Here is a 283,737-nt window from a genome sequence, read left to right as displayed (position 1 = left end):
ACCTACAAAACGTTACGTCTTTCTTGTATGAAATATCAATCCCAATTCTTTCCACAAGGGGAAAGTTGCTTTTGCAGGTGGCATTAGCCACTGAGCCATTGTTTTTATAACGTTAATGTTACTATTTTGTTAACCATAGTAAAGTACAAGGAATTTACCGAATTATGTCGTATTTCCTTTGTACAAGTAGATCAAGTTTATCAAAATACAGACCGATTTATAGTTTCATTTAAAAACATATTTTTACATACGTAAGCGCACAATATGACTTCTTTCAATATAAATGTCGAAATAAAACTGAATATAAATGTACTTATTGTAAGGTCTAATAAGTGGGCCTAAATGACGCTACACTATTGAAAAATGAAGTGAAACCATACAATCGAAAGATGACGTAGATGAAATACATGATAAACACAGAAAACCCACATTTGTATGTAAATATAGAAGAAACCAATAAAAACACGCTTTGACTCCTTTATAATGAGATCAGTATCCAGTTTCATAGAGAATTTCAAAATTAATATTCCTCAAAAATACTACCACCTCAACTCAAAGTTTTACCAATCAAATCACTACAAATTGTGGAAATTTTCTATTGGAGATTTTTCATTACAATGCAAACACTAGCTGCAGTGAAAGAGCTCTTGGACTGCTTTTAATGTCATTTATCATTAGGTAGGTGTCATATGGTAGACGTGGAACGACTTGCTTGTGAGCTGTGTTGTCCTATATCGTTAACTTCCGTATTTGCATCAGATTGATATCAGATAGTCAGTGATTCTAAAGTTATAGATTATATTCGTATAGATTACCCTTATAAGGACTTTGCTCTCTATAAATGGTGCCATATTTAGTTTTATTTTGATGTGACTTATGTTACACTTTTGATATCTTTCTTTTCCTGACGTTGATCTATGTTGTGATCTTGTAATTGATCACAACATGAAATGCGCAAATTTGCGGTGGAACGGACAAAAATGACTTGATGCAATGTACAAATATCTTATTGTAGATAGACGGCAATGAGATATAGCTGCCATGTGGAAAAAATATCACATGCGTCGGAGTTCTGCGATCATTTTAGCGCAATGCCATGACATGTAAAAGTCAATAGGGAAAATTGTAAAACAATTTAAACAAATTCTTATTTTATGCCAAAATTCTATTCTCAGTACGTCATAAATATATACAACATTTAATCAGGTACAGAATATGGTCAAATGCAACAAACGCATCAGCGTATAACCTAAATCCATAACAGTTGATATCCTAAGGAAGGTCACCACAAGGTCTTCAACAGGTATAAAACACACATTTAAACAAGCTATGAACGGTCCAGATTACCAGCCATTTACTTTTAATTACACATTTTTGTATGACTTAAAGAATGAAGGCACAATCCATTGAACCAAATAACTTCCGGTATTTCACTCAAGTTTCAAAATTATCGTTGAAATAAAAGATAAGCTGGTTTAAGTAATGCAATCGGTCAACAGTATCGCCAATCAAATAATAATATCAAAAACAGTTCTGTTACTCCTGAACAAGTCTCATGTGTGCATATACCATTTATTGTCAAATCCATTTGGCTTGAAATTGTTGTCCCTATTGACGACCTGTCACCCCCAAACTGTGTTAATCCATTGTATTGTCCTTAACCTGATTTATTTTAAACCAATATTATTATGCGCTTATTTGCTTTGTTAGGTAAAACCCATATATATTTAGATCCACGTATACATGTGCCAGACAAATTCTTCGTTGTTTCCCATGAACTTTGGCACAATATGATACAAGAATTTGAGAGTCATCGAGGAACTATTAGTCAATATTGAAATGAAAAATTACGGAAAATATTTTTCGACAATGACATCTTTACACTTTTGATATTTTTCCTCTTGGCAATGCCAACGCCAAGAGTATTTTAATATTGTCATCTACCGCATTCCTCAGTTGTTATGTCATTTTCTTATGTGTTTTTTATCTCACAACTATACTTTTGTAAAAACTGTGATGGCACATGCCATTGCTCAAACCTTTCTGTTACCTGTGGAGTATCAGTTTCTAATGTAACTATCTGTATTTGCTTCAGTTATTGAACGGTATCAATATCTCCTTTTCTTCATGTAATATTCTCTTTGAAATAGTTTGATTTGTTTGAATATTATTCACACGTTCTATTCCTCATAGAAATACATTCACATCAGAACTCACACTGAGTTTATCGCTCGATAATTTAAAACACAATACCACGTTGTAATCTTGTTTTAGAAGAAAAACCAACGAGGGGGAGCATAAGATAATCCTAAAACACCAAATCACCCTCAGTGCTGCTTTTAAAGGTCATTGCCGGTTTCGTAAAAACAAAACACAAAGTGGGATTTTCTTAAAATTCTTCCCCAACTCTTTATTGCGACCAATCATATCTCCTGATACTTATGATTTGAGAAAAATCTCAGTATTTGAGAAAATTCTCCGAAAATGTTTCTTTACACACAAATTTTAATCAAACACATTATTTGAAATTGCATATTTGAGGAGAAAATTAAGGATTTTCAGGAGATATCAGTCTAAGAATTTTATGATACCCAGACAAGGTCCGGTTAAAAAAGAAAGAGTACTTATGAGAGATTAAATATCGTTTCTCATATTGTAAACAGACAATCATTTTGGTCAGGGCCAGTCAGGATCGTATTTTGTTTTTAATGACGACCCTAATCTTTTGGTAACGTATCCTTTTCTCGGAAGATACGGAAAACGCAAATCCCAATATTGAAAATCAATGTATATTCGTCATTACTACCACATCGTTGAGTCTATAAACACAAACTTTAATATTCTGGAGCGGAATTAATGATATTACAAAAGAAGGGGCATCTGAAAAAAAAGCGAAATTTGATATCGTTGCATTTGTCAAGTGGTTCATGTTATATCAACAACGAGGTGAATGTCAAGATAAGAGGTACATCAGAATTTTTTTTAAACAGTAACACCGTGTACCTCCCAAATATTTGAAGACAAATATATGTACAAACAAATGCACTAGTTTCTTGGACAATTCTTCTGAAGTTTTCTTTTATAGCACCTTAAAAGGCAAATGATGATGCAATGCTTTTTTGCTATGTGATGTTAAAATACTTTGAACTTTGTAACTATGGCAGACATTTGAAATGATTTTTTGTACTGAAATAATTGGAGAGTTTTTTTTCAAGACATTTAAACTACTATAAGTCAGTGTAAAAACAAACATGTTGTTGTTCTGATTATTTTGTTATAAATTAATTTGAGATAAATACTGTAATCTGATCGATTCACATAATTTTGTTATATCTCAATGGATACAAAAATATTGACACGCCCCTATTCAGTTAAATTCAGAGCTACTTTTCTAATATATAAAGATAAAAATATATTTTAAAATTAATTTATAAGACTTTACTATGATAAACATTTTGTTTGTTGAAAAGTAACATAAGTTTTCCGTGTGCATATTTGTTCATTGAACTTCGCACAATAAACAATATGCACATGGAAAATTTATGTTATTTTTCTATAGACAAAAGTTTTACTATTGCCAATTTTTTAGGGTAGTCGATGTCTAATATCATTTTGAAGAATCGAAATACAAGTTCACCACACGACATTTTTATGTTTGCAGTAAAAATGAAACTATACAATTCCACAGAATATTTTGTTACAAGCATACATTTCAATGAATGTCTCTTTCGTCAGGAACATATTCGACTTCTCTAAAGCTAATATTATACTCATTATTATCATTAATATCCGTTCATTGAACTATGCATCTCGAAATCTATGGACGAATTGTAATCCGGTTTTTAATACTCTTTGTAACCTTCAGGTTGACCGTGCTAAAACCCAAATTTCTTTACAGGTTTTTTAAGTCTAAGCTATAATAACATAATCTAACACGATTACGCCAATTAAGCCGCTGTTACAATTACTGGTCATACAAAGTGTAGGATACACTAAAAACAAGACTAAACGATTAACCTTCTTTGTATCCATTATCTGTTACTTGCCATTGTGTCGCTCAATTAATGCAGTCACGTTCTTTTATTTATTGATTTATTTTCGTAAATATGTGTGTTTACTAGTGAATGAGATCTCATAAAATGAATTTTGCCCCTTCTTTGAAATGGCCCAACGGTGAAAAGTCTTATTATTGAAGTGGTAGCTTAAAATACAAGTATCTCTCAGGAAAGTGAGGGAAACTGCTTATTTTGATTGTAAAATATATGGTCATTCACTTCAATGTTTGTTTTGAAGTGGATATTGATGAGAGACAGGATATAAGAGTGCAACATCTTTAGAGAACAAGAATTACTCAACGAAATAAAATATCCTTCCTGAACTGTAGGAAACCACAATTATTTTCAAGTCAAATAGTCAATTTTCATTGTATATATGGTCAGACGTCGTCTTAATCAGCGAAGCAGATTGTCATATCTTCTCAATCGTTTGTGAGCTTGTCGACGTTTCTCATATTTTTAGATTTTGAACTCTTTATAGATACGATTTTAGTATACGCATTTTGTAACTATGTTAAAAATCACCAAAATCATCACTTTAAATATACCGTCCGTTATCAAGAAACTTGTCTTCAGACTGATATTGGCAAAAAAAAAATACAATGCGTCAGCGGTGGGATTACTCAAATACATTAAATAATTAAAAACATGGCCTTAACGTGAAACACATGAAACAGAGACGACATACATACACACTGTAGCGAATCGTATAAACAAGATTAACACTAGCGAATCGTATAAACAAGATTACACATTAAAATTCAAGATACAGAAAACAAGACGTCACACAAAAAACTAAAGCACACGCAATATGAACTCCCACAAATAAAACTGGTAGTGACATCAGGTGCTCCGGAAGCGTACTGATACGATGTTACTACCTCGATTACACAGGAACGTGTTTAATGTGTTAAAAAAAACACTTGAAAATCATATGAATAGCATCTGTTTTCCATATAATAATTACGAAACACCATTAACATTTATTTAAAACGAATATGTTTATGACTAACGGATTAATTCACGAACGGCAAGTGAATGCAATCATATCGTAGCTTTATGTTTTCCATGGATCTTTATGGAAATTACGTTTGTATATGTAGAACTAAGCACAAAACGAGTTATTTTCTCATATTTACAAACACATGAAGACTTTGTTGCAACTCTTTTGTATAAGGAGAATGTAATGATATTCACCACAGTGCAGTGTTCTTACAATAATGAAGATTTATGAGCATCTGAGCAGACGTTCTATGAATGGCAGAAAACGCTTAGCGTTCCAGAACACGTGGTCTATGTTCCAAACTTTTACAGCAACAGAAGTTGTTTGGTTCTTTATTTTAATTTCTATTTATTGATGTTTGTTTCTGTTTGTTTTATAAGCATTGACTTGCCCTTTTGTTATTAAAATATCCTGAATGTTAATGAATATACAATGAAATTTGACTAAAATTAATATAGTCGTGACATGTGTCACGTTTTTGAAAGATCAAAAGTATAGACGAAAATAAATTATGAAATTGTGTTTTTTTTCTCCTTTAATCGTTAATTCAAGACTGAAAGTCATAATTAAATGTGTTGGAATTGGAAATCGTAAATGAAATATACTTTCCAACAGGTTTTTTTTTTCATAATAATGAATATGTCATATACGCTTTCGCAGTTATCAGTGATAAAGTAGAAAAAGCTTAGTATTTGTGATATCGCTCCTAGCGAACCAGATGTATTTACCGAATTTGTAGAATTACAATTTTAGAATATCGAAACAAACACCTTCATTCAATCTCCATTCCATGGATTGCACAAAGCATTTTTTTTTGTTGTTGCTATATTTTGTTTACTTTTTCGATTTATTTGTTTATGCGCACTTCTAGCAGACTATTTTTTTTTCTTTTTAGTTCTGGCTCATCGTTTGTACTTGTTTCGAATGCTGAGCTTGTTAACAATTCATTTAATCATTGCACCGACTTAAGTAAATAAAGCAATACTTGAGAGTTCCTTACTTGACATGTCAACTAGTACAGGTAATTATAATTTCATTCGGTTGAAGTATTGAATTAGAATAAAATTAAATTCTCCTGAGTATTTGCATCATTTGTGTGGGGTGGTTGTTACGGTTTTACCCGTTCTTATATTTTCCCGCTCAAAATATTTTGGGTTTCGGCGGGCTTTCGTTTATATTATTCATTCAGCACGACGACGTCTTACTGATCGGTTCGGTTAAATTTTCGTTTTGCCACGTACCCATGGATAGAGAAAGGGAAGGTGATACTAACGAAGACGTTTCTCCTCGAGAGGTTTTAAGAGCAGTAAAACAACAACGTGGCTCTCAATTAAGACAAGAAGTAGCGGAACTTAAAAATGAATTGCATGTTTCCGCGGTTTCGTTGCATCCCAAGTTAAAAAGCCAAAACAAGAACAAGAATACAAATGGAAGTACGAAAATACTAAGATACAATGTAATCTTAATTTAGAAATTCTAGCTGACCTAAATCAAGTTATTTGGACTTTAGAGAACACAAAAATGTATTACGCTCAAGAAACAGTGCGTGAAATTGCAGACACTGTCCAAAAGCGAAATGAGTTGATTAAAATTGCTTATAGCAGTGAGGCTGGTTGGGATACTGTAAGAAATTACGAGTCCAATCCAGTCTCCAGCGATACTGATGAAGAAAATAGAATTAACAAAGCTGAGAATAGAGCGCTTCGTAAGCGCAATTTTAAAAAAAACACTAAAAAAGACGGCAAAAAACCTAATAATAATCCAGGTCCTTCCCAGTTTTTTAATATTGCAGCAAATATGCAACAGCAGCCCTTTCGTGAATCCCCAGCTTGGTATACCGGTACACCAATCTACTCGGGTATGCCGAGCACGAGTGGCGGCCACACAAGGAGGTTTCAGCATGGAGGATGTTATGGATGCAGATCCATGCAACAATGGAGAAACCGATGCCACTTCAACCCCAAAGCGGATGTCAAATCCAAAGCAGAATGAATTTATAAAAGATGAGTATTTTAATAGTTCTTTAGACAAAAAAATGATTTGAACTTAACAGAAGACTATTTCGAATATGAACAAGGTCAAGCTAATAGTATTGTTAAAGTTAGATTACTGAAAAATTGCGAATTTTGGAAGTCTATAGGTTGACTTTATTTTAGACACTATTTTACATGGCTACAAGAATCCCTTTTTATTCAACGCCTCCACCTATATGTTTACATAATAATAAGTCAGCCATGAGAGAGTCCAATTTTGTTTTCGAGGCTATAGATGACCTTTTGATCAGAAGTTTAATTGTTGAATGTATTGACAAACCTGTAGTCGTTAATCCGCTTACCGTATCTATTCAAAATAGTGGTAAGAAGAGATTATTTTAGATCTCCGTCACGTGAATAAACATTTATTTTTGTTTAAAATTTTATATTTATTCTGTATATCATCATATTGATATTTATGAACCACACTGAATATTTAAGTTTTTTAGGAGTTATGGCGAAAACATTAGATATTTCAAATTTCCGGTATTGGCGTTCGGACTCAGTTCTATATTTTTATATTTTTACTAAAGTTTCCCGTCCATTAATTAAGAAATGGAGAGGTGAAGGTATACAGATTTTGATGTATTTAGATGATGGATTAGGGATCCATGATAACGAATAAACTTGTCGTTATATTTCTATGCAGGTTAAGCTCTGATTGACAGAGGTTTTTGTTCCAAAAGTGGAAAAAGCTATGTGGAAACCTATTAGACAATTTACACTTCTAGACTATTATATTGATACAGTAGAGGCTCGTATTAGCATTCCTACAGATAGACTTTCTAAAGTTTTTAAGACTATTTTAGATATTGGATTATCATTAGAAAAGATTAAAACTATACATGTACGATCTGTAGTATCATTAGTGGGGCAAATTGTGTGTATGTCATATGTTATTGGTAAAGTAGCGTACATTATGACCAAAAACCTCGGTATAGACATTTTATACGCCGGTTCTTGGCAGAGTTATATTTCTTTGTCAGATGATAGTATTGATAATATACATTTTTGGAGGGACAATATTTCTTCTATTAATGTGAAGAAGTTTAATTTCGATTTTGCTTGCAATACTATTATTTACAGCGATGGGGTTACATGGTAGACAACCCCATTAATATTGCGCTTGGTATGTGGTCTTCCTCAGAGATGCTACGCAGTTCTACTTAGAGAGAACTTAAAGCAGTTCGTAATGTATTACTGTCATTGCTTGATTTCGTTGAAGGCAAGAGATTAAAATGGTTCACATATAACCATAGTTCGACTTCTATTATTTTGAAAGGGTCTATGAAGGGGCATTTACAGGAGATTGCTCTTGAAATTTACCCGATATGTTTAAAATTTAATTTGACTTTAGATGTCGCATGGGTCCCTAGATCAGATGATGAAAGGGCTGATTTTATTAGTCGTATTATTGACTATGACGATTGGAGTGTAAGTGACAATGTTTTTAACATGACTGATTTGTTATGGGGACCACATGAAGTTGATTGGTTTCCCAGAGATCATAACTGTAAATTGACAGTTTTCTATTCAAGATATTGGAATGTTAGTTCAATTGGAATCGACGCGTTTACGGTGAACTTATGTACATGAGGCAATGTAGAGCGTATGGCTCTGTTATTTTGCGTTTATGGAGATGGGCTAGTTTTTGGCCTTTTCTGTGTCCCAGTGGAGAAAGCTTTCTTCCTTATGTGGTGGACTGCATTTATTTACCTACTAACAAAGCTAATTATATCCCTGGTAGAAGTAAAAATTCGGTATTTTGAAATATTACTTTACCATTTAAAATGTTAGCTCTCAGGGTGGATTTTAGGTAAAAAGAGTAATCAAGGGAACCAAGGTTATAGCGGTAATCAAAAGAATGTAATCCAGGGACAAAAACCAGACATGGAAAACAGACATACACAACAAAGAACATAAAGTAACTAAAATCATACATACAAAGTAACAAAAGTAAATGAGCAACTCGGACTCCACTAAAAACTGGGAGCATGGACATGGTGCACCGGTAGGGTAAGCGTCCTCTGCTTTCCTAGAACCACCCGCCGAGTTGCAAAACTAGTTAAACTAACTAAGTTAGTAAACTAACTTTTTACAGCATGTTAACTGTATAAAGACTTTGATTCCGGTATGAGTAGGTGGTTGTTGTGGACAAATTATGGTAGTGATCAAATGTATGAACATTGTCTTGCCAGGATTTGAGTGATTATAGAGTATAGTTAATATGTAGGATTAATATTATTTTTGTATTATATTAGATATTAATATTGATGTACGATTGTTATATCATTTTCTTTTTACATGTGTTTTTGCAGACTTTCAAGCGGGATATTTGTGAATTAACGGATGAATTACTCACTTCTCTTGATTTGATACCGGACTTTCTTTCGGAGGCAAAATCGGCGAATACCGTTAAGAAATACTACTATTGTTTTCGGCACTGGAAATCGTGGGCTACTACTCATAATATTCAGGAGTGTGATATTTTACCTGCAAAATCTTTCTATGTAGCGCTTTATTTAATATCTTTAGTACAATCGTGTAATACATCCAGTCCTGTTATTAAGGCGTTTTATGGTTTGAAATGGGCACATTCTCTTATTACTGTTTTATCGCCGACTGATTCCAAATTAGTTATAAATGTACTTGAAGGTGCCAAACGCAGGACCATTTCAAATATTCATAAAAAGGAGCCTATTACTCCCGAATTATTAGAGAAGATCTATGATAATTTTTGTCCCTAAAAATATATATTTCCAGCGTACGATTTGTGCATGTTTTTTATCTCTTTCCGGATTTCTGCGTATTTCAGAATTATTAATTTTGAGGAGAAGTGATATTAAAATTTATTCGTCTTATCTTTCTGTTTTCATAGAGAAAAGTAAAATGGACATTTACAGAGATGGTTGTTGACTTGTTATTTCGCGTACTCCAACCAAATTGTGTCCCGTCAGGCATTTAGAATTATATCTTGAATGGTGCGATATATCAGAGGATTTGGATGAATAGTGGAATATATTACGTGTTATATGTTATAATAAATTATACGTATCACTGTATTCCCTTTATAGATTCTAAGTTATTCGTTGGTTATTATTAAAGCATTTGTTTGTGTCCGTTGTCTGTGTAATTCACAATGATGAGGGTTTGTTACCAGGAGAAGTGAGCACGAATTAGCATCAGCTTTTTTCGTTAAAGAGAATTTGGCGTGTACAATCACTTAGTTTTGCATTTATGGGATACTTGATTGTCACCTACGATTAAAAGGATTTTACGTTTAAAGGATCTCGTGGTCATGACCCAAATTTTAATTTTTGCAGATATTATTATAGTGGAAAAAAAAAGATATGACACGTGATCATCAGATATGTCACGCTTTTAAAAAGATCAAAAATATAAACGGAACTAAATTATGAAGTTATGTTTTTTTCTACTTTAATCGTAATTCAAATGTGGAAATCATGATTAAAAGTATGGCAATTGGAAATAGTAAATGAGATATATTTTCAATCAGATCTTTTATGATAACAATATATATCACTTTCAAAGTAAATCATATAAGCTTTGTGCAATTATCTGGGATTAAGTACGAATAGCCTTGTATATTACAGGCGTTTTATTGCTGTATCTTGCTAATGTTTTTCAATTTATGTTGCTATGTGCACTTCTTATGGACTATTTTTATTTGTAGATCTCACTCGTCAATTGTTTTCGTTTCGAATTCTGCGCTTGTTCACTATTCACTTAAATCATTGCATAGTTTTAATCATCGTCGGAAACATGAAACCCACGGTTGATTATGCTTTGTACCTCGCTCCATCATGGAAGGTACCAAACGTAGTCAATATTGGGTTGCCAAATAAATGCATTTTAAGTAGTAAAAACAATACTTGAGTAATTCTTTCATGAGTTCCTTACTTGATATTTCAAAAAAGTATAAAGTAGGCTCAAATTCGACGTGTTCAATTACTTAGACTTGCACATCATTTCCTGATCATTTGATTGTCTTGTACGATTTGAAAAAGGATATAGCCCACAACAATCGTGTACGGGATCTTGTGGTCATAACCAAAATTGTAACTTTTGTCATAAGTTTCCAAATATTTGACAAAATTCAGTTAACTACACTCATAGAGTAAGGCAAATAATTCAATATGAATATGGTTGACTTGTGTCTCGAGATAGTTTGTAGTTGGTTTGAATGTAGCTGAGATGCGTTACTTACCCATTCACTTGATTGCTAAGAGAAAACAAAGCCCTCATAACGATAATAATCACAAATGTAAGATTTAACATTATAGGCACTGAGAGCCTGATATCAGTCTGATAGCAGGTTATACCGAATGGAAATTTCCGAGATGTATAGTCCACTAGAACTATCGTCATCTAGCTTAAAGTTTTGACTATTTACATGTTAAACCTGTCTCATATTGATCATATTAATGAATTATAATAATTCTTATATGTTTGTACAACATTAATAGTATAAATATTTTTAAGTAGCAGTCTTTATAAGAATCATGCAAATTCTGTAAAATATGATACACCCTAAAAAGGCTACATACTTATATTGTTGTTATCAACTTGCCCTATAGGTCTATATGATGAAAGAGTAATCAAGGGAACCAAGGTTATAGCGGTAATCAAACGAATGTAATCCAGGGACAAACATGAACAGTATAATTATTTATTCCAACCTGTCTGCTTTGAAGATATAATCCACGTTGAAAATCCAATAGTTTCTATTATAATTTAGTGTTATTTACAGAGTTGTCTACCTTAAGTTTGAATTCTACAGTACAATCTATATGTTTTTTATATTATCTAAGAACAAAGGTAATATGAAAAACAACATGTTACCTTCTGTTTACTATAACATTTTAAACAAAATATCAAAAAAATATTGTATTTATTTCAAATGGGTGCCAATCTTGACAATAGTTATGTTTTTTAAAGCAGATAAACCTAGTGTTAGGATCACAACTCGTACAAATCGTTTGTAGTCAGCATTTTACATCAAAGTAACTTGGACTGGTTTCATTCTGTTTCAAATAAAAGCTTGATAGGCTATGCTGAAATATGAAACAAGCATATCACTGATTTCAAGAGTTACTAAAATGTCCTTTACCATAGATCTATCTCCTTAATTCAGAAATAAATAAGCCAAATCGTTTTTACTTTGCAAATTATACATGTGCAATCACAAAAAAAAAATTGATTTTGTACTCTTCAATTTCTACACTGTGAACACAAATGACAAGAAAGACAACTCCACCTCATTTGTTATCACAAATAAATATATAAACCTCCACTCCTTAACTGTAAACTCTGTTTGATTGAACAAATAAACCGTGAAAACTGATTTCTGGTTTCAAATTTATGCCAAGAGAGACAACCCCAACTCAGGAGTCGAGAATAACTGTAAATAAAATTTTGAATCATTTAAAAATTTGGTCAAACTCCACCATAGTGCAGAATACATGAAGAAATAACTCACGGAGTCTCCATTTAAAGCTATCGCTTTGTGTAAAAAAGACGACATAAATTGTCAATCCGAGGTAAAACAGTTATAAGATAAAATGAATTATTTCGATTCTAATAGGACTATACAGAAGTTCCTTTGTGCTTTTTAACAGACACAGCCTATCTGTTGCTTGAAATGGCGGGAAATTTCTGTTCTGACGTCGGGAAAATCGAGAAAAACTTGTCTATGTCGGCGGGATTAAGACCGTCACACGTCTATTACGTTTTACAAGTGTAAACTGCAGTTTAACCACGGCTGTGCTCTTAAATGTAAGACTTTTGACCCACGTCATATTATAATATACATTCCTACATTAGTCGTTTACATCAGTTTTATTAGACTGAATATTACTAGACAGCAACATATGATAATCAGAATTGACAAACTCGAAATCACGCGATAGATATGAACGAAAAGAAAGATAAAAGCAGTGGATACCAAATATATCGACTCATTTTTTTTGTTTATCAGTAACATCTTGGAGATTAAACTTTTTCGTCATAGTCATATATTTTCTAAAACTTGAAATGATAAGTGCAGGTCGGTGGTGATTTCTTGGAAAGCAGCGGTACTTACCATAATCTTTGAACATGGTAAAAAAAACTTTAGTATCTGCATTCTGTGTATCATTTTATGCTGCATACCAAGACTTATCTTAATCAATGAAATATAACGCAATTCGAACTCGGATTTTAAACAATTAAGATCCATCTTCAATGAGTTAAATTGTACTGAAATGTGTGTGTATATGTTATATAATGTATTCCACTAAAGTCCTTGTGACAAAAGCTGAAATTCAACATTTTAACAAAACTATGGTAAATATTAAGAGTGTTGTGGTATCTAAAAATTACAATGGTCACTCCTAACCAAATTTTAACTCTATTCTAACACTTCAACGCAGTCTAGCGTCAGCAAATTAACTGATTGTATATAGATAAAAAAATGTGAACTTTCATTCTATTGACCAATGAATTGAGGAAGTGTCAGATAGAGACAATTTAAATGCTTTAAAGAAATATATACATGCACATATTGTATGTACGAATAATTTTTATCAGCCAATTAAAAGAAACGAAACCTCGTCCGACAGAAGGATTCGCTCAGTATAGACAACAATAGTGACACCTTGATTAGAACGGGGAACATGATATTCGTATCTGGGAATAAATGCTTAGGGAGGTACAAAAATATGTAGACCTAGAGCAAGGGACTTAACTCTTGAAATCAGTGATAAGTTTGTATCATATTCATTTCACAAAAGCCTATCAACCTTTCATCATCAGATGATATATTGATGTAAAACGCTGAATACAAACGTTCCAATAATTTGCAAGAGTTTTTTCTCTTACCCAAGTCTAACTCCTTAACAATGCAAGCAGACAAAACACCGTAAAAACACAAATTTTGAAAAAAAATATATCCCCGAATTCACCTCAGCCTGTTTGCAGTTGTTTTTTTTAATTACCTTTTAAGTTACTCAAAAGTTCCTTTAAAAGATTGCCATTTAATTCATGTCGTTCTGTACTACAACTTTCATACAACTATTTCTCGTTCTTACCTCCAAGATCGAAATATTTCCATATTTATTTTTTCTACGAGAATTTTGCACTGAACGTATTGTTTATCCGCCATTTTGTTTCTATGGATATTTTGAAATGTTCTCTATTATCTCACGATTGAAGAGCTGAAACACCATGATTTCCCGCCATATTTCTGCTTTTTACCTTTAGTAAAAGAAAAGACCAGAAGTTCCGAATGAAAATGCTACAACTGGTACTTATGAGACTTACCACATAAAGTATTGTATTAGCAGGGAACCAGAAATATGGCGGGAAATCATGGTATTTCAGCTTTTCAATTGTGAGATAATAGAGAACATTTCAAAATATCCATAGAAACAAGATGGCGGATAAACAATATGTTCAGTGCAAAATTCACGTAGGAAAAATAAATTTTGAATTTTTTCAATCTCGGAGGTAAGAACGAGAAATAATTGTATGAGAATTGTAGTACAGAACGACATAATTAAAATGGCAAGTTTTTAAAGGAACGTTTGAGTAACAAAATAATTAATCTAAAAAAACTGCAAACAGGCTGAGGTGAATTCGAGTATACAATGTACTGATGAGAGGTTACTCCTAGAAACACATGTACAGCATATCGAAATTTACAATATATAAAACTGGTATTTTTTTTATTTAGAAACTAAAGAATGAATTAGCAACCTGTACTTTACTGAAAATCTGACGTACGACTTCTTCCACTGGTAGAATAAGCATTCTGTGTTGTTTCTTTAACACTCTTGGTTTTGCTTATATGATGTCAAATCCGAGTTGATGTTAACAAGAAAATACGATATTGTGAACAAATCACTTTTCATGATATATCATGCCAAAACATGTCTTTGAAGAATTCGTGATGTCAACTGTAAATTATTTGAAGTGTTGTTTCCGTCTTGTGGCAACAAATGATGAATTCAGAAATTATAGCAATGTCTTTTATCATTGCGAAAAATGCGAATAGCGTAATGCACAATAACAACAACTCGGGTATAGAACTTCAATATTAATTAAACGAAATATTTCGAGTAAATATAAAATTCGAATATTTTCGGTTCAAATCACCAATACGCAATAATTAATGTACGCAATTATGTATAAACGTACGGAAAATGTCGAAAATGATACCAAAACAATTATAACGTACAAATAACTACAAAAAATCTGCTGCAAAACATCGTTTCAGGCGAAACACCTTTAAAATTGATACTCACGTACAGCGGTCTGTTCCCTGTAATTATGTTCAGCCGTGTGGAATTGGAATATATGTATATGCACAAACAAGTTTAAATATTTTATTCTATGAATTTTTTACAATTGCAGCGCGCGACATTCAGCTTAAATGATGGCATTGGAAAATGTAACACTAAACAAAATTAAACAATCGATGAATTTGTAAAATAGTTTCAAAATGAAATTTGCTCAATTGTTCTTTGGTACAATAAATACCTTCGTACAAGAAATGAACAACAGTAATTAGTAATTACTGGGTAATCTGCAAAACGTCATCGTTTCAACATAAATAAAAAATATTTCCAATGAAGTACAATAAATCTGAACATTAATGACATATTTTAATGTAAAATACAGATTCTGTCTATTGAGAATAAGACCTAGCTTAAGTAGTACTCCAGCTAATAATCATGCAAAATGTGATTCATGGGTAAACAGTCTACATATTTTTATTTTTGATATTTTGATTGAATAGCCATAGTAAACGGAAATGTACATTCAGTTCGTCATATAACCCGTGTTCTTAGGAGATACAAATTATATAGAATGTACTGTAGATTTCAAAATTAAGGGAGGCAACTCTGTAAATGAGTCTCAAATACAATAGAATCTATTGGAATTTCAATGTTAATTATCTCCTAAGAGCAGGCAGACTTGAATGAATATTTACACATTTCATATTATAGACCCATAAAACAACTGAATTACAAAAATAAAAATATGTAGCCTTTGTATATATGTATCACATTTTGCATGATTTTTACAAAGACTGTTACTTACAATGAATAATAATTTGTCTACAACAATGAGATTCACACTAAAATATCACCAAAAACTTTTACATGAGATAGAATATATATATACACTCACAGCGGCGCCATGAAATATGCATAATTATACTTAAAAAGGAAGTTCTTATGTACATAGTTATAATCGGTGGTGCATTTATCAATATACTTTCAGTGTACAAAATTTCGGAAGTAAGATGATGTCGTAAGCGACGACTTACTTTATACAAAGGTTGTTTTGAGTTACACATATAGCTAAGTGAAAGGCGTCTGTAATTTCCAAGATACGACAGCTTTATTTAATGTGTATCGATTTCATTGAAATTTGGTTTAACTACCAAAATGATATCCTAATATAACCATTTAGTGGTATCCTTTCAGTAAACAAAAGTATTAGACTTTAATATTAATCGAATGGGACCTGAAATTTACATTCTTAGGGAACATTTATGCAAGACACTCTCACAACACACCGCTCACCCGTTAGTGTTTGTCTCCTTTTTAAACAGTACTGCAACAAACAGTCAGAAGCAGACTACTCTCATAGTGTATTTTAATGCAATTTAGTTTGTCAAGAACATTTGTAGAATTAAAATATCGCATATTGCATTGATTAACATATGATTGTCTTTTGAAGAAATAGTGAAGAAAAAAAAATAACTAAATAACCAAACTCCGTTTCGTTCCCGATGTTTAAAGTCACGATATCAGAAACGGAAAAAAAGGTAATCATAAAAGCAAATCCATCCTACAAAACCATTTATAAAAACACTGAATCGTTTTTTGATTTATTGTATGACTGGTTGTTGAACATCAGTTTACCATAATTTGTCCATCTAGTAGCGCTCTTAAGTGAACACAAGTTTTCAAAAACGTTCTATAGGAGTACTTCGGCGCACCGATTAATATGTATCGAGTCTTAAAGAACTACAGGAAAATACTGTGATCACACTACTCCAGTAGCACCCTTTAGTGTGCATTGGTTCTTAAGAACGTTCTCAAGGAGATTTGATTTATAACTGTCCCAGTCAACTTTGGTTTGGAATGTGTCTTGCAAGGCATTCTCTGTGGGGTAAGGCCGGACTTGCTCTCGCAGCATTGTTTTCACTCGATCGTTAGAATATTTCAAAAAGACTCGCTTTGACATCATAACAATTTCTGCTCCTCTGCTAACCTACAAATAATGAATATATATAAATTGCAAACTATTTCTGCATGTCCTCATTTGCACGATGCGTTTAATTTTAATAATCTTCTTAAAAATTGCATTTGTATGCACAAAATAAAAGTGTCGATTTGTTACCGTACTGTAATTATGATGACGACAATTTAAATAATGCATTATTTTATTTCCTGAATAACACGACGTTTTATTTGTTGTTTGCAGATGCTACATATAGACGGGAAGAGACGATTGGAGCTCTTCATATACATAAATACTAATCATATTAGTTAAATTCTGCCGAATCTTTTGCACCTACCCCAAGACAGAAATGTAGCTTTTTTTCTCTCAGCGAAGTAAGAATATGTCGCCTCAGTTGAAACATTTGACATATGATTCTGATCAATTCGGCTTTATTTACGATACAAAGGCATCATTATTTCAAATGAATTGATCAAATAACATTTGTGACAGAGTTTACGTGAAACTCATGTTAATCGAGCTTACATGAACTTTATGTAAAGTTAAGACCAAGTAAAATTCAAGTTTGTTCGTGTGAGTTTCACAAAGCGTAATTTATTTAGGGCTGCGAGTCAAATAAGAATTATTTGTACTTCATTTCTAATCTATGAATGATAATTACCAAGCATAACTGTGGGGCTTCTGTAACCATGTCATCAATATCACATGAACCCCATGATAATGTGTTTAATCCCTGAAAATTAAATTTACGACCTTATATTCACACTTGTTGTTAATTGCATATTGTATAACGAATGTATTGATACACCCGACACAGTTGACTTAAATGTCAGCCTATATCCGAATCTCTATTTACACAACGTATTACAAAGCTTACGTAAGACATACGTGCAAACAAGTCACATTGGTTTTGTTAAGAATTTACGTACACGTAAGTCTTATGGATGCTTATTGAAACGATGCCCAGATGCCATGGCCGAAAAAACCAGAAAGTTTATTTTAACGCAAGTAGACATTTTGTTATCGACCATCTGAAAATGAAATGAAAATATCTTGACTCTTTATACATGTGGCCTGTAGAAATCATATTTCTTTTCGTTGACTAATTTCTGAAATATATGCAAAATTTAAATTAAATCCCAGGATGCTTTATTATTTATGATTGTTTACATGTAATTATATTGTGGAACAAAAATGTCTTTTGCGGAGCTTTAGCTAATCAATGCAACCAATTTTTCGTTGTTATTTGATCATTCTTCCATTGAAATATACATACAAAAACATCCTTGGCTTGCAGCAACTGCACATGCACAAACACCGAGTTTTTTCTGACAGTATTGTCTTGCGATACCATTTCTCTTTCATACTTTGTAGGGGCTTCTTTTTCTATCATTGATGCTGTTGGAAACATCTGAGGTAAACAAATGAAAAAAAGTATTACGCCTTGTAAATTGATGGTAAAACGTTATTTGAATTTTATTAATCATTTGATGTTAGAACGGATTTATTTCATGACTGATTTGAAAAAAGTGACGCATTAAATCAATCTTTCATATGACAAAAATCTGCATAAGCATATACAAATTCATTCCGATTCACCAGTTTTTCGATCTTTACTGCAACAATAAAACGGAAGCCATCTATAATACATATAAAATAAAAATACATGTAAATAATAGCCTACTATAATACTTCGACATTTGCACTTATATGTTAAGCAGTTTGAGTATCTTCTTTATTACGTTCTAGTTTAAACTTTTAAAACAATACAAAACTATAATTTATTTTTTTATCTTTTTTATCTTTAATTTTTGACACTTCTTTAACAGCAATATTACTATTTTGTATTCTTTAAATATTTCAAACAAATTTGTAAACAATGTCATAATAAATATTTATCATGCTAAGTAGAGTTTACCTAAGTACCAAGAAAATACGAAATTATAATAAATTAAACTTTCATTTCAACATAATATTGTTAAACAGATCTATGATAAAGTGACATACAAGTTGTCTTTAAGTAATGCATTTGGTCAAAATTTTTAGTTTCAAATATTTTTTTGTTATTTTTCTGCACTATTCTTTTTATCCTTATAGAATTTTCTTTTCTTTGCATTCCAAACATTCTTCGTTACTTTCATTGGTTCCCAAACGAGAATGTGACTCGCTGGATGTATTTTAAGTACTACGAAATATGTATTTAAAAAATCTTCGTTAACATTTCTGCATGATTCTTGAGACAACATGTACTTGGTGAAGAATAGTTAGCTTTTCTAAGGAAGTGGCAAAAGCAATATGTATTGCTAAGGCGTGATGGTTACGCATCGTATTGTTATTGATTACGACTTGTACCTGAAATACTTGTCAAAGTTATTGCAATCGCTAAGAGCTAAATCACATATAAATAAAACATTAACATGGAAAGGAAAGCAGCTAATGAAACGACAAAATGCCACGTGACAAATTCAAGATGCATAGACACATTCTCCATCATATTCTGTTTGATTAGACACCAATTAAATGCGCTGCTGTGAACAAAAATGGAATAGCTGAAAAAACACAAAAACTTTTCCACCTCAATTGTTCAATTGTAATAATCATATAAATACACAGAAATATTCATCAACTCATGATTATCCATTATTTAAGTTTATGTATTGCAAAGTAAAAAAATATCCACAAAAACAAAAACAAAAACTTGAAATCTAGCTTTGAATGAAAATTGAGTGTTGTCTAATGAGGTCACTATCAATTGGTAAGCACATGATATATTGTATGACGAAAAAAACGTACAGGCTGTCAAGGTCAAATATAAAGGGAGTAAGTGCTTGTTTTGCCGAGTTGTGTTTACGAAAAGTGTATTGATGTATCCAAATCTAATGACGAAATTGGGTAACGAAACAAATTATGGAATGCCAAAATGGCCAGGTTCCCAAACAATGCAATGAACAGACACACAAATTTAGAGTACACGTAGACACTTCAATTTCTGGTGATACTTGTCAACTGTAAACTTGAACATTTCATTGAGGGTTTTGAAATAGGAAATACAGATTTTAAAAACGAGGCTAAAAGTACAGAACAGGTAAAAAACGAAATACAAAGAACAAAAGAAGACATTAAACGTACAAACTGAAAGTTGATAAGCACAATCTCTTCTACAGATTTGTTTTAACTTTGATGTTCAAATAGAATTGCCAGTTTCTACTTCTTGTAGGTCTTCCACCCTGCTGCTAATTTAGGATCAAAGTATATGCATAATTAAAGTTACCATTAAAGACCTGTTAATTTTAACATTAGATTAAGAGGAAAAAAGATAGATGTATAATAAGCCAAAGCAGATGTCATTTTTTACTAGTGCATAAGCTCAAAATAAAAAGAGAAAAATTAAGAATCACAGTATGAATGTTTCTTTCTGAAATTTATTATTATCTTGCGCGGGTAATATATTTTGTGGCTTTGTTGGTATATTTGTGCAATTATCATATTTTAGTGATTGAAGATGGAAACTGTCATGTTAGCAAGGGCAGGCAAGTTACATAGACATCTAGGTACAGACGCCAGACTGTTAGTTTAAGGAGGCAATAGCTGCAGTAAACCCGAACATACATAATGCGGCTTCATCTTCAGCAGTGAAAGCATCTTGTTATCAAATGTACTAGATGAAATCCCCTTGGATTTATCTGGCTTCAAAGACTCCACTGGAGGTACCATTAAAATTTCACTACTTTTAATTGATCCAGTAAACTCCACATCTTGGTCCTCTTTTATTTTAACTAACTGGTTATTTATTGCCAATTTTGGAAGTGTGGATGATTGTTGTTCTTTTTTCTTTGCACTCTGATTTTTGAGCATGTTTTCTCTTTCGTCTTCTTTTTCAGCTTTCTTTATTTCTTTTAGTTTCTATAGATAACGTATTCAAGGTTTCGTTAAAACACATAAATTGATACAGCAAAAACCAAATCAAATACAAACACCTAAATATCTCTACGTGAAAAAAATCAAATCTACATCAAGTAGGTAGACCTAGGGTAAGGGACATAGCTTATTAAATCAGTGATATGTTTGTATCACATTCATTTTCACCGAAGCCTATCAAGCATTCATTTGAAACAGTTACTTTGATGCTTACACGATATTGACGTAAAATACTGAATACAAACGTTCCGATGATTTGTAAGAGTTTCGTCCCTAACCCAAGTTCTACCTCCTTAAGCAGTATTTTCAAAACATTCTAATGCTAAATCATTATATAAAGTGATACACGTGAACATAGTGTTTTTTCTACGTTGTGTAAAAGCTGTGAAATAATTGACATTTTACTACCAAAAAATATATTTATTATTGTTTCTTCACTACATTCAAAATTTAATAATACGATAGCCATTTAACCTTTTTTTCTGAAAAAATTAAAGTTTCGTCCACATGAACGTAAAACAAATCTAATTATTTGCAGCAATTCACAACTAAAACGTTCTAAAAAATTAAGAAAAACACAATATCTACCTGTTTTAATTTATCATAATACTTAGACATTTCTTCAAACACTTCAGGAGTCATAACAAATTTTCTTTTATGTGCAATCCCAGTATCAACTCTTGGTGCTATAAAATGGAATAAAAAGTCAAGATAATCAGCTTGAACATTTGGAAAGACACAAAAACTGAATTTCTTTCCTTTGAATTTCCAAATTGTAAATATTATTGAGGCAACACATTATTATTGATAGGATCTGCGCGAAGGTTACTCTACCACATAATGATTGTAACATACTCACCAGTGTCAACTCTTATCTCAGGTAACGTTATTTAAACTGATAGGATCATAACTTGCTCGGATGCATAACTACTCCGCCATACTAACTAGCACCAACTCTCAGGTGACATTATATCATATTATATCTAGTCTAAGGTTACGTTAACGACTAATTGCTGTGATAGAATAACTAGCACAGACACATAATATCACTAATTGGATCTGGTCTTAGGTGACTCTGATGCCTAATGGATGTGAAATACTCACCCGCTCCAACACATGGTTCCGGTAGCGTTATATCATTGATAGGAGCTTCTGTGAGGTATACTGATGCATAATAGCTGAGGCATACTCACCTGTACTAACGCCTAATTCATGCAGGTAGCATTATATCAGTCATAGAAGATGGTCTGGGGTAACTCTCACACCTAATGGCTGTGACATACTCACCAGCACCAACACCTAGTTCAGGTAACATTATATCACTGACAGAAGATGGTCTGCGGTTACTCTGATGCCTAATAGTTTTTGACATACTCACCAGCACCAACACATAGTTCAGGTAACATTATATCACCGATATGTGATTGTCTAGGATTACTCGCATACCTAATGACTTTTACATACTCACCAGCACCAACACCTAGTTCAGGCAACATTATATCACTGATTGGATCTGGTCGCAGGTTACTCTGCCCACTCTTTCTAGCTTTGGGAGATTTCAGTTCCTTCATTACCTCACACGTTCCCTGAATTCAATATCGAAATGGAGAAATTTTTTTAATCACTATCTGTAACAACCGTTGCTAGTTTGTGTTAACAGCAGGCGATAAAAATTCAGGCACATCTCTTAACAAAGGGAGAACAACAGAACTAGATAAAAAACCATAAAAATTTACGAAACGACATTAAAGATATATCTCTTCATTATTTTTTTACTACAAAAGTAGATATTCCTTCTTAGTTTATAATATGAACAATACATAGTAATTGTGTAACTCAGTGATGATCAAAATGGAGGTTTAACTTGTACAGGGATGCACCTTACAATTGTTATCAGAATTTTATTGGACGTCATAATGAGTAATTAACTCTGGATTCGGTCGTTCAAGTTTATGGATTGTAATTTACGAAGGGGACATAATCCATGACAAAGATAAAAAGGATATCAACCTTTAACAGGAATAGGTACTTACCGACTTCACAAAGTATATCCACTCGCTTGTTTTACCATTTGGTGTTATAAGATGCCCTCGTCTGAAAGAAAATAATTAGTCCATTTCAACTTTTTTTCTAGTTATGTATTTATTATCTCTTCTGTGTATGTTCGTACATCAATTCATCCGTTCAGAAAGTCGGTAAAAGGCATTCCTTTACTACCTTTTTCATAATTGAATGTATAAATTTACTTATGGTATGTGTTTTTGTTGCTTTGCTTAGTTTTTTTTTATGTCTGTTAATACTTTTACTTTATTTTGTTCAGTTTGACGGTATTGTATGCAAATAAATTTTAAAATTGGAATGTACGAAAACGGATTGTATTATCTATTTCTCTCCATAAAAACAAAATATGAATTGTATTCATCTATATCTGCCAAGCCTATATCAATCTGTGATAATCTTTTAATACAATCTCACTAAGAAAATACTTTAACTTACTTGAAATAGTGTAGCACACATGTGCCTGGTTCATTCACTAGACATTCAATCGGCCATTGTGACATGATTGGAACAGACCTAAAATACAGTATATAGCATTCAAGTATTCAAACAACCGAATTGAAATGCAATTTCTACCTAAACTTTCTTATGGTTTTATTCGTTAAGATGGGAAAATATGGCACCAATTAATATCAATGTCATATAAATCATAATTTAGTAAAAGTTTATTAGTTAAAGATAAATATAGATAAAGCAAATGCAACAAAATGAGTGGCATTTTCCACAAATCTGATGAAAATTTCACTGAAGCAAATCATTACAATAACTGTCGATCATTTCATTTCACAGCCAAATCTTTTCAATCAAATGAATGTCAGTCCGAACCTAAGAAATTTCACGTGTTCTGCCTCCTCATCATGGTCTTCTGATCTCATAAATATTGCGTTGAAATCTTCTTTACCAACGACCAACAATTCCATAGGTGTGGAGCTCTCAACTGTTGCTGTTCTCTTTGTGTTGAATATCAGTCCTATTTCCTGTTGAAATATTATGCAAAATCTTTGTTTACTTGGAAATGTCTTTATTTGACTGGGCGTGCGATGTGTCAAACATATTACATGTTACTTTAACCCTTAACCCTTCTCATAAAGTATTAAATGTTCTTTTGCGAATGCTAAATCAGGTGCATCTAGTCCATGCTCCCAGATGACGGAGTCCGACTTGCTCATTTGTTTTTGTTACCTTGTATATGTGATTTTAATTACTTTATGATCTTTGTTGTGTATTTCTGTTTTCCGTGCCTGGTCTTTGTCCCTGATTACATTCTTTTGATTACCGCTACAACCTTGGTTCCTTTGATTACTCTTTCATAGGAATATTTATCCAAATTCATATATATTATGTCTTCCAAGAATTATATCGTATTTTAAACTGATAAATTACATTGAAACATGTCAGAGATTTCTTTTATAAAATCTAGTATATCAATATTAAGTAGCCGCCTTTGTAAGGATCATGCAAATTCTGTAATATGCGATACACCCTAAAAAAAAACACATATTTTTTATATTATTAAGTTGTTTTATAAGTGTATATGACAAAATGTATAATTATTCATACCAATATGTCTGCTCTTAGTGGATAATCCACATTGAAAATCCATTTCTATTGTATTTTAGAGAGTTATCTCCATTCAATTTGAATTCTGTAGTGCATTCTACATATTTTTATCTCTTATGAACAAGGGTTCTATGAAAAATCACATATAATTTTTTTGTGTTTTCTAAAAGCATTTTTAACAAAATATCAAAAATAAAAAAATTTAGGCTTAACAACCATGAATCACATTTTGCATGATTCTTAGCTTGAGTGCTACTTAAGTATATCAATATCAATGTAGTTGAAAAACAAGAGGCTCCCAGGAGCCTGAATCGCTCACCTGATTAAAGTTTGTCTTTCAAGGGCAATAAATTTGACAATAGTTGTCCAACAATTTTGAATCAAGAAGACTTTGGTAGGACTATCATTAGGATCATTTCAGCGATAGAAAGTTTCTTTCTTTTAAAGATATTGGCTTAAAACTGTAAAAAAAAACTGTCATTTTTCATCTTTCAAGGGCAATACCTCTTACAGGAGTCACATGACAACTTTGATCCATGACGACATTTGAAGGCCTCATCATAAGGGTCATTTCAGCTATAGAAATAATTTTGCTAAACCTAACGCTTTTAGAGATACTTGTAAAAAACTATTGTCTTTTACCCCTTTGTTCTATTTTTAGTAACGGCGGCCATGTTTTTCGACGGATCACAAATCCCCACGACAGGTCTATGCACGATACCCCAAGAAACATTCATATAAAGTTTGGTTCAAATTGGTCAGGTGGTGTCAGAGGAGAAGACTTTTGAAAATTTTTTTTAAAAAAATAGCAAAAAAACGTCGAAAAGGGGCAGTAACTCCGACATGGCTTAACATATCAAAATGAAAATTTGACCACTGATAGATCTCGTCATGCTAAACACTTTAACCCTGTCAGAATTTGGTTTAACCTAACGGTTTGGGAGATATATGCGAAAAACTACTGTCTGACCCCTATGTTCTATTTTTAGTAACAGCGGCCATGTTTTTCGACGGATCAAAAATTTCCAAAACAGTTCTATGCACAATACACCATGAAACATTCATACCAAGTTTGGTTCCAATTGGTCAAGTGGTGTCAGAGAAGAAGAGTTTTGAAAAATTGTTAACGACGACGACGGGCGCCAAGTGATAGCAAAACGAAATTGAGTTCAATCATAAAATTTATTGTGACCAAACTGTTCCAAATTTTATTTCCGGTTAAGTCTGTAAGAACGTAACATACTAATGTAAACTGCAAATCATACAGTCAATCAGCTGTTGTTGAAAACATTAACCTAAATGCACACAATTTTAATCTAACTTTAGACACTTCAAATAAATCATCTACGCTAATCAACTAACACATAAAAATACCAATCACCTCAAATCATGTACAGTGATGGAAACGATACAAAAAAATAATAAATATCGATAGGGTATACTATGAAATTTTAATTTTAAACCCCACGGTAGGTGGATGAGGGTGTATAGTAATAAAGGTCTCTGTCTTTTCTTTACGCAAAAGGGTACCAAGTTTTTATCCGTTACTCCTCCTATACCGCGAAATGAAACTTTCACAGAATCACAGAGTTAAAAGGTGCATGTTATCAAAAAGGGAAGCGGGGTATCATGTTATAGAACATTACTCATGGTATTTTTTCAAGTATAGAGTCTACAATATTTATGAGGTAAATGTTCTTTCGCATACATTTAATAAGCAAATGCGACAAATGTGTAACTAACAACACATATTTAAGAACTGATACGCCAAAAATTGAAAGCAAAATTAAGGAGGTAGATCTAGGGTAAGGGACACGACTCTTACAAATCATTGTAACGTTCGTATTCAGCCTTTGCGATCAATCTCATGTAAGCATCAAAGAAACTTGGATTGATTTCATTCTGTTTCGTATGAAAACTTGATAGGCTTTGGTAAAATTGAATATGATACAAACAAACCACTAATTTCAAGAGTTATGTACCTAACCCTAGGTTACCTCTTACAGTGTGTTTATAGTTCGGTAATAATAGTACCATTTTTAAAGTTTGACTATATTAATACATGCAAATATTTTAGATTAATATGTAAATGGAAAGCAAAACAAAATGTACTTACATATATATACATTGTAACTTGTAATAATAGAAATAAATGTTAAAAAGAGATTTTTAGAAAGTATTAAAAACAAGAAAAGGCAAAATAGGCATAAAACTTTTTGTTGTGTAATAAATTGATCTATTCCATTTACTTGTACTATTTGTCGTCATATTCAATATATTAGAAGTAGTTTTCTTGATGAAAACGATTTCGCTAGAAATGACAATTTGATTTCAGCACTGTTTCATTTTAATTATTTGAACACTAACGTCGATTTAAAAACAAACTTTGTATATATTTGACATTTTTCATCTCGGTGTGATTATTGTCTCTTTGACATATTCATCATTTCCATTCTCCCTATGTTAAGAAGACTTTCCAGCGGCGTTTGATTAAAAGAGTAATCAAGGGAACCAAGGTTATAGCGGTAATCAAAAGAATGTAATCCGGAGACAAAGACCAGACATGGAAAACAGACATAAACAACAAAGAATATAAAGTAACTAAAATCATACATACAAAGTAACAAAAGTAAATGAGCAACTCGGACTCAACTAAAAACTGGGAGCATGGACCTGGGTCACCGGTAGGGTAAGCGTCCTCTGCTTTTCTAGAAACACCCGCCGAGTTGCTCAAAAAGAGTCAAGTCCGGGGTAGACAAACGAGGGAAGGAAAACTATGACACATTGATATTATATGGATTTTTTCAAACATTTGTGGGGGATTTAAAGGTTATCTCTCCCGACTCTGCCTTTTTTAATTAAAAATTTGCATGAAAAAAATAACAATTGTGACAATAATTGTTCTTTCGCTTACTCATAACATTATAGAAAGAATGAACACTTTATTCAAGTCTTATCTTCAGATCCAATATCAAATATATAAAGCATCAATTGTTTAAAAAGAACACATATTAATTGACCCATGTGTTTGCAAATTACTAAAGTACTTTTGAGAAGAAATACTAACTTCAGGCAAAAATAGAGAGACTATTGAGCATTGTTCAAAAGGATTGGGATCTCATAGGTCAGCTGTATTTATGGTAAAAGCCCTATTTACATGTATATAATTAATGAAAATACTGATAGCCTTATTTGAAAACAAACAGATATGGACAAAATTCAAGATAAAATAACTTCTACAAGTTCTACAAGAAGAAAATACCTAAAAAGTATTATAAACTCACAATACAATGATATAAATAAAAGTTAAGACTGCTACTAAATGTACGCTATGGATTAGAAAAAAAAGTTTCAATTAGTACTTTACCCCATCTTCCCAAGAAAACTACAAGAAAGATTTTCTAAGTGTTACATCTTAGTGAAAAAAGTAGAATAAACTAAGTCGGTTAAAAATTAATGCAACACCGGGAATCATTCGTTATTTAAGAACAAATAAGAAACTAAAATACTTTTAAAACTAATGAAAATATAGTTTATCTGGAAAATTACACCAAATTCTACTATTACACAGCTTTGTAATAACAGAAAATGTTCCTCGTTTTTTTGGAGCACAAAAATATATACTGAAGCAAGGCTAATTGTAAATCCGTTTTATTGTAAAAACACACTCTGAGTAAATAGACGATATATCATTAGTTCTGACGTGGCCTCACTTACGGTTTATCTTACAGAATGTTCATGGTCCAATCAAATCACTGCTCCAAGACACCGATAGTTAAGCATGATCAAATTCGACATACGTCTACGTAAGTACTTACTTTACTGGGACCAGTCTTTCACAACTAATGTCGAACATTTTGCTTATTCAACATTGTTGGGGTTTTATCATGTACGCTCTATGATCGGCGCATACAATTCTAATTAATAAAATAAACTGCCCTAACACAATGCCAGTCAGATCCCATCGATAGAATTTTGTGAATAATTGAATCAATTGGGGCTTGTTAAGTTTCTTACCCCAAAGCTTTGCCCTCTGGTTAACCTTGCTGCTGCCTGTACTTTTGTTTCACCAGATCTCTCGTTTCGAACCATCTTTTTTACAAATGCTTAAAATTTTAAGTCACAAAATTAAAGTATTACTAAACTCATAAAGGTATTAAGTTTTAGTTCAGCATTTTTTTAATTACTGTGTGTTTTTCATACTGATAAAGCATAAAACGGGACTTGGTTTCCTGCATTAGGTTAGGTAATGAATTATGAATATTGCTTTAACTTCAGTGCATGTTAAAAAAAGGCAACACATTTTTCACACTTTCCTCGTTTGTCTACCCCGGACTTGACTTTTTATGAGCAACTCGGCGGGTGTTTCTAGAAAAGCAGATGACGCTTACCCTACCGGTGCACCTGGTCCATGCTCCCAGTTTTTAGTGGAGTCCGAGTTGCTCATTTACTTTTGTTACTTTGTATGTATGATTTTAGTTACTTTATGTTCTTTGTTGTGAATGTCTGTTTTCCATGTCTGGTCTTTGTTGCTGGATTACATTCTTTTGATTACCGCTATAACCTTGGTTCCCTTGATTACTCTTTCATACGAAAATAAAATGCATTTATATTGATTTTCCTTCGGTCTATTCCTGTTGTCTACTGCCTAGAATTTGTCATTTCGGTATTTTTTTTATTACCCTTCATTCTATAAATCGTGGCTTGGTACATAGGTGTGTCTTTACTTAATTCTCTGTTCTAAAAACGATAAAAGTAAAGTCAAGGAACTGATCACAGAATGTTCCAGAGATGATAAAGTCAAGTCAAGGAATTGATCAAAGAGCGTTCCTGAGATGATAAAGTAAAGTCAAAAAGTCAAGGACCTGATCACAGAGTGTTCCAGGGACGATCAAGTTAAGTCGGGAAATTGATCAAAGAGTGTTCCTGAGATGATAAATTCAAGTCAAGGACCTGATCACAGAGTGTTCCAGGGACGATAAAGTTAAGTCAAGGAATTGATCACAGAGTGTTCCAGGGACGATCAAATTAAGTCAAGGAATTGATCACAGAGTGTTCCAGGGACGATTAAATTAAGTCAAGGAATTGATCACAGAGTGTTCCAGTGACGATCAAATTAAGTGAAGGAATTGATCACGGAGTTTTCCAGAGACGATAAAGTGAAGTCAAAAAATTGACCACAGAGTGTTTCAGAGATGATAACGTGATATGTATTAAGTCATAATAACTGTATATTAGAGTTGTTCACATGGTGTATCGTTCGTTTACCTGCTCCAAACACGAAAAATAATGGGTTTGTACACACGGTTCATCTTTAATTCACAGTGACTTGTTCCACAGACGATAAAGATAAATTATTGAATTGTTCAAAAGGTGTTTTAAGCTTACCAGTTCCGGAGACGATGAAATAGAACGATTCAGCATTATGTCCCTGTCTTATTATGACTTTCTTTGGTCCAATACTGAAACAGCAAAAAAGGAAATGGTCTTGGGAAGAAAAGTACTTAATTGTGAATATGGCACTTTTCTTTTCAGTGCAGGCAAAATTTGGAAGTACATTAATACCACTAAAAAGTGCATGTTTTATGAACTTTTCTTTTCGACTATTCCTTTTGTCTATTGCCTAGAATTTATTGACGAACTGTATAAACTATGCGTATAATTGCATGTTGCTTTATATGTCTCTCTAATTGGCTTTATCATTTTGGTCAATGATATTAGGTATTGTTAAAGGCAAGTGCACCTTCAAAGGGATTTCAACTTCGACTTTCCTTTGTGGTTTGTATTTGTACTTGTTACGATATATTGCTTGCCTGTTTAGTTACACATAATATAGTATTATTGCGTAATGTGTTCCATATAGGTTAAGTTATTGGTCCGAGGCTAGCCATACTGGACTGAGGCGTAGCCAAAACGATATTGATAGCGGAGGACCAATAATCAGCCAATATGGAAAACCTTACACAGTTATATCTTTAGTGAATAATTAGTCCAATATGGATTTTAACCAGGCCAATGTGGCCTATTGGACGAACAAGAGCCGTATAGAACTGCTAAATCCCGTATCGGCACACTTTTGTATTGTATTGGCAGTTTTCGTCATATTTAGGCTAATATTTGCACTTGCAGTATAGATGTCGTCTGACAATAGAGGAAGATTTTTAAAAATAAAATAAAATGGTACACATAAAAAATAATAATTACTTAAATATTGAAAGACCATAGTCATTGTGTATATCATTTACTTTTTACTCAAATATTCTACAGTTTTACATACGTTTGATACCAGGCAACTTGGCATAATCTTTCTTGTGTCCGCAATGGGTAGTCTGAGAGTGAACGTATTGCTTGTAGTCCGTGCATAACCTGGTTAGAGTTGAAAATGTATATTGTAATTAACCTCAATAGTTATTGTTAATGACAAACAGTATAATAAGTATAGCAATATTGATGGTACAAATGACGATGTGCGCAAAACAACACCAGAAAAAAAAACTTTAAAAGAAGGACAAAAGACGAAGGAAAATTGAAACGGACCTTTAAGTAAACGAGGCAATATTAGAACAGTTCATGACAATTTCTCCTTAGACAGATTCAAGGCAAATCTACCAAAAAAATCGGAACAGTTCCTGTCAAATTTGAACTAAAATTATTTATGATTATTTAACGCCATACGAGCTACTGATAATATTAAAGGCTAAAGCAAATCGTGAACATTTCATAATTTAAGTACAATACAGGGAATTCTACCCAGGAACATCGTATGACGATTCCGGACAATCTGTTCAAAGAACAAGTACAGCAATGTCAGTGCCAATTTCCTAAGCAGACAGAAACATGTAATTGCTTCCGGTTTTACTAGGTATTACTCCGCTTACGTATAGACCCATTCAAGTGTACTGTACTTATTTGCATGAAGGGGCGGTCATCAGCAGCACTGAGTGTGCTTTGAAATTGTGAATTTTCCCTCTGTGCAAGAGATTTGAGGGACCAATTTTTACCTTTGTTATTTTTGTTAAAAACCGGATTAATACTTTCGTACATGGATTTCTTATCAGGTGTTACGTTGCCTAACACCTAGGACTTTCAAGTCAATGATCTCCAAGTTTAGATAATATTTTTAATTGTTTTCAATTATGTTCTATAGATGCAATCCTTAAAACAAACAGTCGTCAATATCTTAACCATAATTTATAATGTTTAAATACTTTGGTCCAAATATTGATATGATAAATAGAAGAATCAAATCATAAGCTGACCTTTGACCAGACAATTGGATTACGTTATGGTTACAATTTTTAAAGGTATTTTCGAACTTTAGGTTGTACCTAATCACTGACAAAGTTCAATATATGAACCGTACATTTGTACTCAAGTAGATATCAAGGTAGTTTTCTAATGTTTTGTCCCCGAATATACACAAGCGGGGAAGACAGAATACATTTTTTCCCGTCCATCCACCCGCGTCTCCTTCCATCCGATGTTAATAGATACACGTACTTTCCGTAGAATAAATTCAGGTAGTTTGATTTTTATTGAGGAGACTATAGAATGAAATGTTTTTCCTGCCTTTTTATTTTGAGAAAATATTGGTTCATACCTTTTTCTTTGGTTAAATATTTTTTGGGAATATAAACAATAAAATATTCGGGCGATAAGAGATCCTCTCTGTTTACTTTATATTGCATCCTAGTCTCCTTCCCATAATATAAAATGGTATTTCCATCATAAACCTTCACTGAAACTTATAAAGGTTAAATCTAAAGAAAAAGGATGATACATATTGACAATGGGTCAGTAGGAGGATTCAAGAAGACAAAGTCTTAATGAAATAGATTCTGAAGCTGGAAAATGGTTACCATAGAATAAATTCAGTACTAACTGAAAATTACATATGCAGTCAAAAGATATAATTAGCCTCTGAAGATTGAATGTAATATCCAAACCATACAGTTACTGTACTTGACAATTTCGTAGTAGCTATAAAGTATTTTACATAAGAGAAGTCTAAAGAGGTAGACCTAGGGTAAGAGACACAACTCTTATAAATCATTGGAACGTTTGTATCCAGCATTTGACATTAATCATGTAAGCATCAAAGTAACTTGGATTGATTTCATTCTCTTTCAAATAAAAGCTTGACAGGCTTTGGTGAAATTGAATATGATACAAACATATCACTGATTTCAAGAGTTATGTCTCTTACCCTAGGTCTTATCCTAGGTCTACCTAGTTATGAAGTTAAATTTTGGAACATGTTCATGAGACAAGAACATTGGAAACAGTCATAGTCAAGTGAAGAACGATAAGGCATGATAGAGTACGACACGCACTGAACGGAAATGTATCGGTCCCTATTAAATGTAGCAAAGTAAGAAACCAACTAATGTAAAACATTGCAAAGAATAGAAATATTAATATAAAAAAAGAGTTAATTGTTACGAACAAGTATGGATAAATGTGTCCGGTTGAGGGTGCGTGGATCACACCCTCCGTTTCCTAGGTTACCGTGTTTTTTGTTTTTTTTTTCTTTTCTTACCTGTTTAATCATCTGTGGTGTTCTGAAGTTAGCCCTGGTAGTCAGAATCTTACGATGTTCTTGTGATAATGATATCTGAAAAAGTCAAAACATAATTAATATTTAAACTATTTCATTAAGTCATCTTAGTGTATTGTAATACATCATGTAGGTATTTAACCGATAAAATAACGACAGCTGTTCATTTCTTCTTACTAGCCGCTGTCTACAGGCCTTTTGAAATTCTCAGACATTATCACACTATGCAAACGTCGCTCGACAATGGGACATCGTCGCCTAAAATCAGTCACCTTTCCCGATATTTGGAGATTTCTGTACTTTTTAGCGGGGTTTTTGTTACATCCAGCGTGCGTTTTGAACAAAAGACAGACACTTGCTGTTTGGAACCTAGGGTTTATCTATTTACATGATTTACAATCTATTCTAGGGTGAATGAAAGTTTAAAATTTGCGCAAGCATTCGCCGAAACGTCTTCTGATGACCTGGAACCAGTCATACAAAGTGCAGTGGATACAGTGGATCGAAGAAAATTTAAAAGGTGGGATCCGATTTATCAATAAAAGGTGTTTCAAGACAATAATTTGTACATTTTTGCCCAAAAAATTAACAACTTATTCTAACAAAAATGGTTCCAGTAGTAATTCTAGTGAACAAATTGGCCGCCATTTTAAAATCAGCGGCAAGACGCTGTCATGTCATCACTGGGAAATGTCCAGTTATTTTCCAAAATTGAAGACACAGTTATTAAAGGAGGAATTTGACAAATACCCGGCGGACATAAAGTTAGTTAATAATTTATTGTCACAAAAACGTTTCAACGTTACAGACGGATGTGACAAACAAAAAAAAGTTCGTAAAAGGTGGGCGTGGCCTAAATAGCAAGTTAGTTTATACAATTGAAACAATGTTGATTTTTGTCAACAAACCAATCAAATAGCAAGATTCTCATCAAATTAAAATATTGAGAATTATCGCATGTCCTAATGCCATTTATAAATGAAAATTCTGAAACTTTGATTTCTTTGTATACCGAACGTCACAGATTTGTCAATAATCGAGATTAGTTTACATTCATTCGTGAGATGCATGTTCATGTATACATGTACATTGTACAAGTAATTGCTTGCATGTTGAAGCATTCGGTGTGTTTAAAAGCATTTCTTAAAGTATCCTTGGGCGCATTTTCACATAGGGACCTTTAAATCATTCAACATCGCCCTATTGGGGTAATTAAACATTAATTCTGATTAATGCTGCTAATTCAACATGTAATTAAGCCATGAAGAATATTGATTTCATCACAAGTACTTGTTATAAGCCTTCCTATATAGAGAAATTCAGCTGTGAGACGTCCTTCGAGACTGAATTGATTCCTGTCTACAGACCAATGTCAAATTGCGGTAGAAAAAAAGAATAAGAATTTCTTGAGTTATGTAGAATAAAAGTTGCACCTTTTCATTTTGCAGTCATTAAGGTTCAAGTTGTATATATACGATACTACCAACTTTATGGACGGCGAAGCGGTTTATGGACAAGCCAAAACTGTCACAGTTATGGTTATGAAAGCATTTGTAACTTGGTCAAAAAGTGGAAACAATCTTAAACGTTTCCAGTGCTTTCTATTCAATTTATATCATTCTTTCCATTTCAGCATTATACAAACCGACATTAATTAATTCGTAATCTCTGTTTGATTTTTTTAAAACAAAATTAGCATAAGCCGTCCACTGCCTGACTCCTTCATGGACATCATTTTTAAAAATGTTCATAACAAAGCATAGTTACCTCTTTGTTTGCCTTATAAACTTGTTTATCGAATGATAAACCTTGTTCCTCCATAGATTGTGATGACGTCACTGTGTTGACGGCTTCATGGGCGATGTCTACAAAGGACTTCAACTCACGCTCAAGCTTGGTGGACTCGCTGCCACTAAAATGAATAAAACAAATTATTGATAAGATACATTACATGTATTATTTCTACCTCGAAATTGGAATTTTATTAGCAAACCAGTGGGTACTTCTAGAAAAGTAAATGATGCTTACTATATCGGTGTACTTGGTATTAAAGTGCTCGAAGTTTTGAGTAAGAGTTGCTCCTTTATTCTGGAGTATAATTTGTTTATTTTTGCCCCAAAAATTAACAACTTATTCAAACAAAAGTAGTTCCAACCCCGGACCTTCGTTCCGGTCTCGATCCGCCATTGCGGGTTAATGAGAATTATCGCATGTCCTAATGCCATTTATAAATGAAAAATCTCAAATTTCGATTTATCTGTATACTGAACGTCACGGATTTGTCAAGAATTGAGATTAATTTACATTCATTCGTGAGATTCATGTTCATGTATACATACATGTACATTGTACACGTATTTGCATGCATGTTGATGCATCCAGTGTGTTTAAAAGCCTTTCTTTCAAGTTAAATTCCCTCACAATCAACTTCTAGGTTGTTTAAAAGAAAGGCTTCTCGTTTGTGCACATGTTAAGTTTGAGACTGCCATCTATGTTTGGAGCTGTGTACATATATTAAGTGTCAGTCTGTAAGAGTCATATAATGGGTTGCATATGATATGAAAAAAAACATTTTGAAAATTTAGTTTGACTACTTGCAGCATCAGAATCAAGGACAAATGACCAGATTTTCCATATCGTTTTGGTAAATTGAGTTATACTATTGAAAATGAACATCTCAGGGGCAGATATCTCTGTCAAAAAACCTCATTTTTCTAACATTCTATTGATAACTTTCTGAGCAAATCCGGTGATGCAGAGATCGGGTGACCGTCTTTGCAAATAATAAAAGCATCCATGAGTGAAATTACATTGTCAGATCAGTGGGTTTTTGACATGCATGCATCTGATTGTTTCCATTTTGCCCGATTCTTACAAAAACTTACACTTGATATTGTGTTTCGTTGTAATACTAACGTCTTGCGTAAATGATGGTTAATTCGTTGTCATCGCCCTTCTAATGAGTTTAAAATGACTTTGGTCATTCAATTAATTGTCTAAATGGTTTTGTAGATTTATACACGAACTTGTCCGTTTTTGTCATCTTTTCTATTTTTGTTTGATGATACATTGTAGTTTTTTTATACTTTGAACTCTCTATTTCGCAATCAGTGATTTTGTTACCCTTTTATTGTAGCCGAATATCGACTGTTTCCCCTGGAGACCTTTCCCAAAATGTTGAAAAATATTTTTCCCAAAGGAAGGAAAATTCCCAATTGTCAGGCATAATTTTAGAAAACTTGGCAAAGATGGCAGCGAAAAGTTCCTCGAAATGTGATTTCTCGGCCCGGTGCTTTGTTCACTTCTGGGGAATGTTTTTCTTCGGCAAGTCATAACCTATTGAATATTGGGAGAAGGTATTTGTCAGTTCGGTATCGGTTTTCAGTTGCAGACCGGCATATGATGCATTTCAGTCCGGACCCCTATAAAATATTTTCCCAATGTGTTCAAAGTACAGCTAAATTTTTCAAAAATAAAGGGTTAGGGCTGCTTTTAAAACAAAGAACAGAATCTCTGGCAATCGTTGAATTATTTAGTTATAATCGTTCTCCATTGTTAATCGTTAAATTGTGTCCTCTTTATTATATATTTTCAACAAACGGTCGGCATTCCAATGGGAACAAATTGTGCCCCTACACTTGCTGACCTATTCTTTCACTCTTATGATGCTGACTTTATAGCTGATCTGATCAGAAAGAAAGAATATCGTTTGGCTAGATCCTTCAATCTCAGTTTCCGCTATATAGATGACGTATTATCTTTAAACAATCCTAATTTCGGGGATTTGATACATCGCATCTACCCAAAAGAACTTGAGATAAAGGATACTACAGACACTGTGAAGTCAGCCTCATATCTTGACCTACACTTAGAAATCGATGGTAAAGGAAAACTATTGACCAAGCTTTACGATAAACGTGATGACTTTTCATTCAGAATTGTCAACTTTCCTTTCATCTGTGGCAACATCCCTTCGGCTCCTGCGTATGGAGTGTTCATATCACAACTCATACGTTATGCCAGAGCTTGCCAAAACTACGCAGACTTTTTGTATCGCGCTAGAACTCTAACAAATAGGCTTCTGGAGCAGGGTTATGTTGTTACAAGATTGAAGTCATCACTAGAGAAGTTTTATGGTCGTTATCATGAACTCGTGGATCGTTATGGTGTATCCATCAGAACCATGAGAACTGATTTATTCAACGGGTCATAGTTTTCCTTCCCTCGTTTGTCTACTCCGGACTTGACTTTTTATGAGCAACTCGGCGGGTGTTTCTAGAAAAGCAGCGGACGCTTACCCTACCGGTGCACCTGGTCCATGCTCCCAGTTTTTAGTGGAGTCCGAGTTGCTCATTTACTTTTGTTACTTTGTATGTATGATTTTAGTTACGTTATGTTCTTTGTTGTGTATGTCTGTTTTCCATGTCTGGTCTTTGTCCCTGGATTACATTCTTTTGATTACCGCTATAACCTTTGTTCCCTTGATTACTCTTTCATCTTCCAATTTTACAAAATTGATGGTACCGTTTTCTCATGGGGATTTAATCCCCATAAATATCAAAACATCGCTTAAAATACGCTCTATCGATTACGTAATAGTAAAATGATTTTTTTTAAATGGTCATGCCTTTTCGGGTCATATCACTCAGTAATTATGTTATGTAGACGAAGCAAAACTTACTCCATGATGAGAAATATCCAGTTTAATACTATCAAAACAAGTCGTCCACTCTTTTTGAAATATGTTTTAGCCTGAAATAAACAGCAACAATAAATTTAGTACATGCCCATATAAATTTTCAATGTGAATTATCTCCTAAGCCATGACGGATTTGAATGATTAATTATGCGTTTCATAATATGGACCCATTGAGCGACTTAAAAATAAAAAAAATTATGTAGCCGTTTATCGAGTGTATCACAGAATTTGCACGCTGAAACTTTATCAATATATTATGAAGAGAAGGGTTACATTAGGGACCGAAATTTTCGCATGCTCAATATACACTTCCCCCGAGAGAAAAAATGTTGTTATACCCAAGCCCTACCTTGCGGAAGTGTATAATGAGCGTGTTCATCAACTTACCACGAAAGAGTCTATTGAATTGAGAGCATTGTCGTTGTTTTAGCAGTTTCACTTTACAACCACCCTCCATGTAAATCACCGTAACCGAAGAGTTGTATCATAAATCTTATTTTTACTGTCTACATTTAAATTTTGCCTTCTTCATTTTAACATTTTGCAAATTATTCCGTTTAACAAAACACAAGTACATGTATTAATGAATAAAATAAAATCTGGCAAAAAGTAGCAGTATTTATAAAAATCAGACAGGAGAATCACTCATATCAAAGAACACAACGAACCCACTTTCATTTCTTCTTCAGAAACAGTTACTGATCACTTAACAACTCTTAGTCTTTCATTTTTGTTTTAAAATAATATAGATTGTACATGGAAATGGCACTTTGCAAGAAATGTCGCTCTTGATTTGGTTCATTTTAGTGGGCGATGAATGGATGACTCTCAAAGATACATACCGGAATACAGAAAGGATAATCGCTATATATGTAAAAAAAAAAAATAAAGCATATGTACATTGTACACCAACAAAAGCATTTTTTGTTCGTTGGGTTTTTCTACACCATGAATCATCTCTACCATTGGAAGTGTTTGGATTTTATATGGACTGGTACATAAATAATAAACAGAACGACACATAGTTATGCCAAGACAGTGGAGGATCTGTTTCCACCGTCAAAATGTTCAGTTACTGCTCTTAATACTTAAATTTCCATTCACGACGATAGGAAAAGATCAAAGAATACTGGTCTCATTATTATAATTACACAAATATATTATTATCATGATATTTAACCACGATAGAACTTTTTTTTATTATTTCTATTAAAGATCAAATTTTCCAAATTGCATCGTCTACGAAAGTAAAAATGAACAAGCATCGCAGTGCAAATAATCTTACGTACAACTCTGCAGTGAACATAAATGTAACACTTGTGAATATGATTTATGGAGATAACACTGCCATTATATAATGTATTTTTTTAGATAATTAATGATATTAATATCGTCGTTTTTCTTCACTTTGCTTGAATGGAATAAATTATGATTTTAGAAAAACAAAGCATAGCCACACCTTCGTTTTAAATCATTAAGAAAAGACATACCATCCCAGGCTGCGTAAATGGAATAAGTTAAGATTTTAGAAAAAATACCATGGCCACACCTTGGTTTTTAATCAATAAGAAACAACATACCATCCCTGGCTGGGTAAATCTTGATGGTAGATCACTCGTGTCAACTTCTTCAAATACATCCAAGTTATCAAACGATTTTGCCATTTTCGGTCGAACTTGTTTCATATTTTCAAACTTTTGTTCAATAAAATTCACATTCTGGCGAAGAAGGGCGATACGTTTGAATCTATCGACAGGAAGTTCTAGTTTTCTTGCGATTTTCTGTCGCATCTTTTTTATTGCAATTTGTTTACTCAAAAATGCCATGGCAAGATCTTCGAAACTATGTGTCACAGATGCTCTATGTTCGTATACAGTTGATGCCGCCATATTCCAAAGACCAGACGGAATTGAGCTGCGAGGAACGTTGTGCTTTTTCAGATATTCTTTTAGTTTCGTATTATCCTTTTCCATTAGCCCATTTAAGGCATCGTCTACCGGCCCAGTTGGTTTATTTAGATGTCGATAAATGCCTTTAATTGGATCCTTTACACTCTGGCGTACTTGAACGGCGGGAGAAGTATGATTCCGAGTTGCAATGACTTCCCTGAACTGTCTTCGCAAAGTCGTCTCTTCGTAAATTGCTTTTAAATCATATGATTCAAACAAATCCGGCATCGTCGAAGCTCGCCGAGCTAGTTCTTTCTTCAGATTTTCAATTTCCAACGAAACTTTTGATGTCGAGCTTGAAGCAGACGACAGTCTATTTTCTAGGTCACTACTTTTGGAACATAACCGGGTCAGACGTTTTCTTTGTTTTGACGCAGATACAACACGAACATTTTGTTTTATTCGTGAATGTCTATTGGCATTAAAGTCTTCGCTATTTACACTTTTGACCACCTCCATTATGCAATTTAAATTCTTTTTAAAATTGGCCCTGAAATGTCAACGAGAAAAAAACATAACGACAAAACCGACAAGATAAAAACACTCACATTCTTTTTTTAATTTAAAAGATGTCTGATAATTAAATGAACATGTATGGCCAATTAAATTAAACATGAGTATATGGAATTTAATTTTGATAGTTTCTTTCACTAGACAAAATGGTTTTGAGTGTCTAAGTGATTTATTCGCTCATTTCTATGTCGGTTTCTTGTACCGAATTAAAGCGTTTGTTCGATACGAATTTTCGGAGGCCATCGCAATCGTATACAATAGTACTATTTGAGCGTGAACTCTTCGTACATGAATAAATGTTCTGCCCTTGGAAAATCCAGACATTCGGATGAAGTCTTAATAAGAATCGTGCATCGATTGAAAGTCAGTAAAGCAACTACAGGGCAATTCAACGATTCGTTCAATCAGAGATGATTAAAAAGACGAAATTTGCAACATGTATGATGTACATTTTTTTGTAAGATGATTGTGAACAATTTGGGTGGGGGGACAGGATAACTGAGTCAAAATATAAGATTACTTTAAATGTATTAAACGACTTATAACTGTCAATATTAATCCATGATACCTATAAATGAACAATAATTGACCTAAGGTTTAGTGGACAATGTTCATGACAGTCATAGAACATACATTGGATGTCGAAGTTGTCTCGTCGATTCCGCATTACTTTCAGTAATCGTTTGATTATTTGCGGGGTAAAAGTAGTTTTTGTCTTATGTTTTTGTTTTGTTTTGTTTCGTTTTTGATTTTGTTGTTGTCATTGTTGTTCGTGTTCTGTTTTTGTTTAGGAATATTTTTATTTTTTACTTTATTTATTTTTAGGGTCGTAGACGTTTTATCATGAGGCAAAGGACGACATGTGATGTTCAAATGAATATGTTTTGCCTTAGAATGGACAAGTTATTAGTTTGCATAAATCCAAAAATTAATTTTCTATAACCTGTAATGAATAACAAATCACAGCCATACATCCATCCCATCCTAAACTACTCCTGCAATGTAACAGGTTGGGTTCCTGTTCCTCAATTCTTCTGTTATATTAAAAAGTTTGAATTCTTCAATCTCAAACATTTATTTTATTACTACTTATAAAAAAATGTTTGGGACTGAAGAATACAACACTCCTTTAACATGAAAGGTTGGAGTATGGCACAAAGTCATAAAATAGCTTGCCAGACAACCTCTAGCATTATTGGAGTAATCGTAACTATTCAATATTTGCCCCATCAAGGATTTTCACTAGAAAATTTATGACATGGCCACCAAACAAAGGGTCTGATACATGTACCTCACATACATGTATATGGCCATGCAGTCCGAACATTTCCATAGTGCCAGATTCTTACATAAATAGTAGTTATTAAGCGCTCGTTTTACATAGATCACAGCTAGAGAATTAAAGCTTGTTGTTTCTCATTCAATTTGGTTTTATTCTTCTTGCCAGAGGGCGTTAAGAATATTTGCAAACAAAGAGTACGAATGGAATGAGTATATCTCATCAAAAATTAATTTTACTATTAGAAAATGATTGAAATGATCGATAAATCGCCTAATAAAATAAAAGGATGAGACTTCAACTCAGCTTTGAAAAAAACATTCTTTTTGACACGAATCAACGTAGCAACAATACTACTCGGATTAAACATTTCCTATTAATTTTTGTTGGCGCTTTTGTTTGTTTGTTCGTTTGTTTGTCGTTGATTTTTTTGTTAGTTTTGTTTTAGTTTTGTTTTTATTATTATTATTTAAAATTTCAATTGTAGCAATTTTAATTTTAGGATCAATTGCTCTTTTCGGAAATTTTCACTATGAATTCTGAGATTGCTTTTTCATTTCAAGTCACTAACTTATTTCCGTAACTTTCTAATGCTGAAATAGATGTTTAGCTTACTGGGTAACTACCAAGCGTAAGACAGAAAAATTCAACCAATAAATACCCATAAAATAACCAATGAATGAGCAGCTTAAACTCAGATTATCTAAATACTAACTACACTCCAAAAGGCATGGAGGTGAGTGGGAAATGGTGAAACGTTAAACCTAAGCAGAACGTTCTAAGCACCAAAGAGCAAGAACTCATAATGAAAGACAATTTCAATTATACTTAGACAAAAAACACCACTCACCCTACCCTAGCCGAACAGCTTTCAACGTTGTACCATATATGCAAACTGTAATATCAGGGCCGCTTGCTCTCATTAAAAGTGACTGAGTGTAACTTTCTTTTTTTCTTGCGTGTCACATTTTCAGTTCGAGATAATTTTATTATCTAAGTGATAGTATTTTAACAGTCATTAAATTTCACGACAGTTGGTCGCTTAGGTTGGTCACCAAAACCCCGTATAGAAAACAAATACAAAGCATACGTGTCTCTTGATTCGGGGACTTTTAATTAAACAAAGATAATCGGCAACATGCAGTATTTGAGCTGTATTATTCATGCATCACACTCACTCTACTCAGACTTTTCAGTTCTGTCCTCTTCGCAACGAATGTTTGCATGTATATTTGAACAATGATTTTTATATTCATCTCAGAGGAGGAGTACTTAAAAAAGATTACTGCCTGAGCAGGTGTAAAGGGGGGGCTCGTTTTGTTCGTAAATTTCAAAGGGAGATAATACGTCTTGTTTACACAAACCCGGTAATTACATTGGGTTAAATATTTGGAACTGATTTACGAAAAATTAAAGAGAAAAAATAATAACCAGTTTCTGTTATTTGAGAAGGCACCTATTCATAGTGTCATCGATGTTGTGTGTATTTGATATTAAATTTTTAAAAAAATATCTCTTTACAAATTAAATGTTTGTATAATTGTACCTGAATACTCATTCAAACTATTATAGATTCTGTATTCAGTTAGAAGGCAAATAATAAACATTTTCGATTATCTAAAGGGTTCTATATGAAATTCGAACAGTTTACAAATTAGGCTTGGTGCACTTTGGCAAATAAATTTCTTACAATATAGCTTGAATTAATGAATTGATTCGGGCTGAAAAAGCTCAATCAAATGGTTCGAGTTACTACGTAATTTAACCGGTGTCTAAAAGATTGATATTGAATATATTATTTGATTAGCTAGCTGCATTGCATGTTAAATTTTCAAATGAATTAATAATTAGATATGATAAAAATTACATTATTAATGTCAATGTAAAATAATCGGGGCTGGGTGCTTGTATATTACTAGTTTACATCTGTATGAAGGAACAAAAGAGGGCGATATGAATTTACAATCTTATTAGAACAGTAACGGAGCGTGAATATTTTTCTGGTCACAACTTTCTGGTATTAAAGAGATACGTATATATTCTTGGAGTTTTCTGTTTTTGCCTGACGCATCATTAATTTACTATGCAAAAATAATGACATGTACAGTATTATATAACCAATGCCAAAATTAATTGAATTGTAAAAAGTGGGGGGGGGGCGGTTAAAGTAGCGTTCTGGGTAGTTATTGTTGATGGTATATTTATAAGTGTTTATATGCATATCACCTACTTGTTCATCACCGAGCTAAAAGTTCACAAGAACGTAGTAACACTTACAAACTTACAAAAATTTTAATAATAGACATTTATAATATATGCGCAATGATAAGAGATGTACATTTCTATGATATAAAAGTTGACGTTGCGAATGTGCAGTTTTCAATATGATTATAGATATCATTATATTTGTTTTCAACAAGAACAAACAAATATAGGAACAGTAGAATAAACTGGGATTATTTTCAAATAATAGTGAATATCTGTAAAAAAGAATTACCGAGGCGTCAAAAATAGGATAATTCTGATAAAATTAAAATCCAACGTGGAAACTGAGACGATCTACAAAGGAAATGTAGCGAATAGCAACATGAAATTCAGTTACATATTATTATAAAATTGAAGATAGGGAAAGCAAGCGAAAAACTAAAAAAAACAGCAATATGAACTCTCACAAAAAAAAAACAAACAAACAAACAAAAGTAAACAAAAACTAAAAGACGGGAATGACATCAGGTAAGTAAATGTCACATTAAGTACACATGAACTTCATGTAAAGTTCGATTCACAAGTTTCAAGAGAACAGTGTTTACTATTGTAAGATAATTATTATAATATTACAATATATCAATAATTATTATTATAGATTTTGCTTTCTCAATCCTTTTATACATGCATGTTTTATATAATTATTTACCCTTGACAACATTCTCTGTTTTTACCCTAGAAAACTTTCTCTGTCGTCCTTATTTTTTTCTCAATAGCTACACGTAGAATTTATTTTCTATGTAACACCTTTTGAACCCTTTAAAACCATAATATCGAATTCACCACTTCCTTGTAAAGTCTAAAACATTATCAAGAGGAAACATTCACGGGAGTGGAAACCGCATTTGGGAAGTTCCGTGTTTTACTCTTTTCCTTAGATACTTAATTCAAACGGTAAATATAACCACACATTTTGAGACTTTTAAATTCGCAATGAAACATAATAACGAACAAATAACTAAACAAGTTTGATTGGATTATATAAAGGAATTAGTTACACAATAATTCTCCTGTCACCTAACTATGTTAGATACCCCTATACTTTAGTAATTCGGTAGTGTGCGAATCGAAAATGTGTTTTTTGTGGTATTGGTGCGTTCATCAGAAGTGGTAGGAAAATCGTTGATTTTAAGACTTTCTCTTGAGGCTATGATTCAGAATGATAGTTCTTAAAATATCTAGGCATATTGATTTTGTGTTCGATCTGTAGTTAACTGTCAGTTTTTAGTGTATCAGGGTTTGGGAAATTGTTTTACAATTTACTCTTTTTATTAACTCTTTTTGTATGTGTTACAATGTAAACATATAAATAATGCGCTTAGATTACTATACTATCATCAATGCGCATGTGTTTGCAGCAAGGATGTTACATTCCTTTCTTTTTCCCTTAATTTTACTTTCAGACTTATGTCGCTTAAGATTCGGACACAATTACATTCAAAACAATTCTGTATTCATATAAACTACATAGATTGTACTTTCAAAAAAAAAACAACTTTTGTATCCGTCTTGTCTCATGTCTACAATGGGTGAATATAGCACACTCAAATTGATCGCAAAAATATAACAGGGTCGATTAGCCTATGGTATAAAGTGGTCAATGCTATAACCTAGTAGAGTACTAAAAGTTTGTTTTTAAATCCGGTAATCCTCGAAGATTATGATAGATCCAATACAATTTTCACAGTTAATAGCGGTAATAATTTAACAAACAGGTAGTTAACAGGCCTAAATCATTTTCTAATTCGAGATTGAAATGACATGACTGGTAGAAATGTTGAAGTCTAAATTGAAGTGTTTAAAATGAATTGGCAATTGGTATAATTAGCTCTGTCAACTTAGACGTTAAAATTACGAATAGATCTTCTTAAAATATGTCCCACATATACAAAGTTTTGTGAATAGTGAATACAGTCAATCACTAGTAGTTTAGTTTAATATATTATATCGTATGTAAATTTCATCAAATTAAAATTTTCAGCCACCAGAGCCGGATAGGCTAGATGCACGTACTAAATTTATTCATAAGTCAACTACATGTACATTTCGTACAAAAAAAGCCTTCGGCTTTTAACTTTTACGTCGAAAAGTACAATGATAAACTACATGTATAAAAGTCGACTAACAGATCAGTACACATGAACTTTAATGTGCCTCTTGTTTTTTTTATTCATAAATGCTTACATTTTCACTTTATATCGCATGAAGGTATAATTTTATCCTTATTAAAATATCGATCATGATTGAATAAAGTGAGATAATGGGAAAAGATACGCATAAAAAAATAGGTGTTATAAATGTAAAGCAACGGGTGGTCTTCAGTCGACTTCCAACATGTTTCCGAAAGCCCCATGTATACGAATATTACATGTCAAAATCTGTATCACATGCTGTATCAACAAGAGACTCATATATCACCCAGGGGCCACCGGATCGTGAGATGATATAGGTCAAGGGTTGATACAGCATGTGATATATATTTTAACATGTCATGTTAATTATAGCATATATATATTTTAACAATACTTCATGTGTAGTCTGTGAAGAGGTGCGATATAGGATATGGGATATAGGTCTAGAGGTGTGATATAGGGTATGCGATATAGGGTTACCGTAGATGATATAGGGTTTTAACAAACACTTTATATAGTTATATTTCAATCTAAATATATGATATAAGGTCTTATCATTAGGTTTCATACTTGTACAGTTATACATAGGTTGTACAGTTATAAATAGCGTTCCGAAATATTCGTATCCGCCAAAACGTTGGTATTCATTTTACAAATTTTGAAGTTACCAGTTTCTTACATGTACTCGAGACTGTTTATAAGCTACGAGTATATTTCTTTTGTTTTGTTAATTAGATTTACAAGTCCACGAGACTTGTTGTCTAAGACGTTTTGGAAATCTGTCAGGACTAGCACAATGTAACAATTTCGTTTTAGGTATTTGAAACGGCCATCAGCTACACCAATCACAGAGGCGGCTCCAGATATTTTGAGGAAAGGGTTTCGATCCACAGAAAAAAATGCTTTATATGCTCATTTTTTTTGTCCATTTTTTGCATGAAATTAATGGAATTTTCCTAAAGAGGAGATTCTGGTGTTGGATCCGCTACTGAATTATATAGAGCCGAGAATTTTAATAAACTCTTTCAAAAGCAATCATGTTTTCGTTAAGTTTCGCACATTCTCCTGACTAGTAAATACTGGGTTGTTCTAATATAGCATACATTTGAACTGGAACATTTTATCGAATTAAAGAGAATTTTGGAACACATACAAATGTACATGTATATAATTTTAAGTACAAGATTGTAACGGGATTCCGGAAAACTTGACGTGACAAATAAAAAAAATACTACCCACCTCTATTTCCCAATTAAAGATAAACAAATTTCATTTTTCAGATCTCTCTTAAATACATGAACTAATCTCGGCGAGTTTTTTCAGCAACAAATATTTTGGAACATGTATTCTTTTTTACGGTTTTTTAGCATAATTATTCGTAAAATGTCGTGATCTGATAGACTTTTCCGATAACTGAATATATATCTATGTCTGATAAATGACATGTACATCTTTTCCAAAGTAAAACGGTCGAGAACCAAACGTACACGCCGAAGTACACTGATCCTCGAATACGCCTTTTTAACAATATAATCAATATGATCATGCCACGAACCATCGTCGGAAAAGTATACCCCTAAATGCTTGTGATTGAAGACCTCATGAAGATAGAAATTATTCATCTGTAGAGCGGGATGTACCTGTCCGACATGTTTACGTGATACTAACACCGCTTCTGTCTTTGAGGATTAAAGCGCACAAGCCATCGTGAAGCCCCCACAGGTGGTTTTTTTCAATATCTCTATTCAATGCTAGTGCCGCGTCGTCAGGAATTTCCACTATAACGTAAAGACTAGTGTCATCGGCAAATAATTTAATATAAGCATCAATGTCATCAACGATATCGTTCATGAAAATGAGAAGTAATACTGGACCAAGTACAGATCCTTGCGGAACCCCAGCTTTCACTGGTTTCCAACCAGAGAAACCGCCGTTTAAAACAACGCGTTGTAGTCGATCCGATAAGTAACTACGAAACCATAGCAACAGGCGTCCGTTTAGTCCATACTGTTGTAGCTTAAATAATAATCCGTTATGCCAAACACGATCGAATGCCTTAGGTATGTCACAAAAAACGACACGAACTTCCGAAATTTTCTATTTAAATTTTACCATCCTCTGGTGATGTTAAACATATTTAGACGTTTATATATATATATTTAAATTTATTTTTTTCTTCTTTATAATCAATTTTCATTTTCCTTATATTTTTTCTGTAATTAATATTTCCCCAATAAGTTAACCCTTTCCAACTTCATTACACATTTAGTACATGTATTTGTAAAAATTCCAGAGCATGTTTCTGAATGTATTGAGATGTATTTTGTCCTTGTTTCCGAATCCTTGTGTTTATTTACTACACTGTCATATCATGTATAATATTGACGTATTCTTTGAAATAAAATATGTTTAAACTAAAGAGATACAAAAACAAAACAAAAACAAAAATGATCCAATGCTTGCCCAAACGAATTAGAAATGTCAATTAACTGATTCACAGCCGAATCGCCATGCGTAAACCCAGATTGGTGCTGAGTGTTGATCCGATTTTCTCTCAGGTAAAAATTCACATGCTTGTATACGCAACGTTCCATACATTTTGATATGATACTGAGTAAAGAAATAGGCCAATAATTTCTATAACCTCTCGCACGTTCCCATTTTTGAAAATTGGCGTTACGTTAGCTCTCTTCCACGTAGTGGGAAAGAACGACTTCGAGAGCGATAAGTTGAAAAGTCTACATAATGGACCTTTCAATTCGGAAAACGTGGTCTCTAAAAGTCTCAGGCTGACAAAGTCAGGGCCAGATGCCTTACCAGTATTAAGGTTTTTGAGTACCTCTTCTACCTCAGATTCAATAATAACGATTTCGGTAAGCTCGTTATCACATATGATAGGATTCAGGAAATGAGCGTTAGAGTCATTCAGTTCGGTTTGAAGAACAAAAAATTCGTTATATTCGTCAGCTCTGGCCGTCTCATACAATCACCCACAGCGTACGCGATTCTCCTTCTGAATCTGTTTTGATCTTGAACTTTGTGAGTTTTATGCTCGTGAAATTTTGCGAGTTTTATGCTCGTGAAATTTGTGAGTTTTATGCTCATATAGTTTTATGAGTTTTATGCTGAGGAAGGATATCAGTTATCCGAAATTTTCTATTTAAATTTTACCATCCTCTGGTGATGTTAAACATATTTAGACGTTTATATATATTTAAATTTATTTTTTTCTTCTTTATAATCAATTTTCATTCTCCTTATATTTTTTCTGTAATTAATATTTCCCTAATAAGTTAACCCTTTCCAACTTCATTACACATTTAGTACATGTATTTGTAAAAATTCCAGAACATGTTTCTGAATGTATTGAGATGTATTTTGTCCTTGTTTCCGAATCCTTGTGTTTATTTACTACACTGTCATATCATGTATAATATTGACGTATTCTTTGAAATAAAATATGTTTAAACTAAAGAGAAACAAAAAAAAAAACAAAAAACAAAAACAAAAATGAAAATCATATCTAATACTCCTTGCAAATGAGGTACAGCAGGGTGAACTGTAGTGTCTGATCCTGCCGGAGGGGTGTGAGTGGATTTTTAGTGCACAATTAGAGCAAAAATGGACGAAGTACAGTCTTGAAACCCTTCTGGAACAAACCCGTGTTTTTTTCTGGATGCTCTTGTTTTTGTATAACATATCGGCATATCCAAGACAAAAAAAAAACAAACAAATAAACAAACAAACAAACAAACAAATATTATAAACAAACAAGAGAATTAAGTGCTTACCTTAACGCGTTGATGGTTAGACTGAAGTCTAAATGATTGAAGCACAAACTTTGTCTTAAAGCGAAACTACATATAAAATCTTCTCTCAATCCTCTGAGACTATGTTAAATGTATACTTTTATAAGACACCAAGGAACGGTTTTACAACCTCTAAACAAATTCCACATCGTAACCCGTTATAGTATTCAGACGAATTCCATAAAATCCGTTCTCATTAAAATCTCTTATAATGAAAGATATTTATGGTTTTCTTTTATAGCACTGCTTCATTATCTCATTTTCAAATCAGATTCCCAAAGAACAAAAGCGCTCTTACCTCACGAAATAGGTCTTTCTTCATTTTTCACATCATCGCGTCGATCTATTAATAAAATCCGAACATCATAAAAGACAAAAGTAATGTCAAAAATATATCTCACTTTATCTCCATTGAAAACTATCGAACTTTTATTGCATGAAGTAAGAACTTTACAAAAGAGCTTATTCCACAAGGCATTTAATCAATTCTCCCTATTCGAATGGGGTATTAACGTTTTATAGTCTACATTGACAACTCATGGTCGTTTTTTTTATAGCAATACAATAGAACTAAAAGTCAAATAAATATAAAGAATAAATCCCTATATATTGGTATAATTAAGAGCATGAGCCTTTAGCCGATAATCCGTGGATTTAGATTAAGTTATGTTACGTTGAATTTTGTTTGTTGTGGCATTCGATAGGAATATGTGATCAAATACAAAATTAAGAACCAGCGTGACCATTTATCTAGGTGAAACAGCTACAAATGTGCATATGTTACATATGTGCTACATGTAATAGTTTTTTTTACGATGATTTTGAAAAAAAGATTTAATCAAAATTTTACATGTGTAAAAGACTAAGTGGTTGTGCTTAGAAATGGATATAGAAAATTATAAAGGGGATCCAGACTATATTTACTTATTTACGACCAAGATTCATAACATTTTCCTACAAAAAGGGGGTCCAGGCTGTGCTATATGTGAACTAGGGAGTGGTCAAAGGTTTTATGAATTTGTTGGCCTCACACGATGGTACTAGAGCCGTGTAGTCCGAAATATTTTGTTTGATATTTGGGATAATTGGTAAAAAAACACTAAACTAGTCGACCACCTTTTAATTAAATAATTGACACCTTGTGGAAAAAAGTTAGAGACCTCTTGTTTTCAAATCCTTCTCTCAGATAGCTTTTTTGTACAGTTTTATATTTTCGAGCGGAATAAAGTCGTAAGTGTAAAGTTGATCGCAAGTAATAACGTCACAACCTAAAATAGCATTGTGACGCCATCATTTACGATCAATTTCACACTTACGACTTTTTGTGAAATTGACACCAAACGAACGCGTTACAAGCAACAAAGAACACCAAAGCAACTAATATAAAAACACTCGTAGAAACAGTACTCTGAGGATATGGAGCGATGATGTTGTCACTGGACACAGTACTTATTATAGACAGGTGCGGATCCAGCAATTTATAAAAGGTGGTTCCAGTGTGTCAGTTTTTACCAAATTTTGTACAAAATTAACAGTTTTTCAACAAAACGGAATTTCAACCATCGACCTCCTAGATTCGCCACTAAATGTATATCCATAGTTTCCGTGAGCAATTTTTACGTAACAGAGATGATTCGAATAAAACAAAATTACTGACACCAAAGTTTTATATTATTGCTACTGTCCATGTCCATGGTTGTAAAATTCTACTTTTAACATACGTCTCTATTTGAGAACAATTAAGACGTATTCCAACAAAATGTAAATTAATTAGGGACTACATCATACATGTAGCAATGTCTCATTTTGACGAGTATTTTATTTTGGACAAATGTATTTTAATTATATTAGTTTTGAATTTAAATTATAAAACGAAGAGATATATATTTAAATAAGACTCTGTATTTATTATAATAAACCGTTACACAATTTAAAGTTAACTACTTTCTCGAGTTGTTCCGCTTCCTCCAAATTTAATTTCAAACGTCTTACCGTATTAAGTATTTCAAAAATAAATCCTTCCTTATATGAATTACAAGTTCCCACTTAGATAGCTGGCAATTTAACATGCACGGTCATAACAACAAATCATTCCATTACGACCCGTAGATTTAATGTACAAAATTCCTTAACTTTGTTGTAGCAAACGCTGGCAACCAAATAAGCCAAACATTTCATAAGTTTTATGATGTCTATTATCGAATTTTGAATATTATTTGCCCGGTTTTAATAATTTCCAATCGATCCTTAAACAATTTTTGAATAGAAATTAACAGTTTGTCATCGATTAACTCATTCCAATATATAGCAAAGTAAATAGTTTAATATCGTGAACAATATGGTCATAAATTGGAAAGAAAATTGACTTTTTCTTTATTTCGTCCAATAGCGTAGAAAAAAAAGTTAACACTGCATTCATGCAGGATTGTACTCTAAGCCAATTGGTAGTACTTTGGCAGCTTTCCGATTAACTCAGGGTTCGGTTTAGACAGGTTTCACTGTACAACTTGAAGAATACATTAAATTAAAGATGAATACCAAATTTGGAGTAAATGCAACATGTAAATCTAACCCAGACTGGTGCAGGTCATTACAAAGATATGAATTATTTTGTATTCTGAAATCTCAAAAGCATGGCATGTGACTTTACAATCCTCAAGTGGCGGATTCAAAGGGGCCTTAAACTCAACCCTTCCTTTTTTGTCTGAAAATTTTTACACCTCTCTTTTTCTCCGGTTCCGCCTATAATAAGATCTCTCCTCTCTGAAATCCCCTTGGCTAACAGACCGCCTCTGGTAGGTTTTTGTTACACCTTAGACTAAAACAACAATTTATTTGATAGTGGGAGCAAGTCCCTGTTGATATATATTTGAATATTGGCTTGACCGACTCAAACAACGACACTTCGACTAAAGCAAGTGCTATCATTTTGTTTTCTCTTTTGAAAACCTTTATGAAAAAAAAACTTTTCCGGATTTGAAAATAACTTGCAGGAAACTGGTTACTGCGCCTGACTTATCCTGTATTATAATAATATTGAGTAGCTTTGTTGTTGTTGAATTGTAGCAAACGTGAAAAAAAGAATACGCATGCCCATATGACATAAGTACATTTAGTTGAATGAAGTGCATTTAAGTACAAAGGGAAATCTATATAATTTATTAACATCAAAATCGTCTCGTTTGTAAAATATTTTTTTGTAAAGAGATGACTATTGTCAATTTCGAGGTGAAAGTCTAAAAATGACGCTGAGGAAACTGTGTCAGTGGTCTAATTTTTAGTCCTGATGGATAAACATACAGAAGCCATTCTCCAAATTTAGGATTATTAACGGAGATAACATCGTCAATATATCGATATTTAGAATTAAAGGATTTTACTTCTTTAACCCTCTTTCACAAGATTTTGATGAAACTCCGATTCATATAAATAAAGAAATAAATCGGCTTTGGAGAGGGCCATTATTACTGCACATTTATTTAGTGCCGATAATTTGTTGAAAAGTGTATCTCCAAAAGTGACAAATATGTTGTCAAGGAGAAACTCTAACGTAATGATAAGCTGTTGGTCTTTTTGTTATGTAGTGGTACATTGTAAAATATGTAGAATCATACCATAAAAGAACAACTTTGTAGGAATTACCATCCTTAAAATTGCCGTTAAAAGATTTGTGGATGACATCTTTTAGACGGGTTTTCAAATTGAAAACTCAAATGTTTTAATTCAATTAACTTTACCGGAGAAATGAGATTTAAAATTATCTAAACAATATTTAGAGTTTTTGGAGATCAACATATAATTAATTCCACTACGCTAGACAACAGTTTCACAGTATTTTTGTTTTCCCTCCTTCACTGCGGACAAAATTTTGGTGATTTATGGTGTACCTTTTAATGCAGTTTTGCAATCCAAGACAAATCAAGTACTTGTGACTTGTTTTTCAAGTCACTATATTAGTCGGAATACCACCACTTTGATGAATTGTTTCGTCAAAAACAATTAACTCCTCGTGCAATTGCAATTTTTCCAAAGCTTATAAGTATACAATATTTTTTTAACAAATACAAAAACTGGTTCTTAATTAAGCATACATGTTTTAGTACTGCTGAGCTCATTAAAACCTGAAAAACTCGGTCCAGTTTTCTGTACCAAGACATTGTTCAAAACTTATTTGATTTTTGGAACGCGGACGGAAAATAAAGTCAAGATAAACAAATAATATGTTTGCCGGAGCGAAGCTTGATACGACTGCAACAGCCAAATCCAGAAACAATTTGGGCAATTCAATTATATAGGCAAAATTCATGAATTATACAGCTCTAAATTCGGATTCTGAATAAAATTAAAAACAAAATGAGTATTCAAACATGTTTTAAAGGTTAAGCAATTTAGATGATGCTTGCCCTGCCAGTGCACCTGGTACATGCTACCAGTTTTTAGTGAAGTCCATGTTGCTCCTGTAAGTGTAATATTGGTACATGTAATTTCGTGTTGAACTTCTCTGTTGTTCGTCTAATTTCTTTGTCTGTCGTTTTACCTGGATTAAATTCTTTTGGAATATCGTATGAATCCTTGTTCCCTGGATTTCCCCTTTAAGAAAGGCTAATGCTTGTCCATTATTTTTTGTTGTTTGTTACTCTTTGTAACTCTGGCCCTTATCCCCGAGAGGTTGAGGCCATAACCATTTTTGTGGTATGAAACTTTTGTGCAAAATAATTATCAAGTTCCACGAACTATTTTACTACATTTATCAACTTTAACACACGAAAATCAACTGTATGGACGAGTACAACGTGGACGATGGCAGCGCCATGAGCCAAACTTTTGCTTCACTTTTTTTCCATCTACAGATTAAAATATTTAGTCATAATATAGAAGAAATGGTTTGAGTCGAATATTTTTTTTTTCATAAAAAATGAACATAGATGAAGAAAAAACAATTAGTTGTGTAGTTTTTGTTTCAGTATAAGTATATATTACATATATATACATGTATAGTATGTGCACTTTTAAGAGCTTCCGACATTAAGGAACATTGATCTTACAAGAAGTAGGGGCAAGTCCCTTTGATTGTTTTCTTAAACGTAAGTGTGTACACTTAGAAATATTCAATGACATGATTATACGTAGGAACGGGATATTCGCTGGAAACCCCTTCAAATATACAATGAAATCGGTCTAAACTTAACCCTGAATAATCGCTAAATAAAATCTTGTCCAAATCAATCTTGACACTTTTCATGTCCCTTTATATCAGTATGTTGAAGTATTTTAAACTTTGGAAAACTGAACACCTGTTTAAATCGAACACTTTTTAAGCCCAAAAGGGTTTCAGTTTATACAGGCCTCACTATAGAAGGCTTGTTATATTTCCTACCAGGATATATAAAACTGCTTCCACACCGGATGAATATATTTGATCTTCTACGCTCCATTTTCCGGATATCTTGATCAAAATTTAATGTAGAAAGGTCCTACTATTTACCGTTACAATAGAGTGCGATGGAACGTTTTGTCAACAAAAACGGTAAAATTATTCGTCATAAAATAAGATATAACTGTGTGGTATGATAACTGAATTAAACTTAGAATCCATGCTAGCCAAGTAAGGTAAACCCCCGAAATACGTCATCTAAATCATTCAAACATTTGGGAAATTTCTATGTAAAGAAATCAAATCCAAAAGTGATTCACGTTTACGAACAAATCGAACGTAGTTTTCAAATAATGCTGCAAGAAATGATAGTATGGACCTGTTGTACTTTCTAAAGACCCATTTGTAATGAAACAATGTCGCATCTGGTGTAATTGAAGCCTATATGTATACTTCAATAATAATAAAAAATATTCTATTATTTATTAACACATTAAATTGTATTTTTTGTTATTCCCGAATATGCTGATGGACCAATATCTCGAAACAGAAATTCCCATAGCTTTTGTCCTTAATTTTACCAAATTAATATGATTATACTATAAATTCATCCAAAACATGATAAAATATTCACGAAAGAACATTACAGTCATAAACAGCTGTAGTAAACACGAGATAGGCCGTTCCAATCGAAAAAGAGGAGTTGTTTTGTGCTGAATATAAGTCGAGATAGGCCGCTCCAATCGAAAAAGGAGGAGTTTTTTTTTGCTAAATATAAGTCGCGGAAAAAAACAGATTTTTTTCACACTCTTAATATAATTTGTGTGCCCTCATTTGCACCAGGTATTTGACTATATTTTTAAAATTCTATTTAACTTCTTTTTTTACATTTTTGCTTTTTCTTTTCTTTTCTTTTCTTTGTTTTTCATGTATTTTTTTAGTTTGTATTCTTTTTTCTTTTAAATTTGTGTTTGTTTTCTACATTGTACATGTTTTGGTCAAATTTACGTATCTTTCGTTTTCTTTTTAAATATTTTTATCTTTCTCGACAATGTTACATACATTTTTTGTTCAAGTACATTGTACAAACATGTACATGTACATGTATAATATCTTGAATGGTTATTTTCGATGTACATGTAACATTTTCACTAATTAACAATGATTAGAAGTTACGTTAATACATACATTTTAGATACAAATGGTTTTGACGGAACATTGATACATTTTGTACCCGCCGATGGTGGTGAGAAAAGGGGGAAGGTGGAATGTTCAAAATGGCCTAACCGTTTGGAATTTGATAGATTTAACTTGACATGACTTTTATACAACTTATAAATTGTACAAAGTTTATAAAAAAAAAAACATCGATCCGTTCTCAAGTTACATTGTATCATCTAGAAACCATTGGGGCAGAAACGGACACACAACTTATCAGAGTCATAATACCTCGCCACTTTGTTTTGCAGAGAATAAAAGCGTAAGGATGCCAGTTACGACTGTTGAGAATTAAATAAAAAGGTATATTCATTTATACATGAATTGCACGATGAGGAAGAAGGCGAATTGTGATCATATAAGAAACAAATACATAATGCACTGCTTGGAGTCTTGTGAATACAAAACAAATGTGAATCCAAGATCCCCGGGGTGGAAGGTGGCGTTCATTTGTATGCTGGTTGATTAGATAGACAATCAGTGTTAATCACTATGTGGTTTATCTGTATCAGGCAGCCCTAGTCCCGTTTTCGGATTATCTGGATCTCGAAACTTGCTTCTTTCTTTCTTTCTTCCTTCATTAAACCACACCTTAATTATGTCAATCCACTACATCCATATACAATATCCTTAATTCTTATAAATTGTCCAGGTCTACATTATTATTAATAATATAGCTTCCGCGTTGAATTTCCCCGACGTCATTTATTCCGTGAACTGGGGAGCCTCGTTAAAAGTATATATTTGAAGGATCTCCGGATATAACACTCAGATAACAGCCAGGCATCTACATGTGAATTCGTACATATCAGACTGCTTATGGTCATTACTTAATACTATTTGGATTGAAATTTTTAGTGGACTAATTATCTAAGGCGAAAAGGTAAAGTCGATCTGTTAGAATTTCTTTTCTCTTTAAGAAGAAACGAGTATTCAAAATAGGTACTATTAAAGAATTTCTCAGAGAAATTCTATTGGTAATCGAACAACGATTTTATCTCTAATGCTAATGTTTTTTTTTATTATTTCAATGCTCAAATAGGGCATTCAAGTTTCCCTTAGTATAACGTCCGTTTCTCTGCTTCTCTATGTGCATGCACCTGAAAGTTGGTACCAAATCAGAAAGTATCGCAGCAAGAGTAAGGGGTGGATCAGAATAATGTGTGTGTGTTCCGATGCAGAAGCTTTTAAAAGGGGGTACAGACCACGATTTCCGTACTTTATCCCAAAGTTTACAAAACAATTAACAAATCAAATAAATTCACTTTATTTTCATCATTAAACAATTATAAAAATTCTTCTCGTGACAAAAAAATACAAACACAACAAAACAAGAAACAATAATGAAAAGTCATGTCATTAATAATTATACCTCTTTCCAATAACCCGTACCTTTCAATAGAATCTAGCAAATCCCTCTTACATGCCTAAAAGAAGCAGTATTCGTACCATTCGATGTAAGAATCAGGCAACGGGTGTCACATCATTTTTCTCGATTTGGTCTTTTTTTGTCTTGAATATATTCAATACATCTCTGAAACAACTGAAAAGCTTTTCAAATTTAATATCCTGAAGCATCTGTTACGTAGATATTTTTAACTGTTTGTATAGGGAAATTGCATGATAAAATCTATGAGTTTTTTTTCTCTATGTGCCACCTGATAGCCATTTTGCCCGATTCTTAGACAGAGAATCACTTAATTAATTTACAATACATGTATTTCCGGAAACTATCAAATTTATTTTACGAGCTTTAGGAACAGATTTCGAGGGTTCCAAGTCAGAAAACATCCTACCAGTCAACCAGTATTGAGTCGTGTTGATACTATACGCATGAATGCTTATGTTTTTAAATTACTGACATTTGTACTTTTGCGACGCTAATGCCTTGACCTATGTCATATTTTAGAAATCAGTTATATGAAAAGGGGGTTTCAGATCCATGAATTATGAAAGGGGTGCGGTAAATGATCAAGACTAGTTCTGTTCTAAACAATTACCCTAGGCCTGCTTACTAGGCGACCTGTGACCTCTCGCACCGATTTCTGGACCAAACCATACGAATCAAATTCAATGTATACACCCTTTTATTTTTTTAATCTTTCATTAATTATCAAGAAGTAATTACATGTAAACGTAGCGCTAACGTAAATCAAAACTGAAACACAACAAACAAAACTTGAAAACAAATATTGAAACAAATCTTGCCACTTGTTTAAATAGCTTCCGTAACAAGTAGAGAGATGACAAAGTTATATAATACGGTTAAGTACTATCATTGCCTTAGTACATAAATGGGCTGATATTGTATATCATATACAACTCTTAAAGCGTGTTCATCACCAAATTGAGGACCAGATCCACGATTTCACAGAAGCGTTGGCTTAGGATTTAAATGTAGCAATCGACACATGTACATTCGTGCATTATGAACCTCCCTCCTCAGCCTCCATCCCAATACTCACCCCCTCACCGAAACTGGTTAAAACACCTCCACCTATTGTACACCGACCGGTCCTGTACCTGTAATTCGAGTTTCCTGACCTATAACTTCTTCCCGTCCCTGACTATCAACCCTAAGATGATTCGAAATTGCAAATACATGTATAGTGCGAGACATACATGTATAATAGTAGTTTCTTTCCTTAAAGCAACCAGAGACCATTTTTTCACTACGTTAAAGTACAATGAAATTGATATTGCTAGACATCGATTTCAATATTCTTTTTTTACAGGAAACATGCCAGGTGAGAGTTTAACCTGTGTATACCAAGCTGTCCATTCCCAAGACCGACCAGGAAGAAACGAACTGCCAAAAGACAAACTTAAAATATTCTTGGCTTCCGCTTCCGGTATTGAATCAGTTTCTTATTCTGAACGTGTCTTTGATGAGACATTTCCTGGGGTAATCACATATGGAGACTTCAAACGTTATGTCAGGAACTCGCTCAGAGAAAAGGGCGTGTCCGATTCCAAAGTTTGTAATGACTTAGAGGAATTATCATGGGACACCTTGAAATCGAGCCTTAAAAGCGGGCTCGAAGAATCTGTTTTGTACAAACTTTGGCGTATATCAAATCGTTTGGTTAAAGAGGATACGTACCCACCCGTTATTTTCAAGGATGAAGTTTGCTGGTTAACTGACAAATTATTGTCCGCTCTTGGACACAACATGAAGACGTCAGATGACGCATTTAAAAATGACAAATACACGTTCCAAGAAATGCTTGTTGTTTTGGATGAATTTGCGTTCGCTGATGCTGGAAAACAACAAACAAAATCATGCATTGATGACTTGTATACTTGGCTTGTCACTGAAATCATGAAACAAGGCAAAGTCTACAAGCGAACAAAGAAGCAAGCGAATTGGACGAATTGGGTTAAGCGGTGGTGTGTTCTTACACCGGATTGTATTTCCTACTTCGTTTGCGACGCAAAAAGTACCACCAGAGATGCTCCTAGAAAAGGAGAATTTCCGATCACCAAAAGCACTAAATTAGAAAGTTTAGAAGATTACAACAGCGTATTCAAACATCTACAGGGTCGATTTAGGTTATCAAATGTTCCAGTGCTTGAAATGGAAATGTCAATTTCCGACGAAAATGAAAAGCGGGCGTGGCTTTCAGATATTGAAGACATCATTCGGTGCTTAAAAGAACATACAACGCCAGTCCAAAAGCTTCTCAAGGAGAGACATGAAAAAAGCATGGCATCAAAAGAAAACGACAAAAATAAACAGGTAGAAGAAATTGAATCAGCTTTAAAACAGACTAAACTTAATACAGAACGACAGTCAATGAAAAAGCCAAACGATTCCAAAGCGGAAGTTGCACAAGTTAAATTCAAGAAAATCGACCCTAAGGAAGAAAAGCGTTCATCTCTCGAGAAACAAAGCAAGGAAAAGCTAAAGGCGATGTTCATGAAAATCGACAAGGACGGGAACGGAGTCCTAGATAAAAAAGAATTCCAAGCCTTCTTGAAAGAGCTAGGTCTTAACATGTCGGAGAAAGAAAGTAATCTTGTCTTCAACACTGTCGATTCAAATAAAAATGGAAAAGTAACTTATAAGCAGTTCGAACACTATTTTAGCAGTTATATCATGAACGAAAGCGCAACAGCAGAATGTGTGAACGCAATGCGTAGAGCTTTTCTTCAAGCAGACCGTGATGGGTCTGGTACACTTAACTTTCGGGAATTTACAGAATTTGTATGGGAGAAAAATAGAGCAGCAAGAATGTCTAAAATTCTAAAATCGTTTGAAAATATAACTGTTGATGAAATTTCATTTAACGACTTCAAAAAGCTTGTTGTGACTGGCAGCGGCGGTGAGGTCTTGGGTCCGATCTTGGAAGAAGAACTTGAGCAAGTAGATGACTCGACATTAGATGATTTTGAAGGAACTTTACAGAAAGTGTTTGACGACACAGAAGCCGAAGAGCTTACGAAGTACATTCGTCAGAGATGGAACAAATTTGCAACATTCCGCCGTGCAGGGCACTCTGGTACTATTGTCATGAAGGGAGGACACGGGATGGTTGCCGATATTGTGCCGGGAGAATACAGCCTCATTGACCTTGCTTGCTTCAGTGATCTTCCACCGTTAGTACCGAAACACACGATTATACAAGGAGCGCAGTGGCTTGCTAGCAGTATTCCGGGAAAATCAGGAAAAATTATGATACCGCCTGATTTTGACCACAAAATTGTTACAGATTTAGCTACGTCAGAACTTTTAAGGTACTACGAGTGTAGTTTTGCTGACGCTCAGCAAGAGAAAATATCCCTGCTATTCCGACACGGTATTCAGGATTTTACTTATGAAAACGGATATCTGGAGAAATACGTTACAACTGCAAATGGTGGTGCTGGTATCGAAAAACACGATTTTTCTCATCTTGATTGTCCATTGGCAGAGGATTCTGGAATATTCATACTCGGAAAATTTGTAGAAAATGGTGACTTGCACATAACAGGGTTCCGCATACCAGTGCGGCATACCCTCTATGTTCCAGGAGGAACTATTCATTCAAACGACTATCTTAAAGGTACGTGGAGGACAATGCTCTCTGACGAAACAAACATCGACCATGTACATTTGACCCAGCGACTATCTGAGGGTCATGAGGAAAAGTTCAGATTTGAATTTGTTTGACCTTTGACAGCAAAGCAACTTTATCATAGACACTGACAGGACCGAATACAAGCAGTTCTGGCGAATTTTAACAGATAGTTTGTGTCATTGTACTAAATGGACAAAAGCAAGTGAATTGTGACTGGTCAAATGCATATGAATAAGTATACGGACTCACATGTAACAAAATATAGGCTATATCTTACTTTATTTTATATACGAAATGTGGTCTTGGATCCAATCGGAACTCCTCAGCCTTTCTAGTTACACAGAACTGCTATTTTTTAGTGTAGCGGAAATGGTCGAGTTGTTCCGACTGGTATTGGATCATACATTTTTTTAAAATATTTTTTACATTTTAATGTACCGTGCAACCTGTCTTTAGCGACTGAAATTAGATAGGTTTAAACATGTGCTCGGTTTACACAGGTTTGTTATATATTTTGAATAATATAACAGGACTGTGCAAAGTGTCTGGTTTTGACAGGTTTTCTGACTGTTTCGGGTTTGGTTAAGACGGGGTCACTGTGCGTTTTGACGTATTTTTCCGACGCAGTCGTTATTGAGTTCGCTTTGACATCACGTGACTTCCATGATACTTAACCATGGCAACCTAACCGATGTTGCTTACAACTTGGTATTTCATAGGATAAACAATTTAAGGCTAGCTCCACTGGGGGAATCGGTGTTCGGAATATTTCAGTCACTTTTATATATTGAATAAATGGAAATATATTTTTTTCTTGTACCAATAAATAATTGAAATACGAAACAGCACAGTGATCACACAGTCTTAATCAGATTTGGGTATTACAAAGCGAAAAATATGCGTCGGCTATCATTTTTTTTTTTAAGAGAATACTTAGTTTTTCTCTTCTACGGCTTATTTTGTTGTTAATGCGGTACTTTGTTGGATAAAATAAACCTACTTTAAAAGAAGACGCAGTAACAAGCAATACCAGACTTAAAAATTCAGTCTGACAAGGAAGTTAGCGAGGATTGCATCTTTAACCACAAAATGTTTATAACTCACATCTTAATTTTTTTTTTAAATTACGAAGAATATAAATCTTATTTGTTGTCAAATTTATAAGGCATGATATTTTAGAAATACAGATTATATTCAACCAAGGAGTTGTATCAAGTAGATTTTACAAATCCTCGATTCAACTTCGTCATCTTACAGGCTACATACATGTAGGCCTTAGGGACTAACCATTTGATTTTTATGGGGGCTATGATTAATTTTTTCTATCCTGCCATTTTATTTAGAGAAAATTAAGGTTTTACCTTATTTTCTTCGAATGGCCTGTCCTGGCTTTTTATGTTTTTTTTAAACATTTCAGTCCTGCCTTTTTATTGCAAATTTGATCTTAGCTCCATTAAAAACCCCATTTAAAGAATCAAATGGTTATAGTTCCCTAATATTACTTTGCTTATCAACGAACTGAAAAAAGACTGATTTTGATAAATGCAAAGTCATAGTAGGTGGCTTCGTTACACGTATTATCTATTCGAAGATCCAAGTGGGAAAATATAAATAATAATATCTACTATGAAATCAAACCTATATTTTAGATTACCTATTTCGCTTGATGCAATAAATTTGATTAATTTCTTGATTTGTTTTAATATGTTGATCATGTATCTTGAAAGTAACAAACATATATGTACATGTACATGTATAATGCATGTTACGGTTGACAGGCTTAGTTATGAAGGCATTTTCATAGGTTGAAAACTTAGAAATTACGTAACTCGAACGACCAGTAAAATGTAGCGCACACACTAAGAATCAGGCAATGTGTGAAGCATTATCACTATAATAGTAGGGACGCATTCAGAAATTTCTATTAATAGGGGGGATTTCCGGGCTCCTATTTGCTCTTTATTGTCTAAACAGTTAACATTAGAATTTTCAACAAAAGATGGGGTTCAACACCTGGATCGACCTTTAATGATCATCCCTATACCAATTAAACATATCATCATTATTGTAATATAGTAGTTGTGTTGGGTGAACTTCCCATTCTATGGCATATGAGTAATTGGGGATGGAGAATAGAAATTAGGAATGACGATTTGGTATGGGGGTGGGAATTTGAATGGGGTAATCAGTTTGAAATGTAATCATTTTAAAGACAATAGGTCAAATGTTAAAAAAACCCTATAAATATAAAATTCAGTTTGAAAATCTAATAGTACCTTTAAAATGAATTTTAAAGAAATCGGGGTGGTGCCCTTCAAGAGCTGCATGACCACGTAGACTTGCTGATTTTATATTATATATAAATCATATTGTAGAAGTAGGTATGTTTTCAAAGCATAAATAATACAAGGCAAAATAATTGTTAAACAAATTCTTACAATCTTTCAAAATAAAAAGGAAAAACAGAAAATGACACACATTTAGGGGGCCAAATGATGGAAAATAATTGTAAAGGGTTCTAGGAACTATAGTAACAGACCAATGCAGGGGTGATTCCGAGAGTTGTAAAATTCTGTCAGAAATGAGAAAAAACTGACCCCCCACCACTTTTGAAAATATATCTGCCCCTGAAGTACATTTGATTAGTCAGATCCATTATCCAGATAATACACTTTTGCCAGATTATTACCAACAGGAGTATTCTAACATCAATTTAACGCTAGTAATAAAATTTGTCATGAAGTATAACATGAAACAATTTCCAAGAAATGTTTTTAGTATTTAAGCATTGTAACAGTTGAATTGTACTTGAAGTAAGGTGGTCACTACCTCTACAACGGACTTTGATGCTGTAATCCCGTTACTTCCATAATCGAAGGAACCAAGTAAGACAAGACTGCTACGCGTAGCCACGTGTCCCCGTCGCCGTAAAAAAAATAATAATTAGTACAAAAGTCCCATAACTCCTGTAAAATTTATCGCATCAAAATGGCGGCGTAATAAGATACATATGGTAGCTAACAATCCTACAAAATTTGAACATAATCATTCAAGTAGTTTCAGAGCAGTTGACATGTCCACGATGTGAAGAGTGGCGGATGGACGTACGGACGCACATCCTTATTTCTTTGTCCCCTTCCACGTAGCGGCGGGGGACAAACATAGTATACCAGACAACCTCTAGGATCGTTGTAATACGTCATTTTCTTTCTAAAAGAGTACGAGCAAAGTTAAACTTGGGGACTACATTGTAACTCTAGAATCGTTTATATCCTTCTAAATTTCGGACAAACTAGGTGAGAACAAAGCAAATTGTTATCGGTGTCTCACAATTTGGCCAAATTATAATCTAAATTGAAATATTTTGACCGCTACGTTCAATTAGTTCACAGGAGCTTGATCCTACTTAAAACATACTGCCCGACTTCTATAAAAAACAACTGAGGTGGAAGAAATCGGGGACAGATCCAGGGTTCCAGGTTACATGTAAGAGGTCATAAAGAGAATTCAGTTCACTTATTATAATTATAGTATATCACTAATTAAGCACAAGTATTTTGTAAGAACAGGTAAAATGAAAAAAAATCAGAAACATGCATGTCAAAAGCCCACCGTTCTGACAATTTAATATCACTCAACAATACGTTCTCTACTTCATAAGACCATTATTTGATCTCTGCATCACCGGCTTTGCTCAGAAATTGTTCAATAGCATGTTAGAAAAATGAGAATTTGGACAGAGTTATCTGCTCTTGAGAGTTTCATTTCAATGAAATTATAACTCAATGCACCAACATGATATGGACAATCTAGTCTTTTTTTCTGAAGGTGTAAATAGTGGAATAAAACTATCAAAATCATGTTTTTTTTTCATATCACCCACTGCCTGGTTCTTACAGAGACTGACAATTAAAAATAGATATACCAAATTTCCCCACCTAGACATTTCACGTTTAAGATCTATCATTTTTTTTTCATCTTTCCGATGGAATGTCTTTCAGAATCGTTGAGGATTTACCTTTAAAATAATGCTTTCACACATCTAATTGGCAGATAAAAAAGGTAATCTGAACAGAAAGTTGGCCAAAATATCCTACTTGCAAAGACTGAATTGAACAATAAGATTGCACACTGACCGACTTAAAGCCAATTCCAAATGCAAAGGAGGAAATACAGCTATTGGATTTCATTCCTCGTTAGTTTTATTTTTGTTTTGTTTTCATTGTTGCATTGTTGTTGACTTTATGAAGCGTGTTCGGCTCTTCAAACACATTCGTGACAAAGTGTCATTAATCAATTCTAACTTGACATCATTCTGATGAAGGTAAAACGACCGCGTAAATCCACCCAAGGCAGATCTAAAAATAAATACAGGTGTGCTCATTTAAGACAATTTTTGCATAAAAGTAATAAATATGACAGCAAAAATTGTTGTTCAACAACTGGACCCCACTTCTGGATCCAGCGCGGTGCATTAAACTGGGAAAATGTATTTTTTTTCAGGGGTGTATCCATGTAAAGGGGAGTCAATAGAAGAAAATGTCGAACGAAGCACGACAAGAAAATTTTTGGGAAAGAATTTATAAAAAAAAATCATGATTTCATGCATAAAAGAATTCAAAACAAAACAAAACCACGTGCACCAAGTTCAGGGTGTGGGGTGTACGCCCGGCATGTCCGTCCTTGGACCAGCTTCTGTAATGGGTACCTATGATACATGTAACAATTTACTGGCAATGCTCAGCTTCATTTCGAATAGATACCAGGCGCTTAGCTGCCGTTAGGCAAAAAAGCTTTTGCCTGCACTTAATTTTGCCAATTTTTTTTGGAGATAAAATACATCCAGGAGAGGTATAAATGATGCTCTAAAACGCTATCTCCGCGGAGCTTCCGGGGGGGCCTTGCCCCCTGGACCTACTGGGGGCCTGAAGCTGCCCCCAGACCCCCTGTCGTAATTTTGCCTACACTTCAATTTGGCCTCAGCTACGCGCCTGGATACAATGTTTTCAAGTTTTGACAATATCTGCCAAATGAATGGCCGAGAGAACCAGCAAATCAAAGTGATGTTTACTCAGTTTTTTTTTTATCCTTCTGAAAATAGTAGCATACAGTGAATTTCAAAGATTATATGATATAAAACAAAACAGTAATAATAAAATTGCATTTCTAAAACAATTTAAAATGTTTGAACTGAATGTTAATCTTTAATGCTGATCTGCAGGTCAATAGTTAAACAGTATCCCACTTCAAACACATTTACAAATTCTGTTTCATTTAACTTTTTTCACAATTTTTTTAAACCTGCCCAAAAATTAATTTGCAATTACATTTTTGAACTATTTAAAAAAGGTGTTACACTGTTCAATGGAACATACTTGACACAATTAATTTTTCCACGTTCTTGACACACTCTGCTTAAGCCAAATTTGCTCAATCGTTTAAGGTAAAAAAAACTTGAATTGATTTGAAGACTAGATCTTCATTTTAATAGCAGCAATGACAGAATATCAACAATTGCCTGAAACAAAATTACTGAATTTGAAAGAGAAGTTGATATAAAAGGACAAGCACTTTATTTTGTGTATTGTTCTGAACCAGTAATGAAATTCCTCTATTGAACTAGTGGCATAAGGTATCTTGATTCTGAAGGGGACAAAAAACAAAAAGTAAAGTCAGACTATGCAGAAATAAGTTTTAAACTCAGTGGCAGATCCTTGTGTGGTGTTGCAAGGGGTTGGCACCTCCTTTTATTGGAAAATTTGTTATATTCATATGGTAAAATGGTAAATAATTGCCTAGCTAGCACACCCTTTTCTCTGACGAATCCCAGCTGCCATCCTCCTTGTCTAAATGGTAAATAATAGCCTAGCTAGCACCCCCTTTTCTCTGACGAATCCCAGCTGGCATCCTCCTTGTCTAAATGGTAAATAATAGCCTAGCTAGCACCCCCTTTTCTCTGAGGAATCCCAGCTGGCATCCCCCTTGTCAAAGTGTCTGGATCCACCCCTGAAACTTGGTAGTTGTATGAAACTTGACAGGCTTGTAGGTTTGTCAAGTATACACTTTGTGAAACTTGACAGGCTTGCGGGTTTGTCAAGTATACACTGGTTAACATAACACTGAGAACAGATAAGGAGATGATTATTGTTTACACTACTGTCAATACTGATTTTAATTCCTCGGCTCTCCACAGTGGAGATAATATTAATGTGAATGGAGTCACAGTGTCTCCATCCAACACAATGGAGTCACCATTTCAAATATGCTTGTGGTTTAATTTGCCTGCTTACAAGACAAAATATATTTAATAGTTTTTAAAGTTCAATTGTTTGTCAATTGTATACAGAAAAAGTAAATGAAAAGTAATGGAATGAAGCAATTTTATTTCAGTTTTAAAATTGGTGGAGACAAGAGTGTAGGTAAATAGTGACTCCACTGTGAAGAGTGGAAAAATTTAAATCTAGGTTAGTGGTAGTGTAATGTATCATCACATAAATAATACAAAAAGTTGCAAAAAAGAGGGGTTATAGTTACAGATAGCATGTTATCAATTTATGCAAAATACTTCTGTCAAGCTACATGTATGCAGCAATCCTGTAAACTTCTTCCTTGACTAAGGGAAGTCAAATGTCATTAAATGAACCTACTGACACCTCCATCTGTGATAACATACATGCATTCATGTAACATTCCAACTAAGTTATTCAGACAACTTTTAAAAAGATGTTAAGTAGCACTCCAGCTAAGAATCATGCAAAATGTGATTCATGGGTCAAAAGCCTACATATTTTTATTTTAGATATTTTGTTTGAATTGCCATAGTAAACAGAAATTAACATTCTGACCATTCAGCCAAGGTTCCTTGGAAAAAAACAGGGGAGGGTGCTAGGATATTATTTGTCAATTTTTGTTAATTTTACACATGAAAAAGACAAATTTTCTAATAAAAAGGGGGCTGCGAACTCCCTGAATGCCATCAATATCCACCACTGATGTCTGGACCTGTATCACCATCATATATTTGTCAGCACATAAGTATCTTCAATTCTTTAATATGTATATAAACACAAAGCAAGTTAAAATACCACAGTGTGTATTCACAATTTTACAAAGTAATGTATATTGATGAAAAAATGGCGAAGTTCAACATGCGAAAAATGTAGAAAGAAATTATTAAAATTACTCCATAACCGGAGATGCAGATCTGTAATACATGTATGTCCATAAATACTGTGTAAATTTGAATAATATTATTTTCATACATCTAAATCATAGATTACACAAAGTAGGTACAGTCTGCAACATAAGTGACAAAAAATGTCAAAGTTGAACATGTTGAGTGTAAGTACTTGTATGAATCAGGCAAAATGGAAAACAAATCTGATCAGGATTGTGCATGTCAAAACCCTGACTATCTGACAATAAAGATAGGGTGCTTTCTATATTTGAAAAGAACACTATTTGATCTGTGCTTCATTGAATTTGCTCAGAAATTTGTCAATAGAATCTTAGAAAAATGAAATTTTTGACAGAGTTATCTGCCTTTTAAATGGTCATTTTCAATGCATTTCAATGAACTTGTAACTCTATAGTCCAGTATAACATGGAAAATCTTGCTATTATTCTTTGATTCTAATGGTGCAAATTGTCAAACCACATTATCAAAATGGTGGGTTTTTTCATACCATGTTTCACCCACTGCCTGATTCTTACAGGAACTGATAGTTAAACGACTGATTCTTACATAGAATAACACTTAAAAATGCAGAAGTAAATTTATAACATTTCTCCATGACAGGAGGTGCACATCATCAATATGTATGTACACACTGCACAAAGTTTGAGTAATATCGGTTCAATACTTTTTGAGTTCTAGATTACACAAAGCAGAACACCCAATGTGTAACAGACAGATGGACAAACTACCAGACCTGCTTTCACTGTTGGCAACATATCGGTAAAAAACTCCACATCAACAAAAAAATAACAGCTAAGCTAAATATATTTCCTCAACTGTCACTGACACTCTTTTTCGTTTTTGGAAATACATGTAACTTTCTAATTCAGAAACAGTATTTTTTGTAATTTAGTTGTTGTAAATCACACTTTAACTGCATGTTATAGTGCTAAACAAATAAGCACAGTCAGAAAAACATCTCTTAGTAATCATCTGAAAACTATTAGGTGACACACAGAGGGATACCTGTCAATTGAAACAGAATAATTTGCCACTACCTATGGCAGAATATTAGAACTAGAAAAACTGTGGGCTAGCTCACAAAGAGAACACCCTTAAGTTCAATTATCTCCTTTGGGAGTCCTCCAACAGTGACCGTATTCCTTCACGCGCATCTACATAAGATGCCCAACCTTCCTATAAAATTTTATTAAATTCCCTTGAGTGGTTTTAGGAGGTGTTGCACTAACCTGCTTTTAACAAGTAAAACCCTCAAGTCGGATTGTCTCTCTTTGATGCACATCTACATATCATACCCAACCTTCTTATAATTTTTTTTTTTTTTTTATCACAATCCCATAAGCAGAATAGGAGTTGTGCTTACATGATTTTAATACAACATGTATATTAAGCCCTTAAGTAAGATTATCTCCATTTAAATTCCTCTGATAGTAATTATAATACTTTATGCACATCTACATATGATGCCCAACCTTCCTATTCAGATTCATTAAAATTCCTTGAGCGGTTTAGGAGATGGACTTATGAGTTTATAATATGTAAAACCCTTAAGTTGGATTATCTCCCTTTAGAGTCACTGAGAGTAACTACAGAGTATATCTACGTTTGATGCTCAACCTTCCTATAAAATTTCATCAAAATCCCTTGAGCATTTAAAGAGGAGTTTTGCTTACAAGAAAAATGGACAAACAGAGGGAAACAGAGAGAAGGATAGAGAGGATGATTCCTATATACCCCCAACTTTGTTTGTGGGGGTGTATAATAAACATTTCCACTTAAATAAAACCAACAAATTTTTCAATAGGATTTAATCTGAATCCATCATATTTGACATAAAATTTTCATCATCAGACGACCCTTCAACTTCCTGTAATACTTGTCCTTCATATTCACTGTCTGAAGCAGATGCCTCTTCACCACTATGATCCTCACTTCCTGAACGTTTCCTTTTCGATTTTGACAATGCTATTAAATAGTCTATGTTGTATCTGTTATGGTCGCATCTGAAACATGTACAGTAAATGAAAGATAGATATATACAATTTCATACACAGCCAAATGTGCCACATATGATAATCATATGATGTTCCATTCATATGATTATTTACATCAATGAGTCATATGGTTCTCATGTGTTAATTTTGGCTTGGAAACCTGTGATAATCACATAAGTATCATATGATAATCATGCAATAATCATCTGATAAATGAAACACATGATTAGCATATAATGCTGGTTCCATATGATTATCATATGTTGCAAACCATATGATTCTCATGTGTGGCACATTTTGTTGTGTAGATGTGGAACTGTATCTCTCAAGATGTTCAAGTTTTATCCTTGCTCAAGGAAGGTAGAACATAATAAACAAGTATACCAAAGCAAAACTGTACTAGAACTGAGGTGGCAGGAATGTGAAAACCTAGAAAAATGTCCTGATGCACCATGAACAAACTGTACTGGAACCGAGGTGGCAGGAATGTGAAAACCTAGAAAAAATGTCCTGATGCACCATAAACAAACTGTACTGGAACCAAGGTGGCAGAAATGTGAAAACCTAGGAAAAATGCCCTGATGCACCATAAACAAACTGTACTAGAATCGGGGTGGCAGGAATGTGAAAACCTAGAAAAATGTCCTGATGCACCATAAACAAACTGTACTAGAACTGAGGTGGCAGGAATGTGAAAACCTAGAAAAATGTCCTGATGCATCATAAACAAACTGTACTGGAACCGAGGTGGCAGGAATGTGAAAACCTAGAAAAATGTCCTGATGCACCATAAACAAACTGTACTGGAACCGAGGTGGCAGGAATGTGAAAACCTAGAAAAATGTCCTGATGCACCATAAATAAACTGTACTGGAACTGAGGTGGCAGGAATGTGAAAACCTAGAAAAATGTCCTGATGCACCATAAACAAACTGTTACTGGAACCGAGGTGGCAGGAATGTGAAAACCTAGAAAAATGTCCTGATGCACCATAAACAAACTGTACTGGAACTGAGGTGGCAGGAATGTGAAAACCTAGAAAAAAGTCCTGATGCACCATAAACAAACTGTTACTGGAACTGGGGTGGCAGGAATGTGAAAACCTAAAAAAATGTCCTGATGCACCATAAACAAACTCTACTAGAACTGAGGTGACAGGAATGTGAAAACCTAGAAAAATGTCCTGATGCACCATAAGCAAACTGTACTGGAACTGAGGTGGCAGGAATGTGAAAACCTAGAAAAATGTCCTGATGCACCATAAACAAACTGTTACTGGAACTGGGGTGGCAGGAATGTGAAAACCTAAAAAAATGTCCTGATGCACCATAAACAAACTCTACTAGAACTGAGGTGGCAGGAATGTGAAAACCTAGAAAAATGTCCTGATGCACCATAAACAAACTGTACTGGAACCAAGGTGGAAGGAATGTGAAAACCTAGAAAAATGTCCTGATGCACCATAAACAAACTGTACTGGAACCAAGGTGGAAGGAATGTGAAAACCTAGAAAAATGTCCTGATGCACCATAAACAAACTGTACTGGAACCAAGGTGGAAGGAATGTGAAAACCTAGAAAAATGTCCTGATGCACCATAAATAAACAACAATCAAAACAATTAAAGTTTGTTTTTGTCTGCAAAAACATATGTCTCCCCATGTCTCACAAACTGTTCTGAGCATTTTTGGTTCAACAGTTTCAGAGAAGTTGCACTGACAAGTTAATTTATAAGGATTTTTGGTACAACTACATATAATGCTCTTGTATCATGCCAAGTTTTGTAAAATTTGGTTCAGTAGTTTGAGAGGAGTTGCGCTGACAAACTTTGTGGCAGACAGACAGACAAGGTAATTTATGAAGATTTTTGGCAAATTTTTGAGTTCAAAGGGGCATAACTCCTACAAATATTCAGGGAACAAAATTTCCTGGCAATATGCACAACTACATATGATGTTCTTGCAACATACCATGTTTCGTAAAATTCAGTTCAATAGTTTCAGGGGAGCTGTGGTGACAAAGTAAATTATGAGGACTTTCGCAAATTTCTAAGTTCAAAGGGGCATAACTCATACAAAAATTAGGGGATTAAAATTTCCTGGTAATATGCACTACTAAATATAATGTCCATCAAGCAGTAATGCAATACTATAATCTAGCAGATCATAAATATGGAGAAACATTCTACACATATTACAATTCAGACCAAGTAAACCTAAATGGTAGATTCCCATCAAACCTTAACAAAAAATATGGCATTGGTGGGAGAATTTTATTTTTTTATTTTTTAACAGATATTTGTCAGCCTAAGTTTAGCTGTATGAAGTATAAACATGCTCTAAATCAATAGCCACATCAGTTTCAGAGAATAAACATCATTTTAGTCACCAAGAAATGAAAGATAAAATTAATATATGTGTTATAGTATCTCAATACAACAAACTTAGAAACTGAAGCGAACAAAATTCTTATTTTGAAATTTTTTTATTTATTTTTTAGGGGCTGGAGGGAATCAGAATCTACTATTAAATTTTATTTGGCCTCTTCATGCCAAATATGAAATTCTTATGAAAACAAGAGGCTCCTTGGTTCCTGAATCGCTCACCTGGCTGAATTTTGCCATTCAAAGGCAATAAATTTAACAAGTTGTTCAAACAATTTTGACTCAAGAAGACTTTGGTAGGACTTATCATAAGGATCATTTCAGCAATGGAAAGTTTCTTTCTATCTATCATAGTTTTCAAGATTTTGGCTGAAAACTAAAAAAAAAACCTTCATTTTTCCTCTTTCAAGGGCAAAAACTCTTACAAGGAGTCATCTGATAATTTTTATCGAATAAGACTTTTGTAGTCCTAATAGTGAGGATCATTTCAGCTATTGAAAAAAATCTGGCTAAGCCTTACGGTTTTGGAGATAAACTACTGTCTGAACCCTATGTTCTATTTTTAGTAACAGCGGCAAGGTTTTTGTCGAATCAAAAATCCCTACATTAATTCTATGCACGATACTCCAAGGAACATTCATACCAAGTTTGGTTCCAATTGGTCAAATTGTGTCAGAGAAGAAGATTTTTGAAAGAAATGACATTAAAAATAGCAAAAAAACCTCAAAAAGAGCAATAACTCCAGCATGGCTCAATGGATTAAAATGAAAATTTACGCACAGGTGGATCTCATCATGCTGAACACTTATAACTTATCAGAATTTGTCTTTACCCAAAGGTTTTGGAGACATATGCAAAAAACTACTGTCTGACCCCTATGTTCTGTTTTTAGTAATGGTGGCCATGTTTTTCAACAGATCAAAAGTCTCCACTTCAATTCTATGTAGGATACCCCATTCATACCAAGTTTGGTTCCAATTTGTTAAATCGTGTCAGATGAGAAGAGTTTTGAAAAATTGTTAACGACAACAACGATGGATGCCAAGTGATGGCAATAGCTTACATGGCCTTTGGCCAGGTGAGCTAAAAAGATATCTCAATTGGACATGAACAAATGAAGGATGTACATGAACATGCCAACAAACTAGTTGTTTAAGTATTTTATAATCATTTGTACAAAAAATAAGGAAATTGGTGACATCCTTGTTGGTTCCTGTGAAAGATTTTTATCCTTCACTGATAGCAAAAAATATATAAAAAATATTGAAGTGTCATTAATCTTATTATACAATTATCAAAGACCCATTTCCCATCACAGACGGACAGACAGATCCCTATATAACCCCATAAACTTTGATTTCAGGGATGGGGAGTTGGGGAGGGGGTATAGTAACTTTACCCTACAAGTTTGAATTCAAACATTTCCTTACGGATCACATATTGCCTAGTAAAATCAAACAAACATGTTTTTCTTATTGAAAAGTATAAGGTAGTTTTAATAAGATCCAACACAGCTATTACTTACTTAAGAAGGTAGATATATGGTAAGGGATATAACTCTTGAAATCAATGATATGTTTGTATCATATTCAATTTCACCAAAGCCTCTCAAACTTTCCTTTGAAGCAGAATAAAATCAATCCAAGTTAATTAGATGCTTACATAATATTGATGTGAAATGCTCAATGCAAATGTTCCAATGATTTTTAAGAGTTATGTCCCTTACCTTACCCTAGATCTACCTTCTCAAATCTTGAGAAAAAGGTTAGGTTTAATTAAGTGATAATTTTTCCGGAATAGCAGACCAATTTGTCGATTATTTATTCTTCTATGACATGCTTCAAGACATTTTGTGTAACACATAGGCTGCTTCTATTAAAAAAATATGAAGAGATTAGTATACATAGTTAGACCCCCATATTTTCTCTTCCTAATTCAAAAATAAAGAATACTTACAGCTTCCCAATATCATCATATTTCCTTGTAATATTTTTCTGTAATGTCCTTAAAACTGGCATTATCTTCTGAGATCGTTGTTTTAATTTTGGTCCATGACACATTAAAAGTTTATTCATCCATCGTAAATAGAATTCAATGTGAGCTGAAGTTTCTACATTTGAAGCAAGGAAATTCAGGAGTTTATCCACATAAATATCTGGTAAGTTCTCACTGATAACATCAACTGAAATAAAAATAAAAATATATACATGGCCGTTAATAACACATTTTGTCTTAAAAAATTTAATACTTTATCCTAAATTTTTTCTGAAGTCCAATAATGACCAGTCTAATTTCCTTAAATCAAAGATCTGAGGAATACCTAAATATCCCAATGGGGGTCAAAATATTTGACAATAGACTAACAAGCTAACATTATATGGGTACATTTGATATTTTCTAGACAGATTCAAAATGCATGTTTCTCAATTATTGTACAAAACAGTAAATTAGGCTCTATGATTACACCTCAGTCTAATAGTAATCAGGTTTAAAGAAGAGATGTTTTGATATTATTCATGACAAGTTTAGCTGCAACTGCAGCGTTCTAGGATTCCTATTTCCTGTTACCCGGGCCAAGTGAAATTTGGGTCAGGGAAAGTTAATTCCACTTTGGCAAGTTGAAAACTTCATATGCTGTAAGGGTTTGTTTTGTTTAGGGAAAGCAGTCCTTGACTGTGGGAAAGTTGATTTTATATGGATATTTCCTGAGGAAACCTCAATTTCTGAAAAATCCTAGAACACTGAACTGGTCAAATGATTTTTAAGTATTTAAACATAGTATGAAAGTTTTACAGACAACAGACACAAAACAGTGGCAGATCCAGAGAATCACCTAAGGGGGACCCACTAGGGGCTTACAAGAAAAATCCTTGATGAACACATTTTAATGCATGCATTTACACAATAAAATATGCTATTTATAAGTGATGACAATATATGCTTACATGGACCTTTGTTCAATTTGAGCTAATAAGGCATGCACATCGATAAATAATCTAAATCACGATTACGTGATGTATGATACACAATGCCCACACAAACAAAAAAAATACATTTCAAATAGTCATAATGACCTGCAAAAACTGATCAGGATGACAGATAAGACATGAGGTTTATAACAGGTTTCTAATCATGACAAAGATGTTTTGCCTGAAGCGCTCTCTAACTATTTATGATATTGTGAAAAGGATTTTATGTCATGAAATATATTCGGTGAAACCTGTCTAAACTACCCTTGAATAATTGGAAAATCTTAACCAGAAACCTTTTAAAGTCCCTTTTAAATCTATTCAAGTGTGTGTTTGAACCATGCTTGGGTAGCCCAATACCTGTCTAAACCAAATAAATTCTAAAGTAAAAGGGGTTTGGTTTAGAAAGGTTTCATTGTCTATTAAAAAAAAGTTTAAGAAAAAACAGATTTAAAAAAAAAATTCAAAACAGATCACAATGGATTGATTGATTGACTGTTGTTTCACCTCCGACAGCGGATATTTCATGCAATACAGGACGATAACATTTGAACAATCTGGCGCAGCCTTCTTTCAACAGTACCAGTACTAGTTTTACATGCTGAACTAAATTTTTATTGTGCTAGCCTACTGAAGCAGAAGCCAACAACTCAGATGTGTATTTCTGACTCCATATGGCAACCGTTAGACACTCCTTTTGTATATAATGTGAGATTAGTATAGAAGCAGTGAATACTGATTTTAAAGTCTTTGGTAATTGGTATGACTTGCCTAAGGACTCATAATATTCCACATTACAGACAAGCAGGCTACCACAAGACCACCAAGGTATTTTAAAAAAGTCCTGAACTTAACTATTACCCATTAGACAAATGCAGGTAATTGCTAGTGTCAGGAAAATTATTGAATTTGAAATATGCAATACATGTCAAAAATAAGGTGTTGATGGAACAACAAGTGATACCCTGCTATGTAATGGTGAAGAAAAAGGGGGGGGGGAGGAGTGGCAAAATACCCTAACTCAAAAACTACATTTTGGATTTTCCTGAAAATTATAGTTATCCTGTATTTTATGGTACTAAACAACTGCGCATAGTTTCATTCTCAAGTTATTATCTGGAAACAGATAGAGGGACCAAACGGCCACACAACTTTTCACACAACAAATAAAACCTCGCCACTTGATGTGGTGGGGTGTAAAATCTTATCAAACAGACAATTTTTAAGAAGACTCTATTCTAGAACAAGTATGTAGCTGAACCCACTGAAAAATTCTAGCTACAGGCCTATACATTAAGGGTTTTCTTTCTTTAAAAACTTCTACTAACAAGATCACAACAATGGGGTATGTAAGTCTCGTTCTGGTTTCCTTTCTTTACTGGAATTTCCGACGTAGAACATATTGAAAACCGTATCCCTTTTTAACAAGTGTCTGCCTAGAACAGAACTATTGTAAGGCTTTCTTGTTTTCCACAGAAAATTATTTAAATGCATTTAATGAAGGAATCTGTTTGTGATTTTTCCAATAAGAATTGATACATGCATATTTACAGGGTATGAAGTTCACATTTTATAAACCTTGTCCTATCTGGCAAGTTAATGAAAATTCTACTTGCCCAAAATTTACCGGTAAATCTACCGGCAGGTTGTCCTTCAGGCAAATATAATTTTACCTTTACTTTAATTTATCCAAATAGAGGTGGCACTTATCCCAGGCAATAAGACAACCTTTAATATCATATTCTGTATATAAGTAAAAGTGCACTAAGTCTATTTAAAAGAAAAGTCTTCTCTGTAGTCTAATAATTCCAGTGGTGGATACAAGATAATATGAAAACCTCTTATCTAATTTACAAACTCATCTACAAACTTCAACAGGAAAAGTTAATGCTTTTGATGTCTTGTTCAAAAGAATGCGATAGTATGAAAGGTTTATTATGTAATTAAAGTAGAAAGTTTTGGCCTCCAAAAAATATGTCTCCCGCCCCTCGGTCCAAAAGTTCAAAGGGTATAATTCTCACAAAATTTCCAGATAATATGCACTTACATATCATGTCCTAACTATATATGTAACCTACAAAGTTTCATGAAATTTAGTAAAGTAAGGAGATGTGACACAAAAGTGTGACAGACAGGGAGATCAATGTCTCCCCTCCAAGGTGGGGTGGAGACATAATCAAATAATCTTTATAATATAAATAGTATGAAAACCTATTGACAAAAAGCTTTGACAAGAGCAGCATGATATGACCATAGCCAGTTGAACTGTGTTCACTTGTGGTAAGTGTGGACCCAATATCAGTTTTTACACACTAAACATAGGGACATAAAGTTCATTATGGCCACAAGACACAATTCATTTGAACACAGTATTGCACAATATTTTGAAATTCAAATCATGGATCACTTTGTATCTCATTATTTCAAAAATAGTATATGATACGGTATAATTTGTCAAGCATACTTCATAAAGCTCTTGTAATTAGCCTGAAATTTTCATATGAAATCCAATGATAGTAAATTTCAAAATTGCACCAGAAATAAAAAAGTCATTCTCATGAGAAATTTAATAAAAAAAAAAAAATTTCTAGATCTGCACCAAAAATTTTAAAAACATGATTTTTTAGGGGATGGCCCCATAGTCTCCTTTTAAAAGATGTCTGAAATCTGATTGAAAAACGCAGGAAAGGATTTTCGTGAGAAATCTAATGAAAAAAAAATACCAAAATACGACCAGAAATAAACAAGCTAACATTCATGAATCAGAAACTTGTTTCTGGCCCCTTTGTAACCCCTTATTCTTACTTGGCTGAAGTCACAACCCCAAAAATCAATCCCAGTCTATCTTTTGCGGCATTTGCACCTTGTAATTCTATTTCAAAAAGATTGATTCAGTAATAGTCAAGTAATTGTTTGATTCCAGCCCCCTTTAGGCCCCTAATTTATGAAAAGTTTAGGTCTTAACCCTAATTAATCTAAGTCTGACCACTGTAGTATAGAATATTGTGGAATAATATCATAGAAATTCTTATGCTTTTTTTGGAGTTATACAGTTAAATTCCATGAGATGCTTATTTCAGTCCCTTTTTGGCTCTTAATTCTAAAACCATTGACACCATAACCTCCAAAATCTATACCAACCTTCCTTCCATGTTTTTAAACCATGTTATAAAATTTTATAAAAATCAACCGACTAATACTCAAGTTATCACATGAAAACTGAGTGTCTACAGATGACGACGACAACAGTGCCATACAATTATATGACCGCAAATATTTTGTGGTCATATTAAAACATATATAGCCATGTATAGGTGACTATATCACTATAGATATAGATACAGTAAATACACATGACATTATTAAGACTGCCCCTTATAAGGCAAACTATTTGTCCTGAAGTAAAGGATTGAATAATATTTTATCAATTTAATTGGAAGATATTCTTGCATTTTAAAATATGCAAGATTTTTATTATTTTTTATTTTGCACTTCTGATTGTTTTTACACAAAAGGAAGTGAGGGTCAGGGTCAAAATTAAGCATATTTTCACAATATATGTAAACAAGCCATAGATATGACAAAAAAATGCAGTAGACCCTATTTTCCATAAGTTTCGAGGAATAACTTGGCTTATAAACCTTAAACAATAATAAACAGAACTTTTTGGATTTTTAAAGGTTTATTCAAAAGGGGCATAACTCAAAACAATGGGTTTGCAATGATAGTATTGAGTTTTTTTTAAATTTATTCCTAATTAGGAATATTTGATTACGGTAACACTAAACCCATCTATAACCTGTGCACATGATGCATATTCATAACCTTAACTTCATTACTGTTTACTTTACAAATGATAAATATTACTACATCTACATGCATGTTACTGAATTAAAGGTTTAAGTATCAATCTTCATAAAAATCAGAAAGGAGGTGAGAACCCACCAAATTCACTTATTGTACACATACTAATTTTCGCTATGTTCCTGGTGGACAGAAAAACGTGAAAAATAGTACCCACAAAATTAATTTTTAACACTATATAGCGCCAAACCTTTCATGAAACAGGGAAAATTGATACCCACAAATATGTTTGCTTGACAGAATCCGTGAAAATTAGCAACCATGAAAAATTTATACGTTTACAATACTGGTATATTTCTCATACAGAAACAATAACAGACCACATAAACAGTCATAGTTTTCATTCAATTTGTTGCACTTTTGAGAAAAAAATTATGCAAATTGTACATATAATTGGCACACGTCATGAATTTAAAGCCTTTCTTGTATGCATGGTTGTCTCCAAAATACAGGTCTGCCTGCAGAAAGGAATATCATATGTTACATGTTACGTAAAAATATGGCGTATGTAAAACAAAAAAACATTGTTTGTTCATTAGGTTTTTCTGCACCACAAATCACCTCTACCTTTGACAGTGCCTGAATTTTATATGAACTTGTACTTACATAGACATACAGGTAGATCAAAGTTACCAATTCATCACTTGACAAAATATGTTCTTAGTTTTTCACTGTGTGGGTTTAAAAATCAAATTAAGTAGCAATTTCGACTTCCAATTAATAAATCATTGTAGCCGTAACACTACCGTGCTCGGATTTTTACAGACACACCTTTCAAATAATTGTTCATAGAAAACATTTAAATTTTAAACAGAGACAAATGTAGATTACCAAGGTTTCTGTCACCCTAAAACTGGAATGTTTAGCTCATATTAATCTGTATCAACATAAGTCAGTATCCTTCTTGGCAATTAAAATATTTAATCCAAAATATCTGACTTGTATGTAAAGTATTATTTTGCTTGTTGGGTCCCTATAAAGTACCAGTTAAGTGTGTAGTTGAACAAGAGTATAGTTAAATTTTAGATTTCAACCCACGAGTTGTAATCCCCTCAAGACAGAAGAAGAATCTATAAATAACCCCTGCACTGCAAGCATGGGTATAAAGAAAACTACTTACTATCAGAAAATGGTATGGATTCCAAGACTTCTTGTATCAATTTCGTCTCATTCAGTCTAAAACTCAGTATCAAAGCAGTTGAATATTCTTTGTCATGAAGCCTTTGTTGCACACTAACTGGGGTAATGTCTGTTTCAAGGTCATAGGGGTCAAAGAAGAGATTCTGGTCAAGAGAATAGATTAGCATGCCCTCTGTGGTTGTGGCTGCCCATGATCTGCCTGTAAAACAAAAATTGGAGTATAAAAAAGTATTCAGATTCCACTGTAAATGAAATTAAGTATGATAAATTGAAAAATCGATAATCAGTAACTGAAGAAATTACTGTAAACAGTTCTTTATTCACAATCACAACTTTTCATGGATTAAAACAATTAAGTAAAGGTAGTCCATACAAAAACCAGGCACATTTTATATCACAAATGGATCCTTTCTCAAAGTAGAATATTGATTTTTGATTAACTGCAAAGATAAAAGGGATATAAATTACATAAAAAGCCGTGAAATGTGTTGAATGAAGGGAGAAAACTCTTTAATTTGAGCAAAATTTAGTTGATTTCTTAGGGAACTTTAAAATCCCTTTCTGAGTCATCCATTGTGAATTCATAACAACTTGATACCTTTTTGATATACATATGGTATATACATTACATTGAAACAAAAAAATTCAATGTGATAAAATTGACCCTGTGCCCGGTACAAACTCATCAAGACTTGTTTGTTATGATGTGAACTTATCGTGGTTATATAACTTTAGTTGATATTTTGAAATATTGAACTTTCACTCATTATGATGCTTATTATTAATAGAACTAGATGCATCTATTTTTAGCCTAGTACAAAGAAGGGTCTGCTCAACTGATCAAAATGTACTCATCCTGAAATGCATGAAATATCTGCCGCAAGACGAAAAAAAGACACAATCAATCAATCAATCTTTTTAATAGCCAGAATCCACATTCATAAAATCATAATCATGTAGAAACAGAAAACACTGTTAAGATCTATTTCCTTTCTCATTAAACAAGCTTTTAACAATCTGATAAAATTAAAATAAATATGGAAAGTGACTCTTATTGGAAAAATAATAATTTTTAAGTATGACATGCATGAGTTTCAAGTGCCAAAGGAAGTATCATCTCAATAAATACTAGTTCGAAAGTTGTTTTGATCACAATATATTTTTAAATGATTTGTAAAATCTGTCAGTTAGTACAGTGGATTCCTTTCAGTTACATATCAAATTTGTCTGAGAGAATAGTACAATTATTAAATAGAAATTATTGTTTAAGGAGGTAGACCTAGGGTAAGTGACATAACTCTTGAAATCAGTCAGTGATATGTTTGTATTATGTTAAATTTCACCAAAGCCTACCAAGCTTTCACTTGAAATAGAATGAAATCAGTCAAAGGTATGTTTATGCTTACACGATATTGATGTAAAATGCTGAATACAAACATTCCAATGATATGGAAGAGTTGTGTCCCTTACCCTAGGTCTTCCTCCTTAAAGGAGAAAATATAATGTTCTCACTGTATCAAAATTCTAATGCCATCTCAGTTCACAGTCAGAGGAAAGAAAAAAATAGAAATTCCTACAAGATGGAATTCACTAATGATGAATTGTTACCTATTTAAGGACATTTTGGAGTAATTTTTTTTAAATAAATTGCATGCAATTTAGAGGACTTTTGTTTATATGAATAAGATAGAGAATGGTTTTGTGTTTAGAGTTCCTATGCAATAAACTGATATGCCATGAACATGATGAAGTAGAATCCATTGTACTGAAAGGCATTACTACTGCTGAGGTACAAACTTTCTTGGTTTACTATGCCAGACATAAACATGAAGATGCACAATTTGGGCTAGTTTTAGCCCATCCAGTTCAGCTAAAAATGTGAAAACCCCATTGAATATGAAGATGATATCAGACAACAAGTAATATCACTTACAACACATTCCCTATCGATATAAAACCATATACTAACTTTGAAAAAAATTCATTCATTATGGAGTTAAGATATGGAAGCAAGAAACTGATGGATGGACAAGGTAAGTTCAATATGCCACCAACTCCTTCAGTGGGGTATGATCGATTTACATTTTAAAACGAAATAGAAATTTTTTTAATAATACTGACGGTCATATTACTGAGATAGAGGGAGAAATATCCATGAGACAACTACACATTTAGACACATACAAATGAAAGAAAAAACAAAAAGGGCACTATCAAGCCTGAGCTATGTAATGAGAGAAAAAACACAGTTAGTTACTATCAGCCCTAACAAGAAGTTTAGAAAATCACCAAATTCAAAAGATCCTGGCAAACAAATCCACAGCTCCAGGCAAAAAAGCATACTATAAGGCTTTGGGTAAGGGACACAACTCTTACAAATCATTGAAACGTTTGTATTCAGCATTTGACATCAATGTCATGTAAGCACCAATGTTACTTGGATTGATTTCTTCTGTTTCAAATAAAAGCTTGATAGGCTTTGGTGAAATTGTATATGATACAAATATATCACTGATTTCAAGAGTTATGTCCTTACCCTAGGTCTACCTCCTTAATTGTTCTTCCATAACTTCAGCAAATGAGCAGACTATTGAAATGATAATGTCAATTCCACTTGGACTCTAAACATGAAATTTTAAAGGATTATCTCCCATACAAACATCTGGTAATGATACTTAACATTGACATTAAAAGCCTCAATAAAATCTGAAGAACAGTTAAAAAAAATCGACTTATAAGGTCCCTTATAACTGGCAAAGGATCGATTGACTGATTATTGGGGTTTAATGCCCAAGCAGCAATATTTTAGCTATATTCAGGCAATGAACATGAAATGGATGATAAAACGAACATGAATGATGATAAAATGAAAACTGGGATGGAACACAAGGATAATAGGGTCGACAAATTTTGATTGCCACTAGAAAAAGGGAGGGATGGGTAGGGTCAGGCAAGTTAGCCTCCTGTGACAGAGCGCAAAGGAACAGACATAGTGATTCCTGTACATGGTATATCGGGGGTGGATTAGGGGAGGTTTATCTTGTATGGAGTAAGTAAATACTGGTACAATTTATAATTGCTTTGATTCTTACCTGTGGGAGAGAACCTTACACATGACACTCTGACCTCGGGTTTCCAATGACGACTGCTCATGTCACCCTTTTTAACTCCAGGTAAACTAAGGGACTTTCCACTGTCCTCTCCTTCACCTTGGTCAACCAGAGCCAGACTTCCCCATTCTGTCATTTTCTTCTTATCCAGAAACTCCTACGAAAAGAAAGAAATCAAATCAGTGGCGAATCGAGGGGGAGTGTGCAAGGGTTTAGCACTCCTCCTTTTTATTGATAATCTTTTTTCATTTTCATGTGTAAAATTGTCAAGTAATTTCAATCAGCATATAGTAGCTTCATCAACAAAACTTTTGATCACTTAGATGCTTTGAGTTTGATATCAAAATGTCTCAAAATAAAATGTTTAGCTGATTTTTACTGAGACATTTCCCATAGGTGTTGCGTACTTACAAAGCATATCAGTGATCAAAAGTTTTGTTGATTAAGCTATTATATGTTCATTGAAAATACGCCCATAAAATATGTGGTTAAAATTTCTTGAAATTTGATATATTTTACTTCTATTATCAAATTAAAATACTGAATAAAATTTCAAGAAATTTAAATAATCCAATAAATTTTAGAGAAGATATTTGGTACCCCCTTAAAGAGGCACTAAAAATTTTCTCACCATTTGTATTTCCTATTTTAGCAATTGACAATGACTTTCCACCATGCTCTCAAAGCACATAAATTTTATTATGAGTCCTTTATAGGCCTGTCAAGTACATTAAGTGTACAATAACCTGCAGGACCCTTACATCAACATATACACACTCAGTACAAAATCTGGTTTATTGTGACACAAAGTTGTTCTCTATACCTATACATACTAAAATATTATCTAAAGCAATAGAATTTTAGAATTAAGGATAAGGGATATAACTCTTGAAATCAGCATCATATTCAATTTCACCGAAGCCTATCAAATTTTCATTTTATACAGAATGAAATCAATCCAAGTTACTTTGATGCTTACATGAGATTGAAGGTAAATTCATTACACAAATTTGCAAATGATTTGTAAGAGTTATGTTCCTTACCCTAGGTCTACCTCCTTTTAAAAATACACTGAAACCTGTCTATGATGGATTTTCAAGGTTTAAGTGAGAATGAAACAGACATTATGGGACTTTAAAAGTGCCTGGTTTAGACAGGTTTTTGGATGATTCAGGGTTCACTTTGAACAGGTTTAATTGTACAGTGGATTCCACTCAATTGCATACCTGTTAAGAGGGTACACAACACCTAAGGGAAATAACTCTGTAAAATCAGCAAAACGTTTTATTTTATGACATTCTGATATTGAACTCAAAGCTACTATATGTTCATTTAAACTGAGACAATACCTCTAATGAGAATAATACCTCCCACAGTCTGTAGAAACCTATACATTTGAGCATCAATGTGGGCACAGGATTCATATTGGACTTAATTTTTACTCTGTTTTTTTTTTTTTTTGACAACACAAAAACAGAATATGACTGCAAATTTACGGTAAACATTAATTCCTGATAAAATGCTCATACCAATATGGTGCTTTAAAACACCATCAAATTTTCAAATTTTATAACAATCCTGCAAGTTGTTGAGGAGGAGTTATAGACAAGAGGTTCTGAAGAAATTTGCCAAAATATAAACAAATTTGTTGAAATATGCAACAAAATTGTGAACAGATGATCAAATTATGCAAATTAATAAGACGACTGCACAATACTCATAGAATGAAATTGAATTCATCATGTCATTTAGAAAGTGTAATATTCATATTTCTCCAATTATTTCATTATATCAGTGTGTGAAATTAGCAGTAGACTGGTAGATCGAGTATATGTAAAATCATGTCAGTATATGCAGAAACCAATCAATAAAGGCGGATATTCTATGAAAAAAATATATCTCTAATTGGTTTGTGTAATTGAAATACTAATTTTCATTATATTAATTTATTCAGTCCGAGAAAATATTTTCAGATCCTGGTTTCTTGTTACGATGTCAAAAATGCTAAATAATGAACTTCGCAATTGTTGTTATAGGAGTAAGAGTAATTTCAATTGATCGATACCCAAAAACATGACTTGACTGGTTTCCGATATATGTACGATATCTGTAGTATTACAGCACCTTCCCTTGATGAATCTTGCACAGTAGCAATGTTAACTCCTTGCTGTTGTGCATCATTCATAATAAGAACCACTGCTGGGGATAACCTCATTAACGTGAAAGCACTTTAATTCATGGATACTAATTTTCGTGGATTACGGAAATAGCACAAGTTAGTGGATTCTTGAATTCGTGGTTCTGAGGTTTGCAGGATACACATCAAGGAAAATCCTTATTTCGTTGGGAACTAAATTTTGTGGATTGGTTTATCCACGAAAACCACGAAAATTGGTACCCCATGAATAATGATATTTTCACAGTACACTATATGTATCTGGTTCTGAATGACTGCGCCTTAATTTTTTCTGCTATGTAGTGATGTAAGTTCCTCGTTGCTGTGTGAAGATCATGAGGAAAACTACTGCTAAGAAGAAACTATATTTCTTTTATTTCCTATTAATAAATAATACATTTTACATTTTTTTTTCAATCGGTTTATGAAACTGACATCATTACACTTAAGTGTTAGACCCTGTAAGAATCTGACAGTGGGTAAAACATGGTATAAAAAAACCCATCATTTTGATAGTGTAATTTGACTATTTATACAATCTGAATCAAGGAAAACTGACAAGATTTTCCATATCAAGCTAGCCCATTGAGTTACAATTTCATTGAAATGCACTGAAAATGAACATTTCAAGGGCAGATACCTTTGTCCAAAACCTAATTTTTCTAACATTATATTGAAAAATTTCTGAGCAAAGCCAGTGATGCAGAGATCAAATAATGGTCTTTTCAAACAGCGAAAGCATCCTTGAGTGATATTATGTTGTCAGATCGGTGGGGTTTTGATATGCATGTTTCTGATTTTAACCATTTTGCCTGATTCTTACAAACACTTATACTTAACACTTCATATTGTAATAATATCCTATATGGCTCACATTGTTATTTCTTGTGTATTTTGTATTGTTCACTAAGAAAAATGCATCTTTGCAATAATAATTATTGTATTATGATGTCTATGTATTTTGCCTGACAAGGGCCCATGATTGGTAAATAAAATGATGTCTAATATCTAAAGTATTAATAAGGTATAAACAGTCCGGCATGCCTTATGGCTGGAATATATATATATATATACTCAAGTATTTTTCCAGGGCCGTACGCAAAAATCCAGAATTAAAAGAATCTTTGGAAGATGATGCTAAAAAAAGAAAAGATTATGAACAAACGAAAAGGGTTTGTGGTACATTCCATAAACATTGGAAAATTGGTAGGAAGTGGCTACATTACATTCAAGTTTCGAATCTAAAGAAATGTACCTTTTGTGAGGAATTGTATCATAATAAGTGGAATTCTTTGAAAGACCGCTCTAAACTATTAGTTATAAACACAGTTGGATACTGCATCACACAAGATACATAAAGCGGAAGGACAGACAAAACTTGCACATGACATGTCTTGCTGAACATTCTGGTGCTGAAGGTTTCTATTGCTGTATATCTTTACCAACTTTAATCAATTGCATAACACCTTATCTCACCCAGTGACCAGAAAATACATTACAATACAAATAACTTAATTCATAAGCTTTATCCCCTTGCCCCCCCCCCACCCCCACCCAAAATACTTGTTAAAAAATAATGAAAAAAAATTTTCATCATGTATGCACTAAGTATTAGTATATGCCTATCCAGGATCATATGTCTGTGATAGGTTCAGCCAATTGTTTACAAACTTTTAAGCTCAAGAAAGTCCAATAACAAGTGTAAAAAACCTCACGGAAAAAGCAAAAATAACTATCCAAGAACAACCATACTAAAGCATGATTCTCAGATTGTAATTGCAATCTAAAATTTTAATAGAGATTTTGTCACAGTCATTTTGAGTGTATGAGACCTCTGATTTTAGTTTCCTACACTGATATATTTTGTTCAAATATATCAGATTTTCAAATAAAAGAATAAGCAGTTTTAAGCACATAATGTTTTGACCCTAGGATTACTGTTATTATAAGGGCTTCTTTAACTTTCCTCTGTGAATTTTGCAAAAGACACTTGTAAACAATAAGGAAAAGCTTGTACAACAAACACCGAGTCTAATACTTGTAGCACAACACTTAATTCAATATTTGTGACTCTAAGCACTTGATCCCATTGGAGAAGCTGGAACAGCATTGCTTCATTGACAATATGACACTGCTTTGGGTTAAAGGACACTGCTTTTATGTACAACTTCAAGACTGAAATATCCCACACATTAACATTTACCAGGCCATAAAGATATGACAGATCCAGTGACAACAGATAACCAAAGCAGTCACAGAATGTATCTTAATGAGGAATTGGTCAACCAAAAGAGATGCAGATAAAAAGAGATAGACACTAGACTTGAACAATATAAAGACAGGTTCCAGCAAGGACTTGCTCATGTTATACACTTTGCTGACACTACATCTGAACTCTTCTGCTTGGACTATAGACTTCTGATTGCCAATGTAAATGTGATGTTTTATGTTTATAATATAATCAGAGTGCTTACTTTTAACATATTCCCATTTTTTCACATTCTGGGGCCACAGGACATAATTTAGCCATTATGCAAAAGTAATCTCCCTTGTGGGTAGGTATCCTAACATAGGATCAATGGGGGATTTTCATTAAATTGTGTTTTTTAGTGGAGTCTGAGTTGCTGATTTGCTTTCGTTACTTTGTATGTATGATTTTAGTTACTTTATGTTCTTTGTTGCGAATGTCTGTTTTCCATGTCTGGTCTTTGTCCCTGGATTACATTCTTTTGATTACCGCTATAACCTTGGTTCCCTTGATTACTCTTCAAAATAAGTTGCTAAATCAGAGGAGAAAAAAATTTGACATGAAGGATACATATCAAATTCATCTAAAAATCAACCTCTGGTGTAAAAATTTGGTCAGGAACTAATTAAAAAAAAATAAAAACTTAATTTTCACTACCTATCCAAATGGTGGACAAAGGGAGGTAATTTGCAAATCCAAAATTGTACAAAAAATGTGCACAGTTTGTCAAGTAATTGTGATAGAATGTATACAAAAATGTAGTGCTTCATATAAAGTTGTTAATGTTGAATTGATGTTAAAAAAAGATTTAAAAAAATAAAATATATATATATTTATCTGATATATTGATAAAGTTCAAATATTATTTTCAATATTTTTATATTTATTTTTCAAATTAAAGAAATAAGTAATTTACCTAAATGAAGTAAACATAAACTATATTCATCATTAATGATTACACCATAATATCAAACTTCACTGAAAAACAAGTACTATCTTCAAAAAAAAAAGATAGCCCACACAATAAAATTTTGTTCTTTTTCTTACAGGTTTCTACATTTCATTCAAGAAAATAACACATGGCATACAATTTCAATTTTCGATACAGTTTTTTCAAACGCCACTAAGTTATCAGTAGTTGGCCAATCAGAAAACAGAATCGTGATCAGGTGACTTGCTTTTCCATAGAAGAGCATCCTTCAAGTCAAAAGGTAAAAAGCGAAACTATAACGACTGCATTGGAAAAATCTTATTTATATGCAGATTGAAACATACATGTAAGAGACCTAAATATTATGAACAGACAATACAACTCCTCTATGTCAGTGAAACCTTGGTCTTTTTGTTTATATGACTAACTGGTGTAATTAAAAGTGGGCAAACCAGGATAAAAACCAAATAAATTAGATATTTTCCATTTAAATGATAATTTCTGTCAATTGCATATTTTTTTTCTGACAAATATGGGCTAAATAACTGTACTTATATATGTGTCAAATTTAAATATAATTAGTACATACTTATAACAAAGACATCCAGACCTGAATATTTTTGTCTATAAAATCAGGTTACTGCAACTTTTAATGGAGATAAAAAATTAATAAAATTGCCCCCTAAGTCAAAGATAAACATTCTCTTAACAATGAAGCAATGTAGTTTAAATTCTTATAATTCACTGCTGTAATCCATCCACTTGTAATCATAAATATGCCCGTGTTAAGTAAACAAACTGAACAAAAGGATATTTTAGTCCTTCTAGGAATCAGACACCAACCAAAATTTACAACAACAATCACAAACTTCACTTGAGACACCATTTTACTTAAGTTTATAAAGTACACTGAACTGTGAGACCTATCTAATCTGAACTCTAGATTTAATATAGGAAGCCTATGTACACCAGACATCGTCCATTACCTAACATTTGCTCTAAAACTAATCTGGCGTGTTTAAATTTTTTGAAATTTAACTCAGTGGTATACACTAGTGTACTTCGATAAAGGAAGCAAAATATATGAATTTCAAAAAAGTTTGACCACATGTTTGATGGGCATATTCTCAATGAACATATAACAGCTTTAGCAGCAAAACTTTTGATCATTACTTAATATGCTTTGAGTTTGATATCAGAATGTCTCAAAATAAAAAGTTTTGCAGATTTGTAGAGTTATTTCCCTTAGGTGTTGTGTGTCCCTTAAGTCCATACATAAAAGTTTTAATGAGTTTTGATCCTGGTTAAACTTAAGGAATATTTGCTACTCATGTTAAGCCATTTTGGTCAGATTTTCAAACCTCTGGTTTTATCCCATTTCAGACATGTAGCATGCATATTTTTTTGCCCAGTGAACTCCACTTTTCCTTTCATAATTTCACTAAACACAACTTAAAACGTTCTTTGAAAAGTTTTTTTTTTAATGAAATTCTTGTTGTTTCTTCAGAGTGTTAAATAGATAAAACCTATGAAGACAAAAACCTACAGAAAATCATGAGAAATCAGCCAAAATTTCAAATACTCATCTCAAAAACAAGCACACTGACCAATCAATTTTTTCTACTATTTATATTGTTCAAGCACTTTGAAATCCTTGTTATTTTTTTAAAAAGCAGCGAAACTTCCTTATCACCTGCTTAAAACAAACACATGATTCAGTCAAAAGAAAGTTTAGTTTAGACAGGTTTAATTTCACCTAACAATCCTGTATTAACTTACAAATCTGCCTTATCATCTACCAATATAAAAAAAATAACCTTTGTTAAAAGACTATGATTAAAATACCCCTTTGTAGTACATTCTATGGAAATTTTACCTATGTAAAAATTACCTGTACATTAAGAGCACCTGTTTTTTGTGACCTTGATTTCGTTTGCCCTTAGATGCTCACTTAAGACAAGTTTAATTGTATATATAATATGTTAAATATTATGTTTTGTTTTGGTTTTTGCTTTTGTTTTGTTTGTTTTAGGTTGAGTAGCTTTGAACTTGGGGCTTTTTAAAATACAGACCCCATGATTTCAAAAGAAAATTTCATTTACCATTAATTTGAGCCTCCATGACTTCAAAGGAAAATTTCTTTAACCATTAATTTGAGCCTCAATGACTTCAAAGGAAAATTTCTTTCACCATTAATTTGATTAATATGAAATCCACAGAAGGATTTTTGTGAATCTAAAGGAATTTGGCTTACAGACACTACTATGAGTCACTAGAAATGATTTCCCATATACTCAAGTGAGTTTGAAAGAAATGGCTCACAGGCATTCATGTGAATCTAATAGAAACGACTCGCAGGCATTCATTTTAATCTAGAAGAAATGACTCACAAACATTCATGTGTATCTGAAGAAATGGCTTACAGATGTTCATATGAATCTGAAAAACATTTATCAGTGATAGTATTGACCTTTCTGAAAACTACCCCATCCTCATTTAATTTTGAAAATATGTATAACAATACCTGTGCATGTAGTTATTTTTTTTATTTCAAAACTGATGCTTCTTCGTTGTCACTGTATTAATATGGCAGTAAAAATTTTAAATGGGCACACTAAAATAGACAAGGGAAGGTAAGCTTAGGACCAAGAAAAACTGAGGAAAGCTCATTTGGTGATATCTCCTGCTCCCGAGGGCACCTCAGAAGTCATACAGGAAACCTAATAAATCATTCAAATGGAAAACCGAAATAAGAGGAGCACATTGGCATCATGTGATAAAGAACATGTTAATGTTTCATTTGTTCATATTTAGCAGTTTTTAGAGGAATTGCAGCTAATTTAGAACTGGGACAGACAAACAGGAGGACAACACGATCACTATACACCTCCCGCTTTGCATGGGGTAAATAATCAATTCTTATTTGGCATTATTTATGATTCTTCTTTCTTGTGTACTCCTTTATCATGAGCAAACACTCATTTTTCACCTTTCAAGGGCATTAACTCTATCGAGGAGTTGTCCAACAGCTTTGAGCCTATGGGAGTTTGTAAGCCTTATCATAAGTACCATTTCATCAATTGAAAGGTTTTTCATATCTCTCAAAGTTTAGGCCAGGTGAGTTAAAAAAGGACCTCTGCTCATCGTTAAATTAAATCATAAACATGATTGTGTTATCAGTAATGCTCATCTACATGGTTCCTAGGTAATTTATCTCAACTAAAATACATACTTGTAAACCGTAAAATTTTTGACGTCATTTTTATTATCATGGCAAAAACAAAACTGAGGTGATTATTCTTTTTCGAAGACCTTTATAATATGAATTGGAGAAAGTTCCTGAATTTAAAACCGTGTGGAAGTAGATTGATAGCAGAAGTTACGAAAAAAAGACGGAACGAAGATTCAAGTGATAATCAAAAGAATGTATTACAAGGGTAAAAACAAAGATCATGAAATAACCAAATACCATGTACAAACAAACAAAAGTACTGAGAAAGTACTTTTTTCCTTGGGAACCAATTTTCATGAAGCAACTCGGCGGGTGTTTCTAGAAAAGCAGAGGACATTTACCCTACCGGTGCACCTGGTCCATGCTCCAAGTTTTTAGTGGAGTCCGAGTTGCTCATTTACTTTTGTTACTTTGTATGTATGATTTTAGTAACTTTATGTTCTTTGTTGTGTATGTCTGTTTTCCATGTCTGGTATAACCGCTATAACCTTGGTTCCCTTGATTACTCTTACGAAAAACTATCAGTTTGTAGATTCTAGAGTTTGTGGATTTGACAACTTTACCATACAAACAAATGGAAAATTTCCTTTGTGCTGGGAACCAAATTTTGTGGTTTACTCAACCCACTACAACAACGAAAATTGGTACCCCATTAACATAAATACTTTCACAGTAAATGAGCATCTGCACTGAAACCTGGGAGCATAGACCAGGTAGGGTAAGACAGACTGGTGTAGGCAAATTCAGTAAAAAAAAACATTGTTTGCAGGGATGTAAAAAACACATCTGAAGGCATACATTGCATGTATGGTAGGGTTTCAGTGTGACACCTCTGAATTCATGATACATGAAACTTCTAAACTTATGTGTAAAGCAATTAGTAAAGGTACACACAGTAAATATTTCTTCCTCAAACATGTTTTTTACTGATATATTTAATAGGTTAATCTTAAGGAGAATTCCTACACAATTTTTTTAGCTTGTACTAAAGTAACCTTTTCAACCTGAAACTAAATCAGGAACTTATCTAGAAATTAAGCTACAAACCAAACATGAAGTTGTACAGATTTTTGTGTTGGATATTACAAATATTAACAGGTATCAAGAGAAGGCCCATCTAAAAACCAGGCAGTTGGGTTATACATGACAAATTTTGTTTTTAAACAATTTTCTTCCATTTTATATAATAAATGCATCCTTTCTCAAAGTTGAATGTTGATTTTTGATTAAATGCAATGGTTAAAGAGAAAAAAAATTACATAGAAAGCATTTAAATTCATTGAAAAAGAGAGATAACTTTTCATTTCTCTTCTATCATAGCATCTGACTGATTTTTACATGGACAGCTTCCTAACAAGAATTAACATGTTATTGTTGCATTTAGATAACTTAAACTGTGGTCTGTTATGATGTCACAAACAAATAATAATATTCTCACACTATAGTATCTATAGTACGTTCTGAGGCACCAGGTGTCAGTTTCACAAAAAGTCGTAAGTGTAAAATTGATCGTAAGTAATGACGTCATAAACTAAAATAGCATTGTGACGCCATGATTTACGATCAATTTCACACTTACGACTTTTTGTGAAACCGACGCCTGGGCCTTACAATTAAAGAAAAAAATGGACTGACCTACGGTAAAACTATAGTCCCTTTTAATTTGGCTTTATCGGAGGGACATAAATTATAGTGGTACCTGTAATCATTTGCATGCCTTTAAAAAAAGAAGTTATTGAAATTAACTAACCTTTGTGAGCATGCTCATTACCCATGGGTGCACATGGTAACTTGAAATCTTTCAAAAACTTCATTCCTTATAGGCAAATTAAAAAGTTCTCCCCTTTACCGTTTTCTGTGAAATGAATCTAATCCAAGTTTCCCTTGTTACTAATCATTCAGCAGATTTTAAATAAAATATACAAAAAAAATCAGGTGACAAGCCAAAATCATTGATTTTTTTACATAGTCCCCCTCCAAAAATAGTCCTCCCCATTGACCAATTTCTGTGAACACAATCCCATCCAAGATAACTACTAACCATTCATTAAAGTTTGAAGGAAATAGGCAAAACAGCTGGAGGCAGTATCAAGGCTACAAAATGTTAAGACAGACGGACAGACAGGTCAATTATAACTGTGTTTGATAACCTAAAGGTTAACCTCAAAGCTACAAAAAGTTAAAACAGACAGACAGGTCAACCATAACTACATTTGATAACCTGAAGGTTAACCTCAAAGCTACAAAAGTTAAGACAGACAGACAGACAGACAGACAGACAGACAGACAGATCAACCATAACTACGTTAGATAACCTCAGGGTTAATCTCAAAGATACAAAAGTTAAGACAGACAGACAGGTCAACCATAACTAAGTTTGATAACCTCAAGGTTAACCTCAAGGCTAACCTCAAGGCTACAATAGTTAAGACAGACAAATAGGTCAACCATAACTATGTTGGATACCTCAAGGTTAATCTAATAATTTAATTTGATTCAAGCTCATATACATATTATGCTTAACCTTCACATAAAATTTAATAAAAATCAATTGTCCAATTCAAGATGAGTTTAATGTCAGGTTTTAACAAGTTGCATGATCTTGCTACTTCAACAGGCATAAGATGACAGTTATCCCCCTTCATGCACATCTACACATAGTGTCTAACAATGGACATTTGCAGAAACAGGTGGCTGAACATTTGAGTTTTCTGTCTGTGGTGTTTTAAATGACCAATAATTTACTTGGGGGACTTCCATTTGAAACGTAGCTTCAACAAATATGTTGTTGATTAAAAATTCCAGCATTTTGTAAACATCTTCCTCTGTATATTTGGAAGATGATTTGGAATTATTTCTTACAAGGTATGAGGAATCTCTACCAAGAACTATATATTTGTATCTAGGTGTACCATCTTTTTTGGAAAAACAACGATATATAATGTTTTTAAGTTGGGGTTCTAACTGAGTATGGGGAAGAGAAGTATACAGTGTTGAAAAATCATAGGTTTTAAATCTATTATATTCAGATAATAGTCTTGAACTGATTGTCACCAAAAGATCTTTCAAATTTTCAGGATCCACATTGAATTAATACCACTATGGGAGTAACAAGTGTTGTGGTAGGACTGCAGACCCTCTTTGACAGTTGTGAGTATAGAAGTTAAAAGTTTTGAAAGAGGTTTGGTGGTACATTCTGCAGATCCAGCTATGAAACGTTTGTATGGATTCTTGTGTAGTTTAGGAATCCAGTACAAAGACGGTAAATCACAATCATCATCCTTAAAGGTGTGCACAGTAGACCAGCACAAAGATAGTCCAGAAATGAATCAGAAACTAAAACTAAACTGTGACTGTGGCAAGCACCCTATAACATACAGAAAATGAAAGAAGGATGGGAAATATTGGAATGTTGGTAAAAGTGACTCATTTTTACACAGACTATATGTCTAAAGTGAAATCAATCACAATATAGTTTCAACTTCCAAATTGTAGTTTCAGTGTAAAACCTGTTTATACATGATATATTTATCAGCCTTTAATATTGGGATTTAAGTACCATTCTGAGTAAGAATCAGGCAATGAGTGGCACATCATCTTCCTCAATTTAGTCTTTATAACCTCAAACATATTCAATACAATTGAAAAGCAATTTAAATTTATCCTGAAGCATCTGTTACTTAGACACTTTTTTACTGCTTATATAGGAAAAATGTGCATGAAAATTTTCCCGCCATTTTTCCATAGTACATTTCAACTAAATTTGACCTATCAATATCTTAAAAAAGCAAACTTAACAAATACTTTGACAGTTATTTCAGAATGTCATGAGGTACAAAAATCTGGATAATGCAATAAAATCGCTGCATTTTGTTTTTCATGTGCCATTTCTTTTACACATTTTGCGTGATCCTTAGACAGAGAAGTACTTAAAGAGAGCTGTTCATTGGCCTTCTCTTAACAGAACACTCTCGTTAAAATTGGGTTAAAAATGATTTCACTGTAGGACCTGATTTTTTTTCACTTTATTTCCAAGCAAAAAGGATATTTATATCAAGCTGCTTAATCTTACATTTTGAACACTTATACATGTTATATTTGTCTGAAGTGCATCCTCAATTAAAATTTGTTTACATGTACCAGTAACTTAACAAATATCCAAAAAATAGGGCATTAATGGAAAATTAAGTGATGCACCGCCATGTAATATGGATATGAATATGTTAAATAATCCTGGCAATTGAAAAGTTACGTAATTATTTGTTCTGACATTGTATGTGCAAAGATGCACGTATGTTTATGATAAAGAATGATAAACATTCTGATTACGTATATATAAAGTGCATCCTCAGTGACATTTTGTTTACATGTAGCCTACAACTTATTAAATGCAAAAACCACACTAAAATAAAATGTTTGGCAGAGTGCAGCTAGAAATGCTCGAACCCTGGAGACAAGAGGAGACAGAAACTCAGGTCCCTCTGGTCGAACTGGAATAAAAATGCTACTTAGCTAATTAAAGAACCTTAGTGAGCGTGCTCACATACCCCATGCCGCCCCATGTTGGATACCCAAGTAAATTTGTTCGTAAGAGAAATACATGTGGAAGGACTCCAATAAAAGGAATAAGAGTGTTTTTAAAGCTTTAGACCTTTATCTTCTAACTACATTCTGTTACTCAGAATGATAGTTTCAAACTCCAGACTGTGATTTCTTTGAGTTTTAGTCAATCCAAAGTAAATATCATCGTAGAAGAACAAAACATACACTTGACCTGTAACTTATCATGGTGAACTTATATACCAAAAACCATGTCATAATCTGCAAGCAATTAGAAAAACAAAGTCCAAAAAACAGTTATTTCTGTGAATCTAGATAAGTTCAAGGGCTGTAATTTTGGTAAAAACCATCAAAGTGGAACTAACTACCGGTACACACTTGTCCTGTAACTTATCATAGTGAATTTCTATACTAAAAATCATGTCAATATCTGCAAACGTTTAGAAAAAATGTCTGGAAAACTATAATTTCATGAAATTTGCTAAGTTCAAGGCCTGTAATTTCGGTAAAAACCATAAGAGCGGAATAAAATGTACACTTGACCTGTCAACATCTGCAAGCATTTAAAAAAAAAGTCAGGAATTTTTTTTTTTTTTAATTTAGCTAAGTTCAAGGCCCCTAATTTCTGCAAAAAACATAAGAGCGGAACGAAATGTACTCCTAACCTGTTACTTATGATGGTGAACTTATATACCAAAAATAATGTCAATATCTGCAAGGGTTTAGAAAAAAGTCTGGAAAAATGTTATTTCTGTGACTTTTGCCAAGTTCAAGGCCCATAGTTTTGGTTAAAATCATTGGAGCAGAACGAAAGTTTTATTTTACCTGTAACTTATCATGATGAACTTATATACCAAAAATCATGTCAATATCTGTAAGTGTTTAGAAAAAAAGTCAGGAAAACTGAAGATGGACTGACGGACTGATGAACGGGTCAAAACATTATAACCTTCGAAACTTCGTTGCATGGGGTATAAAAATGAGACTGAACAACAACGTGACATTTATAAACCACAGGCCTGGTTGATAATTCAAGCTTGATACAGTTCTAAATTGACTGTGATTAAATATTTGACACAAAATATATAAAAATCAAAAAGAAGATTATATCAATGCAAACTAGAGGCTCTAGAGAGCCTGAATCACTCACCTGGAGAACTTGAAATCTTGGGTCATATCATTTGATCATTCATTGCCCTCTGGCAGCAGTCGTATTGAATCAAGTGAAACCAAAATTTTATCAGATCTAAGCCAAGATATAAGCCAAAATGTATTTTCCCATGAGGTTTCAATGGCAACATTGAGTGGCTGTAGCCACCTGCTGAGCCACCCGAGCCACACAAAAAATGGATTGTATGTAGAAGGCATTGCGGTCATCAACCCTATCAAGATTCAAAACATTGGCAACTGTGGTTTCTGAGAAGTTGATCTTTGAAAATTGGCAAATCAGAAACTTAAATGGTCTCTGGTGGCCACTTTGTTTAATCCAGTGGAACTAAAAGTGGTTCTTTTGTAAAGGCTCTTGGGTATATCATTTCTGCCAAGTTCGGTTATAATCGGTCATAAGGTTTTCATGTAGTTGAGCAAAATTTGAAAAGTTTACGGACAACAGACGCAAAGTGATGGCATAAACTCATTGCAACCTTTGGTGCAGGTAAAAAAAATTCAACAAGTTTCATGAAAATTACTTGAAGCTTTTAGAAGTTATTGTACAAAAATGGGAAATCCCCATTTTTTATGTATTGAGTCCAAAAACTCAGAAATTCATAACAAAAGAAGCAGAATCCAACATTAATATTAATAAACTATATTCCAAAGTTTCATGAAACCACCACTACTGAGTTATAGTCCAAAACCTGTGAAATTCCCCTTTATTATGAACAAAGTCCCATAACTCTAAAATGAAACATTTTAAATTGAATAAATTTGAAAGGGAGTTTCATCAATATAAAAAAACTACTCAAAAAGTAAAATTAAAAATTGCTGCAAGGGTTTTTGAGTTATAGACCGAAAATATAAATCACCCAATTTTTGTACAAATAAAGTATCATAACTCAAATAGGAAAAAAGCAGAGATTTATTCACAGGAGAAACCTTCTGCCTATTCTTGATTTAAACTATTTCTATACTAAAGATGGTAAAATTATGATTTTAACATGCTTGCTAAAGCTTGCACGTTGAAAATCTTAAATTTACCATCTTGAGGGGAGAAATTAAATAAAAACAAATACTGAAGGAGATTCAAGGTCTGAAATCATTTTTCACACTATTGCATACCAGTATACAGCCAGTGATTTTGTTGGCCTTTTTCAAACCAACCTCATTCATTTTTTATTGGGAAAATTTTAATTCAGAAATTAGGAATAACAGTACAAAACCTTTGACTACCAACTGGCAAATGGTTTATCTATTACGGAATTTTTTGTTAGCCACTTTTCTTTCTAATTGTGAAACTTTCATGTGTTATTCCTACAACATCTTCAAAGGAATAGAGTGGGTAGGTCAGCAGGGTGTTTTTAACTATCATATTTTACATTGATTCTATGAGAGAAACAATCTGACTTTGAGAGTGCTTATTTAAAACTTTATGGCACACTATTTTTAGCTGAAAAAATAGGGTGTGTAGGGTAATAGGAAACACACATCTTCTTTCAAATTTGCCTAAGCAATCTTTGAAAGCCAAAAATCTAACCTCCATTCCATCGAAGGACATGTTACAGGATATTTCAAACTTTTTCATCAATATCTGATCTCGGATAGAGTAAATACAGACATTCTTTGATCGTCCTGCTGCTAACAGACACTTTCCATCCGCTGAATAGCATATTGTGTTGAAGGCCCTGAAAAAAAAACATCAAAATGAAGCTTAATTGTATTTACCATATACAATAATACTTGGTTTGATCTAATGGAATTGATAATAAGTAATATAAACAAAATTATTTAATGAATGACTGTTAGATTTTATTAAGAAATAACCTCAATCATGTATTGCACATGAAATAACCTGCCCAGCAATTACTCCATATCATTCAATTTAAGTATCAAAATTCAACAAGTAAATCATAAAAAAAGGTTTTAGCCAATCAGAAAGCGATTTTACTTCAGAAATTAAATGATTGATTTATAATTCTCAACAAATCAAATAGCAACTAAGAACCTTTAATTCATGGGCGTTAATTTTTGGGTTCACTGAAATTTAGTATTTGTTTGAGAAGTTCTAAATTAGCAGATGCTATAATAGAACATTTACAAAAGAAAATTTGCATATAGTTCTACCTTTTAACTTGCCTAACAAATTCATTCAAGCTAAGTGAAAAATAGTACATTCACAGTTTTGAGGAAAGTTCTCAACCTGAGGTGCTACTGAAACTAAAACATGGTTACATCAATTTTGTAAGGAAGCAAGAATTACCTCCCTTATCAAAAATAGCAATGATAAAAACCTACTTTCCAAATGAAGATTTCTTGGCTGTTATTTTATCTATTTCTTTTCTTGTATATCCAAGATCATGCCTTCCCTCAATAGAACCAGTCTGTGTGGCATTATGAGGGCTCCAGAAAGTAATTTGAGCATCTAATGTAGAAACAGCCACTTCATCTCCATCAGGACGGAATGCTACTGCTAAAACTGAATTTTAGGCAAAATAATTAAAGTAAATTCTTATCATAATTTTAAAATTTTGTACGAAATGAACCACCATCAAAATAAAAAAAATCTATTTATTTTCAGTGCTTCAATAGTTTACAAAATAGGTAAATACTATTTAATCAAGCTCCACATAATTGAATGTTCCTTATCATTATTGGTTTTTCACAAATATAAAATAATTAGGGTTGTCAAAATATTCTGAAATTACTGATTGGTTAACCATTAGAACTCTTGATTGGTTATCTGGTAGAGTGGTAGATTTGATAACATGGCAATTACCAACAGGAAATTTCCCTTATCATTTCCTTCGATTCAAATGAATATAGCTGAAATATTGCTGCTCGGGCATTAAACCCCAACAATCAATCAATCATATGTCTGACAAACATAGGTACAACATGAACAAATAAAATGAAATGTGAATGCAAGTGTATACATGTACATAATGGAGTCTTACTTGTATTTTGCAGTTTTCATTCCACCCTTCAAGAGGAGATTTGTCATGCACTGCATGCTCATTTTTATACAGTGAGTTAAAAAATTTATATACTAACAACTGTGTTGCTTTTTCAGGGTCTGCATATTTCAATGTTAAATAAGATAATTTAGCACACTGCTAGTCCCATCTGAGTATGCTAGTTCAATGATTAACACATTTCTCTTAAAACAAGACTAAGCTTTAGACTGTGGCATTTTCACTCATAATTGATACAACAAAACAGATAGACAACCAAGCTATATATATTTTTTAAGTAGCACTCCAGCTAAGTATCATGCAAAATGTGATTCATGGGTAAAAAGCCTATATATTTTTATTTTTGATATGTTGTTTGAAATGTCATAGTAAACAGAAATAAACATGTGGTTTTTCATATATCCCGTGCTCTTAGGAGATAAAAATTACATAGAATGCACTGTAGATTTTAAAATTATGTGACATAACTCTGTAAATGGCGCTCAAATACAATAGAATCTACTGCATTTTCAATGTTGATTACCGCCTAAGAGCAGGCAGATTTGAATGAATAATTATACATTTCATAGTATAGACCCATAAAACAACTTAATTACAAAAATAAAAATATGTAGCCTTTTTTGGGGTGTATCACATTTTTCAGATTTTGCATGATTCTTACAAAGACAGCAACTTAATTAGATGTTTGAGAACTATCAAATCAATATTTAATGCTGTAATTAACCTCTGGTCACATGACCTTTGCATGTCTTCATTATACAATGGGGTTTGGAATTATACTGTTGAAAAAAAAAAATTTAAAAAAAAAATCTAACATGGTTAACCCAATACCGGTTTTTGGTATTCTTTATTCGGTACTTCCAATGGTTAATCGCTAGAATCCATCTCCAAAATAATTAAGAAAGTCAGGAATCTTTAATTCAATCTTTAATTTTAATCAACTAACTCACCATCAGAATTGAGAATTATATTTTCTTTAGCACCTTTGTTCTCAAACACATCCCACAGCTTGACAGTTTTATCCCATGAACCACTGGCTAACATGGACTGTTTGGGACTAAAGCTAAGGGAGCTAACTGGACCTTCATGTCCTGCCAAAACCTACAAATTAAAGAGGATGTGAACATGTTGCTTCAAATGAGCAAAGAATTGTCTCCTTATGGTCTTCTAATGTAATTTTACCTTGTAACAACAATAATCTTTCAATTCAAAGAGAACAATATGAAAATAACCAGAAATCAATGGCACAACTGTGAATAAGTCTATTGACCTGTGTTTGTTGACAACAGAAAGGCAATTTTCTTCCAATTTCTTACTGATTTGTGCCATATATCTTATATCTTTATGATTTAAAAAACTCATTTTAATTGAAATTCTGAGTTCACTGCATGGCACCGATACAACCAAAAAGGCCATTTAGAAAGCCTTAAATCTTTGCAATTTTTCGCTATGTCAAATTTAAATATTATAACATTTAACAAGACAGAAGTTGTCAAATTTTAAACACAATTATATCCTACTTCATGTATATCAATAAAAGCAAAATGATAATATTTGACAATACTTAGCTCAACTTCATGTTAAGTTTTTTAATCATCTTCGTTACAATATTTGTCAAATCCATTTTGCCTAAAATGCATCTGGAAACAGCAAAAACACAACGATCTATTTATTTTTTAAAGTCATGTTGACCCACTATTTGACATTATTTTATTGCATCATTATACTTTTCTGCTTAAAGTATAAGAAGTTTTAGAAAATTCTCTTATAAATGTTATTATATCTTTTAGATCTATGAGCCCCGTTAAGATTATAATTCAAAGATATACTTCTAACAATCGTCCAGTCTGCATAGACCATACAAATATCTCAAACACATCCATTCCACCAGCACAGACAATTTCCCCGCTATTATCTACTGTAAGACACGAAAACTGTACTGGTCTAGGTGATGTGAAAGTACGGAAATTACGGTACCTTTAAAATATAAATAAAAAACTTTCTAATCCTGACAGAAATTTGTGTGTGTATTTTCATACTATTGACTTTTTATTTTATAAAAAAGATTAAATTTGAAGATACTTTATACAGGACGTACTTTCAAGTTTTGTTGAATGTTCTGAGGTTCTGTAAGTTTTTAATACCTGAATTTGTTTCACTAGATTTCTCCTTTTACAGAAGTTCATACTTTGTTTTGAATATGAGTTCATACAAAACACAAATACACATTTCTAGGTGCCCAGGAACAATAATTCACTCACAGAATGCAGTACTATGGTTTTTATTACTCACCTATTGAGGTCAAAGGCTCTGACGGTGCCATCTAATGATGATGATAACACTACCTGTCCATTCTGTGTGAAAGTTACACCTGACACACCTCCAAGGTGCTCGTTAAAGGTAACAAAACAAAACCCACTGGATGTATTCCAAACCTTTACCTGAAAAAATAGGAAAACAATTGAAATATATATTTCTACAGAGGAATATGGAAATATTTCATTTATTAATGTCAATAAAATATATCAATTATTTGAATCTTTAAAAATAAATGTTTTATAAAGTTTTTGAAAACATTAACAAGAGGCTCCCAGGAGCCTGAATCGCTCACCTGGTTGAATTTTGCCTTTCAAAGGCAATACATTTATAAACAAGTTGTCCAACAATTTTGACTCAAGAAGTCTTTGGTAGGACTTATCATAAGGATCATTTCAACAATTGAAAGTTTCTTTTAATCTATCATAGTTTTCAAGATATTGACTGAAAACTGTAAAAAGTCATTTTTTCCCTTTCAAGGGCAATAACTCTTACAAGGAGTCATCTAACAACATTTATCCCAGAAAGCTTTTGCAGTCCTAATAATAAGGATCATTATAAGACTGGCTAATCCTAACGGTTTTGGAGATATATGCAAAAAACTACTGTCTGACCCTTATGTTCTATTTTTAGTAACGGTGGCCATGTTTTTCAATGGATCAAAAATCCCCACATTAGTTCTATGCAGGATACCCGAAGGAACATACATACTAAATTTGGTTTCAATTGGTCAAGTGGTGTCAGAGGAGAAGAATTTTGAAAAATTGTTAACGATGATGACGAGGACGACGACGGACACCAATTGATTGCAATAGCTCACATGGCCTTCGCCAGGTGAGCTAAAACTGACAGTAAATTAACTTATCACTTTTCCTTCCACATAGAGGTGCTTAGCAAAAATTATCTCTCAATAAGAAAGATGACTTTATAAATTCTTCAACAAATTCTGTTAAGATGAGTACTTTAAATTTTATTGTTTTTTTAAATTTAAATAGCTTAAATTAAAGAGGAACAGCAAACTGGTGTACAATACAATCTGTAAATTATCATTATTTCCAAGTCAGTATTACTTCTGAGGGTGCCTTATTATCTACAAGTACTTGCATTTTTATCACCATAACATAACTGTAAATATGGTAAAATTCCTTATCATACTTTTCTGGCTGAGAATAGTATAAATTACTCCCTCATCACTTTTTGAGAGGGGGGCGGGTAATAAAAGTATTTTAAAAAATGCCTCCCTCTAATCAGTTTTCATGAAAAATGGCATGAACCAAGAAATCAATTTTGAATGGTCTAATCTATTTTTAATCAGTGACTATTAACCTTAGCATCATCCCCACCAGTAACAAGATACTGCCCATCAGGAGAGTATGCCAAACATGACATATGATTGAAGTGTCCCTGCTGTTTAAGGACATAAGTTTCACTCTGCCATTCCCAGACCAACAGCTGACCAAGACCTGAGCATGCTAAAGCAATCCAATCTCCTGTGTTGTTGAATTTTACTGACGCTATGTTCTGTTCAGATATGCTGAAATAAAATACATGTAGGATATGAAAGATTATCTTTATTCTTCTAATTTAGAAGATCTATGGAGGGCATGATGACAAAACATAACACATACATAGTAGTTACATGTAGATTAAATAAATATAACATAAATAAACCACAACTCATTAAATAAAAGGAAAAAACGGCAAAGACCCATGAAACAGGAAGTTCATAACAGACAGCTTCCAATATTGCTAACAGCATAAGCCCCATCTACAATTTATATAAAAGTTAAAGACACCAAATTTAACAAACAATCCATCAATAGGGAACTAAGATATTGGCAACAAAATTCATACAGATGGACAAGGTGATTCCAATTGCTAGTGGAAAAAATTCTGAAATTCAATCCCTGGTATGCAAACATTCTGGTATAACATTTTTTTTATTTTTGTTTAAAAGAAAGATGTTTGCAGATGTTTTTCAGGTGCTGTAAGTAAACAAAAATGGGTCAAAGACAGAGATTACCTGGTTGCAGTAAAGTACTGTTTGTACTGAAATTACATCCCACAATATGGGGCCCTATACTGAAGTTGGGTATCAAATATCTAGTTGCTGAGAAAACTATTACCAAAATATTTTATCAGCCCGCACACAAGCCCGCCAAACCAACATTTACCATTCTAATGTAACCTGGACAAAATTCACCACTTTGAACAAGCAGTTCCTCTGTAGTATTATTGAATATGATTTCTTCATACAGTGTATGATTGATGAGATTCTGTTGTGATAAGATCAAGGCCTTTAACTCACTATGAACACCCAATAGCCAAGCATTTGTCATATGTAAAATATCTTCAGTCAGATACCTGTATTGTCTAAACTTCAAATTTATTGTTTGAAGAAAAAAATTCAAATTAATAAATACGGTTTCATCCAACAAATACAAAACAATGCCAGTTTTGATGAAAAGACAGAAAATAACATAGAAATTAATGTCGGGTACATGTATGATATAATGTTATGGCAAAACAAATATATTTCATTCTGTTTACAAACGGTATGTCACATCTATAGATGCCATCCCAATTTTGATACAATTGGTAAAAAAAATAATTGAGTTGTCCGTAACTTGGAGTTTTTTACAGTAATCATCATTTAAATTGACATCTCAAATTTGTAATGGATAAAAACGTGTTATGTTCACCATTCATAAACAAAAAGACTTATCTCGAAATAGAATGATAACATTCATGAAACCTGCTCATTGTGCTTATTTTAGTAGTCTCCGCAAAGCACCTAAATGATCTGAATATGCTTTCTAAACCAGGAATGGCTCAGACTGGAAACAATTGGTAATCCATAAATAACAGACTGTTGACTGTAAGACCGTGTATTCTATCTGAAATGTGTAAAAATTACTGATAAATTGTAAATTGGCATCTATGTTATCAGTGAAAAATGGTCAATGTTGCCTGTAACCTTACTTTAATGAGTGTATCATATTGAAATCTGGCAGTTCATGTAGAAAGAAGGAGCCATCTTGGAATCCTGTAACTAGTATATGTGTAGATTTATGGTAATCAACACTGGTGACCTTGGCATAACCTGAACCTTCAGGTCTGCAATCCTTGTAAGAATGCCTGAAAAATATGTTGGTTTTAAGACTTAGAAAATTTCATAAATACCACAAAAATCTGCAGTTCAATTTGTGGTCTTAAATTTGTACTTACATTTTTATTGGCAGTTGTATTCAGATTATTGCCATTATCGAAAATTCAGGGTAATTACAATTGTTTGTTATCTGAACTTATATTACTGTACATTTCATTCAGAATACAGAATTCAGAATTTAATAGAAGAGTTTTCCCTGACTATAGCATCTATAGGTTAAATACAGTGTCTGAAGGAGAAATATGTTTCTCTAATTTTTAATTGATTTTCACATCTCCTGACCAACATGGGAAAATATTTTGTGTCTCCAGAAAGATTACAGTTCTCAGATGCTGATTGTTCGAAATACAAAGGGGTGAATGGTTATTGTGGCAATGTGTATAAAATCTCATTGGTCAAATGTGACATTGTGAAGTTTCTTACATTGTTTTCCCGTAACAACTGGTGACGTCATAGACAAAAGATAGCTAAAATTTCCAACATGACACAGATGCTTAATGACACTTCAAAACATATGTTGAGAGAATTTGCAATTGGACTGTTTTCATCGTGAAAAAAATTTAGAGAAAAAAAAAACTTTAGGTTGTTGATTATGAAATATCTCACATCTTGGGAAATTTTGTGATCAACTCAATATTGTTGTAGATTCTACATGAATATATGTACTTACACTAGTCCATGTAAAAAATCTTGAATTTTTACCACTCATTAAATTTATCATCCTTACACATGAAGTCATTTCTCACACTAATGAAAAAATTTCTACTCTAAAGGTGATAATGAAAAAAATATAGTTTGGTGAAATACCCAAGTATACAATTCTTTTACTTTTGTTGTTTTACAACTTTGAAATACCTGACAGAATTATCTCCCTTTAAATGATAATTTGTAGTACGTACTTGGCAATTCTTTTATACAATACTTTTTCCTCTGTTTTCTCTTCTGAATTTGCCTTCTCTTCTTTATCTGTGAAAAGCATCAAAAATGAAATATTAAATCAGTCGTTGAGATATAAGTAGCAACTCTACATACAACAAACAGAAAAGCTGTGATTTGAAATCAACATCATAAAAAAACAAAGTGTTTTTTTATCAGCATTTTTTTCATGTTTTTAGCCTACTGGTAGGTGATAATTTACAAATTAAATTAAATTAGTTGAGTAAAAGGCTGTAAAAAGAATAAACAATAAACAGCAAGCTGCTAATTCATTTTACAAAATAACATTGGTAGATTGTTTTTCATTTTGTTTCATTATTTATCTTTTCTAGGATTCCCACTTGCATTTCATGCAAGATCTATGATAGAAGCACAAATTTAGACACTCCTCTTAATCATGGAAGCAATAAAAAAAATGGTCGGATGGGACCAAAAAAAACTTGACCTGACCTGACTCTATCTCCTCATCTTTGTCTTTGCTGAATTTCTTTTTAGGGGTGAATGGTATGAGTCCATCTAGATCTGTATCACACTCCCATACACATAAATGTCCACACTGACTGACACTGTATACCTGATACTGGGCTAAGGAAATAAACTTTTAATGAATTACTAACAACAGACAAAAATGTATTAATGCATAAGGACTTTAAAGGAGTAGACCTAAGGTAAGGGACACAACTCTTTAAAATCATTGGAACGTTTGTATTCAGGATCTTTATTTCAATCTCATGTAAGCATCAAAGTAACTTGGATTTATTTCATTCTGTTTCAAATGAAAGCTTGAACGGCTTGAGTGAAATTGAATGTGATACAAACATATCACTGACTTCATGAATTATATCCCTTACATTAGATCTACCTCCTTAATACCATTCTTTCGTTTCATATTGCATGTATTGTTGATGTTCATCTGACAGAGTTGGCCTTCCCTTGATTAAGAAGGAAGACCTAGGCTAAGAGACAAAACTCTTACAAATCATTGGAACCTTTGTATTCACCATTTTTCATTCTATTTCAAATGAAAGCTTGATAGGCTTTGGTGGAAATGAATACGATACAAACATATCACTGATTTCAAGAGTTCTGTCCCTTACTCAAGGTATACCTCCTTAAATGATATTCACCTTATGATTAATGAAATTTCTAGGTAGTTCCCAGGGCAATTAAAAAAGATATTTTCTTTCAAGCATTGATTCAAATACCTATGGAATGAAAGAATGTTTAGCAATTGTTTAGTCAGTACTACTATCCCTGGGCCTCTGTGTAATGGAAGGAAGGAAGGTAAGAAGGAAATATGAACGCCCCTTTCACAATATACCACCCTTTTTGCAAGTTGGGTATAATAATCAGCAGCTTTAACATACATTATACACTTTCCTTCCCAAATCTGTGCAATTCAAGTCCTATATATCATAATGTAATACCATCTACATGTACATGTAATAATGAAATGTTTATGAAATGATATGTCTCACCAATTCTACATGGATGCTGTTATTATAAACTTGATTCATGATAACAACGTTACTAATTTTATATATTATGGACAATGTATAATACTGTGAAAAAATTATTGTTCATGGGGTATCAATTTTTGTCCGTTTGGTAAACAAAAAAAATTAGTTCCTAAAGAAAAGTCAATTTTCCATTTCTTTTTAAGATAGAGTTGTCAAATCCACAAATTCAAGAATCAACGAACTGATAAGTTTTCGCTAAACCACGAAAAATGGTACCCACATATAAAAGTACTTTCACATTATCAAATCAACCATTTGACATCACCAAAAAGTGGACAGATTCCTCAGTTATAGTTTTTTGTTTGCATATACATGTATGGAAGTATGACTAAGTGATGATGGACATGACTAATAATAATAATGATAAACTTTACTTTGAGAGGGTAACACAGTGACTGTACAAGAACAAATTTCCCCTGAGGCCCTCATGCAACAAAAATGGAGTCAGAAATTATATGCACCTAAGTCTGTTTACAAACATGACAAAATAGTATGACTATGGGGCATATATGCGAAATGGATACAGATTTGTGGTAGATTTCTGCTAAGCAACTGAATACAGAATATTATTGACATACCGTAAGTAGATCATATCAAACTGAACTAGTCAAAAACATAAAAATCTTCACAGAAGCCATAAACACAATTCCTTAGTCTTGCCTTTTCTCAACATTCGTCGCAGGGGAGACAATAAAACTAATTCCCAGGAACTTCATTTTGATAGCATATTTTAACCATGGACTGCCAATTAAAGTCTAAACTATAACTTGGAGCAAAATTTTTAAATGTAGAGCAAACATTTGGTACAAAAATCTCTGTTAACTGTATCTTAAATCTATAATATTGTGAATACTTGCATTAAATAAAACATTTTTTTCTCTGTTGCCTTCCATTAGGAACAGTTTTCAAAAATAAAGAAACATTCTCTAAATAAGTACATGTATATTGGAAAGGATACATCCAAAGAATTTTCTTCGAAGAATGACCCTATGATGGCATCTCTATGACCTCCCATGGAATAAACAATTAGATTTGAGAAGTGCTCTGCTCCATAAACTCTTGTGTTCATATCTTTAGAACCAACACACAGTACTCTGAAAAATAAAACAATTAATAATTTAGATATGCAAATAAAAACATATGTGTTCAATAGAACAACAGTTTATATCCTTAAGTATCAGTTGATATAAAATTCAGGCACTGCCAATGGTAACGGTGCTTCATGGTAAAAAAAAACACACACTGAACAAATTAAGCATTTTTAATTGACATATGCAATATCCATACATAAGCATAATCATTCTTATATTCAGATCTGTATTTTTGGAAAAATTCATCAATTCATCACAAACTAAAATCAATCAGATCAAACCAAATCAAGAACGATAACTCTTGCAAAGAGCTAATTTCATCTATACAATTTTATTTAAAAAGCATAACAACTACATGAAAATAATAACTTTTAAAGCTCAATGGAACTTCTTTCCTTGTAGACTGGTGACTGCAGTTATGTTTGAAATATATTATACTACATGAGACATCTTATAAGGTTCAGAAAATAAATATACATGTATACATAATATGAGCTCAATGTACATTAAAAGCTTCCTTCTAAACTGCAGAAAATAATTATCAAGTTTCAACACTAGCCCTGACAAATTTAAACTTGAATCAGAGGTCTAATCAATACAGGCAGTTTTGTCATGAGCTCCACCTACCTAAAGTCATATGTCCAATCAATACAGACAAATTATCATATGCTCCACCTACCTAGAGTCAGATGTCAAATCAATACAGACAGTTTCATCAAAAGCTCCACCTACCTAGAGTCAGATGTCCAATCAATGCAGACAGTTTCATCATAAGCTCCAAAGAAAGTTCTTTGTAGAACAAAAGGGTTGAATTCTCTGGTCTTTCCTGGTGCATAGAACAACATTATCTTATCTTCTCTTGTCACTGCAAACTTTCTGAAATGTACCATTATCTACTGGTAGTAAAAATAAGTTTTTTTTAATGTATTTATCATGGTTTCATGCTTGCAATATAATTTTTACAGATGTACAAAGGGAAATCATGCGCACATAACGAATCCTGATTAAAAAGTTCAGAATTCAATGGGCTCATTTTATCCTTAATTTGAAATACATGTACTGATATTTTATTCATTTAAGTACCTTTCTATGCAAGAATCAGGCACATTATTTTTCCCAATTTAGTCATTTTGCCTAAATATATTCAATTCAAGGAAACAATCGAAAAGATATTTAGATTTATCCTGAAGCATCTGTGGCATATATATTGTTTTACTGCTTATAAAGGGAAAAAGTGCAAAAAATGTACAAAAATGTTCTTTTTTATTTGAAGATTTTTTTCTTCAGAAATGGATTAAATGATCGATATCCACCGTACAAACATTTTTCCCAAAATATCTGCAAAAACATCAATTGCAGAATCATACGCAAAAAAATTACATTTCTCTACATATCATTATGAAAATGGATAAAATGGAAAAAGATGTTTTTTTCGGTTCAAAACCTTAATTTCCATGTATAGATGCCCTTTCGGGACATAATTTGAAATTTAGTGATTATGACCTAATATTTGCCCTACCTAATGCACATTTTGCCTGATTCTTAGATAGAGAAGTAGTAGATCTGTTGTCACAAGATTTTTCTGAAACATTACTTAATACCAATATCTAAATTTTCATCACATATGTATAGTAATTAAGACTTACTTTCCATCTGGACTAAATTTAATCTGATGTACCGGTCTGTGAAAATGATAGGAGTGTAGAACTGACTTGCTGATTAAACTACATAACAATGCCTCTCCATCTGAAAAAAAAAATCAGCCAATAAAATTGACAGAAGTTTTTTTTTCTGAGAAGGGGCTATTTTCTAAATAGAAATTATAGATAGATAACACAGAGATGGAAAGCATCTTGAAGTACCCTGTCATAGCCTAAATAAATAAAATTATGAACATTTTGGAGGATCAAAAATATACAGAAGATTTAGGCTCATCTGACTTCATGCCAAATACCAAATGCTTAAACCAAAAGACAACAAAGTAACAGCCTGGACACAAGTCTTTATTGCAAAATCATTAATTTGATCTTGAGGTCAAAGTTCAAGGTCAAAGGTCATCAACCTTGGTATGCCGCATATCATCTTGATGTTATCTACATGTGCCATCATGCCAAATACAAGTATCGAAGACAACAAAGTTACAGCCTGGACATGATTTGTAATGGATGATTTGTGGCATTATATGGCAGGGCCCTAATTGTACAGAGTTGTTCAATAAATTTAATACAGCATTTTATGCACCTTGAAGATAGTTGTTCTCAAAAGTTTGCAATAGAGTGTATCAAGGTAGCCAAAGATAGTTGACCTTGAAAATAATAGCAAATCACAGTGTACTTTATCCACAAATTTGTCAATCCTTTCATTCTTGTAACACTGTGACTTATGTTCACAAATCTTTACTACAGCTTACAAAGAAAAGGCAAGAAGAGGAGGACCACCACACTGATGCCACTGATCAATTCTCACAACTTGTTTATTTCACAGAATTATTAAATGTATATTTGTATGTTTGCAAAAGGGGAAAGCCAGACATATTTTTAAATGATGACTCCACTACATATATGTTGGATAGAGACACTGTGACCCTACCCAACTTCACTGCAATCAATTAAAATTCATGCTGACCCAAGTGTACTTTCTTAAGTGTAAGTGTAAGAATCAGGCAAAATGGGTGCAATCAGAAACATTATGACAATATAATATCACTCAAGGAAACTTTATCTATTTGAAAAGACCATTATTTGATCTCTGCATCACTGGCTCTGCGCAAAAGTTTGTCAATAGAATCTTAAAAAAATGAGGTTTTAATAGTTATCTGCCCTTGAAATATTCATTTTCAGTGCATTTCAATGAAATTATAACTCAATGGTCCAACATGAAATGAACAATCTTGTTTGTTTTCCTTGATTCTGATATTGCAAATAGTCAAATTACATTATCAAAATGGTGGGTTTTCTTCATACCATGTTTCACTGACTGCCTGATTTTTACAGGGACTGACACTTAATGTTGATCTAGGTTATTTTTCACAATTTTTTCTATTCTTTTTTTATATTTTGTATTTTTTTTTGTATTTTATGACTGATAATCCACTTGTTATTTTTTCCACAAAGGTCAATATGGTTTCCTGTCCTTTATTTTTCTACCCATTAAAATTAGCCATATATAAAATAGTACCTTCATTTAAATTATTGTTTAAGTTTGCCAGACTTACCTTCATTGACAACAATCATTGTGTAACCATCTGGAGATACAGCCATACATGTTATGTTCATCTGTGTCTCAATTGGAAGAGTTTCAGATCTATTGCTGAAAATATATACAATGCAAAGGGAGATAACTCAAAGTGAATCAAAGAAAAATGTGATAAATTCAGAAAAAAATATGCAATGAGTACAAATAAATTCAATAATTAGAATTTGAAAATATGGTTACAATGCATGAAACCTGCCTAAACCGAAGACCTATTTGAATTAAAAACAGACAGTTGTTTGGTTTACCAAGGTTCAAAATACATTTAAGCTGATGTGAGATTTTTATTATTATAGAATAGCGGTAATTGCATGTAAATTCATGCTTAACAAACATTACAATACATGATGTAATGTTCATGGAAGCATGAATTTACCACGTACAAATGTACAGTGTGCAATCCTTACAATTATAGGGTACATTTCTGAATTACCATGTAAAGTTGGTCATGGTGGCAAAAAAAAAACATATTTATACCCACTGACATACATAAATGTAAGTTATTCCGCGTCATTAAAGTGTATATGCAGACTTGAATACAGAAAAGATTATAGTTACTTAAAAATATAGCATTTAAACACCAAAAAAGTATTGTTTATTTGATGGGTGTTTTTTACATCATGAATCACCACTACCACAAGCAGTGTCTGAATTTTATATGGACTGGCACTTAAATCAAAAACAACTAAAAAAATCTATTACACTTCCCATTATACATGTACACCATATATTCCTAAACTGCATTCTTCAAATTGCTAATCGTACATCATACATGTACATGTACAACTGTACTTACTTTTTCAGATCAAATAAAGTAACTCTGTTCCCCACAGGGCTAAGTACATTGTTCCCATCTGGTGTAAAGAGTACATTGCCTTTTCTGTACACAGATCCTAACAGGTTGGAAAACTAAAAAATTACAATAATGACATTAACAATAATTTATAATTAATGATCTGTGTTATTGGTCTACCTTTTACACTGTCCCTAAATCCAAACAATTTGTGATATAATACATGTATAAGTGAATAAGTCTTTTTGGTTCACATTGTACAGGAGGAATGCAATTTTACTTATAAGTAAATCATTCATATCCTTGAGCACCATGCCTTGGTGCTCATTTTATAATGACCTACAATAATCTCTGTCACAAACTTTTAACTATCATTATACTCTTTCCTTATTTCAAATCCCTTAGGTTTTTAAAATGCCTCAAATGTAGAGTCTTTTCCAAAACTCTATCACTTTAGTTGTTCCATACTTATAGACTTTAATTTCAAATTCTGATATTGAGATTTTCTTGAACTACATGTACATGTATTGAATGAACTACAAACAAAAAATATAAATATCCTTTTTTTTTCTCATAAATTTGCAAATAAGTCTTTCTTATGATTCTATCCAATTGTGTGTTAAAATTGGGTTAATAAAATTACTACTGACTACTGATGCATTATTTCAATAAAAGCAGCAACTTTTTAGGATCTCCTTATTTAAAGAACAAGCCTAACTTACTTCCCTTTGGTATATAGCAAAATTAACACAAATTTTCATCAAAATGTGCTGTGGCCAGTATGGCTTCCATCAGAAACCTATGTACCAGGGTTATGCACATACTGGTATCCAAATATAGGAAAGTTTGCCAATATACATATAACAGTGATGTCATATTTGTCCCCGAAGGTTCAGGCACCATAACAGAAAAAATATTTTTAGTATTTTAACAATTTTGAGGAAACTAGTACAGAGCTGGATGGGTCGTCCGTGCAGTTAGAACTTTCAAGCTAAAAACAAAAGTGTTACAGATAAAAAGTAATCAAGGGAACCAAGATTATAGCAGAAATCAAAAGAATGTAATCCAGGGACCAGACATGGAAAACAGACATACACAAGAAGGAACATGAAATAACCAAAATAATACATACAAAGTAACAGGAAAATGAGCAATTCGGACTCCACTAAACACAGGAGCATGGACCAGGTGCAGTGTAGGGTAAGTGTCCTCTGTTTTTCTAGAAACACCCGCTGAGTTGCTCATAGAAACAAATAAGAGGTTCCCAGGTGCTTGAATCACTCACCAGGTTAAATCTTTGTCTTTCAAGGGTAATAACTCTAACAAGGACGTCCAACAATTTTGACTCACAAATAAGGACTTATCATAAGGATCTTTTCATCAATTACAAGTTTCTTTCTATCTTTTATAGTTTTCAAGATATCGGCTGAAAACTGCTAAAAACATCATTTGTCAATTTGCAAGGGCAACAAGGAGCTGTCAAATAACTTTGATCCAATGCATACTTTTGTAGGCCTTATAATAAGGATCATTTTGGCAATTAAAAAATTTGGCTAAAACTAATGGTTTTGGCAATGCATGCAAAAAACCTGTCTGCCCCTTATGTTCTATTTTTAGTAATGGCTGGAATGATTATTCCATGGATAAGAAATTTCCACATCAATTCTTTGCAGGAAACCCCAAGGAACATTCATACCAAGCTTGGTTCTAATTGGTCAAGTAGTTTTAGAAGAGAAGATTTTTTAAAGAAAAAACATTAAAAAGAGATTAAAATGAAAGTTTCGTTACAGATAGAACTCATCATACTTAACACTTTTACCCAGTAAAAATTAAGCTTTAACTAACGGTTTTTGAGTTATACATGAAAAACTTCTGTCTGACCCCTATGTTCTATTTTTAGTAATGGCGGCCACGTTTTTCGATCAATGAAAAATTTTAAATGATCAGTTTGTGCAGTAAACCCTAAAACAATGTTATGCCAACTTTTATTAAATTTTGTTGCAATTCGTTTCAGGTCTGTCTTCTGATGGTGAACAATATTAATCTCCATCAATTTTTTTCTAATTTCAATGGTTTTGGAGTTATTTACAAAAAACTGCATTCAGACCCCTAAGTTCTATTTTTAGTAACAGCGGTCATGTTTTATCATCAGTCGAAAATCAAAATGGTAATTTTTGCAGGTTACCCTAAAAAAACAGTAGATTCTGAGGAGAAGATTTTTGAAAGTGATAACACCAAAAAACATCCAAAAAAAAACTCGAACATGGGTCAACAGATTTTCACCAAAATTTGACCTCAGATACATGTATATCTCATCATGCTGAACACTTTTACCAATGTCAGAATTTGGTTAAACCTAATGGTTTTGGAGATACATGGACCGGGTATATGCAAAAATCTGCTGTCTGACCCCTATGTTCTACTTTAATAAAGCAGCCATCTTTTTTCACAGATCAAAAATCCAACCAGTAATTTTGTGCAGGGCACCCTAAAGCATCAACTTCCATTAAATTCTGTACCAAAATCAAATGCTAAATCAAAGTTGAGGTACATTGTATTGCATTTTCATACAACGATGATTGTTTTTTTTTTTATTGTTTATTGTATGAAATACATATACATTGGTACATTTGTAGCTAAGAGGGTGACAGAACAGTTTGTTACCCTGAGAAAATTGTTTTCACCCCAAGGCGTAGCCAAGGATGACAATGTATTTTCAAGGGGTTACAAACTCTCTATCACCCTCCAAGCTATATGTTTTTTATTTTATTATACTGAATGTTCCATTTGGATTTGTTTCAAAGTAAATCCTAACAATCAGTTTTGTATGTTTGTTTTTTGGCTTTATTTTCGTCACTATAATTGTTTTATTTTCTTTCAAGTTTGCATTCATTTGAAACTGTAAACATCAATTGTGGATTACACCCCTTTGTTAACCTTTATTCAATGTATCCGTAGCAGACCTGCTTACAAACATAAACACAAATAAAATGGGTTTTGTTGTACATGTGTATAGTTATTTAATCTAACTGTTACACAAGTCTTTATGAGACAGAATTAACATAAAAAAAAACAAAAAATAAACAAAACAAAACAAAAAGAAAAACAAAAGGTCAAGAATGCAGTGTATAGACATTTTACTGCAAGGACATACATTCTCATTTGAACACTTTCATTTCCAATTCCAGTCTCAGTTACTTTTTAATTTGACAATACAATAAGAAATGTTTGGATACAGATTTGTAGAAGATTTGGCATTAGGAGTAAAAAAATAAATATGTCTATTAATTGATGTAAAATCATTTATTGTCAACTTTTACAATCACTTCTTATTGACAATTTTTTATCAATAAAGTTATACACTCCCATATTATCAACTGGCTTTTGCAAACTTATGGCCAGAGAAAGCATCAATATCCAGTTTGTACCTTCAATTTCAGGAGCTTAAAAATAGCATGGCAGCGTCATTTGAGTATGCTTTGTAAATGTGATTGAGAACTAAACCAGTCTCGAAAATTTTGTTTTTTGTTAGTTTCGAAAATTAAATACAAATCAAATCATAGCTTTTCCAAGATACATTGTAGGGTTGGCAATGACAGTCTGCAGTATAGCCCCATGATGTTTAAGAAAATGACACAATCAGTAATTCTTGGGTACTTCAAAATTGCAGAACGATAAAGAAACAAAACAAAACAAAGAGTCAATAAAAAGATAATCAAAACACAACAATAAGAAACAAAATGAATCAAAGCGAAATAAAGTGATACAAATCAGAACAGAATGAAATGAAATAAAAGGAATCTTTAAAGACTTTTCCCAGTTGATATCAACCGTTATTACCTATTCTGGACAATTTCACCCAAAGATATTTCGGACCACTACGAGCCAAACAATGTAATTCCTTACAAATGGAAATGCCGGACATTTCATTCCATAAACATTTCAGACCACGACAATTAGGATAATGCAATGAGACAATTAAAACTGTATATCGTAACAAAATTTACCATTTTGAAGGTTATATGAATAATATATCAAATCAGAGCTGGCAAAAATTATTAAAGGTGATTTTAATTAATGTTTTTCTAGAGCATTAAAAGGATTCAACTTCCTCATATTAAGAAAACGTCTTCATCAGTCGACCTTTCCTTAGTGTTTTAACAATTTTTCTTAGAATTGAACCTAATTCTACTTCCACTATACGGTGTATGTGATGATGTACAAAAACATAGGCCAAGCATACAACACGTCAACAGTACCACAAATTATTGCGCATTTATGTTGAGTAAATATAACAACATTGTGTCCGTAAATTATAAAATTCTAGACACCTTACTGAATATAGACCTTTAGTCAAACATTTTCTGAGTGCAAATAGCTCCATCCCCGATAGTCAAAGGCTTAATTCATATTAAATACCCTATTTATATTTTAAATATGTAGCATGTTACTGAACCAACATTTCATTTACACTTACAGCGCGGGTGCATTCCTTACACTTATCTTAATGATTAAACAAATTTATTTGGAAGGGATTCCCAAAATATCACAGGAGATTGTTTTTTCTTACTTTAAATGCAAATTTCATCTTGTCAGGTGAAGAATTTTGCAAACCCAAGACAATATAATTTGTCACATGGCAATGTTTTCGTTTCTAAAAGAGGAAGTTGTGTAAAAATTGAGACAGCTAAGAAATGGAACCGAACTTCATCCGGAACGTCTATAATATTTGCTGACTCGGATCTCATTAAAGTTGGGAATAGCACACGGATCGGACAAAGGCTGGATTTTTCCAGTACACGAAAGATTAAGTTTGGGGGGGGATTAATACCGAGCGAATTTGGGGATACGATTTGTGAAAAGATTTTCCTGCATTTTTTTTAAATCCCAATTCTACTGGGAATAGGTATAAATCTGGGTCAGTCATAACGTCATAACCCGGGTCCAGTAGGATATTTGTTTATTTGCCGACCAATTTGGCACTTAATGATATTCAAATTAGTGAATATGACATCACTAATGAGATAGGCGAACTCTCCTATAAGGTCCACGCGGTCCGATACATGGTGCTAACATTTTGGGTCCACCGCTGCCTATTATTTTTGGTTCGCCCCATTTGTTCATCTGATTAGTAAAATTATTCTATAAAGCTAAGGCACAGGGGTTTTCTCCCATTATCAAATATGCAACCTCATTAGCATGTAACCACGAAAAGGGTAATATATTAGTGCATAGGGCTGCATATCTGATAGTGGGAACAAGCCCCTGTGGCTAAGGTAAACTAGATATAATGATTTACTGCATTTCCATTGCTTTAGAACTTTGGAAAATATCCCAAAACAAAGCAACTTATAATAAATGTAATATCCATAATATGCAATACTATTTATTTCTTATTTACATCATAGATTGACTCAGTGAATCTGTATTTTTTGTTTATGAGATGTTTCAGTGCTTGTTTATTTTCATCAAACGGAATCCAATTTCGCAGGAAGATATCCGCCATAACTTATTTGCGCCAGTGAATGAAGACGTGTGGTAAAATTTTGAACATTCAGGATGGAAACATGCAGAAAGTATATAAATTAGTGCAGTGAACAAACCGTCCGTGCAAGACTCATAAGAGTAGTCAAGGACTTTTAAAAAACCTTAGTTAGTTATATTAACAATGAATTAGTTTGATTTCTATGCTTAAAAAGAGCTACAGATAAGCACCCAAATTATTTTATATCTTAATTCTAAGTCAATACACATATAAAGAAAAAAATATAGATATTCTCACTGTCTAGTTACATTTCACAATAAAACAAGTTTTTTTGTCCGAGTTATATCTACTCATGTCTGCTGCGGTGTTTGTACCACTGTACCACACACGTGTTTCATGCATACCTGTATAAGTATACTGACGAATGCAGGAGTTCCCCATTTTTATCGCAATTTAAACACAGAGTAAATTAAGGTTTATGGCACAACTGAAACCCCGAAGGCTTTGTCAATGGGGCAATTTTACAGGGGTGGAGATAGCCAGGGTTCTTTTGTATTGCAGGAAGAATTTTTAAATAGGAGTGTCTGAGCGAAAATTAATTCAAAAAAATATCTGTTGATACCACTTTTAAGAGGTAATCGACCTGCAATTAATATGATAAAGTAAATTTTTGTCGACATTTAAGGCCAGGGTTTGGTGACCATTTTTTTTTCAGGTAATACAAGTATCATTTTAGTTTCCAAAGTAGTTATATCCTAAGTCCTAGGTTACGTTTGTACCTTTTTTGCTAATTTTTATCAAATAGATATACTGACATGTACAGAATAGTTTATAATATCGTTACACTATATTGAAATGAAACATATACATTTAAAGATCAGTAACGCAATAGTAATCGGGCGCGAGAGATTACAAAGGAAAAATCCCCAAAGCAATAAAATAAATAACCCAAGTTAATTTCATAAATCCTTCGAACCTATTTACAATTTGCTTCGTGAGTGAATGGTACAAATCGATAAAATCAGAAAAAAAAGTTTTTAATCCTCTTAAAACAATATGATACTGGTTCTGCGATTAGGAAAATATGATATACTGCATGATTAGAACCGTCATATTTAAAAGTTTGAATACGCAATTATTATTTATTTTTCAAGTTTTTATAATACAATTACACATCTACAGTATGGTTTGACACGCCGATTTTTTATTTTCAAAATATATTTCTTATTTTCAGTATTAGAAACTTCTCCTCATACACAGACTGATAAACGAATATGATATTTCACATGATTTGTAACTCGCGAATCGCTTTGACCAACCTTGTTTTAAAATATTTTCCGCATTCAGATCTAAAGTTGCACTTTGTGCTGCCTAAATTTGCCGACAGACCAATGAACTTCAACGACACAAATCATAAGACTTCGCTAATCACATGATTTTTAACGTCATCGCCATCTTGTAGTAATCACAGGTTGACAAGCCGGAATAATTTAATTTTAGGAATCTATTCTCACAGAATCTTCACAAAATGGCAGATCAACCAATCTACACTCCATTCTTCGGTGCTATGGGTGCTACAGCTGCAATGGCATTCAGCGGTAAGTTGGAGAAAACAGGCTATTTCCGAGTAAACATGACCGATCGAAGTTCGATCAGATTAATTTATTCAGTTTGTTCAGTCAGTTTTGATTTATTTTCCCGAAAGCCACTATAATTGGTGTGGTTTTTGTTTTACTTCACGTGTCAGCAATACTCACATTGCTCGTCTTTGGCTGTCATCGTTACATAACTCTTTAATCCGTCACTTAGAAATGGATGACCCCTGTGATTGTGTTGTCGGAGTGTTGCAGTGACAACATAGTTATAGCCTGTTCATCAATTTAGGATTAACAAAGTGTAATAAAAAAGGAAAATTTGTTTTTATGTATAGAATGAAGTTATACCCTCGGTCAGGTATATGTACATATTTGTATCGTGATTCGTATGCATACACATTACACTAAATGTGCAGGGTCTAATTCTAATGTAGTCCAAAAATTTTGTCGTCCTTGGAGGCTAATTTCTGTTTTGCTTGACATATTTGAGAAAAAAGCCTCATTGAACGTCATGATTATCAGAACTAGGCCTAAGGCTTATCTAGAGAGAGTAATGACAAGAAAACTTGTCCTTGTTTATGCTCACTTCTCCCTTTTGTCTTTGACAGGGAGAAGTTTTTGTTGTAGATTACACTATAATGTTGGACCTTACAGATAAATAACCAGACAATATGTCAGACACAATCAGGGAATTTTATCTGACCTTCTCAAATAGTGCTGGTCAGGACCGTCAGACAGGTAGTTTTTCGAGATGTCAGAATGGTTATCAAAAATCAGTTGTCCCTTCTAATTTAATCTTTGCTGCATTGTATATGCATATATGTACATGTATGTACATTTCAGAGGTGATTGGAGATTTGTTACATTTAATAGCATTTATTTATGCATGTGTGAACAAATAGTAGACATCTTGATGTAGCCTCTGTATTCAGACCTTTATTTTGGGTCATGTTTGGAATATTCATGTACAGTGAAATGTGTGCTTAAAGTTTGTGCATTTGTAGATAACTGGCAGTCTTAAGCGAGTTGCAAATACAATCACTGACTTCTTTGAATTGGCATGTTATTAAACATTGGGCCAACATATAATCTATTGTTGGTTGTACAGGTACAAATGTACATGTACCTTTGAAACATACATGTACTTGTAGTACAAGTGCATTTTTAGCATAACCATGTGTTAAAGAGATGCTTCAAGTTGAGAACATGAGAGGAGGCATTAGCAATTTCTGATTGCAATTAACCCATTTGAATTAAAATCTAATTTACGTGTTAATGTAAATTTGTCAACCAGATTCTTCTTGCTATATACAAAATACTATATAAGCAATATTTTCAGCTACCTGTGCACACCAATAAGGTACAGTTTTTCTGGCTTGAAAAATTATATAAAGGAGCCCACTTGAAAAAGAGGGTACTAACAGATTTTTTATCCGAATCCCAAGGGAATACCTACGTACAAAAATGTATGTATACACATGTATGTACATTTAAATTGTATTTCAATGTACAATTTAGATAAAAAGTTTTTAGTATTCTTCTGTTTTTACATTTGGATTGAGCATTTCATAAATACATTGTACTGTACAATAGTACAGCAGGAACTTTGGGATAGTCCCTTCAGGTATGAAAAAGGACAAGTAGGTGAACATTTGAAAATGAAGTAGAGACTGCCAAGTCATGAAAGTAGAATTTGCAAAGAAGAGCTTATCTTTTTTGACAAGAAAATGGGTAAATAAGTAGAATGGGGATTCTCAAGATCTAATTAAGGGAATACTGAAGGCATTAAGTCATAATATTCTGACATCAAGCAGGAGACTTGTATTACATGTACAAAAGAACAAAAGATAATTAAAAAGGGACACAATTAATGGTCCATGGTAGTTTGCTGGAAATGTTATCACTTGAAAAAAAAAAAATCAAGTTGAAATCTTTATAAATAAAAAATCAAGTTATATTTTAAGATAAAGTTAATTAGACCTCAAAGGACTTAGGTCTACATGTATTAAAATCAGGGACTATATGAGCATAGTAATATAAAGTCCTTTATAGAAATAAAATACTTGTTTTTGGAGTACATGTAAATAATACTTTATTCCTCTGCATATGAAAAGTAACTTATGGTTTTAGATCCTGACTATGATAAGAGCTTAAAATCTGCTTTATACATGCTTCAAGAATGATTCTTGAGTAGATGTATGTCATGAATTGACAAAGATAACTCATCAGTGGACTTAATACTGTCATATTTTTTAAAAAAATAGAATAATTTTTTGGCACCCATTTTGATTCTAATTTCTGAAAATTGGTGAAAAAAAAAATTGGCAGCTGGCAACAGAATTTTGAAAGTCAAAGTAGCCTGTATCCTACATGTACATGTACAGTATTAAGTTTTACATTTGTACATGTAACATTACATGTATGCCCTTAATTTTATACATTTTAACCTAAAATCAGTTGCAGAATCAGGTAACAAATTTGAATAGATGTGTAGATAATGCCAAAATAATAATTATTTTACCTGCATGAGCTCTGCAATGTAAATGCAGCCGGATTATTTTGTAAATTTGTATTTATTTTTGTGATGAAATTTCTCTGATATATGTATTTCATGTGACAAGCAAAGATCCATTTTACATTTTTTTTTGCACATACATGTACACTTTATATAGCAGACCCAGTTTATTTAACTGAAGTCTTGGGCTTTTCTAGCTGAGCAGTACATACATGTATATCCAGTTACATATATCGGGAGTTTAAATCAAGATTTTGAGACCAATAAGTCCATTTATCCACATGTTCAAATGTATTTTAACATACCATTCTTTCACTTTTCATGTCATAGTAAAATACAATACCAGTCAATTGAATGTCTAATTCTATTTTCCTTGTTTATTCCGATAGTGTTTTATTGGAAGAAAACTTAGGCTAGCATTGATTTGCTGAGCCAGCCTCCCACCATTGATTGTTACCATAGCAACACGATTTTGCACACTGCTCTTTGGAATATTGACCCATATTGATTGTTTACAACCTGGTTCTAGTTCATATTGAGCAGTGATTAGTGACAGTTGTCATTTAAGTGTGAATGAAAATGTTAAATAAATTGATTTATTTAATCAAGATATATTGGTATAATAAATTGGTCTATTGGGGTAATTTGTCAATGCTATAGAAATTGAAAATGAATTAGTCTCCAAGCACGAAGTGCAGATATTAAAATATAATGCAATTTACATGTACATGTATAAATGTATGTAGGTACTGCAGATAAGTTATCTAGAATTCAGTACATGTATTCTTACTCCAGCAATTGAGGTTGTCTGGAAAACTCTTTTCTGACTTGCATTGTGGGAAACTACTGCTCGCCAGTTCCCAAATACGAGTAGATGTGTAATTTGGCGAGTTCTCATTAGCTTACACTCGTCGATTTGGCAAGCGTCATTTGATTGGCGAGTGCCAAGGAAAGTTAACCAGCTAACAGGTTATTTAGTAAAACATCCGTAATCATCATACATAAAAAATATGTTTAGGTTGTATATGTCAAGTGCAAATTAGTTGTTTATTGTCAAAATAAAAATGAAAAAGAAGCAAATGACAAACATTTTCTTGATTCATAATGATGAATCTTGTTGAAATATAATTTTATTTTTTAAATATGAGTTCAGAAATGAGTGCTTATTCTGTTACTGTAAAGTACATGAAAAACTTCAATGGGAGGGAATATTCGAAAATGGAAAAGTTTTTGTCAGATTTAAAAACAAATGAAAAGATAGTTGAAGAAAGAAACGGAAAGGCAGAAGATACATGTAGTCATATCCAAAAGAAAACAGATGATAGTACAGAAAAAAAAAAACAAAAATGTGAAAGAGCATAGAAATTTTTTGAATGAATGGAAAAAATTGGCTAGTTCAATTTATATTTGCTGGCAAGATCAATATTCCACTAGCCAGAATGGCAAGTTGGGGAAAAAAAAGTTTCCCACACTGGACTTGGTGCCATGGGGTATCAAGGAACCAAAATCCAACCTCGTACATCGTAAAAGTAATGTAGTTATACATGTACTACAGTCCATATGTAAAGCTTGCTCATGTAAATTTTCATTAATGTGTGTTTGTGAATTAACATTCAGTTAAAGTCCCTAAAATTGGACATTCTTGATTAAATCATACAAAAAGTACATACAATGTACATGGACATTATACGTGATTTTATAATTAAACATTGTTTGTACATGTACATTTATCAAACATGCATGACTTAAGATTTCATATACATCGTACATGTATATATACTATGGACTTATAAACTGTACATACAATGTTCATATGTATACATGTACATTTAGTATGCTTAGACTCCTTCTATATTTTTCTTTTTTTTTCAGCCTTGGGAGCTGCCTATGGAACAGCCAAATCTGGTACTGGTATTGCAGCCATGTCTGTCATGAGACCAGAATTGATCATGAAGTCTGTTATCCCAGTTGTCATGGCTGGTATTATTGCTATTTATGGATTGGTCGTAGCTGCTTTGATAGCCAACAGTATAGATAAATCTTACACATTATTCAAGTAAGTAAACCTAGCCTTTAACCGAGTGTTAGACATATTCAGTCTTAAACTATTCTCCCCAAGTTTTTTTTCTTCTTTTTTTTTGTACCTCTGAATATGCAAAATGATATAATATTCTAAATATTTCAAAGTTTCAATATTGAAGTAAAGTTTGGGTGAAAGTACTCACAGCAGGACTTGCTCTACTGGGCTATTCAGGCGAAATAGTCGCCCTCTCATTTTCAGACATTGCCCATGATGGGGATTGTATTCTGTCCTTTAGCAGTATACTTGAATTTGAATATCTTTCTTCCACTGTGACACTGATACAACCACATAAGCAAATATATATACAAATACAAAATATATATATTATATACAAATAAAACAATCAACAGGAGAGTGTGGTCTAGCCTTCAGCATAATGTACATGTACTATTTACCGTTAGTAGGGAGCATTCATACATACAGTACTGAAAGAGACATACGGTGACTGATCACCGACATAATGGTACACCACTCTTAGAGTGGTAGCTAGTAACATTATTATTTCTAAGATTTCAAAGATTGTGGGATACTACTAATAGTGTGGTGTACCACCGTGTCAGTGATCGGTCATTGTATGTCTCTTTCTGTACTGTATGGTAAAATTTCAGTCAACTTCACTACATGAAAAAGACTTTTTCTCTTTGACAGATTGTTTATGTATTTTATGTATCATTTCAGGAGTTTTACACATCTTGGAGCAGGATTAAGTGTAGGCTTGAGTGGTCTTGCTGCAGGTTTTGCTATTGGAATTGTAGGAGATGCTGGTGTAAGAGGAACAGCACAGCAACCAAGATTATTTGTTGGAATGATTTTAATTCTTATTTTCGCTGAAGTATTGGGTCTCTATGGACTTATTGTAGCTCTAATTTTGGCCACACGAAAAGGATAGAAATTTGTAGCTCTAATTATTAACCTGATTCTGTTAACTCTTCAATTTGTGATGCAAAATTTTGAAGTAATCATCCCCATGACAATTATCTCAAATTTTTGTGTCCTGAGTAGATTGTATTTGTTTTTGTAAGTTATATCAATCTGTATGAGAGTTTAATGCATGTGAGATGTTAAACATTGCCAAACAGACATCTGTATAGGTTGCTGCTGGTAGTTGGTTATTTTGTTGTCATGATATCATGTCATTCATAAATATTGGAAATATTCAAGTCCGTAGAAAAGGTACTTTGTATAATTGGATTGTGGGTAATTTGTAATCTCAACTGTCTGTGTACTGAATGAATCTAAGCAGTTAATTTTTTCATATGGATAGTATAAGAAATTACTTTCATATTAAATTTTTGTGTTATTTCCAAATTTCTCAAAAAGTTCTGGATATAATAACAGTTGAAATCCATCATGAATGCTGTGATTTTTATTGTTTTTTTTTTTTTTTTAATTCTGAAATGCGCATTTACCTTAAAACGCTCAACACAACTTGTCAGCATGGAAATGTGCATTTCAGAATAGCATTTAACATGACATTCCAAGTGAACCATTGCTGATAAAAATTAACCGGAAGCATTAACTTGCATATATAAGAATGGTCGAGAACAAATCTTTGCGTTTGTATATGTACATAGATATTTCATATGTTTTCTTACACTTGTTGATTTTTTTCTCATTTCAACAATGCAGGGTGTCAGATATATGGATTTGAAAATATGTGCCCTTTTTTCTTTATTAAGGAGCAGACATTTTCAATTTCCAAACGTATTTGTCATGTTGGTAGTATGATCTGCAATAGAAGGTGTTAGAAAGCCGATATTGCTGGAAAGAATATAAAGGCTAGTCTGTATGTGATATTTGGAACATTTACACACATAAATTGTAATAAGTATATGAGCTTAATTCAGTTTGATTCTGTGAATTTACATTATTGATCATTAAAATAATTTGATTATTCACCAATTTGTTTGTAATGTCTCTCTTCTTCTGTCTGTGATTATCAAGAAATGATAGAACATGTATTCATTAGATATGTACAAAACTAATTGCTTTGCAAATAAAAATATGCAGGCATTGATATTGATTTTGGGTTGCATATAATTTACAATTTGAAATAACCTTGCTCTGTATTACTAATATGCTCAGGTATTTGACCCGCATACATGAGAAAAAATCTCTGGAAGTGCTAAAGAACTAAGGGAAATAACTCTAGTCAAAAGCAAAATTGGGAAAATAAAGGGAGATAAAAAATTTCTATAAGTTTCTCTAGATTTTACATTCCTAGTCTGAGTAGATGTGTAATCAGATAAGTGTAATGTCAGATTAGGTATAATTGTTAATTGTTTTATCTGTAATGTAATTAGCCTGTTCACCAGGTGTAACACAGACAGTAAATAAAGCATAAACTTTTCTTTTGCCTTTTCCATGCCCAAAAAACACCTCTATGGTCTAGTTTCTATAGTGCAATTGTATTGTACCTATAGTTGGCTTTAGTGTAAAGGGTGATAGATTCTATTCTAGTCATACCAAAGTCTTTGAAATAGAAGTTACTGCCGAGCATGCAACAGAGAGTATCAAACAGTTGAAAACAGCAATGTGTCTGGAAAACCTAACATGCCTAGCTAAGGTCTGCCTGTGAATGTTAAAACTTGAGTTGAGTGTACACATTATTGGCATAAATAAGTACATTCAGCACTGACATTAATAATATTTGCAAAAAAGTTAACTGTCTAATAATGTAATGTTCAAGGGAAGATAACTAATATTATTGTGAAAATCATACATCATATGAGTTGATTTGGGAAACTAATTGTTTAGCAATGATTCATATTTCATGAATTTGTGTAATTCTTTTAATAACCTTTCACTTGAATGTGCATTTCACTTCATCACTGCAGTAATGTGTCTATGATTCTACTTTAGAACACAACACACAGTCAACATATAAAATTCTTTTATTCTATTTGAGGCGTCCAATAGTTTTACAAATGTTTATATTATTGAAATAAGATCTAGGTACAGTTAAATTTTTGTAAACCAAAACCGGTTTGAACTTGAAAATGGGTTCGGGTGAGAAAGGTGCATGATTAACAAAGGGTTAAAAAACAAGATTTAAATTAACCTGAACTTGAAAAGTGTCTGGTTAAGATAGATTTACAGATTATTCAGGGTTTGTTATGTGTAGGTTTTCACTATAGTGAAAAATGATTAAAGAATAGTATATAGGTTTGACAAATAAAATTCAAACTTGTTGAGTGATCAGTGTTTCTATCAGATTTAGATGGAATAATTTACATGTACATGAGATTATATTTTGTGTAAAAACAGTACCAAAAATAGGCTGTTTTAAAATCATTCACAAACCTTATTTGGGGAATGAATAAACAGCATAGATGATGCCACATTCCTCCTTTTTTGGTGTAAAAATGTCTAAAAAGTCAACTTCCTTTCTGAGGAAACTAAAAAATCATTAACATCCATCAAAAGGTTTTTGAGTCATTGATATGAGAATTGGCAAGAATGAAGGGACAGCATTATATACCCTTATGTATATGTACATGATGTAAGTCAAAAGAGGGGCATATAAAATATTGGGTTCTACCATAAAAGCAGCAAAACAGTACAATGTGTTCATTGTAAATTCAGAAAAAACCTATACAATATCTCGACTTCAATATCATTCAAATAAATAAGATGTTCACCAAATTATCAAAGAACCAAAAATTACCTTTGAATGGCCTAATATTTGGTCACTAAAAAAAATCATCATTAGTTAAAAACGATCCTTCAAAAAATTTTTATCAGTATTTTTCAATGAATATATCAGTGGCTATCCAAGGCTTTCTCCAAGAGTTCATTCAGCCTGCTAACCATAGATCTAGGATCATCCACCAGTCCTGCGTTGATCATGGCATTCTCATAAAGCTGAAACCAAATTAAATGTATTAAGTGTACAAGTACATAAAATACCGTGAAAGAATTATCGTTCATGGGTTATCAATTTTTTGTGGATTTGGTATACCATGAAATTTAGTTCTTAACAAGAAGAAAACTTCTATAACATTTGTAAGATGAACATGTCAAACACATGTATTCAAAATTCTAACAGCTGACATTTTTAGCCTAAACCACAAAAGTTGGTATCCAGGAATTAAAGTACTTTAACAGTAGATAAGGGATTAAAAACATACATTTTGCCATTTTTACATTTTTTCAAAGCATTTTTTTTTCAGTTCCACTAGTGTTACTCAAATGTAAAACATCTATAACAATATGGGTCCATAAGAACAATGTATGCTTCTTGACCAGAAAAATTTAAGCAAAAATATTAAGTAAACAAGTTGTGAATGAAATAAAAAATGAAAAAAAAAACAAAAAGTGCTACACAGTACAATTATTCTACTCAAGCTGACTACCAAACTTAATATATTATAATTCAAATAAAGGTTTGTTTTGTTTTATCAGATGAAATCAAATGCTTTGCAGGGCCCAGCTTGATACGAACACAGAGGTCAAACCCTGAACAGTTGGAGTACACCATTCAAACAGAACACAGCTTTGAATTTTGATTACAATTAGACATTTGACACCGGATAAAATTTTGACCAGAAATGAAGTGGTCACTTTTTGGCCTCTATTCCTAACTGGTTCCGGTCAAAACTGCCAAAGTGCATCCCAAAATGGGCAACATTCAATTTATTATGTAAAAACATCATCTGATTCATGGGTTTTTCTACACCATGAATCACCTTACTATAGGCAATGTCTGATTTTTATATAAACTGATACTTAATAACATATATTATGAACAGTTTAGAACACTTCTAGGAAATCTTTACAGCATTACTGCTGTGAATGCACAATGAACAATATTTAAATGTATTATTTTGTTTTCTAACCTACCTGCTCAGCTAACAACCTTCCTAAATCAGGATTACTTTCCTTCAAAATGAAAAGCTTTCTAACCAAACCATGGCTGAAAATATAGAATTACCTTGATGATACATGTACATGTAATACCTGACAGTAAATTAGGTACATGAAAATAAAAACTAATAAATCTAAACTATTTAACATAACTGTTTTATGTAATGTATGTGGTCTGTAAATTGATGTATTAAAAAGACTAAATTTTGAGAGTGGTTTACTATAATAAATTCATTTTGAAAGAAAAAATAAAGCAACCTCCTCTATGAGCAGTTATTAACACATCTGCTGTCAGGTTAAAAACATTACAAGTGTAAAATCTAGTATAAGTTTTGATGCCATAATACAATCTTCCATTGCTTAATCAGAACTTACGATCCATTTTACACTTGTGACTTTTAATGCATATATATATACCTGTATAAATGTTTTTTTATGCACAAAATGAAATGATATGTCGCTGTAAAACTTGCAAAAATAAACCATTAAATGCAGTATTCTAAATCCAGAAAATAACGATCCATTTTACATTACTCTAATACATGTATACAAGTATAAATGTTTTTTTATGCACAAAATGAAATAAAAAGTCCATATTAAACATCCAAAAACATATTAAATGCAATATTCTAAATCCAGGAAATACATACACATATTAACATTTGTAGAAGTACATGTAGTTTTATTCTATTTAAGTCTCCCTACATGTACTTCTTACATCGACATTAATGATATTGTTCATTTAAAAATAACTTTAACTAAGTTTTGTTCAATTTATGTTTATAACGCAATGTATTAATCATTCTATAATATCATGCAGATACTTTTTGAGAAAGCAAAAGTTCGTAATTTTGTGGATTCTTAATTTTGTTTTTTTATTAGACAATATAGTGTCTAAGTATTATTGTTAACGGTATTTTACCAATTTTTGTGGATTTCGTGGGTTTTGTGAACCACGAAATTTGGTTCTCAGTGAAAAGGAAATTGTCCTTTCATTTGTATGATAGAGTTGTCAAATCTACAGTCAAGAATCAACAAACCATTCATTTTTTTTCTAAACCACGAAAATTAGAACCCACAAGTAAAAGTGCTCTCTCCGTAGTTTTCTATTGAAACTTAACACTTTGTTGGGAATTTGAATATGTGGGTAGTCAAAACCATGAACACCATGCAAATTGGTACCCAACTAATAATAGTTCTTTGGTGTAGAAACTCTCAATTAGTTCATGCTCAAATAACTTAACATTTTTTTATAAAAAGACCTCAACATACCTTGCATAAAATATCTGTGCCAATGGTGCAAGGGCTCGGTCTGGAATGTACACTGCTAAAATAACTTAACATTTTTTTTATAAAAAGACCTCAACATACCTTGGGTTAATCTCTAGAGTTGGCTGTAACAGTCTGTACCTCTCCTCAGGTGATTTGTCAGCTAATGTTGTTCTCAGGAAATGTCTAGCTGCACCCATCTCAGCCACAGTAATGATACATGGATGGGATGATAACCTTTTGGTTACCTACAATCAATAGTAATGGTAGATGATGCTAACTCTGTCGGTCTACAATAAGTAGTGATGTCAGATGATGCCAACCCTATCGGTCTACAATCAGTGGTAATATCAGATGATGCTAACCATATCAGTGCACTTTCTTATGCTCACAGTTTTTGGTTGAGCAATACAAAGTCACTGGTTAAGAAAACTATAGATTAAAAACTATGGCACTATAATTTTGACATGATAGTTGAATTTTTTATTTTGAGAATTATTTTGTACATTTCCTAAGCTATTAAAATGGAGAAGTACTAATGAACAAGGAAGTCACACAGATATCCTAGTGATAAGTCTCACGAGTTTTCAGATTTTCCCATACTAAAAGGAGGTTTTTAAATTCATTTTCTGTTAGACTGAAATCAGACTGTCAGTAATTCAATGTTCTTATGTTAAATTTTGTTTCAATTACCATAAGGACATCTGCTGTAACTGCTCATTTAATAAGTTTTAGTATGTTTATATTCAGAAGGTATAAAGGTTGTTCCAGTATCTCGTTTAACAATTAAATAATCAGATGTTATTATCATTGTTTAATTTTACTAATTTATAACTAATAAAATCTCCATCATTAAAGTTCTACAACAAATTTCAAAAACAGTAATTGGTGTAAAACTGAACATAAGTTCTAGGAAAGCAACGAGAAAATGTTTTGTGCCAGCAAAAATTATGATTGATTTTGCACTTTTGTATTCTAGTCTAGCTACCTTTTTTTTAATTTTAAAATACCTTAATTTTCTGCACTTTATTTGTCAGTATGACCCCTAACCATGACATCAGATCTTCTGCATTGCCTTGACTCAAACTTTGAGCATCTGACTCATCAACTTGTTCCGAGTCTTCCTTAGATTCCTGAACCTCATTTTCAATTGATTTTAAATACTTTTTATCAAATTGTGCTAACTGCATGAGAACAAGTTCATCGTAAGGTTCATAACAAAACAACACTTCTATATCCCTCTTTTGTAATGCTTCAAAATACGGTGATGTTTCAGCAAGCTGACGGCTGTAAAAAAATGTAAAATATCAAATAATAAAGATGTTTGTGAGTAAAATTTAAATACAGAGCTGTTAATTATAGATGAATTAAAGAAATTGTTTCTTCAAATTTAACTATGTAGAAAATGTAAAAAAAAAAAATCTAATATTAAAAAGGAAATAAAATATTTCACTAAATACTATGAACCACTACCAGCAATGTGCAATCTATTTTGTGTTTTTTGTTCTACTGTTAAAGTTTTCTATTGATAAAGGTTGTAGTAAAAGGTCTATGAATTAATCAAAATTGATGTTATCAAATTAAAGTACATGCAAGATAAATACATATATATTTACATGTACTGGCATATATGTATATGATAAGGCCATTGTAAAAAAATGTTAGATTCTTATCCAACATTTTTTCAAAATTAGGGGCAGGTGGCCTATTGGATTTTGAAATCAATATAAGGGCTATTCTAGAAAAAAAGTGTCTCCAGGGGTCAGAACGCCATTGATTTATCAATGTGTTGGTTCAAGGTAAAATTACAGAATTTTCGATTTAAACTTGTACCGTATCTTAACTTTAACATGTTTGTGGTACCCCTAGATATCAAGGGCATTCTGCCCCCTAGACACACATTTTTCTAGAATAGCCCTAAGTGAAAAATGCTGTTAATTTGAAAGAAATTGTCCTAAATTGATAAAAAAAAAACATTTTTCTGGGAGGGTGAAAAAAATGGGTCATGAGGGAAAGAGAATCTATGAATATTTTTTATTTTGGCCTTGTAGGTCATAGACAAACAAAACTGTTTCATGCTTTTGGGACAAGAACCTTTGATTAATAAGATAGACCCTGCTATGTTCTAGTCCAACATCCCACATCAATTTTTTTGTACAAACAACAGCCTCTAGGGGGGGCATGACACTCACTGGGACAGTATTGTGATGCCAAAGAAACCAGTAGTTACTCTATCATTCAAATGTAGAGAAGCAACAACCCCAAATGTAAAATCATAGGCATGATTCAGCCTAGAAGATAATCCATGACCTTCTGTACTAAAGTCAAGCATGCTACCATTGAACATCCAAGGCAGTAAACATACAGAAAATGCTTCCTCATATCTAATTGGTGATTTCAATGTTTTTCAAACAGATTATTCTTATTCCCTTGATATCTTCATCACCATACTTATGAACTTTTTTTAAATATGAGACATCTTTGAAATAGCATACCTAGGAGCAGAGAGATAATATATGTTTCTAGATCCAGCCTTCATCCTGGAGGCATAATCCATCAGGCTTACAACCTCTCCAGGAGCACATTTAGAGGACTCAAACCTCAACAATTTAGCTATCTCCTCCTACAAATTGAAAGAAGCAAATATGTAAATATAGTAGATTTAAGGACTTAATATATTACTACAGCACATTTCATAATAGGTTTTGAGTTTCCAAAGTTTGTATCAATAGATTTCATGCAACAATTGATGCCAATATAATTTTTCAATAATGCCTATCTAGTTTGCTTTAAAACTACAAAATGTGTCAATCTTTTTTTCTGTTTAAAAATACTGTATACATGTATAAACTTTATGGAATAAAACATCTAAACCACCCCACTTAAACAATTGAATGAAGTTCTTTTCCAAAATAATTATTAATACAGAGATAATAAGAACAAAATTTTTACCAACAAACAAACAAGACACACAAGAACACCAAGATGCCTTGCCTTGGATAGGGAATGACATTATTCAACAAGTATAACATTTTATAACTAGAAATACTTTGAACAAGCTCACAAAGAGATAAACCCGCTTAAAACGGACTAAAATGTTAAACTTTTAATATGATTTATCTTCCTTTGTAATCTGCCGATAGTATTTATATACCTTCAATCTTCCTATAAAATTTCATCAAAATCTCTTGAACCGTTTAGGACGAGTTGCACTTACAAATAATGTGGATAGACAGATGGACAGACAGATGTGATTCCTATGTATTCCCCAAAAATGTTGTTTGCAGGGGGTATAATTAATTAATTTCAATCCCACTAATAATACAAACCTTTTGATCTTGTTCTGGAGTAGTAATAATCCCCTCCCTGAAGAACAGACCAAAATCTTCATAGAACTTCATATACTTCTCATTATCCTTTTTTGACTGGTCCAAAAAAAACTTCAGTAATCTGGCCTGTAAAACTGTCCGTAATTTCCTGATGGTAAAAAAAAAATAAATCAAGAAATGTAACAACAGACTATACAGCAATAAAAAACATTAACTAAAATGAGCAAGTACAGGGTTGAATCCAGAAATTTTAAAAGAGGGGTTCAGCAATCTAAATAAAATTAGACCTATTAATTGTTCCATTCAGTCACTGCATTTAGGCCTACATGCAGTAACTGAATGGGACAATTGATAAGTCTGATCTTAGGGGAAGGGGGAGGGGGTATGTTAAAACCACTACAACCATTTCTCATATAATAATAATAATAATAAAATCTTTATTTCACGAGGGTTACACAGTTAGTTTACAAGCTAATCTTCCCTGAGGCCCTCACACACAAAAACTAGAACTACTAAAAATTAAAAATAAACAACACAACAGAAAAACAAAAGCTGATTTGACAAGACCAAATTACTTATACTTATACAATGTAATATAGAACATTAAAAACAGTGTAGGCAGCAACAATTTTATCTTTTATGATACTCTATTCAAAAGTCTTAAGGTACTTCTTTATATTAATTTTGTATGAGTTATCAGTGGCTTAATTACATAAATGTTGGGGTAACTTATTCCACAAAACAGACTGAATGAATGTCCGAAAAGTTCAGTTTAATTTTTTTGGATTATCAAATTTCCTTGTTCAGCATTTCTTGCTGAATAAGGTATGTTTCTTGAAACAGTTAAACTTTCCTGATATGTAACTTGGTGCTTCCCCATTGAGAGATTTATAGATTAATAGGTATTTGCAATATTTAATCCTTGTTTACTTACAGCTGAAAATAATGAAGTTATTGTAAGTAATTGTTAGCCATAAGAAAAGATATGGACTTTGACTAGTAAAATTCAATCATATAGGTAAAAATGCAAAAATGTGAATTGTCTGGGCTAGCGGCAAGGATTTTTTGCATGAATTTACAAGGTCAACTAACAAAGGGGAAATTTACAAAACCTGAAGTAAATATACAGTAAAGAAAAGGAATCTTAATGGTAAAATCCAGATTTGAAATAGCGGAATTCCACTAAAAAGCAGAAAAAAATCCTTCAAGATTGCACAAGTAATTTTTTTTTAATACAGAGTGATTTGGAGTAGAAAGAAGTGCCTGCAGGAGACATACATATAGCATTTTCTGGAACAAAGGCTTGATTTTACTAACAAATTGTAAAATCCAAATTTCAAAAAGCCCTAAAAAAATCAGGTCTGGAAACAGTCCTTACCTGATAAGAGCACTATCCTGCAGCAATTCTCTACTAAGATTCAATGGGATGTCTTCACTGTCAACAACACCTAAAATATTTCAGAAAAAGTTCAAATCATTATGTATTTAGAAAGAGTAATCAAGGGAACCAAGGTTATAGCGGTAATCAAAAGAATGTAATCCAGGGACAAAGACCAGACATGGAAAACAGACATACACAACAAAGAACTTAAAGTAACTAAAATCATACATTCAAAGTAACAAAAGTAAATGAGCAACTCGGACTCCGCTAAAAACTGGGAGCATGGACCAGGTGCACTGGTAGGGTAAGCATACTCTGCTTTTCTAGAAACACCCGCCAAGTTGCTCATAAAAAGTCAAGTCCGGGGTAGACAAAGAAGACCCTATCAAATTATAATGAGATGACATATCTTTTGACTAAGTGTATAAGAACTGTAGTTTCTAAAACATTTCAATTAGTAATTTGATTGATTGATTGATTGTTGGGGTTTAATGCCAGAGCATCAATATTTCAGCTATATTCAGGCAATGAACACGAAATGGATGATAAAATTAACATGAAATGATGATGATGATGATGAAAAGAGGAATGGGACACAAGGATAATAGGGTTGACAAATTTTGATTGCCGCTAGAAAAAAGGAGGGATGGGTAGGGTCGGGCAATTTAGCCTCCTGTGGCGAAGCGGAAGGTTTCCCACTCCTATCGAACACCAAAGCAGGGTTCTTTAACGTGCGAGGAACTTGGCATCTTTCCCAACATGGAACACCACTATGGTTTGCGGTCAGGTTTAGCGCTGCTGCAGGCCTATTCTTTTGACACCAGGACCTGCACAGGGAATTATTTTGTTGACTACCAGTTTTGGTAGTAATAGTGGTTCTTTCTATCAATTCCATAGATAACACCTTTTACCCCCCCCCCCCCCCCCACACACACACACTTTTAGACCCTTATTTCTAAATTCATGTCCCTACGAAAAATGTGTTAAAATTTCAAAAAGAATTGAAAAAGTTTACTCAAGTTTTCGTGAATAAACTAAAGTTAACGGACACCAAAGATGGCAACAATGACAACACCACTGCCACTGAAAACAACAACAGAGTCATACGATTATACAAAGGAAAAATTGTTTGCAACCATATAAAAAAATCCTTCAATATCTTCTTCACTAATCATCTGGAATCCAATGGGACGGGCAAATGCACAGATGGATAGACACACTTTTTGGAGGGTTGAACATATTACTGGCGTGGGGAGGGAGGTATAATAACTTGCTTAAACTTTGCAAACGCAGGTGTTACTTACCTTTAACAAACCTCATCCATTTTGGTAAAACATTGTTTGCTTTAGACATAATCATAATTTTCCGACTGTACAAAGATATTCCAACTTCAGATTCTCTACTCAGGTCAAAGGTTGCTAAAAATAAAATTTCAAAATAACAAAAATGTGAAAATTGTGAGAGCTCCATTATGGGCCAGCAAACACAAAGTATGTGTCTTAATGCAGGATTTACATGAAACACCTTTAAAATGTTACTCAAGTAATAAAGTATTATTTGTAAGCATATCATACTACAAGCAACACCATATGTAGATCTGTTTTTACTACTTGATGAAAATCCGTATTTTTTACCATATTCTATGGAAATGATCCATAAAATCCTGAACATTCTGAAATTTTAACAATGGTATCATGCAGATATTCCCAATCCATAGAGCATAATTTGCAGTAAAAATTTGTAGTAAATACAGAAAATCTGTATAAGTAAACACCTCTGCATACGGTGGATTCTTTTAGCCTGTGTAAAATTTGTGAAAAAAAATATCTGCTTTATGCTAAGATTAGGTTCAATATAATACAGCAAGTAAATAGTAAACTTAAGGAGACAGAGTTAGTCCTTCTCTGATAGAACGATAATGTCTTTGATTTTCAACAGAAAACTAAGAAAAAAATTAAAACTTTTGGAAAAAAAAATAAGTTAGCAAAAATCTTATATTTACTAGAGGACTATATCAATTGTAAGCATGGACGAATGGCATATTGTATTGTTTATCCGGAATGATTGTAAGTGTTGCTTTAAGTGTTTGAAGTAAAGGAAATGCAATGAAGTAGTTTGGATTTCTAAAAAATGATAAAGAAGGTTGTATGACATCTGTGTAAGAAAGCAATACACATCATGACACAAAATGTACTATCGTATCGCTTCTAGATATCATGATACCTCTCATATTATGAAGTTTTTAATGATACTCAGCTCTAATATTTTAATTTTACTTACGCTTATGTTCCGGAACATAGAACAGAGCTCTGATATTAAGTGGGGCATCGATTTTATAATGTAAACTGTATCTTGGTGAGTCATATAAATTTGTGGTGAATCTGTAAAATTCATGGTGCATGTCCTCTGAAATATCCTTAGGGTCCATCATCCATAGAGCCTTAAAGCAAATACAAATAGTTATCTAAAATTGACGACAATATACATAGTTGTTAATCTTACCATATTTAGGAGGAGAATTTTACAAAACCAATGAAAAATTTAGAATCTCCCTCATACAAACATAAGATCTGAGAAAGGCGTTTGGTCAAAGGACTATGTACGCTAAGGCCCGTTTTTGGCCCCCCTATTTCAGAAAAAATAATTTATGACCAACATACAGATTGAAAGACGAAAACGATCGCCAAATATCTCAATTTTGTCATATGCCTTGTATTTGATATGATTTTCCAGTGAAAAATACTAAATAATTGAATTCTTACATCAAAATTTGCTTTTACAAAAAAAAAAATCCAATGAGACATTGCCGATGAAGGGAGAATCTTCCGTATGATCTGTTCCAAAGGATAACTTGTATGCAATACCTGAGCAAGCCTAAATTAATTTTTAAAAATATGTTTTTAGTATGTTGTGGTCAACTACTACATTGTGCTTAGTATTGCACAAGTTTCTGGGAGATTTTTTTTTACGGGAAGTGGTATATATTATGTTATGATATGGGTGACCTAATTTTTTGCTTTGAAATTTGAAGTACATGTAAACCAAATACAAAATTGAGTAAAATCTAACTTTTGACAATATGTACAGGTTTGGGATAGACAACAGGGTTTCACTGTTGACTTTAGTACATGTACCAAGAAGACATTACATTGAAAGGTTTTAATGAAGTACAACAATTTATGCGTGATAAAAATCAATGCAAATATTTGTATATAATATTCTTATGTAATTTCACATATGTTTCAGGTAACACATGGTCTTACATCATAGGAAATATTGCAACATACATTTGTTCTTTTATATGTTTTGAAAACACCTGAAAAACCTAAAAGTACAAAAACATAATTTTACCATACTGGTCCTAAAAATATATTTCCATACGTTTTCAAACAAATGAAAATTTCTGATGTATAACTAAATCCAAGTTATCCTTAATATATATGCAAATAAATTATGAATTAAGTGCTGAAAAAAAGTAGATCAGAAAAATTATCTTCAGCCATTTCCTTAGTTGATTTAAAAAAGAATTATCATTATATTTTTCTACATGTAAGTAATCCTTAATATATACTTGCAAATAAATTATGAATTAAGTGCTGAAAAAAAGTAGATCAGAAAAATTATCTTCAGCCATTTCCTTAGTTGATTTAAAAAAGAATTATCATTATATTTTTCTACATGTAAGTAATCCTTAATATATACTTGCAAATAAATTATGAATTAAGTGCTGAAAAAAAGTAGATCAGAAAAATTATCTTCAGCCATTTCCTTAGTTGATTTAAAAAAGAATTATCATTATATTTTTCTACATGTAAGTAATCCTTAATATATACTTGCAAATTAATCATGAATGAAGTGCTTAAAAAAAGTAGATCAGAAAACTTTGGCCATTTCCTGAGTTGACAAAGTGAAGCATTTTTTTGCATGAGGTATCTCCTTTACCATTTGGTTGCCTCAACAAAAAAAAGTGACAAGGGTTCTTTTTTCATAGATAAAAAGAAACAGAAAAATAATGTCAGAGGTGCTATCTAATCTGTGTTATAGGGAACCAAGTAATTAACATCCTGAGACCTATGAACATTTTGTTCAGTCCTTCCTACCTGCTATCTAATCTGTGTTATAGGGAACCAAGTAATTACCATCCTGGGACCTATGAACACTTTTGTTCAGTCCTTCCTACCTGCTACCTAATCTGTGTTACTAGGAACCAAGTAATTAACATCCTGAGACCTATGAACACTTTTGTTCAGTCTTTCCTACCTGAATAATGTTAGCTCTGTGGCCATTCAGGAATATAGGTACACCAAGGAAATTACTGTACTTCTTGACAACATCTGAAAAAAAGGATAGAAAATGGAATAAAACTATCATCTACTCTTAATCAAGAATTTAATGCAAATTTTTATTGCAAAAAATGTGACTGGGTAGCAATCCTGAAATACAAACTTGCATTATTATAAATGTACTTAAAAAATTCCTTTTACTAGACTTGTTTTCATCCCACCCCCAAAAAAAACAAATACCAAACATTGCAAGGGTCTATGCAATTGCAATAATTCAAAAATAAATATTTCTGCAATATTTCAATACTCAATATTTCTGCAATAATTCAGTTATCAATATTTCTGCAATATTTCAATAATCAATATTTCTGCAGAAACATTAATATATGTTGTAATACAATTATTCAATAATTCTCAAGTTTCTGGTAAAATGCTAGAGAAGATGAAAAATACTTGTAAAGAGAAGATAGCCATGATTGTTTTTTTTTGCAGTAAAAGTTTTATAGAGCCATTTAAGTAACTAACTTGGTATGTAACAACCTGACAAATGAAAGCCCTATATGTTTAAAAAATAGTGATTAATGCCCTAAACCCATCACAACAAACCTTTCACAATATTTTCTTTTGCATAATCATAGCAGTCTCCTTTCAGATGGAGAACAATTTTGGTCCCTCTGTCAACTGACTCTGCCTCAGATAAATCATACGATCCAGTTCTGCCAAAAAAAAGTATAAAGATATTTTTTCCAAACAGTTATGTTGTGCAGCATATATGGACTTTAATGCTAACTAATTTAGTTTCTAAAACATAGAAGCAACGGCTTTTCTATAACATTACCTTTCAAACACAACTTTGATCACACTTTCCCTAAAACACTCGACATTAATATGGATACTGTAACCAAGCATTCGTTCCTTCCATCTTCACATTTAGATGAATATGTTTATATAAATTTCCATAAGTTTAGTGAAGCAATGTAACCGTAACCAAATTAGTGATGAAAAGAAAGCTGAAATCTAAATCTGCATTGGTTCTTGAAACAAAAAAATGGGACTTACATGTCTCCAAGTACCAACATTCATAAGTCACAAATTGGATTCAATTTTTTTTTCAACAACTCTCACATAGTTTGTATTTTTTTAGAAACAATACAGCTGACATAACACTAAAGCCTTACCCATCAGATGTCCATTTATAAGCCACAGAGTTGTCTTTATAACTTTTAGCAAACACTTCAACTTTAGTCGCAACCATAAATGCAGAATAGAAACCTACACCAAACTGTCCAATGATATTGCTGGCAACATCATTTGAGGTCTGGTCAACTGTATCCAAAAATGCCTAAAGAAACATTTTTTTATAAAGATGGTAGTGAATTCTTGAATTTTCCCTACATAAAAATATTTAATACAGTTTTCTCATTTTCCCTTTCTCCTACCAAATCATTAAAACATTTTTCTCTTGTGCCGTTAACTTTGTTTTTTATGTCGCTAAAGATATGAAATATCAATCCACCAATTACAAATTTTAGAATTCATTTTAGTTTTATAATATTGAGGAAACCTATGTTATCAATTGGGTTATTAAATTGTAAACATGAATAATTAAAATAAAATTGCTTGCCTCAAGAAAGCTCGGATGTAACTCGTATTCATATTTCTGTAATTCACTCTTTGCAACTTATCATCTGTTAACTACATGTATTTTTTTCATAGTTTTTACATACTGTGAAAGTATTATTGTTTGTGGGGTACCAATGTTCGTGGTTTTTGTGGGTGATCCAGACCAAGAAATTTGGTTTTCAATGAAAAGGGGATTCCCATTATTGTGTATACCAAAAACCTAAAACCATGAAATTAAGAATCCACGAACTTGTGTATCTTTTCTAATCCACGAAAATTGGTATCCACGAATTAAAGTACTTTCACAGTATATGTAACTATCTAACAACTACATTGTAACTACATAACTACATATATATGTTGATCCTTTTAAAGCTTATATCGTAAACTGGAAAAAATACAATATCCTTAGTCAAACCTTACTGGAAAGGGGATGCTAAAATTCCTTGACATGTACCTTGGACCCAGATCTAGCTATTGTTCCTAAGTTTTCTATCATTTCTTCTTTGGTCATTCCAATGCCAGTATCCTGTAACAATGTAAATGCACATGTATGAATTTTTTATGTTAAAATGTAATATTCTGAAGTGCTGAGGGAAGCTGACAGAATATGCAACACTGAAAAAACAAAAATGATCCCATAATACAATTACGTTAAGAAAAAAATGTAAGTGTTACAGGTCACGAACTTCATTAAACAAAATATTTGAAATCATTTGAAATACATTTAGGTACCAAGACATTTAATGCTGGTGGAAATTAAGGAGGTAGACTTAGGGTAAGTCTCAACTCATACAAATCATTGGAACATTTGTATTCACCATTTTACATCAATCTCGTGTCAGCATCAAAGTAACTTGGACTGATTTCATTCTGTTTGAAAGGCTTTGGTGAACTTGATTGGATACAAACGTATCACTGATTTTAAGACTTATGTCCCTTATCCTAGGTCTACCTCCTTAAGCCCACGTCTTTATAAAGATATCCTATGGGACTCATGGATACGAGTTTTCCATAAGAATACCTTTAATGACTACTGTAACAGGTAACCACTACAAGTGTTTTGAACAATAACACCAAAATACTTAAGTGGTGCTGAATTTAATCTGTCATATGTAAACACGTTTACTAAACATATAACTCAAGTTAGTAGCCTTGCACAGGTATCCTATGAACCATTAATTATCAAAAGAAATGCTTCAAATCCTCAACCACCTTCCCCTAAAAAAAAGATTGGTCAGTAAAATTAATTGAAATGTTCAATTTTATTGATACATGTACTTGAAACTTATAATAAATTTAAACAAACCTGAATGGTAAATGTTTTCTTATCATCATCTGTCGCAATGTGTATCTCCAAGGGGAGGTCACTGGCAACAGATTCCTGCTCTGTTACTTGTAAGTACCGCAATTTTTCCAAGGCATCACTTGCATTTGAAATCAACTCTCGGATGAATACCTAGAAGTACATATATAAGTTAAATACCCTATCGGTGCACCTGGTCCATGCTTGTTGTTTTTAGTGGCGCACATGTGATTGTTTTCTAATGGTTTTTTTGTAAGTTTTATTTTGGTTTTTTCTTCTTTGTTATTGTGTGTGTGTCTGTTTTCCAAGTCTAGTCTTTACCTTTATTTCTTCTCATTTCCACTCAAATCTTGATTGCCTTGATTACTCTTTTATATCATTTGTATTTAGGTTAAGCTTATACTGTATATGTATATTTCCATGATTATTTATAGAGGTATCCCTAGACTAATTTAATAGCATGGGACTGCAATCTGCCCTCATCTTCTATCGCCATGCTGTCAGTAACATGAATTATATTATACTGTATGCCCCTCAGATGACCAGATCAGCTTCCCTAATTTAGATAAATTTATCTTTTCAGTGTACACTGATTGTATTTTATCATGTACTTCAACTGTGTGGGCACCCTTCTATGACACTAAATTTGTAAGTGTTAGTCTCTATAAGCAGGGAGTGGATGGAACATGGTATCAAAAAAACAATCATTTTGATAGCTTAATATGACTATTTGTACCATAAAAATCAAGGAAAACAGACAAGATTTTCCATATCATGCTGGACCATTGAGTTACAATTTGCATTGAAATGCACTCAAAATGAACATTTTAAGGGCAGATAACTCTGTCAAAAACCACATTCTTCTAACATTCTACAAAATACAAATATTAGTCTTAAATATTCTTAATTTTCCTGTTGTTCTAACCTCTTTCTCTGAATAGAGTGACCTGGCAACAATATCAAGTAGTTTCCTTGTCTCAGCTTGGAACTCATGCTTGTCAGCAGGACCTAAAGAAAAATAGGCATGAAAAGACTGTACTTGAAATACTACAAGTGTAAGTACATGTTTATGTACACATCAAGACTCCAGAAGCCTACACGTATTGATATTTTTTTCCTTTGTCACAACAGACATGCTTCTCTGATTCGACTTTTCCAGCTCGCTATGCTCCTAAGGGAGGTTAATGGTAGAGAAATCCCAAATGGTTTGAAGTGAAAATTTAAGATCTGATATTCTATAGTATGGGTCCAAAGAAAGTTCTATCAGATGGCAGTTTGGGGTTTTCACCACACATATCTGGTTTATGAGCAGTGCCCCACCAGTTTAGTAGTAACAAACTACAGCGACTTTGTTCGGGAACATTCCAGGTTATGCCTTTACCATATTATCCTTTACATGCATTTGTAGTACATGTAAAGGGTAATATGGTACAGAACTATGAATCAGTCGTAGTTTGTACTTATTTATTAATTTATCAATTGAATCTTTATAAAACAGAAGTTAACTTTCAGACCATTTAAATCAATATACAAACTGTATTTGCGATTTTTTCTATAAATAATTAACTTTTTTTTCCATCACTCAGAAGTTTTTGGCTGTTTGTTGATGTGATGAAAAATTCTGAGAGATACAATGTTTTGTTCACATGTCAGAATGTCCATGTGTGGTCGAAACTGAACTCGTTCACTCGTTCTGATATTTTGTAAAAGACAAAGTATGTGACAAAATAACACAAATTTCAATATCCATCTTAAAATGATTACATAAAAAGATTTTTTTACCTTTATTTTCGATCTGACAATGTAAAAGACTGACACAAACGTCTGCTGAAGTTTGACAAATTGACCGACTTGGGCTGTCAAAATTTCCGAACCCTTGATTTGTACATATAGGGAACATTGTCATTACAAATTTTGAAAACTCATTTCATTATGAAGTCCTATGAAATACTTACTTCCCACTTAAAAAAATTCTCTGAGTATCTGCTGGTTTATTTAAATTAAACAAAACCAAAAAAACACAAGAGGCTCCCAAGAGCCTGAATCGCTCATTTGGTTAATTTTTTGACTTTCAAGGGCAATAACTCTAACAAAGAGTTGTCCGACAATTTTGACTCCATGAAAACTTTGGTAGGACTTATCATAAGGATCATTTCATCAATTAAAAGTTTCATTCTATCTATTATAGTCTTCAATATATTGGCTGAAAACTGCAAAAACGTAATTTTTTGTCTTTCAATTGCAATAACTCTTACATGGATTCAACTGACAATTTTTATCCCTGAAGATTTTTGTAGGCCTTATAATAAGAATCATTTCAGCAATTGAAAGTTTCATTCTATCTAACATAGTTTTCAAGATATTGACTGAAAACTATTAAAAAAAAGTCATTTTTCACCTCTCAAGGGCAATAACTCTTACATGGAGTAATCCGACAACTTTGATCCCTGGGAGACTTTTGTAGGCGTAATAATAAGGATCATTTCAGCAATTGAAAGATATTGGCTAAACCTAACCATTTTGGAGATATATGCAAAAAACTACTCTCTGACCAGATCAACAGATCTTCACCAAAATTTGACCACAGATAGATCTCATCATTCTGAACACTTTAACTAAACCTAATGGTTTTGGTGATATATGAAAAAAACTGCTGTCTGACCCCTATATTCTATTTTAAGTAAAGGTGGCCAAGTTTTTTAACAGATCAAAAATCGAAACGGTCATTTTGTGCAGGATACTCTAAAAAACAATCATATTAAGTTTTATCCAAATCCATTCAGTGGTTTCAGGGGAGAAGATGTTTGAAGAATTGTTAACAACAATGACAGATGACGAGGGACGCCATGTGATGGCAATAGCTAGCATGGCCTATGGCCAGGTGAACTAAAAAAGCAAACAAATATTTAAAATATATATATATATATATGTAATCGAACTAGTCCTCTTCAATGTTTTGGGGAATTTATCAATTATTTGAATAACAGACACATTTGACCTTTGGCTTTTAACCTTTCTAGATTATAAAATATTTTTACCTTTTGACCTTTCTGTATTTTTGATGATAGAGTGATAATCTTCTTCAACCTCTTCAGTCTGTGAACTCTCACTCTGTAGTCTTGGTGTTGTATACAAAGATCTACAGATGAGGTGGGGCTTGTTCAAGGAGTAGATTGGCACAGTTTTCTTTCCTGAAATTCACATGAAAATAAGGTTTGCTCAATTTCGTGGAAAAAGGATCCTTTAGCAAAAGAGTGTCAACAATAATCTCCTGTAAAGAAATCCGGAATGAGCTGAAGATTAGTTTTTTTAAATTGTAAAGTGTAAGTTTCTGTAAGAATCAGGCAAAATGGGAAAAATCAGAAACATCATACCTGCCAATTCAAAAGTGCTGTAGGGGTCATGACCCAATATTCAGAATTCAAATGTTGGGTCATAGCAGTTGACAATTTTTCAAATAAAAGTATCAGTATACATATTCAATAAAACTGAAATTTTAGGCACCAATAAAAGAACACATTATCCATGAATAATATTTCCGGCTTTAATTGTAATCAGTAAAAGCAATTTTAATCTGTCGTAACATGCAATCAAAGTCTTTGTTCTGGTTTGCAAAAAGTAGAGAGCAAACTGTATCATTGTTGACTTTTGATTGTATTGTATTTTGAAAAACCCCAGGGATAAGCCATGGAAGGACTTTTGTTTAGCGAGTCAATGCCAGATAAGTCTGATTTTGATCAGAGTCTGAGGCTTACTTCATATTCAACAACCCAGTTCAGGATCTATATAGTGATCTTACTAAACATCTAGTGTCAAAGCAATCCATCAATTTTTTTTAGAATTGACGTTTTTTGCATAGATTTTTCTTCTACTTGAAAATCCTTCTGATTTTCATCATTTGGCTTCAGTCAATGTGACATAACAAGACGTCATATGTGTCAATTTGTCAATGTTTGATGTTCACTTCTACACAATTATAACCCTGAAGGGAACTAATGGCTTTTAATTCCTTTAATTTAGGTTGATCACAGTCTGTATTTAAGAGGTCATCCTTTTTTTCATGATCTTAGTGGCTTTCTATACATTAAAAAAAGAACATTGCATTTTGATGGCATCTCAGTATTTTTTTAGTATCTTTGTTCTTTCACATGTCCTGAGATGCTATAATGGCCTGGGGAGTACACTGCAGTTGCTGTCTAGCACTTCTTTGGTAATGATTGATTTAGAGGGGCGATTACATGTAAGTGGCATTTTTGTGGGTGTGGCCCGCCAAGTATGGAAACATGCATGTCAAAAACCCACCAATCTGACATTATAATTTCACTCAATGATGCTTTTTCCATTTGAAAAGACCATTATTTGATCTCTTCATCACTGCATTTGCTCAGAAATTTCTCAAAAGAATGTTAGAAAAATGAGGTGTTGGACAGAGATGTCTGCCACTGAAATGTTCATTTTCAGAGCATTTCAATGAAATTATAACTAAATTTACCAATGTAATATGGAAAATCTTGTCCTTTTTTTTGTTGATTCTGATGGTGCAAATAGTCAAATTAAACTTTCAAAATAGTGGTTTTTTTCACATATTTCAAGCACTGCCTGAGACTGAAACTTAGAACAGAAATCAGGCAGGAAAGAATCCCTTTGCAGTACTGTGCTCTGTTGTTTTTGGAGGATCCTTGTTGTGGCTCCACCCTGACAAAGTTTGCTGGGGCAGTTACATGTACAAAAATGTATATCATTGTGGCTAGACTCTTAATGAATTACTAATGTTACAGGTTACGCTGGTAGAGGAGGACATACTCAGTTACCCTTCAATACCCCCTTATGTTATTCAAGTTTTTTTATAGGACTTCATATTTCAAGTGCTTTGTGTGGTGTCTTGTTTTCCTTACATTCAGTTTTGTTGGTAATTATATTTCATTCTGTTTGCTACATGGTGTATGTCTGTTTCCTAATATCATATTTAGGCCATGTTTATTGCACATATCCATCGGTGGTGACCTGAGTCTATATTTTAGAGATCCTAAGGTCGCTTATGATATTGACCTGGGAACGAGATTATACAAGAATCTTGCTACGTCGAGAAAAGTGAGTGATTTTACACGAAGTCATTCGATTGTCAACCAATGTTGGAATTGATTAATGTCCCAGAATTTTGAAAGGCCTGAGTGCAGCACTTAGTAACAAAACGAATGTCTGCCACGGCGTGTTGGAACACTACTTACCTTAGAATAAAAAAATACCAAGGAGTTCCGATTGGAATTAAAAGAAACTAGGAACCAGGAACCAGATATGATAAAAATTCTGACACAATTTTTTCTAGGAAATTTAAGAACAACAAATCCAGGTTGGTGAGGAAACATGAAACAAACATATATTTTTTTGGCCTAAACATGTACTGGTCAAGGACGAGGAGTACTTCTTGCCAACCGATTTTTCCTCTTCTCCAGTGAAACAACTTCATGTCAAAAATTTACGATTGCTGCTATTTTGAATAAAATTTTGGAGAGCAGATATGTGGGACTTGCTTCTGTCTTGAAAATACAGTACAGCCCGCAGCATAGTCAGATAAATACCTGGCATACCTCCAATATCTGGTATACCAGGTATGAATCCTTTGAAATTGATTCTGTTACTTGTAATATACAAGTATAACTCACTAATTTATAAATAAATTCTTGGGTCTCAGGTAAGATTTACCTGTCCACCAGGACAGGTGATAGTAGAAAAAGTAATTAACATGTAAGGTAAAAACTTGCTTTTATTTAGAGATTGAAAACACATAATTGTGTGTATAAAAATAAATATAATTAGATACTGATATAAAATGAGCAATTAGACTGATGAATATTTAAATGAAATAGATGTGAACCTTAATTTTCTATTTCTACTTTAAAAAGACTTTTTAAATAATAAATATATTCCAAAGTTAAAAGAATATATAAAATGCAAACTTTCTGGTGTTCTATCATGCCAATGGAGGGAAAATGGTATTAAATTATAAATTAAATCAGACTAAATTCAATTTTAAAAAGGAATTTCAGTTGAGTTGTAATGACCCCAATAATTTAAAAATAAATACATGTATCACTACTATGTTCATTAGGATTACATGTAGGTGTGTCAGTGAAAATCAAATGAAGGGAAAAAGTCACAGGAAATAAAGTTACAATTTATACATGTACAATGTATTTGGAGCTTTTATGGAAAATATCAACTGTAAAAGATAAAAATTGGTAATTAATCACTCATTTAATATCATTTAATAGTGAAATTAAATAATTTTATATTTGCATACTTATCTGAAAATTTAAAAGTTTCATTATATCAACAACAACAAAATTAATAAAAGGAACAAAACATTTTTTTTTTCAATGGCAGGGAAGCCATTCAGTTTAATTCACTTATTACATGTATTGAAATAGAAAGGACACATGTACCAGGAGATGACAATATCCAGGACCTGATCTGCATAGAAAATTTGATTGCTTTACAACTAACAAATGGTAATTACACACCACAATGAAAATAACTGAGGAAATTTGGCTAAAATTGACATGTGCACTAAACCATACCTACTAGGATGTAGGATGTTTTTTGGTAATTATGTATGATTTCAAGCATTGTAAGACACCAATATTTTTCTTGCGACATTTTTCTTAGCAAATATTGTGACTTTTTTTCAGCTAATCAAATGTCCATGGAAATATTAAGAGTACATAGAATGTTAATACATGTAATCAGTAGTGTAGACTGACTTCACGTACTTTGTTAAATTGCAAATAAATGTCAAACAGGACTATTTATATTTTGTAGGAAAAAAGATAGATGCATATCATAGCCTATTATAGTAAAAACTTAAAAAATATGAATAATAAATAATGTATTGATTGTTTATCATAATGTCACGTATCAGGTTTTCAACAAATAAAGAAAATTAACTGTACAGGTAAAACCAACAGTAGGTGCATATACCTGTTCAGTTAATTAGTAATTTCCTGTTGTATATTGGATAGAGGAGATGCTGGGGGATGGGGGACTTGTTAATTAAGGGGCAATAAGCAATAAAGGCTAAAAACCACTAATTCCACTTCCCATAGGCTTCTATGCTAATTTCACAATATTCAATGGCTTCTCTGGACTTTACCTTAACTTTAACCTCCAGAGGACTATATATCAGCATGATTCTACATATGTCAGCTCACAATCCTCAGAATGGCATGTGGGGTTAGCAGACTTGCAGTGCAGTACTGGTCACCGGAAGTGAAGGGTCTATAAATAGCATGGGAAATCCCAGTGTTTTCACAAGATAGGGGTATATTTAAAAATCATTATGGAGATTAGGCTTCACATCACAAGAAGCAAAATGCACCTATAAAATGTACAGAAATGTTTTTCCTTTCAGAAACTGTTAAAATTTTTAAAATAAGATGAGAACTTTTTTCACAGCACTATGAGGAACAGGGGTAATTTCTGCGTAGGACTATTTTTGCGTACGTTCCAAATGCTCATTGGTTGAATTGGTGGTCTATAACCTAAAGAGTCACTTTTTGTCTTAGAAAAAATAAATAACTATACAGGTATCTTCCTTCACACATACTGAATGCATTTGCAAAGTTTCAGTGAAATGTGACAAGCACTTTTTTAAATATTTGATTTTTAAATATAGGGTAGCCAAGTTGTGCGAGCAAAAAAGTGACAATATTCTACCATACTTAAATGCATTAAATATTTGCAAAGAACTTTTTCTGACTTTTCAAATAAAAAAAAATCAATCACAACTTGTTTTTTAACAATATTAGTGAAGAGATAGTTTTAAAAGTAATCATTTTCTGAGAAATTGGTCTATTTTTAAAAATTTATTTCTGACATGCCTCCCCCTTTTTCTTGATCACATGTCAAAAATCCTAAATCTTTAAATTCTCACAAAAGGTGATATCTTTGGCTTTGATTTTGTAAATACAGTGTTTTCACATTAAAACATGACCAGTAAAGGGCACCTTAAGCAAAAAAAGTACTCAATAATGGATTTTCCATGTTGCCATAGGGGAATGCTTATATGGCCTTAACCGCAGTAATGAAAGTGAGTTTTTCCTCATTTCTAACCTAATTTTTGCTCAAATCTACACAAAACTTGATTTCAAGTGCTGATTACCACCATATTTAGGTAAATATAGCCCTCAAAGTTTAATATTTGATATTTTTACTAAATTTTCTACACTTTTTTCAAGATAGGACATAAAAATCAGCCAAAAAGACCAATTTTCCATAATTTGGACCTATAACTTAAAAAAATGCATATTTTGAAGGATTTTTGTAGTGTATTCCTCTCATGGCAAAGTTAACAAGATCTTCAAGTAGTTTAAAGCTATTTCAAAAAACTTTTCATTTTGCCATGGCTTCAGCTTAAGGCTAAAAACCACTAATTCCACTTCCCATAGGCTTCTATGCTAATTTCACAATATTCAATGGCTTCTCTGGACTTTACCTTAACTTTAACCTCCAGAGGACTATATATCAGCATGATTCTACATATGTCAGCTCACAATCCTCAGAATGGCATGTGGGGTTAGCAGACTTGCAGTGCAGTACTGGTCACCGGAAGTGAAGGGTCTATAAATAGCATGGGAAATCCCAGTGTTTTCACAAGATAGGGGTATATTTAAAAATCATTATGGAGATTAGGCTTCACATCACAAGAAGCAAAATGCACCTATAAAATGTACAGAAATGTTTTTCCTTTCAGAAACTGTTAAAATTTTTAAAATAAGATGAGAACTTTTTTCACAGCACTATGAGGAACAGGGATAATTTCTGCGTAGGACTATTTTTGCGTACGTTCCAAACGCTCATTGGTTGAATTGGTGGTCTGTAACCTAAATACATTGGCGCTTTTAAGGAAAATATCAACTGTAAAAGATAAAAATTGGTAATTAATTCACGTACTTTGTTAAATTGCAAATAAATATCAAACAGGACTATTTATATTTTGTAGGAAAAAAGATAGATGCATATCATAGCCTATTATAGTAAAAACTTAAAAAATATGAATAATAAATAATGTATTGATTGTTTATCATAATGTCACGTATCAGGTTTTCAACAAATAAACAAAACCATATACTTTCTATCACATATCATTTCAAAGTAAAAGTTTGATTTTAATTGAAATAAAATTGTAATTACATGGAGCAACTTAAAGTTCTGTAGAGGTGTTTTATCATAAATGGTATATTCAATGTTAAACATACCTGTTAAAATGTGAATAAAAACATTTTGGTGGCTTTTAATATGGGAATCTTAATGTGCTGTTAAATATGAATTTTCCACTGTAATATGAAATACATTTATAATCATGCCAGGGATGTATGCCCTTGTTTAATGTATAAGAGTGTACAGGGATTTCTATTTTTAATGATTCTTAAAAGTTTGGGAGTTTCCTTTTTTAATTAAATCTCAAGCATGCTATTTGGATTCTCTGGAAAACATGCTGGCATAACAATGGAAAAAAATGTGTGCATTATTCATATGCATTGTACATGCACATTTAAGATTTATTTCATGTCTTTACACAGTGCTGTAAATAACAGTTGATTCTAAAATATCTTATGTCAGATGCAAATACTACCAAACTTAAAAAAAAACAAAAAAACATTAAAGTGATCCTCATTTTCTCACTCGAAAGTGACTTAAGCTTTCAAAATCCTGGAAAAAAACCCTGAAAATGGGTTAAAAAAATGTAGTTTTCTAATTGTGATTTTCAAAATAATTAATTTAACTGCAAACAAAATATTTCAGAATAATAAATAATAAATATATAAATTGTGACATACATGTAACAATACAATTCAGTTTTATATCAAATTGCCAAAACTTATCAGAGACAAATGAGCTCTACATGTACATTAGCTGGTAAATACACTAATTCATCTACAAATTCCCTAAGAACTAAATATTTATGGAATTTTAATTACACTTGTACATAGTTATAAATTTTAACATTACATTATAAAAAACCTTACTTTTAATATACTCTACTTATATACTAATTCTTATTCACTTAGGTGAGCCACCTGTGTGAGAAAATTAACTGTACAGGTAAAACCAACAGTAGGTACATATGCCTGTTCAGTTAATTAGTAATTTCCTGTTGTATATTGGATAGAGGAGATGCTGGGGGATGGGGGTCTTGTTAATTAAGGGGCAATAAGCAATAAATATATTGGATGCAAGGTATGAGGCATGCCAGGTATTTCAGACTATGCTGCATGCTGTACTGTAGCAAGACATAATCTGTCATTGATCAGACAGTAGTCTAATATCTATGAAGCAGAAAGTTGAAATTCAAAAATTAACTCATACAAATGACAATTCTTTACAATATTAGGAATCAAAGAAAATTAATTAGGACAAAATCATATGTAGGTTGCATGTGATCATGTACAGTATTACATCAGCAGGTCATTGATCTGTGTCTGTGATAAAACGACCCGGTCTTGGGACAAATTCTCATTACAATAAGAAATGCACTATGTATCAAATATTGCAATAATACCACAAAACTCATATATACCTATGCCATATACACGAGAAGTTTGTTTTGCTGAGTTCAAACGCAGAATTCGATTAAAGTTCTGCACATTTCGAAGGACACACGATCGCATGGAGGCTGCCATATTGAATTGTATAAGATAAACCAAAGTCGGAGAAAATTATTCCGGTGCAGTCTGTATTCAGTTTGTCTGAAGAGGAGAGAATATTGCTTACATTTTGTAAGCGATCGTCCTCGTATTGATTGCTGATCAACGGGGACACCAAGAGTACACGGAACATCCGATGTTTGAAAGTTCAAAGTAGTTTGATAATTGAAAAGCATATGATATATTTATCGTATTTATTTCAATTTCGAAATTGGATCGATTGGGATTGGAACACAGTCGTCATTCTTATAGAATTGATTAAGTGACTATTTTATAAATCAGAGAAGCAATATTAATATGGTCATAATTTCAACCTAACATTGTGTATGTTTGTAAAATGAAAGACAAACTTAACACTTCATACAATTTATAGCGGCTGTATAAAGTTACTACAAAGAGGACACGTTCGTCTCATAGTTCAGGCGCGGATGCATAGTGGCGGACCCTGCGCACGTCCGTTAATATTGGGGGTATTTTTGTGCATGAAATTTCGATTGATCACAAATTTCTTGGTTCGCTTTACGCTCGATCTTTTTAATTCTAAAATGTATTTATACGCCCGAAAACTGAAATCCTAGATCCGCCCAGCAGTTAAATTGGAAAGCATTACAGTGACTCAAGAATTCAGAGATAAGATCTTAAAAGATCACGTAGGAAGCAGGGGCGTAGCTGCCATACGCTAATACGCAGTTGCAGGGCTTTGCCTTGCCGGACTCATTGGGGGCCTTGAGCGACACCCCCCTTCCCAAGACCCCTCGCCGTAATTTTGCGTTCAACTAAAACAGGCCTAGCTACGCCCCTGGGTAGTTTACATGTAGTGTTTGTAAAATCGTGTTTAGTTTAGAAAACGACATAAAAAAGCGTTAGTCACAAAATCTATTTTTAGTAACAAATTAAAACATCAACTATAACGTAATGGACGAACTGACAAAAATGTTACCGGGGACTAGCTGAAAAGGTTAGAATAGTCAAGCGCGTCGCTTAAACATGATATTTTTGCCTCATGTTTTGTTATTTTTTAAACGTCCTTATTTAAGAATTGGCAAAAATAAAAAATTTGTCTATTGAAAAATAACATAAATTTTCCATATGCATATTAAGTTCAATAAACAAAATATGCACATGGAAAATTTATGTTATTTTTCACAGTAGGCAAAATTTTTATCATAGCCATGCTTATAAATTAATTTTAAAACATATTTTTATCTTTAAACATGAGAAAAGTAGCTCTGAATTTAACTGAATAGGGGGGTGTCAATATTTGTTTATCCATTGAGATAGAACAAAATTATTTTAACCAATCAGATTTCAGTATTAATCTCAAATTAATTTATATTCCAATAGACATAGAGAAGAAAATGGTCCTTTCGCACAAACATGGCAATTGTTGGGCATGGTTTTCGCTACATAAGCTGATTATTCAATTGAGTACGAACACGTCTGACGATTAGAGAGCGGTGAGCGGATTGGAAACGGGCACTGCATATATCGGTCATTAGATCGTGATGAAGAACTTAGAAATTTTTAATTGGCGACACTGAATCTACGAGTATCGTATATTTGTCCCTGGAAATCAACCTAATTAACACAATTCTATAGAAAAGCCCATGAGTTGAGAGACAAAAAAAACAAAAACCAACATATACTTAAGCCGTTAGAATGTTGCTACAAATACATACACATATATGCAAATCAAAAAGGACAGTATTACAATTATAACGGGAATCGAATTCGTCACGTATTCGCTTTCCATAATATTGCTGGATTGAGGTTAGAATGAAGTTTGTCTCATAGGAGTACAGAGGATGATCACCAACGTAGATGCAAATTTAGTGCAGACGTAGATATATTAATGTACTCGCTTGTTATCCTAGATCAGGGACCATGTATATTATTTACTGTCTCTTACAAGATACACCGGTACTGAACAAGCTAAATGTACATATGTAGATAGGGATATCACCGGGTATCACCGGCATCAACTCAGAAAGTATCATTGATACCATAGGCGGATCCAAGGGGTATCCCCTTCACAATTTGCAAAAACGGAAATAGCGTATTCGTGCATTAAAATGTGTTTATCGAGGTTTTTTGGGGTGGGGTGGGGGTGGAGGTGTGGCTAGAGTCGCTTACACACTTCTGGATATACCAAAATTAATCATATGCAGTACTGTCACATAACAAAACTCAAAAATGAAATTAAATATATATTTCTATTATTTCCCTATCAAAAATAATAAAATGAAAAAAGGCATGTGTTCAGTATTAAACAATAATCTTTTTCATCCATTTACCAGCCTGGAAGGTTAATATATTGTATTGTAATTACACTCTTAACTACGCATGAGCGTAGGAACCGGTACGGTTGGTGCTGCTTCGGCGGTACCAATAATTTCGACAGGTACGGTTGGTGCTGCTTCGGCGGTACCAATAATTTGGACAGGTACGGTATGTGCTGCTTCGGTGGTACCAATAATTTGGACAGGTACGGTATGTGCTGCTTCAGCGGTACCAATAATTTGGACAGGTACGGTTGGTACTGCTTCGGCGGTACCAATAATTTGGACAGGTACGGTATGCCGTACCAATAATGTTCACGTAAAATGATCTTTTTTACATATTTCACCTGTTTTTTTTATTTTCTATCTTGTTCAGAATAAAAATGACATTTCCAGATGTTATTTACTTTAATATATAGGATGAGACAATACCAATAAGTTTTTGCTTCCTACGCCTAAGTTACACAATTGTATGTGGGATGAGTATAACTTTTCAGTTTTGTAATTGTATAAAACTGCGTCTTGTTTTAATTTTATAATACAGTTTTAGATATTCAAACCAAGTAGAACTCTATATAGGTTAAAGAATAGATCCCTAACCCCCGAAAAAATAAACATGGACGCGCATCAAGGGAAAGGCTTGTGAAATAAAAAGAAAAATATATTGTTCTAAATAAATTTTTTATATGAACGAAAAAAAAATATAAATAATACAAATGTGAAACCCAAACATAACAGATTAAATTTCAATAAGTTATCATGCGAGTATTTATTCTATATTTTCACTCAAATATTTTCTTGATTAAAGAGTAATCAAAGGAACCAAGATTCTGGAGGAAATCAAAAGATAGTAATCCAGGGACAAAGACCAGGCATGAAAAACAGACAAACACAACAAAGAACATAAAGTACCTAAAATAATACATACAAAGTAACAAAAGTAAATGAACAACTCGGACTCCACTAAAAATTGGGAGCATGGACCAGATACACCGGTAGGGTAAGCACCCTCTGCTTTTAGAGAAACACCCGCCGAGTTGCCTACATTTTAGAAGTTAAGCGCGATACAAAAGGTCAAATAAAGACTCGGAGCTTCTGAATATTGAAAAATGTACAAAAGCTAGGGTTATCTCGTTAATCCATATACACTCCCAGTCATGCAGCTATACATTTTTATAATGCACGATATAATGAATGTATCATCAATATTTATTTCCGCTCGGAGTGTACTGCTGTAATTCAAACGCGTCTATAGACATATTCATTAATTATAGCAATAAGATGGACAAATGCGATAAAGCACGCCAAGTCAACTTTCTGATCAATCAATAATGCCGAATACACAACAGGAAGAAATGTATTTGATCTCGACTGTAATTCACATACATTTAGTGGCAGGAGACACAGTTCTTTCGGATAACATATGAGAATATTTAGATGGAGAGAAATCCTACACCGTTTTACAATAGAAAAAAAGAGGTAGGCATATTTTACATATTATGTATGCACATATGGAACATTTTACACACCGCACGTTATTGTATAGCCAATTATTGCTTAAGTATACAAAACTCATTAAGAAATGCTGAATTGTACTACACGACCACATGCCCTTGAATTTGTAAATTTAAGGTACTCCAACATGCGCAATGGTAAATGTAAAATAATATATACATGTACGTCTACACATCCCCTTTTCTCGAAAATGATAAAAAGAAGGGGAATTTATCATATCGAAAATTTTATTTTATAGGGCTACACCTTACGCTTATTCATAAGCACGATATGTGATTTTTATACGCCCGCCACAGAGGTGTCGCGTTTAGGTATACAAACGTCCTTCCGTCCGTCCGTCTATCTGTCCGCCCGCCCGTCCATCTGCGTTAACAAGTCGCACCGTACATGTACAGTACATTGTGAACCCCTTGTTCAATATACTTCAAACTTCACACAATAAATTGTTTTTTTTTTCATGGTGGTCAACGGTCTTCGTATTTCATGGACTATGTTCGATGTTCAGTTTCATAGTTATGGGACTTTTTCACATATAAAGGATTAAAAAGGATTTTTCTTGGTTCCTTTGATTACTCTTTCACATTTTGCATGGTGATTTGAGAACAAAATTCCCTGTACTGCTACTAATACCAATGTGACTATAAACATCTCATTTATAAGAAGTAAAATATGATACAAAATCACTATATATATTTTATGGGCAATTTTCACTATAACAATTGATATGTAATAATCTCATCCCCTTTCATCATGGGGACTGGCGTATCACGTGCTCATAGCTCACTTGTTTATTTTAATTCTAAATATAACTTAGAAATTTTGCTTTGTGAACATTCTTATTCTTTTGTAATGGTATGGATATATGCCTTAAGTACACTTTTGCACGATACATACACGTACATTGTACATGTTATCACTGAGTTTATGTCACACATATTTGTTTAAAACATGAAATAAATTTACCAGATTATTCCTTATGTGACTATCTGAGATAATATGAACTTTTATGCATTATAACTTCATTATAATTCTTTAGCAATCTTGACCGATTTAGTTTTAGTGCATGATTATGGTGTACTTATTTTCTCGTTTTAAGGCACAATTTCTAGAATATTTTTGTACAACTGGTCCTCTCGATTGGCCTAGGTTTCATAAACAAATCTCAAGTTGAGAATTTCCTCAAGTCCTTGTTTTTTCCTCAAATCTCCAGTTTCAAGTGATCTGATTGATCAAAATTTGAGTTGAGGAAGGATTTGGGGAACATCTCGATTTGAGATGTTTTATGAGACCGGATCCAGTACAATTGACTCTAGTCGATACTACGGAGAGTACTTTCAAAAAGCTCATTGGTTGAATAAGTGGAGTGTAACCGGCATAACCACTCATTGGATCCGTCAAGGGAAATTTACATTAGTAACCGGGTAGAACAAATCCAGGCATTACCGAGCCGTAGCCAGGTTTTCTGGATAGGGTTGCGAACTGATCACTGATAAGCAACTTTACTTGGTTATCTGGTATGATTTCTCTTTAATTACAGTCTAAGATGTAAAACAAAGTTGTTTATTTTTATCAAAAGGACGATCGCACCCGTCGCACCCCCTGGCTACGGCTTGCATGATTACAGTACACAATTAAAACAAAGTTCCGGAATTATCTGTCCTACCCTTTTAAACCAAATAGTAGCTTCCTTTGATCCTTTTACTTCTTGTTGCATGTTGTAATACAATTATTAAAGAGCAAATGAAGATGAAGTATGACACTAATTATCTAAATAAATAATTGCACTGTGTATGCAGCAAGTGAGATAACGGATATTGCATGAAGATAACTTGAAATTCGGCAGTATTCCAACCAAAGCGGTAAATGGGTACATGAACTTTGAAGAACGATAACTAGCTTCAACTACGTAAAATACAAAACTATATTTGATAAGTGTCCGTCTCCGTAAAAATCGGGCAGTGGGTAAAACATGGAATGAAGAAAACCACCATTTTGAATGTTTAATTTGACTATTTGCACCACCAGCATGATCAGAATCAAGGAAAAAAGACAAGATTTTCCATATCATGTTAGTAAATTCAGTCATAATTTCATTGAAATGCACTGAAAATAAACATTTCAAGGGCAGATAACTCTGTAAAAAAACCTCATTGTTCTAACATTCTATTGAAAAGTTTCTGAACAAATCCAGTGATGCAAATACATCAATTCAGTGATGGCAAGCATCACTGAGTCGATCGACGTGTTTTCGGCATGCATGTTTCTGATTTTTTTTTTTTTTATTTTGCCTGATTCTCACAAACACTAAGACTTAACAAAAAGCAGCACAGGTAATTCAATTTTACAGCGGTTAAAACAATAACTTGATTTTTATGAAAAAAAAAACCGCAAGTCATTGTATTATTTCTTTTCAAGTGAAAAAAAATGTACATTCGTAGACGTTTGAATCCCTTTAAGAAAAAAAGTACAATGTAGTCGCCAAACTGGAGCTATATACGGATACACGAACTTTTTTGTATAATAACGAATTACTGTAGATTCCAATAAAAACCGTGAATACGCCAGGTACATTCAAGGCGTAAATAACGCAAAAAAAAAAAAAAAAAAAAAACGGGCAGTGCGTTGCACATGACAATTTTTTGTCAAAAAAAATTCCATTTATTTCATATCACAAATGCATCCTTTCTCGAATTGAATGTTGGTTTGTGATTAGCTGTAACGCTTATACAGAGCAATCAATTACATAAGAAGCATTGAAATTCATTAAAAAGGAGGGGAGATAATTCTTTCATTTGGTGCAAAATTTGGTTCACCCATACACGAAATTTTGGAATTCGTAAAGACAATTAAGGAGTGGTCGCCAAGCTAATGCTGTGTACTTGTTCATGAATTTTCAAAGACACGAACGAGTTATTGTAAAAGCATTCCAGCTAAATGAACAAGTACATGTAGATGTAACATGAACTTTTATCATGAATAAAAAAAGTTATTGCATAGAGTCATGAACATGAACTTTTTTTTAACAAAAACAGTTATTGTAAAGAGTCATGTACATGTACATTTTTGAACAAAAAACAGTTATTTTTTAGAGTCATACACATGAACTTTTATTATGAACAAAAAAGCAGTTATTGCATAGAGTCATGTAGATGAACTTCTTAAATAACACTACAACAACAAAATTGATGATAGCACTTTCCGTATATCCGTTACATCCTTCATTTTGTTCATTATAAAGCTAGAACATCGCTGCTTCTAGGAGTTAATTCGACTATCTTAGTGGATATAAACCACTAAAATCTCAAAAAATCTTTCGTAACACAGTGTTAGCCAATCATTTGCACGAAACGAGTGACGCTGACAATCAGCTGACTGTTCGTATGCTTAGTTTAATATTATGAACAAGAAAAGTTATTGTATAGAGTCACGTTCATGAACGTTTTTGAACAAAAGCAGTTATTTAATATAGGTATTCCAACTAAAGCAATGTGCTTGTACAGTCATATAAAACTTTTATGCTCAAGATCGAGTTATTTTAGAGGTATTCCAACTAAAAGCGTGAACAGGCGCAATCATGTACATGAACATTTATGAATAAAGACCAGTTATTGTATACTAGATATCCCAACTAAAGAGGTGTTACAGTAATTGTACACAAACTTTTACGCACAAGAACGAGCTATTGCACAGGTCGTTATAGGACCAACAAAACAAACATTTTTGTTTGAGTGAACTTGGTGTGTCTATCTGTTTATTTTGAATTTTGAACTAAATTTATAAAGATGAAGTCAAGTATGGGTTTGGCCCATCAGTAAAGACCGTACAGGGTAAACCTGTAAAGTTTACGTCTTTAATTGCTGCTCCATATTTGGTGTATGACTGTCTCCTTGGCAACCATTCCACATTTCCTATTTTTATGTGTACAAGATCTTTTTGTGACTATGAACGTGTTAATGTTGACACATTTCAACTAAGGCCGTGAACAGGATAATATATATGTTCGTGAACATTTATGAACAAGAAAAGGTGCTAGTGGTATTTTTACTGAAGTGGTGAACATGCATCATAAATGACTTTTATATATATATAAAGTTGAAGCTTAAGCTACAAATGTACGAAATTTATATGCTTACGACTTCTATCATCTATTCTTTGTGTGTGTGTGTTTGAAGGGGGGGTGGTTGTACTAAACTGTAATGTAACGTCGACCAAATAAATAATATGCGTTTTCACATTTTACAAGTAACACAAAGAAATAATATAATATAAATATAAAATAATTAATGTTAAACAGAAAGGCTTTGTCAAAATTATTCTATAAAACTAGTTCAAGATGAAAAAAAAAACAGTTCATATGTATATACCCAAAATTTCATTTCACCAGAACCAAATTATTCACGTTAGTTTGAGAGAAGTGTCCAATTTTGTTTAAGTCTTGGTGTTGAATCAAAACTACATATTTTCTTCTTAGTAATGAAAACACACAAGTTTTAGCTGCTATTGCCAAATTTGTTTTTATTGAATTGTACGATATTGCCTCTCCCGCTATCACAGATTAGAAACTGACTGACGTAGAAATAATACAACATACATGCACTAGTATTTAAACTACATTTTGTATGTGTTATTTCGGACGTCCTTTTTATGGTAAAGTTCTTTAGAAGTCTTATACATGTATGTTTTATCAATCATGTTCAATTTTTAAATTTCTTCTTATTAAAAAACTCTTGTTGCTCCATGTGGGCTCATGTTTTGAAAAAAAATGTGATGTGATGTGGTGTCATGTCATGTCATGTCATGTAAAGTGAAGTGGTGTCATGTCATGTCATGTCATGTCATGTAAAGTGATGTGATGTGATGTGATGTGATTTGATGTGATGTTATACTCGCATAAAAATCTCTACTAAATGCCACTTTGCTGACCTATGCAATTTTGAATATCTTTTAAGTTTATTTTACTGAATTTGTCAAATGGCAAAAGGAAACGATGAGACGTATCAAAAATTAATTGAATTCGCAAAAAAAAAATATAATAAAATAAATATATGTACAAATGTATGTAACTAAATGTGACATGTACGAGGTACATTTAAGTTAAAATATTTGTAATACTTAAAAAGATACTTAAACTAATCCCAAACATGTTCAAGTGATAAACTCTAATATTTTTATTTTATTAATTGACTTTGAGTGATTCTAGAGATCAAACAAACGAATAAATAAAATAAGGTAGTATGATTTACATGGTGTTTCACATTTAAAAGTCAAAAGGACGTGGAATGTTGTTTAACTTAGTATGAGCGGGATGCATAGATGTATATGGCAAACCAGAAATTTTTGTTAGGTTACCGGGGCGTTTGATTTTGAACTACTAGTTCAACATAGCTTACAAAGATAATAACTTTAAGTTATTGTAAACTTATAGAAATTCTTTCAGTTTAGAGTGGTTAACATTTATCTATATTCAAGAAAAAATCCGTGTAAAATTTGATTGTATTATGCTTGGCGCTGTGATCTCAAGCTAAGTCATATATCTTCTGAAGTCCTTCCATATTAGTTCTATAATAGTATTTCGGACGCTTGCAATAGGGTTTGTAATTCTCGTGCTAGTTTCAGTTTCCTTTCCGGAATTTCCGGTGTAGAACGTATTGAAATCCGAAGACCGGTCTTCATTTTATTATGTACTCCCGGGAAGTCCAAACGCTGCTTCACAATGCAAAATTTTCTATTTTATGCTTTTCTTAACATTTTTATCCCTTAAAACAAGATATTTGTCATTTTTATCAGTAATTTTACCCAAAAAGGATTCTTCACGTTTTATATTGAACTCAGTGCTAGTATGTTAATGACGAATCTCCATACATTTGAATGGTAGACTAGAACCCATCCTTACGGAACCATGGAGTCACGTAACGAGACTTACATATCCTATACCAATGAATACAGTGTACCTGATTCAAGATCTCAGTTTGTAGAGGTGTCCCGGTGGTTTATTTACGTTTGTGTAGATCTATTTGCGTTTTATTTTGTTTTTTTTATATTCTTAGTTGTGTTTGTTTACTTTCTTAGCCTAGTCGATCGTTATCAATGCTAAATTTAATCTGACTGGTTTCACAAACTCTTATTCAACTTAGGATAGGATCTCGTCAGGTTCGCGCGGATGACTGCGGTAAAAATTCATAACTCTTGAATTCATCGAAATTCTTATTCAAATATAACTTGAATTTTTTCCTTGAAGGATTTTGACTAATTACTATTTCTAGAACAAGCTACTGTGGAAGAAAATTATAAACTTAATATGAATAAAATCAGTGGTCAATATTTATGAAATGACCGACCTTGACGCGATGTGTGAACATACTAGTCACACATATCTCACTGGACATAACAGACTCTTGCGGCTTGCGGTTTATACTGTGTCCGACAAATGATAAATTGAAAAAAAAAATGTACTTGTCAAGCTAGGTCATTAATCGACTAAGGAAACATATACATTCGATTGCACTGCTTTATATGAGGTTCAGTCCGGAAATGAATAGATTACGAACAACAGATGTGCAGTACTGCATAAATTGAAGAAAAAAAATCAATCACGTGAACTCAATTTTAAGCCAAGAAAAAAAATATTTGTTTGTTTGGTTACATTGGATGCACAAATACAATAGGTTTGCAGGTAAAATAATTTTACTTTTTAATAGATACTCATGGATAATTTCTCGGCTTTAATAGTGCTCGATTTAAAAATAATACTTAAGCAGCATTTCATAAAAAATGAAAACAAATAAAATGTACTAGTAAGAAAATAAGGTTTGTAGGATACTTTAATCAGGCCTTATTATTGTTTTACCAAGGGCTAGCTATTTACATTGCATTATTTTACCCCAAGCAAAAGCGAGAGGTTAAATATCGACATAAATTGCTAGACCGTGGTAAAACAATGATAAAATGTACCCAATCCTGGCCCGTATCCAGACTTTTTAGGGGGTTCGGATGAGGGTAATTTGAACCTAACCCCCCCACCCCCTTGAAGATTGATTCACCAATATCTAGATAATTTAAAGTAGTTTTTATGTTTATTTTTCTTTGCTTCCAGGGGAGGGGTCGTCGTAACCATAAACTCGGTTACAAAATGCTTTTCAAATAAATAAAAAAAACCACGAATTAAATTTGAACAGGATGCGTTATAACATAGACAAGCAGCTTAACAGGGAGAAGCTCGTCCCTGTAAGCTGAATACATGGCACCGCTAGCAACCCTGAGAAATAGGTAAACTATACGAATAAAAGCAATAAAAGGCCTTTCCGGTTTTATATCTTTAACTTCTGTATAAGTTTGCGTAAAACTTTTTATAAAGTTTTGTGTAAAGGGTACCAAAAAGTACCCCTTACCTTCCCGTTGTCTACAGCTTACATTATTAAGATGTTTGTACAGAAGTCTATATTTTGCAAGAATTGCTCATTAAAATGTGATTTCTGTTCTTGTTAATGGTTGCAAATTATTAAAACCAGCTAAACGAAATTGGAGATTATTCATAATTCAGATATTATAAAACTTTCGACAAGAAAACATACGAAATGACGGACGGACAGTCCTCCTAATCCGTTATATACTGTCCGTATTTTTTTTTATTAAAAGAAACTCAAAGTGACCAATTCGGTATGTGTATGCATGTCAAGTTCCCCGTGACAGCAGAAATATTGCAATAAATAAAGGCAACAAAAAATCTGGTCCATAATCAAATCTGACATATCCGGATTAGCCGGTACCGCAATGGTTCTGACTTGGTATATGTATTTCAACCGAAATGGTGAGATAAATTAATCTAGGTAACCTAGCTCCCTTTTCCATTGGCGTGAGTGATTACAATTTTTAATAGCATTTTCACGCTATAGTATCATAATCGGTAAACCAGTGGTCAAATCAGCACTGTCACAGTATTTTCAACCAAAGACTGACATAAAAAAGAATTTGGTAAGAGAAGTTTTGAGACGCATTTCCTCATACCCCTGATTCAGGAGTTAGTTACGCGATATTTATTGCATTCAAGGAAATCAGAGTAGTTAGTACTTGCTCTTAGACTAGTGAATCAATTGTGAAATATAAACATCATATGCAGGAGATGAAGGTATATTGTTGTGCAAGTAAGGAAAATTTACAATTTCAAATTTAAAGTCGTCGATCTTTTTTATCATGATTCTTAGTACTGAGATGACCACTGTTGTCGAATTCGAGGAATAATGTCCAAAAAGGATGCTGAACAAGCTGTTTCTGTGTTTAGGGATAAATACTTTAAAAAATTTATTATCGTTACAGAGCATACAACCAGAGCGCATCTTAGTATCATGACTTGTACCCAGTACCAATACGACCTGATATCCAACCGACTAGTCAGTACTGTATATTTAAAAGGACTTCAAACTTCTATTGATTTTCAGCAATATGCCAAATGGGATCGGAATAAATAATATTCAAGTATTGTATCAACTTATACGACTTCGATAATAAGCTAGCTCGTAGAGAAACACTATAGGCCCTTTCGATGATTCAATTAATTCCACCGAAGAATATGACAAAATCGCTGTATATATATCACTATTAATATCTGGCTTGTAAAAATAGCAGAGCTTGTTAATAAAAGCGTAAATATCAAATATCCATTGTCACAGTTAATTTAAGCTCTAACTATACGTACGGACTTATAAAAAGGCAGTGTCCCATTTAGACAGGTTGTCCAGATTATCAAGGATTCGATTTATCCTGGTTTCACAGTTGATACTCCCCATTTATGAAGTGGTTTTGTTCAGAGTCTACCGTGTAATTAATCCGTACCAGTTTAAAGACAATGTAATCAATTCTCTAGCTTTTGTTTGTTTATTTGTTGGGGTTTAACGCCCGAGCAGCAATATTTCAGCTATATTCTGATGATATAAATAAATTCCCTAGCAAGTTCAAATTACATATACGGTAACCTTACAAGAGATAACGCGCACAACATAAGATACAAAATCATTAAACTTTCGTGTAAACAAACTGGCTATTCGAGACCGCGTTTTATCAGCTGATACCAAGTAAATCGGGGTATGTTGCAATGGTTGAGCTAAGTGTGTGGACTTTACAACTTGACAAGTGCATATTACCATAATGATAATGTATGTATAACATGTAGTATTATTGGTTAATATTAAGACGCGCTTCAGAGGCTGTGTTTTTGGAAAAAAGAAAGTATTTAACATGAATGCGTATATATGTGCATTAATTTGATTCATTTAGGCCAAGGTGTGTCGTACATGTGTATAAGGTACGGTTGCCGTAGATAAAAGTGACATAGTTGGCCGATTTTCATGCCTGACAAAATTTATTCAAGATTAAAACGCAGGACTTGGATACTAGGGTCATTTCATATGTACTAAAGGTATCGTTTTTCATTAGTTTTATGTCTTATTTTGAATTATTACACGGTATCTTATCAGGTAATCTGTATTTTGGGGATATTTTATTTACTTTTTTAGTCATTGATAGAGGCTATGAAACAGCTTGACATGCATTTTGGCTTAGATCTTATTGGTAATCAATTGCTGTTACCCACCATTGTACAAAGGTATTGTTTGCATTCTAAAGTTAATAATTTAATAAATTAGTTTTCGTGGTACCTTTTTGTTTCTATAAAATAACAACATGATATATGAACATATTTTAATTTGTTTTCGTTTACTTCTTTAAAAAAAAATTCGAAAAGAACACTGCATGCAGCACCGTCCCTGGATTTCACATTTCCATTACATTTTACTTTGGAAAACTCGAACAACATGTTAGATCCTTAACATATTAAATATTGTAATCACATTGTCCGTCCGTCCGTTACACTTTTTTTCATAACAGATTTCTCAGCATTAACTGCAATGAATGCTTATATATTTGGTATATTGCTTTCTAATGATATCTAGTACTCTCTCTACCATTTTTAGGCTCACATACTTCTTGTTTACTGATCTCCTTCGTGTCTCCCTTTCCTATGTTGAGTACTTTTAGTACTACTAGGTAGCGTGCCATCTCTTGTTTTCTTAACAATCCGGCAAAAAAATACATTGATGTTTTAAGATAATTGGACATGTAGCAAGGTGAAGTCAAACATTCAATTCGCTTACATGCATACTGCATGTCGGAAAAAGAGAATTTAGTAGTCAGTATAGGTCTTTATAATACAAACTTTATTAACTATATGCAAAATCTGGACTTTTATAATAAAAGATAGCCTTGAATCCCACTCTTTTATTTTCTGAACCCCTCCCCTAACTTTAAGAAACTATTCTTTGGATTGAAGAAAATGTTAGACCTACAAGTCTCTCTTCATTACTGTATATGCATATATGATCCAGAAAATGTAATTTACCTCTCTGATAACGCCAATACCTAATGCTGTGAAGATTTTTCGCAAATAAGGATGGATTATCAGTACAAATATACGCATAGGGGATATAAACTTGCATTTTAGTAGCTCTGACAATCTGACTATAGTGAACAGAGCATCTGTGTCACATCGACATTGTCAATTCAGATTAAATTATTAGTATATGGAAACAGCTTGCGATTCTTTCTATTAGATCTACATTGAACGAATTGATCATACCAAGATAACCGTACAAAAATATTTCGATTTTCAGATACCTGTATCAGTGAATAATTGAAATATAAACTTTACGTGGCCTTTTTCGCGTTCGCGTTTGAACTCTAGTTTAGCGGTAATGGTCGAGTAGTAATGGGTTATTGGCATCATAGTTTTACACCCAATAATAGTACCGTGTAGCGGATAATTATGTATTTTGGCGGGTGAAAAACAAAAAGGTATACAAAATATGTTGGCGCATGATTAGTGGTGCACTAGAGGTCCATATTTGGCGGAATTTTTTTAAAATATTAATGCGTTTTTAGACAGACTGCTATATAGTATTATACTTTTAAAATATACAGTATTGTACTTTTAAATTATAAAGAACTTTGCCAACTGTCAGTGCTTTTGTTTAACACATACGCATATATATAGTAACCATTAGGCAACAATAGTGTCATTTGAAAATTTTTGTGAGGGATTGTAATTTTGTTTAAAGGACTGAACCTTCTTCTACCTTGAGACCTATCTACTTCGTAAGAGGGAAGCAATCACTGTGCACTAATCTTTTTTTTCTGAATCATTATTTAATATCTTAATAAATATTAAAAAAGTTTCTCTAAAATTTGCAATTTATTTCTTTGACTAGTCAAACATTAAGTACCAGTCCACATAAAATTCAGGCCCTGTCAATGGTAAAATGATTCATGGCGTAGAAAAACCCACCAAACAAACAATGCTTGTTCAATCTATATATGCTACACATTCACATAACAATAATTATTTCTGCATTCTGATCTGCACTTATTAGAAAATCATACATTTTATCTCCCACCAAAATCAACCAAATGAAACCAAAACAAGAACGATAACTCTTTCAAAGTGCAAATTTGACGTACTTTTTATCTCAAAAGGGCAACATCCAAATGAAAACTGAACATGGTTTATGTGATCGGTAACTGTTTCTGAACAAGAAATAAAACTGAATTTAGTGTTTTTTTTAAATGCATGTATCACCTTCTCTCTGATTTGTATAAAGACTGATACTTAAATCAAACACAATCGTGCACCATTCCTGCAGAAACGAACATCTCAGGGGGGGTTTTAAATGGGTATAATACCTTAAAAGTTTACAATACGTCTAGACTATACAGTGAGGGTTGAATATCAAATCAGTCATCAATAAAAAAAAGAAGTTTTATGAGTTTTATAAGTGCTCTCAAGCTTATATTTAGAAATATCTATTTATAAAATTTGCATTAAAGGTTGCCTTTAAAGTTATGAAAAGTAAAAACCAAAGAATAAAATTTTAATGGCATGGATTTCCTTTCCAGTTATGTAATGAAGCGAGCGTATCCGGGAAATTATTTTCCCGGGATTTTATATACATTGTATACATTTCTAGAAAAAATCCTGTTTCCAAAAAAGAGAAATATTTTTCTGGAATGAAAGATGTAATATACATAATAATCTATGTTGTGAAGTGGCTCAAATTAAACGATAATAGGAATAATGAATTTGTGAATGATAGCCTCGTTTAAAAGGTAAATAAGGAACTAAATAAAAATAAAATACGAATAAAATGAATTAATCGACCCTTACAGCACATGCGCGTATTAAGGTCACCAGAAGTTACATGTATACGAATTTATCTAGGTCGACTTTTTGTCATGCAAGACAATAAATGTATCGACACATATTTCATGTATTTGATGCATTTTATTCGTGGATATCAAATGAAAATATACAGGAAATTTAAAGTACAATCTAGTAGAAATCATTCAAAGTTATTGCATATTTCAACAGAAACAAAAAATTCCTATTAATGACAGCTAATGTAGCTTTAACATCAATGTATGATAATAATTTTGTGATATTTTTCAATTTTTTTTTAAGAAACAACATTAAATTTTGACTTTTTGAACGACTTGCTTCGGAAGAAGAGGATTATGTTTGTTTTGTTTGTTGGGGTTTAACGTCCGAGCAGCAATATTTCAGCTATATTCAGACAATGAACATGAAATTGACGATAAAATGGACATGAAGTGATGATGAAATGAAAAAGGGATGGGACACAAGGACAATGGGGTCGACAAATTTTGATTGCCACTGGAAATAGGGAGAGATGGGTAGGGTCGGGCAATTTAGCCACAGTAGGGTTCTTTAACGTGCGAGGAACGTGGCATCTTTCCCAGCACGGTGCACCACTATGGTTTGCGGTCAGGTTTTCCGTATTATAGCATGACAACCCCAGCATGTTACACGCCAGGGGTACTCCATTCCACCACCTGGGGCACACATCCCAGTTGCTCTGTGGGCAAAGCGCCCTAGCCCCCGGCTAGGGTTCTGAGCACTATTGAGTCGCCTTTTACGACAAGCTTAGCGCTGCTGCAGGCCTATTCTTTTAACACCCGGACCTGCACGGGGCCGGAAGAAGAGGACGAGGTGGACGGAACACACATGTTTCTGTTCCCATCCCGATGTTCCCATACTTTGGTAAGAAAGATTTAAATTTCCTTTTCAAAGAAATGCCTGTTTAAAATTGCGTAAAAAAATAGAAGTTAACAGATTATTATAATTAAAAAAAGTTTCACGTCGTATTATTACAAGGATTACCCCTGCTATTTATTTTACCGAATCCATTCGAGACATCAAGTTTATTTTTTTTAAATGCGGTCCTGGTATTTTTGCTTCCAATTCTTGTCCGCCGAAAAATCATACTGAGGTCGGGGGGGCGGCGGGGCGATTTATGGGTCGAAATATCACGAAATTGATTGGTAATTTGTTGAGAAGGTTTTGGTATATTTACATTTATCTAATGACAATTAAAAGCAATGGAATGCATTAGATTTTCTGTCAATCGGGGAAAACCCTTATTTTGTTAGTACAGGTGCAGTACACCTTCAGAAGTTTCTTTAGAAGGTGTCCATCCGAATAAAATGCGTGATGCTAAGAAAAAAAAATCACCTTTTTAAAATGATCACGCCACATTAATTTTTAGTGTTTAAACCCACAGAACACAATAATTGAATACTGTAGAATACTAGTACATGTATTGTAGATTATGCATATGTTGGAGCGATTTTTTTTCAGTGACTGATGATTAAATTGGTGCAAATTTACATTCTTTTAAATTCCGTTCCGGTTGGTATTTTGATGATAATTTCTAAGTAATACATGGTTCACGAAAGACTGATTATTTAGAAATTTGACAGACTTGCATCAGTACAGTGGAAACTGAACGGAAGTGTTATCCTTGGTTTGTAAAAAAAATATTTATCTCGCTAACGTATTCTGAGGAGCAGGACACAGGGGTGGGTTCGGATGGTTTGTGATAGGTTTTTTTTTATCTTTTGCACGTACCGACATGTACCTGTATATTCTCTCCTGTCACCCATCCATTTTTTCTTCTTCCACTTCCAAAATTATGTCTTCTTAAGGAGGTAGACCTACGGTAGGGTACACAACTCTTACAAATCATTCGAACGTTTGTAATTCAGCATTTTACATCAATCTCATGTCAGCATCAAAGTAACTGTGACTGATTTCATTCTGTTTCAAATGAAAGCTTGACAGGCTTTTATGAAATTGAATAAGATACAAACTTATGACTGATTTCAAGAGTTGTGTCACTGCCCTTGGTCTACCTCCTTAAATTAAAAATATAAACCAGAGTTTCCCTGCCTTTCAAATTGTCTGAATTCCAATAAATCTGTAATTTTATTTTTATAAGATAAGATAAAATGAGAACTGAGAATTTTACTGTTCTAATCCGGAACCCATTAAGGGCATCATTTTACAATATGGTTTGAAGGTAAATAGGAAAAAAAATAATCAAGAACCTTATATAAGGTTCCATCAAATTTTAGGGCAATTTAAGGAAAGAGAGCCTAACACATCATGTGTATTACAGGAACGGAGTGCCAGCGACACCCTATTTATGTAACATGAATGTCATACATGCCATGTCCGTTAATTTACCCCTTTAATGGAGGAGGTGATTACTGGCGATGTTGATCAAGGGTCTGCAAAAATCCCCCAGATGTTGAGAAAATTGGATAAAAAATAAATTAAATGGAAGAAAATATCTACATCAAACGAGCTAAAGAGTAGATATTTACGCACTGAAAAGGACGCATAATGGGGGAATTTGGTGTGGATTATTTTAAGTAAACCTTTCAGAACGCAATAAAACAATAACATTTCAATATTAAATAGGAAATGTGGTATGATTGCCAAGATCCACCAAATGCCAAGCAACAAACACTTAAACTTTTCAATGTTGCTTAGACACAAAAGCAATCATATATTTCCAACCATTAGCATCTTCAAGCTTGCCTTAGTCTTAAGGAGGTAGACCTACGGTAAGGGACAGAAATCTTACAAGTCATTGTAACGTTTGTATTTAGCATTTTACATCAATCTCATGTAAGCATCAACGTAACTTGGACTGATTTAATTTTCTCTTAAATGAAAGCTTGATAGGCTTTGGTGAAATTCATTATGATGCAAACATAACCCTGAGTTATGTCCCTTACCCTAGGTCTACCTCCTTAAGTTCGAGTTGTGATTGTCATTAGAAATAGGGTCTGTTAGCCTCCTGTAGCGAGACTGCTCCTATCGAATACCACACCAAGGTACTTCAACGTGCGAGGAGCGTGGCATTTTTCTCAACACGGTGCACTATGTTTTGCGGTCAGATTTTCCGTATTTTGGTCTTGCGACCCCAGCATGTAGCACGTCTGGGAAACCCCATTACACCACCGGGGGCTACCCCTCAGGCCAATATGGCTAGCCTCGGACCATTAACTCAGTCAATATGAAAATTTTTACGAAATTATACCTTTATTAACTAACTGGTCCAATACGTCATATTGGCCTATATATATATTGGCCAAGATGGATTTTACCCTGGCCAATATGACGTATTGGACGGGTAAAAACTGTATTGGACGGCTAAATCCCGTATTGGCACACTTTTGTATTTTTTATTGTACTGGCAGTTTTGATTATATTTAGGCTAATATTCGAACGTTAGTCAATAAATTGTTATTTTATAATGTTTTTGAATTTGAATATAAGAATTGTTTTCATTTGATGCTTAGCTTAAACGATTTTGGATTGGCTTACGCTGTGCACAACGAAAACAATCCTTAAATACATAGCGTGTAGGTGTATATAGTTTTATTGTTATGAAAGTCATGATATTTCATCTTTGCAATATTTTTGGGAGTAAACAAGAGATACCTCGTTTTATTTCATCAATATTTGTATTTTGAACAAGATTTTTCAGGATCATCTATAATAATTAGAAATCAAAACATCTGTTACCGGACCTACTTCACTACAACAGTTTCAACATTGTATCAGTTTAAAATGACTGAATGAAAAAAAAAACTAGAAATATCAGAATCAATTATTTTACTAGTCCATGTAAGAGTTATAAATCTTCACCGAAGAGTTACATGTTTAATCGTAAATTTAGTTTTGTGCTGTCGAAGGTTGTGATTATTGTGGTTTTTACGAGGGTTGTCACTATTTTACTTTTCACAGACGTACATTTCGAGCCAAGCTTATTTTAATTTAAAAAAAAATCATTTGATTTTTAGCGGAGGTGGGTCGGGGCTCGAGTCAAATTAATTAAAAAGGACACTAGTTTATAATGAAAACAGATTACGAGCCCTTTCACAAATTGCATAACATGTAAAATGAAGGTTGGCAACGCGAATAAGAATACAAAAATACCAAACCAATATATATATGATGTCGCAAATTTCGATATGCCGTAAACGTGTTTGAAGGCGTAACCTCTCATCAGCAGCATTAGAATGATCTAGATTCCCAAATTAATTGAATACAAGAACTATTATACTCAAACTTAAACTATCGAAACATGAAGCTAAATCTATCACCGAGAGGTTCTGCCATTTGCGGTACAAGGGATGAAGCCTCAGTTGTTCAGATATTTGAAAATTTTTGAAACTGCAAATTTTGAAAATTATAATAAATAAACTCTGATTAATTCTGGGTCAGAAAAGTCTGACTTCTGAGTTTGCGAATACACTCGAGGACCTTTGGTCCCAAAACAGTGATTATTAAATGCAAAAAATATCAATAAATAAGATCTGCAACCATCACAGTGTATGATTTTTTTTGCGAAGTGTGATTTAAGAAAAACACATTTTCAATAAGCACAAGATGGTTGGTAATGTACTTTTAGGTGAAAAAGTTTCTTTTTGCTTAAAATATAGAACACTGAAACAAAAATGTTACATGTAAATATTTACGACAGAAATCATCCTGTAGCTCAACTGCTTTGACAGTCGTACACTGCATTATTTTAAAAGCGAAGGTTTTTGGTTCGAATCTGTCTGGGGAATATTTTTATGTTTTATTTTTTTTTGGGTAAAATTCTTTTCATTAAAATGCCATTTCTTTCTACCGATAATCGATTAGTCATATGTTATCACAGGAAAATTCGTATTTTTAAAAAGGTTCATATTGTTACACCCACCTATTTTTCAGGTATTTCCCAACCAACTAAATATACCATTGTGAAGTATTTAAATGCCTGATTATATCATTTATTTCAGCGAGCAAAATACCGGGTACACAATCTGTGTTGGCGCAATTTAATGATCCGTATTTTTTTTTTGGCGCAATTCAACTACAAAATTTGAAAAATAAACTGGCGTAAAAAGGATTAGCAAAATAGTTATGGCCCAAATGATTCCCTTTTAAACCGGCGCAAAAGGAGATCACCCTAATTTACAATATCTGATGAAGCCCTTGCATGCTTCTTGAAATGACGTGTACACATGGAGGCAAAACTATAATTTATGGCTTTTGTATTAATAGATCGAAAGTAAAATTTGAATGGACGTATTAAATTAAAGCTGTTACAACAGTTCGTGATATAAAGTAAAAAAAAAATTATCGTTTGCTCAGAATTGAAGGCATTGTTTAATTTGTAAATTTTAGTACCATGCCATGAAAGAATCATGTGAATTTTGTTATTGAGTTTACACGATGTGTTTCGATAAATGGCGTTATACGTGGAGTAATTTCATGTTCCATGTTAGAATTAGTTTCATGAATATTTAATTACTATCACTTAAAGTAAGTAAATAGTGAGATATTTCGACATACTTTCAACACGAGCTTAAAATGGTTTTTCGTTTTCTTTGAGATGGATATCATAAGTTGCATTGACGAATTCCAAAATAATATTACATTATGCGTCGACAAACTTTTAATTAACATAATTTTTGTTGTTGAAAACAATGAAAAAGCAAAAAGCGCTGTCGTGCTCTTTTGTAGTGTATTTTTTGTTCTTTCAATGCATTTTTGACCTTACAACAAGGTGGTAGGTGGTTAATGCCTTACATGTAACACCACCGCAGATTTCACGCACCTGTATACAGTCATTAAGGTTCAGCTAAAGTCAATATCTAGGACATTCCTTCATGAAATGTTTATAATATATTAATTTTAGAGCTGAGACATTGCTTAGTGCATCTTTATATGTATTTAACACACAAACACAAGTCAAACGTAGGAAAAAATGTTTTATAACCAAATCTTCTACATAACATTAACATCAAAAGTGTAAACTACATATTTTAATTAAATCTACAGCTGTCGAAAACAAAATTTGAAGCCTGAAATTCACATACATGTAGTCCTTGTCCTAAATGTGTTATACAGTGCAAGCTAACATTAATTTTCTTGAAAAAAGTTGCCATTTCTTTACATTTAGATTAATTGAGATATTTTATGCCATAAATGCCAACAACAAATAAACATAAAATATTAACAAATATATTCAAATCTGGCAATTTGTCACAAATCATTGCTAGCTTATACTACACTAGATTTCGAACAGAAATCCATTCTGGTAATTCTGTTCATTTATTTTAAAATTTGATGTTTACACTTTATATGTTAACAAATATATGACTGTAGTAACATGTTTCGCGAAGGAAGGAAACATGAATATAAATTATGTAGAATAATGTATAAAGAAGCATCAAGTAAAGTTTTCAGGAGCATAATAATTGCATTCTTAACATCTGGACTAAAATTATCTTGACCATAAATGTCCTCGATTTTGACTTTAGCAGTACCTTAATATGTCTTTGTGTCGTTTCATTACTTTGAGTTTGGGTTTAGAACAATTATCATCGTTCTCAGTTAGCGTGCACGTGGATTTGGTTAAAATTGTAACAGTTGTAATGACCTGTTCAAGCTATGCATCTTAAAGGTGCGTAAACCTTTTCGGTGATCTCTGAAAGTGTATACTGGTTATAGGGTTTGTAAGTCTCGTTATAGTTTCATTTTTTCTTCACAGAGTTTACGATATAGGGTATGTAAGTCTCGTTCTGGTTTCATTTTCTTTACCGGAATTTCCGACGTAGGCGTTTTGAAAACCGAAGACCGATATGGACGCTCCATAACAATGCAAAATCTTCTTTTTATGTTTTTTTTTCTTACTACCTTTATCATGTAGAAATAGAAATTTAACATTTTATCGTGGTAGTTTTACAAAGAAATATGTTTGCCCTTAACACTGAACTTAACACTCTCTAAATGACAAATCTCCATTCTTTTGAATGGTAGACTAGGACCCATTCTCGTGAAATCACGAGGTCACATGACGAGACTTGCATACCCATATAGAACGTTACGGTATTGAAATCCGAAGACAGATCAGCATTTTTTTTTATCTCAAAACGCTGAATTTGGATGCAAAATTGTCTATTTTATGCTTTGCTTTTCTTAACATTAATAAATATTTGTCATTTTTTAAGGTATTTTTACACGAAAAGATGTTTTGTTTTTTATGCAGGCTGAAGTCAACGTTATGTTAATGACGAATCTCCATACAGCGAGGACACATTCTCAGAACACCACGGAGTCACGTGACGAGCCTTACATACCCTGTATTACTTTCAGATCTAGGTTAATATGCAGGTGCATTTTCTTGCGTTTCACCATAGAAATATCCGGTCTAGTTTTCATTCTATAAACTATGTACAAGTACCTGAATAAATTAATGAGTTCGTTCATTTTTTCATTTCAGGATGTAAAAGACCAGAACGACACAATGAAGACAGTGTTTGTCAAATGGCTGTACGTCGGAATAGGAAGCTTTTCTTTTGGTCTTGTCTTTCTCGGTCTCAATTTGATGAGCATAGAAACTAAAAAAAGAACCGAAGATTATGACTTAAGTGTGAATGTCAGAGATTTGATAATGGAAGAAAGTCATAAAAGTCCTGTGAAACCACAGGCCAGAAAAGTTCATGCAACAAATTCAATTGATTCTAAAGTGTCTAAAATAAAATCCATGCTCGTTCAACTGTCTAAAGAAATTAACAACGCTAGAACGCACATTCGTGGAACTAAAGCACGTGGTTCGGTTGAAAACGCTTTGTCTATTGTCACGAATTTACTGAAGATAACTAATACCACCACAGATGATATAAAACGTAAAACTTCTCCATCAAAACATATTTGTATGGAAGTTTATAAAGGGACTACCTATGGTTACCCATTTTTTTATAAAGGATTCGAAATCGAAAATTGTTCTTATGCGTTACCAGTTGAATCATTGGTAACAGTTATAGTTTTGCATAGGGGTGGTGATGATACAAGCATTCCGTCAATTCTGAAAAGTTTAAATAAATACAATAATCGATTAAAAATAGTTATTGGAGCTCCAAACGTAGAAAAAGTTTCTAAGGCATCTCTGTATGACAATGTGAAATATATACAAATTCCGCATGATTTTTCTGATGGAAAAGCCTGGAATTCATTAATAGAACAAGTTCAGACTAAATACACGCTGATAGGTCGTAACATTACATATTTTAATATTGATGCACGCGTTGAGCGACTTGTGCGTGAAATTGAAAGTTTGAATGTCACTGTTGTAGGTGGTGCGTCACGTGACAATAATGGCCACTGGAACCTTGGCTGCTATCAAAGAGCCTATAAAAATTTCTCACTGGTTTATGAGTACGGGTATGACGAATCCCTTCATGAATGTATATTTTGTGATTACATAAATGCTCCATTTCTCACTCGAACAAATACACTAAAGCAAGTTAAATTTGATGATAAGATGAGATCATCAAGTGTCTTCCATGATTTTTTTCTACAACTTTCCGAAAAGAAACGAGAAAGCGTTGTATGTCCTGATTCTATGTTTTATGTTCATAGACAAAAAGGATCTATGAACCCGAAAACTTGGATCGATTTAGCCAACAAATGGAATCTCCATCAACTAAAGATTGCAGACGAAGTTGACATTGTGTTCAGTTGTAGTGGTAGCAGACATGGGTGGACAAAAAGCCTCGGATATGCTATCCACCCATGTTCTTTGCAAGAATTGGCAGACATGGTAAAATTTATTATGAACCTTTGCGAGTTATCGGGTATAATTTGCGAACTTCAGGAAGGAACATTATTAGGCGCTGTCAAGTTTCATACAGTTCTTCCGTGGGAAAGAGATGCAGATTTGACATTTTTGACTTCAAATTTCACTGCGTTTGATAATCTAAAACAGCAAATTTCGAAACGGTATACAGTTTCTACCGAAAAAGCTAGCGTGTGGTGTTGTGCAGACAATAGAACCGCTGGCGGAAAAGCCAAAGTTCACAGTGGAAACTGGCATATAGAATTATACGGGCAACATAAGATGGATTCTGAAATGCTTTTAGATGAAGGATTTAAACCTACTAAAGTTTTACTAGATGGTCAATGGGTGTGGGTACCAAGAAACCCGGGTTGGCATGCACGCAATAGATATGGACACGAAATTTATGCCCATGCTCAGCATTGGATGGCTATGGGGAAAGGTGATGGTTGGATAAACTATAAAACGAACGAATTTACACAATGTAGAACCCCGGGGCGTCATGATTGTTTAGATAACTTTAACGCAAACGGAAATATCCAGTTTAGCATTCCGATACCATAAAATCATTCCAAAGTACATGTATATGCTTTTTTTAAGCTCGCAATTGTATGTTTTCTCTCTCCATACATGTACTTATTGTATGGTAAAACCTATCCGAAAACAACCCCTTATGGAGCCTGAAATCAATTCGGTTTCGACAGGTATTCGGTATCCCACGGTCAAAGATACGGTATCCCAAGGTCAACGATACGGTATTCCAAGACCAAAGGTACATTCAAATTGAAATAAAGGGATTTTCAAATGTGTCTGCCTAAGACAGGTGTTCAGTTTACCAAGGTAAAATATACATTCAAATAAAAAAAAGGACTCTCAAATGTGTTTTCGGATAATTCAGAGTTGGGTTTTTTACAGGTTTTTACCGTATTTGCTTTGTTGAATTTATCATTCATTTAGTAAATACATTTAAACGATATCGTGGGGATAGCACAAAATGTCGTATCTGATAGAAGTGCAATTTACAGTTTTCTTCGTAAAAATAATCAAAAACGATTCATGTTAACGTTATTTGAAAAAGTTAGAAACATTTGTTTCGTAATTGAATAGCTCAGGACTATAATGTATTAGCAGTTTTTTTTAAATGGTAATGAACCTGCAATTCTGGTTTATGTGAATCTTCCTGACAAACCAATTATCATCTACTATCAACTATGTTCAGATTCAATATTTTACCAGTCTCACCACTTGTAAAACATACATATATCACGGTATACAAGTATGCAACCATATATCTACAGGTACCTGTAAAATGTGAATCGAAATGAAAATGAAAGGAATAGAAAACGAAACGAAATGAAAACGAAACGAAATAAAACGAAACGAAATAAATCGAAAAAAAAGGACATTCAATGCAAAAAATACTCAATTATTATGCGACTGGCATATAATCAGTTTTCAGTCATGTTGAGGCAAGTAATTATTTTAATTGGTGTTTTAAAACAATAAATGTATGAAACGCTGTAATCGGAATCCGGGTTGCTCATTTATTCTTAAATTGTTGTATATATTGTTTTATTTGTAGTGTTTTGTACACATTTCGTCTTGGGTTGGTCGATGATGGTTATCAATATCCTGTTTATCGTTAACATCATGGTTGTTTTGCTTTTACCCCATTAATTCAAATCTCAAAACAAACTCTTGGAGCTTTCCATTTTCAATTGAGTATATAAGAAGAAGGAAACAACATGTACAGCTTCGTTTAACAAACCATAGTACCACAAATAGGTTAATTTCCCCAGAAGTGACACAGTAAGTCTAAAGAATCATTGTAGTTGTGCCAACGAAGTGAAAGCGAACTGTGAAATTTTAAAAATCTAAAAATGAAAACCAAAACTAACTCAATTAATAAAGGATAAAAAAACAAAACAAAAAAACAAAAACAAAAAAAAAACAAACAAAAAAAAAACAAACAAACAAAAACAAACAAAAAATAAAAAACAAAACAAAACAAACAAGAAACCAACCAAACAAACAAACAGCAAATTATTTGAATTGTACTAAAAATAAAGTGGCGGATACAGAAGGGAGCGGAAATGAATTATCTCTTTTCTTATTGCAAAGATACGATTTTTCAGCTAGAAAGTTAATTTCAAACAATCGAAAGTTTTGTTTTCCACATTTTTAAACAAAAACATAGGTCAACAGCACAAATTTTTATATCTTACTCTGCTAAAGAATACCAAAATGTCGGGTCAAAGACCGAAATGACCGTTTTTCGTTAAACAGGAAGACAGGAAGTACAAGTACAAATGTAGATTATCGACGGGCCTGAAATCTGATCACACGATATGGGATTCGTACTTGTACCTGTGTACCAAATATCAAGAGGCTGCGATGAAGAGTTGCTGAGGAAAGTTTTCCGGAAATAATGGTCCCGCATGCCCAACCAATGTTCACCATACTATAACCAGATTTTCACTATATGGAAGTAGGCAGATAAATGGTAGTGTGCATGGATTAAAATATCGAGCCTTTGAATCTGATTAAAATGTTGTGCCATCGAAAAGTACAAAATGTAGTACTATACAGTCAGGCTAATTCTGAAAGGTTCATCTCATTTAGTTGAAATGAAGATGATTTTAGGCAGTTACCATGTAATTAAAAACGGAAAGGTTGATTTTGTTTCTTAAAGTACACATTTTTTTCTAGTTATTGATATGTTAGGGAACTATCATTTTGATTTGTGACTGGGAAGGTGGGGGTGGGCTTGGAATTTGAAATAAAAAGGTATAATTGAAATTTTCAAGAAACAAAAAGCCAGGACAGGTCATAAGAAAAAATTAAATAGCAGGAGTTCTGTTGTTATAAAATTTGCAGTGAGTACACCTGCATTATGAAATACAATAAAGTAGACGAGAATCATCTTCAGGGTAGAAAAATAGCAGTAAACAAACTGGACTCCACTTACTGAGTTCAATAAGTTGATTGTTTTAAAACACCGACTCAAAATAAAATTAACTTGAGTCAACTTGACTAAAAACTGCCCGTTGTATAATAATGAATATTTGTTAATAATAATGTTAAATATCTAAATCGATTTATTTCGTTCGATTTGTTTTATTTTGTTTCGGTTCCAATTAATTTGACTGCAATTTGTCCCCCCCCCCCAATTTTCATTTCTTTTCGTTTCGCATTTTACAAGTACCTACATGCATGTTTACAATATAACTATATATTAAGTAGACATTTATAGTATCAGTAAAATACATAACTACATGATTATACAAAAATCTGTAAGAAATTGAAAAAGCTGTCACTTCTAGTATGAATGTTGAAGCTGATTTTGGCAACAATTTCAAATATTCAGTACTTTGGAAAATGTATGTCAATCATTATCGGATAAGCGAAATATATTTTTTAAGTTTCTTACTTCATAAAACAGAACAAAAACATTTCATAACGTAAATCTGCATATAATGGCATGTTAATAATACATGTCAATTGATCATCTTCCTCTTGATCTGAATTTACCTCCTGTATTGGAGCACTCGGAATGTTATCAATTGATTATATTACTTTTTTTTTTAATTTTAGAGAAAACCCACCATTAATAATGGAAACAACAAAATCAACGAACACTAATCCGATCTGTAATCCAATCATATCAAAAATTGATCTGACAAAATAGATATTACACCACCGGAACAGCTGGTACCGCAATGATTTTGACTTGGACAGGCTTTTTAAACGAAACGGTGGGTAATCTCGGTTTTACAGCGCACAGAACTTCCCTCTTCCATTGCAGCGAAAATATGCCGGTGGTGATTAAATAGTATTTGCATGCTATAGTGTCATAATTGGTAAATCATTGGTCATATCAACACATTTTGCAGGAGATGAAGGTATATTGCTGCACAGGTAAGAAACATTTATAATTTTAAGATTAAAGTCGTCTCTATCATAATAGATGACCGCTATTGTCAAATACGAACACATGCAGCATGCAAACTTATATGTACACTTCACTGCATTAAAGTTATATACAGGAGTTGCACAGTTCATCCTGGATAAAGATTAAATTGATCTTAAGAGGACCGATACCGCAACATTACATTAAGAAAGCGTATTTCAACTATAAGGTAAAATGAATGTTCTGAGTTAAAACATATGAGCGAAATTTAACTTAAAAAGGGAATTTGTTTCCAAATCCCAATATAATGTTTATAAACTTTTAAGATCTAAAAATTATAGCACATATAATCTGTGATATAATTCTTAGATTTTAAGTTTATAAACATTATATTGGGATTTTGAAACAAATTTCGATCTTTTTATTGTAAAAAAATCTTAGGTTTTCACGATTAACACTAACGAGTTTTAAAATCTAAAATAACCACATCAGAATGGACCACGGACGACGCGTTCACACTAAAGTCGCCCCGTAATTGTTAGTCGGCAAGCGTATTCAGCCTTATTATATGTATTGCATAGCAGCATTCTCTCGACTCACACTCCAGCGACCAGATAAAGTTGAAACCATCTCCATGCAGGATCCCGGAGTGTACTAATTTTTGAGTCAACCAGCAACTGACACATAAAGCATTTGTCTGGGAGAGAACGATTCCATTTGATCACTCCTTTTTTGTTGAAAACGAGTTATTTTATCTAATAAATTTCGCTTTTCTCAGATCATAATAAGTAGGACACGATGTTAACATATGTACCAGATCTTCGGATTCTATACGGCAAAGTGGACAGATTAGGTCAACCTCTGATTTGTTAACTTTTGCCTTATTTGCAGGATATAAGTAGCAGTTAACATACGTGCCATTGTCACTGCCTGTCTCACTTCTTTCACCGAGATCAGGACTGTGTCCCAAATTATGTGTGTTTTGCCTACATTCGTGTTTTCGACAGAGAGCATGCGCTCAGTACTTGAATCCAGTAGTTACGAATTGTAGTTTTTGTTATTTTTTCCTTTCTAATTTACTATATCGTGTTGACATTATAGCTTCAAAAGATGGTAACTGGTGCTTGTACATTATTTCTGATATACGCACAAAGAAAGACTTATTTGGCGTTTGTGCATCTCAGCCTGTTAATAGATTAACGGGTGATATTTCGGTTCTATCCAGTAGATACTGAATTTGGCAAAGAGTTTTCAAATGGAATTTTGAAAGTAGCTCAAAATCTTGCGATAGTAGATTCATGGTTTCTAATCCATATAGTAAACGTGGATGAACATAAATTTGATCAATTCTGTATGAACTTCTTGGGTTTTAGACATTTGACCCATGCACGCCTGATTTTTCAGAGAGTATAGAGTTTTTCTAGCTTAAGATATTCGCTCTCCTGCATTTATTGTTGTTTTATTTTGCACTGTTCTTTTTAATTCAAAATGGGATCTTTCGGGCTTGAATTCATGTATTTCTCCCATTTTAAGGTTATCATTGTTTTTCCGGTGAATTTAAGATTTAGTTCGTACTGAATTTCACAATTGCAATACTTTTTGTAGGGTATTCATTTGTATTTGAAATATGCCTTATTGGAGGACGTTATCGATCATTTCTTGCATTTCAGATTTGTTGTTAGAATGTAAGATTACTAGTGTAGTGTCAGCACATATTAGGTAAAGAACATAATATATGTTACCAATAGAAGCGCATGTTCTGTGTTTTTGAGACCTGAAAGGACCTTGTTCACGTTTTGCTAATAGAGATAGAATGGATGAATCCCTCCCTGACGTACAGCCTGTTTTATCGGGGACAGGTGGCTCGTGCTACCCTGCCATTTTACTGTAAATGTTATAGAGGTATTTAGTTCATGTATTATTTTCCAAATGATAGTAAGTGAAACCCCAAGAAGTTAAGTTTGCTCAGGAGCATTTCATGATTCAAAGTCTTTTTGACTGTCCAAAACTGTTATAAATATCGTATTTTTCCCTGTTATCCACTTGCATATTTCGGATAGAATTAGAGCTTCCATACCACTGGTAAAACCAAACTGTAAGTCTAATGGTAGTATCTGTTGACATTTTGCCTTGATTTATACCACATAATCCCCAAAGATTTCCCCATGAATGGAAGTTACAATTATGAATCTATAGTTTTAGGTGTTAGTACGATTTTTCCCTTTCCCGAGGACTGCTATAATAACTCCTTTCTTAAATGACTCTGAAACCAGTCGTTTTGATCACTTCACGGAAAATGTCCTGATAGAAATTGAGGATCTCAAGGCTAGAATATTTGATATGTTCCGATGAAATACCAAATTCATCTGCATATTCATATTTGAAATTTTCATCTTTATTTCGTCAGCTGTTATTGTGAGGTCTGGATTCTCTTAGAATTTTGTATTGATAGGGTTGCATCGTTTCTTGCTACAGTTCAAAGTATTATCGTGAAATCTACATTTTGAATTGGTGTGACAAGTGTTTCAAAGTACTAGTAGCTGGCAAATAACTTTTGATGATTATTTATTGTAATGACTTGATGATTATTTGAATGGAGGCTGTCAGGTCTGATCTTATTTTTGTTTGATTGATGTCGCTTAATTAACCGAAAAAGTTTTTGTTTTCTGTGTTTTACTCCAGTTCTAAATATTTTTGCCGATTAATCGCAATTTCTTTTCATTGCTGTTTTCTGAGAATAGTGTTTGCCTCTTTTTATTCCAGAAATAGCTTATGGTTGTCTATATGGCGTCATGCAAGATTCCATTCCATGTGCTTGCTTTTGCTCAAACTGAATGATTTTCAAACGGTTGGAGAGGCTTTTCTCTTGAAACTATTTAGTCTGATTTTACGTTTTGGTACTGTCTTATCTGTTGACTGAAGTAGTACATTGGTTAATATTTCAGTGTAGCCTAGGGTAACTGAAGATTTTCCCTCTCGTTATGATGGGAAGACATCAGAGTTCGAAATGATCTTTGATATTCTTCTTGATTATGCTCATCCCATTGAAGTTTGTTGGTTGTGTTGCCCTGTTTATGTTTTTTCTGGGGTTTATATTGAGATCTTTTGCAGCAATTAATGAGTAATAGAGAGCAATGATTGGAATGGTTGTGGAGGTAAGAAATGTCTGGAAAATGATTTCGTGTGTCGTTGTGTTGGATGAGTTATAAAGCATGTTGATATATATTATATCGCTGTTGTGGGAGCACAATGTTTTGTATATGTCCTATGCATATACATGTATTAATTGTTGGATCATGGAGAGGTTGTTGTCTTGAAATGTTTGGTCCCCTGTTGTTTGTATATACATAGAGTGGAGGAGTAATCAAGGGAACCAAGGTTATAGCGGTAATCAAAAGAATGTAATCCAGGGACAAAAACCAGACATGGAAAACAGACATACACAACAAAGAACATAAAGTAACTAAAATCATACATACAAAGTAACAAAAGTAAATGAGCAACTCGGACTCTACTAAAAACTGGGAGCATGGACCAGGTGTACCGGTAGGGTAAGCGTCCTCTGCTTTTCTAGAAACACCCGCCGAGTTGCTCATAAAAAGTCAAGTCCGGTGTAGACAAACGAGGGAAGGAAAACTATGACCCGTTGAATAAATCAGTTTTCATGGTGCTGATGGATACACCATAACGATCCACGAGTTCAGGATAACGACCATAAAACTTCTGTAGTGATGACTTCAATCTTGTAGCAACATAACCCTGTTTCAGAAGCCTATTTGTTAGAGTTCTAGCGCGATACAAAAAGTCTGCGTAGTTTTGGCAAGCTCTGGCATAACGTATGAGTTGTGATATGAAAACTCCATAAGCAGGAGCCGAAGGGATGTTGCCACAGATGAAAGGAAAGTTGACAATTCTGAATGAAAAGTCATCACGTTTGTCGTAAAGTTTGGGCAATAGTTTTCCTTTACCATCGATTTCTAAGAGTAGGTCAAGATATGAGGCTGACTTCACAGTGTCTGTAGTATCCTTTATCTCAAGTTCTTTTGGGTAGATGCGATATATCAAATGCTCGAAATTAGGATTGTTTAAAGATAATACGTCATCTATATATCGGAAACTGAGATTGAAGGATCTAGCCAAACGATATTCTTTCTTTCTGATCAGATCAGCTATAAAGTCAGTCTCATAAGAGTGAAGGACTAGGTCAGCAAGTAAAGGAGCACAATTTGTTCCCATTGGAATGCCGACCGTTTGTTGAAAAACACGTCCACCACACTGGACAAATATGTTGTCAATTAAAAATTCCAGCATTTTGTAAACATCTTCCTCTGTATATTTTGAAGATGATTTGGAATTATTTCTTACAAAGTATGAGGAATCTCTACCAAGAACTATATATTTGTATCTAGGTGTACCATCTTTTTGGAATAACAACGATGTATAATGTTTTTAAGTCGGGATTTTAACTGAGTATGGGGAATAGAAGTATATAGTGTTGAAAAATCATAGATTTTAATGCTATTATATTCAGATAATAGTCTTGAACTGATTGTCTCCAAAAGACATGGAGACATGGGAATAATTTGAGTTGTTAAAAACTGCCATGAAAACATGCTTTGTTGGAGTTTTCATTGCAATTTGTGTAGTTAGCGCTGTGCTGGTACACATGTGTGAAGTCATCTGATGCTACAGGGCTGTTATGTTACTCAGGATATGTTTGATTTGGCATTTTGGTTATATCATTTTCATTAACGCATCCTCATTCATGAGAACGGCGATTTGATTGCATTTGTTCAGACTGTATCGACCGATTCTGTTCAAGATGATGAAGCCATCTTCCATTAATTGTATGTTTTTTTTCTCGATCATTCAGTATTTGTTCTTGCTCGATGATATACTTCGTTGATTTGGGTCTTGTATTTCAGGTTTTAATTTCAACTGGGAACCTGATGTTCTCTTTTTGTTCTGTTCCATCTCCTCTCGGTTGATCCCTATGTATATTGGTCCAGTTAACAATATGTATTGGGATTTATTATGGTCTCTAAATTTACATAGTGTAGCTTAGATTACCCCGTGCCGACTGATTTACGGAAGCATTGCACTCACACTGAATACCAGGGTAGCTCGGAGAAGCCCGTGCTGACTAATTTTCAGAGACGGTGTTGCTATTAGATATAATTCCAGTACAGCTCGGAGAAACCCATGCTGACCGGCTAGACAGAAAGTTGCTTTTGATAATAGTTTTGTGTGTGGTTTTGTGGAAGCTGTCGATATAGGGTTCTTCGTAGTTGTTGTTATAATGCATAATAGTCCAGTCAATCTAGCAAAATTTTACCAATAATCTACACAAATTGCAACAGAAAATATTTAAGTTTTAATATATAGCATTATAACCCGAATAAACACAGAAAAAAGTCTAACATATTATAACGTGCGGTAAACCTCAAAATAAGCAGTTTCCTATGGAAATTAACATTGAAAAGGAAGATAACTCTGTAAAATGGCTCTGAAAAAAAATTATACACAAGCATGATAATGTCGTACATGATAAATCAAGTGTAGCAATATTGAACATATTAGCATTAATTAAAAGATATCTGTAACTTGTCCATATCTTTTACCAAACAGCAACTTAGATTTTGAAACTAAATAGTAAAAACAATATGCCCAATGTTCTAGATAATGAAGTTCAAGAATTCCAATTGTAATGAAAACGATGAAGTAAATATTCTACTTTTTGTTTTTAGAAGATTCTTTCAACATAAGCAATACAATTGGTAAATAGTGTGCAGATATAAACAATTCCAATTAACAAAATCTAAATGATGGAAGTGCCAGAAAACATGATTTTTTTTATGTAATTAAAAATTACCCAAATATTTTAAATTGCCCATCATAACCAAATGTCTTACAAAATCATAGGCAGCATATTATGTGTGATAGTCACCAAGAGGAAAATTCCACATAAGTATCATACTTTACATGAAATCGACAAAAAACATCTAAAGTTATCTCCTCTTTCCAATGTAAATTTCTGTAGTAATTTTGAAATACTTATTTTTATTTTTCTGCAACCTAGATTTTTTAAAGTTTTTTTTTTCTGTATATATATATATATATATATATATATATATATATATATATATATATATATATATATATATATATATATATATATATATAGAATAATGTTGTGTATTTGAATCAAAATACATTCTGTTGCAATTGTTTTTAGGTTAAAATTTATTTTGAGTGGACTAGGATGTGTCATCATCTTTTGTATACATTTTATCCCTGTTTATTATCTCTGGACATTGGTACTTGTTGCACTTCATCAGGTAGATCTGGCTTGATTACAGCATTATGATTTTTTCTTATAGTCTTGTATCAGTATATTAGGTATAGCTCGAAGAAACCCACGCTGACTGATTCGAGGTGGTACTGTCTTGAGAGTAAGATATTAAATTCTACAGAAGATGTAGAATAAAGTTGGCCTTCAATACATTGCATGTAGATAAAGGGTCGTTCTGGTATTATCTTAGGTAAATAAGAAGCAGCTAATTCAATACAGTCAAAATATAACCAATCGCACTCATGACAACTTCTAGGTTCCAGAGTAGCAATTTGAAAGAAATTGGACAGATACACTGTATTTCCTCGTCCTCGCTATCATTGTGTAAGCCCTCCAGGCGACCAAGATATGGAGCAAGCTCCGAACAGCGTCTGACATTCCGCACTCATACTGTCCAGCTATGACCCGTTTACCAGAAGTTATGATTTGCGATGGTAACAATTTATCATTAATTTCGCTTGCTTTTTTGCTTTTCCTTACTTAGTTGACTTTGGAGTTAAAGTATTATTTCTACCTCTGCTTTTTGTTCATCTACTCCCTTCTGTGCTATGAATGATAGATTGTGCAGTGCAGCATAGTCATTCAGTATATTTGGTGGTTTTTGTTTCAGTAATTAAGTAGTTGTCTTCGTAAGAATCATGCAAAATCTGAAAAATGTGATACACCTCAAAAAAGGCCACATATTTTTATTTTTGTAATTAAGTTGTTTTATGGGTCTATACTATGTAATGTGTACTTATTCGTTCAAATCTGCTTACTCTTAGGAGATAATCAACATTGAAAATCCAATAAATTCTATTGTATTTGAGCGTTATTTACATTATCTCCCTTAATTTTGAAATCTACAGTGCATTCTATATAATTTTTATCACCTAAGAACACAGGTTATATGAAAAACTGAATGTCAATTTCTTTTTACCATGGCAATTTCAACAAAATATCAAAAATAAAAATATGTAGGCGTTCACCCATGAATCACATTTTGCATGATACTTAGCTGGAGTGCCACTTAATAAGCCGAAGTATTGAGGAAAAGTCCGAGATCGTTTGTAGGTTTTTGTTCTATTGTTAGATGTTTACTAGCAAAATGTTGCCCTTCATCTTCCAGATCGAGCCTTTTCTGGATTCAGTGCATGTGCTTTAGATATACATGCTGATCTTTCACGCAAGACTAGATTAAGTCTACGACATCCGTAACGGAGACTTAGTATTGTGCTACGTTGGCTAGCTCTATGTGTGGTACCATCCATGGGAGTAAGTTATTTGGGTATACAATGTATTTGGTATAGAATGACAAAACATGTATTGACTTAAAATTGTATTTCGCTTTAAATGACCAACAGTCAGTTTTCATCTGTGTACTTATTTTTTTGAGCCAATACCTAGCGAGGGTATGGCCAGGGTCTACGCCGTCTGATAAAAGTCGAAATTGTTGTACTTCCTATTTTCAGGGTGATTTTTAGATTTAACTTTCCTGTTGCTTTGAAGATCTTTTGAGAATACTACGCTGTGCACATCTTGCTTGTTTTTCAAACAATAGATTTAACCCGATAGGCAAATTGTCAGGCCTTGGTAGGAATGAATTAAGCTTGGCAAGCGACAAATGTTACAAGGAAATTTAGTTATGAGCAGGATACTACTACAGGCGAATTTCGATAGCTCAAACACCCAAGAGACCGATGAAAACAGTTCGGGCTAGAGGGATATTCGAGTTATCAGGGTTGATTTATGCATAAACTTGAGTGAAGGGACCACAAAAACTGGTTCGAGATATCCATGGTGTTCGAGCCATTGCAGTTCGAGCCATCAAAGTTTAACTGTATATATATATATGTATAAGAAGCTTTACCAGTATACATGTAGCTCGGAGATAACCATGCTGACTGGAAATGATGGTATATGATTATGTACAAAATATAGAGGTCCTCACAAGTATAGCTCGAAAAAACACGTGCTGACTAGCTTTAATTATGAACAAAAACTACAGCTTTACCAGTATAGCTCGAAAAAACAACTGGGCTGGCTAGTCCGGAATGTTGAAGGATTCTAGACTACATATACTTTTGTGAACTACAGGATGTTATTTTACTAAGAGCTGACGAGGTATGTTTAAACTAGCAAGAGTAAAATACAATGTTTTGGGTAGGCAGGGTTGTGAAGCTAGATAACGAGTTAAATAATTCCTCTGGAAGGTACATGTTGTACATTTAACTAGAATTCCATATCTATTATTGAAATATACCATATGTCAATAGAAATATAAGTAGTTCCAATGCGTCCCAGTCCAAAAACAAACTTTTAAGTTATAGTTCTGAAGTTCAGGTACACTCAATTACCCCCAGTGTCTATATACACACCTCCATTGCATCACACTCGGATTCCGATGCTTCCAGCACAAATCCCCATTAATGGCATCATTAGGAATAAATTTTCCTAGACCCATAAAAAACGAATAGTTCTGTGCTAGACAGCATTTACACATCTTAGGTGCCCCAGATGACATTATAAAATAATACATACAGCCCTATCTTATGTGATGATAAATTAATTAGTATTTGCATACAGATTATTTATTCTATAACGTTTCGTCTATAAGTAGACGCGCATGCTTACTTTCTTCTTCTACGAGGAATTTTTTTTTCTTTGCCTCAAAGCCCTGACACAGATCAGATATCTAGATTAATTAATCTAGTGTGAAAGAATCAGTATTATCAAATGAAAGGAAACAGATTTCATCATCAAACTGGCAAAGAAAGGCGTAGGGAGCAGATAAACAGGTACGAGAAGAGCAAATAGGTTTTAGAGCAAAGAGGGAAATGACAAACAAAAACATTATTTTACGTGACATCCTAGAACGGTATTTTGAATGGAACTCCTACCTTTACATTATGTTCATCGACTTTGAAAATGCATTCGATAGTGTTCACTGAGACACATTCTGGAAGAATACCACAAAGATTATTTGTCTAGACAACGGCAATGAATGTGCAATAGTCGATATCGGTGTCGTTCATAATACCGCATATTTTCTGGCTTTCTGTTCCTTTTATTTATTGATTGGATTATAAGAGAAAAAACATTTCCAGTAACAACACTGGCATAAAATGGAACTTAATCTCAAGGCTAGATGATCTACACTAAACAGATAACATAGCTCTCTTGTCCAGGATAAATATCAGATGCAGAGGAAAAGCAACATGAAGATCTATGGAAGAGCAATCGAGCTGAAGATAGATGCTGCAAAAACAAAGAAATAAGTATGGACACCGACAACAAACAAACTAAAGAAATAAATGTTTTACAGTAGAAAGTATCAAGCAATTCATATACGTGTACCTTGGTACAATAGTCAGTCAATCAGGAGGAACACATTAGAGCAATATTACATATTTATTGACAATTTTATTAACCAACTCGACTAGATGATTTGTAGAACGGTTATTTTCGTGTCTTACCAAAATCATATAGGTTTATTTGCATTAATCAGTCTTAAATATCCTTTTTGTATAAAATGGAAGATTTTCCTGTGTTTCTGCAGCTTTTAGTCCTGGTGATCAAAGTTCATGAAATCCAATTCTAACTCAAAATGGCGGTGTCATACGACCGGAAGGTATGATGCCGTATTGGCCCTCTTTTGATCCACATTGGCCCTCTTTTTTCATATTGGCCCCGTATAGATGCCCGGTTTGAATTCATATCAATTGTCAGTTTGTGACATATTTTAACGTATTTTGAGTAGTTGGTTAATACACATGTAATAGAATATATTAATGCGACTGGCTAAAGTTTACAATATGGAATTTATCACACGATTGAAACAGGAATTATAAAGAAAGTGTGATCAAAACCACTAAAAAATAATAAATGAACGAATAAATATAAGTAAATGCACGCACTAATTTAAGAATTTACAGTGTATATTTTGCATAGTAGATCATGTGCATAAATTGTATATAATATAAATATGAAATGCTTTTGCAGTTCTAAACGCATTACATACAAAATGTATGAAACACAGTATATTTATCTCCAACGTTCATGTTATCATTCATTTTGATGTCTGTTCTTCTTTTTATGTTAACATACGTGTTTTATGTCTGTTCGTGTCATCGTTCACTCTTTTGTACAATACATTGAAATTGACATCGAAATTGAAAATGAAATATCAGAATTATTTTATTTTATAAAAAACGGTCAGTTCCAGCTTACGTAACAGTATTGATGACTTGATAATATTTTATATATGCACCTTGACGAAAAAGTCATTGAATAGGAAAATATCCAGATAAGTAATTAATTGAAGTCATGATACTTAGTGGAAATGAATGATCTCGTCCTAGTTAGAATAGGGTTTGACACGTGACGCGGGGCTGCATTATTGTTCTGTCCGTAGATTACCAAAGGTTTATAATCACTTGCAAAATGACAGGTGCTGCTGACGGAGCAGGAGCAGGGCATGCTTATCTTTCCGGAGCACCTGACGCTCGATTGTTTGTGGGAGTTCATATTACAAATGCTTTAGTTTTCTTTGTGTGACGTCCTGTTTCTCTTATCTTCAGTTTTTATGTGTTATCTTTTTTTTTCATTCGGTTTCAGACATTGTGTATGTAGATCGTCTCGGTTTCATGAGTTTACTTTAAGGCCATGGTTTTTTTATGTCGATGTATTTGATCCATTCTTCTGCTTGATATTGCATTTTTTTGCTTTGATAAATTAAAGACCATGTCTCGTCTAGATACTTCAATCCTTATCATGCCGACGTTTTTCATTCAGTTTAAAGTGTTCATTGACTATTACCATACATGTACCCAACTACTCTTTTACTATATGGAGAAACGCTATAAATGGACCAGAGTATAACCTAAATACTAAATAGCAAATACTTTCAGAGACCACCAAAAGGTGTTCAAAATGTGTAAACACAACTTTGAGGAAGCTCTGAAAGGCCCAGACAAAAAGTAACAACGTCCATGGTTCCAGAACCTTAGGACATTTACAAATTTAATGTTTTTAATTGAAAAAAAAGAAAGAAATTCCCCCTTCTTGTTGAAAAGTACTGTTAATCTTATGCAAAATCTGAACAAAAAGGTTAAAATAGACGACTTTAAGTCGAATCTAGTGTAAACTGATTTACGGTGTTATACTAGACAAAGAAATGATACGCCCCGTGCATGTCCGGGTGTTAAAAGAATAGGCCTACAGCAGTGCTAAGCTTGTCGTATAAGGCGACTAAATAGTGCTCAGAAACCTAGCCGGGGGCTAGACGTTCTGCCCACAGAGCAACTGGGATGTGTGCCCCAGGTGGTGGAATGGGGTACCCCTGGCGTGTTACATGCTGGGGTTGTCAGGCAATAATACGGAAAACCTGACCGCAAACCATAGTGGTGCACCGTGTTGGGAAAGATGCCACGTTCCTCGCACGTTAAAGAACCCTGCTGTGGTATTCGATAGGAGTAGGAACCTTTGCGCTCCGCCACAAGAGGCTAAATTGCCCGACCTTACCCATCCCCCTTTTTCCAGTTGCAATCAGAATTTGTCGACCCTATTATCCTTGTGACTCATCCTTTTTTTCCATTTCATGTTCATTTTATCATCCATTTCATGTTCATTGTCTGAATATAGCTGAAATATTGCTGCTCGGACGTTCAACCCCAACAAACAAACAAACAAACAAGAAATGATATCGGATTCGAAAGTTATAAGAACAGTAGTAGTTATGTGGAAATATATCTCCAAATATTAAAACACCTGAAATGCTTTAATGTATCATTTAAAGCTCCTGGCATTTCTGTTCCCTTGACTCTCATTGCAATGTCAACCGATCTTACGCCTGTTGATCCCAATTGATCCCGGTATAATTGAAAAAAATTTCCGGAACGGAAGTGTGCAAATCGTCTATTATAACCTGGAAATCCCTATGCTTTTCTGAATCGAAAAGCCCCATCACCCTTTTACAAATTTCTGCATCTGCCTTTTTTACTTATGGCATGATCTAAGCAAGGAGTTAAATATAAAATGATTCGCATCTCGTAGTTATCGCAATAACTCGCGTTGCGAGATTTCAGTATACTAGCCACAGCTAATTTTCAGTCAAAATAAGGTCATATAAAACATTGATATCATATAAAACATTGATATCATATAAAACATTGATATCACAAAAGCAAAGGAAGCTACAGCTATAAGCATCCTTGTATACACCGTTAGTCCATTTTAATCAATTTAAAACAAATTTTATGATGATCGTTTGGGTTTTGAAGAAGGAATTAGAACTTTGATTTAGGGGATGCCTTTCTCGAGGGCGTGAGTCCGGCCGCCAGTCTTTTTATATCAACAGTTGGTCAAATAAAAATGTCGATATCACAAAAGAATGGGAGGCTACAGCTACAAAATTTCCTATATACACGCTAGGACCGTTTCTGGTCAATTCGAAATGAAGTTTATGATGATAGATCGGGTTTTGAAGGAGGAGTTTAAATCTTAAATGAGGAGGGTAACCGCCCTCGAAGGCGGGGTTACGCAGTCAGGAGTCAAAACAAAGGCTTGTATAAACGTTGATATGACAAATGCAGGGAAAGCTACAACTATAAAACTCCTTTTAACACCGCATACTATAATCAATTTTTATCAAATTTTATGACGATTGATCGGGTTGGAAAAAGGAGTTTGAATTTTAATGAGCAGGTAAGTACGCCTTCGAAGATGGGACAAGGTTGAAAATTTGATAAGAGATTAAGGTCTCGAATATCGAGGTATTGATCAAAACAAAGCATTGAAATTGTCTGGAGGCAACTTGAGGTAGGAAATTTTTTTTTCAAACCATAATGGTCAGAATACCTACATTTATCGTGATGAAATGTTGAAGGGACGGAAATCGTCCGCCATTTACAGGGCACGCTCAGCATCAACGAAATGCATCATGGGTAAGCTCGCTGTATATCGCCCCACGCAACATATTTATTATCGTACTATGTAAACTTGCGCGAGATTCCACTCATTGCTATTTATAAATCCTTGATCTGAGTGAGAAATCCGTATTGAAAAAGAATTATCTTTAACTTTGTAAATAACATTTTTATATTCATGATACGCATGATATGGTAGAGTAATCCCACTTATTTTATAATGTTTCTACATTACTTACAAATTTAGAATATGTCGATCTTATTTTAAACAGAAAGTGTTTAGTAAAAAGTAAAAAAAACAAGTACTATCTTTAAAAAAAAGATAGCCGACGCAGTAATTTTTTCTTTCTTTTACTTATGATTTTCTACATTTCATTCAGGATAAATGACACCTGGCATGCAATTTTCGATACAGTTTTTCCGAACGCCACTTAGTTATCAGTATTTAGCCAATCAAGAAACAGAGTTGCGGTCGGGTGACTTGCGTTTCCATGGAAGAGCGTGTTTAAGGTCAAAGGGTAAAAAGTGAAACTATATCGCGTCGGAAAAACAAGTGTGAGTACAATTCAACATATTGAGAGACTGAAATTAACTGTATTCACGTTTGTTTTTCGAAGTCAAAGTCAAAAATTTTTTGATTAGGATTATCAAAACTGTCTTTCCCCACATCAACATGATATTAAATTCAGTAAACAAATATAATATCATATTAAATGTTTACAAACAAATAATCTGATTGTTTGTCATGCATTTTTTTTTGCTTATTTGTTTTATATCTGTGTGCGTATTGCATCTCATATGACAACAAACTGACCTTTTTACATAATGTTCGTCATGATCTCCATTGAATTCTCAATAAATTGACGTTTGGAAAATAACATAACTATTTTAGTGTTAAAATTTAACTAATAGATCATTACATTGGGTGATGACGTCACAGTTATACTACAAAATATATGAGATGATGGACACGTTTTGTTTTGTCCAATGAGAAAGCTTATTACTACCGAGGTCAAGTTTGTTTGTTTGTTTGTTTGTTGGGGTTTAAAGCCCGAGCAGTAATATTTCAGCTATATTCAAGCGATGAACATGAAGTCGATGATAAAATGAACATGAACTGATGATGAAATGAAAAATGGGATGTGACACAAGGATAATGGGGTCGACAAATTCTGATTGCCACTGGAAATAGGGAGAGGTGGGTAGGGTCGGGCAATTTAGCCTCCTGTGGCGGAGCCCTGTGGTTCCTAATCCGGGAGAATACCATAATATGGTTTTTTTAACGTGCGATGAACGTGGCATCTTTCCCAACACGGTGCATCACTATGGTTTGCGGTCAGGTTTTCCGCATTGTAGCCCGACAAACCCATCATGTAACACACCAGGGGTACCCGATTCCACCACTTGGGGCACACAACCCAGTTGCTCTGTGGGCAGAGCGCCCTAGCCCCCGGCTAAGGTTCTGAGCACTATTTAGTCGCCTTTTACGACAAGCTTAGCGCTGCTGCAAGCGTATTCTTTTGACAAGTTATTGACCAATAATTATGGGTAAGTCTTTGTTAAAATTAGGCAAAATGGGTAAGTTCAGAAACATACATGTCAAAACCCCACATATCTGACAGTATGATTTCATTCAAGGATTTTTTCCTCTATTTGAAAATTCCACTATCTATGCATCACTGGATTTGCTAATAAAATACTCAATAGAATTTTCATTTTCAGTGTATTTCAATATATAACCCAATTTACCAAAAAGATATAAACAAATTGTCGTTTTTCCTTTATTCTGAATAAATGGTGCAATTTCAAACTTTCAAAATTGTGGGTTTTTTTTATACCATGTTTCACCCTTTGCCTGATTCTTACAGAGACTGACACATTATCTACTTTTTGAGAAAAATATTAGCGACACAAAAATGTTCTCCTGAATATAGGAAATCGATATTCTATCGACAATAATTTACCAGTTCTTATCAGCAAATACAGAATTAAGGAAGATAAATAAATTTTGAAGAAGCGTTTTGTGCAAAGAAAATGAAGTAATTCGTAAGTATAAATTGTCTCCTAATTTGTGCTTGTTTTTAGTCCTTTGATATATAATTACACTTATCTATGACTGAATATAAACGACCTATTAAGTAGTTCTCCAGCTAAGAATCATGCAAAATGTTGGTACTTATATTTTATTTTTGGATATTTTGTTTAAAACGTTATAGTAAACAGAAATTAACGGTTGAAAGCCTGAGGAACAATAGTGCCAAGTTTGGTTTCTTTCTGTCTAGTAGTTGCAGAGGAGAAGATTTTTGAAATTCATAGCATAAAAATATTGCAAAAAATATGACAAAGGGCAATAACTCCTAAATCAGTCAATGGATATTCGCGACAGTTTATACTAAGATAAATGTTATCACGCTGAACACTTTTAATTCGTCAAAATTTGGCTAAATCTTGCGATTTCGGAGATATTTGCGAAAAACTACTGTTGACTCATATGCTCCATTTTAGCTACATCGGCCATGTTTATTTTATGACCGATCAAAAACTAGCTAAGCATAACTTTTATACGAGATACTTTAGAAATAACCGAGAACAAATAAAGTTCCAAACGGCCCATTATTTTCATAGATGAAAATTTATGAAAATTTTATACATAAAAAATGCCCCAAAAATAAAAAAATAAACAAAAAGGGCTCCTACATCGGTCACTTGATTTTCACAACATTTTGTGCACTTTTTATGCAGAAATATTTTCAAAAAACGACTCTTTGACTCCTATATGTTATAGTTTAGTACCGGCGGTCATGTTTTTTTTTAATTTCACCGATCAAACACCCTTAGGGCCAGATGAGCCAAAAATAGCCTAGACCCCCCTTTCTAAAACCTCGTACATGTAATTTGTTATTATGAACAAAATCGAAGATATAGGTTTATAAATGCAGATGACTTGTATGGATATTAACTCTGACCATGAAATTTCTTAACAAACAGGAATTACAGGCCGTACAAACGGGAATTTCATAAATTTTCAATCAACTTTAATTTCCGAAAATTCTTAGTTTACGTTCAGAAGTTAAGAATACGCAGGAAATATGGCGTCCTTCTTTTGTGCCACAGGGGCTTGAGTTCATGAGTTTGATCTATAAAATTATTTTTTTTTTAGTAATTTCATGGATCTAGCTCAAAGCCATACGGAATGGAGATTGAAAAACCAAACTTGTAAATAATGATTTTCACGACTGTTGGTTGTTTTACGATGAACTCTGCTAGGACTGATATTAAGGTACAGTTATGACTGGGTCTCATTAGTGATAAGCCTTATATTTTAATACGACTTTTGACGTTTAACTAATTTCTTAAATATTAAATTACATGTCAAAATCTGCATCGCATGATGTATCAACGCAACTGGCCTGTGGGGTGATATAGGTCGATGATACAGTTGAAAATAGTTGATAAAGTTGAAAATTTTAATTTTAATAAAACAAATTAATATCCTGTTCGAAGATCTACTTCCTCCTCCCCGCTCAGGGGTGGATCCAGGATTTCATATTAGGGAGGGCGCTAATGGGATAAAATACCGAAGAAAGCAAGGCAAAACAAATTTGGAAATATAATTGGTGAAAGATTCATGAAAAACCTCCCAATATTGGTTGGGGCGGATACGCCCTCCTGAATCCGCGCCTGCTGTTGGTGAGCACAGAGGGACAACAGTCATCTGGTCTACTGCATTAACATTTTTGTTCAATAATTTTTTTCAGGAAACGTAGAATTTTTTTTTGAAAACGTAAATTTAAAATCCAGTGAACCATAAATTTTCCAGAATTCTCGGAAACATGTCAATGGGTTTAATATTTTAAATTTACCCAGTACAGCTTATTTGATACAGATTATGATAAAACAAGACGTGTCAATATTTCTAAATTATTGAAAAAGCACTAAAAAGCAATTATTTTAGGAACTTTTAATTGGAAGTGAATGAATTGTCTGCTTTTGACGGAAATGCCTTTTTTATATGTGTATCTCAAAATTCTAGATATGATTTATCTTTGTATTTCTACTATTTTCATTGGAGGCTATTACATGCACCTGTGTCACCTTCAAAATATATCTAAGTGTTGAAGAGTCTATCGATGTTTGATCCCTCATCTAAAAACGCAAAAAGCAGAAAAATCTACTATACTTGTTACTCAGAAAGGGTAAGCAATCCCACTTTTTGCAAGACACCAGTCATGCTGCCCTTGGAACGTCATATCCGGTGAAAAGTAATTTGAAGGTCGCTGATGATATTCGAAAAGGGCGCTATATAGGTCAGTTAGGTCATGGTCTTTCAATATGTCAACTTACATTTATTATTATATTTATGTTGAATTACATGCGCCATATCCTTGTCCAAGTAGTCCCGTTGTTAGTTGCAATCTTTTGAGAAGCGGAAAAATAGCCAAGAGCAAATCTTACAGTATTACATTTTTAATAACAGATCATTCTGAGCTGAGGTTCATATACAGTGAAACCTGTCTAAACCGAATTTTTTTATGGGGTGACAAAGATCAAATTAAAAAAAACAACAACAAACAAACAAACAAACAAAAACAAACAAAAACTCGGCGCTTTGAAAAAAGGGGCAGGACCTTAACCTTCTCAAAATAAAAAAGGCAGGATAGAAAATATGATCATAGCCCCTCCCTAAAACCAAATGGTTGCTTCCTAAATAACTGTCTGGTTAAGAATACACTGGTTTTGGATAATTCAGGACAGATGTTACTGCAAACGGTGAAGTGTACTTATCAACTTACGTATTAATCAGATTCTTATTTTTGTCAATTTTTTAAGAGTCTAGACATGATAAATTTGAATTAAAAAATTTGGAAAACGTAGCGTATTGTTTAAGCGGTTTGTGTAATGTCTGTTCAGAACAAAATAGAGAACAACCTCGATAGGTAATCATTCGAACGCACCTTAAAACACGCTATTCTGAAAGACATTGGAGGCTATAAAGGTTTGTAAATTTGAAATTTTGCTTTTTTCTTAATCTAAAGCAGTGGAATACTATTTTATATGTACATTTTATGAACATTTCCGCGTGCATAAAAGTAGACTTGCCCAACACATCAAAATATATTCTGATCGCATCACATAGCCTATTTTTAAGCATACCTTTTATGCATGAAGATAAGGTCGCCAATTTACATGTAACTCGGGCTGCACGAAGGCCGCCTTGAAAACAATTTTGGTGAGATCATTAATATGTTTATTGATGACAATCAAACAAATACACGCAGTCATTCTTTCATGTATACTGTTTAAATGGGAAATTCAATTTAGTAAAAGCAGGGGCGGATCCAGGATTTGAGTTGGGAGGGGGGTGCGTAAATTGAATTTAATGCCGTGCAAAGCAAGGCAAAAAATATGGGGTGACACTTTAATTCAATTTACGCCCCCCCAGACTCAAATCCTAGATCCGCCCCTGCTCACTTGGTTACAACAGGCATTAGATCGTCTATAGTTGTACTGCCATGCATGTAGACTTGCAAATTGTACATTTCCTTTCAAATCATGTAGTGACGTCCAATTCATAAGGAATTGAAGAACGGGAGGACGCCATGACTGACCAAAAAGGGAACCCGCACCGTCTTCTTTAATTTTATTGCTTGTTTCCCCGAACAACGATTGGTGCGCGTCCAGGGTGCCGGACCTAGCTGATTCCGCTTTTACAAAGATGTGTTTAGGGAGGGGGTGGGTGGGTTGGGTGTGAAAATCGTGAATGGCTCAAGATCGTTCTGTCGGAAACTTATTTGGTATTTTTTTTTTAACAATTTATGCAGGTGTTTCTGCATATTCATCGTTTGTCGAGACATACCCCGCAATACATGGTTTTACATGCCATTAATTTGAGTGCAGATGGCAAAGCCTAAAATCATACAAGTTATGAACAAAATTATGACGAACACTTACATGGATATCATCGAATCAGAGTACACCCCAAAGCTTAGGCTGACAAAGCTGACCAAATTAAACATGAGGTATTTACTGTGAGCAATGTTCGCTAACTCGTTACCCCCATTTGATAACATGCTCATTTTGACCTCCAACTTTATATGGATGAAAATGTAAAAAAGGAGGTGCACAATGGGAATATGTCATAAAGATTCGGTGAAAGTTTAATTAAATACCAATCATTGGTGTAAAGGGGTAAGAAATTAGTACCCCGTTGTGTAACGGAATGAAGAAAGCACGGACGGACACCCAAAGTGGGGGATATGATTACCATTAATAAGTCCAGTAGCATGGAATATTCATTACCATGAAAAAGCAATTTCAATAACACTCTACACGTTGACGTACTCCCAAACAGTTGGAGCGGGGAAACGCTCTTAGACCCACGTGGGGTCTGGGAGTAGGCCAAAGCGTCAACACAGCAGCCCAGCTGCTAGTAGGACATACTCTGACTGAGTTCTTCGGTCAGGTATCCCGAAGGCTGGACTCCGCTACCTTCTACTACTAACTGGCATCACTAACAGAATCGCCATAAAGGGCGGTCGTGCGAGATCTTTAAGGATAGTTCAGACCGTAAAACCCCCCAATCATCAACTTCAATAAAAATGAAATTACGAAAATCTAGGTAATGTTATAAACATATCGGTAAAGTGAAGTTGATATTCATGTAAATACACACTTTAAAAACATGAAATAACAAAATAACACGCATATAGAAACAAAAGTAACTGAGAAACGTGTGAACAAGGACGAGGTGCACCGATTGGGTAAGTGTCCTTTCTCTCTGTAACGAAGTTAGTTTTACGCATTGACACAAACAACTAAAATAGCCCTTTCTCTTTCATGTTATAAATACACACAGCGATAATATAGCTTCATTTGCATAATTTCACTATAGTTGCACATCTGATTTGTCAGAGTTTTCTGCCCTATAAGTTCCGAGTTTAAGAATAGGAATGCTACGCCAGGAGAAATTCACGTTACACTAAATGCTCTCATGCTGAACACGCATACGATTTAGAGACTGTCCATTTAAAAACCAGGCAGTTCCTATGATATGGATTGCACATAGTAAATTTTATCTCACGAATTTTTTGTTCCAATTCAATATCATACGTATGTCAGATAGTACAAAATTTGTTTAAATCGACAATGGATGGCCTAGAAAATGATTTTAAATTACATAATGAAAGCAACTAAATTTTTCACAAAAAGAGTTATCTCCCTATTTTCATTGAATTTTAATGCTCTCTACATAATTTATTTCTCTTTAATATGAATAACCAAAATATGCCAAATATTAGCACGAGAGCAGGAGATCGCCCAGATTTAACAAGTTTGTGGAACTTAATTGTTCCGCGCACGAGTTAAAATCTTCAAGCGCTCTTGGTGCGAGTAATTCAATTATTCTCGATAAAAATTTCTATACCCCATTAGGTATATAGATTTCCCCATAACTGTTTGGTATTTTCAACATAAATTTTAAATTTTGTGATCTGCAGATTAATATTCGTGATATAACCGTTTTGGCGGGAGAAAGTCCGTGAGTGAAATAACAGATTTATTTCACAAATTATCACACAGCAAACATTTGATATATCACTGTTGACTATATATACAATATTAGAAAATATACAGAAAAAAATAGAAAGTATTTGTATGAGGCTAAGGAGGGGGAAGTAACTGCGAGGTTATGCCGAGCAGTTACTCCCCTTCCGAGCCGAATGTGTCTAAAATCTTTGTTACGGCAACTGAAAACAAAGACCGTGCTTGTTGACATAATAACCATGTTTACAAACAAGAGATCAAAGGTACAAAAAGTAGTCCGGCTTGTGACGTCATGATGATGGGCGGAGCTTATTTGCTTTATTCGGTACCATACAAATAAAGCAAAAATTTATTTGACATCCGTTATTTGCCCTTAAATGAACTCATCGCAGGATAAATAATAAAGAAATGCACTTATCCTGATTATCACTATTCATAAAAGGCCTTTTAAGTCTCGTTTTCGATTTAGTTTTTTCCAAGAAAGTTTTTCACAACCGAGAAGCCATGTGTATTTAGTTTACTTCCGGGTTCATTATATGATGGATATAATAAGAATTGTCATGTGACTTATCGTAGTGTATAGTCATACTTATACCTCATATTTTACGCTTTTACGGTGATAAGATGGTAGACTTTATTCTGTAAACAACCACATCTTAAACTTTTAAACGGGATCTCGGCACTTATCAACTTGAGTTCACAAGTTGAATCAATGTACTCGTGTACTGAATCAATTTATATCGATCGTTTGAATTTTTACGATTCAAATAAACGTCAAATTGCAAAATATGGGATAACTGGAAAGTACGGGGATCGAATTCAAACATATCTTAACACAAGCTTATTGTTATAAATGGTTAATACTGAACTCTTTGCTTTTATTTTTAATTTCACCATTCTTTACAAATGACATTTAAAAACCACACACACCAAAATTAATGATGCATCGTAGCAGTGCGCCAGTTTGCGTAACATTCAAGTTCCATATCGGTTTCCATGGAGCATCTAGATGAATGAACTCAAAACTCCGACATTTTGGAACTACAAACTACTAGTTGGCCATTCCCAGTTTTAAATTTTCAGGTCGAAATATATTCAATTTATTGACCTTCAGGTCGAAACTGTCTGTTAAATCATTCAAAATTAAGCCACAAACATTGAAATAAATCATATTCTTAGATATATTTTCCTCTAAACTAGCTACATTTCCCGGTTGATAAGCTTTATACTCAAGTTCTAAAAGTTAGTCCATGGACGCCTATGTGTAAATGCACTTAGTTTCTGGGCACCTAGTTTCAGAGACTCATACATCAACATTACCGATAAAGTCTTTGAATATGTTTTAACCAATTGTGGCTTGTGCAGGAAACATTTGTCATATAATTCGCGCCTTATTTTTTTGGGGGGGTATTTCATTTAATTTCACAAAGTATTTTTATTGTGATATATATTTTCCCATTTTTATAAATAATTCAGTGAAAATGATATATAGTGTGTGAACACAGGTGCCATTTTGACCAAGTGCCATTATAAACAAGTGCCATTATGACTAAAATTCATGCACCCTTTAAAAAAAATGGCCAAAAGATAAGTGGCAAATAATATCATGAAACCCCTTTCTTTATACAAATTTCTTGATCGTAACCACTGCCCCTATTATCCGCCAGGGCCTGCATGAAATATCTGAAGACAGCTCTTCGAGTTGGTACTCAGCTCAGCATTCCTCTTTATATTTCAATTATATGATTGATGACTATTTATAATCTCGCAGAGTTTTCATTTCTAGCTAAGCATCAGATGTTTTTCGAAGCTTCTAAAAATGAATTGGCAACATGAATATATCGACATTGAACGACTGGTTTATTCGGGTAAATGCATAGAAATAAACAGGTACCGATAAGAGTATAGTTAGTTTATTGGGTCTGATTATTGGCATAAAATATATAATCAAATTTTATATATTAGAAATACCTATGAAGTGGACCTAACTACATGTATCTCCATTTGAACCTTAGTTGGATATGCCAATGGGACTATTTTCTGCGGTAGAGTATGATAATTGCGTATGCTATCAGGCTTTACAAATCTAAAGGCTTTGGCGACTGCTATATCAATTCCGATCTTCGATCTAAATTGATAAAAAAAAGACGCAGGGCTCTGTACAAAAATACAAATAAATCTATCTGAAAAGAACCCTTAAGTGCGAGTCCCTGTAAGAATCAGGTAGTAGGTGAAACATGGTATGAAAAAACATCATTTTGATAGTGTAATTTGAATATTTCCACCATAATAATCGAGGTAAACCGCCAAGATTTTTCATATCATGCTGGACAATTGAGTTAAAATTTCATTGAAATGCATTGAATATAAACATTTTAAGGGCAGATAACTCTGTCATAAACCTCATTTTTCTTAGATTGTATTGAAAAATTTCTGAGCAAATCGGTTGGTTTTTGACATGTTTCTGATTTTTCCCGTTTTGCCTGATTCTTACAAATACTTACTTAATAATCCGAATACCTGTCTTAACTGGACACTTATTAAGTCCCTTTACATGAATATTTATGCAGTCTAAGTCCTTGTAAACCAAACATCTGCTTAAACACAATTTTAAAGTCCAAAAAGGGATTCAGTTAATACAGTATCACTTTATAACCAAAATGATTGTATTTCAATATTGTCTTCGTTTTAGGAACAAATGAATGAACGTCATGTCAGGGACATTGATCAGATGGATTGGAGTTTGTACAGCTGTCCTGGTTGTCTCAGTTGTCCTTTATGGTGGACATTTATTCAAATCAGTAAAATTTTCGGACATATATGGCAGGAACGTAGAAACTTTCGACCAGTCTAACAAAACAATGGAGACACCACATTCGATTATAAAACAAACGACAGTAATCAATGCAACCGATTCAACTGGTTATAAAGAAATCGTTCTTCTTCGGAAAATACTTGTTCAGTTGTCGCAAGATGTTCGTGACGCAAAAACACATGTTCGTGGGACAAAAGCAAGAAAAGCACTACTAAGTGCGATTAAAAGAGTTGAAAAACTGTTACAAATAACCAAAACCACTACTGAAGGACTAAAACGAAAATGTTTTCCTTCTAAACATAAGTGCAAAGATGTCTTTAAAGGGACACGATACGGACATCCCTTTTTTAACAAAGGATTTGAAACTGAGAAATGTCCGCATGATACTCCCATTGAAAAGCTGGTTACATTAGTTGTTTTGCGGCAAGACGATCAGGTCTCAAGTCTTATGTCACTTCTTGAGGCCATTTGGAAATACAACAATAAAATAAAAGTAGTTGTTGGCATCCCAAATCTTGGAACACTTTCAAATCTAACAAGATACAACACGATGACATTTAGAGAAGTTCCTCATGATTTTTCGTACGGTAAAGCATGGAATCTATTATTAGAACAAGTAGTAACGGAATATTCGCTCATAGCTAGAAACATAACTCATTTTGATACTGATGTCCGCATTGGTCGTCTTATTTATGCAATCGAAACTTTGAATGTTGCAGTCGTTGGAGGTGCGTCACGTGATGGAGATGGCCTATGGAAACATGGATGTTATCAAAGTGCTCACAGTAACTTTTCATTATTCTATGAGGAGGGGTATGACGAATCGTTACGCGAATGCATATTTTGTGATTACGTCAATGGTCCATTCTTAGTTAGGAAAGAAACAACGCAGATATACAAATTAGATGAACATTTAAAAATGTCAAGTGTCTTTCATGACTTCTTTCTCAGACTTTCCAAAAATAAAGTAGAAAGTGCTGTCTGCCCTGATTCAATGTTTCACATAAATCGACCGAAACCCTCGAACAATGCGATGGCATGGACTGATCTAGCAGCAAAATACAATCTTTACCGGTTGAAGTTTGCAGACGAATTTGACATGAAATTTAGTTGTGTTAAGTGGAAAGGTAAATGCAACAAGGCCACTGGGTATGCATTGCATCCTTGCTGCATACAAGAACTGACAGATATAGTCAAATTTTTCATGAAACTTTGCGAAGAATCGGGGATGATTTGCGAACTTCATTGTGGCACTTTATTAGGAGCGGTAAAGTTTGGCAAGACTCTTCCATGGGAAAGAGATGCTGATATTCGATTTTTAACTTCAAATTTTACTGCTTTACTCCAACATAAGTCTAAAATTATGAAACAATTTAAGTTTTGGGATGATAAAGGGAAAAGTTTGAAATGTTGCGAGTTTAATAGGACGAAAGGGGGGATAGCGCATGTTAGTAGTTCACATTGGCGTGTTGAACTATACGGCTTTCCTCTTTTGGATTCAGAAAGTCTTCTTAAAGACGGGATTAAACCTACTAAAGTGTTAGTGGACGGTCAGTGGGTTTGGGGACCACGGAATCCAGGACTACATGCTCGGAACAAATATGGTAATGAAATATACGCCCATTCTGAGCACACCTCTGACTTACATATAAACCCATATGCGGATTATAACCCTAGCACGTTCAGTCAATGCAGAACCCCTGGGCGTCATGACTGCTTAGATAGTTTCATAGGGGATGGCGATTTACAGTTCCGCATAATTATACCATAAAAAATACAAATCTGATAACAGGAAGGACTATTGTAAGGTAAACCTTTTGCATATGTAGACCCGAAAATCATTGTGTGCATGGGAATTTCTAAACCATGAATCGCCTACGTCATTGGCCCTAATTGATTTATTTTTATATGGAATGGTACTTCTGTACATGTACAAGTCTTTGTTAGTTAGTATTAAGCAAAATGAAAACATAAAAAAAAATATCTGTATCGTTGGATATTTTTAGAAACTTTTCTCTAGAATATTGAAAAAGTGATGTTTTTGACAACTGAAATGTTCGTTTGTAGTTGATGCATGCCAGTGGCATTAACTGTACTAATTGTACAAGTAGTCAAATTACCCAGTCAAAGCGGTGGCTTGTTTTAAATGAAAATATTAAAAAGATTGTACACCTAGATACAAATATATAGTTCTTGGTAGCGATTCCTCATGCTTTGTAAAAAATAATTTCAAAACATCTTCCAAATATATACAGAAGATGTTTTCAAAATGCTTGAATTTTTTATCGACAACATATATTTCCAGTGTGGTGTCGGCCTCATATCTTGACCTACACTAAGAGATCGATGGTAAAGGAAAACTATATACTGACCAAACTTTATTTCCATTCATCTGTGACAACATCCCTTCAGTACCTGCGTATGGAGTTTTTATATCACAAATCATACGTTATGCCAGAGCTTGCCGTAACTTTGCAGACATTTTGTATCGCGCTACATTTCTTACAATTAGGCTTTTGGAACAGGGTTATGTTGCTACAAGATTGAAGTCATCACTACAGAAGTTTTATTGTCGTTTTCATGAACTCGTGGATCATTACGGTTTTCCATCTGCACCATGAAAACTGATTTGTTCAACGTGTCATAGTTTTCCTTTCCTCTTTCATCTACCCGGACTTGACTTTTTATGAGCAAATCGGCGGGTGTTTCTAGAAAGGCAGAGGACGCTGACCCTACCGGTACACCTGGTACATGGTCCAAGTTTTTAGTGGAGTCCGAATTTGGTCATTTACTTTTGTTACTTTGTATGTATTATTTTAGTTACTTTATGTTCTTTGTTGTGTTTGTCTGTTTTTCATGTCTAATCGTTGTCCCTTGATTACATTCTTTTGATTTCTGCTAGAATCTTGGTTCCCTTGATTACTCTTTTAAACCATATTTTACACTTTTGGCATATCAAAAAGAACAAAGTGTGCTTCCAATTCATTTGTTCACGTTCATTTATAAAATGCCATTAAAAAGATATCTTGTTCAAAAGAAAATAAATCTCTTGTACATTTTTTTCTCTCTCTCTCTGACTATCTGTTTCATCGATAATGTGGTGTCATTGGAATATCTTATACGCACAACCAAAGGGGATACAAATCATTTGAAGTGCAACGTTTGATTATCCTACGAATCGGACATGATATGATTTTCATATTATTCAATGAAAATGTAAAAACCATTATTATCATGTAAATCAAAACTAACATGATTGACATATGTTTTTGTTTACCTGTGGTTGTCATATAGAACGAATGCTTTGTTTGTTTGTTTGTTGGGGTTTAATGTCCGAGCAGCAATATTTCAGCTATATGCAGACGATGAACATGAAATTGATGATAAAATGAACATGAAATGATGATGAAATGAAAAAGGGATGGGACACAAGGACAATGGGGTCGACAAATTTGGATTGCCACTGGAAATAGGGGGAGATGGGTAGGGTCGGGCAATTTAGCCTCCTGTGGCGGAGCCCTATGGTTCCTACTCCGGGAGAATACCACAGTAGGGTTCTTTAACGTGCGAGGAACGTAGCATCTTTCCCAGCACGGTGCACCACTATGGTTTGCGGTCAGGTTTTCCGTATTATAGCCTGACAACCCCAGCATGTAACATGCCAGGGGTACCCCATTCCACCACCTGGGGCACACATCCCAGTTGCTCTGTGGGCAGAGCGCCCTAGCCCCTGGCTAGGGTTCTGAGCACTATTTAGTCGTCTTTTACGACAAGCTTAGTGCTGCTGCAGGCCTATTCTTTTAACACCCGGACCTGCACGGGGCTAGAACGAATGCAATATGATTGGCATTTGTTTCAGTTTACATATGACTTTCACGTGATATGTTTTGACAAACAAATTCATGACGTTGCCAAGCCTATTTTTACATTATACACATATTATCTGCAGTAGTGGGGGATACGCCGAAGTAAAACACGAGGTAGATATATCACCCGAGATGTAAACAAGGTATATTTTCTGATAGTGTTATTCGGTGTATCACCCTCCGCTGATGACAATATGTGCTATATCATACGGAATATCCTTTTTAATACATCACACTTTATGAACATGTGCATAACTTTAAAGAAACTTATGTGAAATTATACTAGTGTAATTGTTGTAGTTCCTCAGATATTTAGTCAAACTGGAATGAAAGTATTTTTTCTATTTAAACAAATCAACAACAGCAAAAGAACAAAAGATGAATTATTCATTTTATCTTCAAAGAAAATAAAAAGGATGCGCATACGGAAAGGAAGAGTATTTCCGGTCAAGAGGGAGATATATCGTGTTGAGGGTGATATATCATGGTGATTACATCAAAACTACCATTAATTTTTAAGGGGGCGTAGCCTGAAAGGAATAGACAAAAAAAAAAAAAAAAAAAAACAAAAAAAAACAAAAACAAAAAAAAAAAAAACAAACAAAAAAACAAAAAACATAAAAACAAAAAACACACATTAGTCGTTACCAATACAAATTTGTGTTTTTTGTATGAAGTGTACTATATTTACATACATGTATTTTAATTTGACGAGAATCCTACCATTTGATTGGTTTGTTGACAAAAATCAACATTGTTTCAATTGTATAAACTAACTTGCTATTTAGGCCACGCCAACCTTTTGCGGAACTACTTTTTGTTTGTCAACATCCGAAACAATGTTTTCAGTCAGATTGTAACGTTGAAACATATTTGTGACAATAAATTATTAACTAACTGTATGTCCGCCGGGTTTATGTCAAATTCCTGGTTTAATAACCGTGTCTTCAATTTTGGAAAATAACTGAACATTTCCCAGTGATGAAATGACAGCGTCTTGCCGGCTGATTTTAAAATGGCGGCCAATTTCTTTACTAGAAGTACTACACGGCGGGAAAATTAAAGTTGCTGTTTACTCAGTGTTAATAAAAGTGATGGATATATTATTTTTTAAAATTTTTAATTAAAATATAATGAATGTATTCGCTGAATAATCCGCGAAGCGGATTTTGTTTCAGTGTAAACGGACCCAAATTAGGTTATAGCTTATAAACTAATCAGAAATTGAATACATTCATTAAATATATTACACTCGAGTTGAATTTGCGACGTAATTCTGCAATTTGACTGATCAGCTTGACACGAAATCAATCATTTTTTCCTGATGTGTAATGAAACAAACGACATGTATAGTTGACGTTAATATGTCTGGAAGCGATTTGAAAAGAAAATACAGAAAACGTTACTAATAGAGTTACTAAACCAATCTGAAGACACTCAAGTCGAATATACATGTACTTGTTTGGTATACTCAAGTCGAATATACATGTACTTGTTTGGTATATTCAAAAGGAATACGGTCTCATTTTTCCTGTCACCATTTTATATATCTTTCGCCTACGACAGGAAAAAAATAGGCTAAATTCCCTGTGAAGATTTCGAATAACAAAGTATTATAATCACCTGTGAATCATACGATAAACATATGCTAATCATATGTAAAACATTAAATTATGATTATCGTCGAGAATGACATGTGAAACAACATACATCAAACAACAGCTGACTCGGTGATAATCAGAAAAAAAAAATGGAATAATTAATGACACATTTATATTGACTTTGTTATAGTAGCATACGAGAGAAATAGAAGTGTATTGTACGACTTTACCCCAAGCAGAGTTATTGAAAAACAGTATCTCAGTAGGTACTTAAGGAGGTGGACCTAGGATAAGGGCGCATCTCTTACAAGTCATTTGAACGTTTGTATTCATCATTTTACATCAATCCAGAAACACTCATTGAGTTGGTCCAGAGCAGGCGGAAAAGGAAAAGCGAAACTGTGACTCGCATGGTAAACAAATCGGTTCACATGGTGCAGGTTGAGACACTATAACGGCCCACAAGTGACGACAAAAAGCGTTTGAAGTAATGACTAAATCTTGTAGCAACATGACTTTGCTCCAGACACAGAATTGTAAAAAAGTATAGCACAGTACAAAATCCCTTACTTTCGGTAAGCTCTGGTATTGAGTGTGAATTCTGATATGCAAACTATTTACTTTTTCTTAGAAAAATACAAGGCGATAAATCAAATTATTGAACTTCGAATGCAACAGCACTACGTGTGTTTGTTATGTTCCCCTTTGCTTTATGTTAAAGTGTTTTGGATGTATATAATTAATCATTAACCCTTTCAGTGCCAAAGAAAGTGCCGACCCTGTTTTTTCCAAAATGTACCCAAGAAAGTTTTTAACAGTGACGTCAACTTCTGTGTTTCAAGAACTTCCGAACTGATCCTTCCCAACGGAAATTTTATCATTCTGTATACTCATGCTTCAAAAGTTATTTTTACGCATTTAACTGAAATATGTCTTTCAAATTGAAATAGAAATTGGAATGAATGAACATATAAAGAATTTCTATTTTATTTTTTTTCATTTGAGTGTATTTTTTTTCGGTTTGTATTAATCTATTGTAAAGAGTACGTATGCACAACTCTCGGAAATAGTGTATATTCGATATTCGATAGTTACCTGACTCAATTCTCGATCATTGAAAAATAATGACCTGCTCCAAAATCCCATTTCCACCTTCTAGTGGTATAAGGGCAACATACCATTCTGGCTAACGAGCTGGAGTCGCGTATAAAAATATTATGCACGCAATCACTACATTTGCGCAAACGTGCTGCGCTTTACTCAAGACAGTAGATTAATACATACTTAAATAAACAGATGTTAAGAAAAAATGTGTTCAATGTCTTTGAATGGTTTAGAAATCCGATGATGTCTTTTAAGGTCTGTCATGTCATTCCCTTTTCCCTTCCCAAATATATTGAAGACTGGCAATTTACTCAATTCAAATTGTTTTCACATTTTAACTGCAATTATACATATGAAAAGCAATTGGAGGGCTCTTTCGGTTGCAAATTTTTATGTATATGTACATATAGTTCGTCTTAAGGAGGTAGATCTAGAGTAAGGGACAGAACTCTTGAAATCAGTGACCTGTTTGTATTATATTCAATTTCACAAAAGTCTATCAAGCTTTCATTTGAAACAGAATGAAATCAGTCCAAGTTACTTTGAGTTTACATGAGATTGATCCAAAATGCTGAATACAAATGTTCCAATGATTTGGAAGAGTTGATACTTCAAACAGTACCGTATGATTTGTTTGTGTGCATGTACAGTGTACCATTATTAAAACGAGCTTAATTTACAAATTGCAGCAAACCGAATTTACAAAAACAAAGAAAAAATTGAATATTCGCGCGATCAAGGTCTGGTAGCAACCAGAAACCGCAAGCCGACTAAATACAGGCTTTTTGCCAAACTAATACCCGTTTTCGTCCTTCGAAAACTTAAGCTGAAAATTCTGATTCACCGATCTGGAGTTTGTACTGTATAGACTATAATAGATGTGCGGCTGTAAGTTTAACATACACATACATGTAAAAAATTATTGATGATCGTTTCGCTTTTAGGACAGTAAATTATATATTAATCGGATTCGCATATATAATTGTTTCTACAGTTAAACTGTCCTTCTCGATTCACACTTTCCATACCGTATTATAGGGACAAACACAAAACAAAACAAAACAATACAGCCAACTACACGAAGAGAAATATACTGACACTAATACATTTAAGAAGATAGAGTCGTATATGGTATGAAATTTTAAAACAAAGGCTATCAGATTGCAATATTAAACAGGTAAGTATTTACACACCGAACTCGGTGAAATAATAAATCATACATGAATATCAAGATAAACTTTCGAAAAATACTGTTTCGTCATGCGAAATTAATAACATCTATGATACTCCATAGTTAATAATTCACTTATGACTTGAATTGAAATTAATATAGAATCGATCGAGTGTGGCGTAGGTGTGAGAAATTTTCCTTGTGGTTTTTTCATAAAGAAAACTAACACAAAAAAAAAAACAAAAAAAACAAAAAAACAAAAAAAAAAACAAAACAAAAAAACAAAAAAAAAAAAAAACAAAAAAACAAAAAAACAAAAAACAAAGGTGTCTGTTATGTTTAGTTGAAACTCTCTACTCATTTATTTTGGATGGTTTTCACGTTTTTCAGTACCATACAATCCACCCCCTATAGGTGAAATCGATAACAAACTACTGAACTTTTTGACGCCTTTTCAATAATCTCTACATTTATGAAACGACCCCAATTATAAAGAAATATGTAGACTATAATCGTTGCCACATCCCCAGATAACTTAGACATTCTGTACTTAATTCATGAATCGTTAACACATTTTATCTTTAGTTCGACAAAATAGAATGGAAATAATCTATACTAGTGTAGTTAATCAATGGGTCCCCCCAATATGAGAATCAGGAGCGTATCCAGGGTTTCCGGTTAGGGTGAAAATAGAGATAATAGCCGAGTGAAGTGAGCCAAGAAAATTTGGGATATAGAATTTGTGTACATCAAGATTTTATGCAAAGAAAAAAACAGCTAACCTTTGTTTACGTGGGAGCGTACGTCCGTGTATGTAGGTGAATATTTTCAGACAAATTACCGTAATTATACATTAATTTGTTTTAACCTGAAAATCGTAGCTGTCTAATTAAAATATAGCACTTCTGTCAATAACTTAAGCTCTGATCTATATTTTAATGAGACTGACAATCGTAGGACTCCAGGATAAAATGAACAAAAACTTCTCTTTGATCATCTCCATATTATACATGGGTGATGCAGATAGAATGTTGCCAGAACGCAAGAAAAAACGAAATGTCATAGAACCCCACTGACTGACGTTGCAAAAAGAAAACATCTGCCCAAAGCGGCCCTTGACACTGAGCGTAGTACTATCAAATCGGTCAAAAACGGCTATGGCACAACAAAGGTTAACAAGTGTAAACAAACCTTTCAGTAAGCACTAAAAGACACCAGCAACACATGTTATAAACTATACGGTAAAAGATCGATGACACGTCTTTAAAATACACTAAAAAGTAAAATGAAGACGGACACAAAGATAAATAAATCAAATATCGATAATAAAGAATGTCCGTTTCTCGATAATGGTATACTTAAAAGTAAAATTTACGATAAAAGGAATGATTTTTCATTCCCTATTGTCAACTATCCATTTTTAGATGGTGGTGTCCCCTTGTCACCATCATATGGTGTTTATCGATTAGCTCGTATTTGCAACATTGTCTCGAAAGGAATCTTTTTATAACAGGGAAATTACTACATCAAGGTTTTCGATATCACAAGCTCGTAAAAACATTCACATTTTTTACAACCAATACAGGGATGTCAATCTTAAATACTGATGCACGCGTAAAGTGCGGGTATCTCTCACCCTTAATTTTACGGTAATATTCTACACAAAGCACGGCAAGTTCGATACTTACCGTATAATCATTAAACAATCCTAATTTAGGGGATTTTACATATTGTTTCTACCACAAAGAATTTGAGATAAAGGATACTACAGACCCGGTGACGTCAGCCTTATATTTTGATCTACACTAAGAGATCGCTGGTAAAGGGAAACTATTGACCAAACTTTATTCCCATTCATTTGAGGAAACATCCCTTCAGCATCTGCGTATGTAGTTTTCATATTACAACTCATTCGGTATACCAGAGCTTGCCGTAACTGCACAGACTATTTGTATCACCCTAGACTTCTTGCAGTTATGCTTCTAGAACAGGGTTATGTTGCTTCAAGATTCATCACTGCAGAAGTTTTACAGTCGTCATCATGAACTGGTGGATCGTTACGATGTGTCCATCTGCTCCATTAGAATTGATGTGTTCAACGTGTCATAGTCTCCTTTTTCGTCTACCCTGGACTTGACTTTTTATGAGCAAATCGGCGGGTGTTTCTAGAAAAGCAGAGGATGTTATCCTTCTGTTGCATTTGGTCCATTCTCTTGATTACTCTTTCACTTTACAAGTAAACTTAATCGTTAAATATGCTCATTAGTACTGAATATAGTTACGATAATGTCAAGTCATTAAGGGTAGCATTTTTTGGTATTAACAATGATTTGCTCAGATGGTCTTGAATACAATACAATTTGACTTCACTTCTACAACACATGCTGTTGCAGAAATTGCTGGTTCCGAACCACTGTGAGAGTCAAAGTACAAGTCTTTATTTTCAATTTTTTTTAAAATTTTCAATTCAAATTTAAAAACTCGTAACAGACGTAAAGAGAGTACAAAGGTAGATGTCACCACAGACAAAACAATCAACGCCACTTATGTATAACCTCTAACTGCCTATCAATCAAATATTGTAAGCGTTTGTATAAAGATTAGTAAACTTTATTATGAAACTAAAGCACACAAAATTAGTTGCTCTTTATTTTTTTATTTTTACTAAATAGATGTTTTGCTCCTACCTCACCCCACCCCTCATTATTACCAATAAATCTAATTGTTGTTTTAAGAGAACGTAGTATTTTAATTAAAAAGGCTAAATATAGTTCTCGACCTAAAGTGCATGTTACTACTGCAAAAATATTAAGTGTCAGTCTTTGTAAGAATCACGAAAAATCTGTGATACACCTAAAAAAGGCCACATATTTTTATTTTTGTTTTTACGTTGTTTATAGGTCTATATAATGAAATGTATAACTATTCATTTCAATCAGTCTGCTCTTTGGAGATAATCAACAAGTAATATCCAACAGTTTCTATTGTGTGTAAGTGTCATTTACAGAGTTATCTCCCATATTTTTGAATTCTACAGAACATTCTATATAATTTTTATCTCCTGGGAGCACAGGTTGTATGAATAGCCACATGTTAAATTCTGTTAACTATAACATTTAAAACAAACTATCAAAAATACAAACATGAAGGCTTTTCAAAGAGGAACCAAGATTCTAGCGGAAATCAAAAGAATGCAATCCAGGGACAAAGACCAGACATGGAAAACAGACATACACAAAAAAGAACATAAAGTAACTAAAATCATACATACAAAGTAACAGAAGCAAATGAGCAACTCGGACTCCACTAAAAACTGGGAGCATGGACCAGATGCACCGGTAGGGTAAGCGTCCTCTGGTTTTCTAGAAACACCCGCCGAGGTGCTCATAAAAATCAAGCCCGGGCTAGACAAACGAGGAAAGGAAAACTATGAACCGTCGAATCAGTTAATTTTCATGGTGCAGATGGATACACCATAACGATCCACGAGTTCATGATGACGACCATAAAACTTCTGTAGTGATGACTTCAATCTTGTAGCAACATAACCCTGTTCCAGAAGCCTATTTGTTAGAGTTCTAGCGCGATATAAAAAATCTGCGTAGTTTCGGCAAGCTCTGGCATAACGTATGAGTTGTGATATGAACACTCCATACGCAGATGCTGAAGGGTTGTTGCCACAGATAAAAGGAAAGTTGACAATTCTGAATAAAAAGTCATCACGTTTGTCGTAAAGTTTCATCAATAGTTTTCCTTTACGATTGATTTCTAAGTGTAGGTCAAGATATGAGGCTGAACTTACAGTGTCTGTAGTATCCTTATCTCAAGTTCTTTGTGGTAAATGGGATGTATCAAATCCGAAGTTAGGATTGTTTAAAAATAATACATCATCTATATAGCGGAAACTGAGATTAAAGGATCTAGCCAAACGATATTCAACCATGTATCACATTTTGCATGTTTCTTAGCTGGAGTTCTACTTAAAACACAGTAAAATATATAAAAGAGAAATATGTTATTCGATTTAATGAGGCATATTGTAAAATGCACTTTTTCAAGTTACCTTCTTCTCAAAATGCTACGTAATTGGAATGCGAAATTGTAGATTGCCATCTGCGTTAAAGTTGTCTATACAATCATGTCGTCCTGGCTGTTCACATTGTGTGAATTTTCCAGCGGGATAATTCCCCATCATTGGAATACGTAGGGGCATCCAATGCTGTGCATGAGCAAATATTTCACGTCCATATGCGTTTCTTGAATGAAAACCGGGATTTCGGGGCCCAATAACCCAATGCCCGTCAACTAAAATTTTTGTTGGTTTTATTCCATTTTTACGAAGATTTTCAGTATCCATGGTTTTCATTCCCAACATTTCAACATGCCAATTTCCGGTTCGAACGAAATATTTTCCACCATAATTTCTGCTCTCAACGTTTTCTGAAAAATTATACCGTTGTATAAGTTTTTTTCCAATATCACCAAAAGCTGTAAAATTGGATACTAAAAATATTCCGTCTCCATCCCTTTCCCAAGGTAGAGTTGTTCCAAATTTTACAGCACCTAGTAATGTACCATCGTGTAGTTCGCAAAAAATACCATGTTCCTCACAGAAGTTCATGGTAAATTTGACCATATCTGTAAGTTCTTGTAAACAACAGGGATGTAAAGCGAATCCCGTGGATTTTGTGCATTTAAGAGTTCCCCTTCTAGTGCAATTAAAAATTAAGTCAAATTGACTAGCCATCTTGAAACGATAAAGATCGTATTTGTCAGCTAGATCAATAAGATAATTTAAATAGTCTGGTTGTTTTAGTCTATGAACATGAAACATGGAGTCGGGGCAAATAATACTTTCCAGATTATTATGGGACAGTCGAAGAAAGAAGTCATAGAATATGCTAGATACTGCCATTTTTTCGTCAAACATAAAATCCTTCAATGTCTTTGAAAGAGCTAAGAACGGCCCATTTATGTAATCACAAAATATGCACTCGTGTAAGGATTCGTCGTAGCCCTCTTCGTAAGTTATAGTAAAGTTTTTATATGCGACCTGAAAACAGCCTTTCTTCCAAAAACCTTCTTCATCACGTGACGCACCACCAGCTACTGATACGTTCAAACTCTCTATTTCACGAACGAGACGCTCCAGACGTGAATCAAAATCGAAATTGATTATGTTTGAAGCTACAAGTGTATATTCAGTATTAACTTTATTCGTTAAAAAGTTCCAGGCTTTCCCTTCAGTAAAACTTGTCGGGATATGTTGAAAGGATGTATGCATATCTGTATAGTTACCAAAAACTGTTGTTGATATAGGGATGCCAAATATTACTTTGATTCGGTTGTTGTATTTTCTTATTCCTTGAAGAATTGAAGAAACTTGTGCTGATTTTTCCCTGTGTAAAACCACAATTGTTACAAGGTCTTCTATTGGCGTAGCATATGTACAATTTTCTGCTTTGAAACCCCTTTCATACAATGGGTATCCGTACATTGCTCCCATATATGTTTCTTGGCATATATGTTTTGAAGGAAATGTCTGTCGCTGTATTTCCGTAATATTAATTTTTGCCAATTCGAGCAGTTCTGTAACTCCAGACATGGCCTGTATTACAAACTTTCTTGCCTTTGTCCCTCTTATGTGCTTCCGTGCGTGGTTGATGTCTTTTGCGATTTTAAAGGCGACATCTTTTAGTTTCGATGTGTTTACCTTTAAATCTTCAGTCTCTAATGGTTTTGATATAAATGACCTTACTTCGAATACATCTTTTAATTCATTGTTGTCTGCAAATTCTTTGATATAAGTCTCTTTTGGGCATGTTTTAGATATCAATAGTTTTGAGGCAAGCAAATTTACTCCATTAATAATCAAAATTGCTACTGATAATCCAATTATTAGTGGGAATTTTCTTTTGGGTACAAGTCGTGTCCGCATAATGCCAACCTGTCGGGTAATTAATAAAAAAAGTTTTTGAAATTGATTAAACAATTGAATCCCTTGAAAATGTATAAATTTTATATTTTAACATAATCAGGAATCGATTGTATAGTAAACATAATCAGGGATCATATGAAGAACAATATCTGAGGATTTTTCTTAGAATGGTTACATAACACAATCCAAGAGGCCTTTGTCATGTCAAACGAAGCCATTAATTTTTTTTTAAAATCAGACAAAATGGGAAAAAAATAGAAACATGCATGTCACAAAACCCACCGATCTGACAATATAATTTCATTCAAAGATGCTTTCTCTGTTTGAAAGGACCATTATTTGCATCTCTGAATTTGCTCAGTAACTTCTAATTTCTCATTAGAATGTTAGGGATATGAGGTATTCATTTGAGTTGTCTGCCTCTAAAATGTTCATTTTCAGTGCATTTCAACGAAATTATAACTTAATTTACCAACATGATATGGAAAATCTTGTCTTTTTTCCGTGATTCTGATGGTGCATCTAGTCAAATTAAACTTTCAAAATATATAGTTTTTTTGATACCAGGTTTCACCCACTGCCTGATTCTTATAAAGACTAACATTTAAGGAAGACCATGATTAGAACAGAAATTAAAAAAATATATATAATTCAGGGATAACGACTACAAATATTTTAATAAACACACATACACACATCAAGACAAACCAATAAATAACCAAAATAAGACGATCATAGAATGAAAATAGTTTAGAAACTCGGACCCAACCATGAAGTGTCCTGATAGGTACTACGATTGTCTTCGGATGTGGTCATGTAACTTTTTTTATTTTTGTATTCTCATTCAATGTTCTTGATGATCTTGCTCATTGTTGTTTTAAGCTTCAAGTTCGTGCGATAATAAACATCTTTTAAAATTAGACAACTAATACTAAGAAGAGACCTCAATACAACAGAGGACTGAAACCTTTTTGGGTACTTTTTTTAAAAATAAAATTTGTTTGCAATCACATACATAACATTTTTCTCTGTGCAAATGTTTTTTTTACTTCTTTTAGTCACTATTCTTACCATATTCACTTTATGATTTAAATTTCACTATATAGAACCGTGTCGGTTTTATGTCTGGAATATAAGAGTAATCAAGGGAACCAAGGTTATAGCGGTAATCAAAAGGACATGGAAAACAGACATACACAACAAAGAACATAAAGTAACTAAAATCATACATACAAAGTAACAAAAGTAAATGAGCAACTCGGACTCCACTAAAAACTGGGAGCATGGACCAGGTGCACTATAAGTGTATAGTGGACCATCAAAATATGTTCCTTTACCGATTGTGTCATTATATAGATACAGAGGACGCTCACAATACATCGATCGGGTAGGATAACTGATTAACAATAATAATGAGAAGAAATTGGTAATCGTAAAAAAGTTAACTTTTTTTGTTATTATTATTATTTTTTTTTTAGTGCCTCATTTTATAAAATGCATTTTGCAGTAAATTACCACGTTTTTATCAATCACAGAATCATTTAGTTTTACATCCTGATAAAAAAGTTAATATTCGAGAAATTTTGTTTTTCATTCCAAAGGGGCGTGCCTATTGATTAGGACACCTGAGCATTTGTCGTTTTACAGGCAAGCCTGTCTCATATAATACAATCAATGACGACTTGTGCGTTTTTCCTTCTTCATGCGATTGTTTTGTGGAATATTTGACACAGGTGAATTATTTATTCCGAGTACAATGGATATAAAGAATAGTATAGCCATTACATGCCCACTATACATTCACATTAAACAAGAAAAAAACTGAGAGCAAGCTTAAAAGACAACATCTCGCTTCAAATGAAGTTAAATATAAACCGTTAGTTATAATATCTCCCTTGCTTTAAGGGGTATTTACACTTATTGAAGTCCGTAAGTATTTACTTTTTCTATAGGTGTTATACGGTGCAATTGTTGCGTTTCGTCATATCTGTTCCTTTTGCCTTGAAGTCCTCCGACCGTAACTATACTTCATGCACATCTGTATATGAATTATCCCCCTTTGAATCCGATGACATTACCTATGTGCATTCTTTAAGATCTCCGGAAATATTCAGGTCCTCGCCGGATTGGTTTCTCTACCCTACACCATCTTGCTGTTTTTTTTCAAAAATACAAAATTTCGCACGAACTTTAAGAATTAAAATCATGAATAAATTAGCAGAAAAAGGTACACTTTTTATTTGCTTTTTTTTTTACAATAATACCACGCCAATTTACTTTTTCTGTCAGTTTTTAAGTGCCTGATATTTTAGAAAAACTGTTTTTTGTCAATTATTTTTGAGAAGGCACCCACAATTAAGTATGAAAACTGATGTATAATTTTATTATGTTACCATGGCACAGATTTTCAGAATAAAATAGAAAATAATATCTACCTTTTTTCCAAGGATCTCCAAAAAACAAAAAGTGTGTTCCACCTCAAACAGAACGTCCAGCCCCAAATTTTGATTTCTTGAATAGATATCACCAGACAATGTAGATATTTGTTTGTTACTTCATTTAATTAAAAAATGAAGTTCAAAGAATAGTCAAGGGAACCAAGAGTCTAGCAGAAATCAATAGAATGTAACCCAAGGACGAAGACCAGACATGGAATACAGACAAACACAACAAAGAACACAAGATAATTAAAACAATACATACAAATCAAAGTAATGAAAGTAAATGAGCAACTCAGACTACACTAAAACTGGGGGCATGGACCAAGTGCACCGGTAGGGTTAGCGTCCTCTGTTTTTCTAGAAACACCCGCTTAGTTACTTAATAAATGTAATGTCCGAGGTTGATGACGACCATTAAACATCTATAGTGATGACTTCAATCTTGTAGCAACATTACCCTGTTCCAGATGCCTAATTGTAAAAAGTCTAGCGCGATACAAAAAGTCTGCGTAATTACGCAACCTCTGGCATACCGTATGAGTTGTGATATGAAAACTCCAAACGCAGATGCTGAAGGGATGTTGCCAGGGATGACAGGAAAGTTGACAATTCTGAATGAAAAGTCATCACGTTTGTCGTAAAATTTGGTCAATAGTTTTCCTTTACCACCGATCGCTAAGTGTAGACCAAGGCACTAGGCTGACTTCACAGTGTCTATTGTATCCTATATCTCAAGTTCTTTGGAGTAGATGCGATGTATCAAATCCACGAAACTATGATTGTTTAACGATAATACATTATCTATATAGTGGAAACTGAGATTGAAAGATCTAGTTAAACGATTATACTCCGATAGTATGTGTTATGTGTAAGATATCAGAATATGTTCGCCAATTGAATAAAAAATCGTAGTTAAATTGCGCCAAAGTAAATCGAACATAAAATAAATAAAATGAGTTAGAAATGAATAAAATAAAGATAGGAAACCTAAAAAATACACATATATTTAAATATATATATATTTAAAAATGTATCCGGAATAAAAACCAAATATAAATTAAATTTTTATGATATTTTTTTTTTTAATTTTAATTTTAATTTTATCATTCTTGAAAAAAAATCTAAAATTTATTATCCGAATCTGACCAGAGAGATCATGACTAATCCGGAAAGTATTAATTCGACTTAATGTATGATTGAAAAACGTCCTCCAAAGGTCAATATTAGGAATATTGAGTCAAATAGAGGAAAACCAGTGATATTTCGGGGACAAACATACCATAACCACACCACGCATCTAATGTAGCAATAAAACAATATCAAAAAAATAAATTTACCTGTATTCTGGTGCCAAATTAAAGAAACATTAATTTATTAGCTCAATTTAAATAGGAAAATCTGGCGCACAAGGAGTCCTGGCGCAAAAGGATCCCCTTTTGGCGCAAAAGGAAACCACCTTCAAAAGATAGCTTTAAAACCACATGTCAGAAGCTGACCCTGTCCAATGAAATAATCCGAATTCGCTTGGTCGAACATTGTAGGACCTGATCATGACATTAAAATGATCATGCAGCGCGTGGCCGCTAACGTAATTTGAATACTTCAATTAATTGATACAGAATTATTATTTAAGTCCATATGTATGTATACATATATATACACAAAACCAAATAAACAAATAAAAACAAAACAAAACAAATTGATTATCATGTATAGTAAGCATTACGTAACTGTTCACAATTGATAAATTCCGGATTTTTGTTCAATAAAAAAAATCAGAAAAAAGATTAAAAAGTGTATATTTTGGGGTTCTCTTTGGGCATTATGGGTTATTCCTGGGTATATTTATGGTCAAATATGTGAGTACTCTTAATAAAATCTTTATTATTCCGTTGAGTTCTAAAATAATCATGACAGATTGAAGATTGAAATCTATAGACATACGACGTCTTCGGACATTGACTTTTGCAATTGAGTCATACATATACAGCATTCAACTTTTTTTGCATTTTATGTTTATTTTACAATGAATATGTGTAGACATATAGTTGTATTGTTTATGATTTTTGATAGAAATCTGTGAATATGTATGTCTGTCATATATTTTTATTTGTTTTTTTTTTAAAGTCTATATAATGAGCGAAAAGTACAAGGAACACGGCACACGGAGTGGACACGATACACGGTACACGGAATGGACATGGTACACGGATTGCACATGGAACTAGGTACATGGTACACTGAATGCACACGGTACATTTCGGGAATGTTGATTGATTCAGTAACTGTAAACGAGTACTTTAATAAGTAAATAGAGTGAAATCTATCGAAACCAAACCATTTTGAATTTTATAATTGGTTCGGTTGATACAGTTGTTTACCAAAGTTCAAAATATATTCTTTGTTTGGGTTAGACAGTTAAGATTGGTTATACTATAATTTTGAATATATATATGTATATACATTTTACAAAGGTTTGGTACCAAGGTGATTTTGAAATGTACAATTCTAGTAGTGTGAAAATGACAATTCTGCCCCACATGCAGAAATCCTGCATAAAATCCCCAACCCCGACGGCCAAATGCAAACGGACGGCATTCCTATTGAGCATAGGGTAAATACAAGAATTATGTCTTTCGCACAGAGCATAAGTCAGGTCGCCCCAGAGGATAGTGGGGATGTGGATAAGGACACCTTAAAGAGAAGTGTGTCACAGATTGAAATAAATAAAGGGATGGCATCCAATAGTGAAAATATGGATCGCTTACAGGATTTATTTCTGAAGAATCAAGAAGATTTGGAGGATACCATTCCAACCTCAATCCCCCAAAAGCAGCAGCAGTGCTGCGATAACCCTAGCATGGCGCAGATGGATGAGCATACCCATATGTGTCAAAATTGTGGTGCGCAGTCCGCCAAGCCGCGATTTGAGCATCAACCAGATGAGGAGCAGAAGACCACCTGCGATTATGCACTGAAAAGGAAGAAGGGGCAGTTCTGCAAGAGCAAGCCCGGGATGGGTGGTCGCTGCTGGAGGCATAGCAAGCAACCACGCCAGCAGGAGGAAGAGGTCATCCCAGTCGAGGGGAAGATGGTGGTCAAAGAGACCATGAAGACCCTCCGTCAAATAGCTAAGGATGAGGGTCTGAGGGGATTCAGTAGGAAGAACAAGGAGGCCTTGGTGAAGCTCATCGAGGAGCAAACCGCCCGTAAATTTACCCGTAGGGAAGTCTTCAGCAAGAAGCAGCTGAAAGCACTCGCCAAGAATCGCGGGCTCACCAGGTACTCCCGGCTCAAGAGAGAGGATCTACTCCAGCAGGTGGAAGAGAGCATCAGAAGCGCCCCAGTCGAAGAGGAGATCAAGATCACCGATAGGCGTCAGGCACTGAATGGTGTATTTGGCACAGTCGTCATCGGACCCTTGAAATCGCATGACGTAGCTACGTTTCTCAAGGTAAGTCGAAGCACAATCTCTACCACCATCTCTGATGCTCTCACCGAAAAGAAGGGATTGAAGGTCCACTTAGTGCTTCTAGCAGAGCTGGTAAAGACCAACCCCGCGACCGGAGAAAATACCTACATCACCCCCTACTTCAGATCGGGCCTTACTACCCTCTTCGAATCCGCAGACCTCGATCTGGAGATTGCGTTCATGATGGAGAAGATCAAGGAAAATATGGCTAATAACATGCGGGAAGGGAGCGGATGGACTTTCGGACACGTTGAGAAGCTTGAGATCCACCTCAACCAATTCAAGCCTCTCAAGGGGGCTTCCTTCATACCGACCCCATCAGCACTCGCGAAAAAGAAGGCGATCATCAACGTGCAGAACGAGGATCAGGAGTGCTTCAAGTGGGCTATCCTCTCCGTGCTTCATCATGAGGACGTGGATCAGAAACATGCCAATCGCCCCAGTCAGTACGTGAAGTGGGGGATGAGCTAAAATTTGAAGGCATCGACTTCCCGGTTTCGCTCAAGGCGATCGATAAATTTGAAAGGCAGAATCCTACCATCAACGTCAACGTCTTTGGCTTCAATGGCGTAAAGAAGGGTGAAGATGAAGAAGAGGATCTCCAGGTTTACCCCCTCAAGATATCGAAAAATACAGGCCCCACCCACGTAGATCTCCTCTTCCTGACCCGTGAAGGCAAGCAGCATTATTGCTGGATCAAGAGCCTATCACGACTTCTGACAGCGCAGGTCACGAACCACGATGGACAAGCGTACTTTTGCCGAAGATGCCTCTCCCACTTCACCAGGCAGGATCTCTTGGACGATCATATGGAATATTGCAGCCAGAAGGATGCAATCAGGATCGAGATGCCGGAGGAAGGATCCGCCATAGCCTTTCACAACCACAAGAAGCAGATGAGAGTCCCATTCGCTCTCTATGCGGACTTTGAATGCTTCACGGAGAAGATCGATACCTGCCAGCCCGATCCGACCAAGTCCTACACGAAGCAGTATCAGCAGCACCGACCATCAGGTTTCTGCTATCGCGTGAAGTATGCCCACGGCGACTACAAGGAATCGGTCGTCTACTGCGGGGAAGATGCGGCTAAGAAATTCGTGCAGTGCATCGAAGAGGAAGTTCAGACGATCAGCAAGATATGCAAGGAGAAGAAGTCGATGGTGATGAGCGACGAGGATGAGGGCTTCGAATCAAGCACGCACTGCCACATTTGCGGGGGTGAATTGGAAGGGGATAAGGTGCGGGACCACGACCATCTCACCGGGAAGTATCGAGGCGCGGCACACAACCAGTGCAATCTAGATTTTCAGCTTCCGAAGTACGTGCCCATCCTCTTGCACAACCTGAGTGGGTACGATGCCCATCTTTTCGTGAAGGAATTCAAGGGAGGGAAGATCACCTGTATCCCCAATACGGATGAAAAATATATCAGCTTCTCGCAGCAACTAGAAGATGGTCTGGAAATGAGATTCATCGACTCGTGCAGATTCATGCTCAGCTCCCTCGAAAATTTAGCGAAGAATCTCACACCCGATAAATTCAAGGCGGTTAGGGAATGCTTTGGCGACAGGTATGAGCTGATGATTAGGAAGGGGGTCTATCCCTACGATTACGCCGATGGGCCTGCCAAGCTTGAGGAGACCCAGCTCCCACCCAAGGAAGCTTTCTTCAGCACGCTCACCGGTGAGCATATCAGCGATGAGGACTATGCGCACGCTCAGAGAGTATGGGAGGTCTTCGAGTGCAAAACCCTGCGAGATTATCACAATCTCTACCTAGAATCCGACGTGGCCATACTGGAGGATATCTTCGAGGATTTCAGGGATATCTGTCAGACTCACTATGGGCTTGATCCTGCCCACTACTTCACATCCCCAGGGCTAGCCTACGATGCCGCCCTCAAAACCACCGGCGTCAGATTGGAGCTGCTCTCCGATCCAGACATGCTCCTGATATTCGAGAGGGCAACCAGAGGGGGCGTCACCATGATCTCCCATCGCCACGGCAAGGCTAATAATCCCTACATGGCCGACTACGATAGCTTCCAACGCACCAAATATCTCACTTACCTCGACGCCAACAATCTCTACGGTTGGGCGATGGCACAGCCCTTTCCACGGGAGACTTCGAGTAGATGGAGCCGGAGAAAATCGAGAAGGTCTTGGAGTATCCTGACGATCACGAGTACGGAGCCATGGTAGAATGCGATCTGGAATATCCGCAAGATCTTCACGACGCCCACAATGACTACCCTCTCGCGCCGGAAAACGTGGAAATCGACAAGGTGCGCAAGCTCTGCCTCTTCAGGGCAAGCGTGAAAAATATACCCTCCACTATCGAAATCTCAAGCTCTACTTATCGATGGGCATGAAGCTCGTCAAAGTCCATCGCATCATAGGTTTCTGGCAATCCCCCAGGCTCAAGTCGTATATCGAGCTGAATACGAAGCTTCGAGCCGCAGCCAAGACCGACTCCGAGAAACAATTTTTCAAGCTGATGAATAATTCGGTCTTCGGCAAGACGATGGAGAATATCCGAAAGCGCGTCGACGTCAGGCTAGTCACCACCGAGAAGCAGGCCCTGAAGCTCGTGGCCAAGCCCAACTTCGATCGCCGAGTCGTCTTCACCGAGAATCTAGCAGCCGTCCATATGAAGAAGACCAAGCTCAAGTTCGATAAGCCCGTCTACCTAGGAGCGTGCATCTTGGATATCTCGAAGCTCCTGATGTACGACCTCCACTACGGATTCGTGAGGACGACGTCCGGCGATAAGGCCCGGCTGCTCTTCACCGACACCGACAGCTTGGCCTACGAAATCCAGACCGCCGACTTCTACAAAGACATCGCGCCACACGTCCAGGAAAAATTCGATACGTCCAACTATCCGGCCGAGCATCCCTCCGGCATCCCTACTGGCGTGAATAAGATCATCGGAAAATTCAAGGACGAGTGCGGCGGAAAGATCATGACCGAATTCGTGGGGCTCCGCGCAAAACTATACGCCTTCAAGATGGACGACGGTAAGGCTACGAAGAAGGCGAAGGGAGTCACCAAGAGCGTCATCAAGCGCAGCATCGCCTTCGATGACTACAAGCGCTGCCTTGACACCCAGCAGGAGATCCATCGCCCGATGAATATCATCCGGAGCCATCTCCACCAGATCTACACGGAGCAGATCAACTAGATCGCTCTCTCCGCCAAGGACGAAAAGCGCCACATCCTCCCCGACGGCATCAGCACCCTTGCCCTTGGACACTATCGGATCACTCACGACAGCAATTGAGGTAAGACCCCTCCCCTCTGCACTTAGCAGGCTCTCACGGGTGCGGATGCCCATCCCGCACTTAGCCCGTACCTAGATAAATGAGCTGCATACGCGTGCACGGCCTCCTCCTCCCCCATAAGCCCCTCTCCAACGTAGAGCTCGAGGAAGCCACCAAAGCCCTAGGCATCTATCGATTCAGAGGAGTATTTATGCGCGATGCCCTACCATCCAACCCCCATCCCGCCGAATGCGGCATCCTGAATCACGACGATCGCAATGGCCCTGGCACGCATTGGACGTGCTGGCATAAGCTTGGAGGATTCAAAGTCTACTTCGACCCCTACAGCCTGCCCCCACCCGACGAGATGGTCAACTATCTGCGGCCGGAAATTCGATATAATACCAATGAGCTCCAGCGGCGCGGCGACGTGGTATGCGGGCACTTTTGCCTGCACGTCCTGAAGCTCCTATCGGAAGGTCTGACGCTCGAGGAGGTGATCTTCGGACTATAGATAAGTTTGGATCTCACTCGAGAAAGCGCATGCCCGTCTGGCGGATGCTCCAGGATCTCGATATGAATGAGCATCGCCAGCTTGGGATTGCCCCAGGGCAGCTCGGACGCTGTGACGAAGCGATGGGTCAATCAGCAGATGAAAGACGGTATGAAAGACCTCGAAGAGCTAGATTCGGAAATGAAGCAGATGCAGATGATCATCAAGCGGATGCAAAGGGAGTATGACGCATCCATCAAAGACCTTACCAAAAAAGCTAATGACCGTGGAAGATGGCAAAGTCGATAAGTCAGAGTGCGTCTCGACCAATGGCGGCTTGATGACTAAGGACCTAGATATGCAAAAATATCACCTGCTAAATCTCCCTCTCCCCAAGACCGATAATGAGCCCATCACCAAAGCCCTTTACGATCGCCTGCAGGAGGATCTAGACGCATTAAGGGTCTTCGTCGAGCTGAAGCATGCATAAATCAAGACTTTCTGGTCTCCCTTGATGGAGACCGGAAAGCCTGGGGGGATCATTGCCAGTCGGAGTCCTTGACCCAGGAATTGAAGGTTTTGGGATATCCTCTCCACTTGACGCGGATTTCTTTCTTCCCATTCCGGATGCGTCGGCTCAGGATTTTCTCGATGCAGAAGATATCCTGGTTGGTGCGCTGGAGCTCAGGCTCGTAAGAGGATCCCTCGATTTCCTCACCCTTATAGTCTTTGAGGCGATAGGTGGGCGGCTGCGTCGCTAGGGTCTGGGCGATGGTAAAGATCTCCGTCCATCGCGGAGTATATCCCTTCTCGAAGATGCCCTTCTTCTTGGTGATCCGGACCTGATCGCCGACGTCGAAACGTTGAGGCTGCATGGGTGGAAGGTCTCCGTAGAGATTCCAGAAGACCTTAGACTTGTGCTCTTTCTGGCTGGCGGCGATGGGGGTCATCTTGATGGATCGATGCTTGGTGGTATTATACTGGCGGACGAAATCGTCCAGGACGGGAATTGGCCGAAAAGTATTTGAACATCTTCTCCTTCATGGTACGATTCCAGCGCTCCACCACGCTCGATTTCTCTTCGTTCTCGGTGGAGTAGAGATCGACGTCGTGCTTCCGGAGCAGATCCTTCACCTCGCGATTACAAAATTCCGTGCCCTTATCGGTCCATAGCTTCTCGGGCGTGCGATCCTTGTGGACGGTCCGGAAGGCATCTCGCACCGTGGCGCCTTTCTTATTCTTGAGCGGCACGAACCAGCCGTACTTGGAGAAGACGTCGATGATGCTCAGAAGGTATTTAAAGCCTCGGTTATCGCGGGAGAAGGCGCTCATATCTACGAGATCGGCAGCCCAGATCTCATCCACCCCACCTACTATCACGCAACGTTTCTGAAATTTCCGCCGGACTGGCTTGTGCAGCTCTTCGGCTAGCTTATCCGTCCATCGGACTTTTTTTCCCCACACACCCAGCCCAAATCGTGCTTTGGTGCCGATGATGGGTCTGACGATACCACGCTCGAGACGCTCGCGTGCATTGGGATTGGGGATGGCATCGAGGGAGGCTAGCATCGTCTTATCGCAGATCGAATTGCGTGCGGCCGTATCCTTGTGCTTGGCGTAGCAAAGATCGTGGCGATAGGCGGCCTCATCGACTCGATTGATGGGTCTGGACCAAGGTTTGGGGATGCCGTCGGCATTGAGTCGCTGGCTGAGTCTGGTTCCCGGACCGGTGAAATTATGCCCCGGTAGATGCATCTCGACGGGCAGCCGATTGATCATCTTATTCATGAGTCCGGCGCCCCTCTCCGTCTTGATGAATTCCGACTTTCGCGCACTCGGCGCAGGTCCCCACCTTCCGCCGCCGCCGTCCGTCATCACTCGTGATCACGGCGCGATTATTCGTCTCCGTCTTCTTCTGGCACTTCAAGCAATACATTCCAATTTTATATAGATAAATGGACGTTGAAGACCTTACCTACGATGAGCCCGCCGCGAGTCGTCGGCATAACCACTTTCTCCTCCCGCAGCGATCCATCCGAGGTCTGATCATCGGGAAGTCAGACCGGCAAAACGACTCTGCTGAATAATCTCCTCCTGCGCGATGGATGGCTCGACTACGATCGACTCTACGTCTTCGGAAAATTACTCCACCAGCCCATCTATCAGCTGCTGCGGCAGGCGCTGGGGAAAGGATTTTCGAAAGATGATATCCGCGACCTTCTCTCCATCAAGGATAGCTATCCCCACTCACTGGTCGACGTGGTGCAAATGATGAAGCCGCCGTCCAAGCCTAGCGGCAACGAAGCTTTCTTCTTCGAGGAGGCGAGCGACGTGCCCGATCCCCGAGAGCTCGATCCCGCCCGCAAAAATCTCATGGTCTTCGAAGACTTGATGCTGAGCAAGCAGAGCAAGTGCGAGGATTACTACGTGCGCGGTCGGCATAATAACGTCGACTGCTTCTACCTCTGCCAAAATTACTTCAAGAATGGATCACTTGAAGGAATTTTTCCTGGAGAATCAGTTCGAGCTAGAGAAAGGTCGATCTCCATCGATCGCTGAGTTAAGGGGATACCTCTTGGATATACTCTGCAAGCCTCCCCGATGGCTGGATAGGTGCGAGGGGTGCTCTGCGGATCACTATTTTGGCCGATACGGGGAAGAGTGTGAGTGCAAACTTCTCGGCAATATTTGCCACCCCTGCATCCGCCAGCATCTGGGCGAATTTGGAAAGTGCGAGTGCCGCTGCCGCCATAGCCTTGAGGATGGCTTCTGCAATAAGTGCGGACTCACGCTCATTCGCCGCATCGATCATCAGGATTTCGAAGGAAGGACCTATAATTCCCACTCCAAGGCCGACCATATCTTTGGATTGCGAGTGGAAGACGGTGTCATCATGATCGGGAGTCTGCCCGTCACCTTCGATGGAGACGATATCCTCGTCGATGACGAGCGCTATAAGGGTACCCCCGGCCTATGGGAACTTATGGTCATGAAGCATCCCAAAGATTTCGAGGTGGATGACCTGCATACCTATGGTGATATCCTACGAGCATCCAATGCCATGTATCAAGGCAACTCTGCGCTCTCGCAGACCCCCAAGGCAAGCAAGAGTCGGAAATGGAAGGAGATCGTCTCGTACATCTATAAGCAAGACAAGTATGGGAGCGGGGTATCGACCGTCTTCCTCCCCACGTGCTTCGACCAATTGCTGGATCGTCTCGATCTTTGCGCCGCCGCCTACCAGGCCGGAATTAATGGGGTGCGCAACGAAATCGTGGCCACCCTCGACGCCATGAGGAAGTCCGGTCATATCAGCAGGGGTGAGTACGAGAAGCTGCATCGGAAGCTCCTCTAAATAAATTTACGATGCCTTAAGTAGTGAATCACGGATATCGTCGGAAGTATGCCGTCGGCGGAAGAGGCCTTTTCGATACCATCGCCTATCTTGCCGGACGGGTGCTTACCTCCTCCGCCGCCAAGACGTTGGGTAGCAAGGCCGTGAGCGCCGCCTCCAATGCAGCTTTGAAAGGCGTGGAGAAAGGTGCGAGCAAGGCGGTGGACCACGTCGTCAATCGAGTGACCCGCAAAAAGAAGCCTAAAGCACCACCCACCAAGAGGACCCCACAGCAGCAGACCCGTCTCAATAATCTTATCTCGGGCGGGTGCATCGCCACCATCCACGACTTCGTCCAGCGCTATAGATAAATATATCATGGCCGATATGCTCTCTATCACCGAAGGACTGACTTTAGATGAAAGTCTCCAGGAATATCAGGTTCACGAATACGAACCTCAAGCCGGGGCGCAGCTGAATAATGCCGGCGCAGAGATACGCATCAATATCGAGACTCAGGATGTCTTCCTCCATCCCGCCGAAAGCTATCTCTTGATCGAAGGCCGACTTCAGAAGAATGATGGCGCTGCGTATGGCGATGGCGATCTGGTATCGCTCGTCCATAACGGTGCCATGTATCTCTTTCGCAGCATCAGCTACCGACTCTCCGGCAAGCAGATCGAGCATCTCAACGACCCCGGCATCGCCACCACCATGCTATGGATACTGACGTATCCCGACGACTTCTCCAAATCGCAAGGCCTCAACCAGCTATGGTTCAAAAACTCCACGGCCGATGCTGAGGCAGATAACGTTGGATTCGCAGCACGTCGCGGGTATATCATCACCAAGCCAGCCAATAATGGGTCCTTTTCCTTCTCCATCCCTCTCAAGCACGTCTTTGGCTTTGCCGAGGACTACGATAAGATCGTCTACGGATTCAAGGACGAGCTCTCCCTGGTGCGCGATTCGGATGCCAATGCCATCCTCCGAGCCGCTGCCGTCAACGACGTGGCCAAAGTAGTCTTGAGCAAGCAAGGTCTCCTGGTTCGTCCCCCACGTCATCCCGCCCGACGAAAAGAAGCTGCGGCTCTATAAGACCATCCAGAGCAAGACCAAAATCGATTGCGGATTTCGCATGAGGCAGTGCGACTCCATAGCCGTGCCCCAGACCTCGCAATTTCATTGGCGCCTAGCCGCGAAAAGCGGGCGAGAAAAACCGCGATGGATCATCGTCGCCTTTCAAACTGAAAGGGGCAACGACCAGCTCCATAATGCCGCCGTCTTCGACCACTGCCGATTGCGAAATATTCACGTGACCCTCAATGCGGAGCGCTATCCCGCCGTGGACTTCAATGCTGGCTTCACCCAATGCAGGGTCGCCAGGGTCTATAAGGAGGCTGCCGAATTCCGCAAGAAATTCTATAGCATGGAAAGTCTGCTGACTAATGGCGGCATCAATCCCTCCGACTTCATCGATCTCTATCCCCTATTCGTCATCGACATGAGCCATCAGTCCGAGCGGCTGAAAGAGTCGACGGTGGATATCCAGATCCGAGCCGACTTCGAGCGCAACGTCCCTGCCAATACCCAAGCCTTCGCCCTGGTCATCTCCGATCGAATCCTCCAATTCGAATCCGACGGCCAGAAGATGAGCGTCGTCTTCTGAGGAGGCTTAGATAAATGGACGTTTCACTTTTGCGGAAAATCGCCACCAATACCGAGTCCAAGCACGGGTTCTCCTTCATCGTCTCTGGGAACGATAGTCAGATTTTGACTCGCTTCAACCCACCCCTCCAGCTGCGCGAGGAGAAATCTTACGAGATGGCCCTCGTGAATCTGGAGACCTACTACTCCATCCCCAATATTCATGCAGGTAATAATTCCTTCCGCTACTCTCCCGATGACAGGGCTAGCTGGTTTCCCGTCGAGCTGAGCACCGGCTCCTACGGCATCGACGATATCAACGATGAGATCCAGCGGCAACTGCGGCTCAATAAGCATAAGGCTAAGGTCCTTCTCGATGCCAATCGCGCGACGCTGAGAGCAACCCTTACTCTCGCCAGAAATTATCAAGTGGATTTCGACGTGCCTAATAGCCTAAATACGGTGCTTGGATTCGAGCGCCGGACGTATACCTACGACCGTAGCACTAACGGCTACGCGGAGGGTGAGAATATCGTCAATATCATCAGCATCAATAGCATCCTGGTGAATAGCGATATCATCCACAGAAGCTACGTCAAAGGCACGCAGCAGTCCACCATCTATAGCTTCTTTCCCGCAGTCGATCCTGGCATGAAGATCATCCAGACTCCCAAGAATCGTGTCTACTTACCCGTGACCCTGAGGACCATCGATCGCATGCAGACGTATATGACCGATCAAGACGCTCGCCCCATCGATCTTCGAGGGGAGAATCTCACCATCCGCTTCCATCTGCGTGAGGTATAAGTAAATGGATTATCAAGAGTATGATCTGAACTTGACGAAAGATCAGGCAGAGAAGATCCAGCGTGCGGCAAAGAATGGTTGCCCCGTGAGCGTCCGATTGTCGCATGCCAACCTATCCGGCGAGCATAAGATGCTTCTCACCCGCCGTCAGATCCAGCGCATCGCCAAGCTCTTGCAGAGCGGTAAGGGTGGAATGGTCTTGGAGATGAGTCCGAAGCAGGTGAGGCATAACGTGCAGAAAGAAGGTGGATTCCTCTCCATGCTGTCAGGTCTCGCCTCTGCCGCGCTGCCCATGCTGGCCAAAACCGTGCTGCTCGCTTTGGGCGTGGGCGTATTGAGCGGTTTGGGAAGCGCAGTCATCCAAAAGGCCGTGGGATCTGGATTATTTCTCAAGAAGGGTGGGAAAGTATGCTGCGTGAAACCTCATGGTCATGGTCTGTATCTCAGCCCAGGTACCTTGCCCAACACTTACGGCGATGGCTTATACTTGAAGAGCGGATGTCGGTTCTACGATGGTAAGGGGTTGATCTTAGGTCCCAATAGCCCCTTCAAAAGCATCCCCATCTTAGGCATGCTCCTATAAATAAATGGACTCCGTAGACTTTGGGAAGAAAGTCTACAGGGAAGCTAGGATCGAATCTATCGAGCGAGAGCTGAAATTCGAAATGCATAAATACGCCCGACTGTCGAGGATCTATAAACGAGTGGACAAAGTGGTGTCTTTTGCTCTGGGTTCATTTGCCGTGCTCAATGTCATTTGCACAACCGGCACAATCAGCACCGCCGCAACGGGGATAGGTGCCGTAGCATGCATTCCGTTGAGCTCACTAGCCGTCGTGAATTCCATCACGATGGCGGGGTTGGCGGTGCTAGCCAAGCGCATCCGCCAAAAGCGTAAAAAGCATGAAGATACCGTGCGCATCGTCAGATCCTACCAATCCAAGATCGAAGATGCAGTGAGCAAAGGTCTGGAGGATGATGATATCGATAAATCTGAATTTGCAGGGGTTGTGAAATGTCTTAGCTTCTACTACGACGAAAAGCAGCAGCTGCGAAAATCTTCCACGGCCACCACTTTCAGTGAATACCCAACTGCGCATGCGCCATAGGGAGGATTCTTCCAACGCGCGCCTCGCTCGGCTACGCCTCGCTCCCCACGCTTATTCCAGAATCCTCCAGATCAAAGTTCCAAGTGACCAAAAAAAAAAATTTCCCAATCCAGTAATTTGGATTGGGAAATTTCGAACCCCATACCCATAGCCCTCGATTATTTTTTTTATTACTTCCTCACCAGATCATAGGAGAGGTACTGCTGCTGAGATTTCTTGCTCACCTTGAATCCAGTGCTCCGAACGAAAGCTCCTTGCAAGGGACCCTTCTCTTTGTTAAGACTGAGGCAGGCCTGGTGGTCTCTCCGTCTCGATTCTTCAGGGTGAGGATTTTGCTTTTACCGAATTTCCCATCCACTTCTACCACCTCCAAGATCTTATAGATCGCCCCGGTGGGTAAGTCCTTCCATTTGAGTGCTTCCTGATTCTGGTCCTGCACCTTCTCCTGGAAGGCGTCTTCGCTGATGAAATCATCCCCATCTGTAGGAATGTCAACGAATCCATTGTGTACGAAAGTCATATTTCTCGTATTTACCCTATGCTCAATAGGAATGCCGTCCGTTTGCATTTGGCCGTCGGGGTTGGGGATTTTATGCAGGATTTCTGCATGTGGGGCAGAATTGTCATTTTCACACTACTAATTCTGTATATAAAACTAATCTTGGTTCATTTACTAAAAATCAGTTTGTTCGGTTTTTTTATATGCGAATAGTGACATATGAAAATATGAGATAGGGAAAGGTGCCACATTATTATATGTTTTCTGTCTCTGATGACAAGCATATGGTAACAATTTATTTTTTTCTGTATAATGCCTTATGATTGATTAGTTCTTTTTGGACAAGTTTTTGTTCTATAAACAAATTTACTGTTATGTAATTAATGTCGATTGGTTCACAATCTGTGATTCGAATATTCCCAGTAAGTAACGTTTTGGTTGAGGGTAAACTCTGAATTTGGTTTCGAATTTATTAGAAATCAAAATAAAAGAATTGCTTTGAATTTTGTACTTTTGATTTGTTAACAATCATATATCGCTTCGCAGTTCATGAAGCGTAAACTGTCCCAAAGTTGGTCACATCGTTAACCAAAATTTGCGCTATATGATACGATTCTTACGTGTAACCCTTTCAGCTGTGTTCATAAGCATTCTTTTGTGAAGCATTTACGTCTTCGTTTTAATCTTACAAACCAATTTCAATTTGGACAGAAGTGAAATGACCAAGAGAAAGCATGAACTAGGAATAAGGTATGCTAGTATTTCTAGTTTCATTTTCCTTTCCGGAATATTTCATGTGGAACGTATTGACATCCAAAGACCGATCTGTATTTAAGGATAGAAACCACTAATTTCACTTCCCATAAGCTTCAATGCTAATTTCACAACATTCAATGACTACTCTGGACTTTACCTAAATATTAACCTGCAGAGGACTATATATCATCATAATTCTCCATATGTCAGCTTACAATCCTCAGAATGGCATGTGGGCTTAGCAGATTTGCAGTGCAGCACTGGTTACTAGAAGAGAGGGTCTATGAATAGCATGGAAAATCACAGTGTTTTCACAAGATAGGGGTATATTTAGAAATAATTATGTAGATTTGGCTTTACAGCACAGTAAGAAAAAAGCACTTATAAAAAATACAGACATGTTTTTCCTTTCAGAAACAGTTTTTAATTTTTAAATAAAGTGAGAACTTTTTCTATAGCACTATGAGGAACAGTAAGTAACTTCGGCGTAGGACTTTCCAAATGCCCATTGGTTTAATTGATGGTGTATAACCTAAACAGTTCTTTTTTGTCTTGAAAAAAAAAAACAATATAATAATACAAGTACCTTCCTTTAATACATAGTGAATGAATGTGCAAAGTTTCAATGAAATATGGCTAGCATTTTTTTTTAATATTTGATTCTCAAATTAAGATTGACAATTTCGGGACTTTGAAACGTTGTATTATAAAGTAAAATCTTCTATTTCTTGCTTTTGTCAACAATTCTATCATGTAGAAATACATATACTCGTCATTTTACACAGAAAGATGTTTTAATTTCAATACTAAACTGACAGTTTGTACTTGACAAATTTTTCATGCATTTGAAGGTAGGTTACATGTAAGATCATTTCTTGTAAATACCTCGGAACACGTGACAAATCTTACATTCACTATTGTAGCGAAACGAAAAGACACCAATGAACTACGGGAGTCTTGTTCTAATAATGAGTACCTATAATAATATTGATGTATTTGGTAATCGCTTCTCTTTTTTCTTGGAAAACGTTATGAAAACAAAACAAAACACACACAAACACACAAAAAAAAAAGAAAATTAGAATCGCAATGCTATAGATATGTCGTCATTATACACAAAGCAGCTGTTCATGTGTTTTCAGACATACGGAAACCCACGTTTTGGACCGATTTGTTGATATATGCTTTGTGTCATCAAATGCACACGACAATTTTCGTACAATACATGAAAACCAAACTGTCTCATACACTGTGGTCAACACATTCTTACCATCTGATTAAAAAAAAAAAAAATTGTTCTGACTTTCATGAATTAGTGCAAATAAAATTATACCTCCCTTTCCTGTTACATGTCAGAAAAAATTGTGAGTAACCGGATCTTCATTTTATTTTATTTACGATTTTTTTCTGAATTTCATAGAAAGCAACGTCAAAAACATCTTATTAAGGAGGTAGACATAGGGTAAGGGACATAAATTATGAAGTCAGTGATATGTTTGTATCATATTCAATTTCACCAAAGGCTATCAAGCTTTCATTTGACACAGAATAAAATTAATCTAAGTTACTTTGATGCTTACATGACATTGATGTAAAATGCTGAATATAAACCTTCCAATGATTTTTAAGAGTAGTGTCCCTCACACTTATCTCCTTAACCACCCGGACTTTGTGGATATCAAAAGGTGACTACAATTTGTAAAATAATTGGTTGTTTTGTGGTAGTTTGCGTTGTTTGTTGAAAAAAAGTAAGTCAATGCAGTAGTCGGTTGGGTAACAGGAAACCAATGTATAATTACATTTGGCCTAAATCTGATGGTCCAAAAATACGTTTTTATATAATTTTAATGGTTGTCTTACAACCACCAACCAACAAAGAAAAAACCAAATGGGAAACGTGTCGCAATTTTTCATTTGAACGCAAGGTATACGTTGCTAATTAGAAGTAAACGAACGTCTTCAATATTTGTTATTTATACCGAGCATCATATGCCAGGAAAACAATAGATGTTAAGTAAAAGCGAAGTAGATATGAGACAGACCCGCAGAAATGGGCCAGGGGAGTGACTTCAAAGTGCAAGTCGCCTTATTTAGAAAAAAAATGCAACTATGTACCTATCCTATCTCGCCCCTTTCGGTTAACGTCCCTTTTCCAATAATGTTCTTGAATTTTCCAAAAAGATGTTCTTAAAAATTGATTCATATCATTCTTTACCACACAATTACAGTGAAACCTGTCTAAATCGAACCATGAATAACCCGATGATCTGTTTAAACCAGATGGTTCACATATGGGCAAAAATACGGAATCATCAGCATTAGGATGATTCAAATACGTAAAAATCCCAAAAACGTTAACACATGATACAGAGCCGATCTACATACACAATAATTTTAATACATTTTGAACATATATAAATCAGACAATTCATTCACTCGCAAATAGGATCGGTTTAGACAGGGTTTAACTGTACCTTAACACTCACATTTGTCATCATGAATCCTTAAACTATACACTTTGTAATATGTTTGGCTCATATCCTTACGAATATGATGGAATAAGTGATTTACAGATCATTACTAAAGTGACAAGTGTTGCAGCTGTACCATCTGTTTTGGTTGTCCTATTTATCGCCGATACCTTTATACCTTTTAACGAATAGATCATGTAAATATATCTTATTTTGAAAGGTTCATCAATATAGCTAGATACTGTAGTCCTGACATATAATGTTTATTATAATGTCATTTAGACATACCAATTGAAGTATCAGACAGGCTGTGGTTGCCGTTAAATTAATGCATAACATAATAATTTATTCAAGAATTGAATTTTGGAAAAGAAGCTGAAATCAATATATATAAATAAACGCAAAAAATGTGACGAATTAGCATGGTGAGGAGAAACAACTTTAATTTGCGGGTATATGTGTCACTTCTCGTGGTTTGTCCAAATTTCTGAGGTTAGGGGATTTTTTAATTTATCAGAACTTCACATTTATTGATAAAAGTTTACATTCCGTGTCGAATTTGAATAATTTGTATGAAATAACCACAAAAACCATTTCAATTTGTATCCTACAAAAAAGTAATTGTTAGACATATAGAGTAGACCTGTCAAATTCAAATTTTCAACAAAATATAGCAAAATTTTGAACATTTTAAAAAACATATTTCAAAATTTTCAATAAAACTTTTTTTTCAAATTTTCAATCAAATTTAACAAAATTTTGCAACTTTTTGCAAATTATCAACAAAATATAGTAAATTTTGGCAAATTTTCCCCAAATACAGTATTTTTGTAAATTCTTCTACAAAATATACTAAATTTTTCAATTTTTTACAAAATATAGCAAAAGTTTTCAAATTTTCAATAAAATATACCGACTTTTGCAAATTTTTACGTACAGTGCTGCCTTAAAGCTTATGATTAGTGATTCATGCATATGATAAACTCAATACTCTTTCGATTGGAAATTCTTCAGAAGGCATCGTAGCAATTATATTTATAATTAGAACATATTAGTGAAAGTCGGTCACTGGATAAACTAATATTTTAACACCGTAAGGGTTTTCTTCACGGTACGTATCACTCTTAAATCATTGCATTGTGTGTTTATTGGCATTAAAAGAGACTCTTTCGGAGCAAAAGATGACAAGTGTGAATTCATGAATATTAAATCCCAGACAGCATTCCTACGTTTGGCCAACTTTGGTTCAACGGAGTAATTTACGTTGGGCCAACGTAGGGTACCCAATGTTGGCCCAATTTTGTAAGTGCAAAGAGAGCCAACGTTGCCCCAACGGAGGCAAACAATAGTTGGGACAACGTTGGCCCAACGTAATGCCAACATTGACCCAACGAATCCCTAATGCTGGCCCAACATAAGCCCAACGTTAACGCAACCATATGGTCAGACGATTGTATTCCTTAAGATATTAGAACATAATTTTATTTACCATTTCCTGGTCATGTCGCAGAGTGCTGGTGCTGAGTAAGCGCTTACATTTCCCCTCAGTTTATGATATAAATTCTTTACAGTAAGAATATATCAATGAGAAGCTGATCGTGGTTTACTAGAGTAGAACAAGGAAATCTATTATAAAATTAGTAGATACTACGAGCATTGGTATAATAATTATTGAAAATTTGCAATTTTTTTGCATTGAATAGACATATGATAATACCTGTCACTGTTTTGTGTTCAGGATGAATTTACATTGAAAATAGTTATACATTTGTTCAAAATGAAAGACAACTATTGTTTTTTAAAAGGCTGCATAAGGAGGAGATAATCATGTACACTGTTCTTATCATAAATAAGATTTGGTTATTCATAATAATTATTTTGTGTTATTAAGTTCTAGATATTAAATGCGAATACTTGTTGCATGAATATAAAACATACAGTTCAAAGAACTCGAGAAAAGAGCCAGCAATACTTTTTGAAAGAAGTAAAATTATATTAATAAATATGTATATTTTGGTGTTTCAACGTTGGGCCAACTTAGTATCACAGTTTAGATGCAACACAATATTTGCTATTATACATCCGCATTTTCTTTCTAGTTTTACTTTCTTGACATCGACATACATTTTTGCATCAAGAATAATATCAAGTCTTTTTTAACATGCTTGTTACCAAAGTCGTTTCGACGTTAATTCAATGTTGGTTCATTGTTGGCTCACCGTTGGCTCTGGGTTGGACAAATGTAGAATAATGCAAATCATGTAATCATGGTTTGGATTTAAAAATCAAAATTTAACAATTCTCTGACGCAAAATTCACTTATAAAACAAGTTTTTAATGAGAAAATGGTTATTATACACTATAATGCTTATACGAGCTTATTTAAAGTCTCCCATTTTTGTACTACGTTCCATGCAAAAGTAAATCATAATGCTGAACAATCTTTTATGAGATTTATACGAATATTAGAGCAAAAAAAATGAAAAAATTGGATTCCAATAATAAATCCATAAAAAAAACCCGTAAAGGACAGTAACGCGGCTCAAAGTATATAAGTGCATTCACGTACAAGAATGCATGTTTATAGCAGTGGCTATATCACAATAGACATCTGATCAAATATTATTTCAGACTGTTTCAGTCTTTGGCATAAAGGTGAGATAAAAGCTCTTTAATTAGTATATCTACTCCACTTTATAACAAATACTAAAACTACATGTAGGCTATTAAGCACAGATGTTTACATATGAACGTGAAGAATTTACATGTACATCAATGCTCCTCCTGAGCGGAGCATCAAAGTACTTCCTCAGGTAACAGCTTTGATATAAAAACGGGTATACACATTGTAAATGTATATGTATAGAAGATTTTTCACGAATAAAGAAAGCAGTGTTGAAAGAACTTTGTTATAAAGAAGTGTACATAATCATTGCAATAGATAAATACCCAGACCTGGATTTTTTTACAGGCAAACAAAGCAAACGGCTTTTAATTTTTCTGCTTTCAAAATAAAAACAGAAGCGAGTAAAAAACTTCATTCGCGCTTGATATTATAATAGTGTTTTCAACTTCGCCCGATCACATAAGGAAATAAAATGCATTGCAGCATGTATTACAAAGAAAATTATATTTAGACAGCGTGCTGCAGGTTTCTATACACTATAATGCTTATACGAGCTTATTTAAAGTCTCCCATTTTTGTACTACGTTCCATGCAAAAGTAAATCATAATGCTGAACAATCTTTTATCGATGAGATTTATACGAATATTAGAGCAAAAAAATGAAAACTATTGGATTCCAATAATAAATCCATAGAAAAAAACCCGTAAAGGACAGTGACGCGGTTCAAAGTAACAATTCTCTGACGCAAAATTCACTTATAAAACAAGTTTTTAATGAGAAACATAAAATGAAATGGTTGCTCAAATATATTAGGGCCAACGTTGGGCTAACGTAGAAACGTTTTATGATATGAAAGTATTTAAAATTTCAAAATGTTGTATTTAATCATTTGGTTGTCAAGTAAAAACCATTATGTTAAAAATAAATCAAGATGAAATATCCAAAAACTACGGAATACTACATTTGGCCAACGTTGGGCCAACGTTGTCTTGCCAACGCCAACTAAAAGCCAACGATCCAACCATCAGCCAACGTTGGCCCAACGGAGGCATGCTGTATGGGATAACGTTAGAAGCTTATCGGTCAGTCACGCGCATTGTTATGACATACAATCAACTGATACATTTGTATTGCTTTTCTAAAAAATAGCTAGAAAATTCGGCAGAATACTGAAAAAAAAAATCACAGGTTTATGATAAAAATTGAAAAGTCGAAGACTTAAAACGGCAGAGATAGACAACAAAATTAGAGATGCAAATATATATATAAAACACTTATCTTCTCACAATTTGAGTGATGACGAAGTTTTATTCCTTGTCATGGGGTGAAGTTTATTCCAACCCAAAGAACAAGAGAATGCAGAAAACAAGTTAAGAATAGCTTGACTGAATATGAGAGACGCCTTAGATGTAAAGGATGAGGGTACATGAGGCGCTGTAGCGCCTACTAGAAGAAATGAAATAATCTCCCTTTAATAAACTCAAAATTGTTCCATTTTCTTAAAATTAAAACTATTTATTTCATCTTCGTTTTTAACAGAATCAAAATGAGAAATTTAGTTTGTTTATAAAAGAAATAAACAAAGCTGTATGCATATTCAATTAGCATATGTTGAATAAAGTAAAATACAATTACACTTTAGTGCTGTGTTTTACGCAGTCTGTTAGACATTAATAGTAACAAGACTTGGAGGAAAACCTGGTCATAGAGGCATACGTATTTCGTTTCTAGTGTTGGTCTGTTGTGTGTGTGTTTTTATCAATTAAACACAATCTGTTACCATATCATACATATAATGGTAATATTTTATAGTTTTGGGTTCTAGAATCAGCCAGAAAAAATGTTTTATGTAGCGTGTTTTGTCTGCGCATGAATTAATCTTTGAAGGTTCAAATAAAGAATGCATATATATTAATTTATCTTCACTGCCCGATGTAACAATTCGTCGGGTAGTTTCGCATTGGTGCTGTCTCGCACTTAGCCCTGTAATTTTGTGTTCGTTTTAAAAAGCTTTAGGCAATTAATAATTTTTGTCTTCCCTTCCGTAAAATATCGTTTTACTTGAATCAAACTTGTATAAAATTAAAAAAAAAAATCGTCGAGTCACAGAGTATGTACCGCTGAAAACATAATCAACAGAGATGGGGCAAATATACAAATCATGTATTGTCGTTTCTTCCTCAACTACATAATGACATTGCATGAGTGGCTATATATATCTTCATAACCAGTCAATAGTCTCTAAAGATTATCGTGGTTAACGACTGACAGACAGACAGACAGACAGATAAATCCCTGAGCAATGCGTTAAAAGTTTTCCGAGTACAATGGCTGAAAAATAATAAGCACGTACATGCACAAATCATTGTTGATGAACTTATCAATACTGTTAATTAAATCACCAATTTATATAATATTTTCTAAGATTTAAAATACATAAACGAGAAAAATAAAAATGAAACATTTTTTATTAGAATTTTTGATTACGAATAATAGTAAATTAATGTGGGAAAGTTTGAAATAAATGCATATATATAGGTAGTAAACCTCCTGCTATCGGCCGTTTTCGCCTGAAGCCTCTCAACATTTCATTGAACATTCCGTAATCTTCAACGGTCTTGGTAGTCTCCCGGTGGGAGCTTAAATTATGCCGCTTTCGTAATTTTCACTATTCTTCAGTCAAAATATTGGTAATGAAACTGGGAAGTTAAGAAGCGAAGGAGTGACACACTTCAATTTTGGATAAGAATAACAGGGGGTCTCCTTTTGTAGGGTTGCGGAAGGTTAACATCAATGCAAACCGTATCACCGCTAAAATGCATGAAATCTTAGTATATCTTAAATTAGGGTTCAAAAACTAATTTCAATATCTCGTGGATATTCATACCACTTAACCTCAGATGGTTCACGGTCAGACCATGCTTGTTTAACCTGTCAACCTACATGTATGAGGTATTGTCGCACCCCATTAAATCCACCATCCGCGACGCGTCTGTTTTTGTTTTTTTCTAATATTTTCAAGAGGCGGATAACACCATTTTGGAGACATGGTTTACATATAAACGTAAAACAGGATGCAAAATAAAAGACAACTCGTTCACATAAAATATAGACGCTAAAATTTACATTTAATATTCGAAAAACCGACAAAAAGCGGAACTGCAGACAACAATTAGCACGACAGGACTGCTCGGCACAAATATTATATAAGACCTGTTATAACAAATACTAAAACTACATGTAGGCTATTAAGCACAGATATTTACATATGAACGTGAAGAATTTACATGTACATCAATGCTCCTCCTGAGCGGAGCTTCAAAGTACTTCCTCAGGTAACAGCTTTGATATAAAAACGGGTATACACATTGTAAATGTATATGTATAGAAGATTTTTCACGAATAAAGAAAGCAGTGTTGAAAGAACTTTGTTATAAAGAAGTGTACATAATCATTGCAATAGATAAATACCCAGACCTGGATTTTTTTTAACAAACAAAGCAAACGGCTTTTAATTTTTCTACTTTCAAAATAAAAACAGAAGCGAGTAAAAAACTTCATTCGCGCTTGATATTATAATAGTGTTTTCAACTTCGCCCGATCGCATAAGGAAATAAAATGCATTGCAGCATGTATTACAAAGAAAATTATATTTAGACAGCGTGCTGTAGGTTTCTATACACTATAATGCTTATACGAGCTTATTTAAAGTCTCCCATTTTTGTACTACGTTCCATGCAAAAGTAAATCATAATGCTGAACAATCTTTTATCGATGAGATTTATACGAATATTAGAGCAAAAAAAAAATGAAAACTATTGGATTCCAATAATAAATCCATAGAAAAAAAACCCGTAAAGGACAGTAACGCGGTTCAAAGTATATAAGTGCATTCACGTACAAGAATGCATGTTTATAGCAGTGGCTATATCACAATAGACATCTGATCAAAGATTATTTCAGACTTTGTTTCAGTCTTTGGCATAAAGGTGAGATAAAAGCTCTTTAATTAATATATCTACTCCACTTTTACAGTGTAATTAGGATTTCAGTGTATATTACACGGATGGCCAGGTACTTAATCATGTGACAGTTAGCTAGGTCACATGATACATGTACAGGTAAAGTACGACCCTCTTTTTTGAAGGGATTTTATGCGTGATTTTAGACGTTTTTTTTGTTAAATGCGCATGGAGATTCAGCGTTAACCAAACATCCTTTTTCTTGTAGAAAGATTTTATAAATGCACACTTTCAGTATCAATCTTTTCTTGGTTAACGCTGGATCTCACTATGACATATGTAGGTATCAGTCTTGTATTACATATTCCTGAGCGGGTGTACGCAAAACATGGCGGCTAAAAAGTATAGTGCGCTTCTTTCTTTCCCTTTCCTGTTTTTGTTTCTTGGCAAATGACTTTCATTTTTTTATCACAAGTACAGGGTAAATATCAATCTATGACACACAAAAATGTTTTTCATGAAAAATAATGCTTCAGAAAAGGGGTCTATTTTATGAACTCAAAATAAAAGTGAAAGTAGAAAAAGTCTATTTTTAGTCTGACCTGTCCTGGTGTACCAAAGTTCGTGCCTTTTGTTTCTAAAATGAACCTAAAAATTATTTTTGGCATTTCCTTAATTGAAAAACATGGTCAAGGGTTAGATTGAAACTCCTTGTCTATTTAAAAAAAAAATCAGGAAAATTTAAAGTATACTATAGAAGCCTATGGGGCAAAGAATACAAGACTGAGACCTGTAGCAGAAGAGTGAAAAAATGCTATTTTATTGACAGAATAGCCTTCCAGGCGGATTTTGTACATTCTTTTCTGTATAACTCTTTAAATCACGAACTGAATGTATACAATTGAAAATTTACAATATGTATTACATTATTTAGTTTTCTTCCGAATTGATGATAATTTTTTTACCAATTATTTCAGTAGGCAGAACAAGGCCTTATGGGCCCTCATCCTTTTTGATATGAAGGAGGCAAAACCGATCAAATACATCCATTTTATAAAAAAAGTAGCTTTAACTGACATATTCATGCGAAGCACTACATTATTATTTGTTTGCAAAAAATGTGAATTAAACAAACTAGAGATTAGAAAATATAAGCCGAACATGTCAAAATGTTCAAAGAATGCTTTGAAGTATTTAAACTGTAATAAAAATATAATAATACGAAAAACAGACGAATGTGCAACAATCTGCATTCTAGACAAGAAAAACTACATAACTGAGGGCCTGAGACAATTAAGAAATATAATATATTACAGACAGATAGAATATTTTGATATAAAAGATTCCAATATAATTGAATAAGCATTTAAAGGGAGACAATTAAATGAAATAAAATACAAGTTTAATTGAAACAAAACTCGGAAAGTTTTTCATGCTCTCGAAAATTTACAAAGTACCTACAAATGTTTTGAAAAAATGAATATAAGTGGAAAAAATGAGAAATGACCCATTATTACTAAGAGAGACCTATTGTTTCTCTATGTACACCACAAATGCACAAAAGGTCATTTCATAGATTACATTGTACTTAATCAAGCGGTTTGTCAATATACATATATAAAAAAGGATACAAAACACTTCATTAGAAAAAAGCGAAAGCATGTACATGAATTTAGAAATCGATGAAATCATGGAAGCCGCGTGTAGACCGTTGAATGAAATAAATAAGAAATCGTTTGAAATACAAATTATTTCAAAGGAAACGATTTTTTGTCTTCTACAGATAATTCTGCAAATCAATGTACTCACCTTTAACGAAATAACTTACTGATAAAAATAGTTGAACATGTGGGTGGCGAAGCATCAGCAAAGCTTGCTGACCTAAGAATGTTTGAAATATCATAAATCATTCTGAACAAATTTGAATACAGATGTAACATTATTCTGCACAAGATACAGAGATGGGTTCCTTTTATACAAAGGACCAATTAAGCGAGTACATGAATTATTTTATTTAGCTAACAATAGCCACAGACACACGAAATTTCATTCGAAACATCAAAGTCTGAAAAAAGTTTCTTAGATACACTTGTTAATAAAAATGATAAATTTCAGGTGTACTCTTGGATATGAAAATTTATACAAAGAAAACAAAGACTTTCCAGTACCTTGAAAGATAAAGCTTGCATCCAAATAGTGTATGTATTCAAGTATTCAAAAGCTTTATAAAGGACAAGATAATTCGCCACACTAAAAACACAAATAACGAAAATGAATTGCGTAGACTTATTGAAGCATTCAAATAAGACTTACAAAAACAGGAAACAGAAATGCAGAAATTGAAAATATTATACTTGAACATTCCAAGTTAAAAAGGGCTGATTTATTACAAAACAGTGCAGTTATTAAAGGAAATCAATTAATATTTGTGTCTAAATGCAATCCAGCTGTAAAACAATGGTAGAGAGCAATAATAAAACATTGGAACTTACTCCTATGTATTAAAGAGTAATTATGGAAAACAAGGTTATAGCGGTAATCAAAAGAATGTAATCCAGGGACAAAGACCAGACATGGAAAACAGACATACACAAAAAAGAACATAAAGTAACTAAAATCATACATACAAAGTAACAAAAGTAAAACAACTCGGACTCCTCTAAAAACTGGGAGCATGGACCAGGTGCACCGGTAGGGTAAGCGTCCTCTGCTTTTCTAGAAACACCCGCCGAGTTGCTCATAAAAAGTCAAGTCCGGGGTAGACAAACGAGGACTTTGTACATCAGTATTTAATTTTCAGCCTATTGTAGCCTTTAGCAGAAGAAAGAACTTACAACAGATATAAAAAAAACGATAACCTTATCTTAATTAAGAGACTTCAATAAAAACGTATAGATATAAATTGAAATGAACACAAAGATGTATCTGGTGCAATAAATAGGTATACGGTCTAATTTACATAATATTATTCCGAGAAATTTAAAGATCCAGACCGCTGATGAGACCCGCGGTTCTTTTAATACTGTATTCAAAATTTAATCGGACACACGAAAAGGCTGGTCGTACAATGTACATTCAAAACCGTTTCTGAAACTTTCTTTTTGAGGATCTATCAGTGTGCACGTCTCAAACTCTTCCCTTTGTCATCCAAAAATTTAAATAGTTTCGAAATTATAGATTTATTCTGGAATGAAGTTTGAAGTTAAAATTCGAATATCAGAAACTCTTCCACATGGAAGAGTCTTGCCAAACTTTATCGAAGTTTCATAAAAAATGATTATATCTGTATACAACAATGATATAATGTACATCCAGTGGTTACGTTGCATTTACCATTCCACTTAACACAACTAAATTCATGTCAAATTCGTCTGAACAATGACCTTGAAATAACGTATCATTTGTTCCTGAAACGAAGACAATATTGAAAGAAGTCGATTGATAATTGGTTATAACTATAAAGTATAACCTGTATCAACCAAATCGCCCTTTGGACTTTAAAATTGTGCGTTAAGACAGGTATTCGGATTATTTAGGCTGAAAAAAAACCTTAAGTTTATGCTCCGTTTTAGTGGAGCCCGAGTTGCTCATTTGCTTTTGTTACTTTGTATGTATGATTTTAGTCACTTTATGTTCTTTGTTATGTATGTCTGTTTTCCATGTCTGGTCTTTGTCCCTTGATTGCATTCTTTTGATTGCCGCTATAACCTTGGTTCCCTTGATTACTCTTTATAATGTAAACTTACACATAGTGTCTTCTGTCCAACATGTATAGGAGATTGGAGCTTCGCTATATAAAATAATATATTCTGTATACATAACATATGGTGGAACATTAACAAATCTAAAACTGAATATTTTTTATGATTTGTAGGCAGATTGCTTAAATTGAATTATTATTTGCGCCAATGTTACTTATTTCCATGCGTAAAATTTATGAAAATTTATTAAGTTGATATAAAGTTCAAGTTCAAAGCGAATGGATTGAGCACTCTTGGCATTCTTTGGGCTACTTAAGTTAAAATAAAACTGGGTAAATATTACCCGACTCATCAGGATGGTGTAAAACTTATGTCCTGGATAGATAATCGGAACAATACTTTTAACTAAATCTGATACTATTCAAGATATATATACTCGCATCCCACTGAGAGTTATTAAAAACAACTGATTTTCTTTATAAATAAAAGTATTGAAATTTGTCATTGGAATTCTGTATGGCGTTATCTTTTGGCACCTGGTTTGCTAAAACGAGCGAGAAATAAATGTAAAATTCTACCTTTGACAAATTTAGTTTTGTGTTTATTTTCATTATGGGTAACAACAAATTTACCGAACACTACATTGACCCATAATCAAGTCAAGTCCAAAAGAAAGCCTGCAAAATAGATATCATAGGAGTTTGTACCGAAATGGTTCTGACTTGGTACTGGCATTTCAAACGAAAGGGTGGATTAAATCTAGGTTTTACAGCGCATTAAACCTCCATTGTCCATTGCAGCGTGAATATACCGGTGCTAATAAAATAACATTTGCATGTTTTTTCATCATAATCGTGAAATCAGCTTTGACGTCAGCACAAAAATAAAAACAGTAATTATTACTAGCGTAGCTAATCAATTTACAATTTTCAGGAGATGTGCATCAATATACATTTGCAGGAGATGAATGATGCCCAGGTAAGTAATATTTATAATCATAAAATTAAAGTCGTCTCTTTTATTATAAATTTTAGTGCTGAGATGACCACCGTTGTCAAAGTCGAGATGTAGGTCTAAAAGATTAATCAAGGGAACCATAGTTATAGCGTTAATCAAAAGAATGTAATCCAGGGACAAAGACCAGACATGAAAAACAGACATACACAACAAAGTAAATAAAATCATACATACGAAGTAACAAAAGTAAATGAGCAACTCGTACTCCACTAAAAACTTGGAGCGTGGACCAGGTGCACCGGTGGGTTAAGCGTCCTCTGCTTTTCTAGAAACACCCGACGAATTGTCATAAAAGGTCAAGTCCGGGGTAGACGAAAGAGGAAAGGAAAACTATGACACCTTGAACAAATCAGTTTTCATGGCGCAGATGGATACACCGTAACGATACACGAGTTCATAATGACGACCATAAAACTTTTGTAGCGATGACTTCAATCTTGTAGCAAGATAACCCTGTTCCAGAAGCCTAATTGTTAGAGTTCTAGAGCGATACAAAAAGTCTGCGTAGTTTTGGCAAGCTCTGGCATAACGTATGAGTTGTGATATAAACACTCTATACGCAGGTGCTGAAGGAATGTTGCCACAGATGAAAGGAAAGTTGACAATTCTGAATAAAAATCATCCCGTTTGTCGTAAAGTTTGGTCAATAGTTATCCTTTACCATCGATTTCTAAGTGTAGGTCAAGATATGCGGCTGACTTCACAGTGTCTGTAGTATCCTTTATCTCAAGATCTATATAGATTATATGCATCAAATGCCCAAAATTGGGATTGTTTAAAGGTAATACGTCATCTATTTAGCGGAAACTGAATTTAAAGGATCTAGCTAAACGATAGTCTTTCTTTCGGATCAAATCAGTTATAAAGTCAGCTTCATATGGATGAAGAAATAGGTCAGCAAGTAGAGGAGCACAATTTCTTCATTTCTTCCCATTGGCATGCCGACCGTTTGTTGCAAAACGCGTCGACCACACTGGACAAATATGTTGTCGATTAAGAATTCCAGTATTTTGTTAACATCTTCTTCTGTATATTTGGAAGATGATTTGGAATTATTTCTTACAAAGTATGAGGAATCTCTACCAAGAACTATTTATTTGTATCTAGGTATACCATCTTTTTTTTGAAAAAAACAACGATGTATAATGTTTTTAAGTCGGGATTTTAACTGAGTGTGGGGAATAGAAGTATACAGTGTTGAAAAATAATTCGTAATAATGCTATTATATTCTGATAATAGTCTTGAACTGATTGTCTCCAAAAGATTTTTCGAATGTTTCGAATCCACATTGAATTAATACCACTACGGTAGTAACACGTGTTGTGGTAGGATAAAACCCTCTTTGACAGCTGTGATTGTAGAAGTTTTGAAAGAGGTTTGGTGGTACATTTTGAGGATCCAACTATGCAACGTTGTTTGTATGGATTCATGTGGAGTTTAGGAATCCAGTATATAGACGGTAAATCACAGTAATCTTATTTGGTAAAGAGACCAAAAGAGGATAGCACAGATTTATGGTTTTCCACAATCTCTTCTTTGGAGAGTGTGGTAGCAGTATAGGTCTTATCACTGCATTTATTTTCTCTAAGTCTACCTCTGAAAATAGACATTGGAAATATGCATTACAAGCTGTTTCGGTAGTCTCCTTTATCTAGTATGATTTTAGTTACTTCATGTTCTTTGTTGTGTATGTCTGTTTTCTATGCCTGGTCTTTGTCCCTGGATTACATTCTTTTGATTACCGCTAAAACCTTGGTTCCCTCGATTTTTCTCTCGAGCTCTGGTGGTTATATTGGAAATGGGTGAATGATGTAAGTGGACAATACATCATCAATATATCTGTTTGTAGAGTTAAATGATTAAGCATCTATTATATCTTTATTTTTACGAAGCTTAGCTTTATTTTTACGAAGCTTAGCTCTCGACTTTATTTTACCCATCTAATACACAGCTGATTTCTGAACCCCGACACACGAAGTTTTTGTTTCTGTTTTGTTTTATTATTGACTATTATTACATCTTTTAACATAATGTACACTCTGTCTAACAAGCTCATGATTAGTGATTCACACATATCTGAATCCCCAAAAAATTTTGATTGGAAATACTTCAGTAGGCCTCATAGAAATTGTAGTTGACAATAAGGACACAAATGAAAGTTAGTAACAAGAGTTTGGTTAAGTTCTGTGAGAAAAAAGAACGGGAAATTTTTCGCCAGAATGTTTGCACTAACTTGTCAAAATTCATATATATAACAGATAGGAAAAATGCACATTGGTAACTACTGTCAGGTTTAAAAATTCAGCTAAGTAGGGGACCAAAAACATCCCTTAATGTACTTGTTCCTTTGATTAACAAAATGCTTTATTTAGGTTACACGCTTTGCATACGTTGTGTTTCACTATTATCATTCTTGTTTCTGTTGATTTGTTTCGTAACAGAGCGTTATTATTTCAATATAATCAAAATATCAATAGCCAGGCTAGAAATTACGCTAAACAAGAATAAATTCGATCGTCCACCCCCTAAAAGGGACTTGAGGAAAAGGGTTAGTAAGCTAGTTGGAAAATTTTATTTATTTTTGTTCATATTAGTGGTATTTACTAGTATTTTGTATGAGTATATAACTGAACAACGTATATGTGACTTAAGTTAATTATTTAATATATAAAAATAAAATTGCGTAGCATTCAGTTTTTGTCATGAAGATCCCTATTAAAACAAGAGGCTCCAGGGAGCCTGAATCACTCAACTGGTTGACTTTTGCCTTTCAAAGGCAATAAGTTTAACAAGAAGTCCAACAATTTTGACTCAAGAAGACTTTGGTAGGACTTATCATAAGAATCATGATATTATCTGACAACTGTAAACAGAAACAAACAAAACAAACAAAACAAAAAAACCCGTAATTTTTGCCCTTTCCAGGGCAATAACTCTTACAAAGAGTCGTCTGACAAATTTTATTCCTGAAGACTTTTGTATTTCTAATAATAAGGATCATTTCAACTGCTGAAAGAATTCGGCTAAACCTAACGCTTTTGGAGATATATGCGAAAAACTACTGGATGACCCTATGTTCTATTTTAAGTAACGGCGGCCATGTTTTTCGACGGATGAAAAATCCCCACATCAGTTCTATGCAGGATATCCAAAGGAACATTCATACCAAGTTTCGTTCCAATTGGTCTAATAGTGTCAGAGGAGTAGGTTTTTGAAAGAAATAACATCAAAAATAGCAAACACCGACAAAAAGGGCAATAACTCCAAGATGGCTTAATGAATTAAAACGAAAATTTGACCACGGGTAGATCTCATCATGCTGAACAGTTTTTTTCTGTCAGAATTTGGCTAAACATAACGATTTTGGAGATATATGCGAAAAACTACTTTCTGACCCCTACGTTCTATTTGTAGTAACGGCGGCGATGTTTTTCGACGGATCAAAAATCCCCATATCAGTTCTATGAAGGATACACCAAAGAACATTCATACCAAGTTTGGTTCCAGTTGGTAGTGTCAGAGGAGAAGAGTTTTGAAAAAATAGTAAACGACGACGACGGACGCCAAGTCATGGCAAGTCTTCGGCCAGGTGAGCTAAAAAGAAAGGGATTTAATATAGTAAGAGACGTCGGCGAGTTTGTTACGATGTTGAAAGTAAATAACGAGTCAAATATCCTTTTTACTCTATTGTTCCTCTGGAATATTTTGCTGCATGACATTTTTAACATCTGCAATGTCGCTTTCGACCGACCAGATTTAATCGACCATGAGTCGTAATCGCACAAGTCAGTCATTGAATTTTTCAATATCACTAGTTCATATCACATCTTCCCATGATTTAATATCGTAAAATATCAAGCATTCTAGGAAGTAAATTAAACGACGAAACCCTTGAATGTATTGGGAACAACTTATTTGTTTTACAATTGTATAAAGGCAGATCGTAAAAATATAAAATGAGGCACCTTTGACAGAATAGCATAGATATACATTGTTTTTTCTGGATTCAAGGCTAGCTAAAGTGGGGCCAGTGTGTCAGCATCTAATTGGATAATCTCTTTCATCGGTCTGAATAAGTCATTCATTCGTTTCACCTTTTTACACAGACGGCAACACAAACACGTAAATGTGCCATTATTTTCAAATGAATATTATCTAAATCCAGAAAAAATGAGGGAAATAATAAATGACATTGTTTTAAGTTCCGTCCAAACAAAGACAAAGAATATAGCACATAAGTTTACTTGTGTTGATAAGCAACATTCTATTTTTGTAAAAGCGGCTATATTTATCTTGGATAAAAATTCCTAACACTAATACCTCAAGAACAATAATATAAGTTTTCATTGATTTTTGTCCGGTTGTATCTGAAAAGAAAATGTTTGAAAGCAATTTCATTAAAATAGCAAGAAGACGTCGAAGAAGGACAATAACTCCAACGTGGCTTAACAAATTTACACGACAGTTTTACCACAGATAGATCTTGTTATGTCGTCGAAGTATGGCTAAACCTAACGGATTGGGAAACCACTATGCTCTTGGTTAGTAACGGCGGCCATAATTTTCGACAGATAAAAATTCCCACATCAGTTCAATGCAGAAAACCCTACGGAACATTCATACCCAGTTTGGTTCTAATTGGTCTGGTAGTTACAGAGAAAATTTATGAAAGTAATGAAATCAACATTAGCGAAAAAAAACGTCGAAAATGGCAGTAACTCCCGACTAATTTTTACAGATTTAAAAGAAAATTTTACCGCAATTATATTTTATCATGCAGGACACTTGATCACTTAGTCTGATTTTTGGTAAACCTAACAGTTTTAAAGATATATGCAAAAAAAAAGCTTCTGTCTGACGCCTATGTCCTATTTTTCGTAACTGCAGTCGTGTTTTTTAACGGCTCACAGATAAATAAAAATCAGTTTTATGCTGAATGCCCTCAGGAACATTCATACCAAGTTTGGTTTTAATAAGTAGTTTCAGAGAAGAAGAGTTTTGAATAAATTATTAACAAGGAAGAACGCCAAGTGTTTTCAATAGCTTTGGGCCAGGTGAGCTGAAAAGAAAGTGTTGAATTAAAGTAAGAAAAGACAACATAGAAAGCTTTGTTGTTCTTTATTTGGTTTGTTCATGACAATCAATGTGACATTATGATATATAAAGACGAAAATCTGGGACCACATGTTGTAAAATGGGTGATTTCTGGTAAATTAAATTTCGATTTACTACATGCAAAAGAGAGAAGTCCTTCAAGTTTCTATCATTTAATAGTTAAGAAAACAACTGTATGTTCTTGGTGCAGCTTATCGTAATCTTAACGATTTTTCATCCTTATCCGAATTATTATGTTAATTCAATACTTATGTTGTCAATTCCTTTGGTGCGTCAAGACAAACTACATGAAATTATCCTTTGGTGGTGCCATATGTTTACGAAATAACCAAGGACAGCTGAGGATTCCGTTACACTTTCCACAAATAATAATAATAAAAAACTTGAGTAAGCTGTTAATATACATGTATACTGATATAATCCATTTAAATTTGTCCATATCATGTGAACTGATATACTATATTTTCGAGTATTTTTATTTGAGTTAAAGAAATTTAAAAACAAATATGGAAAAAGATCATTTATTGTAAATAAATTAATATTAGCTATAAACGTTAAATATTATTCGACGAATTTTAATTTCAATGTGCAAAATTATACCATTAAGCATTTCAAGGAATGCAGGCAGAGATATTTTAATGGTCCAGAGTAAAAAAGTGATCCATAACGGTCCCAATTATTTTTACATATGCTAAGCAACATATATATATATTTTTATACTGGTAAATAAAGCGACCTTTTTCAACAAGAACACGCCTTTGTAATACCAAATATATTTTCGGAATTATTTATTTGCAAATTACCCCTTGTCCACCATCTGGGTAGGTATCTCAAAAAGTCACAATAGTTAATATCAAGTTTTTATATAGTCTTAATTAATTCTTGACCAATTTTATACACCAGAGGTAGATTTTTAGCTGAATTTGATACGTATCCTTCATGTCACAATTTCTTCTCCGATTAAGAAACATGTTTTGTTTAAAACTCAATTTAATGGAATTCCCTCATTGGCCCTTTGTTGAAATACCTACCCACAAGGTAGATTACTCTTGCTTAATGGCTTACTTATGTCCTGAGGCCCCGGAATGTTCAATGAGGGAATTAAGGTATTTGTATGAAATTCAACATGCCGTAACATGAAAGTTTCTATAGAAAGTCCAAATAAAAGATAAGACAGGGGTGATAGAACAAAATGTTTTGAACAACACACACACACACACACACACACACACACACACACACACATATATATATATATATATATATATATATATATATATATATATATATATATGTGCACAGTGTGTTGAAAACAGATACTTTGACAGGTAACAAAGGGAATGAATATGGCGGGGAAAAATTTTAAATTGTTCTTTACGACCCCGAATATAAAAATGTGTACACAGGTCATATCTACGGTGAATTGACAGTTTGTCAGCATTAAAAAGTTCTGCAGTCTTTTTCGATGTATCACTGCCCGAGTCTGACGTGAATCAATACTGACGACAACCATCTACATGTACCACAGCAGATGGAGATCTAAGAATGAAATGAAATTCATTTCTTTGTGTAGTCCATACATTTCAGCCAGAGGTAGCAACGTTGGACACAGACATAGAAGAAAAAACAAAGAAGCGAAGTTTTTATAAGAAATAATCCAAGCATGAGTATAGTCAGAGATCGCAATTATGGACACAGGTAAGGGAACCAAAGGCACCAAGTTAGCAAGTTAGCCAAACATAGAAAAGAGATAGGTGCAGATTAGCAGATATCAAGTCAGAGCCTGCAATACTGGCTATGGGAAAGGGAATCAAGTGATACCAAGTTTGCCCTACATTCAAAAGAAGTACAGCTTAGTAAAGCGGGAATCAGGTCAAAGGACACAATACTAGTTTAATTGGGGTTTTAAAGAGAAACCCAAGGTGTTTTAATTGCTTAGTTTATTCAAGATGTAAGGTTAAGATTTAGTATTGGTCTGTTTCCAGGTGTTTGTTAAAATTGTAAAATATGAAACAGGAGAAAAATTAATAAAAGTCAGTTGATCAAAGTAATAATAAACAAGCCAAACTTTTACTAAATTTCGTATTGAGAAGAACATAAAATGGACACTAGGAAACAGGGCAAGACACGATTTTGTTTTAGTTTGGAATCTTAATAAATGTTTATATTTTTAAAATATTGACATAAGAGGGTATCCAAGAAATTATATCTAGCACGAGAAAATACTATACTACACACATATTAAAATTACCAACTTTTAACAGGCAAATACATTGTACTATATACACAGGAAATATTGCGACATATTTTTCATATTATTATGCATATAGATATGTTTTTGTTCATATCAATACATTTTAAAATCAATAATTTTCAAAATTCATATAGAAATCATTACTTACTCACATATGAAGTTTCAAGGAAAGCATATTAAGGTAAAAAATCAGAAACATGCATGCCAAAATCCCACCGATCTGACAATAAAATATCACTCAAGGATGCCTTCTTCATTTGAAAAGACCATTATTTGATCTTTGCATTATTGGACTTGCTCAGAAATTTTTCAATAGAATCTTAGAAAACTGAGGTTTTTGAAAGAGTTATTTGCCCTTGTAATATTGATTTTCAGTGCATTTCATTGAAACTGTAACTCAATGGTCCAGCATGATATGGAATATCTTGTCTATTTTCCTTGATTTCTGATAGTGCAAAAAGTCAAATTACACTATCAAAATGATGGGTTTTTTTTCCTACCGTGTTTCACCTACTGCCTGACTCTTAACAGGGACAGACACTTAATACCATTTGATCAGGATTTACGTACTTCTCTTAAATCAATTATTTAATCCTTAATAATATATATTGTTTTGCTTTTCAGGTTGATCCTACACATTTGAAAAGCATCTGACACATGTTTTTTTTCATGTGCTTGAAAAAAAAACTGACATGATTTTACCAAACATATGAAAAACATATGTTGCAATTTCTCCTATGTATCATTTTAAATGTTACAAACAAAATTACTTCAATCTTTTAAATCTTCATAGAATATTCGTCTGTTACAATATTCAGGCGCGTAGCTGCCGTTAGGCAAAAAAGCTTTTGCCTGCACTTAATTTTGCCATTTTTTTTTTAGATAAAATACATCCACGAGAGGCATAAATGATGCTCTAAAACGCTATCTCCGCGGAGCTTCGCCCCTGGACCTGCAGGGGGCCTTAAGCAGCCCCCAGACCCCCTGCCGTAATTTTGCCTACACTTCAATTTGGCCTCAGCTACGCGCCTGATATTACAGGAAATTTACTAATTGTTCAGAACGGTAATTAAATTCACAAATTCCCACGAAGTGAAATGTAAACAAGCCAAAACTTCACATATTCAAAAAATATCGACGGACCAGTTCCATTGATACTTTTAAAGAAAGTATATTAGTATATTATGGTATTATTGCGTAATGTTTTCCATATTGGCTTAGTTATTGGTCCGAGGTTAGTCATAATGGACTGGGGCGTAACCGAAGTCCAATATTGCTTGCTGAGGACCAATTACTCAGTAAATATGGAAAACCTTACCCTTACGCAATTATACCTTGATTGACTACTAACTATGACGTATTGGACAGGTAAAAGCCGACTTGGACGATTAAATCTCGTATTGGACAGCTAAATCCTGTATTTACACACTATTGTATTTCGTATTGTATTGGCAGTCTTGACCGTATTTAGGCTAATATTCGAACATTAGTCAATATAGTGAAATTCAGTGGAAATAATAAAACTTCCCTTGATTAAATGCAAATCCGCCGACGAGATGCCATAGTTAGTTAACTGTACAATAAACAAAGAAAATTGTTTTATAGGTATTGTAATCTAAGTCTAAAGAAAGTTTAAATCTCTTTGTGAATTGCCCAATTTACTACCTAAAGCAGTTCATCAGGCGATCGTCATTAAACCTTCCTTGAACTACTTGTTGTAAAAGTGCCATCACCAACTGTATCAGTATAAGGTTCTGTATTGATTCAATTTCATGCTGAGCTAACATGACCAACAGCATACATAAGCTACAATATCCCCAATGCAATAGGCAACATCTAATTTTGTACATGTCTTAAGAGAGTATTTGGGTAACTTGTCCTTTACTTTATGGCAACCTCGCCTGAATATCTAATAATGTCCAACTATGATATAATGATCAAATACTTTTTAAAAGTACTATTTTAAAAGTTTCACAATCAATTTAAATATCTCAATAAATAAAATGAGACTTTCACACACCTTCAAAGCACATTCAAAAAAACAGTGAAACTCATCCTCTCCACTAATGAGCAACAATACATGTACAACATATCATTCTAAACCTAGCGACCAGTTTATTCCTTGGACTAGCATGATTATTAATGGTTGCCAAGCAACTAAAAATCGAATCCAATCCAACAGGTTGCCATATAACACATGAGGCCTTTCCCATCTGATTTCAGTCAAGGATTTCATAGTTAACTGTAAAGTAACCAGATTATCAAATTGTTGTCATTCCCTTCAACTACATGTACGACTTTTTTCTTCTTCCTCAGTAATATAAATGCTCTGACAATGAAAAGCATGTAATTGTTGATGACTATGCGTCTGAGTTTATCAAATTTGATTAACATTTTGACTCATTTATTTATCTTTCAGTAACATTCACAAACATTTTAGTTTTTCTATAACATATTGAAATCCTTGGGATCGCATCTTTTCTAAGATACTTCACTACTTGTTTTTATTATTTTTTAAACTAAAATAATCATGAATTTACCAAACACCTACAAGACATATTTTTGGCATGCAGGTCATTCTTGTTTTTTTTTCAGTTTGCCATATCAATAAAATCAGGAGCAGACACAGAAAAAAGGAGTTCAACACTATTTTTGTAAATTTTTGTCCGAATGTTGAATGATTAAAAAAAAAACTGCTTTGTTACATGTATGCTATGAAAACTGTTTAATCCTTCTGATAGATAGTAAATGCTCTGAGAATGCTAAGTTTAGACATCACAAAAGTAGCCCTTATATGGACAATAAAAGATATAAGGCCAAGAGGCCTACCAAAAACATGGCAAATGACTCAAACAAAGGAGTTGATGATGACACAAGATGAAGTTTTGCTGAAGAAAAATAAAAAAAAATAAAAAAAAAACAGTAAAATGCACACTTTTCATTATTTAAAGTTCTTTCAGTTCCACTTAAAATAAACATCTGCAAGAAAGACAATTGTTCAACATGAACAATGCAGAGTCTCTCCACCTTGCATTGACCTTATGATCCCTCCAACAGAACTGAAGAAGATCGGTAGGAATGTAAATATCACATTGGTTTGCAAAATTTTAATGGTTTTATTTCGAACAAATTAGACTCTGCATTGTTCATGTCGAACAATTGTCTTTCTTGCAGATGTTTATTTTAAGTGGAACTGAAAGAACTTTAAATAATGAAAAGTGTGCATTTTTGTAAAGGATGTAGTTTAAGTTTCTCATGATACAATCAAACACTTTCAGACAATAACTGATATCAACATATGCAATATATTCATAAAAAGGTCTGAATTAGTACATGTACACACAGGAGTAAAGGATACGGACTAGGAAACATTCTCTTTAGATCTACTTTCTCTTTGCAGTATGGACAGGTCTGTTTCTTTCCAACTATACACCATCCTCTGATACAAAATTCATGAAATCTGGTTACTGAGTTAAGGATTAATCAAGAACAATATTAAACCTGAAATAAAACTTGTAATGCACATAAAATTAAGCAACAGATACAATGAATTAAATATTCCCTTCAAAGGTTAAATTCACTATCACTAGTTTCAGGCCAACAATTTTGCCAAAGTTTCAACTTACTATTTGAAATTTTCTGTTTACCTATTTCAAAGCTAAGATACTAATATACAGAAAATACAAGCTGTTGTGTCATAATTTAGTCACAAAGAGGGCACAAAGCTCTACTTCTACACAGTTTTCAAAGAACCTTCACAAAAATAAGAGGATTAGGAGTAGTTTTCTTAATCGAAAAATATAGAACGCAAGCTATGAACAACAAAATCTTTTGTCAGGAGCTGTGATGGTACAAAAGGTTATTTTGTATAAATACCAATGAGTTCGACAAATACGCTCTATATTTTCTATATAAAAATGTGTCATGAAATGGCCAAATTTCCTAATCGTGCTCTGTTTTCATCTACAATTTTAGTGCAACACATGCATTAACAGCAATGCAACTAGTCACATATTCAACTAGTGAATTATGCAATTTTCAAATTTACTTGAAATACTTTCATTTTCTGGGCAGATTTTGATACTTTCTGAACATACTCCTTTCTTTACTATATATATATTTTGTGCATTTTCAAGACCAACTCATAAGACCCTGCTTTGTACTAGTCTGACATGCTAAGTAAAATGTCAGACAGAATGATAGAACAATTACCAAAATGCCTCCAAACCCAAAAGTGGGGCAACATAATGCTATTTCTATAGAGCCAACACATCATATGGATGAAGAAACAAAATAAAAGAAGAAAAAGAGGAAGACCTCAAAAACAAAGGGAATGAATTATTTCTAAGGATACACATGGTTACAATCTAATTTAAAGGTCTCTTCTATAATTGCATCTTCATTGTTCATAACTAAAATCTGGTTTCCACAGACACAACAAACATTGGGATCCAGTCTCTTTCCTGGTAAACCAGTTTCTGTATAATACTGAAATTGACAACAGGAAACATATCTTACTAAACTATACCTAACATCTTCTCAAAAACATTTTCGGCTTGCTTAAATTTCTTGAAATTTTATTCGGTGGTTTATTTTGATCACAAAAGCAAAATATATAAATTTCAACAAATTTCAACCACATGTTTTACTGGCATATATTCAATGAACATACAAAACCTTCATCAATAAAACTTTTGATCACTAAGACGTTTTAAGTTCGATATCAGAATGTCACAAAATAAAACATTTTGCTGATTTTTACACAGTTATTTCCCTTAGGTGTTGTGTACCTCCTTAAGAAAATTCATTCAATGAACTTAAATAGCATTATGATATAAAATTTGTGCAACTTACAAATACATTCATAGAATATTGAGAAAATTTTGATGCTAATATACCATGTGGAATTCTCAATGTGTTTTTTCTAACAGAATGAACCTGACGTTGCATACCTTGTGCTAGGTATAATTGGAATATGATATTGGACAGCATTCAAAATCACTTACAATGTATGACTCATCTACATGTATATCATATCATACACCAAATATAAAATCAAGCCATCCATTTTAAACCCAAACAATTGTGACGAAATTTATTTGTCCACTTTATCTCTTTTTTCTTGTTGGTAGCAGGAAACAAGACTTTTATTTTATTTTTGGCTCAACAAAACTAATACTGCACTTACCCCTATATGAGCTGCCATAGAATCAGTACAAACTTCTGCGAAATCTCTACTAACAACTCCAAAGTACAGGCCATAGAATAAACACAAAAGACCAAAGTCCATTGCAATCTGAGGCTTGATTAAAAATAGAAGATTTAACCCCAATAAGGTTAACATGACTACCATATACCCTAAAATTCCTACAAAGTAGCTGATCTTGTATATTAACAGAAACCATTTGTATACCAATCTGAAAAATATGAACATATTCTGCCTTAAGTAAGTGGTCGAAGCATTCAGTAGTTTCCTTTGAAATAAAAAGGATTTCATTTCATATACCAAGGTCAATTTTTGGTAAAAAATTTAAAACAATCCTTAGAATTTAATTTCTGATTGATTAAAGTCAAAATTATGATGTGTCCCTTCATCAAACCCTTATTTAAGTTGGAATAAATTGAATTGTGGATTAGTTCGACATTAATGACATCACAGTACCAAGTAAGATTATGGAAGAGTAATCAAGGGAACCAAGGTTATAGCGGTAATCAAAAGAATGTAATGTAGGGATAAAGACCCGACATGGAAAACAGACATACACAACAAAGAACATAAAGTAACTAAAATCATACATACAAAGTAACAAAAGTAAATGAGCTCGGACTCCACTAAAGACTGGGAGCATGGACCAGGTGCACCGGTAAGGTAAGCGTTCTGGAAAATAACCTATCTTGCCCAGATGAGAAATAAACAATCAAATTAAATTATCATCAAACATTCACTGAATATTGAATAAATAGATTCTCCTTCAGTAAATTATTTCTCCACTTATCATAGAGAGTGGAGAAAGAGATTAAATAAAAAATATGCTAAAGGAGAATCAGTTTCTCCCATGGAATCTATAGGAAACCTGTAAAATATGAAAAGGGGAGGGCACCTCTTACATAAAATCATATGCATTTTTATCAATGGTTAGAAATTGGTAGAAAATAATGCACTTTCACTCTTGGCCATTCTCATAATTAAATTTTTTCACTTTTCTCTTGAGGCGTTACTTTAGTTTGATGTCACTAATTATTTGTACTATCAATTGCCGATCACAAATTAAAAACTTATTTTAAAAAGGACAATAAACTATAGAAAAATTCTAGAGAAAAATTATGACAATGTTTCGGTTAGCATTTATAACAAACATATGCTTATACTAGTGCCTCATTCTTCTGGAGATTTATTTTGTGCACAGAGCAATATCTACCAATTCAAAATTACCAATCTACGAAAGCTTTAAGTGAATTACCTTGGTGTAGTTCCTGGCAATGGTTTTCTTGTTGATTTGAATGTTACAAAACCTGTAACAATGGAGAATATTGTCCACACAACTACAAATCTAGTCCAAGCATACTTCAGACAAATGACAATTGGTATTACCCACATTCCCAATAAGGTAGCTTTCTGAAAAATAAATATATTGTGAATACTGCATGCTTGTGAAACCTACTAATATAATAATTAGCTACTGTTGCTGATTACAGAGAGTTTTACCATATCTGGTATAAATAAAGCAGATGAATTATCTCCCTTTACAAACCTTGTACAGTGAAACCTGTATTAACTTATACATGTTATAGGGTGTGTAAGTCTCATTCTAATTTCATTTTCTTTACCAGAATTTCCAATGTAGAACATATTCATGGTATTGAAAACCCATGTCCAATCTGCATTTTATTGCTTACTTCCTGGTCCTTGAAATGCTGTATAACAATGCAAAATCTTCCATTTTATATTTTTTCTTATCACCTTTCTACTGTAGATATAAATATTGGTCATTTTTTATCGGTATTTTTTTACACAAAAACATGTTTTGCCTTAAACTCTGAACTCAACGCTCTCTAAATGACAAATCTCCATGCTTTTGAATGGTAGACTAGGACCCATTCTCGTGAGATTAGAGTCACATGATGAGACTTACATACCCTATTCCCTTTTGGACTAAGATATTTGTTAGGTTAAGGCAGGTGTTTGGTTGGTAAATGGAAAAGAAGTCACAGGAAAAAAGTCACAATTTTGGTAGGAAAAAAAGTCACAGAAAATAAAGTCACAATAATATTAGTACTCTGACTTGGTATGATTTACTCGAAACTTTTGCTGTGAAGATAGATTTACTTCTGGTATAAAATGTGGGTAAAACACTGATTTATTGTGACATATTTGACATAATTTCTTGCATGTTTTAATGATTAATTGTTAGTTTATTTGTCATGTTTTTATTGTCTTAAAATAATCAATTTATTAAGGGATTACAATAATCCAAAACATATACAAACAAACAAACATACAGATACAATACATGTGATATGATTATATGACAATTAATAATAAAAGTTGACAGTTAACATATTTCTTTCCAATTAAATAAAGTATCTTGAAAAGGTATAACCATGAAAAAAAAAAGGTGAACAAATATGTCATATATTTAATAAAATTAGAAATAAAAGTATTAAGATGATAATTCAGATTTGAATATAATACTTCTTTTCATGTATTGTGACTTTCTATCTGTGACTTTTTTCCTGTGACTTTTTATATGTGACTTTTTTCCGTGACTTTTTTTCCTTTGACTTTTTTTCCTTTGACTTTTTTCCTACATTCGTTTGGTTTATGCAGGTTGATAAAATATTGAAACTGATATGAAGATGTATACTTTACACAGGTTACTGTTTATCATGGAAATAGTTTTGACAGGTCGCACTGTAGTTGTCAATTTTAATCACCTGTCAAAGACTGTGCTATACTTTAACAGTTTGCAGTTGAGTTAAGAAATAAATCATGGAAACTCCACTTTATCATGGTTTTACCAAGAGTTGGCCATTTATGTCACATTGCTTTACCCAGAGTAATAGTGAGGGGTTAAATAGCAACATAAATGGCCAGGCCATAGTAAAACAATGAGGCACTGAAACCTCATCATGACACAGGGACAAACTCCTTTCTGGAGGAACAAACAGACAGATGGACAGTTGTAAGTTAGTTGCCCCACCCTTTTGAGTGTTAGCTGTGTGAACATGGCAACATAAGAAATGACTACATACTTGGTATGATTTAAAGTATCTCTGCCGCCACTGGACCAGTAAAATCTGTGCTACAACCAGAGTAACGATCAAGATGAGGACCATCTCCGCGTGCATGGCCTCATGACCTTTGTGTTTCTCATGTAATCTCTGATGTTCTATCCTATGAAAGAAAAACTTTTACATTTAAATTATACATATAAGGCCAAAAAAAACAAAAAAAACAAAAAAAAAATCAATAGTCATGTTTCCTGCTATGAGCAAGAAATAAAGGGGTATATAGGTAAGGAAATTATCTTATTTTTCAAAATCATTTTACATTGATTTAATTGGAAATAATTAAGAATTTAACAGTGTTTGAGTGGAAACAGTCATAAAATTTTAAGGGTAGGCACAAATTGTAGGGTAGGTAGGGTAGCAGGAAACATATAAGTAATTTTTTATGGCCTAAACACATAGGTACATAATCAGTCTTATAGTATTACTAAAGTATAACAGTGTAAGGTTCTCCCTATAGGCTTAGTTTTTTGTCAAAGGCAATGTCATTACTGGACTGAGGTGCACATGAGGACCATTATAATATGACGGTTTATAAATGTAAAATTACACGTTTTCCCCAGATTTTGTGAATGCAGGGTTTAACACTAACTTAATTTGATTGGTGGTCAACAGGACTACTTCAGTGGTAAAACGGTTAGTCCTCCAATAGTAATGACAGTTCTGTTCTAAGATCTAAAGAAAAATAAGGCAAAATTTAGATTGCCCATTGGACTATCATGAAAATTTTTCAAGTAATTCTCTCCAAAATTAGAGTGACACAGGACTACAGAAATACTGTTAGTGTCGATCCCTGAAATGCATGGAGCTTTGTGTAATTTGCAATTGAAAGCACTGAATTGTTAGGAAAGGTTATTTTGGGGTACCCCATCTATACATGAGGGTATTTGTTTTAAACCTTCAATAAACAAACTTCACCTTGATATGATGTTGTAAAAGTGTCACAACTTTGTGTCATCATCACAGGAGAATATACTTACTTGCAAAATTAGGTGAAAAATAATTCAATAAATCTAAAATTGAAAGCTGAACTTGACCAAAAGAACCACATTGCAAATTTCATGTTGCAGGTGCAGTGCCATGTTAAATTAATCTAGGAAAATCTCTAAATGATGTATTACAAGTAATTCCAGATACAAAATCTACCCCTGGGTGATTTAAAGATGAAAAAATTGCTTTTTTGTCACATTAGAATAGAAATAATTCATGTACAGGCGTGGTGTTGTAATACATTTACACATGAATTGGCTTTTAAGAGTAAGGGTTTGTAAGAATCCGGCAAAAGGTGAAAAATCAGAAACATGCATGTCAAAAACCCACCGATCTGACAATAAAATATCACTCAAGGATACTTTTCTATTTGAAAAGATCCTTATTTGATTTCGGCATCACTGGCTATGCTCAGAAATTTTTCAATAGAAGCTTAGAAAAATGAGGTTTCTGACAAAGTTATCTGCCCTTGAAATATTCATTTTCAGTGCATTTCAATGAAATTATAACTCAATGGTGCAGCATGATATGGAAACTCTTGTCTGTTTTCTTAGATTCTGATGGTGCAAATAGTCAAATTAAGATATCAAAATGATGGGTTTTTCATACAAAGTTTACCCCCTGCATAATTCTTACAGGGACACTTAATATATGGCAAACATTTAATTGGTATAAAATAATTGAATGTAATGACCCAGCCCACATGTACACAAGTACAGCACTATACCCCCTGTATTATTTCTTAAAACAATGGCAGATCCAGAAAAAAGTTCGGGGGTGGTACCAAATGAATGTCATTTGGCTTTTTCCAATCCATGAATCAAAGAAAAATCAAGTTCTAATTAGCGTGTATCTTCTTTTTATGTTTTTGTTGATGTTTTCTGAGTTGTTATATTTTTGTTTTGTTCTTTGCCATTTTCAAAGAAATACTTTGTAAGCTGGTAATATGCATGGACCAAGTCTAATATCAGTGGTTTGATGCCAAAACACCGGTAATCAATCGTCAGACCAAGATAACAAAATGTAAGTGCAAGAGCATTAATTTTAAGGAGGTAGATATACATGTATATGAGTCCAACATATATCTTTATATATATGTCTTTAACATGTACATACAAAAGCACCAACACCTCATTTAGCAGGAATTCATTGTTGGCAATGGTTGTTTAATATTTTTTAAAAGTAACGCTTTTCACAGATAGGCATCCTTGACAGAATATTCTGACATTTTTTTCCTGCTGAAATGCTAATTATATATCATCACACCATCCTACTTTACGATATTTATTAAGTTACTTTGGCAAGTTGTATTGACAATGAAACACCAGGAAAAACACATTTGTTCCTATACTGTCATATTGACACCCCTGTGGATGGTAGCTGGGCATATGCTTCCCTAAATCGGTAAAAAAAATTTCACCACAAGTTTCACCACATAATATTTTTTGCCTTGTTTTGCATGGCATTTAATTCAATTAACGCCCCCCCCCCCCACCCCCAAAAAAAACCTCAAATCCTGGATCCACCCCTGAAATATCATTTAATAACAGCTGTACTTTAAGAAAATGACACCTTCCAAAAAAATAGGTCTGGTGCATAGTGAACAACTGCTATGAACCACGACTGCAAAAGCACAATCATTGTGGAAAAATCTACTACATACATATAAATTCTATACTGATAGTCATATTAGTTAATAAATTCTGAAATAGTATGTTTGAATGATAAGAATGTCCACCAGCATTAATATACAGGGGTACATCAAAAATATGAAGTGGAAAGAGACAGAGAAAACTTTTTAATATTTAATAACCAATTCTTAATTATTTTCCCTACTACATGTATTAACTAACATAGGAAGTTTAAATAAATTGTTTCTACCTTGATGTGATACTGAAACCAACAAACTTTACTTTATCAATTTTATGGAGGGAACACTCCCACCATACCCCAGCCAAAATCTCCCGATTTCACATCCTTTTTCACCACTAGGTCTTACTTTCTACCTAACAAACTGTCAATTTCATAGAGATAAAATGATAAAATATTTTTGTTTGCTAGATACATTCCTATAACTATTCACATCAAAGCTAGTTTTCTATTTGTTTTGGGGTTTTCCCACAAATCATTTTCAAAAACACCTATGTTTACATATACATTGCATAGTAACAAATAGTTTGTTTGAAATGAACAGTGAGGGGCCTGACGCAGCTTGTCACCAATCTTTGAAAACCATGAAGGTGTAAACTTTATTAATTCAGAAGCTCTATGATTAAACCATCAAATACTGCAGCTGCTTATCAAAAAAAGAATTTCACAATAGGCTTTGGTCAATACCTACATATATCACAGTTTTTTTTTATTTGCCTCTTTATGCTGTTTATTTACAGTCCATTAATTGATGTGTGCAACTTTTTGAGACAGAATGCATTAGCCAACATATTGGTGATGGATCAATGACTGATTGATTACCTATATATTATAACAGATTTTTGGTACAGTACAGAAAGAGACATACCATGACTGAACACCGACATATTGGTGTACCACTTTCAGAGTGGCAGTAAATACCTTTTAGTCTTTCGTTTTTATTTTGTTTCGCAATGGGTAATCTTGACAACCTATTTTTCGTATTAAACGTAACCAATCACGTGGAATCCACATATGGATATCAAAGGCATTGATAAAATATTGTTGAAACCATTATATATGTATTTGAATTTTTCTTTGACAATCAATCATCTAAAATATAATTTCAATCGTATACTGTAAAAATGGGCAATGTATTTATACAAAATGATCAACTTGATACATTTTAATATTCATAAGCCAGATCTCTTTGGCAGTGGAAGTACTTTTAAGGCAGTTATCAACCGGAAGTCCTTTTGATTGACATCAGATGGTTTTAAGTCTCAAAAGTCATGTGACTCCTGAGTAAAAATGACAAATATTAATTAATTCATTTATATTTTTCCTTGAAACAAATCATATACCAAATACCTTAAACTGTTAAATTTACTTTCAAAATCTAATGAAGAAAAATTCAATTACTTCATCGTAACAAAATATCTTATATATTTTACATTTTACAAATGTAAGGCATCAAATGAATGAAATTATCTCCCATTGTTTTCATTTCAATATTTTGTAGGAGTGATATGACCATACCTCCATCTTTCTTTCTCTGACAACTTGGACAAGTCCACAGACTGAAATAAAAAAATGAAAATTACATCATTTACATGTACCAATAGATTTAACAGCTACATGTACATAATAACTAGTATATTCACTTTTTTACATGTATGTATTTTTCAGTAACAATGAAAAAAGGCACAACATGTACATGTATGACAAAGTAGGCCAAAATATAAACCCTTGACATGCCTGTGTTTTTTTTCTTAGGGATTTTGTATTTGAAATTTTCTCTTCTTTCTTTGAAAGGGTGGGGGGAGTAGGTAAGATGCAGAATTTACTAGCTAATTCAATAATTTTGGCTCCTGTCACATTGGACAGGCATCATAAGCACAACAAATACATGTAGTACACATGAGCTCAAAAATTGTTATTTTCTATGAATGCTTATCATTTTTGCAAAAAAAAAAAACTGATATCTGCTAATACATGTATCATAAATATATTCACTTGACAGACTTATGAAAAGAAGCAATCATTTACAGAACTCTAGTCATTATTTAAATGTAATATCAAACAGTAACTTTTATTTCTGTTTTGTTTTGACCAATTACTTTTATCAGCATATGATAATGTACTTTTTTTCTAAAATACTGTCAGCAAAAAACCAACACAAATTTATAGTAACAGAACTTTGCATCATATATGTACAATGAAAATGTACCTAATGTACATGATTTAACATTCACAATGTACACATCCTTCAACAACAAGGTCCCTGACTTGTTGATTTTTTTTCCAATCATTTCTAGAAAACTGGCAATGACGTGAGTGAATATAATATCTTTTATCCTTTTTTCCCTGGAAATCTGTTTTTGAAAAGAATGAGTTTATGAGGTTTATCGCTATCTTTTAACAAAAATGGGTCAATGTCATCATTTTTTCCTTGACGACAGACAAACATACATTACTGTATGCATCTAGAAAAAACATATAGCAATAGTATTCCCTAGATATGATATACTTGATTTAATTTTGGATAAAATTAATTTCTAATATCTAACGGATACTAAGCTTTGAAATTTTCTCTTAAGTCCCGAAGATTCTAGTAAGAGCACGAACATTTACCCAAGAAGTTGATCTGAAGCAGAATAAAATTCCCTCTTTTTTTTTTCCCGAAATAACCTGAACTTTGAAAGGATCTTAATCCTAAAAATGCTTGTTTTTGGCCAGTTAGTACCAAATCGTTAATTTCAAAACCCCTAATATTAAACCCAGTTTGACCACAGAACCAGAACGTAATACAACAATAAATCCTTAAGCTTGCTGTGGTACAGTACCTGAACCGATCCGTGCAACGAAAATTGCGATCGGTCATTGGTCACCGATCATTTTCCAGTCAGTCATCAATCCGTTAAACCGGTGCTCGCATCATGTGACCATGGAGCGGTCATTGTATTATACGGTTTTTATTATTTTCTTTGTCAATTTTACACATATGTACATCATGTAATAGATTTAAACATCAATTCATACATTTATTTTACATTTCTTTTATTTCAAACATTACGTCATTTTACGTAACAAAATTGTGATCAGATTGGTCACTGGTCATCGGTCATCTATCCATCAGCGATCAATCAGTCAACAGTCATCGATCCGTCAAATCGTTGCATGGATTAGTTCAGGGACTGTATAACTAGGTCCTAATTACTAGAATAAGACATACAATTTTTAGGGTAGATAGGGTAGCAGGAAACAGACATTTTTTTTTTGGCCTTGCAAAAATGTATCTCCTTCCCTGAATTCATTGAACACGACTTTTTTTCAATTATAATCCTTTTGTACATGATTTACTGCAGATTGAGCAATACCAACAAAGATATGATTTATTGATTATTGACACATGAATTAACATACAAAATGTAAATGTCCTGGATAGATCAATTATTAACACGTTGACTTTATTTTTTCCCCGATTATTTCCAGAAAACTGACAATGAAGTTGGTGGATATAATATCTTTCATCCTTTTTTTCCTGAAATCTGTTTTTGAAAAGATTGAATTTATAAGGTTTATCATAATCTTTAACAATTATGGGCACCCTAAATTTTCTTAGACCAATCTGTGTATCTAGAAAAAATATAAAGGCATATGCATAGCATTCCCTAGATAGGATAGTCACATATATATCAGTTTTTGTTTTAATTTCTGATAAAATTAGTACAACATTCTCATCTCAAGGGGATACTATGCTTTGAAATTTGCTCCTATGTCCCTGAGATTGTAGTGAGCACTGACTTTTACCCCAGAAGTTGACCTGAGGCAAGAATAAAATGAATTCTTTTTTACCATTAATGACCTGAAGTTCTAAGGTAATCAGGGTCTTAATCTAAGAACCAATTCTAACCATAATTATTTAGTCTTGCTGGTGAAAAAAAACCCTTAGGAACAATTTCTTAGAGATAAAAGGGATTGTTTGAAAACAAAAAATGCTTGTTTTGGGCCACTTAGTTCCAAAACCCCTAATACTAGACCCAGTTTGACCACAGTACCAGAACATAACACAAAGTTCTACAAAATCTTAAGCTGGCTGTGGTGTTAAACTAGGTCTAAACGACTAGACTCCACTTTCTGATGATGTAACAGGGCTAAAAAGAATTGAGCAATAAACTTGAAGTGACCATACTCAAACAATCAAAAAACACAACATCAGGCCAAAAAACAAAATAATAGTCTTTAATATTTTCCCAGCTGCTACCAGCAAGAACAATATGGTATGTACAATGTACATACATGTATGTAAAAGATTTTATTTTTTACCACCATTTTACAATGAGTTAATAGGGGAATAATCCATGTTTTAACATGTTTAACAGTGTTTGAGCAAAAAAGGACATAAAATTTTTGGGGTAGGTAGAGTAACAGGAAATAGACATATTTTTTATTTGGCCTTACAAAAATGTATCTCCTTCCAAGTCATGAACACAACTTTTTCTAATTATAACCATGTTCTACACGATTTACTGCAGATTGAACAGTACCAACAAAGATGACACACCCAACAGATGGTAAATTGTCCTATTAATTGGACAAAATATCAATATTCTCGCTTCGCACTTAAGCCAAGTCCGTAATCATAGTCATGTTTTCAATGATTAATTGTGTTAATCATGTGTTCAATCACATGTATATCTTATTTAAAACTATTAAGACATGTATCATTGCTCAGCACAATGCAGTACATGTAAATTAGCCAAATTAGTAATCATAGAAATAATTTTAATGATTAGTAATATTATTCATGCATTAAATTTCATTTGAATGATATTTTATGTGCATATACATGAATATATACAAAATGTCAATACCCAGCCTTAGTGAGCCAAATATGTAATAACACTGTGTTTTAGATATGATTTCAAAGTTTAACCATTTTAATCATGCTTTAAATGGTACATGTACATGTATTTATTGTACTGACATTTTTTTAACATGTACAAAATATAAATACCCTTGTTTAGTTAGCCATTAAAATTTGTTACATGTATGTTAACAATGATTAATCATGAATATAATGCATTTTAAGGGGTTAAAGTTAGATGCATCAATGCAAGTAAGTGATTGTGTAAATTGTCAGAACTGGAAGAGCTATTGTAAGTATGGTACCAATTTTTGTGAGTTCTTAAAAACACCTGCATTAATTGAATAAAATTCCAAATGAAATACCAAGTTTTTGTTAAAAAATAATACCTTTTTAACTAAAATTTCCTGATTTATAAACAAATTGACTAACAAAGTTTGAAAAAAAAAAACAAAAAAAACTGAGAGCAATGCTCCATTTCCTTATTTTATAACATGCAGCTTTTGACCTCCAAACTGATATTGAGAGCGATGCTCCATTTCCTTATTTTATAACATGCAGCTTTTGACCTCCAAACTGATATGAATAAAAATAGAAAATAGGAAGTGCACAATGGGAAAACGTAATAAAGATTCTGTGAAAGTTTCATTACATTCCATTCAGTGGCGTAGGAGGAGTAACAGAATAAGAGATGGGTACCCCTCTGCATAACAGAAGGAAGGAATTACTTTAAACGAGGGATGGACACCTCCTATCATTATACAGTACACTCAAAGAGTGGAGATTCTCAAACTCCCATTTCGGAGTCACTTTTTGGAGTGACTCTAGGAAATTCCCAAAAATGCCATAAAAATCCTAGAGTGATGTTGGCATACTTACTCCAAAAGGCAATAAAATACTCCCAGCTGGGAATTTTTTTTTTATTGCCCTGATTATCCTTTTAAGTACCACCTACATCCTGTCTTACTGGCCAGGTGAACATGATTACAATACACAAGGTAATAAAATATCTGGAGTGACTCCGAAATACTCCCAAAAAGGCAACAAAACACTCCCAGATTGAAGAAATCACTTGGAGGATTTTAGGAGTGGACCCTGTAAAACACTGTGATCCACTGGACACTGAATCAAATGTTAGAGAATCCTCCTTTCTGGGTATATTGTATTAGCCCCCAAAGTGAGAGGTGGGGGGGGGGGGAAACACAAACACAACACTTTACCATAACTGCCCATGATTAAAAAGTATCCTTCACAGCCATTGTGAAGTGTGCCTGACCTAAGGCAATATTGTTCAAAATTTTATTTGGTCCGGCAGAAATGTCTTCATTGTCATCAAGACACAGGGAAAAATGGTACAGGAAAGACAACTCTACTTATGATTCATAAATGAAGTGTTCAATTACTGGAGTTTGAATAAATAGCTGGCTACTTCTACATGTACACTGTACATGCAGAAACCTTATTAAAATTGAACTTTGGGCTAGTATTTCAAATGTACACTTTTGTGTATTCCAAATGTAACCTTGCACTTATGGTGTGTATATCAAATGTAAACCGTGCACTAGTGTGTATTCTAAATATCAACCTTGCAAATTATGACATTTTCATAATGAATAAGACCAAATTAAAAAGATAGCTGGGAAATTGTGAGTCAATGATTCTCATACGTGTATTTGCCTAGCTGTTGACTAAAGGTAAATGGACAGAAAGTCACAGGACAAAAAGTCACAAAACTCCTAGGACAAAAAGTCACAATTTATATTTTTGGCCTTTCCCTAGTCACAATGTACACTTGTCTAAGATGGCCTGGAAAAGTTCTTGGTAACCAACTCTATATTTCTTTTGAAGAAGACAGTACACTGTTGTAATATGTGTGATGCTGAAGGCTATTCTTATGGTGAATATCTGCTTAAATAGTGTTGGTGCTGTGTCAAATGTTACATCCATGAAGAATGTATCAGCATTTGCTAAAAGTCTGAGGTTTAGGTTTTCTTCTGTTGCAAACGCAATAACTCTGTTGTTAGCTTCTGGTCCATTATTGTACAGAGGGAATGGTTACGGGTTCTGTTCTAATGTTGTTGTAAGCTCCTCCGGGATGGTAAGTTCCCCTAGGTGTGCAGGCGTTGGTAGTTGAGGTCTATAACATCTGATGGATCTCTTGCAGTTATCCTCAACCAGCAGCATGGCTTTGACGGCATCTGAACAGTTGGACACTGACTCTGCAAAAATCTGCCTTGGTGCACTGTGTGAAGACTGGGCTTTTTCTTTCATGTTGAGTCTGAGTTTAGTGAGGCTGATGGAGGCTTTATCTGGTGCATGGTTGTGTGACTGCCCTAGTGCAGGGTTGTCATTCTGAAGATCTGTTGACAAACTGCCTCTGCAACCTTGGCTGGACCTAAGAGTACATTTCCACCAATGTTTGGTCTTGCGTAAGGCATGTCTTGTGTAGATAAAACCTTCATAACATAGCTTGGGACCACCTTTGTTACTCTGTGGAATTTCAATTTTTAAAATGATGACAAGAAATTAAATCAAGTCAATTTTATACTTTTGGGCTATAAACAACAACATCTGGGATTTTATTACTCAGGATTAGAAGACAAAATTTCTGTCATTGAAGTAAAAGTTTTAAGAAGCTTGAAGGTAATAATGAAAGACAGGATATTTTCTTTCTTTTTAACTAAAACAACAAAAGGACCATTTTTTCCTACAAGAGTGCACTACATCCTGTCAAACAGAAGCCAGTTAATTAATCAATTAATTATAATCTATACATATATGATGATTAAAGTGATTGATGTTTATACACCAATTAACTATTATATTATCTGAATGACAAAAAGCCATACATAACAAATACTTTGTAATCGGGATGATTTTGACATCTATGTTTTCATTTCATTAAAACTGACTTTTTAAGTCTTTAATTTGTAATTATAATTAATAGTAATAAGACAAGTGTGGAGAAAAACTATAAAAATATGAAAAAAAATCAAGTGTGACTTTTTGTCCTATACCTTTTGTTAAAATACAAAATTTAAACTGTGACTTTTTTTCCTGTGACTTCCTGTCTGTGACTTTTTGTCTGTGACTTTTTGTCCTGTGACTTTCTGTCCTACATTCTTGACTAAATTGTTATTTTCATTTAAAAAAGGAATGGTAGTACGTGGCATTCAGCAATGAAGAAAAATGTTTCCTATGCACCCTGCATACGACTACATGAACCAAAAAAAACTACTAGGCCATTTCCACTACACTAAAAAATAACCTTGGATACAGAAAGGACAATTTCTTCATGAACAATTGCCAGAATTGTAGTCATACACAAGTCAAAGTAATTCTATCCACAAGGTGGCGCTAAAAATATGTTTAGATATCATTAGAAATAAAGAACAATAACTCTGTCAAGAATTTGGGTGCAAAGCAAGGAGATAGGAAAAAAAGTAATGGTAAATATTTCATCCAGTAAAACCATAACTTTAGAATCAGATTGGTCAAATACCAGACAGATTTTTCTGCTTAGTGCTGCCAAGGTTTTCCTTCCATGTAACCTACGAAAGTCTGAGGAATTCCGTTTGATACATGTACTTGCATATATACATGTATTTAAGAGGATTTGATGTTTTTCAAGGAAGGTCTAATCAGTAAAAATTGGATTAAATTTACAAGGACCTAACTTCTTTCCTTAAAATTGCAATTTACATGTACATGTATATCTACAGTATATTTCTATTACAATGCACATGTACTATCAGTTAAACAGCATTTCATAAAGAACACTGACATGTAAGTTTGCATGTGTATACATTTTGTACATACACTTGTACATGTTGTATGTACTCTAGCATTCAACAAATAGTCATTTTTATGAAGGAACATGAACAAGTTTGCAAATTTTGCTTAAAAAAACTGTCCATTTTCTTTAGCCCTATCAATAGATCATGATATTATCACATTGTTCGAGTAAGTTCAACCTTCACCAAAGCCTTGTAATAAGCAAATGTCTTCAGCCAAAAGATATAAGGAAAATGGATATGGTGAGTATGTCAAAGAGACAACAACCCCATCGTGGAGAAAAATCTACATAGTGAAGATATACTTTGTTTGAAGGAGCATGCACAGAGAATTTCAAATTTCAACCAGTATACTGATGAAGGTGTTTAGCCGAGGGGTTCATATTAACTCTCGAAAACGGGAGGTCCTCTTGAGGAATATCATCAGTTTTTCAATATATTGTCATTTGATATTAGCAAATTTCTAATGTGATTGTAAATAACTATACATATTGGTTACAAAGCTAAAATTTTAAGTAAAGGCCATGTAAGGGTTGATGGGTCTGGACCAAGGTACATGTACATAAACGAAACTTCAAAGGGCCTGTTAGCAAATGAAGGTCCAAGTCTATAGACACCACTTTGAACCTCTGCTTAGATAAATTTTCAGATTTTAACAATATCATTTTATGAGCCAAATTTGTCATAGCTTATACAGAGCTGGCTGAAATTTGATCATATTATAGTTACACATACATTTGTACATGTAATTGAAAACCATTATTTACCATGGTTACAACTGAACTTAATGATGAATAAAGAAATGACCATTTAAATGAATCCAACATTGTAGTATTACCCTGTAACCTAAGTATCTAAAGAGAAGCCAGTAAGAATATAAATTTCCAAGGAAGGAATCTACTGTTACTACAATATCATACAGGTTCAATTTATATGGGAAAGGTAATGTTTGTATTCAGTCTGCACCTTTCATTGTAATTTAAAAAAAAGCAATATTTCTGACCAAATACATGTACACGTACAAATGTTAATGTTCAAATTATCTTTATTATTATGCCTGACACTCTGAATTATTTTCTCTTAAGGAGGTAAACCTAGGGTAAGGGACATAACTCTTGAAATCAGTCATATGTCTGTATATATATTCAATGTCACCAAAGCCTATCAAACTTTCATTTGAAACAGAATGAAATCAACCCAAGTTACTTTGATGCTTACATGAGATTGATGTAAAATGCTGAATACAAATGTTCCAGTGATTTCTTAGAGTTGTGTCCCTTACCTTACGTCTACCTTCTTAAGCCGGCCAATGCAGTAAAACAATTTTTTCAATCAAACTAATGGTTATAAAATAAAAACAAATATATGTTCATTTTTGTTACATATACATGAATGTACATGTACATGTATATAAACACAAAAAAATGTGGTTCAATCAGTATACATGTACAAAATGTAAATCAAAGAGAAAGTTACTTAAGAGATATATTTGCCCTTTTAATGTGTACTTGTACATGTATCTTTTAGAATTTTAGTCAAATTTTGTGGAAAAGCATTTTTTTACGCACTGCAAACAAATGCTAGATGCAGGCTGAGATTTCTATCCAACCCAATTTTTACCTCCATGTCAATGAAAAAATAATGACTTCTGTCATAGTGAGGGAATTTGGATCTGACTGGCATGTTTTCTCTTCTTAATCTAGTTCTGTGTATTGTACATGTAATTGTGTTTTTACTTTGAGTGTTTTTGTTCACAAAGACTGTAAAAATAAAAAATAGTTTTTGAATTATTTCTTTTCTTATTTCTTTTCTTTTTAACATCTCCCAACTTAAAAATACTTTTATTGTAATCAAAGAAATGTGTAACAGGAGAGCCAAATGCTGACTGTGCTATAGATACAAAAAATGTTACTACATGTAGATCAAAACATGCAAGATTGGTTAAATAATGGTACATAAATTATACTAGGCTTGCCAGGTTGCATACATGTACATGTGTGAGAGTTTCCTTATTGTTCATTGAAGACCAATAGTTGGCCTTAGGCTGACATATTTATCCTGGTGGGGTTGTTGCCTCGTTGACATATTCACAATACCTATTCTCATTATATGTGTAAAAATACAATATAAGTTATATACATTGCAGGGATTGAATTTCAGAATTTTTTTCACTAGCTAAATTGAGCAAGTACTGAAAATTTATACTCCCTAAATTCAAGTTCTTTGGGTTATTTCTGGACTTTACCTATATGACAAATAGAATTCAACTGGCAATATTTTGACACATGCAAATAATTTCTACCAGCAAAATTGAATTTCAACTTGCATTTAGCAACTATTTCCCCTTAAATTCCATCACTGTATTGTACAGATGTATATTGCCTAAAGCTTACATGTACATAGTTTGAAATCCCTTTAACAATGCAATAAGTGAAATCTTCCAATTTTTATTTGAACAATAAATAAAATATTGGGTTGGTATTGAAAACTGATGACGGGAAATCAATCTGATCACAGTTTTATTATGTAAAATGAAGGCGATTGGTCTACATTTTTTGTACCTTAATTTCAAATATTCGAATGGAATGAATAAAATATTAAACGATAGCTCTCCATCAAAAATTAATAAATTCACATTTTGTACACATTTCATTAATGAAAATTACTATTTAACTGAAATATCATTACCATAGTTTAAAAAATCTGTATGAAATAGAGCATATTACAATGCATGAAAAACATGGCCACTGGGTATTTTTTCTTTGACTCACTTTGGGATCACTTGACTTTAAAAGTAAGCCAACACTGTTTTTTTTACAAAATGGTTTCACAGATTAATTAGTTTTATTGATTGGTTCTGATAATTTAGTCAGCATGAAAGCCTACATATACTCTGTTAAGATATTTAGATAAATTAAAGTAGCCAGTTAAATGACTTGGCTATAGGGTTAATTCTTTATCCAATCCGCCTGTCACCAAGAAGCCCAGGATTTGAACTGCGGCTACATACATGTAATTTGTGTAGTAAATCGTGTTATCCTATTTTTGTTGTTTTACTAAAAGTAAAGTACATGCAAGGGAGTGTTGTGTGGACATTGGACCTGACAACCAAATGTATGATTATCACAACCAAGACTCAAATGAACTATTTACTTCCTTTATTTTCTGGCTATGGATGCTAGAATATGTGCATAATGAGACACACAGAAGAAATATTAAGTAATTTTGTAATGTGAGATTTTTTATCTTGCTTGGTGCTTTCTGCGAACAGTTGTAGGGATTCAGTTTGTGAGTGTGAGTAATGTATTGTTAGCTAGCATGAGTGTTGAAAATAGTGATCACTGGTGAATCTTGAACAAAATAAACGCTTACGTCGTTTATGTTGACGTGCCGGTGTCTGTCCATTCTGTTCATCTGGTTCTTACTATATTTCTGATCGTTGAACAGTAAGGAATCATGCTGGTAACCAGTCTCTGAAACCTAAAACCTGTCATGCAAGTTTGAACCCATGATCATACACATATTTTTATACATGCTTTTGATATAAGCTTAATTTTATTACAAAGGTTAATTTACTTTGTCAATTATAAGGCAGGTGTTACCAGTAAGAAGACGAAGTTGAATATATTGCTTTTTAATAAATAATTAGGCCTTTACAGTTATAGTCACGTACTTGGGACTAATAAGTTCGTTATATTTAATCCTAGCATCAACCAGTAGTCATTTTCTGCACAATTTTATAATTCTTTAAGATAATAAACATTTTGTTTTTGAAAAAAGACACGAAACTAGTAATGTTCTTTTCCGTATATATTGTAACTTCCTGAAATCGGGCTATTGGTAAATCAATTTTAAGTCAACGGTTAAATTCGTATTGATGACCGATATGAGGACTTCTCTTTACACTTGAATATGATTGATTAATTGAGAAAGGAGAAGCACATACAATCTACAGGACCTCCGCCATGTACAAATGTATACTTCTTCGAGCACAC

General features: G+C 33.9%; 9 protein-coding genes and 2 pseudogenes across 28 annotated transcripts; 6 read left to right on the top strand and 5 right to left on the bottom strand.

Annotated features, from left to right (window-relative positions):
* Nucleotides 1-6,579: 6,579 nt before the first annotated feature.
* Nucleotides 6,580-8,911, top strand: LOC148605328 (uncharacterized; annotated as a pseudogene).
* A 453-nt stretch (nucleotides 8,912-9,364) lies between these two features.
* LOC148605327 (uncharacterized) lies at nucleotides 9,365-10,103 on the top strand (annotated as a pseudogene).
* A 5,610-nt stretch (nucleotides 10,104-15,713) lies between these two features.
* On the bottom strand, nucleotides 15,714-52,325 carry LOC148605326 (uncharacterized). Of its 5 annotated transcripts, none has more exons than XM_088548793.1 (18): nucleotides 52,077-52,325; nucleotides 39,718-40,576; nucleotides 38,120-38,190; nucleotides 35,206-35,350; nucleotides 33,421-33,495; nucleotides 31,159-31,247; nucleotides 30,270-30,343; nucleotides 28,899-28,987; nucleotides 28,249-28,266; nucleotides 24,147-24,298; nucleotides 23,760-23,837; nucleotides 23,297-23,357; nucleotides 22,732-22,849; nucleotides 21,852-21,949; nucleotides 20,955-21,248; nucleotides 18,622-18,756; nucleotides 18,007-18,078; nucleotides 15,714-17,375 (listed from the first exon to the last, which is right to left on the bottom strand). In XM_088548793.1, the coding sequence occupies exons 1-18, from the start codon at nucleotides 52,151-52,153 to the stop codon at nucleotides 17,148-17,150; spliced, it is 2,733 nt and encodes a 910-aa protein (XP_088404919.1). In that variant the 5' UTR covers nucleotides 52,154-52,325; the 3' UTR covers nucleotides 15,714-17,147. The 5 variants fall into 5 exon arrangements, with proteins under 5 accessions (XP_088404919.1, XP_088404922.1, XP_088404923.1 ...); XM_088548796.1 differs by lacking the exon at nucleotides 52,077-52,325 and adding an exon at nucleotides 50,383-50,643; XM_088548797.1 differs by lacking the exon at nucleotides 52,077-52,325 and adding an exon at nucleotides 50,067-50,371.
* A 5,056-nt stretch (nucleotides 52,326-57,381) lies between these two features.
* LOC148605325 (uncharacterized) lies at nucleotides 57,382-63,425 on the top strand. Its single transcript, XM_088550906.1, has 2 exons — nucleotides 57,382-57,559; nucleotides 59,412-63,425. Exon 2 carries the CDS (start codon nucleotides 59,417-59,419, stop codon nucleotides 61,826-61,828), a length of 2,412 nt encoding a protein of 803 aa, XP_088407032.1. The 5' UTR covers nucleotides 57,382-57,559; nucleotides 59,412-59,416; the 3' UTR covers nucleotides 61,829-63,425.
* A 7,302-nt stretch (nucleotides 63,426-70,727) lies between these two features.
* LOC148605324 (periodic tryptophan protein 2 homolog) lies at nucleotides 70,728-119,467 on the bottom strand. The gene is made up of 19 exons (XM_088550905.1): nucleotides 119,314-119,467; nucleotides 114,747-114,859; nucleotides 113,913-114,007; nucleotides 112,345-112,444; nucleotides 111,431-111,574; nucleotides 110,566-110,701; nucleotides 108,538-108,661; nucleotides 108,051-108,117; nucleotides 106,965-107,120; nucleotides 105,309-105,516; nucleotides 103,959-104,107; nucleotides 103,496-103,643; nucleotides 102,617-102,767; nucleotides 100,990-101,170; nucleotides 100,232-100,379; nucleotides 84,375-84,549; nucleotides 81,264-81,482; nucleotides 75,267-75,492; nucleotides 70,728-70,937 (listed from the first exon to the last, which is right to left on the bottom strand). The coding sequence occupies exons 1-19, from the start codon at nucleotides 119,329-119,331 to the stop codon at nucleotides 70,742-70,744; spliced, it is 2,754 nt and encodes a 917-aa protein (XP_088407031.1). The 5' UTR covers nucleotides 119,332-119,467; the 3' UTR covers nucleotides 70,728-70,741.
* A 2,191-nt stretch (nucleotides 119,468-121,658) lies between these two features.
* On the top strand, nucleotides 121,659-128,771 carry LOC148605323 (V-type proton ATPase 16 kDa proteolipid subunit c-like). The gene is made up of 3 exons (XM_088550926.1): nucleotides 121,659-121,826; nucleotides 126,211-126,394; nucleotides 127,100-128,771. The coding sequence occupies exons 1-3, from the start codon at nucleotides 121,757-121,759 to the stop codon at nucleotides 127,308-127,310; spliced, it is 465 nt and encodes a 154-aa protein (XP_088407052.1). The 5' UTR covers nucleotides 121,659-121,756; the 3' UTR covers nucleotides 127,311-128,771.
* On the bottom strand, nucleotides 127,785-155,202 carry LOC148605322 (heat shock protein 75 kDa, mitochondrial-like). Its single transcript, XM_088550907.1, has 17 exons — nucleotides 155,055-155,202; nucleotides 147,517-147,669; nucleotides 145,404-145,486; nucleotides 144,482-144,631; nucleotides 143,630-143,701; nucleotides 142,728-142,891; nucleotides 142,156-142,265; nucleotides 141,527-141,600; nucleotides 139,547-139,706; nucleotides 138,571-138,684; nucleotides 137,264-137,333; nucleotides 135,886-136,033; nucleotides 135,052-135,179; nucleotides 133,567-133,843; nucleotides 132,659-132,804; nucleotides 131,264-131,336; nucleotides 127,785-130,285 (listed from the first exon to the last, which is right to left on the bottom strand). The coding sequence occupies exons 1-17, from the start codon at nucleotides 155,155-155,157 to the stop codon at nucleotides 130,184-130,186; spliced, it is 2,127 nt and encodes a 708-aa protein (XP_088407033.1). The 5' UTR covers nucleotides 155,158-155,202; the 3' UTR covers nucleotides 127,785-130,183.
* A 3,517-nt stretch (nucleotides 155,203-158,719) lies between these two features.
* On the top strand, nucleotides 158,720-180,577 carry LOC148605321 (uncharacterized). 6 transcript variants are annotated; one of them, XM_088550909.1, is made up of 3 exons: nucleotides 167,926-168,124; nucleotides 168,485-168,573; nucleotides 178,664-180,577. In XM_088550909.1, exon 3 carries the CDS (start codon nucleotides 178,688-178,690, stop codon nucleotides 180,560-180,562), a length of 1,875 nt encoding a protein of 624 aa, XP_088407035.1. In that variant the 5' UTR covers nucleotides 167,926-168,124; nucleotides 168,485-168,573; nucleotides 178,664-178,687; the 3' UTR covers nucleotides 180,563-180,577. The 6 variants fall into 6 exon arrangements, with proteins under 6 accessions (XP_088407034.1, XP_088407040.1, XP_088407036.1 ...); XM_088550908.1 differs by lacking the exons at nucleotides 167,926-168,124; nucleotides 168,485-168,573 and adding an exon at nucleotides 158,720-158,939; XM_088550914.1 differs by lacking the exons at nucleotides 167,926-168,124; nucleotides 168,485-168,573 and adding an exon at nucleotides 165,627-165,648.
* Nucleotides 180,578-180,698: 121 nt separating this feature from the next.
* On the top strand, nucleotides 180,699-209,792 carry LOC148605320 (uncharacterized). Of its 7 annotated transcripts, XM_088550919.1 has the most exons (5): nucleotides 180,699-180,838; nucleotides 183,593-183,916; nucleotides 185,579-185,810; nucleotides 200,326-200,445; nucleotides 207,400-209,792. In XM_088550919.1, exon 5 carries the CDS (start codon nucleotides 207,410-207,412, stop codon nucleotides 209,291-209,293), a length of 1,884 nt encoding a protein of 627 aa, XP_088407045.1. In that variant the 5' UTR covers nucleotides 180,699-180,838; nucleotides 183,593-183,916; nucleotides 185,579-185,810; nucleotides 200,326-200,445; nucleotides 207,400-207,409; the 3' UTR covers nucleotides 209,294-209,792. The 7 variants fall into 7 exon arrangements, with proteins under 7 accessions (XP_088407045.1, XP_088407048.1, XP_088407044.1 ...); XM_088550922.1 differs by lacking the exon at nucleotides 200,326-200,445; XM_088550918.1 differs by lacking the exons at nucleotides 185,579-185,810; nucleotides 200,326-200,445.
* Nucleotides 209,793-219,275: 9,483 nt separating this feature from the next.
* LOC148605319 (uncharacterized) lies at nucleotides 219,276-241,660 on the bottom strand. Of its 3 annotated transcripts, XM_088550917.1 has the most exons (4): nucleotides 241,509-241,658; nucleotides 223,638-223,713; nucleotides 223,144-223,355; nucleotides 219,276-221,211 (listed from the first exon to the last, which is right to left on the bottom strand). In XM_088550917.1, the coding sequence occupies exon 4, from the start codon at nucleotides 221,200-221,202 to the stop codon at nucleotides 219,343-219,345; it is 1,860 nt and encodes a 619-aa protein (XP_088407043.1). In that variant the 5' UTR covers nucleotides 221,203-221,211; nucleotides 223,144-223,355; nucleotides 223,638-223,713; nucleotides 241,509-241,658; the 3' UTR covers nucleotides 219,276-219,342. The 3 variants fall into 3 exon arrangements, with proteins under 3 accessions (XP_088407043.1, XP_088407042.1, XP_088407041.1); XM_088550916.1 differs by lacking the exons at nucleotides 223,144-223,355; nucleotides 223,638-223,713 and having other exon boundaries at nucleotides 241,509-241,660; XM_088550915.1 differs by lacking the exons at nucleotides 223,144-223,355; nucleotides 223,638-223,713 and having other exon boundaries at nucleotides 241,497-241,659.
* A 16,242-nt stretch (nucleotides 241,661-257,902) lies between these two features.
* LOC148605318 (E3 ubiquitin ligase Rnf121-like) lies at nucleotides 257,903-283,229 on the bottom strand. Of its 3 annotated transcripts, XM_088549266.1 has the most exons (9): nucleotides 283,115-283,229; nucleotides 272,618-272,658; nucleotides 269,052-269,134; nucleotides 268,424-268,565; nucleotides 266,632-266,786; nucleotides 265,359-265,587; nucleotides 264,525-264,658; nucleotides 263,529-263,630; nucleotides 257,903-262,383 (listed from the first exon to the last, which is right to left on the bottom strand). In XM_088549266.1, the coding sequence occupies exons 2-9, from the start codon at nucleotides 272,621-272,623 to the stop codon at nucleotides 262,263-262,265; spliced, it is 972 nt and encodes a 323-aa protein (XP_088405392.1). In that variant the 5' UTR covers nucleotides 272,624-272,658; nucleotides 283,115-283,229; the 3' UTR covers nucleotides 257,903-262,262. The 3 variants fall into 3 exon arrangements, with proteins under 3 accessions (XP_088405392.1, XP_088405393.1, XP_088405391.1); XM_088549267.1 differs by lacking the exon at nucleotides 269,052-269,134 and having other exon boundaries at nucleotides 283,115-283,221; XM_088549265.1 differs by lacking the exons at nucleotides 269,052-269,134; nucleotides 283,115-283,229 and adding an exon at nucleotides 281,363-281,496.
* Between the last annotated feature and the right edge of the window lie 508 nt (nucleotides 283,230-283,737).

This window comes from Perna viridis, chromosome 10, assembly GCF_037379345.1.
Source record: "Perna viridis isolate PV_CMFRI_1.1 ecotype Kerala chromosome 10, ASM3737934v1, whole genome shotgun sequence".
Lineage (NCBI taxonomy): Eukaryota > Metazoa > Mollusca > Bivalvia > Mytilida > Mytilidae > Perna > Perna viridis.
The sequence above is the reverse complement of the archived record's forward strand: the minus strand, read 5'-3'. Positions and strand labels throughout refer to the sequence as shown.

Bases quoted from the DNA above. Each gene is read 5' to 3' on its own strand.
- LOC148605326 (XM_088548793.1), bottom strand. From the start codon at position 52,153: ATGTTAAATTGCCAGCTATCTAAGTGGGAACTTGTAATTCATATAAGG. The intron at 40,577-52,076 runs GTAAGACGTTTG...TTGACATTTCAG, and splicing joins TTTTTGAAATACTTAATACG to GGCCAATTTTAAAAAGAATT. The intron at 22,850-23,296 runs GTAAGTACCTAT...TATTGAATTCAG, and splicing joins GGATATACTTTGTGAAGTCG to GGAACGTGTGAGGTAATGAA.
- LOC148605325 (XM_088550906.1), top strand. From the start codon at position 59,417: ATGCCAGGTGAGAGTTTAACCTGTGTATACCAAGCTGTCCATTCCCAA.
- LOC148605324 (XM_088550905.1), bottom strand. The intron at 108,662-110,565 runs GTATCCTTTCCA...GCCCAGTATCAG, and splicing joins TCGAAGAAAATTCTTTGGAT to GTATACAGTGTCAGTCAGTG. The intron at 84,550-100,231 runs GTTAGATTTTTG...TTCTTTTCGTAG, and splicing joins TGTCCTTCGATGGAATGGAG to GAGTTTCTGGATAAGAAGAA.
- LOC148605323 (XM_088550926.1), top strand. From the start codon at position 121,757: ATGGCAGATCAACCAATCTACACTCCATTCTTCGGTGCTATGGGTGCT. The intron at 121,827-126,210 runs GTAAGTTGGAGA...TTTTTTTTTCAG, and splicing joins AGCTGCAATGGCATTCAGCG to CCTTGGGAGCTGCCTATGGA. The intron at 126,395-127,099 runs GTAAGTAAACCT...GTATCATTTCAG, and splicing joins AAATCTTACACATTATTCAA to GAGTTTTACACATCTTGGAG.
- LOC148605322 (XM_088550907.1), bottom strand. From the start codon at position 155,157: ATGGCAGCCTCCATGCGATCGTGTGTCCTTCGAAATGTGCAGAACTTT. The intron at 144,632-145,403 runs GTTAGAACAACA...ATGTACTTCTAG, and splicing joins CACTCTATTCAGAGAAAGAG to GTATTCATCCGAGAGTTGAT. The intron at 143,702-144,481 runs GTTTGTTTAAAT...ACATTGTTACAG, and splicing joins AGAAAACATTTACCATTCAG to GATACTGGCATTGGAATGAC.
- LOC148605321 (XM_088550908.1), top strand. From the start codon at position 158,898: ATGGAGAGAAATCCTACACCGTTTTACAATAGAAAAAAAGAG. The intron at 158,940-178,663 runs GTAGGCATATTT...TTTTCATTTCAG, and splicing joins TTTACAATAGAAAAAAAGAG to GATGTAAAAGACCAGAACGA.
- LOC148605320 (XM_088550918.1), top strand. From the start codon at position 207,410: ATGAACGTCATGTCAGGGACATTGATCAGATGGATTGGAGTTTGTACA.
- LOC148605319 (XM_088550915.1), bottom strand. From the start codon at position 241,520: ATGATGACAAATGTGAGTGTTAAG. The intron at 221,212-241,496 runs GTACAGTTAAAC...ATTACCCGACAG, and splicing joins TGACAAATGTGAGTGTTAAG to GTTGGCATTATGCGGACACG.
- LOC148605318 (XM_088549265.1), bottom strand. From the start codon at position 281,425: ATGCCAGTCAGATCCAAATTCCCTCACTATGACAGAAGTCATTATTTT. The intron at 272,659-281,362 runs GTAAAAATTGGG...TTTTTATTTCAG, and splicing joins ATTTTTTCATTGACATGGAG to TCTGTGGACTTGTCCAAGTT. The intron at 263,631-264,524 runs GTATCCTTAGAA...CTCAGTAACCAG, and splicing joins AAATTAGATTGTAACCATGT to ATTTCATGAATTTTGTATCA.